This window comes from Schistocerca serialis, chromosome 5 (genome assembly GCF_023864345.2).
Source record: "Schistocerca serialis cubense isolate TAMUIC-IGC-003099 chromosome 5, iqSchSeri2.2, whole genome shotgun sequence".
Lineage (NCBI taxonomy): Eukaryota > Metazoa > Arthropoda > Insecta > Orthoptera > Acrididae > Schistocerca > Schistocerca serialis.
This window is the reverse complement of record NC_064642.1, coordinates 634,532,186-634,820,543: the sequence shown is the minus strand read 5'-3', so window position 1 is coordinate 634,820,543 and position 288,358 is coordinate 634,532,186. Positions and strand designations below refer to the sequence as shown.

Genomic DNA, 288,358 nt, shown 5'->3' with positions numbered 1-288,358 from the left:
TTGTGCTTCATGGAGAGATATGCTATTGATATTTTGGGAAAGCAGTTTTCAGGAGAAGTCAGACAACATATTAGTTACCTCCACATACATCTCGTGAACTGACCACGATGAGAAAATTCGAGAAACTAGAGCCAATACAGAGGTTCGCCGGCAATCATTCTTCCCACGCAGTATTCGCGAGTGGAACAGGGTTGGAGGGATCAGATAGTGGTACCGAAAGTACCCTCCGCCACACAACATTAGGTGGCTTCAAGAGTATGATGTAGATACAGATTTTATGACACATATTTCAGGAGGTATGATATCATGAAGATGCGTGAAAAACTAACTTTTGGTTAAAATGGAGCCTAAATTACCCAGACTACAGTTATTAGTTACATGTTCCATAGACCACTTGAACGATTATTTTATCGAAATGAGGTGAATCGAGTCAGTTTACAGTATATTGGCAGGGTATATGTACATGATTTCTGTTAACATCAATGAAATGAACACATTTTCGTCTTATTCCTACTGATCTACTCATTCGATTACACTTTAAAATATTTAAAAAAAGTTTTTTTACTGTGACCAGTTTTTAAGTAGAAATTCGTCAATGAAATAGGAGTTGTAAAAATTTAGGAAATTTGTGGTAAGTTCTTATGGGACCAAACTACTGAGGTCATCGGTCACTAAGCTTACACACTACTTAATCTAACTTAAACTAACTTACGCTAAGGACAGCACACACACCCATGCCCGAGGGAGGACTCGAACCTCTGACGCGGGGATCTTCGCGTACCGTGACAAGGCGCCTAAGACCGGACGGCTACCCCGCGCGGCGAACAGGAGTTGTCCAGAAGAAATGATATTAAAGTAGATTCATAGCTTGGGTTTCATAATGACAGCACTTAGTGGCTTCCAACGAAGTGTAAACATAATTTCAGGCCTTTCCTAAATTCTTTTTCGCATTCATACTTATAGTCAACTATTTAACACTTTAACTCATCTGTGAAATAATCAGACGTTTCAAGCTGTTCTATACACGGGCGTTCGATTCTTTAAAAAGTCGCGGGTTCTTTGGTAAATAGCCTAAAACGCGAATGAAGGAGAAGAAGTGAGTCCAGAAACGCAAATGACCGGCAGTTGGCGTCAGGCTGTGATGAGTAGGCTATTCCTGATTCCAGTGATTCAGTTCCGGCAGCCGGACTTCTGAAAGCAGCGCTGAATGAAGACGGCTCTGTTCTCTCTGACAGAACAAGTTTCAAGTCCGGAGGAACCTTATCAGCGGAAGATAAGACCCGCTAACAGACGCAGAGTTCAGTTTCCGAGATAAGAAAGTGCAAATCACAGTAAGTCTCCAGATGTTTGAGGCTCAGTTTGCAACGTGAAATACGGCGCACAGTCATAAACAAAGACGGAGAAAGATGATTGAGTGTTGTGGTTCTTTTATGATGTAAATAATGTTTCGAATAATTTACGGGAAAGAGGTGGAATTCTCAAATAGACACTCAGATAAATACACCTAATATCACACAGTAATTTATATACAAAACTGCGTAACTTTCTTCAGTTTTACTCAACACTCATTGCCCAGCTGGTGCCCAATTAGTTAAGGGAAAATTGTGTGATTTCTGCAGCGGGTAATCGTACGCATTAAATATTCCAAGCCCGTGGTATTTAAACTGTGGAATTCCTGAGTGTGGTGTCACTGCCAGACACCACACTTGCTAGGTGGTAGCCTTTAAATCGGCCGTGGTCCGTTAGTATACGTCGGACCCGCGTGTCGCCACTATCAGTGATTGCAGACCGAGCGCCGCCACACGGCAGGTCTAGTCTAGAGAGACTCCCTAGCACTCCCCAGTCGTACAGCCGACTTTGCTAGCTATGGTTCACTGAGTACATACGCTCTCATTTGCAGAGACGACAGTTTAGCATAGCCTTCAGCTACGTCATTTGCTACGACCTAGCAAGGCGCCATATTCAGTTACTATGTCTTCTGAACAGATAATATTGTGACTCATGTACCGTCAAGAGCGACGTTCATCATTAATGGATTAAAGTTAAGTATCAAACTAATTACGTCCGCTTTCTGAATTCTAATTCCTTGTCATGTTCCAGACCTCACATCAGTATAGTTCTTCCCTCCTCACGCCAGCCTGCATGAGCTGAAACGCGTGCATTTCGGCCTCCACTAGTAACACGGTGTTGGCTCTTCTGCCAACACAACACTGAGAGTGAGGTAAGGAGAACTGGCGAGTATCTTATTTTCAACAGACAGAAAATAAGAAGGTAAGATTACAAAAAAAAAAAAAAATGTTCAAATGTGTGTGAAATCTTATGGGACTTAACTGCTAAGGTCATCAGTCCCTAAGCTTACACACTACTTAAACTAAATTATCCTATGGACAAACACACACACCCATGCCCGAGGGAGGACTCGAACCTCCGACGGGATCAGCCGAAGCTTACAGTAATTACTGATTCTCTTTTACCTGAAAATATTATTAGAACTTGTATTAAATTGTATCCGCTTTGTTGCCCTTCGTGACAAGCCTGGATATCGATCAGACGAGCTATACAACAGGTGAGAATCAACAGGGAGACACTGCGACTAATTGTCTAATTGTTGTTGAAGATCTGCATCTCTTCCCATACAAAATTCAAACCCATCAGCCATTAAACCCAAGGGCCACGGAAGAGCGGTTGTGTTTTGTCTACGCTATTGTCCACAGAACTGACGAATAGGACTTCGATGTAAATATGGTTTGGCTTAGCGACGAAGCCCACTTTCAATTGGATGGTTCCTCAATAAGAAAAATTGGCGCATTCGGGGGACTGAGAATCAGCATTCGCGATCGAGAAGTCTCTTCACCCTCAACGGGTGAGTGTGTCGTGTGCAGTGTCCAGACCGGACGGTACGTGAAGGTTTTGGAAGATGATTTCATCCCCATTATCGGAAGTGACGTTGATTTCGGCAAGATGTGGTTCACGAAAGACGAAGCCCGACCCCATCGAAGTAGAAGAGTGTTTGATGTCCTGGAGGAACACTTTCGGGACCGCATTCTGGCTCTGGGGTACCCAGAGTCCACTTGAGTGGGCCTCGATTCGCCGCCATATACTCAGGATCTGAACACATGCGACTTGTTTTTGTGGGGCTATATTAAAGAGAAGGTGTACAGAAATAACCCCAAAAGCATTGCCGAGCTGTAAACAGCCATTCAGAAGGCCACCAACAGCGTCGATGTTCCGATACTTCAGCGGGTGATGCAGAATGCTTTTGGTCGATTATGACTGCAATGTAAGTTCTAATGGCAAAAATATATATTTTATGTTGTATGATAACAGTTTAAAAATTTTATTTGTACTGTGAAACCTTGCTTCTTGTCAATTTTAATGATTCAAGGCCAACGGGAAGTACCATATAGGTTTTGATGTGTGTGTTTGTTAGTATCGAAATATGTGACATAAAAAGGCCGTATCTTTTTGACTTGGAAACATAAATTTTTTGCACCTACAAGGGACTGTACGCCTCAGTATACGACATAAATTTCAACTTGATACGTAAATCTGTTCCTGAGAAAAAGGTTTCTTAACAGTAAGACCGACAGACGAACAAAAAAGTGACCCCTTGCGTTTTTACCGACCGGGATAGGGAACCGCAAATATTGAAAACAGTGAGCCGGAATCTGTAGATGTTTTAATGATTGATGGATTCTTTTTACTGCATACCTTAAAAGAAATTCCAATAACCTACGCGGATCTCTTGAAGAAAATTTTATACCTTTTGTGTAAACATCATGTTTTAGGGATCGATCTGGTATTTGACAGATGGTTCTGTGCGCGTATGAAGGACATGGAACATAGTGTGCCAAAGCATAACATCACTAGGCTTTGACATCTCAGAACCACAACAAGTTAGATATTCTGATTTCAGCAAACAATTAAAAAAATTAAAGAACATCTGGTTGAATTTTTAATTAATAATAATTCGTCACAACCAAACAGGGCGCACACCGTTGCGAACAACACCAACCGTATTAATCACGACATGTGCGATGAAGACTGGGATGAATATTGTACTGTTAATTAGACAATGAATGAAAATCTAACTTATCAACAGGGCTAGGAGACAGATTTTTTACCATTTTTGTCAAATTAATGACAGACGTCGAGTACGTGTTCGATATTCTGACACGAAAACTTTAACTGTAATGCTTCGCAGTCTGGAATTTGTAAACAGTTCCATAAAGATTTGGATGGATGTTGGTGTTGATATTTCGTGACCTTGTGAAACATTGTGATCGTATCTAGCAAAACCTTAACTACTTTTCATGCTATGATGGGCTACGATTACAATCCAGCAATCTATCTCAAGGGAACAAAAGGCCACTGACAATGCTGGAAAATTCTTCAGCTACCTAAAGGGTTTCACAGATTGAGGCAGATACACTTCTGGCATCGGGAATGTATTGAACGTCTTATAAAAACTCATGTGCCGAATACACAACTAAAAAAAATTAATGATGTGTATTCGGCAACATTAAACAGTTTTAGAAGAAGATATACAATGGAAAGGGAACCCTTTCCTACAACTCTAAATCTAAATTTATTTAATTACGGCGCCCGCAACCTACCACCATGTAAAACGGAACTGGAACAGAATTTATTGAGTATAAAATATATAGAGCTACACTTTACAAAAAAACTAACGTATCATCCGTGGTTCTCCGGTAGCCAACTACCAGAATCGAGAGACATTATTTTAGACGAAGAATCAGCATCCACATGAGGTTGAAATGACTTTTATTACAAGACTTTTATTAAGAAATGAATGGTTTTGACCAATTATATTTGTTTTCCAGATCAAGACAATGTTGTCCTTCACAGTGACCGGGAGAGTAATTTTGATGACGATGGTAATGATGACGAGTCCAACAGTGACTAAAAGCGTGTACATTTTTTCACTTTAAATAAACTGGTAATTTTCAAACTTTCCCAACTTCATTTTGACCATTTTATTTGAAAAATTCTTCCACTTCCCTACGACAGTTTCGAGTGAGCTCTTTTATTATCCACCTCACAATTTGAGGGTTACACCTTATTCATTGGCCTGCAACAAGGACTTTCATACTCCTCAATACGATTTTTAATGATTTTTCAGCACCGGAAAGGTCTCTAACTTGTAATATGGTGCACTAAATTTTCTAATATTGTTTTTCGAACAGTTTTCAGACGTAATGCTTTGTTACCGATCGGCAAAATTTTTCAACATTTTCGAAGCGATCTCAGAATGGAAAGTGCTCAGATTTTCTTCTGAAAAGTGAATTTTTTGCATTAATTAATCCAAATTTATTAGCGAAACAGGCTTTCATACAGTTTTCTACGATTACTTATTTTGGTCCCATTTTATATTTTTTCTACAGGTGTATGAAAAACACGTTTTCGGTATCGTAGACCTACCATTCACCTATATTCTAAAAATCAAATGTATTGTCATAACACAGTTCGGTAAATATTTGTTGACGTTTTTGAAAATTCGGTCAAATTAGAGGCGCTTCGCAAAATTTCTGAAATTACATTTTGGTTAAAGGTAATGGAATTTATGATTTTACGGTTTTGGCTGTATTGCTATAATTCAAAAATTTTTGTTTGTGGGCTCTCGTGCTATTAGTCTTGTAGCTGCCTGCAGTTACTCTGCTTACTCCTACTGTATGCATTGGCATAACAGATATCTATCTTGTTCTAACAAACAGAAAACTGTTATCATCATATGGTTGTGATGAGAAAGTTTGTGCGTCACCTTTAGGCTTTGCGAGTGGTCAACTCCTATCTGCTGTAAGGTTAACACTGAAAATCGAGATGGCTGTGTGTAATACATAGGTACAGTACTGCCGCTGATAAATGTAGAGAGGCGAGTCGCGAAACTGCGGAGTTCTACATCAGTAGTTGAAAATCACCCTCACCAGTTCAGATAACTATGACTGAGGCCAAAAGAATTGTCTGTTCAAAACAGAATGGTGTTTATAATCTAGGACCGCCCTCTCCTTCACCTTCTCCTGAAGTGGGCCCAGGCAGTCAATCAGCGTGACATTTCTGAAAGCAACACGGATCTATCCGAAGCGTATTGGTATCCCTTCGTGTGTCGCCGTAAGGGTGGGTTCCTTGCCTTTTCGTATAAACAATATTCTAAATTTCCTTTACTTCGCCTCTATGGTCAAATTTTTTCTCATCAGACTACCGTTTTTGGACTCTAATGAGCATCTTCAGATGTTATAAAAACATGTTCCAATATAAAACAGATCTGAAGATAACAATTTGTCCATTTTATTTGGACTGTTGAGCTCCGTGGCCGTGGATAATATTTCACTATAAAAAATAAGTGGCTGGTTCCTGTATTTTTATAGTGAAAGATCTGAAGATGGTCATTATAGACTGAAACCGATAGTCTGATGACAAAAAATTCGTGACCGTTGCCCTGAAATAAAGGAAATTTATTCTATATTCGGGTCACTGTTTAATTCGCGACCATGTCGTAGCTTGTGTAAAAAATATTAACTGTCGCCTGTACGGCGTTTCGTCATGGCAGAACTGACTGTTGTTACTTCTCCTTTGTCGGATTGAGACCTCTGCCTGAACGCCGTTGCTGAGTTTATCCAAGCCTAGAGGACTGCTTGGTTACGGCTTCGCACGAGCTAGCAACCATGTGCTTGCAACAGGCCTATTTGTGTAACTGGAAACCTCGACGTGACTAACAGGGCCACATCGTTGAAGGTAATAGCTTTCTTCGGCGGCTCTGGCCTGGCGAATAACCCAGGCAGTACGGGGATGGAATAGTAATCAATGGGACCCACGGAAATAAAGTTTGTGGTTATACAGTTTGTTCATGCGTATCAGTTCGCTTTCGCCTCAAGGTTACTGCGGCATTAACAATGGCAGCAACGGTCGTGAATATGGCAGTATTCTTCTCTTGTATTCCGTTTGTGTGTCTTTCATGTATATTGAGTTAACTAAAGGACAGTGCGCCTTACGTTGGTTTATTGTTCTACTCACGGATGATGATGAGGTTGATAGGCAGCGTGGCTGGCTCAGAGAGAACCGAGGGCGTCTGAGCCATCCACTCTCCCCTGGTGATGATCACTGGTCCACTGGGTGGCGCCGTGAGCCTTTCTCCTGCAACAGGCAACAGCAAGCACCAATCACCACAGGGGCGGGTTATGTGCAGCCTCTGCAGCATAATTTAACAGGTCATCCAGCTGCAACCAGTCACTCCTTTCTGGTGACGAACCGCTGGCAGTTTAAGAGCCCTCTCCTGCAGCGGGTAACAGCAAGCGCTGATCACCGTGGAACTGGGCACGTGTGCGACCTCTACTGAAAAATTTAGCAGACTGCCAGGCTGTGCCAGCCACTCCCTGCTGGTGATGAACTGCGGCATGTTGGAAGGGGGGCTTTCCTGCAACAGATAACAACAAAACGCCAATCACCACGGTACGGGGAATGTCTGCAGTCTCCAAAGCATTGTTTAACAGGCTACTCTGCTGCATCACGCACTCCCTCCTAGAGATGGTCCACCGTGTGATGGGTGGCAGTGCAGGGCTCTCTCATCCATCGAACAACAAAAAGCGCCCATCACAACAGCACCAGTGTGCGAGTTCTACAATATATATTTCTTGGCTTTGCTAGCCACTCTTGGTGGTGATCTGCTGCATGCTGTGCGGCAGCGCAAGGCCTTCTGCAACAGAGAAGAACAAGCTCCAATCGCCATAGCATCAATCTTGTGTATGGTCTGTATAGTATAATTTAACATGGCTTCCTGTCTTCCCGCTGCACCAACCACTCGTGATGCTGTGCAGTGCAATGGGCAGCTGTGTGGGTCTCTCCTAGATCAAGCAATAAACAGGATGGATCCACAGTGTCGTACTTGTGTGTGACCTCTTTAGTATAATTTAACAGTCTCCCCAGCTGCATCAACCATCTGATTTGCACTTGATAGCAGCACGAGGCTCTTTCCTGCAAAACACAGCGACAAACTCGGATCACTACAGCAGCAGACCTGTTTGCCCTCTGTAATGTAATAGGCTCACCAGATGCACATGCCAGTCCCTCCTGGTGATGATACGCAGTGCACTATGTGAGAGTGTGGGGTGCTCTTAGCAACAGGCAATAACGAGTGTTGATCACCATAGTGTCAGGCTTGTGTGCCCTTACCAACAGGCAATAACATGTGTTGATCACCATAGTGCCAGGCTCCTGTGCTCTTAGCAACAGGCAATAACAAGTGTTGATCACCATAGTGCCAGGCTTGTGTGCCCTTAGCAACAGGCAATAAGTGTTGATCACCATAGTGCCAGGCTTGTGTGCCCTTAGCAACAGGCAATAAGTGTTGATCACCATAGTGCAAGGCTTGTGTGCCCTTAGCAACAGGCAATAACAAGTGTTGATCACCATAGTGCCAGGCTTGTGTGCCCTTAGCAACAGGCAATAAGTGTTGATCACCATAGTTCCAGGCTTGTGTGCCCTTAGCAACAGGCAATAACAAGTGTTGATCACCATAGTGCCAGGCTTGTGTGCCCTTAGCAACAGGCAATAAGTGTTGATCACCATAGTTCCAGGCTTGTGTGCCCTTAGCAACAGGCAATAACAAGTGTTGATCACCATAGTGCAAGGCTTGTGTGCCCTTAGCAACAGGCAATAAGTGTTGATCACCATAGTTCCAGGCTTGTGTGCCCTTAGCAACAGGCAATAACAAGTGTTGATCACCATAGTGCAAGGCTTGTGTGCCCTTAGCAACAGGCAATAACAAGTGTTGATCACCATAGTGCCAGGCTTGTGTGCCCTTAGCAACAGGCAATAAGTGTTGATCACCATAGTTCCAGGCTTGTGTGCCCTTAGCAACAGGCAATAACAAGTGTTGATCACCATAGTGCAAGGCTTGTGTGCCCTTAGCAACAGGCAATAAGTGTTGATCACCATAGTTCCAGGCTTGTGTGCCCTTAGCAACAGGCAATAAGTGTTGATCACCATAGTGCAAGGCTTGTGTGCCCTTAGCAACAGGCAATAACAAGTGTTGATCACCATAGTGCCAGGCTTGTGTGCCCTTAGCAACAGCAATAAGTGTTGATCACCATAGTTCCAAGCTTGTGTGCCCTTAGCAACAGGAAATAACAAGTGTTGATCACCATAGTGCCAGGCTTGTGTGCCCTTAGCAACAGGCAATAAGTGTTGATCACCATAGTTCCAGGCTTGTGTGCCCTTAGCAACAGGCAATAACAAGTGTTGATCACCATAGTGCCAGGAGTGTGTGCTGCCTCCACAGTATAATTAACAAGGTCCCTGTGAATTTCTCGCACTCTTTCCTCATGACGATTAGTAGCGTAAACTCTCCCCTGCAGCAGTAACAACAATCTCTTCCCAATGCAGCAGCATGTTTGTGTGTGGCCTCTATAATTTAATAGGTTCCTTTGCTACATCCACAACTCTTTCCTGATGATGATCTGCAGTGCGTAGTCTGATAGCGTAGGCCTCTCAAGAGCCAACCAATACCGCACTGGGCTTTTGTGTATACTCTACAGTTATAATTTAGCAGACCAACCAGCTGTACCAGCCACTCCCTCCTGGTGGTTATCCGCATTGAGCTGGCTGACAGCGTGTAGCCATCTCGAACAATATTGGCCTTCTCAAGCTACAAGCAACAGCAAGTGCTGATCACCATAGCGCCAGCCTTATTATGGCCTCTGCAGTAGAATTTAAAATTCTCCCCGTGTCCCTCCTTGCAATGATCTGGAGCGCTGTGGGAGGCAGTAAGCAACTGACAGGATGGATCAGCACAGCGGCGTGCTTGTCTGGATACTCCACATTAAAATTTAGCAGTTTCTTTGGTAGTATGAGCCAGTCTCTCCTGCTGATGCGCAAACCACTGGATGGCAACGCAGTGTGCTCTCCTACAACAGCAGCAAGTGCCCGTCAAGGCACAAGGCAGCGCCATGCTTATATCTACATCTACTTTATACTCCGCAAGCCACCCAACGGTGTGTGGCGGAGGGCACTTTACGTGCCACGGTCATTACCTCCCTTTTCTGTTCCAGTCGCGTATGGTTCGCGGGAAGAACGACTGTCTGAAAGCCTCCGTACGCGCTCGAATCTCTCTAATTTTACATTCGTGATCTCCTTGGGAGGTATAAGTAGGGGGAAGCAATATATTCGATACCTCATCCAGAAACGCATCCTCTCGAAACCTGGCGAGCAAGCTACACCGCGATGCAGAGCGCCTCTCTTGCAGAGTCTGCCACTTGAGTTTGCTAAACATCTCCGTAACGCTATCATGGTTACCAAATAGCCCTGTGACGAAACGCGCCGCTCTTCTTTGGATCTTCTTTATCTCCTCCGTCAACCCGATCTGGTACGGATCCCACACTGATGAGCAATACTCAAGTATAGGTCGAACGAGTGTTTTGTAAGCCACCTCCTTTGTTGATGGACTACATTTTCTAAGGACTCTCCCAATGAATCTCAACCTGGCACCCGCCTTACCAACAATTAATTTTATATGATCATTCCACTTCAAATCGTTCCGTACGCATACTCCCAGATATTTTACAGAAGTAACTGCTACCAGTGTTTGTTCCGCTATCATATAATCATACAATTAAGGATCCTTGTAAATATGTGACCTGTACAGTATATAACAGGTTCCACCCTCCCCCCCCCCCCCACCACCACCACCATCACCACCAGCCACACCAGCCTTTCCTTCCTTGTGATGATCCACAGCGTTTCGGGGCGGTATCACGGTGCCCCCTCCTGCAACAGGCAATAGCAAGTACTGATCACTGCAGTACGAAGCTCGTGTGTGGCATATGCAGTATAATTTAACAGACTATTCGTCAGCGCCTGTCGCTGCTTCCTGGCTACGATCCGCAGTGAGCTAAGGGGCAGCAGGTGGCCCTCTCCTGAGGCAGGCAACAGACAGCATGCATCACCATAGCACTGTGCTTGAGTGCGGCCTCTATAGTGTACTGTAACCCGCTGGCTACAAATAACTACATTGGAAAACAAAACACTTTAATTGATGTTGTGCAGCAAGTATTATTGTTAGTGTAGGCGCAGTACAGAGTGCAGCTGATGCGCCAGTAGCAACAGCAGTTTCTGTTTATACAGGGTGTGTGAGAAAAGTAGGAGGATCACTCCAAAAGAAATGCACACTATTTTTTTTAAATACAGTTTTCATTCTGCATGTGTGAAAGTTTTACAGTGCGTAGATACATCCTTCCGGCTTGTTTCCAAACTTTGTTCAACCTGTTCCCGTGAGTGGCGCCGTCACAGTATGTCTTCGAGATGGCTGCTACACTTGACGTTCGTCAGAAGCAACGTGCCGTCATAGAATTCCTGTGCTGTGAAAACGGGGCAGTGGGAAACAGCCACAAGAGGTTGAAAAAGGTGTATGGAGATGCTGCTGTCGATCGCAGTACAGTTAGTCGGTGGGCAAGCAGGTTACGTGATGAAAGCGGGCACAGAAATATTGTCCTCGCAGCGGCAGGCCTCGTACTGCACACACTCCAGACAATGTGCAGAGAGTTAACGAATTGGTGACTGCTGACAGACGCATCACAGTGAACGAATTGTCACGCTACGTTGGGATAGGGGAAGGAAGTGTTTGCACAATGACTACCTTGTGCACGCTGCCAAATAGTGGCTCCAACAGGTTGGTCCAGAATTTCACTGTGCGGATGTACAGGTGCTGGTTCCAAGATGGCGTGAGGCAGTTGAGAGGGATGGAAATTTTGTGGAGAAATGAAAATATTGTTCCCAAAGGATGTATCTACACACTGTAAAGCTTTCAAACATGTAGAATAAAAGATGGAATTTAAAATAAATATTGTGCATTTCTTTTGGAGTGACCCTCGTAATAAGACTGATTTTTTGATCTACCTAAGGTTTTATTTTGTTCAAACAACAAAATTGTCCCCTTCATAGCATTTCTCTTCTGCAGATATACACTAGCGGAGTCATTGTTCACAGTCTTGGTAGCAGCGCTGAAGGACTTCAAGTGGTAGGGCCTTTAATATGTTGGTGCTTCGAATATTCTTCAATTTCGATGAAAGAGAAAGTCACAAGCACCCAGATCAGGTGAACAGTGGGTTGGGAATGGCGGGGAGGGGGGGGGGGGGGGACGGCTGTGGAACAACAGGAAGTGGCCGTCTGACTTAGGGAGTCATGAGGCAGCGTCCATTTCCCTACAGTCCATGGTGTTACTCAAGTCAGGCTTTTTCTCAGCCTTTCAAGGTTATCTTTGTAAAATACTTGGTTAACAGCTAGTCCTGAGGAACCAATTCGTTATGCACGTACCTCTGCTGTCAAAAAATCAAATCAGCATTGTCTTGATCTTTGATTTGATCATTCGAACTTTTCTCTGTCGAGGAGATGTCTCAGTGTGCCACTCCTCACTTTGCCACTTTGTCTCCGGATCGTACTCTAAAATCCAGGATTCATCACATGTGATAACACGACTGAATCATTCGAGGTCATTGGCAGTCCTCTCAGGAAGATCAACGTATCCACTTCTCCGAGTGTCCTTCCCCTCAATTGTGAGCTTTTCCACCATCATTTTGGCACAAATCTATAGCACGTGCCACACTTCGGTTAAAATTTGACGTATGAGGAAAGTGTTTAACTAGTCCTTATTGTTAAAAGCCGGACTGGTCTCACAAGAGCACGCACACCTTCGTCGTTTTAGTCGGTTTTTGAAGTTGAAGATCTCTCTGAGCGAAGTTCATATTTAACTTGCTCTCGGTCTTCCAAGAATGATTTCTGTCAGTGAAAAACTTGCGCTCTTAAAAATAAATGTTCCCCATAGGCCTGTGTCGACTTTTCAAAGGTCGCAGTCAACGGATTCCCAAAATTTAAGACGAAACTTGATGGCATGGGGCTGCTTTAAATTACATTATTTCATTTTCTTATCACACAACAAAAACATAACTTCACTGATGACACTCTCAAAAATCGCGTGATGACTGTGCGGAGCTGAAACTCAGACTCAGCACCTGGAAGGGATGAACACACCGGTCTACACAAGTAGAACAAAACAGCGTTGCCAGACCGCTCCCAGTGTTGTCAGTCACATTACTTTACTCACACACCTCGTACGCAGAATTTAGTTTCTGTACCAACGTGCTTTTGCAAAGAAGTAAATCGTTTCTGTGTATTTTACTGTGTTGGCCAGTGTACACTTATTTTTCTAACCTTTCGCGTAATTTTTATTGTTTTTACGCTGTGTGAGCGGACTTCGGAGTAGCGTAACAGCAGTGCACCCTACGACTGCTTGGGTTAGTGCTATAGTACTTGAGTATAGACGGAAAACTACGCGGACACTGTCTACTCTGCTCCTGTTGTGCACAGATACAGAACCAATTGGCCACTGTCCATTAACTCCTGGAAGTTGTACTGGGTACGGTCGACAGGTTTAAAGCAGATGTTCTGAACTGTGGTGGTGTTGTGGCAGTTGTGACGAATATTTTGGCACCTTTGGTGTCTATCGCTTCTGTTGGGAACTCAAATGTCGCAGTGCCTTCCCATTCGCTCGTCCTCCTCAGTCGACACCTAGCTGACAGTAAACGGCGAACATTGGTGGGATTGTGAATCAGTAGGCAGAAGGCGAAATTGGGTACTCGTTTGAAGTAATTTTCACTGCTGGATGAAGATCTGAGACAGCGTGGTACGCCTCGTCTGTTGGGACTGGGGCTGATCTTTCTGATAGGCCCGGACAAGCGCAGAAGGTGAGACTGCTTGTCTTTTGCAGCTACGACGTTAGGCAGGTGGAGATCCTTAGGGAAATGGCAGCTCGGGAAGGAAGGCCAGTGTCCACTTCGTTTGCTTGCCAGCAGGGTTGGGAGATGGGGGAGGGGTGATACTTCAAAGGAGGCCCTACTGGGAGCAATTTGGCGCACTGGGTGCACTGACTACAAATCGTAGTTCATGTAGGCACGAAAGACGCCTACCGTGTGAATTTTGAACGCATACTCGGTTCTTACAGATAACTGCTACTTTGGTGAAGACAGCCAGCCACGCTCACACGGTGAAATCAAGGTTACCATTTTGCATATCAGGGCTGATAGTGGTGCTCTGCTTTGCATCCGGGTGGAGGCAAAAACCAAATGCGCAGTCGATTCTGTGACGATCTGGGATGTTGGTTTCTCGACCTCCACCATCGCGTGGACAATTAATTATAAGAGTACCGTAATAGGCCAGGCGTGCACTACGCGCAGGAAGTGGCTACGAGGGCATCAGAGTTCAGGTTGCATACATTTGTGGATGTTGTCGGATATCTCTATCCTGCTTCCATAGTTCTGACAGGATACGATCTGATTTCAGACAAGGGAGAATACTATCCTCATTAATTAAAGAGGGTCGCATTCGTATTGAACGGTTGGAGAGAGATCTTGACAATATAGTATTACTTAACGGCAGGAGGATCTGCGGAAAGATCCCGGAACTACCCTCACTTATAATCGGTAACAATGGCTGCAAAGTACTAGACAAATGATAATACAAATGAAATTCTAAATTTCGAAGGGAGTGTACCGCATATAGTACAGTTAGGTTTAGGGTTGATGAGGGAAGTGTGTTTATACCTGTAAAAATACGATAGTACATAGTGTGGTTTGTACAGATTCCGAATGCGGAGCCGACCGGAGTGGCCGTGAGGTTCTAGGCGCTACAGTCTGGAACCGAGCGACCGCTACGGTCGCAGGTTCGAATCCTGCCTCGGGCATGGATGTGTGTGATGTCCTTATGTTAGATAGGTTTAAGTAGTTATAAGTTCTAGGCGACTGATGACCTCAGAAGTTGAGTCGCATAGTGCTCAGAGTCATTTTGAACCCGAATGCGGAAATATATGGGTGAAGATAAACGTTAAAGATGGATCAGACAAGGTCACCGAATGCTTTTATGAACTTCTGCTCGAGGAGCAGTAGAGCTGGACGTTTCAGGGGAATCTACCCTAAATCCGAAAGTAGGGTCTTGAGTGAAGTACAATTCTTATAACTGAAACCACATTTATGAAAAACAGTACCGTACAATCAGAAGAGAACTGAACGTCTGGACAGAGAGTGATACTACCTACACAGACATCGAATATTCTAGAATATACCGATATTACAAACTCAAGAAGTTTCCAGAAACAAATAATTGCTGGAAGACAAATTTAACTGGCAATCTGTAGCACGCCAGTCGCCGACGTTAACGGCTACTCCAGAAGGCAACCCGCACAGCTGATAGTGTCGCACACTCTCCTGAAAAAACAACTATTTGCTGTTTCAGAAGTTCTCATTATAGCCGACTACATTAACCTGGATCGAGATCTTGTCAATGGTCTTACGCATGTCAGCACCGGCAGCCCTAGTGTTCTGGTCGTTTTATCACATCCTCTTCATTATCATGAACATCGAAGGCAGACCCTCCAGTCAAAGCTTCATGATCTTCCAGAGGGTCTCCAGTTAACGACAAAGGATACACTGTTCCCATTTGTACTGGATGATACTCAGAGGACTCAAGAGGACGTCGTTATCAGGAGAAAGAAAACTGGCGTTCTACGGATCGGAACGTGGAATGTCAGATCCCTTAATCGGGCAGGTAGGTTAGAAAATTTAAAAAGGGAAATGGATAGGTTAAAGTTAGATATAGTGGGAATTAGTGAAGTTCGGTGGCAGGAACAAGACTTCTGGTCAGGTGAATACAGGGTTATAAATACAAAATCAAATAGGGGTAATGCAGGAGTCGGTTTAATAATGACTAAAAAATAGGAGTGCGGGTAAGCTACTACAAACAGCATAGTCAACGCATTATTGTGGCCAAGATAGACACGAAGCCCACGCCTACTACAGTAGTACAAGTTTATATGCCAACTAGCTCGGCAGATGACGAGGAAATTGAAAAAAATGTATGATGAAATAAAAGAAATTATTCAGATAGTGAAGGGAGACGAAAATTTAATAATCATGGGTGACTGGAATTCGGTAGTAGGAAAAGGGAGAGAAGGAAACGTAGTAGGCGAGTATGGATTGGGGCTAAGAAATGAAAGAGGAAGCCGCATGATAAAATTCTGCACAGAGCACAACTTAATCATAGCTAACACTTGGTTCAAGAATCATAAAAGAAAGATGTATACATGGAAGAAGCCTGGAGATACTGACAGGTTTCAGATAGATTACATAATGGTAAGACAGAGATATAGGAACCAGGTTTTAAATTGTAAGGCATTTCCAGGGGCAGATGTGGACTCTGATCACAATCTATTGGTTATGAACTGTAGATTAAAACTGAAGAAACCGCAAAAAGGTGGGAATTTAAGGAGATGGGACCTGGATAAACTGAAAGAACCAGAGGTTGTACAGAGTTTCAGGGAGAGCATAAGGGAACAATTGACAGGAATGGGGGAAAGAAATACAGTAGAAGAAGAATGGGTAACTCTGAGGGATGAAGTAGTGAAGGCAGCAGGGGATCAAGTAGGTAAAAAGACGAGGGCTAATAGAAATCCTTGGGTAACAGAAGAAATATTGAACTTAATTGATGAAAGGAGGAGATATAAAAATGCAGTAAGTGAAGCAGGCAAAAAGGAATACAAACGTCTCAAAAATGAGATCGACAGGAAGTGCAAAATGGCTAAGTAGGGATGGCTAGAGGACAAATGTAAGGATGTAGAGGCTTATCTCACTAGGTGTAAGATAGATACCGCCTACAGGAAAATTAAAGAGACCTATGGAGAAAAGAGAACCACTTGTATGAATATCAAGAGCTCAGATGGAAACCCAGTTCTAAGCAAAGAAGGGAAAGCAGAAAGGTGGAGCGAGTGTATAGAGAACCTATACAAGGGCAATCTACTTGAGGACAATATTATGGAAATGGAAGAGGATGTAGCTGAAGATGAAATGGGAGATACGATACTGCGTGAAGAGTTTGACAGAGCACTGAAAGACCTGAGTCGAAACAAGGCCCCGGGAGTAGACAACATTCCATTAGAACTACTGAGAGCCTTGAGACAGCCAGGCCTAACAAAACTCTGCCATTTGGTGAGCAAGATGTATAGGCGAAATACCCTCAGACTTCAAGAAGAACATAATAATTCCAATCCCAAAGAAAGCAGGTGCTGACAGATGTGAAAATTACCGAACAATCAGTTTAATAAGTAACGGATGCAAAATACTAACGCGTGTTCTCTACAGACGAATGGAAAAACTTGTAGAAGCTGACCTCGGGGAAGATCAGTTTGGATTCCGTAGAAATATTGGAACACGTGAGGCAATACTGACCTTACGACTTATCTTAGAAGCTAGATTAAGGAAAGGCAAACCTACGTCTCTAGCATTTGTAGACTTCGAGAAAGCTTTTGACAATATTGACTGGAATCCTCTCTTTCAAATTCTGAAGGTGGTAGGGGTAAAATACAGGGAGCGAAAGGCTATTTACAATTTGTACAGAAACCAGATGGCAGTTATGAGAGTCAACGGGCACGAAAGGGAAGCAGTGGTTGGTGGTTGGGAAGGGAGTGAGACAGGGTTGTAGCCTACCCCCGATGTTATTCAATCTGTATATTGAACAAGCAGTGAAGGAAACAAAAGAAAAATTCGGAGTAGGTATTAAAATCCATGGAGACGAAATAAAAACTTTGAGGTTCGCCGATGACATTGTAATTCTGTCAGAGACAGCAAAGGACTTGGAAGAGCAGTTGAACGCAATGGACAGTGTCATGGAAGGAGGGTATAAGATGAACATCAACAAAAGCAAAACGAGGATAATGGAATGTAGTCTAATTAAGTCGGGTGATGCTGAGGGAATTATATTAGGAAATGACACACTTAAGGTAGTAAAGGAGTTTTGCTATTTGGGGAGCAAAATAACTGATGATGGGCGAAGTAGAGAGGATATCAAATGTAGACTAGCGATGGGAAAGAAAGCGTTTCTGAAGAAGAGAAATTTGTTAACATCGAGTATTGAATTAAGTGTCAGGAAGTCGTTTCTGAAAGTATTTGTATGGAGCGTAGCCATGTATGGAAGTGAAACATGGATGATAACTAGTTTGGACAAGAAGAGAATAGAAGCTTTCGAAATGTGGCGCTACAGAAGAATGCTGAAGATTAGATGGGTAGATCATGTAACTAATGAGGAGGTATTGAATAGGATTGGGGAGAAGAGAAGTTTGTGGCACAACTTAACTAGAAGAAGGGATCGGTTGGTAGGACGTGTTCTGAGGCATCAAGGGATCACGAATTTAGTATTGGAGGGCAGCGTGGAGGGTAAAAATCATAGAAGGAGACCAAGAGAAGAATACACTAAACAGATTCAGAAGGATGTAGGTTGCAGTAGGTCCTGGGAGATGAAGAAGCTTGCACAGGATAGAGTAGCATGGAGAGCTGCATCAAACCAGTCTCAGGACTGAAGACCACAACAACAACGATACTCAGGATGACCACTTGAAACATCTCATAACCAGGACTGAGGAAGCACACAGCTGGCTCGCATTCGGATCGTCGAGTTCCATGAGAAGTGGCACTCCAAGAGGCCTATGGTAAAACACCGTATCAGCACTGGGTATCGGCCACTAACAGTCAGCGCTCTTATGAAGTGATGAATGATGAATGGGAGCAGATACGGCAAGATGATATCTTTGTTCCTTCAGAGTGACCTTGGCATTCTCCTGCGTTCCTCATGAAGGCAGACGCAAGGCATTTCTGCGTCGAATACCGACTACTGAACAAATTCCTACAGAATTATGACCTCCTAGACTACATGAAAGGAGCAAAGTATTTGTTAACAGTGCATGCTGTAGGCTCCTGACAAATCGAGCCTAAAGAAGCCAATCGGAAAAAGACTGTCTTAATAACGCCTGACGGCCTTTGTGAGTTTCAAGTTATGCCGTTTAGACTTTGAACGTTTGATGGACAACCTGCTTCGACAACTGAAGTGAACGACGTTACTTTGCTATATGGATGACATTATCGTTTGACAACTGCAGCTTAAGTCCGAGTGGGCCGAATCCATTACTCAGGGCGCTTCTAAAAGCCCTATTACCTGCTGACGTATGTAGTCGACATTAATGGTAGTTATTCCTTGCTTACTTCGTCCGACAGTTCTCGCTGCTATAAACTGTTTTATGTCTTCTCTTACTACCTGGCGAAGGAGAGAGGCTAGGTTGTGGTGGTCTTCCATAACTCCAACAGTGGACCACATTCGGATGCTGGTCATACTTCTTTCGTCCGATACTTTTTCTGCTGCATTTCCTCGAGGTACTGGCGCCACTGGCTAATTCTTTCGTTACTGTGACATCCTTTTCCAGATGAGACTGGTACATCCCTTCTGTGACTGGTCTCATCAAGTGCGAGATTTCGTCAACTTTGTCATATTTGGATTCAGGATGTGGCAAACACCAAAACATTCTGTATGTAAAACTGTATCGCTTCTCCATGACGTTGGGCGTTGTTCTTCACTTGTTACATACGGTACTGCTGGTTGTCAGCAAACCTCTCTCCCACAACTAAAACCCGCAAACTCAACCTGACGACACACCATACATGGTCACAACTCCTCCCCCTCCAACATATTCCCCTGTAATTCGCATCTTTATCCTCTCAAACCTGGATCCAAAAATCCTCAAACTCAAATCACTCACTCTCGATAATCAAAAACATCTAAAGGGACTCCACATCCAACAAATGATACGACGAGAAGCCTCCCTCACTGAAGCTGGGGTTCATGCAGATTTCACTCTAACCTCCTCTCAAAAATTCCTCCTTCATCTTTATGTATCAGCGATTTTTATTTTCGTTTTTAAACTTTAAGCGAAGAAAACCCCTCTGCACATTTACAATCTCCTCTACACCGTATTTTAAAATCTTTTAATTTTTTGCATCCATATACACGATTTGTCATTTCTTCATTAACTTTTGTAAATTCTCTAGACTAGAGAACGGGATGTTGTACCGCAGTCAGACTAACCTCCGCTCATATCGAAGGACGGGGTTGAAATAACAACAAAGGAAAAAATCTTATGTCAGTTTGCTCATTTCATTATTGAGATCCGTTTCGTAATTTCATTTGAATGGAAGAGGAGAAATTTTTCTGTTCCTTACCGTGAAAGAATGATATATTTACCCCGAGAATACAAGCATGAGGCAGTTCATAAAGTCATGGAACAGGTATTTATATTTTATATACTCACTATAGGTGAATGCTGACATGATTCCTCGAAAAAAGGTGCTGTTGGTTCCTTCCCCGATCATACTTAGAGCTAATGCGTCGTCTCTAATGACCTCCAGATCTTAATATCCCCTCATCTTATTCCTCAGGTGTGGAGTAATAACTGCGATGCTGCGATGCTGTGGCCGCACCTGTTCTGTGGCGGTATTTGAAAACTGATATGTCTTGTTATTTTTAGTCAAGTGGGACAATTCGCCAGCTGAGAGCTTTTATTACAGTAGAGAGGCCATTTCCGTTGTGTTATCGATATTGCCGATAGTAAAGACGTCATAACCTTGTGAGTTCTCTGTCTTGACAAAGCGACTTTAACTGCCATTATTGACGCAACGCAGCATGCTAGAGGGACTGTGGTACGATCTTCGTCGGCGATGGGTGAGCTCTCTAGTGTAACGTCTTCGGCCCATTGCCTGCTAACGAAGGCTCGAGCGTTCCGATTGGGTTAGCGACGTAGTGCTTCGAGAGGTTGCGCATGAGCCATGGCAAGGAGGTTGGTAAACTGCAGTACTGCTACTGGTGGGCGACATTTTACTGGCAGCTCCATGTAACGGCCGTGGGTCTGGCTTCGGCAGTTTGGTCCGCCTGGAGTTTCGAGGCGGACGTGTTGACCGTTACCGGGGCGGCCACGTTTTGTTGGAAGTGTGTTGGAAATGGCTGTTTGCTTCCTGCTTAGTCTGCGGCGAGTCGTGGGTTAGAGTCCCTTCTTGAAATCCAGAAACAATGTGAGCATCTGGTTTACAGCCATCGAGTGCCTGGTAGGGAAATTTTGGGAAATTTCTGCATTCTGTCGTAAGATTCCGCTCTCCTGGTTAACTAGAGTTAGTGCTGAATATTGTGCGGTCTTGACCTATTTGAGCGCATCGCGTATGCTCTGTTCCTGTAATAAGAAAGGGTGTTATGGGGACCAGATATGGAACAAATATGGGTCTAGCGTTCTGGTTGCACGCTTCACAAATCGAGGCGGCGCTGTAACATCAGTGCTAACGGCCTTCCTTTGTTCCCGCAGTACTTCCGTTAGTACGAAGAGTATGAGAACTACGACGCTGCAATCGTTTCATACTAGATTATTCGTTCACTCTTACTGAACGGCATAGAGTGTAAGGCTAGTCTTCATTTATTGTTAGTATGGAAAATGAATAGACGATCTTGCTGCTGTAAAGTTCCACTGACAAAGCGAAAACAACCGATTGGCGGGATCAGACGACTTTTAACAAAGCTGTATTTTGCAAGACTGTGGATGGTGTAGGACGAAAATTAGTTTATGCAAAATACAAAACTGCGAATGTGTTTCATTAGAGGAGGAGTGATACCTGGAATGAGTTTCACACTATAGTCCACGCTTCAAAAGGAAGATCCTAAAAATTTCGTCCATTGCTAACAAATTGTTTGTATTCTTGTTTATTCCATCTCCACCACGAGACAACATACAGGGTGACAATTACTGAATCATCAGGTTACCTTCCATTCAGAAGGCTGTTGCACGCAGTGACTGTTATATTGACTTGTAAATAATAAATTTAAGCTATCAGTCGTCCTTTTTGAATTTTATTGGCAGATCTAGATCTCAGCTATAAACTAGCCATTCTCAATGCACTGTCATTTTTTATCAATGCATGTAATGCCTGTCGGTCGGGCTTCATCCACAGTTCATTGAATACTCAATTTCAAAAGGACGACTGACAGCTGAAATCTATTATTTACAAATTACTGAACTATATGAAAAAAATAAAAACGTAAATTAGTTACAAACTAAGGCGTCCACACAACATGTAAACGTCACTAAAGATATTCGGATGTCGGTTATGATGGGTTCGTTATGCCTCCCACCATTGCCGATGATGTGGTGCAGACGAATAGCGAAGTTCTCCATGGCCCGCTGAAGTGACGGAACATCGATGCTTTCGAGGACCTCCTCGTTTTAAGCTCAGAAATGGTTTTTGGGTTATTGCTATACACCTTGTCTTTAATATAGCCTCACAAAAAGGAGTCGCATGTGTTCAGATCCGGAGAATATGGCAGCCAATCGAGGCCCATGACAGTGGCCTCAGGCTGCTCCCTAGTCAGAATGCAGTTCCCGAACCATTCTTTCAGTACATCAAGCAGAATCAATCAAAATATTCCACATACATTTCTTGTCTTGAACTACAGCTCTTGTGATATCAAGTGCCTCAACAAGGTGCCCACCAGTCCTGTTAATCACGGATTTCCGTGAGTCTTATGTATGTTGGGAGGAAACTGCCCTAAATACCTCGCTAGCGGCATTTTATGTGACGGCCCCTAGGTTCCGAGAAAATCGCTGCTGAAATTTTATATGTACCTCCTACACCCTTAATGTTCATTATGTTTCGAGTAAGAGAGCCCTTGCGGTAAGGGTTCAGATCTTGCCTGTGTACATTTTTTTTCCATTTCATCCTATAGAACATCATTTAATAGTATCTGACATACAAAATTATTCAAAAATAGTCATTTTCGCAGTAGTAACTTAATTAATAAGTCGATAATTACAGCAAAATGTCTTCAAAAGTATATTATGCTTGTTGTAGAATACATTACATACATGTCTTACTTGTGATTGCCGGTGCTAGGACAGAATTCCAGATGGTGTTTATCGCAGAAGCAACTGGAACACAAAATTCGTAAAATATCACGCTCATGTAAAGAAAGCAACTACCTTGGGGGCTCACGGATCTTTCAAAAAAATGGCTCTGAGCACTATGTGACTTAACATCTGAGGTCATCAGTCCCCTATAATTTAAAACTACTTAAACCTAACTAACCTATGGGCAGCACACACATCCATGCCCGAGGCAGGATTCGAACCTGCGGCCGTAGCGGTCGCGCGGTTCCAGACTGAAGCGCCTAGAACCGCACGGCCACACTGGCAGGCATGGATCTTTCAGTTGCGATACCGGAAAACACAGTTCGTTTGGATTCGAAAAGACTGCTTTCCTTCGATCAACTCCGATGCGAACCACAAGTATTTGATCAACCCTTTAAAAGCAGATGCGCTAATATGATGCAGAATTAAAGGATCTTCACTCGAAGACAAAGAGAAAAAAAACGACACACCACGAAGGAATTATCCAAAAGGAACGAAAATCGGTAAATGTGATGCATATACTCGTATATAGACACACAAATGATTACAATTTCAGAAAAACTGGATGATTTAGTCACGAGGAAGAACTTCACGAATTGAGTAAGTTGATAACGCGTTGGTCCACCTCTGGTCCTAATGCAAGCACTGGCATTGATTGATAGAGTTGTTGGATGTTCTCGTGAGAGGTATCGTGCCAAATTTTGTCCCATTAGCCCATTAGATCATGAAAATACTGAGATTTGGAGGTCCCCGCACATAATACTCCAACGTTCTCAATTGGAAAGAGATCCGGCGACCTTGCTGGTCAAGGTGAGGTTTGGGTAGCAGGAAAACAAGCAGTGGAAACTCAGTGTGCGGGCGGGAATTATCTTGCTGAAATGTAAGCCCAGGATGGTTTGCCATGAATGTCAATAAAACGAGGCGTAGAATATCGTCGACATACTTCTGTGCTGTAAGGGTGTCGTGAATGATAAACAAAGGGGTCCCGCTACGAAAAGCAATGACACCCAAGACCGTCGCTTCTGGTTGTCGGGCCTTATGCCGGACACAGTCATGTTGGTACACCGTCGCTGTCTCTAAACATTTTTTTGGCCTGGAATCTCATTGACAGAAATAGAATTGTCTTCAGTGACGAGTCCCGCTTCGAAGTGAGCCCCGATGACCAACGAAAACATGTTTGGAGCCGCTTTTCTCTTGACTTGGTCAATTTGAGTAGGTCTTTCTCTTGAATAAATCATCCATATGAAATTGTGTTCGTATGTCCTTAGATGTACTTCATACGTACTTTTTTCCGTCCCATTCTTATAATTCCTTCGCGGTGGTCCTTCTTTGTCTTAGAGTGTTTTTTTAATGGAATCTTCCCTCGAAACGGTTTCTATATTAGTCTTTATGAAGTCTGGAGCATTTTGAATTTTCTTCTTGAAAAATTTAACGTGCCCTTAAAAGTAAATATCACAGGTTTGGTGAATCTGTACTTGCAGCGTTGTAGTCGTCAGGCTTAGCCGCTGCGCTACGCTCGCTTAGCTAGAACATTGCGAACATTGCGGGTAGAGAAGGTACGCATAAAACTTCAACACCGATTTTCTCGGAAACTAGGGCCGTTGCATGAAAAGCCGCTGGCTTGGTACTCGGAAGAGGTCCACCTACAACATACCCAAGAGTCATCAAAATTCGTGATTAACAGATCTGTCGGCCCCCTTGGAAGAGCATTATTTTGTGTCTACAATCAATCTTGCAAACCCCTTCTCCTAATTACGTCGAATGCTGGGACGTACGCTTTGTTACTTGGATCGCGTGTGCGTCATCTCATCGATCAAGTGAAATATCTTTAAGGGCGGACGATTAGGTAATACTCTGGAAAGATAATGCCACTTAAAACGTGTCAGGATTTCCAAGAGGTTGCGGAACAATTGTAATTTATCGTATTGTACTTATCAAGTTCTAGCAAAATCGCTGAGTCTCAAAACTTCACTGGTTGGGACTCGTTGAAAACTTTGTTCTGACAAACAGCTGTATTACAGAAGTATCTCACTGTGTGTAGCATACTTTTACGGGCAGCAGAGGCTGTCTGTGGTGTAGAGTCGTTGGGGATACTTGCTAATTCATAACAGTCGCCCACCACACACGGAAATTGGTGGGAGTACCTCACGTGACAGACAGTACAGAAAACAGGAAAAATACAGTCCTCTCAGGAACGAGTTTGTTAGACGAAATGTAAGGAGGGTTAGGGAAGGATGGCACACAGTAGGTCAGGATTCCGAGAACGTGGCCAGAAACCAAACTACAGTTCGGAGCTAAGAAGTTTCGTTTAATAGGTAGGCTAGAGTAATGCTGGGGCTATTGAAGCCAGCTCTTAAAAGCAGTCACCTGTTTCCTCCAATGGTTGAATTTCGTTCGGATGAAATAGTTTTGCTTAGCGAAATTAGTCGGAAATTATTTTTAAATTTTGGCTATTCCAGAATGCAAGTTCTTAATTACGAACATTTATTTCTTTATTTAATCAGTAATTAATAATTGTTTTTGTTAATTAACTTCTTACCGGAATTCAAGCAAAAAGGAGAAAAATTGTAAAATGGGAGCGAAAGAAAGGTGAGTTTTAGATTCCACGACATTCCATTTTCTTTTTCATTCCGTCCTTAAGTATGTACTACTATCTTCGCGAATCAGACTTAAAATTCACCTACTAGCCACAAGTTTAAGCGATATGTTCAAAATTTCGTTATTTAACTGAGAAAATAGAATTCAACATTTTAATAAAATAAGAAAAAACCACATGTGCACACATAACCAGACAGTTGTTATTTCTAATAATCTGTTACAAAATAAAAATATAATTATTAAATATAAAAAACTTTTGAAATATATAAAAAGTGCTGTTTATAAGCTAATTATGTTATTTCATATCCATAAACTTTTCTTTAGTAAATTTAATTTTGTTAAAATATTTGTTCTTTGTGGAAACTATTTCCGTGGAAAACGTAAACTTTGTAATCGAAAACTGTTGCCCTCTTTGTACCTGTTCCCAGGATTACGAGGAATCAGATGCTCAGGATCATGAAGAGGATAGAAACGTCGGTAAGGAAGAAACTATAGAAAGAAATAACGATGAAGAACAAGAGGTACTAGAAAGAGAAGATTAAAAAGACTTATAAAGCTTTCAATTTTTATTACTAACCTATATCTTCCGTAATAAAGACAGTAAGAGAGCCAGTTTCGTTATAAAAATTACCGTTGAAATTATAAATGTTCACGGAAAACATTTCTTGTCCACTTCATTAATTTTTGGCACATTCTTTTCGCCATATTGAATTCGCCACTTTGAATCTTTCAGTTTTGCCATAACAGTAACAAACCCCAATACAGCCACTTTTGGCATAGTGGAGCCTATTTAGCAATTCTGGGCAGGTTTTCATGATTCTGGTCTGCCGTATATCTGTGGGAATCGTCGCATCTGTTTCAAAGAAACCATCCCGATATTTGCTTTCAGTGGATTAGGCAAACCATGGAGAAACTAAATCTAAATGGCCAGATTGATATTTGAAGTGCCGTCCTCTTAAATGCAAGTCCAGTGTCACCACATCTACCTCTACATACCTACAGACTCCGAAAACCACCGTTTACTTTATGCCACAAAAACGGCAAAACGTTTAAGAGAAGTAACATGAAGATTAGTTTCAGAAAAGCTAATATGAAGTTCAGTTTAGTTTAAGAGAGGTTAAAAACACGAGAGAAGCAATTCTCACCTTGCACTAAGAAATTAAAAGAAGGATAAAGAAAAGTCATTATACCTGTATAGCCGACATAGAGAAGGACATGGACAACGTAAAAGTAAATAAGATGTTCGAAAGATTGACGACAATTTTATTCTTATTTATTCTTGTAAGAAGCATCCTACAAGAATAAATTAAATATTCGGACTGGTTAGAAACAGTCTGGAATGTTTTTCAGGTTGTTCAAGGGTGAGCTGTGCTGAGAAATAAATGTTAATAAAAAAATTCGATACGTTGCCCCGTTGTCGAATCAATCAGGATTAAAGATAGTCAATTAAGCTGATGCACTCGCAAATCAAGTGACCCGCCAGAGACGGCGTCTTCGTTTGGTTTCTTAAAACCAAACAAGAGAACGATACAAAAATAGGACATGGAACAGTAGTAAGGAATGAAACCGAACCAAAGGCTGAGCAGTCTCGTGCGCTATCAACTACGCTATAAGGACAACTGCCACTAATAGTACCTGGCGGGGCACTTAATTTGTATGCGCACGGTCTGACTGGATAACTTTAATGCTAATTGACTTGGAAACGGCACAACATATCGAGCTTTTTTGCCTAACAATTATTTCTCAGCACAGTCTACCCTGTAACACTCTTAACAGCTTCTCAGACTGTTTCTGACCACCCTGTATACACGATTACGTAACATAAACATTTACATATGTACGTAAATAACAAGACAAAAGAAGTGACAAAATCTATATTCAGATAACATTTCTCCAAAACTGAGCTCCACCCAGGGCATTGTCACTGGCAACAGTTGACAAGAATAAGAAAAGTGTAGAGATACAGACTAGCAGTTTGTGTTGAGAATGGTCCAGTAAGTAACGGCAATAAATGATACGTTGTTAAAAAACTGATTCCTCATATCAGTTGCCAGAAACAGAAAAAAATAATTCTCGCAATTCCGATTGCGGAAAATGGTGGTAGTATCTGTTTTATGTGACCCTGATAAAGTCTGACCGTAGTGGTACTGCGGATGAGAGTGTTTGTCTTGAAACAGGAACCGCTCGTCACACGATTATGTACGCTTTAATGAATGTATATCTAAACGATAAGTTCCAAGAAGTTGCACGTGAATTAATCTTTTATGAACGTGGATTCAGAATGTTTGCCCGCCCACTTGTTAAAGAAAATGGCAGCGTAATACAGTGATTGGAAATTTACTAGTGTCTTAATGGCTGATGGCAGAAAATTTAGCTGTTCGTCTGTAATCATGTACGTACACGGCTGATCACTGACGCCTATCTTTAATTAAGAGGACAAGGCACCCGAGGACATCATAACTGCATCAAGGAATAATGTGAACGAACTGCCTAGTCATTTCAAGATCTCTCCATGTTATCACGCATCTGATCGATGCACACACAGTGTCAACAGCGGAGGCCAGTATTGAAGAAACACGTAGCCCTCTTTTATGCTCGCTTGGTACAATACGCTTCGCTTCAGCTAACAATGAGATTTCCAGTCAATGGAAATATGATGGTCGAAGACCACCCTTTAAATGCTTAACATACCAGTCTGAAACAGCATTCCTTTCCTTTATTTTGTTGACCTTTCAGTGCTCAAATACTATAGTTGCTGGTACATAAGAAAAACGTAAAAATGAAACGCATGTTTACCTGAAGAACTTTCGATAAAATGGAAAGTTTGGTGGCTCAGAATATATCTGTAACCTCAAAACTACACTGCTCTTCAAAACTTAAGGACCAGCTAGATAAAGAAACCTAGCATATTAACTACTCTGCACACAGTCGTGCACAGAAAGTTGGTCCTCAAATGGTGTGAGGTCAGCGTGAGTAGAGCGTCAAACGGGGTTTACCCTGCAACATGAGGCAGTTGAAGGAACGGGAGAGGCCGGCCAGGGTGGCAGAGCGGTTCTAGGCGCTACAGTCTAGAACTGCGCGATCGCTATGGTCACAGGTTCGATTCCTGCCTCGGGCATGGATGTGTGTGATGTCCTTAGGTTAGTTAGGTTTAAGTAGTTTTAAGTTCTAGGGGACTGACGACCTCATAAGTTAAGTCCCATACTGCTCAGAGCTATTTGAACTTTTTTTTAAGGAACGGGAGAAGGCTGTGTGGGTGTCAATCAGTGAGCAGTTACGGTGCACTGTGATGGTATTCTTTATTACACCATGGGCCGGAGACAGCATCTGGATGTGGGGAAGAGTCATCCAGAAACTGGAAGAAGGACGAAATGTGACGAGTGTAGCCCAAGAGTTTGGTATTGGTCACAGAATTGTTTCACTTGCGTAGAAAGCGTTCCGAACTGCAGACACTGCTGCCCTAAGGAGAAGAGGTGGTCGACCACAGTCAACTCAGCAGCCGATGACCGCCACATTGTGTACCAGGCAAGAGAAGGGACCCACTCAAACAGCGAGTGCAATTGCAACTACGATTAACGACGTTACAAGGCATGCAATCTCACGCTCTACAGTGGCACGGCGACTGCATGGAGGTTGTCTCTTTGCCCAACAACCAGTACGTTGTGTTCCGTTGACACTGGAACACTGGCGGTACTGTTTGTGCTGGTGCCAAGAGCGTGGGCTGGACCAGTGAGATCAGAGGTTGCGTTGTCTCCTCGGATGAGAGCAGATTCAGTGTTAGCAGCGATTTTAGACGTATGCTTATACGGCGAGAGGTGCGAACACGTAATGCACGCAGGAACACTGATGAACAAACTCGTTTTTGTGGGCCACGTATTTTGGTGTGGAGGGGTGATAATGTTGCATAGGTGTACTGACCTCCTAGTCTTTGAATACGGTACATTGATAGCCCAGCGTTATTGTGACTCTCAACCCCTTCCCAATGGGCGTCTTTTCAGCGGTTCTTTCGGTCTTGATTTCATTTTTATGGATCACAGTGTGCGGCCCTATCAAACAGCGCAGCTAGAGGACTTCCCGGAAAGGGAGGATATTCGCTGAATGGACCGGCCTGCCCCTTCCCCAGACATAAATCCCATCGAGCACGTGCGAGATATGCTGAGGAGACATATTGCATCCAGCAGTCTTCAGCCGCGCTGAAGGAGGAATAGAATGCCCTATCACAAGAACCCTTTACCAACCTCGTGGGCAGCACGGGAACATGTCGCAGAGAGTGTACTGCCGTCCGTGGAGATCACATACCCACTATTAAAAAACATGTACCGTCTTTTTTAACGTCCAAGGGACCATCATAAGTCGCGGGTGACTTCAGTGTTCGAGGGTGAGTCAAATGCAAACCTTAAATATTTTTTTAAATATTGTTTATTGTGCGGAAATGGTAGAAAGCTGTATCACTTTTCAATCTTCCCCACTCTCAATGCAAGTCCTACAGCACTTACAAAGTGCATAAATTCCTTTAGAAAAAAATTCTTTTGGTAGTCCGCGCAACCACTCATACACCGCGTGGCGTACCTCTTAATCAGAAAGGAACTTCTTTCCTCCCATTGCGTCTTTGAGTGGTCCAAACATATGGAAATCACTTGGGGCAAGGTCTGGTGAGTATGGTGCATGAGGAAGACATTCAAAATCCAGGTCTGTGATTTCGTCCCCAGTAACGATGCTTGCAAGGAAGCTATCACCTTCTCGTTCAAAGCGCCGAAGAAGTTCTTCACAAGCATCAACACGTCGTTCTCTCATTTCAGGAGCCAGCTGCCGTGGCACCCATCTTGCAGACACTTTGTGAAACTGGAGCACTCATGCAGGCCGGCCGGTGTGGCCGTGCGGTTCTAGGCGCTTCAGTCTGGAACCGCGTGACCGCTACGGTCGCAGGTTCGAATCCTGCCTCGGGCATTGATGTGTGATGTCCTTAGGTTAGTTAGGTTTAGGTAGTTCTAAGTTCTAGGGGACTGATGACCACAGATGTTAAGTCCCATAGTGCTCAGAGCCATTTGAACCATTTCGAGCACTCATGCGCAACGTGGTGTGCTGACGCATGACTAATCTGTAAACATGCTGCAATGTCATTCAGTATCACTCGACGGTTTTCCTTCGCTATGGGTTCAACTGCTGCAATGTTCTGTGGAGTCACAACTCATTGTGCCTGACCAGGATGAGGAGCATCTTCCACTGAAGTCACCACCATTTGCGAACTTCCTACTCCGTTCGTAGACTTGCTGCTGTGACAAACATGCACCACCGCACTGAACCTTCATTCGTCGATATATTTCAATAGGTTTCGCACTTCACTATGCACAAACCGAATAACAGAACGCTGTTCTTCCCTTGTGCAAGTCGCAAGTGGTGTGCCCATCTTTATACTGATACTGCGACAGTATGTGTGCATTTGCACGATGCTGCCACCTGCAGGCCATTCTGCACGCTGTTTGTAGCAAGCTTACCAACTTACAGGATAACGGCGCGAAATTTCGATTTTTTATTACAGATTTAAGGTTTTCATTTGACTCATCCTAGTAATTATTGTCTTTGAATAAAAGTGTCATTTCTATTCTTCCCATTGCGAGTTTCTTTCATTTACCTTCTCTACTGTACCGTATTGTATCAGTTCTATGTGTGGTCGAAGTTGCATAGAGCTATATTCCTTGGCAGTGACACATTATGCGAAAGTATATTTCAAATACACTACTGGCCATTAAAATTGCTACACCAAGAAGAAATGCAGATGATAAACGGGTATTCATTGGACAAATATATTATCCTAGAACTGACATTTGATTACATTTTCACGCAATTTGGGTGCATAGATCCTGAGAAATCAGTACCCAGAACAACCACCTCTGACCGTAGTAACGGCCTCGATACACCATTGAGTCAGACAGAGCTTGGATGCCGTGTACAGGTACAGCTACCCATGCAGCTTCAACACGATATCACAGTTCATTAGGAGTAGCGACTGGCGTATTGTGACGAGCCGGTTGCTCGGCCACCATTGACCAGACGTTTACAATTGGTGAGAGATCTGGAGAATGTGCTGGCCAGGGCAGCAATCGAACATTTTCTGTATCCAGAAAGTCCCGCACAGGACGTTCAACATGCGGTCGTGCATTATCGTGCTGAAATGTAGGGTTTCGCAGGGATCGAATGAAGGGTAGAGCCACGGGACGTAACACATCTTAAATGTAACGTCCACTGTTCAAAGTGCCGTCGTGCGAACAAGGGTGACCGTGACGTGTAACCAATAGCACCCCATACCATCACGCCGGGTAATACGCCAGTATGGCGATGACGAATACACGCTTCCAATGTGCCTTCATCGCGATGTCGCCAAACACGGATGCGACCATCATGATACTGTAAACAGCACCTGGATTCATCCGAAAAAATGACGTTTAGCCATTCACACAACGAGGTTCGTCGTTGAGTACACCATCGCAGGCGCTCATGTCTGAGATGCAGCGTCAAGGGTAACCGCAGCCATGGTCTCCGAGCTGATAGTCCATGCTGCTGCAAATGTCGTCGAACTGTTCGTGCAGATGGTTGTTGTCTTGCAAACGTCCCCATCTGATGACTCAGGTATCGAGACGTGGCTGCACGATCCGTTACAGCCATGCGGATAAGATGTTTGTCATCTCGACTGCTACTGATACGAGGCCGTTGGGATCCAGCACGGCGTTCCGTATTACTCTCCTGAACCCACCGATTCCAAGTTCTGCTAACAGTAATTGGATCACGACCCACCCGAACATCAATGTCGCGATACGATAGACCGCAATCGCGATAGGCTACAATCCGACCTTTATCAAAGTCGGAAACGTGATGGCAGGCATTTCTCCTCCTTACAAGAGGCATCACAACAACGTTTCACCAGGCAACGCCGGTTAACTGCTGTTTGTGCATGAGAAATCGGTTGGAAACGTTTCTCATGTCAGCACGTTGTAGGTGTCGCCACCGGCGCCAACCTTGTGTGAATGCTCTGAAAAGCTAATCATTTGCATATCAACGCATCTTCTTCCTGTCGGTCTGTAGCACGTCATCTTCGTGGTGTAGCAATTTTAATGGCTAGTAGTGTACATAGATTAACAGGTCATAGCTACAGCAAGACAGTGCATAAGTATATAAATATCTGATGTCCTGTTGAACTTGAGTCCCATAAGAGCTTGCGATCTCGATCGACCGCCGTGTCATCCTACTGCTGTATGGCGTCATTTGGCCATCTCAGCCGGTATCATCTCTCCATACCTAACAGCCGATACTTCTCATTCAAGAAGCTTCCCAATGCGGCCTGAAGAAGCCGAGCGCACCCCATTTCTTTTCTCCCACCAAGGAAAAATTTCTGGCAGTAGTGATATCTGGAGCTATGACCTCCACATGGCAGTTAGACTCTGTGACGGTACGTCACATAAATGGACATTTGGAGAAAGGGAAAGGAAGTTTTTGTTATGAGACGTGTGACGTAAATATTATTTCAAGACTAAGTACGTACGTCTGCGCGATGTATAACAAATAGTGAAGATTGTAAATTATTATTATAAAAACACAAATATCGATGTAATTAACAAAACGCAGTTTTTTGTATAATCTCTGTGTAACATAAGCCATGAAATCAGAGACAATGCTTTGATTGAACCAGCTCCTGTTTTTGTTCCGTCTACCGGTAGGCCGCAATTGTAGCGCTGGATAATATTTAATGTAAGTTTGGTTGTAATTTAGAAAAATATACTTGTAATTGTTATTACAAAGTGTGTATTATTGACTTAGTTGTCACCTCTCATGAGCGCAACCATTAATTATGATTAACAAGATTTTTACAGAACTTCGTAGTGCAGAGAGCTCATCTTCCCTAGCAAGATTTAATCGGTCAATACGCTGACAATTCATGTTATTAAATGTAAATGAGAGAGACTCTTCGGTTTTGATCTTTCGTTAATTTCAATGTTAAAAAGACAGAGAAAATAGATTTCGTTTATTAATATTTAGAATACTGAATGAGTTCAGTATGTTTCGAGTTTGGCCGCCTAACGGCTGATGAGATTCTCTCCAGTTTTGCCTTGCAAATAATGATCATGAAAGATTGAAAATATTTTCACTGAATAAGCTCCGCAATATCTCAGTTAATCTTTATGTAGTTTGGTACATAAGTAACCAATAGCCCCGGAGACCCATATTAATAATTACAGCTTTATTCTCTCCAGTTTTGCCTTGTAAATAATGAACAAGAAAGATTGAAAATATTTTCACTGAATAAGCTCCGCAATATCTCAGTTAATCTTTATGTAGTTTGGTACATAAATAACCAGTAGCCCCTGAGACCCATATTAATAATCACAGCTTGCGTAAGAATACGCATATTTTCTTTTCTAAATAGCAGCGCTCACGCAAACTATTTATTAGAAGGCGGTGAGTCCCGCGTTGTGTTTAAAAAATATTATATCGTACGTAGTTCGGAGCAGCCGATGTCCGTACGAGAGCTATCGCGGTATAAGTTAATTAAAAGTCTCATGCTAGTGCACAATATTTAAAGCCACCCCAACCGAAATCATAAAATATAATTATAAAAATAAAAATATATAATTACTCCGTGATTAAGCGCACTCAAACACATATACATCTATACTGTGATAACTCGGAGACTGTTCAGTTATGGAGGTGGCCATTCTACCGAACATTGGGTGACCAAAAATTCTGTAGTTTCATGATTTTCTGAAGTCATTTGTGTCCAGCTGAATGTGATCTCATTTACATACCCTTCCTGTTTGTTGATGTTATTCACGAAGATTTACAACTGTTTAAAATGTATAAGGGGCATTCAAAAAGAGAAGAGATGGAGGTTGTCCAACAAAAACCGCTGAAGATAATCTCAATGGCACTGCCTACGCCAGTAGGGCGATTTGGGCGCACACACATATGACGACAGAGCGATCACGTGTACACTTCGACCGTCCGATGCACTCGGGAGTGCGGGAAACAGAGAAAAGGATACTTCGTCGAAGACTGGCACAATGGTGCGGAAAACACTGCGCTTCTCTTACATTTTCGACGCTGAATTCGATCTATGGGTAATGGCTGCCACGGGAACTCAGCAGTCTTCAATAGTGAGGGCATCTACATGCTGCGGCAACGTGATGAAATCAGGCATTCCAGATCGTCTGCCATCGGCCAGTGAGATCCATGCTGTCTTGAATCGCTTGTTTTACGCTTTCCAACGGAGAAGCAGTGTCCTTCGTGCACTTATGCCATTCGCTGATGAATTTTCGTTTCCCTCTCTCCTTTCGCTGTCAATAAACGCACTATCGGTACGCTTGGGATATCATGCTCTACCAGATATATTCCAACATGCCGCACATAAAAACAGGAATTTTACGAGGTTCATTCATCGAGTTCTCTTGGTGATAGAAAAGTGGGGACAACTATTTTGGATAGCCCTTGGGCTAGGAACTATTTTAATACTCAACAGCAGCACCGCCTTACTGCAGGTATCCTGCATTACAGGCTCAAAATTCGAATATTAGACACTTCCTCCAGCTTAAGCAAATGTCAGTCTAAGGCGTTGCAGTCATGGACTGTGCGGCTGGTCCCGGCGGAGGTTCGAGTCCTTCCTCGGGCATGGGTGTGTGTGTGTGTGTTTGTCCTTGGGATAATTTAGGTTAAGTAGTGTGTAAGCTTAGGGATTGATGATTTTAGCAGTTAAGTCCCATACGATTTCACACACATTTGAACATTTTTAAGCAAATGCCGCAGATCGCTTGATTCTGTTTGCGTTAAATGTGATCTACGTTGCGCTTTAAGGTCCCTGTGAAGGCACGTTCGTTCATGGGTGGTTCTGACAATCCTCCTCCCCCCCCCCCCACCCAAAAAAATGGTTTTTGGATACCAAAACTGAACCGTGGATTCCAATACGGCTATGCACAGCAAATGGCTAAAATTTTCACGATACGTTACTAGGGTAACGATCTCTAACAATCTCGAAAACTTTCTCTATACCTTTATCGGTTTCCGAGATTCAGAGGTTCAGAGTTACCCTAATTGTAAACGTACAATACACACTTAAAATCCGGTGTGAAGCGAAAACACAGTTTATAAAGTGACGTAGCACGGTAACAATTTGCTGTGAAGTATCGCCATTACCATCATGACGGTTCTGGTAATCCCCTGTTGTAGTTGTACTCAAGCACCTGCCAAATTGTTTACACATAAAATCCGGTCTGAGATGTGGAATTATATAATTCCGCGTTATTTCCATTTCACATAAGTAGACTATCAAAATTTCACTGACCCACGAAGTTCTTATCATGTGCGTAAGATGCACTGCTGTAACGGGTAAAAGAAGGGAACCAACGGAAAAATGCTCCTATCTGAGCACAAAGAAAAAGCGAAGATGTTTCTGTTTGTCATAAGCTGCGTCGTTCTACCTTCCTTAGCCCCTTTAAAATTTTACACAAAAATTTTAGCACGCGAACATATTCGGGCTTTTTTCTGCTGAGAGAGAAAGTGGAAATGGAAAAGAGACATAAAAGTAATACACTACTGGCCATTAAAATTGCTACACCACGAAGATGACGTGCTACAGATGCGAAATTTAACCGACAGAAAGATGATGCTGTGATATGCAAATGATTAGCTTTTCAGAGCATTCACACAAGGTTGGCGCCGGTGGCGACACCTACAACGTGCTGACATGAGGAAAGTTTCCAACCGATTTCTCATACACAAACAGCAGTTGACCGGCGTTGCCTGGTGAAACGTTGTTGTGATGCCTCGTGTAAGGAGGAGAAATGCGTACCATTACGTTTCCGACTTTGATAAATGTCGGAATGTAGCCTATCGCGATTGCGGTTTATCGTATCGCGACATTGCTCCCAGCGTTGGTCGAGATCCAATGACTGTTAGTAGAATATGGAATCGGTGGGTTCAGTAGGGTAATACGGATCGCCGTGCTGGATCCCAACGGCCTCGTATCACTGGCAGTCGAACTGATAGGCATCTTATTCGCATGGCTGTAACGGATCGTGCAGCCACGTCTCGATCCCTGAGTCAACAGATGGGGACGTGTGCAAGACAACAACCATCTGCAAGCACAGTTCGACACGTATGCAGGAGCATGGACTATCAGCTCGGAGACCATGGCTGCGGCTACGCTTGACGCTGCATCACAAACAGGAACGCCTGCGATGGTATACTCAACGACGAACCTAGGTGCACGAATGGCAAAACGTCATTTTTTCGGATGAATTCAGGTCCTCTTTACAGCATCATGATGGTCGCATCCGTGTTTGGCGACATCGCAATGAACGCACATTGGAAGCGTGTATTCTTCTTCGCCGTAATGACATATCATCCGGCGTGATGGTATGGGGTGCCATTGGTTACACGTCTCGGTCACCTCTTGTTCGCACTGACGGCACTTTTAACAGTGGACGTTACATTTCAGATGTGTTACGACCCATGGCTCTACCCTTCATTCGATCCGTGCGAAACGCTATATTTGAGCAGGATAATGCACGACCGCATGTTGCAGGTCCTGTACGGGCCTTTCTGGGTACAGAAAATGTTCGTCTGCTGTCCTGGCCAGCACATTCTCCAGATCTCTCACCAATTGAAAACGTCTGGTCAATGGTGGCCGAGCAACTGGCTCGTCACAATACGCCAGTCACTATTCTTGATGAACTGTGGTATCGGGTTAAAGCTGCATGGGCAGCTGTACCTGTACACGCCATCCAAGCTCTGTTTGACTCAATGCCCAGGAGTATCAAGGCCGTTATTACAGCCAGAGGCGGTTGTCCTGGTTACTGATTTCTCAGGATCCATGCACCCAAGTTGCGTTAAAATGTGATCACATGTCAGTTCTAGTATAATATATTTGTTCAATGAATACCCGTTTATCATCTGCATTTCTTCTTAGTGTGCCAATTTTAACGGCCAATAGTGTATACACTGGAAGATAGAAGATATTCGTTATGGTACAGAAAGAACGAAGGGGACAACGGCAGCGCTAGAGAAATGGAGGAACGCAGAGGCAGTGAAACATAGTTGACAGTAACAGAACGGTGCTAGGAAAATACTGAAGGTGACTGTGTCAGTGGGAGAAGAATAATGAGAAGGAGAAAGTGGAAGTGATGATGAGAGACAGAGTCTATAACAATGACAACGAGGAAGAGAGAGACATTGACAGTGAGAAGAGAGAACAGCAGTGAGAATGAATGAGACAGTGGCAGCAAGAGAGTGCAAACACGGAGAGAGTGACAATGAGAGGAGGCATTAGTAGTAGAACAGAATGAAGGAGACAGCGGCTGTGAGAAAGAAGACATTGAGAGACACAAAGAGTTAATGACAATGGATGAATGAGTGAGTGAGTGAGAATATTGTTAGATAGTATCGATGAGAATGAAGTGCAGCCTGGCGCATCTCCATACGACTGAGAAGTGGAGGACTGTGACACCGATGCATCGGAGAAAGTTAAAGATCGGTAGGAAGACTCGAAAACTGAGCAGAAAGGCACAGATGTGAGATCACGTGAAGAAGAAGAAGAAGAAGGAGGAGAAGAAGAAGTGGTAAAGTGGAATTTCTATGTTCGTCACCGGAAGCAGCGGAAAAAGGCAGCAGAAACACTTACTTGAAAAAAAAAAAAATCTTACAGTCAACAGAGGAAAACCGCAAAGCACAATCTAATGAAGTGGCGTTCACGTGTACTTGGAACAGCCGGAAATGTTGATAAAATTTTGGATACGTGGAAGTGTCTCAGTCACGATGAGATGGCACATACGATTGTTAGATATTCAGACCAGTACATTGGCAGCATACGTCCACATTATTCATAGCCTCAGTTTGCACACCATACTAATTGGACCGAAATACGTGCCTTCATAGGCCTTTCAAACATGGCAGGACATTACAGAGGTGGAAGAATCAATCTGTGGGCGTAAATGGATATGGCATAGAAATGTCCCTCTTTAGGCGCCGGTCCTTATTGCAAGCTGTGGGATTTGATGATAAGGAAAGTAGCCTAGAAAGCAGAGCAGAAGACGGTTTAGCAGCTATTCGTGATCTCTTTGAAAATTTGTGAACAATTGCAGTGTTTGCTGCTGGTGTGAGCTAACACCACAGTTGACGAAAAGCTGGAGGCCTTCAGGGGTAGATGCCCATTCCCTCAGTATATCACATGAAAACCATCAAAATGTGGGGCCCAAATATTTGAAGTCGTAGATTCTAAAATGTTTTATACCATAAATCTAGAAATTTAATCTGGTAAACAACCAATGTAGTAACAAATGCATAGGCACAGTACAAAGGTTGGTTACTTCCTTAAATAACACCGGAAGTAGTGTGACGGCTGAAACTGGTTTAGCGGTATCACTCTTCTTCAAAGCTTATCAGAAAAACATTGCTTGTTTTATGTGGGGATGCTAAAGAAGAGCAAACAGCACATCGCTAAAGAGATGAAAAAAGAGTGAAAACTTTTCCAGCATTTTTACATTCCGTAAAGAAGAAATGCTAGTTTAATACATCCCTCAGAATAAAAGTACAAAGAAAAATATACTGCTCATCTCAAGTTTGCACAAGTATGATTCAAATAGTAAAGATATTGGTGGCAAGAAAAAGCCGGAAATGGTAATTTAGTACAATGAACGTAAGATTGGAGTAGATATAGTTGACAAAATGTGCTCCGCTTACATTATCGTGAGGGGTACTAGCAAGTGGCCAATGGCTGTTTTCTCGTCTAAATTTGCTGCAATCAGTTCTCAAGTTATCTGTGAGGGAAACGGAAACGAACCTCAAACGTCGGCTCCTTCTTCGAAGAATCGGAAGAGATATTATTGGTAATCACTTGGTAAGGCGATAACTTATGCCTCGTTTACCTCGATCAATTTGTACGAGACTTAGGGAAATTTCATCTGAAAATCGACACCCGTCATTACCCAAGCCAGTCGTGTGACCTCTGATAGTGCAAATACGAAGCGTTGACAGCGCTGCTGAGTCACGAAAACAAGAAGACTTACGAAATATACCTGCAAAAAATTTTGGCAGTATTTATGCCTGCAACACTGTGCTTGTGTTTATACTGATGAGTATGACACAGGAAATGGTTCAAATGGCTCTGAGCACTATGGGACTTAACGTCTGAGGTCATTAGTCCCCTAGAACCTAGAACTACTTAAACCTAACTAACCTAAGGACATCACACACATCCATGCCCAAGGCAGGATTTTGAACCTATGACCATAGCGGTCGCGCGGTTCCAGACTGAAGCGCCTAGTACCGCTCGGCCACTGCGGCCGGCAGTGTGATACAGGAAATGAACATAATGAAGAGGACGGTGACCAATTTTGTTCTTAAGACTTTATATTATTCTTCAATATTCTTGTACTTAAACTTTATTATGCTCGTTATTACAGTACGCTTCCTAAACCGTAAATACACCTACTTATATTTTCTTCCTTTTACAAGATTTTACTAGCTGTTTTGTACGTTTGTATCTATTAAGAGGGAAAAGGGGTGTGCACCTGTACTTACTTACTACATCCCCCTAAACTAATAACGCAGAAAGTGGATGTACAGTGTGCAACACCTAAAACTTGCACCGCAAATATTGTGGAATTGGAAAGTGCTATTGATGTGCGGTTTTCACAGAATGGACTGGTAGTCAGGGGCTCATGTTGTTAGCCAATCAACAGATTGTAATAACACTTAGAAAGTGTTTTTTTGTACATCGATCCACTTTCTTAACTGGAACAATGCCTAATGACATTAACAGATTAAAAGTAGGGTAAATTAGAATGTCATTGGTGTTTGTTGCGGGATTCTGTTATGACTCATTTATGAGATATCGAATTTTGAAAAGTTTCCACACAGACACTTGTTTGTGCCCTTCAGCTTGGGTGGTTTCTAGTTGCGATGTTGTTATTTTTGCTTACAATGTGCTTGTGTGTTCCTTGAGTCCATTGCGACTTGCTTGTCAGTTAGTGTTTGACAGTATAAGCAGTAGGTCATAAGTGGACGATGGGATTTATCAATGCAAAAAAAGCCGACATGCTCATGTCGTATGGAGGATGTAGAATGAATACAGTTCGTTCTTGTTCGGTATATGCGGCAAGATATCCAAGTAGATGTCAACCATCTCAAAAACTATTTATAATTTATTTCTATATTTATTATTTATAATTTATCTATCTCTTCAACGAGTTACGTGAAAGTGGTAGTGTAACAACTGGGCAATGTAACAGAAGGAAAAGAGTGACGACAGAAGAGGGTAAAATTAATGTTCTTGCTGCTGTTGAACTTGATCCGCACGTCAGCTCCTTAGGAGTTGCACGAAGAAGTGGCGTGAGTCAGGCAAGTGTCCTACGCATTTCTCCATCGACATAGGTTAAATCCCTATCACAAAATGGTTCAAATGGCTCTGAGCGCTATCGGACTTAACATCTGAGGTCATCAGTCCCCTAGACTTAAAACTACTTAAAGCTAACTAACCTAACGACATCATACACATCCATGTCCGAGGCAGGATTCGAACCTGCGACCGTAGCAGCAGCAGCGGTTCCGGGCTGAAGCGCCTAGAACCACTCGGCCACAGCGGCCGGCTCCCTATCACATCTCTCTCTATAAAGAACTGCATGGAAACGATTATGAGAATCATGTTAACTTCTGTGCAAGGACATTAAGAAAAGATACTCCAGATGCATCGTGTATCTTGTTTAAAGATGAAACCACATTTACCAATCATCGACAGGTAAACTGCCGAAAGATGCACTATCAGTCTGTTGACAATTCCCGTTGGCTTCGCCAGGTGGAACGTCAGCGTCATTGGACTGTAAAAGTGTGGTGTGGGATAGTGAACCAACAGATTTCACAGACGGAATACTGTACGCGCTCAAGTATCGGAACCTCCTAACAGACCATCTTCCACGGATACTAGAAGACAGAGTGGGGGGAACCTGTGGTACCAACATGATGGCTGTCCAGTGCAAAGTGCACGAATTACTGTAGCATATATTCACGAACTGTTTCCAAATAATTGGGCTGGACGCAAAGGACCTGTACCTTGGCCGTCTCATTCCCCGGATTTGACGCCCGTAGAAATTTTTTCTGTGGGGAAAGCTGAAAATCGTTGTCTATATAGACACCCCAACTACTGTCCATGATATGCAACGACTTATTTCTGTAGCCTGCTCGGACATCTCCGCTGAAACGCTAGCATGTGTGCAGCCGTCGCTCCATATGACACTGGAAGTGTGTATTGCCGCCGCGGGTGGTCAATTTGAACATAACCCGTCATGGTCAATCGTCCCTTTACTTGTCAGAATACACGTAACTATTGTATGCACTCGTGTGGTTCTTTAGTGTGTTCTACCTCAGGCATTGTGCAAGTGTAGGAGTGGGAAATTTTCAAAATACGATATCTCGTAGACGATTCGCACTAGAATCCTGCTACACACACCACTGACATTCTAATGTACCCTACTTTTAGTCTGTTAGTGTAAATAGGCATTGTTACGTTTAAAATAAGAGTATGTTTTCAAAAAATACCTTATTACAATCTGTGGCCTTGCTAACAATACGAGCTCCTCGCTACGAATCATTCTGTGAGAACCGCTCATCACTGATACTTTCCATTTCCAGCAATATTTGCGTTGCAAGTTTTATGTGATTCACCCTGCATTTTATAATTTATGTCATTTGTCTGACAGATACAAAGACATTAGTGGCTTAAGTTTTTTGATTATAGTGTTCGAGTGTTAAGAAAAACTATAGCGATCACACAGACTACATCTACAGTAGAAGCGTATTGGATTTATATTCTAACAATGCTGGAGAAATGTTACTCCAGTATTTCGATAGATTTTCCTTATCTACTGTCTGTAATTCCTTAATGTTTTTTATTATCGACGCCATTTTCATAAATTAACTAAGTTTAATATTTGTTTGGAGAAAAATGGCTGATACTTTTGCTATAGCATTCCGACGTGTTTCCTCTCTCCCTGCTTCGATGGTTCAAATGGCTCTGAGCACTGTGGGACTTAACTTCTATGGTCATCAGTCGCCTAGAACTTAGAACTATTTAAACCTAACTAACCTAAGGACATCACACACATCCATGCTCGAGGCAGGATTGGAAACTACGATCGTAACGGTCACGCGGTTCCAGACTGTTGCGCCTAGAACCGCTCGGCCACTCCGGCCGGCTCCCTGCTTCCTGTCGTTCATCCCACCGTAGGGGATTCGCTGTTTTTCATGATTTGGCGGATATATTTTAACTATGCAGAGGCCCTTGCCGTTGCCACAGTCGTCAGTTGATCTAAAACGGCGGTGAGGAGGTCGTGTGTGTGTATTCTGTCTGTGAACCGTGTTATAATTTCGTTCTATGAGCTAAAAAACCTTTAACTGATTGTATTTTCTGAGGCGGAGAACGGGCACCAGCCTAGCATTTGCACAAACAAGCTTGAAAACCATCCAAAAATCAGCCAAACTGACGAGTGTAACAGACCAACGGTCGTTTAATACGCTGCACGGATTCGATACTGGCCTGGCTGATCCACATTTGTTGCAAGCTAGCGCACTGCGCGTTAATCAAAAGAAGCCCCGGCCTGTTTCCTCTCATTGCCCTGAACTGGACCAAGACCACGACAGCGCGGCCACAGTTATTTTGGTTTCGTTTTCTTTTCAAACCTGAGATAATCTTTTGACTACAAAGACTGCTGCGAGTCGTTAATCTCTGAGACAGAAGCACAGCTTATTGTGGTCTTACCTCCTTTCTCTCGCGACAAGAACAGCTGCTGCTTGAGTGACGTCTCCTGCACCTCCTGTTTCACGTTGACCTCGCCAAAGACGTACGTCACGTTTCCCACGTGAACGGCCTTCGATTCAGTCACGGAGAGACTCTCGAATTTCTGGTTCGCCTCACGATGTAACAGCGAGGACAACGCTCGTATCACTTCGTCTGTCGATTGCTCTCCATCGCCAGCGGCGTGCCCACCTTCCTCTCTGTCTTCTGCCAGCGGCTTCTCGCTACGCTCTTCACTTTTGCTGTCGCTCTCGGATTTGGAACGTTCCTCGACAGCGCAGCTCTGGACTGCTGCGTGGCGCTGCTCAAAGCTGTCCTCGTATTCGACGTTACAATTGGCGTCAGACGCGCCGAAGCCGAGAGCGAGCTCTCTGGCCAAGCTGGCCAGGTCGCCGGAATTGTAGGACGAGAAGCAACTGTCAAACGAGTCCCTTCTGGCGACCGGCTCCAGGTCGCAGTCGCAGATCCCGGAAGCGCTGTCATAGCCTTCGGAGCCCCTGCGCTCGCCGGACGCTCGCCGGTCAGTGTCCCTCCGCAGGTCCGCCAGTAGACCCTGCTGGTTGGCGTGATGCGGCGCGAGACACTGGTCGTTCACGGTGACGTCACCAGTCACGGGCGGCTGGTCCACCTGGCACGGCACTTCTTCTGTCGCCATGGGAACCGTGCTAGCCACGATACGCCACAACACTGAGTCATCAGCTCGCGGTTGCGTGAAACGTTGCTCGCAGCTCAGGTGATAAGCTACCACTCCGCGTCCTTCGGTACTCCCACTTCTTCCTCTGCCCCTACTACGAATCTCTACGAGCACTCTCGGCTATGCATGAAGCACACGAGGAGGGCGTTGACATTTGTGTTACCTCATTCTGACGTTTCCATCAATAATGACACTTTCCCTCTAATGGTTTGTATTAAAAGTTATTGCACTGGGTCAAGTCGCTTTCATCGCAAGCAAGCGAGTCATTAAAAATCGCGCACAGGACAAGCCAACGCTGCAGTTGTAGCGGTAGGCAGCGGTGGCTGGGGTAACAGATGACCACTGTGGGAAATTAGATTGAGGATATCAAGCGCTGGTCGTACCTTACGCATTAGCATTAGCCCCCAAAACAAGTAACGATATGCATATAATCATATTTAAAGAAAACGCTCGTAACTGAGAAGCCCTAAAGTCTTAGTAATCATAAAAAAGACGTTACAGTGACAATGGAATCAAAAAGATATCAGAAGTGACTGTGGCGGCAAGGCGGAAACTCCAAGCGTTGCCGGTACATCTGCCACCCTGGGTGGTCTTCTGGGAAAACAGGAGGTGGATGTGTTTATAATCCAGGAACCCCATCTGTATAAAGGGAACCCTTCAGGCCTCAGAAAAACTGGAGGCAAGTTGATTTATGCAAGAAATCTAAGGAGCTGCAGAACATACATTTATGTGAAAAGTGGAATTTAATTCAAGTCGATGTGTGAACATTCTCCCAGGGACTATGTGACCATCAAAATGAGCCAGCGTGAGAAAGGAAGCACGGCCTAAATTGCATAGGCCTCAGTTTACCCCCTTTACGAGAGCAGCTCTCCAACTTCCCAGGAAATGAGGAGAATGGTAGATAGCTCCTCACAGCAGAATGAAACTGCTGGTTATTTGTGATACTAGCGCTCACAACCTGGTGTGGGGAAGCAGCGATAAGAACAGAAGAGTATCTTTTTGAATTTTGACTTGAAAGCAACCAGGAGGTCCTGAATAGGGCCAGGGAACCTACGTTCATTAACATAAGAATGGAAGAAGTTAAAAAATGTTCAAATGTGTATGAAATGTTATGGGACTTAACTGCTAAGGTCATCAGTCCCTAAGCTTACACATTTCTTAACCTAAATTATCCTGAGGACAAATATACACACCCATGCCCGAGGGAGGACTCGAACTTCCGCCGGGACCAGCCGCACCGTCCATGACTGCAGCGCCTGAGACCGCTCGGCTAATCCGCACGGCTATGAAAGAAGTAATTGACATAAATTTTGGGTCCATCCTCGTGGGTAGCTGTGCTAAATAATTGAAAGTGGCATTGGAGCGATCCTCATCTGACCAAATCTACATAAAGTTTGAGATTGAAATGAGTGTTAAACCGGCAATGACCTGAACTTCGATGTGGAATCCAGAAGATTTCGAAGCTGTGACTTCTGCTATTATGACTTCTTGTTTATAAAACCCCCCAATCACCAAGCCGTACACAAACAGGAATGAACCTTGATGGAACAATAATCTCGGATGCAAAGGAAGCATGTAAGAAGACTACTCAGCCTTACAAGAAAGAAAGGACAGTTATCAAAGTATCGGAAGGCACTGTGTAACGCCATAATTAATACTGTAAATATTTTGTACTGATTAATTCTGTTTGATGTCAAGTATGTATTTTTTTACTGTGTAATGTCTTTGACCTATTTTAATGAAGCGGAAAGTTGTGTTAAATTTTTTTCTCTTAATTATTTAAATTGTTGTATTAACTGAAGGAAAATGTTATATAATTATGTGGCTTTTGTGTTGCCATGTTAATGTATTTAAATATTAAGATTTTTTAAAAGATGTTTGTTTACAACTATGTACAAGCTGGTTCATACCTAGGGACTTGCATTGTATAAAATGAAAAGCAACAGTACTTCCCATTTGTAACGGAAGTGAGTTGGCGCGCACCAAAATACGGTTGGCGTGGGCTAAAAGATGGATGTGGCGCTCAGTCTGGGCGCCAAGCGAGAGAACAGTCAGTCGGCAGCTATCTACTGGGAAGTCTGGTCTGAGCAGAAAGTGAGTGAACAGCACAAGTGCTGAGTGAAGTATTCAGTACCTGGATTAATATGGAAAGTCCTCGGATGTGTGTACGAATCTGAAATGGTGCTCTATTATTGGAAAAAGGCTCTGAGGTTGGTAATTTCGTCGCTAAGAAGAAGAAAATACAGCAAATTACATCCAGAGGAAAGACCAGGTAGCCACTATGTACTCGCGTCCAATATTGCGCCATCACTTCAGCAAATCTAATAGGTCAGATTTATGTCAAAGTATGGACCAGTACATTTAAGTGTTGTTTAATTTGCAATAATAAGGCAAATTATTTTAAACTGTGTGTCCGATCCTTGAATTGGTTCCTACCATCATACATCTTAGGATCCATTCCATGTAATTACTAACATCTGAGTATCCTGTATGTGAAAAACGATTAAAAATAAGTCATTGTTGGTGTTGCTTAACTCTGAATGCAACAAGATGTATAGAAATACTGTGGGTTTCATTGAAATCAAGGGAAGTATTGCATTTATGAAAACCTCCATAATGTTTAATTTGTTTTAATTCAAAGTATTTGTGCTTCAAAGATTAACTGTATTTAATTCTGTCGGTGAAAATTACTAGTTGTGCTAATGACAAAAGGAATCACGTTATTTTGAGGCTGGTTAGAGTACAATGTGTTGTGGACTGACAATGCAGCCAGTCCACAGTGACGGGTAGCCGAAAGAAAGGCACGCGTACACACACGCCGACTGGCGTGAAGTCTGGAACAGGATAACTATTGAATGCTAATAAGAAAAGTATGCAGCTCCTCGAATACTTAACTTTATTCTTTGTTGGTTTACAACGTTCTTCTTGAGACATTTATATGATAACTATCAAACTATGTAAGGCTAATGGCGCCTTGCTAGGTCGTAGCTATGGACTTAGCAGAAGGCTATTCTACTGTCTCTCGGCAAATGAGAGGAAAGGCTTCGTCCGTATAGTCGCTAGCAATGTCGTCCGTACAACTGGGGCGAGTGCTAGTCCGTATCTCGAGACCTGCCTTGTGGTGGCGCTCGGTCTGCCATCACACAGTGGCGACACGCGGGTCCGACATGTACTAAAAGGACCGCGGCCGATTTAAGCTACCACCTAGCAAGTGTGGTGTCTGGCTGTGACACCACACAATGGATTTAAAGTCATGCTTGAGAACCTGGCATTAACTGTTTTAAAAGTCCTGCAAGGTGAGTGAAATTAGTGAAAGAGTAATATCTAAATTTGCGTCTTACAAAATGTCTCAGAAAAGTGCGTTTAGTTTGCTTTAAGGTATTGGACAGTTTAAGGGTCCCCATTTTTGAGTTGCCTAAGATGAATAAACCTGCTTGAATAATGAATATATTGATTGCAATTGAAGTTAATTTTGAATTTTGTGTACTATGTGTGATAAAAATTGGAAAGCCAATTTGTGAGTCCCCACCAACAATTTTGTTTATTGAAGATAAAGTTATTGTAATTGCCCTTATCCATAAAAATGGAAACATTATTACTTCTTAATGAGTGTAAAAATCCTATTGCAAGTATTGAAACAGGACTATGTCCATGTAAAGTTTTGGTTTAGTAGAGCCTTTCACAACATTTGCTGATGAGATATGAGATATGACAAAGTATTACTGTCGAGAAGAGATAAAGTGTCAATTGTTCCTGTGAGAGTTTGCACGTACAATTTATAGCTGCTGGTATTCACTGTATCACTTATCTGATTATGATACAGTTGAATGCACTTCTTTGGGTAAGAAATAATAGTAGCTTTCCTTTATCATAACTCTATACGGTTTATATGAAAGCAATGTTCCACATTACTATGGCTAATTAGGCTGGCGATCGTATCTTATTTCATTTCAGTGAACTTGGTTACTTAAAACATTTTCCAAATTTTAATCTTTAGCTTTCTGGTTTCTTCTGTAGCACTGAATTCAGATTAGATAAGCCAGACCCATTAGGTAACTCACGGTCAATTTTATTTAAATCCTCCCAGAGGGTAACATTTACTGCATCGTAATACCACATTTGGTAATACACACTGCATAATGATATAACCAAAGATGCAGTATAGTATTATATTTGGCTACCGTGACAGGACTAAAATCTTAGCGTCACTAGGTAAACTGCATAATGATATAACAAACGTTGTAGCAGTGTTATACCTTGCCAAATACGATCATGCCATTGTGCGAAATGGAAGGTATTCTTGGAGGAAGTGGAAGGTACAGCTACTTTCACCAGACTTCACAATAGCCCCACCAGAATGACGACTTATGCGAGAGGTGTCCTAAGTAAGGAGGATGGTGAAAATACAAGAACAGCAAATAAGATTATGCTGGAAGTGCTGCTCGACATTCACTTTTCTCAGCGCCGTCTGTCAGACAACATAGAGCAAAATTCATACCCTGAGAGGCAATAGTTTATACGTAATCCAACGGAGATCTGGGAATCTATCATAGAATGTGTTGTGGCTCAGATTGAATATTTCCAGCTCTTCTGCGACAAGCAAGACAAAGTTCATTTAAACTTATGTGTTGCTCTAGCAGCAGGAATTATTTCTAATGCTTGAAGGACAGCGAGGGTTGTTTCTATTCCGAATCAAGGGGGACTGGTCATACCAAGGCCGAAAATATGAAATCGATCAGTCTGTCCTCCTTTCTTTCAAAGACATTACAAAAACTCCTTAACGTGCATGTTAGAAAAAGGAAGCTAGCTAAGGCTTCCCGACATATCAACCAGGCAAATCATCTGAAACAGCAAATTACCAACTTGTTGGTAAAGTGGAAAAAGTACTACACTTCCAGGTAATTCTTCTCTACACCTTCCTGGAAGCAGAGAGTACTTCTAACACTACAGCCTTCAAAACTCTGGTAGGAGCTGCAGAAGAACATGGCATTAAGACAACGATATGTAGGTCGTTTAATACTATGTGAGCAGAAGAAGACTAGAAGCCGCCAGGTATTGATCAACACCAGCAGAGGGAGCCAGCAAGAAGCGGTTTTGTCCCCGCTACTGTGGAGCCTAGTGGCAAATAAACTCATTGAAGAGCTAAGTACTAAAGGCTACTTTTGCCCAAGATACGCAGTAACAGTCATCGTCATACTTGACAAATTTGCTAGTACTGTTAGAATGATGGTACAATGTGCATTGAACATTGTGCCAAACTGTTGCAAGAAACAGAATCTAAGGGATAGCCCCAAGAAAACTGTTTTAATACCATTTACAAGAAAGCAGACGTAGCACATGTGCTCGAATATTAAGCTTCTCGATGAAACTCTACCTTTAGAGAAGTAGCGAAGTATTTTGCGGAACCTTGGTTGCGATATTATCATGGATCTCTCACTAAAGGAATACACGAAGGAAGGCGAAATGTACCATTATAGGCACGAGAAAAGCCTGTGGAAATGACTCGTATCTAAACTCCAAAAGTATCTGGTGGATATACATCTATTAATGAGACCTATGATAATTACGGGGCTACAGTGTGGTGGAGCAAAGTAGAACAGAAGATGGCGGCTAAGGAGACTGTCAAGACGCAGAGTGTGGCCTGCTTAGCCGTAAAAGGCGGGATGATCAGCACATCAACTGCTGCGATGGAGACAATGCTGGAAATGCCTCATTACAGCTGTGGGTTAAAATGGAGTCAGTGTCCGGGGTCTACAGGCTGAAAACCGGAAAAAAAGCTGGGTACCTTGAGGATATCCTGAATCCCACACCAATATAGCGAACGTGGTAAATTAGGAATGGTCAGAGAGATGCCAGCTGACTACACAATAACTTCCCACTACTTCAATAAATCTTTCAATAGAGAGAAGTGGAAAAACGAGCAACAACAACGTGCTGGAGACATAATCTGATTTCCAGAATGAGATTTTCACTCCGCAGCCAAGTGTACGCTGATATGAAACTTCCTGGCAGATTAAAACTGTGTGGCGGACGAGCCTCGAACTCGGGACCTTTGCCATTCGCGGGCAAGTGCTCTACCATCTGAGCAACCCAAGCACGACTCACGCCCCGCCCTCACAGCTTTACTTCTGCCAGTACCTCGTCTCCTACCTTCCAAACTTTACAGAAGCTCTCCTGCGAACCTTGCAGAACTACAGATGGTAGAGCAATTGCTCGCGAAAGGCAAAGGTCCGGCACACAGTTTTAATCTGCCAGGAAGTTTCATATCAGTGCACACTCCACTGCAGAGTGAAAATCTCATTCTGGGAACATCCCCCAGGCTGTGGCTAAGCCATGTCTCCGCAATATCCTTTCTTTCAGGAGTGCCAGTTCTGCAAGGTTGGCAGGAGAGCTTCAGTAAAGTTTGGAAGGTAGGAGACGAGGTACTAGGAGAAGTAAAGCTGTGAGGACGGGGCGTGAGTCGTGTTTGGGTAGCTCAGATGGTAGAGCAATTGCCCGCGAAAGGCAAAGGTCCCGAGTTCGAGTATCGGTCCGGCACACAGTTTTAATCTGCCATGAAGTTTCATAATCTGATTTACTGACGAGTCAAGAAACAGACCAAAATGCTGAGACCAGGATATAGGGGGCAGAGCCTAGCAATCTCTCTAGGGAAGCTGACCACGGTATACCAATCGGAAATATCCGCTATCAGAGCGAGCGTGGAGGCGAATTTGCGTAGGCTTTACAAAGATCGTAGCACCTGTATTTATTCCGACAGCCAAGCAGCTCTGATAACATTTTCAGTCCTTGCAATGAGATCAAAGATCGTTGCATAATGCTAGAAATCCCTCTTGGAGGCTAGGGGAAAGGATCAGGGTAAACCTGCTGTGTGTTCCTGGTCACTCAGGAAACAGTGACAATGAACAGGCTAATAGGCTCGCGAAGACAGGTGCGATGACTCCATTTATTGGACGGAACCTGCCCTTACCGTCAGCAAGATCACGGTAAAATAAATAACTACACTAGCTGGCTCGGAAAGCAACAGACAGAATACTGGATGGGATCCAAAAACAAAAACATGCGAAGAAAAAAGATGATAAAGCCACGTTTTAAGAGAAGTTAGGCTACGGGAACGTCAAGAAACGTCTATACACGATGGGTATAGAAAAAGAAGCCATTAGCGCAGGCTGTGTGGCGAGGGTGATGAAACTGCTCCATATCTAATGTTCCAAAGCGAAGCGCTGGAGATGAAAAGACGCAGAATATTTGGTTCATCGAGTCCTGAATAATTTTGTCTACTAAAGAGCCAGTAATTGACCTCCTGGTACTCGTTAAAAGTACTGGTTGGCTTTAGTAGTGTCACAGGGAGTGAAACGGCACAATTAATACCTTCGCTGCAGGTAATAGTGAGCTAGACTACTGTTGTTTTTATCTTCTTGTTGAACTAAAATAAAATCAAATATTGATAACAGTGATACAGTAATTAAAAATGGGAGCTATGATAAAAAAGGTGGTTCAAATCCAAATATAGCCACTCCGATTCTGGTTTAAGTTGGGATCCTTGTAATTTTCTTGAGGAATACCGGGATATAATTTTTTACCAAGAATATCATTGATTAATATCACCATTCCTGTCAGAATAGATCTATTGCCCTAACCTAAATAACTGAGAAGAAATGTAGAATTTTGGACAACAAACAAAGAAGCAAAGTGATTATCTTACTGCCTTTTCCATCTGCATGCAGTTCTCAGTGTTCTGCAACTGATGTGACATTCCATTTTTCTTGCTTATAAATCCTTGTTTACGTGTCTTTTCGCTGAATATTTGACTATTTTAGCGCGCTGTCTAATGTACATATTTTTCATGATTGTTGAAGCACAATACATGAAATAGTAAGAATATCACATTAATTAAATTAGTCTTGCAGATGGGAAAGAGTTAGAACTGATGAACATCGATGGATTAAAAGAAAGATCAAGAAATACTAAATACAAGGTGTAATGGCTATAAGTACAAATATTTTTATGTGTGGTACATTGTGGTTTTTTTTCTCTGCCTCTTACAGCCTTCCATAAACACGTCACAAAACTTATTATCTGATGTTTCCTGCACAATAGTTACTGCGCCATTAACTGGACTACGCCTATCAGAGCAGACGAACCCACAGTTGAACACCTGACATGCTGCTCAGGAGAAAATAAGATTTAAGGCTTATTCTTGCCACATATATTTGGAGCTATTATACGACTTGCAACAGCTATAATTATTAGTCTGCGAATAGTATAAATACTGACGTAATGAGTACACCGTCCTCAGTCAGCAACATAAATACACTCCTGGAAATGGAAAAAAGAACACATTGACACCGGTGTGTCAGACCCACCATACTTGCTCCGGACACTGCGAGAGGGCTGTACAAGCAATGATCACACGCACGGCACAGCGGACACACCAGGAACCGCGGTGTTGGCCGTCGAATGGCGCTAGCTGCGCAGCATTTGTGCACCGCCGCCGTCAGTGTCAGCTAGTTTGCCGTGGCATACGGAGCTCCATCGCAGTCTTTAACACTGGTAGCATGCCGTGACAGCGTGGACGTGAACCGTATGTGCAGTTGACGGACTTTGAGCGAGGGCGTATAGTGGGCATGCGGGAGGCCGGGTGGACGTACCGCCGAATTGCTCAACACGTGGGGCGTGAGGTCTCCACAGTACATCGATGTTGTCGCCAGTGGTCCGCGGAAGGTGCACGTGCCCGTCGACCTGGAACCGGACCCCTTTCTTCTCTGTTTCCATTGTAAACTGAATTTTCCTATGCTGTTGGTTAAGGTGCTTGTGGAAGTTCTGTAACTCCTCTTCTCCGTGGGGAAGAATGGGGAAACAGAGAAGAATGGGGTGCTGCCTTTTCTCGACGTGGAAGTTTATCGAAAACCTGATGGTAAACTTAGCCACAAAGTGTACAGGAAACCAACCAATACGGACAGGTACCTTCACGCCTCCTCCCACCATCACCCCACGCAGAAGAAGTCCGCCCTGCACACGCTAACGAAGAGAGCGTACAGGATAAGCGACGAAGAACATCTGAAGACAGAACTTGAACGCCTCAGGTCCATCTTCGGAACCAATGGCTATGGGAAGCTGATGATAGACAGCACCATGTCGACAAGGGAGAAGACTAATAGGGAAGAGGATAAGGAGGCACAGAGCGTTGCTGTGTTGCCATATGTACAAGGGGTTACCGAACGTATTGGCAAAATTCTACGAAAAGCCGACATCAAACCAATTTTCCAAAGGAGAAACAAAATATCAGACATGCTCGGTTCTACCAAGGATGCAGTTGACAAACTACACACAGCTGGCGTGTATGAAATTGGTTGTGCGTGTGGATTAGTCTACATAGGTGAGACGGGACGTCCGATTAGCACAAGGCTCTCGGAACATGAAAGATATATCCGCCTGTAACAACACACTAAGTCAGCAGTGGCGGAACACCGAGACGAGTGCGGGAAACCAATATTTTTTCAAGAAGCCCGCGTCCTGGCGAAACAGCCTCTCACTTTCAAAAGAAAGATTAGAGAGGCGATAGAAATAGCCAAAAGACCCGCCAACATGAATAGAGAGGACGGGTACAAGCTTCCGAGGTCTTGGCTGCCTGCAATAGCAGGGCTACGGAGCAGCGGCAGAGCCGTGGCGGCCCATGCAGACACGCGGAGAGCCGCAGTAGTGGTCGCGAGCACACAAAGCAATGGCACGCCGCAGCCGGCTTCTGGACAGCATGGAAACAGTGTGACGTCACAGCCATCACCTGTTCGCTATTCGTCCGTCTCCTTCAATGGGGTGGATTAATATAAAGACCAATAGAAAACAGCTATTTCAGCCAATGACAGATAATAAAGGAAACACCAATAAAGCACACCTTTCACCCCTCCTCCTCCTCCTTTTACAGCCAATCAAGTAACGACACGGTTTTCTCGTGCAGCTATTTAAGGAATCAAGTGTGTTCATTTAGCAGTTAACGTAAGGCCCTTATGAAGGCTAGCTGCAACGCTGGCCGAAACGTTGGCGCATTTTAAATTATGACGATGCGGTCTGATACCCTGAAGAATTTTATTGAAGAAGACAACGGCCGCGGAAGCCTACGCTTACGTCTTGTCATTTATTTTCTTATATTTACATACAAAAGTTTCTTGATATTTTATACTGCATACTGTAATAACGTATAGGATGAATGTGTACAATTTTTGTACATTGCATATAACTGTTATAAAGAAGGTGAAACCCATTATTTCTGCAATGTTAAAACGATAACAATTGAAACTTCCCCTTTGAACAATTTATACAAGACTGTGCTTAAACTGACACACAATATTTTGTTAGCGCAACGCAATCTGACTTTCAAAATTCCCTACAAAAGAATGGCCCTGACTAACATTAAACTATACCTTTCACAAATCACTTACCTCACAAAAATCTTCGCTGCTCAAGCTACTGCAATACAGCGAGCGCCACTACTGCCAGCTAAATAAAAGATTCAAACTATGGAAGGCACTAACTACTGATAGGGATAGTTAGCAAATGAAAGATATTAATAGAAAACAAACAATGTATTTACCTTGATATCATCATATATAAATATAGCAGTTCATGACAAATTTCAAAACTCCGCCATATCTCTCCCCACATCCACCACTGCTGGCGGCTCACCTCCAACTGCGCAACGCTACGCGCTGTTCACAGCCAGCTGCCTAACACTACAATGGCAGACAACAATGCAAACTAGCCACAGACTGCACACAGCACAGCCAGTGATTTTCATACAGAGGTGGCGTTACCAATAAAAAAACCTAAACAGCCTACTTACACAATTCTCAATAGAACAACAAGTCGATTAGCTGTCTTTGAAACATCACTACTTCGACTCAATGAGCAAACAAGTTTCCAAAATTGATTCTAGAACTATGTTCAAGAACAATACCTCCATTCTACAGCCGGTTTTGAAAGCAATCTTACAAAGACGATTCATGACCTACAAATATTGTATCGTGTGGGACACTTCATGATGCATTATAGAAGGAATTGTCTAGACCTTCAGGAATAAATAGCGACGCTGATAACCTCACTGCTGAGCGCCTGTAAGCTCCAAAAACATACAGGAATAAAGAAGTCAGAAATTTATTCAAGTTTTTTTTTTTATTTTCATAGAATAGGATTCGTATATTTCTGATTAATCGTTTTTCTTGGATTTGAGGATTCGTAGTTTTTTATAATGCTCTTAGATTGTTTAGGGCACTAACAGCAATAGAGATGCACCAATCAGTTGTGAATGAATGTTCCATCTTCTGGACTCGGTGGTTTTCTGCTGATGAGCGTAGAAGAGATTCTAGTTCATGAGAACATACACAAAAGGCTGTGGCCAGTGATTAGGTGTACGAAGATTACCGATTTGTGAACTGCAGTTCTGTTGTGCTCCAGACTCTGACTGTAATAATTTACTTCTAAAAGCTTAGTCCACCAACTGGACTATCTTTCGTACTACTGTTGACAGAGCAGTCTGTGATGTGAAACACTCCTGTTCTCGAATGGGGCTCTACCAGTAAAATATCACAATTTTCCTGGCAAGAGTGCAGCTCTTTACAGAGGTGCGTAACTTCCCCTTCTCGAAGAATGAGAGTGCCGCCCTTGGATCACAATTCTGACACTCAGCGGACTGGGTCTCAATTCTGCCAGTCAGCGTACCGGAGGACTGTCGCTTTCATCAGCGCCGTGATCCCCGTCGTCAAACGGCCGATCGGTCCAGCGCGGCCACGTCTTGAGGAGCGAGAAGAGCGCGCCGCCCGGACTGTTGGTGGGCGCGAGCTGGCAGTGGCCCACGACGCGGTAGTCCCGCGTCAACACCCCTCTGCGTTCCGCCTCGGCCAGCAGATAGGGCAGTGCGTCCAGCGCTGGCGGCGCCGGCAGGCGTCTGCAGAAGGTGCCCAGCAGCGCCACGGCCAGGCAGCGGCGGCCACTGCCATCGTCTGGAGCGTCCAGTTCCAGGTCTGGCTCCAGATCTCCACCGAGCCCCAGGCTGAGGTCTGCCGCCAGCTCCCAACCGCGTCCCTCGTACACGGTGCCAGACGGTGCCACCACGAAATGGAACGGCAGGTCCGCCAGACCACGACACTGCACCTCAAAATCCTGTAGGCTGCGCACCTGACGACGTTCACCCTCCACGCTCGAAGGCTCCTTCGTCCCCGTGTGGCCTGTGACAACACAAACAACATCGGTTAATTCTTTTTGAATGATAGGTTTGGGTGTGATGTCTTACAGACAGTGAGTCAAATAGTGAGACTGTTCACTCGCCCCTCACAACGGACAGCGCCACGTACACTATTGTTCATGAAAATCACAACACCAAGAAGGAGACATATGATCTTTTTATCTTTTTTGGGGGGTGGGGGGGTGGGGGGGGGGTCATCAGTTCAGAGAAATCTGTTTGTCACCCGGGTGACTATGTTAAGCAATAAATATGTAGACATTAAGAATAAAGATGTAGAACGTATAGAAAGTTCGTTTCATTTAAAAAGCTTTAGCAGTTTTCACCTAAAAAATTCGGAGGAATTTCTCTTCAGCACGCCCTCATAGATCAATAGTGTGGCGAATAGGATGACCAGAAATATGAAACGGTTTACTTTTGGTGCTGCAGCGCTTAAGAAGGTGTTGTCTTGAGTGGCTACAGGAGGGTACAAGACGAATTGGGTAGACTTCCTATTTGGTGTGATAAATGGCAGCTTGGTCTAAATGTGGGAGAACGTAAATTAATAATGATGAGTAGGGAAAATAATCCTGTAGTTGAAATCTGGTTTCGCAGGATAGAGCGGATCAGGTTGTGGTTGTGGAGGGGGCCGTAATCAGTAACTGTTAGTTGCACAAAACACACAAACTTAATTTTCTTAAGAACCACTTAATTACACACTGCCTTAAAAGGATGAAATTAAAACAATACAGCTGAAGGCCTGGTTAAGAAAACTTGCAATACCTCCTGGGCTGAAGGCCCAAAACCACACCAAAAACAAGAACAGCTGAAGGCCTGAACACAAGTTATAAAAATTACTTTAAAGAATACATGCGGCTGAAGGCCTTACTTAAAAAAAAAAAAAAAGAAGAAACTTTCACGTAAATACTTGGTTGAAGGCCACACACAAGACATTGAACAACTTAGGGCTTAGGGCATGGATAGCAAGAATTTCAGATAAAGCAAATTTTTAAAACAATTAGTTTCAAACAAATCAATTTTAAAAATTTAAATTTAAGGCGACTGAAGACCTTATCTTAAAACAATTTCACGTGAAAGCTCGGCTTATGGCCACACACTAGGCACTGAACAAGGCAGAGCTTAAGGCCTGGATAACAAGAATGTCAGGTAGAACAAACTTTCAAAATTTATTTTTTAAACAAATCAATCTTCAAATTTTAGTTTAAGTTGGCTGAAGGCCTTATTTTAAAATTAAAACAAACTAAGTTAATAGACGGCTGACGAACTCGCATAGTACATCAGACTAAAATGATAATCACAATGTAAAACCAACAGAACAGTGGTGCTCAGAAGTGTTCCAAAGATTGGCCTGAAGATGTAGCTCTAATTTAAGGTGTGTGACAGGTAGCCAAGAGTAAGGTTAAATAATAGGATCGCAACCCGACCCAGGAACGGCTGAAGGACCAACCAACAACCTAATCAGTTCCCTTCCGCCCAACCAAAGGTACGATAATGGAAAATATCAGCCGAGGACGAAGATACTAGCCGCACTACATGTTCAAAATTGGCATCTAAAAACAGCCAAGGCACAATAACCACTCTTAAGAAAAAAATATGAACAAACAACTAAAAGGCTGTCGAACTACACGCCGTGCTGTACAGCATCAACAGGGTGAGGAAAACACACTGCCAGAAAACTACGCTAACGACCAAGGCAGGTAACTGGGGCGTTGATGGCCACAAGGCAGAAAATACCACTGGTGCACTTTGCGGATAAGTAACAACCAATTTAATAGTTAAAGACAGCTGCAAAATTTCGCCGACTCCAACACACCATACATTCCTGCTAGCCGGAATGGCCCAGGAAGCAACAACTGGCAATGAACGAAGAGATGTCACAGCAGTTGAGGTTTCATAACAGGTTAACTGATCACTCAACTTCAGTGTCCAGGTTGAGTGAGCAACGAACTTTGTAGCTCTCGCAGCTAGTACCTCACAATCCGGACGTGCATGCATGCTTCCAGCGGTCCCGGCCTGACCTCACTGCTCTGTCCCAACCTACCGATTCCACACACAGCACTCAGCACACACAGCAGTCAGACCAAAGATGGTACAGCACTACCAGTCTCGATAAGCGCTGCTGCTGCCACTCGTTATGGTAGTAACTCAGGAAGAAATAAGATGCCACTCGATTACAACAAAATGCCAAAGAACAAACGGCATGAACGCGAGCCGGCCACGGCGCAGTAGTGCTCGAATACAGTATTATTGTTGTGCTGTTTGACACAATCACATCTATTAAATATCTGGCAGTAACGTTACAGAGTGTCAGGAAATACACCGAGCATGGTCGGCTGTAGGGAAGGTGATTGGTCGACGTCGGTTTACTGGGAGAATTTAAGGAGAGTATATGAGTAGCTCATGTGCTAACGCGATCGTGCATAGTAGACTAGCGCAACCTATTTTTGAACACCACTCGAGTGTTAAAGACAAACGTTGAAGCAATTCAGAGGCGTGCTGCTATATGTGTTAGCAGTAGCTTCGATCAACACGCGACCATTACGGAAATCAAATTTAACGCCAATGGAAATCCCTGGGGGGATGTAGACATTCTTATCACGAAACACTGTTGTGAAAGTTCAGACATCCGGCATTTACGTCGCACTGGAGAACAATCTTGCTGTCACCAACATACACCTCGCGTCAGAACCGCGAAGACAAGATAGGAGTATTCACTGCCCGTACGGAAGCATATAGACAGTCGTTTTGCCCTCGCTCTATAAGCGAGTGAAACAGAAAAGGCAATGCTGTTGTACACCGTTTGATTGCTTGCGGAGTATGTATGTAGATGTATGTGATGATAAATAAATGTAAATGTCATGTGACTAGGGCCTCCCGTCGGGTAGACCGTTCGCCGGGTGCAAGTCTTTCGGTTTGACGCCACTACGGCGAACTGCGCGTCGATGGGGATGAAATGATGATCTTAGGACAACACAACACCCAGTCCCTGAGCGGAGAAAATCTCCGACCCAGTCGAAAATCGAACCCGGGTCCATAGGACTGACATCTGTAGCGCTGACCACTCAGCTACCAGGGCAGACTATGTGAAGATGAAACTACTGAAATTAAGTCCAGAACATTGACGTAAATTCTGGTGATCGGAAGTCACGTTTCCTTCCCTGGACGCGAAATAGTTGTGGTAAGAATTTCTTTCACAATCACAGTTGGAATTGTTTGCCACCTGTTAGAGCGCATCTGTACGTAAAAGCATGCGACAGGCAAAAGTCGGCTATGGAGCCTGCCAAATTAGCAGACCTCAGAAATAATAAGCTCGACCGTCGTGCTTCAGTCTTAGTTGAACCGCCTGTCGAATGCTGTTCATAGGGCTCTGGCTAATATGCTTTCTGTATCGTTATTCTAGAATAAGAAATTTGGAAAGAAGCAAAATGCAATCTGCTTTTAGGTAGACATATCACTGATATTATCAGTCATCGAAAGAGGACTACGTCCGGTCATATTATGAACCTAGCAAATGTGCTATACTTACAGATGACAACCACCCGGACAGGATACTCCAGCTTCGGGATTGCCTCTGCCGGGGGACTTGCCAGCCACTGATCTCTCGACACCACATACAAGTCTTGCAGACCTGAAACAAGTACAGTCACATTGTCACTGCATCCAATCACTGTATAGACACGTACAAAACGTATCCCACAATCTGATGATATTCCAGAATTAGCACGGAGATGACCATCACCTGCATGCGGTTTCTTAGAGTAGGTTTTCAGTTACAAATGGTTTTATTGTTATAGTTAACATTACATTGGCTGTTTTGGTTAGTATCAGTCGAGACTGTTATGGCAAGGTAAGTTCGGCTCTTAGAATATTCGTCGATTCGAAATCTCTTTCCATTTTCTTTCCCTCAAATTTGGAATTTGAAGTGCGACTAAACAGATATTTGAAATACGCTGTACAAATAAAACTGAGAGGAATGACAAATAATGAGCTCTACATAAATTCTTAAGCTAGAATATCTCAGTGCGTTATCCAGTTTATAAAGAAAAGAGAACAGTGAATCGTCTACTTATTATTTGATACAATTCGATGTGTATCTTTTTACTAAGATTCGTCAGAGGAATAGGAGTAATAGTTTTTTTAAAGTCAGTACCGCCATTAGAAAAATGGTTCAAATGGCTCTGAGCACTATGCGACTTAACTTCTGAGGTCATCAGTCGCCTAGAATTTAGAACTAATTAAACCTAACTAACCTAAGGACATCACACACATCCATGCCCGAGGCAGGATTCGAACCTGCGACCGTAGTGAGCGCTCAGTTCCAGACTGTAGCGCCCAGAACCGCACGGCCACTCCGGCCGGCGCCGCCATTAGACTGTTGTTTATTTACAGTGTTACATTTACACTTACACAATCATGATTTCGGCTTCAAAGTGCCATTATAAAGTGTTTTAAGTGTTATACAGCGCCTAAGATGGCATACTGTTGTATTAAAATACACTATTAGACACATTGACAATGCGTCTGATAGTGTATTTTAATACGACAGTATGCCATCTTAGGCACTGTATAATACTTAAAACACTTGATAATGGCAATTTGAAGCCGAAATCATGATTGTGTAAGTGTAAATGTAACTCTGTAAATAAACAACATTCTAATGGCGGTACTGACTTTAAAGGAATATATTACGACGGTGGCCCCGCATTATGAAAAAAAAATTAGGAGTAATAGTGACATGTTTAATTTCAATATCTGTTTACAGTGAAATTACAGTGTTGTAAAATATTTTCAGCTCTCCAAAGATGTTCAAGGAGGATGCTAAACAGCATCTTGTGAAAACTGTCTCTAAACTAACGGAGCCGGCCGGTGTGGCCGTGCGGTTCTAAGAGCGTCAGTTTGGAACCGCGTGACCGCTACGGTCGCAGGTTCGAATCCTGCCTCGGGCATGGATGTGTGTGATGTCCTTAGGTTAGTTAGGTTTAAGTAGTTCTAAGTTCTAGGGGACTGATGACCTCAGTAGTTAAGTCCCATAGTGCTCAGAGCCATTTGAACCATTTTGAAACTACCGGAAAGCGTGAGTAACGTATGTAATAAGACGGAACGTCTTTAATAGTTCGACTACAGCAATAGCATTGCACCAGTTCATTTCAGTACTTAGTCACAGTCCCAGGGCATTGTGCAGCATTTGTGAAATGAGAACACGGAATGGACTCTCAGGCACTCTCGTTCAACTGCGTAATGATTTTGTAAATTTGTGGTAAGGTCTTATGGGACCAATATGCTGAAGTCATCGGTCCATAAGCTTACACACTACTTAATCTAACTTAAGCTAACTTACGGTAAGGACGATACACACATCCATGCCCGAGGGAGGACTCGAACCTGCGACCTCCGACGGGGAGAGCCACGCGCCACGCGGACCGCAGACCGCGCGGCACGTGTGTGTATGTGTGTGTGTGTGTCTGTGTGCGTGTCAGCTAGGAATAGTGGTATGGAAAAACACCGATTAGCTCTTGCAAATATTATACATATATACTCTTCTATACTAATAACAAATATGTAAAACCGTCGTATCTGTCGGTTCTTTGAATAGATTTAATAATATAATAACTGAAAGAGAAACCGTCACGTAAAACGAATACATAGATGAAATTTGGATATCATTACGAATACTTGGGGTTTTGTCTTTTATCATGTACATTTTTATCTCCACATTAATTATCCATAGTAACAGTCAATGTGACTGAATTAAAGCAAACAAAAAAATACACCGGAAACCTGCTTAAACAACCGAGGAACTTAAAAACACAGCCAATATCATACAATGATACTACACAAATATTATGTGGAAATATTAACGCAACTCTTAAGATAGTAATTAATGTACAATATAGTGAAAAAGCAATGAGGTAATACGTTTGCGTGTCATTCAAAAGTTAATTTTAGTGAGGTCTAAAGCAATGTGACTCAAACAGAAACTTAAGAGTCAACCTTGTAAAATTCTTAGTTTCGTTCAGAGCAGCGACTACGGCGGACTTCAAAGACAACAACAGAATACAAGAGCCTTGAGCAAATAACGAAATACTCTCATTATGTAACACAACGTCACGAAGAACACGTGAACAGTCAGGGACAGGCTTACAGAAGGCATTAACTCAAGGATACAACACTTGGAGGCAAAATATGTAAGGATGTTGAGGAGTGTGCCAGAAGAAGCCCAGAAATAATGGAGTCGGCAAACTGCTGTGCATCCGCTACTAGCCATACAGAAACAAGTGACCAGTTTACCTGGCCGAAATATGCGGCAAAGTGGGTATAACATTGAGCTGTCATTCACGGACATCCAGTTTCAAATCCCTCTTTGGCTCTTTAAGTTCTGATGTCGCGTGTTCTTCACGACCTTGTCCGATCACAGTTAGTAACTAATTGCATCACTGGGCGCGAGGCGCGACCCTAATTTTTACTTACAAACTGTCTGCCCAGAAATGATCACAAATGTTTTCCAGACGGACGGACGCAAGATACAGAGCGAAGGGAATGCTCTAGAACGTCCGGACTTTTGACAAATGCAACATGGTGCTCTGTTTGAGTTGACAGCTATTTCAAGTGAAGGTGACTGTGGCGATGTACTGAGAACCAAGGTTTTTTGTTATCCAGTAGTAAAGAACGCTTAAATTACTAGAACTGTATTCCAACAAGAGAATTTTTGCACCATTGTTCAAAAACTACGAATGACTGCTAAGAGGAAAATTTGGAAGCGTTCGTACATCTGGCCCCGATGAACCTACGTTACCAAAAGGTTGGAGTGCTTGAAGCGTCATTGACATCAGCTATACAGTGAGACCAACGTAGGAGAGTAGTTTGGGCGGGAGTGGTTATACAATGACATCTAGTACACAGAGAAATTTGATCAGTCTATAACGTAGTCTAGGCGCGCAGTCAGGAACCGCGCGACTGCTACGGTCGCAGGTTCGAATCCTGCCTCGGGCATGGACGTGTGTGATGTCCTTAGGTTAGTTAGGTTTAAGTAGTTCTAAGTTCTAGGGGACTGATGACCACAGATGTTAAGTCCCATAGTGCTCAGAGCCATTTGAACCAATCTATAACGTAGTGATCAGTACTCCTTGAACTGATAGGATTAAAGAGGATTTCATATAAAAAAATTGTATGCTTAGGCTACAAGAACGATGTGAAAAGAGAAAAGCTAACTTCCCAAATAAACTGCCTTTAGAGATGTGAATTAAGTGATCTGTCGACAAGTTTACTGAGGGCTACATTTCCTGATTATTACTGTGACGGAGCTTGAAAACGGAAGTAAGGATAGGCCACTGTCGTATTGATATTGAACCTCAGAGTATACAACCACTATAGAGAACTAAAAAAATACCGATTTCTTCATAATAGGTTAAAACAGAACACAGGGCCAAAGATAGAAAGATTCTGAATGAATGGACTGTGAAGAGTACCATTAGTGAAGCACTCAATGACCTTTGCAGCAGAATCTAGTCGAAAGAACTCTCACAGAACCCAAAGAAATTATGGTTATGCGAAAAGGCAGTCAGTACCATAAAACTTGGCAGACTCTCATGGATGACACAGGAATTGTAACTGAGATAAGCAAAGCAAAGCAGAAGCACTGGACGACGTTTTCTAACAATCCTTTACTAAGGAAAATGTAGATGTACTTCTTGGATCACTACAAGGGTGAATGATATAGACATGTCAGTGGCGTTGAGAAGCAGTTAAAATTGCTAAAATTAAGGAAGATACCAAGGTACCATACGATCCGTGAGAGTTTCTATACAGAACGTTCCTCCTAGTTCGCTCTCATTTTAACCATAACATACCGCAGGTTCTTCTAATAAAAACTTTGCCAACTGATTGGAGAGAAGCATGGGTCACACCTGTCTACAAGCAAACAAAACTGTTCGCAATACTACCGTCCAACCACACTTTCGTTCACGTATTTAGAATTCCAAAACATGTTTCTGAACAGAATGAACCAGCATCGATTCCGAAAACATCGCTGGGGAGAAACGCAACTTATTCTTTTCTCACATTACATCCTAAAAGTCGTAGATCAGTGAAATCAGGTAGATGCAGTATTTATAATCTTCCGAAAAGTATACGACGCGTTACATCATCTTCTGTTAACAGAAGTGCTATTATATGGGACATCAATCAAAATTTGTAACTAAGACAATTACTTGGTAGGCAAGACGCAGCACAAGACGCAGCATGTTGTACTGATTGGAGAGTCGTCGAAAGAGCTGAAAGTAACTTAAGAGAACTCAAGAGAAGTATGGTGGGATGTTTGTTGTCCACGATGTGTATTAATGATCTGGGAGACAACATTTATTGCAGCCTCGGATGATACACTTATCTGTAATGAATTTTTGCCTAATAACATTTGCACACCACTTCAGTGAGATCTTGATAAGATTTTAAGTGGTACAAAGATTGACAGCTTCCCTTGGAAGTACAGAAAAATAAATTTATGAACTTCATAAAACGAAAAAAAAGCTAGTGCCTTGTTACTAAAATATCAAATTAAAGTATATGATTCAAGAGACCTTTTCAAATCTCAAACATCTATCTTGTGTATATGCAGATAGAAGGTGGCGAATGAAGATTTGTGCCAAGGCCGGGATTCAAACCCAGGTCTCGTGCTCACTTGGCAGATGCGCTAACCACTGCGCCACAGTGGCACAGTGGTTTTGCATAACTGCACGGACCATCCTAGCACACATCCCTCCGCGATTCAAATTCCTTGTATAAATTTTCATGCGTCTCTTCAGTCTGCACATATACACTACAATATCAGGTATTCACAATTAGAATCGATCGGTTCACACAAATTTCTGAGTCTCACCGTTCTTAGGCATGTGAAATGGAATGACTACATAGGCTCAGTAGCAGGTAAGGTGGCAGACATTGGCTCATTGGTAGGAGACTGGGGAAGTGCAGTCAGTCTGCAAATGTGAATACTTTCAAATCACTCAAGCGTCCCAAATTAAAACATTACTCGAGCGTGTGGGAACCATAGCTAACAGGTGTAGCAAATGATACTGAATGTACCCAAAGAAGGGCGTCATAAATGGTCACAGGATTGTTTAACCCACTGGAGAGCTTCACGGAAATATTGTAAAATCTAGGTTGGTAGGCTCTTATAGATAGAAACCATCTATCCAACGAAAGCCTACTTACAAATAAGGACCAGTATTAAGTGCATCAACTAGAGATTTTACTCCACCCCGTAAGTGAAGCTTCCATAAGGCACCAGGAAGACAAAACTAGGCTAACTGCAACACCCAGAAAGGCATTTAAGCAGTGATCTTTACCAACTTTCACATGAGCCTGAATGAGGAAGAAACCCTAACATGTGGATGCAGAACTTTCCATACTACCGTCGTCTCCTGGAAATCGAAACTCCTGGAAAGATAATTACTGTTATTGCTATTAGAATATGATTGTTTCTTTCCCTAAGGCACACGAATTATTAAATGAACTAGCTTCTGATAGTTCCCATGTAGGCTCCACATAAATTACATTAGCATACTATGTTACCGAACTGTCCTTCAAAATATAGCCAGGTTGTATACAGTACTGCTGTCAGAATGATGTCTTGAGATAACCACACTAGCTCTAGAGGAACCGCTACAAAGAAGGTGGCAGGAGTTCTTCTCAGCCTTCAAAACTAAAAGGTCGATATATTCTGCACAGTGTTTGTATATGTGTGTCGCTGTCGCTAGGTGAGGTTCAAACACATCAATCAAGTAAAGGAGTCACACGTCTCGTATATCATTTTATCAAAATTCGTATCCAGTTTGTACTGGTGCTGATAATATGGGTGATATTGGTGGTGGCAAGGAAAGTGTTTCTGAGGAAGAGAAATTTGTTAACATCGAGTATAGATTTAAGTGTCAGGAGGTCGTTTCTGAAACTATTTGTATGGAGTGTAGCCATGTATGGAAGTGAAACGTGGACGATAAATAGTTTAGACAAGAAGAGAATAGAAGCTTTCGAAATGTGGTGCTACAGAAGAATGCTGAAGATAGGTGGGTAGATCACGTAACTAGTGAGGAGGTATTGAATAGAATTGGGGAGAAGAGAAATTTGTGGCACAACTTGACCAGAAGAAGAGATCGCTTGGAGGACATATTCTGAGGCATCAAGGGATCACCAATTTAGTACTGGAGGGCAGCGTGGAGGGTAAAAATCGTAGAGGGAGACCAAGAGATGAATACAACAAACAGATTCAGAAGGATGTAGGCTACAGTAGGTACTGGGAGATGAAGAAGCTTGCACAGGATAGAGTAGTATGGAGAGATGCATCAAACCAGTCTCTGGACTGAAGGCCACAACAACAACAAAGTGATGGCACAGATGGAGCCGCTAACAGGTGTCTTAATTTCCCTCTGTCGTCATAGTCAGTAGCATGGATCAAATGGCTCTGAGCACTATGGGACTTAACATCTGTAGTCATCAGTCCCCTAGAATTTAGAACTACTTAAACCTAACTAACCTAAGAACATCACACACATCTATGCCCGAGGCAGGATTCGAACCTGCGACCGTAGCATCAGTAGCATGTTGTGTAGTTGTCGTGCTGTATTGAGGTGATGGGGTCTTGGATGAGTCGTCGCGGAAGGACAGGACAGGAGCCACTGGCAGGTACTTTCTAGAGGTCCCCAAGGAGAATACATAGCTTCTAAAAACCAAGGAGCGAGAGTGAGCTAGACACTGGATGTAAGGTAGGCGGATGCGGAACGCTACTTTCCGTCTCGGCGCCGGTGTGACGAAAGCAATCGAGATTGCACTGGCCGCTGCCGTGCGTTGTGGGGCCTCAGAGTCGGTCTAAATAAGGCCAGTGTAATGAACTGTACCGCGCATCTGGCTAGTGCAGTATAAATTATTGTTACAAATCGGTTTCTCTGCTCAAAGAACACTTGTTTGGAATGTTATTTTTCCACTGGCAACGCTTTTCCTACGGAAGTTCTGCCAGGCTGGTCGGGAGATATTCATGCCTGCTTTATTGTGCGGATCTCTACTTCTGTTTATTGCTGAAACATTTTTCTCCATCCATTTTCGTGGTGCGGGGCGGAGCGGGAGGGGGGGGGGGGGGGGAGTGGATTTGCCTACCGGTACCTCACTTGGTATGAGATAGGAAGGAAGCCTATTGCATGTTCTAAAAATATATCTGTAATTTGGAGTTAAGGGTTCCACATTCTAGAAAGTTCGGACACAGGAAAACAGCTTTCTCAGAATTGAATGCGCTAGAAGACAGCCCATTGGTTGACTTATAAAACATTTGCTAGGTGGAGCGATGGATTGTTTAAAAGAAAGTTAACTTTGGACAATGTTTAGCAGAGCCTTCTTATTGTTGGAGTATTCTTTTGCGTGGATTTCGTGCAGAGCACTCTGGATGAAGATGCCAAAGTGGATGCACGGGACTTGAAGACGTAGAGAAGCAGAAGTTCTCACTCTGGAGGCATGACAGAAGTCTCGCTTGTACGAGGGTCACTCCAAAAGAAATGCACATTATTTTTTTTTAAATCCATCTTTTATTCTACATGTTTGAAAGTTTTACAGTGTGTAGATACATCCTTTAGGAACAATATTTTCATTTCTCCACATAATTTCCATCCCTCTCAACTGCCTACGGCATCTTGGACCAGCGCCTGCATACCCGCACGGTAAAATTGTGGACCAACCTGTTGGAGCCACTGTTTGGCAGCGTGCACAAGGGAGTCATCATCTTCAAACCTTGTTCCACGAAGAGAGTCTTTCTGTGGTGTCACCGCCAGACACCACACTTGCTAGGTGGTAGCCTTTAAATCGGCCGCGGTTCGGTAGTATACGTCGGACCCGCGTGTCGCCACTATCAGTGATTGCAGACCGAGCGCCGCCACACGGCACGTCTAGAGAGAGACTTCCTCTCCTTGCTACCGTTCTGCGTTTTGTTGCTACGCAATGGCCCTTGTCAAAGTCACGGATCGGGGATCCGTTGGTTCGCCAATTTTTTGCTCACAAGGAGAGACTTTTTGTACGACGTGGTGTTTTGCTGTTGCGTTCTGATAATGATCAGTCCAGGGTCGTGGTCCCACGTTAGTTACAGTCCTCTGTCTTACGGCTTCTCCACCACGGACATTGGGGTGTAGTGAGAACAAAACAACTTGCTCGTCAACACTGTACTTGGTTCGGAACTGATGCTGCGATTATGAATATGTGCTCTTCTTGCATGGCGTGTGCCGAACAACAATCCGAACCACCGCGGAAATTCTTTGCATGGCCGAAAGCCACTACCCCTTGGCAACGCTTACACATCGATTTTGCTGGTCCATTCTGGAATGCTCGATGGTTGGTTCTGGTAGATTCATTCAGTAATTTTCCTTTTGTTGTCCGGATGTCTTCCACGACGTCATCTGCCACCATCCAAGCGTTATCCGCTATCTATTGTATTGAAGGTCTTCCACAGACTATTGTTTCCGACAATGGCCCACAATTCATGTCCGCAGAATTTCAGTCATTCTGCAAGGCCAATGGTATTCAACATCTGACGTCGGCGCCGTTTTCGCTGCAGTCAAACGGTGCCGCTGAACGTTTGGTCACGACTTTCAAGTCACAGATGTTGATGTTGAAAGAGTCTCATTTTCGGGAGGACGCGTTATTGCTCTTTTTGTCCACGTATCGCTCTCAGCCCCGAGATGGTCGCTCGCCGGCTGAGTTGCTTCACGGTCGCCCTCATCGCACCTTGATGTCTTTGCTACATCCGCCGCATCAGGTTCCTGTGCAGCGGCAGACACCTGCTTTTGCCCCAGGCGACGTTGTATACTATCGCAACTATCGAGGTTCACGGCGTTGGCTCGCAGGGCGCATTCTTCGCTGCCTCGGCGGCGCTATGTATCTGGCTTTGGGGGCCTCTGGTGAGGTGCGTCGGCATCTCAATCAGCTGCGCCTCTGTCGTCGCACGGGATCTGCCGCTCCCCGTCTGCTTTCAGCGACGGTGCCATCCGGTCAGCGCCCTGGGGACCCATCTACTGGCTCGCCTCATCCCCAGGTGTTACCGACGCTGCCTTCCATTTTGCCCCATGGCGACGCGCCGCCGCCTGTTCTCCCGCCGGCGACGCCCGCAGTGGATGCGTCCCTGCAACCGCCGGGCGCCTCCCTGGGTCACGCGCCGCCGATCGCTTCCCGTGACCAGTTGTCCTCCGACATGGAACTCTTGCCCGCTCCGGACCACATGGCGTCTTCGTCCGTCGGGTGCCCCGACCCGATGGGGGTCGATCCTTCGGCCCCTCCTGTCTCTCTACGGGCGCATACACCGCATGTTGCCGTGCACCCTGGAGTAGGTTTTCAGGCGTTTCCTAGCTCCCCTCGGGCCGAATGGCAGGGTGCGGGTGGCACAGCCTCGCCTGTTGTTAGGCTCCCCACCTCGTCGCATAGTCAACATGGGGTCCTCCCCACGGCGGGCGGAAGCCTTATAACACAACCGTACGCCGATTTGCGGGGGAGGAATGTGGTGTCACCGCCAGACACCACACTTGCTAGGTGGTAGCCTTTAAATCTGCCGCGGTCCGGTAGTATACGTCGGACCCGCGTGTCGCCACTATCAGTGATTGCAGACCGAGCGCCGCCACACGGCAGGTCTAGAGAGAGACTTCCTAGCACTCGCCCCAGTTGTACAGCCGACTTTGCTAGCGATGGTTCACTGACAAATTACGTTCTCATTTGCCGAGACGATAGTTAGCATAGCCTTCAGCTACGTCATTTGCTACGACCTAGCAAGGCGCCATTATCATTTGCTATTTATCTTGTGATGCAAGTACCGTCAGACCGATGTTCACCAATTATGGATTAAAGTTAAGTATTCCAGAAGCTACGTACTTTTTTTACTAGACTCAACTCCTTTAACTGTTCCAGACCTCACGCCAGCCCGCGTGAGCTTAAACGCGTGCCTTTCGGCTATCTCATAGTGGCTTGGCTGTCTTGCCAAGTCACAACACTTTCAGTTTCCCAAAGAGATTATAGTCACATGGAGCCAGATAAGGACTGTAAGGCGGGTGTTTCAGTGTTGTTCATCCGAGATTTGTGATCGCTTCCATGGTTTTTTGACTGACGTATGGCCGTGCATTGTCGTGCAACAGCAAAACATCCCGCTTTTGCCGATGTGGTCGAACACGACTCAGTGGAGCTTGAAGTTTCTTCAGTGTCGTCACATATGCATAAGAATTTATGGTGGTTCCCCTTGGCATGATGTCCACAAGCAAGAGCCCTTCGGAATCGAAAAACACTGTAGCCATAACTTTTCCAGCAGAAGGTGTGGTTTTCAATTTTTTTTTTCTTTCTTGGATGAATTTGCTTGATGCCACTCCATTGATTGCCTCTTCGTCTCCGTTGAAAAATGATGGAGCCATGTTTCATCACCTGTCACAATTCTTCCAAGAAATTCATCTTCACCATTCTCGTACTATTCCAAAAGTTCGCTGCATACCGTTTTTCTTGTTTCTTTGTGAGCCACTGTCAACATCCTGGGAACCCACCTGGCACAAACCTTTTTTAAGGCCAACACTATCAGTATTCTGCAAACACTTCCTTCCCCTACCCCAACGTAGCGTGACAATTCGTTCATTGTGATGCGTCTGTCAGCAATCACCAATTCGTTAACTCTCTGCACATTGTCTGGAGTGTGTGCAGTACGAGGCCTGCGCTGCGAGGACAACTCTCAATATTGCCGTGCCCGCTTTCATCACGTAACCAGCTTGCCCACCGACTAACTGTACTGCGATCGACAGCAGCATCTCCATACACCTTTTTCAACCTCTTGTGGATGTTTCCCATTGTCTCGTTTTCACAGCACAGGAATTCTATGACAGCACGTTGCTTCTGACGAATGTCAAGTGTAGCAGCCATCTTGAAGACATGCTGTGACGGTGCCACTCACGGAAACAGGTTGAACTAAGTTTCAAAACAAGCGGGAAGGATGTATCTACACACAGTAAAACTTTCACAAATGCAGAATGAAAAATATATTTTTACAAAAATAGTGTGCATTTCTTTTGGAGTGGCCCTCATACTTCTGAGGATCAGCCGTCAGGGTGGCTGATGACCAGCTGCTAGGAAGAGACTCCGGTGTAAGTAGCACTCGGCGCTCCAACTCATCAACTATGGTGAGATATCTTGCAGCGCAAGGCAACAGACGTTTTTAAGTCCGCAGTTTCTAGTGTTGATTAAGTTTCAAGACTTAAAACCTGACAAAGGATTCGAAGGCCCTTCCATGACCGAGTAGACTTTCTCATTAGAATGCAATTTTCACACGTCTTTGTTGCACTATAGGGCTAATTACTGTACACCCATCCACTGCTAAGTATTTTCGAGAATGACGTAGTGAGATGCTCACACCCGTCCCACTTGTTACTTGCAGACTTTGCCAAACCAGTCTGAATCCGATTTAAGTATGATACAATTTTCATAACTGGTAGTTTCCCCCACTTTGTCACTTATTGCTCACTTTAAGGTGTAATTATTACTTTCTTGATTATGTATATGTTTAAGAGTAGTAATTGCAATACACTGAGGTTAAATTGCCGGCCGAAGTGGCCGTGCGGTTAAAGACGCTGCAGTCTGGAACCGCGAGACCGCTAGTTCAAATGGTTCTGAGCACTATGGGACTTAACTTCTGAGGTCATTAGTCCCATAGAACTTAGAACTAATTAAACCTAACTAACCTAAGGACATCACACACATCCATGCCCGAGGAAGGATTCGAACCTGCGACCGTAGCGGTCGCTTGGTTCCAGACTGTAGCGCCTAGAACCGCACGGCCACTCCGGCCGGCAGGAGTGGAGTGACATATAAGGTTATTCATACGTAAATTAGGGGTTTTAGATGACAATTGCACAAAACCTACAAGGCGCATAGAAAATAAACACACAATAGTGGATAGAGCATCTCTTCATGTTTTCAACTTACATTCAGGTGCTCAATATGGACACCGTTTGTGGCAGTGGCAAATGTGAATACGGGTGTGCAATGCATAGACACGAATTGTCCAGGAAGGTGAGACAGCAACCCCCCCCCCCCCTTTACACAACTGTTCACTGGGTTTCCTGTTTAAGGCGCGATCTGACTAAACACATAAATACTGCAGAGCAGAACAGACGATTAACAATGAAATCTGAAGACAGCACACCCTACAGTGCAATTTACTGTCATAAGAACAAGCTGAGTAACTGATGTCACACAGGTATGTATTTATTCCAATTTTTTATTAGTTAATCTCTTCCCTCCACCAGGCTCTCTGTCCATCTCCTTCCCTCCCCTCTCTCTCCCAACCCTCTTCTTCCCTTTCTTTTTCCTTTTCCTCAGCATAACAGCCCATCTCGTCTTCTTTCCTTTCTCTGTTTATCAGCTCCCCCCTCTATCCATCTACTCCTTCGTCCTCTGTCAATCTCCTCCTCCACTCTCAAATTAGATGTCCTTCTCACCGCTCTGTTTCCACCTCACCCCCTCTACCTTCCCCTCCCTCTCCTGCCCAACCACTCCTCCTTCCCTCTCTCTCTCTCTCTCTCTCTCTCTATACCCTCCTCTTTCCTTTCACTGTATATCGCCTCCGTTCCCCACTATCCATACATCTCCTCCCATTTCTATGTCCATTTCCTCCTCCCCAAATTTCTGACATCCCCTTCTCCTCCGCCCCTGTCTGTTCATCTATTCCTTCCTCTCTCTCTACCGATCTCTTCCTCTCCCCTCTCTCTCCATCCCCTCGTCTTTCCTGTCAATTTTGCCCCTCCCTCTCACTGCACATCTCCTCTCCCCCCCCCCCCCCCCATCTCTGTCCATGTCCTCCTTCCTTCCGTCTATCCACCTCTTCCAGTGCCTTGTCTCTGCACGGCTTGCTTGTTCTTAACCTCACAGTATTTCTTTTCAGGTAGTAAGTAATATCTGTAACAAGTTTGACTGAAATCGATGCAGGGGTTTAGAACGAGCCTGCGTACATCTCATTGGTAATAAATACTTTAAGGTGAACTTCCATTGTAACTTCTCGGAATTTCATGCAGCTGGCGGGACCGACCTGCTGTTTCCGACGGCGAGGGCCCGGCCCAGCGCGGCCAGGCCTTGAGCAGCTGGTAGAGCGCGCGGCCCGGGCTGTCCGTGGTGACCACCTGGCACTGAGCCATCGCGCGCCAGTCCGCGCTCAGGTGGCCCTCGCGCTCCCCCAGAGCCATCAGCTGGTGGAAGGCCTCCACGGCCTCCGGGGTCGGGGGCTGCGTCTTGAAGTTTCCGATGAAGGCGACCCCCAGACTGGTGTCGTCGTAGCCGCGCGCTACGGCCGGCCTGACCTGCCAGCCGCGACCCTCGAAGACGTAGCCACTGGCGCCCACAAGGAAGTTGTAGCGGATGTCCTGCAGCAAGTCGCTGTGTAGCGCGTGCACCTGCAGCTGCTGCACGTGGCTGACTTCCTGCTCCAGCGACGCGCCGCAGCTGGTCTCCGTGTGACCTGGTCAAAAAGCACACCGTGATCGTGGCGTCATAGAACAGTTACCATAACAATTTGTCTATTTTATGTGGACTGTTGAGCTCCGTTACCGTGGATAATGATATTTTACTATAAAAATACAGCGACCAGTCGCTGTAAAAATGGTTCAAATGGCTCTGAGCGCTATGGGACTAAACATCTGAGGTCATCAGTCCCCTAGAACTTAGAACTACTTAAACCTAACTAACCTAAGGACATCACACACATCCATACCCGAGGCAGGATTCAAGCCTGCGACCGTAGTGATCGCGCGGTTCCAGACTGAAGCGCCTAGAACCGCTCGGCCATACCGGCCGGCCCAGTCGCTGTATTTTTGTAGTAAAATGTCATGGAACATTTACTTTAGACATACGAATCCAGCAGCTTTTTCAGTGTGAAACGATGCATCCTACCATTAACTTGTTTTACACTTTTTGTTGGCTCTTCGTCGGAAGGGGGTGTCGGTTAGACCTTCCGTAGGACAGTACCTCGCGATCCCGCTGCTAATAAGGCGATTATACCGTTTGTTGGTTGCATATTTGTAGGAGCTTCAAAAATGACGACTTGTTTTCCGCTGTCTGTGTAATTACTAGTTTATTCTTCTAATTTCGTGTTTGAGCACTTACTAGGCACAGCCTTTCATTTTAGTAACAGTGTAGCGTAAAGTATACTTGGGAAGGCAGGGGAACCAGATCTGTCATTGACTGTATAATAACAGATCAGGAATTCAGGAAGGCTGTGAGGGACACACGTGTATTCAGGGGATTCTTTGAGGCCACTGATCACTATTTAATCTGCAGTGAAATTGGTATTGTGAGGCCTAAAGTGCAGGAGGTCAGATCCATATGTAGGAGGATAAGAGTGGAGAAACTTCAAGATAAGGAAATCAGGCACAAGTACATAACACTGATCTCAGAAAGGTACCAGTTAGTTGAATGTAGTCGATTACAGTCATTGGAAAAGGAATGGACAAGGTGCAGGGACACAGTACTAGAAGTGGCTAAAGAATGTCTTGGAACAGTAGTGTGTAAAGGTAGGATGAAGCAAACAGCTTTGTGGAATGACAGTCAAGGAATCCTGTAAAAGGAAAAAGAAGGCGCATCAAAAATGGCTACATACTAGAACTCAGGTAGACAGAGAAAGTTATGTTGAAGAAGAAACAAAGCCAAACAGATAATTGCAGCATCCAAGAAGAAATCTTGGGAAGACTTTGAAAACAGGTTGGAGACTTTGGATCAAGCTGCTGGAAAACAATTCTGGAGTGTAATTAGCAGTCTTCGAAAGGGAGGTAAGAAGGAAATGATAAGTATTTTGGATAGGTCAGGAAAACTGCTGGTGAATCCTGTTGATGCCTTGGCCAGATGGAGGGAATATTTTGAAGAGTTGCTCAATGTAGGAGAAAATACGATCAGTAATGTTTCAGATTTCGATGTACAATGGGACAGGAATGATGATGGAAATAGGATCACATTTGAGGAAGTGGAGAAAATGGTTAATAGATTGCAGTGCAATAAAGCGGCTGGGGTGGATGAAATTAAGTCGGAACTCATCAAATACAGTGGACTGTCAGGTCTTAAATGGCTACACAGGATAATTGAAATGGCGTGGGAGTCGGGACAGGTTCCAGCAGATTGGACGAAAGCAGTAATCACACCAATCTTTAAACATGGAAACAGAAAAGATTGTAACAACTACAGAGGTATCTCTTTAATCAGTGTTGTGGGTAAAATCTTCTCAGGTATTGTTGAAGGGAAAGTGCGAGTATTAGTTGAGGACAAATTGGATGAAAATCAGTGTGGGTTTAGGCCTCTTAGAGGTTGTCAGAACCAGATCTTTAGCTTACGGCAAGTAATGGAGAAGTGTTACTAGTGGAACAGGGAATTGTATCTATGCTTTATACATCTAGAACAGGCATATGACCTGGTTCCTAGGAAGAAGTTATTGTCTGTTCTACGCGATTATGGAATAGGAGGCAAACGTTTGCAAGCAATTAAAGGTCTTTACATAGATAGTCAGACAACAGTTAGAGTTGACAGTAAATTGAGTTCATGGTTCAGAGTAGTTTCAGGGGTAAGACAAGGCTGCAACCTGTCTCCACTGTTGTTCATATTATTTATGGATCATATGTTGAAAACAATAGACTGGCTGGGGGAGATTAAGATATGTGAACACCAAATAAGCAGTCTCGCATATGCAGATGACTTAGTTGTGATAGTAGATTCGATTGAAAGTTTGCAAAGTAATATTTCAGAGCTAGATCAGAAATGTAAGGACTATGGTATGAAGATAAGCATCTCCAAAACGAAAGTAATGTCAGTGGGAAAGAGATATAAACGGATTGAGTGCCAAATGGGAGGAACAAAGTTAGAACAGGTGGATGGTTTCATACTTAGGATGCATATTCTCACAAGATGGCAACATAGTGAAAGAACTGGAAGCAAGGTGTAGCAAAGCTAATGTAGTGACCGCTCAGCTACGATTTACTCTCTTCTGCAAGAAGGAAGTCAGTACCAAGACTAGGCTATCTGTGCACCGTTCAATCTTTCGACCAACTTTGTTGTATGGGAGCGAAAGCTGGGTGGATTCAGGTTACCTCATCAATAAGGTTGAGGTTACGGATATGAAAGTAGCTAGGATGATGGCAGGTACTAATAGATGGGAACCATGGCAGGAGGGTGTCCACAATGAGGAAATCAAAGAAAAACTGGGAATGAACTCTATAGATGTAGCAGTCAGGGCGAACAGTCTTAGATGGTGGGGTCATGTTACACGCATGGGAGAAGCAAGGTTACCCAAGAGACTCGTGGGTTCAGCAGTAGAGGGTAGGAGGAGTCGGGGTAGAGCAAGGAGAAGGCACTTGGATTCGGTTAAGAATGATTTTGAAGTAATAGGCTTAACATCAGAAGATGCACCAATGTTAGCACTGAATAGGGGATCATGGAGGAATTTTATAAGGGGGCTATGATCCAGACTGAACGCTGAAAGGCGTAATCAGTCTTAAATGATGATGATGACGATGATGATGATGATGATGATGTTGATGATGACGATGTAGCGTAAAGTACCGCCGTTGTTATGGACGTTTACATCGTCCCTAGTATCCTAGGTGTTTTGATTGTGGTTTGCATATCTCAGTGTCGGTTAGACCGTCAGTGAGACAGTGCCTCGCATTCCTGCGAGTGCACCGTTTCTTACATATTTTTACGAGCTTCAAACATAACCGATATATTTTCAATTATCTGTGTAGTTACAAGTTTATATATATATATATATATATATATATATATATATATATATATATATATATATATATTGTAATATCTTGTGTGTTTGAGTAATCTTTAGTTTAAAGTCGTTAATTTCGTGCAAGTTTATTTATCAAACACAGTTCTGCCTTTGTTAACTGTCTAGTGTATATCTTAAGCCATTTTTAGTATTGATGGGGACTGTGATTGCTGAGTATGCATGCGAGCTGAGTTGGTGACCGTTCGCTCACAGCTCCAGGCTGTGTTGGCTTCATCAGACAGCTTGAACCTGCTGCCAGTGGGCATCATTGTGGGGGCTGGATGTGCAAATCCGAAGGATGTGGAGTACGTGCCACGTGTCCCCTGGTTACTGCTTGTACTAACGTTCACCCCTCACCAGTGTTCGAGTGGGAAGTCGTTCTACAGTCTGACAGGCATCGAAAGACTTTCTGGGAGGCCGTTCGGAAGGCCGTTTCGATTCTTCAGACGGTAAGGCTTCAGGTGATAGCTGCGGCTGATGATTTCCCAGAGACAGATGCAGATGCTCACCCTGTTCCAGAGGAAGCCTCTCGAGCCGCAAGGTCTGGGCTTTCACAGGGGGTGAGTTTGTTAGTAGTTGGGAGCTCCAACATTACCTGCGTAATGGTTGCCCTTAGGGATATGACTGAAAGGAGTGGACGGAGTCCAGTGTGCACTCCTTGTGCATACCATGTGAAGTCGTTGCAGGTGTGGAAAGTGAGCCTCCGAATGCCATGAAGAGCACAGAGTGCAGCCAACTGTGGGAGGTGGCTCATGGTATGAACGATGTCTGTCACTTAGGATCAGAAGGGATTCTCTCTGGTTTCAGCCGGGTAGCTTAAGTGGTAAGGATTGCCAGTCTTGCATGCGAGATGAAGGCAGAGCTCACTATCTGCAGCATCATCGACAGTGCCGGCTATGGTCCTTGGGTATAGAGCCAAGAGGAGCGTCTGAATCAGAGGCTCAGGCGGTTCTCCGATCGTGTAGGCTGCAGATTCCTCGACCTGCGCCATCGGGTGGTGGGTTTCCGGGTTCCGATTAATACATCAGGAGCTCACTACACAAAGGAAGCGACTACACGGGAAGTGCGGGCTGTGTGGAAGGGACTGGGTCGTCTTTTAGGTTAGAGGGTCTCGGGAAACTACAGAAAGGATATCAGTCCACAGCGTCGCAGGGAAAACGCAGGAAGGTAGAGATAGAAAAAATTAATATTGTAGTTCTAAATTGTCGTAGCTGTGTTGGGAAAGAACCGGAGCTCCAACCACTAATAGAAAGCACTGTAGCTCATATCGCTATAGGTACAGAAATACAGCTGGAAATAATTTTAGCTGAAGTTTTTTTCAAAGGACGTAAACGTGTTGAGAAAGGACAGATTAAATACAGTCGGTGTTGGAGTGTTAATTGCTGTCAGAAGAAGTTTATCTTATACTGAAATTGAAATAGGTAGTTCCTGTGGGGTTAATACGGGCAGAGGTTATGCTTGGCAATCGGAATAAATTAGTAGTTGGTTCGTGTGACCGACACCCTGACTCAGATGACGCAGTTGCTGAACAGTTCAAAGAAAACTTGAGCCTCATTTCAAATAGATACCCTACTCATACAATTTTGGTTGGTGGTGACTTAAATCTGACCTCGATATGTTGGTAAAAATACGTGTTAAAATCCGGCGGTAGGAATAAAACGTTGACCGAAATTGTACTGAGTACTTTCTCCAAAAATTATTTCGAACAGTCAGTTCAAAAGCCCACTCGAAGTGTTAATGGTTGCTAAAATATACTTGACCTATTAGCAACAAATAATTCTGAACAAATAGCGAGCATCATGACGGATTCGGTGATTAGTAACCACAAGGCGAGACTGAATACCGTCACATCCAAACCCATCAAAAATAAACGCAAAGTACATCTATTTAAAAAGCCGATAAAAATTCGCGAGACTCCTGTCTCCACTCACTCCGATCTGACTATGTAAGAGTAGACCAGTTGTGGTTTCAGTTCAAAGAAACTGCATCGACCGCAATTGAGAGATACATACCACACGTATTAATAAGCGATAGTACTGACCCCTCCTGGTAAACTGAACATGTCAGAACACTCTTGCAGAAGCAACTAAAAGAACACTCCAAATTTAAAAGAACGCATAATCCAAAAGATTGGCGAAATTTTATAGGAACTCTAAATTTAGCGCGAACTTCACAACGAAACTCTATCTCGAAGTCGGGCAGAAAATCCAAAAATTCTGGTCATATGTAAAGTACACAAGCTGCAAGAAGCAACCAGTACCTTCACTGCTCGATAACAATGGTTATGTAACTGATGGCAGTGCCACTAAAGCATAGTTAATAAACAAGGTTTTCCGAAATTCGTTCAACAAAGAGGACGAAGTAAATATTTGAGAATTCGAATCTAGGAGAACTGCCAACACGAGTAACTTGGAAATAGTATCCTTGGTGTAGTGAAGAAGCTTAAATCACTTAATAAAGGTAAGGCTTCCGGTCCAGATTGCATACCACTCAGGTTCCTTTCGGAGTATGGTGATGCAATAGCTCATTATCTAATAATGATACACAATCGCTCGCTCATAGAAAGATCTGTACCTAAAGACTGGAAAATTGCACAAATCCCCAAGAAAGGAAACAGAAGTAACCTCTGAATTACACACCCACCAAGGAATTGAGCCTTTACGGCTCGCTTTTTAAATTTTTTGTTTTGTTTTTGAAATCATCCTCTTTCTCAGTACTCGCCGCACTGTAAATATCAAGATCGGATTGGAGTCTCCGGTCGCCGCATATCTTTGGCGAGTTGGCTTCACCTGCACCGCGACGCGACAGAGCGAAGAAGAAAGGGGTTGCTGTGAGTTACTCTGGACTGGGGGTGAGGAGCGAAGTCTGTGACGGAGGGCAAGGGCGTTTGGTCGGTGGGGCCCCGTGCAAGCAGTCGTTTGGCAGGGGACGCCGTGGGCTCGAAGATCGTAGTGTAGAGGGCCGGTGTTGTCCCGATGGCGGTCATCGTGTGGTTATTCAAGGGCTGAGAAGTGATTTATTGGTTCTGCCCTTCGATTCCGACGAAGAATTATGGCAAGTTTGGTGTATGAGGTGAACATGAGAATTCGAAAAAAGGTGCACGTTGCTGGCGCGTGTATCAGACTTGTGAGTGGTGTAAGCTCCGCTTCGGTATTGCAGTCTCCAGCAAGAGCGCTGCTTGGGAGGAGAGCGCTGATATCGGCATTGTCATCTATTTAGCTGCTTCAAAGTAAATGTTTTGGGTCGAAGGTGGATCCAAGTGAGGGGCCGAATGATTCCTTGTCTTATTAAGAAACCTAAGTCGGCCCCCAGCGTGTTAAACTCTGTTATCTACAGTTATAACGAGTAATTTGACACTCTGGTAGCGTCCACGACTGAACTTTGGAGGTACCGTTAAGTGTTTATAGTAATGGAAAGACGAGTGTGGAGCTATTCAGTCGGACGCTTATGAATCGAGTTAATCGCATTTCACTTCTTTTGGTATTTTACGGTTCTACTTCTCCTGGCGAAATCACCGATAGTATTTTCATACTTTAGCTTCGGGTGTAATTCTGTGGTTTGGTGTGGCCCTCCCAAGAGTTTAAAGCCCCACATATTTTCTTACTGCCTTTGCTGAAGTTTCCTTGCAACAATTGTTGATTTGCCTCTTGTCTACCCACCATACTGCTGTTTGGTGCGGTGCGGTAAGTCGAAGTGTTCAGTAGTACCGCATCTACCCCCTCGGCCGTTTTAAGATTTGCGAGCCGCGTCCGTATCGACATATAATCCCAGAATGCAAGTTGGTTGCGCCGTATTAACGTTTTGTACATCGTGGAAAATCTTTTCCTTGCCGCTTGTGATCCTGAAGGACAGCACGATTCACAACAGCGCACGACCACGCCGAAATCAAAAGATATGTATTGTATTTTATTTTTTTAACGGTTGTAACCAATGAGCTAAGTTGATTTGTGTATTTTTTATTTATTCTGAAAGGAAAAGATTTGCATACCAGATTAAAGATAACGTCTATGCTTAATTATTTGTCATAATTCGTTGGGTGTAGTATGCATCACATGTAGGGAGGTTTATGGTGTAAAATGTTTAAAAAGAAGGAAAATATTTTGTGATACTGTGCGCATCGTAGAGGCTACGGGGTTTTATTGCATTTAAGTTGTTGTCTTAATTAAAATTTTGTGATCAATATTTTATTGCCTTTAGAGATCACAGGTGATTGCCATGTAGCGTTAGAATCTTTTATTTAACCTTGCATTATGCAATTTGTATTTTTTTCCTTTGCTTCAAAAGGGATTTTGAGTTTTAAGCGTTGTAAATTGATTTTGAGAGCTGTTATTTGACCTACTATTATTCAAGAGACCGTTGGTTAAATAATGCTTCAGGAACTTTCATTGAGAAACTGTATTGAGGCTCTTGCTGTTCATGATAACAAATGTTTACTTATTATTTTAAAATCAAGTTAATGACGTTGTAGAATGAATAAAGGTAAAAAAAACCTTTTATTAGAGAAACGGTGGCTGCCCGTACTCCCCAACTCGAAGTATCCAAGGTATTGGCCTTCTGGCGTTGTCTGATGTTTTCCCCGGTATCTATCCCAGCTAACGCCTGAATACAGTAAGCAGGTTCAAATGGATGCAGGTTGCAACAGTTATTCAGAGATGAAGAGACTTGCACAGGACAGACTAGCGTGAAGAGCTGCACCATGCCAATCTTCGGTCTGAAGACCACGGCAAAAACAACAGTAACAACAACAACAACAACAGTAACTAATAATGATTGCTTGCTCTGTTCATGCGTAATATTAATCATTAGTGGCCAATCCAATCAAACGATGTCACCTTTATTCCATAAGCTTCTGTATTGTTTACAAATCTTAAGTTTACGAATTACACATGTTTGAATGTATATCTGATGTAGTAGCTAATTTATTGGTTCAAGTCGTCTGGTGCCAGACAGCAGAATATATGAAAAAAGCGTAAGCGAAATAATGCAGAAGATATATTAGTTTGCCATTATCAGGAGTACCGGTACGTCATATGTGTGAGTTCTTTTTGTATTTATCTTAAAACATTACATCCTGTTCTATCCCACATAAGTGTAACATGCTGTATAATAAGGTAATGTTAACGCAGACTCGAAAATTATTTTCTTTTGCATTCTAGTAACACTTCGTGGTGTCACCTTCAGGTCTCTAACACAATGCATAAATTTTACCTGCATGACAACTTGAAGTGCATTCTAGTAACACTTCGTGGTGTCACCTTCAAGTCTCTAACACAGTGCATAAATTTTACCTACATGACAACTTGAAGTGAGATGTAAATCAAAATGAACACACTTTATAACAAAAAAATGTTTGAAGATATGTAAAAGTACAGTTCCATTTCTGTTTCTTGTTATGCCAAACTAAAATTTTTATCTCAAAAATTATAACTCATGACATGCGATATATTCCATTTTTATGCACTATGTTACAGACGTGAAAATGACAACGAAGTCTGTCGAAACAGGTTGTTTGTAAATGAAGAAATATTTACGCGATCTTGGCTTTAAAAAGGTTTTACTTCGTGGTCACCATATTGAAATTGGGAAAGATACGAAGTATTAGAATCTTTATCCGGCTTGCTTAGACGGCTGGAGTTCTCGGCATCTAGTTTAGAGATTACTGGTAGGACACTAATGATTGAAGGAATAAGTTGAAAGAATTCATAAAACACTGCCGGTATTGTAACAGGTCGGAACAGCTCAAATGAAAAAATAGCAGAAGTGTTCATGGAGACTAAATGAAAATCACTGGAAGAAATCGTCTTCAATTAATTTAGAGAGCCGGTATTCTACGTAGTCTGTTCCATAAATCTATCAAACTCATTGCGTATTTCATATAAGGATTTTGTGATCAACACGGGAGGGGCTATAAAAAGTCAGTTTATTCCACTCTCCATTTGCCGTTTTGTGATCATGATTAATCATTCAGTTTAATAGCAATGTAACTGGGAGATTCTCCTTGAATTATGACTGTGCTGATATTGAAATGTGAGATGTGGGCACAATATTATAGATGTTCTACACATATTGTTTGTAATTGCAATGCATAACGGGTGAATGGAACAGAGCCCAGGAGAATTTAATCTTTTAAAGTACAACTCTAAAAATAGTTGTACTAAAGGCTTGTTAGAAAATCTTTAGTATCTGGTATTTGAAATAATCTTCTATGCGTATAAATAATAAGATAATTAAGCACTTAGTAAGCAGTATATTTTCAGTTATAGGAGTGTGATATCATATGTAACAAATATGAAATAAACATAGACAAAAGAGAAGGCTCTCCTCTAAAGTTCCGAAAGATCTATATAATGACAGTTAACAACGCCACATATCAAAGATTGCAGACATACTGGCGTATAAATTCGCTTACTAATATTTTGCAGTACAAGAAGTACCAAACATAACGAAAAGGAAATGTAAGTTACAATACAGGTAAAACGCGACTCAGTTTACAAATAAGTCAAGAAACACGCTCTGGAAATGTTATGTTCGTACTAGATTCATATTATGACAGCGGTGAGTGACGTAAGTTATATGGCTTTCCTGCGAATCTCCGAAAGAGTTTCCACCCCCACGAGGGAAAACAAGTGATTCTTGAGATAGACGGATCCACTATGGAGGAGGATACTCACAGATAATCACTCTGGAGATGAGCTCGGGCAGAGGCGTGTGTTCTTCCTTTGTCGGGTGCGCTCCCCACTCCTCGCGTTGCACCAGACACAGCTCGCTGTCTGTAACAGATAGCGTTTCTGAGGATGAGCCCAAAGACGAAACGTTGCATTCGTGGCGATCATTTTTCTCTTATGGCACACAATAAAGAGTTATTTTATTAATACTGAAGTAATAAAAAATGTTCTTGCCACAGAATTATGTGAAAGATTGTAAGTGGCTTCTTTTGCACTCTTATCATGCTACATCAAATGGTTCAAATGGCTCTGAGCACTATGGGACTTAACTTCTGAGGTCATCAGTCCCCTAGAACTTAGAACTACTTAAACCTAACTAACCTAAGGACATCACACACATCCATGCCCGAGGCAGGATTCGAACCTGCGACCGTAGCGGTCGCGCGGTTCCAGGCTGTAGCGCCTAGAACCGCTCGGCCACCTCGGCCGGCCATGCTACATCGTAACGTATGATGAAGGTATTAGTATCCAAGCATGAGTGTTACATCCAGCAGTGGGGTGCAAGCTATTTGGAAATTTTGTATGTGCTGGATCGGAAACGAAACTGAAACGTTGTCTCTTGCCTTGGGAAGTATTGGTCCCGACCACATCACCCTTCTACTTTCCCAAGTTCACAAGTTTCCCTCCACACACTAGCACTCCTGGAAGAAGGATATTGCAAAAGCTTTGTTAGACACGGAGTAGAGGTTGTTTCTCGAAAGGCAAGGTTCCGAGTTCGAGTCTCGGCCAGGATCATAATATAAAATGTCAGAAACTTTGGAAACAGCACACACTCTTCTGCAAAACGGTCATTCTGAAAACAATCCATAAGCTGTGGCGAAGCCGTTCCTCCCCAGTGCGCCTTTTCCAGTGAGTGCTAGTCTGGCACGACATGCTTTAGAGCGTTTGAATAATTTGGAATGTATCAGTGGGGCACTGGTAGATGGAAAGATGTGAAATCAGGTTCTGCTTCATACGGAGATACTGAAGTCGGTAAGAGAAATGCCCACAGCAGGCAAGCTTAGCTGTCCATGTCTCAATATGTTGCAAACGTTTGTCAGGAGCTTTCAGGCTTCTCACTAAAATATAATTTAATACTTGAACCACATTTCATTTGTAACTAAGAATATTTCTTTCTCATTTCTGTGTCATAAAGACGATGCAAAAGCATTGTATAGCAGGGATATCGATATAGGGATACCATGTGGTAAATTTATATAATGGAAAGAATAAACAGAGAATCCTGTTAACGTCGTGAGAAGCAGTACACTATAATACATTCCCGTGCACTATTAGCAACGTGTGTAACCAACTACGTTACATGTACCTTTTGCTTTATTTGATTTTACCTTATTTGTCCTCTGACAAATATCCACCGTTTAGGCAGCTACAAGAGACTGACGTAAGCTGACCAACGAATATTACTTCTATTTATTTAATGAGGGACTAGTATCGAGCAAACATGCCCATCATTAACAGCATCTTATATGTTGTTTCGGGTCATCTGTCATGTTTACTGGAAAATGTTTGATTTGTATGAAGAATAGCAAAGGACCCTGAACCGAATCCCGTGGTGACACCGGCATTATGTAACCCCAGTCAGATTTAAACCTCTTCCCTATTTGTTGAAACTGGACTACCGCTCCCTACTTTCCAGATACAAAGTGAACCATTGTTTCGCTTGTTGCTTAGTCACAAAATGTTACAACTTGTGCAAGATTATTGCAGGGTATACGCAATTATATGCTATAGTTAAATCAAGAAAATATCTGTGGTCCTCAACCTACCGTTTAGCCTTGTCAGTGCCTCTTACACAAAAGAATAAATTACATTTTCTGTGGATTCTTCTTTCGCAATGCCAGATGTCAAGTGTGACAACTAATTATGTGTACTGACATGGGTCGCTGCTCTCCTGCACATTAATTTGTCAAAAACATTTGAAAACACTCACTATATTGATATAAGATATGAAAAACGATCAGACATTTTACATATTACGTTGAGCTTTTTAGAACGACATAGGAAGACAGTTTTGGTTTGCCATTCTCTTTCCTCAAACATTTGCTTCAAAATGTTCCAATTAATGAAAGAAATTTCCTTTTTTGCTGCTGAAACTGTAGGTGCATTGAAACATGTAAGAGGAGGATATTTTCAAGGTTCTCGTGGTCTTGATTTTATAAGGTATGATGTTATTTTTGAATCTTATAAAGCGTAAGAAGTGGAGTTCCAAGACAAGTAATGTTAGCTATAACTTGACAATGCAGACAGTGTAAAATCCGAGATCAAATATGATTTCTTTGGATTAAGGCTCTTACCAGCATTCTTCCAGTGAAGAAGTTGATTTAATCGCTAAGGAAGCCATCCTCAGAACTGTATCGTTTGGTCACCCAGAACGCATTCCAAAAAACAGCGAGATGTCTGGACACCATAAAGCTAGTTTGTGATACATCTAATGCGTGCCTTTAGCTTGTAATCACCGTAGACCTTGTTTTCCCTTGTTTTCAATGACGTCTGTTTTCCCACATTCTGTTCTTTTAGAGCAACCCTAGTGTTAAAAATAAGTTTCTAAAACTTTTGCGATCTGACGAAGTACCATTGTTACAACACACCTCTTGAAATTATATTAGCAGCCTCCGGAAAACTGTATTAAATGCAAAGAGTATATATAACGTAGTATATGGAGAATGATACTATTTGTGATATTAACACAAGTATCGGCATTTTACATAGCCAACCTACAGGAAAGAAACTAGACAACTTTGAAACGCTTCAAATATGCAAACACCAATGAAAACCATATGGATTCATTCCAAATAACAAAAATTACGACATTTACAGCAATATCATCTCAGTTTCTGTAGTATCCTACATTAGTAAAAAAGATCTCTCTCTCTCTTTTTTTCTCTCTCTCTCTCTCTCTCACACACACACGCACGCACGCATACACGCACACACACACACACACACACACACACACACACACACACACACACACACACACAATGTCGATATGAAATAATGACTAAAAATGTTGTATGTTAGGCAGTATTGGCAAGATTATTATTGTACACAGCCTGACAAAAAATGAAGCACCGGGAAGACACAGCCAAGTCTCAATGTAACTTCGTTCATGTACACAGCATCGGCAGATATGTAAATGATTAGAGTTGTAATTCCCTGCAAGAGTTACAACGGCCATTAGAGAGTATTAGTGTTGTTCATGTTTAGTGCAGTTATTGGGTTTGGTTAGTTATACAAGGTGGTCAGAAACAGTCAGTAAAACGTGTAAGGGACTCGCACGTCATTTTCTGTGCAGGTGGCTGGACACAGTCGATACTGAAGAGTATGTTTAACAGTCTGTTCTTCCCGACAGTCACATTGGGTTTTGTTTTCTTTAGTGTATCCCCTTTTTTCCAGGTTAACCCACGATCTGCCCACTCCTGACCTCTGCCTATTCAAGGACTTCCAGACTGGCCAGTTCATGAGCTGATCCTTTCACACCAGAAACATCTATATGAACACAACAAAGGATTCAATACCATCTGGGTCTGCATTACTTTCGCGACTTACCAACATTTTTTAAATCACTTTCATGTTACAGGAGTAGAAGACCTGGTGGACCACATCAAGTTTGGAAGGTAGAAGGCGAGGTACTGGCAGAAGTGAAGCTGTGAGGACGGGGCGTGAGTCAGCTCAGATGGTAGAGCACTTGCCCGCGAATGGCAAAGGTCCCGAGTTCGAGTCTCGACCCGGCACACAGTTTTAATCTGCCAGGAAGTTTCATATCAGTGCACTCTCCGCTGCAGAGTGAAAATCTCATTCTGGAAACATTCCCCAGGCTGTGGCTAAGCCATGTCTCCGCAATATCCTTTCTTTCAGGAGTGCTAGTTCTGCAAGGTTCGCAGGAGAGCTTCTGTGAAGTTTGGAAGGTAGGAGACGAGGTACTGCCAGATGTAAAGCTGTGAGGACGGGGCGTGAGTCGTGCTTGGATAGCTCAGATGGTAGAGCACTTGCCCGCTAAAGGCAAAGGTCCCGAGTTCGAGCATCGGTCCGGCACACAGCTTTAATCTGCCACGAAGATTCATGTCAGCGTACACCCCGCTGCAGAGTGAAAAAATCTCATTCTGGCACATCAAACCAGTCAGTAGACTGGTGATCCCCAGAAAATGTTTAACGGTTGCCCATCCCTTACCTTGGTCCGGCTTGGTGACGCTGATGCTCCTCTCGACGCTGGAGCGCTGCAGCACGTGGTTGACGCTGAGCGGGCCCAGCACGTAGTTGACACCGCCCAGGTGAACGTTTCTGGAGTTGGACACGCTCACCACCTCGTGACTTTCGCTGGACCGCTCCGTCAGTGTTTCTCCGTGGTCTCCGCTGAATTCCGCAACATGGCTGCCTCCCTGTCGCATCGCGACCGCCACACACTGTCCGCTCACCGTCGGGCTAGTCGCCACCTGAAGACTGCTGGCGACGGCTTCTGCGCGTAGCACGGCTCTCTGTCCACCAGAGCAATCCCCGCTGCCTTCAGGCTTGTTGACAGTCTTCGGTAGGTGGAATTCGTAATGAGGTGTCAGTGGACTGAACGCTCCATTATTTCCTACATGTGAATCCATGGAGGCATTCGGTTTCTCTGCAGAGCACTCCCTTTCCACGTGTGAACTGTCATTCGTTCTTTCAGAAGCCGTACCTACACGGTCAGATTGTTTCCTGAAATTAAAAGGACAAATTAATCACTTCGTTGTACGTGCAGGTACTGAACACATGGGAACAGCGTCCCTTAAAGATTAAAATTGCACGGCTGCCAGAAGTCGCATGTACATTTTTCACTATTTAGACATGTTGTAAGTAGGCAGTTTTGCAGTGAGTCTGCATCTTTGGTGGGCCACCAATACCATAATCTCTACCAGGACTAAAGTGGGTCTGCTCTGTGATGACCTACCTACCAATATTCTTCCGTTGTGGCTCATTACCTGTCTGCATGTCAAGAGTCAGCACTGGCTTTCCGTTGGAAGGACAACACTACTTCTTCAAGACTGCATGGAAATGCACTACTTCCGTGTGAATTTTCTTTTACTGATCAGACTTTGTGCAATGTAATTACTACTGTGATGAATAATCAGGACTGTCTTTATGAGAACAATTTTTGATTTGGACGAACATTGTATCAATAACTGCGTGCATTTGATATATTTGTTATAGTTAATTTAAAAAATTTGCAAATAATTATTGGGCGCTGCCCAAAACAATTTGTAAAGTTTTTTGTGGGGAGCATGGGGGCTATGTAAGTAGGCTGTTTAGGTTTTTATGTTGGTAACGCCACGTAGAACTCTGTATGAAAATCACTGACTGTGCTGTGTGCAGTCTGTGGCTGGCTGGCATTGTTGGAATATTCACTGCCGCGCGGGATTAGCCGAGCGGTCTAGGCCGCTGCAGTCACGGACTGTGCGGCTGGTCCCGGCGGAGGTTCGAGTCCTCCCTCGGGCTTGGGTGTGTGTGCGTTTGTCCTTAGGATAATTTAGGTTAAGTAGTGTGTAAGCTTAGGGACTGATGACGTTATCAGTTAAGTCCCATAAGATTTCACACACATTTGAACATTTTTTTTTGAATATTTGCTATTGTAGTGTTGGGCAGTTGGCTGTGAACAGCGCGCAGCGTTGCGCAGTTGGAGGTGAGCCGCCGGCAGTGGTGGATGTGGGGAGAGAGATGGCGGAGTTTTGAGAGCGGACGATCTGGACGTGTGTCCGTCAGAAAAAGGAAATTTGTAAGACTGGATGTCATGAACTGATATATGTATTATGTCTTTTGAACACTATTAAGGTAAATACGTTGTTTGTTCTCTAACAAAATCTTTCATTTGCTAACTATGCCTATCAGTAGTTAGTGCCTTCAGTAGTTAGAATCTTTTATTTAGCTGGCAGTATTGGCGCTCGCTGTATTGCAGTAGTTCGAGTAACGAAGATTTTTGTGAGGTAAGTGATTCATGAAAGGTATAGGTTATTGTTAGTCAGGGCCATTCTTTTGTAGGGATTACTGAAAGTCACATTGCGTTGCGCTAAAAAAATATTATGTGTCAGTTTAGTGTTGATCAGAATAAGTAAAGAGAGAAATGTCTGAGTACGTTCAGTTTTGCTCAGCTGTTTGGAAAACAAATCACGCAGCGGTTTTCCAGCACTCTCATTTATAAATTTTTCTAAGGGGACGTTTCAATGTGTCACTAGTTACGGAATACATTCACATCTGCTATTATGCATTGACGTCAGCTGCTTCGGACACATGAAAATGTGCGCCGTACCGGGACTCGAACCCGAATTTCCCACTTATCGCGAGCTGTCGCCTTGATCACTTCGGCTATCTGAGCACGCCTCCATGACCGATCCACTAGACCAACATGAGCAACTTCAGAAATTACACATCCGGGGGCCATACGTTACAGCCCACGACAACGTAATTTCTGGAGATGCTCGCGTTGGTCTAGTGCAGTGGTTCCCAATCTTCCTTACACCGTTACACCTGACTGCAATAAGACATTACCTGGTACCCTCACGATCCTGCCATCTGTTGCCCGCCCCCATCTCCCCCACATTATCACCAACATTAGCACCCAACTAAACTGTTGAATGAAACACTTGTCTTGGATCACTTCTACTTTCAGAATGATTAAAGATGAATGACAATTAGTTTGTGTGTGAGTGTGAGTGTGTGTGTTTGTGTGTGTGTGTGTGTGTGTGTGTGTGTGTGTGTGTGTGTGTGTGTGTGCGTGTCAGAATGAATAACACAGGAATTCGTGGTACATCGCAAGTTTTACCCACAGCTTCTCCTCAGATAAGAAAGCTATCCACAGTGAGAGTAGACATTTGTTACAAAACATACTTCCCCTGCGTCATTCCTCTCCATTGCGGCACTTGCTTGACCTGCACACTCAAATCCCATTTAAAAACAAAAAAGTTAAAATGTATGCACTATATGTTCGTAAATCACTTGATTGCTGCCCTCCTTACTTCTAAATTGGCAAAAATTGGATGGCTTCAGGCTGTTAATGCTTTGTGTCTGATCACAGCCACTGATTATAATAGTAATAATAATACTGCGTACAGCCCTGTAGAAGCCCTTATGTAGGTACTACTGTCTCTTGCTGTCAATTAATTCATTTATCTTTTTCGAATCGAGTAATGAAGCAATTTCTGGATTACTGCAGGTACTGTCTACAACTTTTACAAGACTTTTCTTGAGACATTAGCAGTTGTTACGTTTATGTCTCACTTTTATCATCAGCGATGTTCAGGACAGTGCACAACACATGTATGAGTGTAGTGGGTGGACTATGTGAGGAACCTGTAACCTCCACCACATTAATGCTACTAATTGAGGAAAAGTAATTATTGATAACTTATATAATCTATATTATAATCTTACCAAATTGAGACAATAGTAATGATCTTTTGAAAACAATTTCGAGTCATAACCAACAGAATCGAATCATTTACACACATCAAAAAAGTTTTGCACCACCTCTGTTCCGAGAGTTCCGGAACCAGCACAAAAATTTGGAATAGAGATCAATATAAACATCATTTTCGCCCTTTCTGTTGCTCATGAAAACCACACATTGCATGTTCTGCCACCATACAGCGAGACCTTGAGGTGGTGATCCAGATTGCTGTACACACCAGTACCTCTAATGCCCAGTAGCACGTCCTCTTGCACTGACGCATGCCTGTATTCATTGTGGCATACTATTCACAAGTCCATCACGGCACTATTGATCCAGATTGTCCCACTCCTCAACGGCTATTCAGTATAGATCCCATAGAGTGGGTTGGTGGGTCACGTCGTCCATAAAGAGCCCTTTTCAATCTATCCCAGGCATGTTCGATAGGGTTCATGTCTGGAGAACATGCTGACTACTCTAGTCGAGCGATGTCGTTATCCTGAAGGAAGTTATTCACAAGATGTGCACGATGGAGGCGCGAATCGTCGTCCATGAAGACGAATCCCTCGCCAATATGCTGCCGATATGGTTGCACTATCGGTCGAACGGTGGCATTCAAGTATCGTACAGCCGTCACGGCGCATTTCATGATCACCAGCGGCATACGTCGTCCCCACATAATGCCACCCCAAAACAGCCGGGAACCTCCACCATGCTGCAGTCGCTGTGTAGGGAAGCAGCCTACTCACGCCATAGTAAATTCACAGCAGTCTTTCCATTGTGTGCTAGCCAGTCCGCTGTAACTAGCTCTGACGTCATAAATATTGCACAATACTTTAAAAATTAAGTAAATAACCTGAAACGGTTCTAGCATGTCAGGAGTAATACTAAATTAATATATGTTGAATATCAGTTCAATAACTTTAACCATTTTCGAAATTTGTACGTTTTTCTGTAAAAATCATTGGCACAACAGAAAAGAGCTAGAGACTTAAAAATTTATATTTAGATTCCTTTTCCATAATAATTTAATAGAAACAGTACTTTGGATCTCATAAATTAAGATTTTAGTTGAAATTCATAATTTTCTGGTTTTTGTCTTAAAAATTAAGGAAGCAAGATAGATTAAGTAGGCTAATAAATAAGGCTAGGATGTTTATACTTAAGTAGAATGGAGATCCGCTATAACCACAAAGATGTGAGAAATTTCATTTGAATAACTATAAAACTATAGCGATAACGTATCTCCAAAGGGCAAGTTCAGAGCTCGTCTACTGTGTGCAGTGTAATTAAATTAATTCTCTCGCCCAAACTTTTATTATGATTACTTACCTGTGTGCTGAATGCGCATTTAAATTGAGAGCTTCATCTGCCATCAGCAAAAGAAGCTATGACCTATTCAATAACTTAATGTGGTGCATTACTAGTCCAGCGGCTAGTCGGGAGAGCCGATTTGATCAGGCGTTCCCTTAGCCGTCCGCACCACGGCTTTATATATAAGAACGCTGCGCGAGAGAGGAAGGTCCCAGTTCTCTCCAGACGCTGAATAGCACGCCATCTGTGTCGGGAGTCGCGTCGCGTCGGTATCATTGCTATAAACAGCCTCGGATGCCGTATTAAGTTACTTGGGATACGCGTAACCATGAAATCATTTTCGAGTGAAGTGTTAATTCTGGGTTGACTTTAATTATCTATCTTCAGTTTGCGTATGTCGTATTTTCACGTGCCGTCGCGGGACAGACATTCTACCATTATTTAGCGTGGTGTTTGATGAACCTAATCATCAAATTATGGCGAGGATTCATTTAAATATTAAATTTGGACAGTTATAGTGGCATCAGCGCATTAGACTCTGAACTGCTCTGTTAGTTAGATTGTGTGGATTCTTTTTTTTTTCATCTGTGACTTTCAGAATATAGAGAAAGTTTTTTTTTCACGATCGTTTTTGATTATAAATCCCAGACAATCTCCTAATTCCTCAGAGCTATAAGCTGTAGCTATAAGTGTATTTCTCAGATGAAGTGGGCACTAGGAATTCTAATTACAGGCTTCACGTTTTGCTAATCACTTTCTGGTTGCCAATATTGTAGTTAGAGAGCCAGTGTTGAGAACGGCAAACAACAGCATAAATAATACGAACATTTAAATAACAGTTAATTCCACCCACCGCCCCACATATGGTTAATCGGCCGGGAAGTGTTTCAACATTCAAACATTTATGCAACAGAAAATTTTCTAACCACCGCCCCACATATGGTGCATCGGCCGGGAAGTGTTTCAACATTCAAACATTATTAATAACAATAATTCCAACCACCGCCCCACATATGATGCATCGGCCAGGAAATGCTTCTTTTCTACATCACAAAACATTATATAAAACAATAATTCCACCCGCCGCCCCACATATGGTGCATCGGCCGGGAGATAAACTGAGTAAAAGTGAAAGTGATTTTTAAATATTCGGATTCGCGAGTGAAATGCGACACGCAACCGAGTAATAGAACAGTGAAAGTGTTACGTGTGCATGTGGACGACGCAATTGGATTAACAACGCATCTGGATTGACGGAGCTGGCACTGAGTCTAGCGGCGCTGCCGGCATCGCGAGAAGCCAGTTTCGCCTCATCGCAGTCGTCCGCCGGAACAGCCGGAGCCGCGCCTGCAGTTGCGGGCCACGCAAACAAACAACAGCCATCGGAGTGCGTCTGCAGTTCAGCGTGCTGTGTCGCATCAGTAATCCTGGTACGCCGCGCCGGCAACGCCATACGTCGTGCAGAAGGAACTAAGTTAAGTGAAAAGCTGTTAAAAATTTTACTAACCTTCACTAAAGGACTGTCGGAAATGGAACTGCCAGAAGAAACTGAGGTTAAACTTAAATCAGAACCTATGTCTGTTGAGGGAACTGTAAATCCAGACAACGATTCGAGTGTAAATATGCATGAAAATAGTAATATTAAAGTGAAATTTGAAGTATTGTCTCCTGACAGTAGTGTAAAAATGGGCAATGACTCAATAATAGAGACCCCTGTAGTAAAGCAGAAATCAGAAATTGTTAATTTATTGGATGATAGTTTCTCTGATGAATTAAAAATGAAACAATCATCAGAAATGGTAGAGTTTAAGAAGGAGAAGTTAGATATGACTGATCAATCAGAAGCTTCATTTAGTTTTGATGATTCTGGTATTGGAGCTAGTTTTTCGTCACCTGAGTGTGGTAAGAAACCAACTAGTGAGCAACCCAAAGATACTGGGGCTATGGATTTAAATGTTATATTACAAGCAATAGCTGCTAGTAATGCTAAAATGACAGCTGAATTAAAATAGGATGTAATTGAGGTAAATAACAGGATTGTGGCCAGCCAGACCAATTTTAATAAACGGTTTGAGGTAATGGACAATAAATTAGAATCCAATAAAGCTGAATTAGAAACTTTCTTCAAGGCTGGTTGCAATAAGTTGAAAGAGGATCTGGACAGTTTGAATTATAAAATTGATTACAATCATGAGGATATTAAGAAAAAGGTTGCTCAACAGCTTTCTGAAATGTATAAAACAGTAAAATCCGAAGTTGCTGAAGTTCGCAGAGACTACCAAATGGAAGATGCGAAGCTGGAAATGCTGAACATGACAGAAAAGATCGAGGCGGAATCTGAACTGTGCTCAGATAGGTTTAAAGATGTTCATATAAAAGTAAACATATGTCAAGCAGAAGTAGACGCAATCAAAACTGATACTACTCATATTGTGCAAAGAGTAGATAATGTTGAAATGAGAGTAGAAAATATTAGTACTAACATTGCTAACATTGAGAGTAAAGTAGCTTCAGTAACTTCTGGTAATAGTAGTATGCAACAAATTGTAGCTGCAAACGAAGCTTTTATCGGGTGTCGGCAGTTCTTGCGGTTCAATCCAGATAAAAATATCCACCCGCTAGATTTCTGGAACGATTTTGAAGATGTGATTCCACCAACTTGGTCTGAACGAGAGAAAATCTCATTTATTAGAAGCCATTTAGCAGGTGACGCCATGCGTTGGTCAGCTGATGTTATGTTGAAGTGTAAAACATTAGCGGAGTTTAAAACAGCTTTAATTAATGAGTATTGGTCTAGCAATAAGCAAAATGAAGTGCTGAGAGAATTTTGGAGTGGAAAACGCTTCAATGCAGGCAAGGAATCTATTAAAGAGTTTGCTAGGTCATGGATTTCACGTTTGTCACATTTGGCCGAAAAGCTGAAACCTGAAATGATTATACTAGTTCTTGAAGCCAAACTGCCATGGTACTGGCAAACTAGAATTATATCTGCCCCTAGAGAAAATCTGGATCGTTTCATTGAATATTTGGAACGTGTAGAGCGTGTGGCTGCCAATGAGGAGCAAGCACGTAATAACAGAAATACTAATAACAATAGTAGTAATTCTAAGAACGAGCAGAATGGCAATGTAAACATCAGAACAGTAGGTGTTCGCCATCCTAAGAGAGGTAGGAATTGGAGAAATAATTATCAGAACCAACAATGGCATTCAAATGACAGTAATTTTGTTCTGGACAAAATTAAGCAGGCAAGCAACAGTGCGGAAAGCAATACTGTGCCAGTTAACTATAATGGAAATAAAGGAAATAGTAGTAGGCCGAGGCAGGAAAACTCGTTCCCGTCTATGAGGACACTGGCGCTCACCAGGCGGTTACTTTTCCTAAGCCAGTAGTTGCGGGAATTGGTAAGACAGATCAGAATACTCAGACTGAACATGTGGATGAAGGGTCGGTAGCATCTAAGAATACAGCAGAAATATTAGATCACTTACAGTATTTGATAGATACCGTGTTAGAGACGCTTTCTAAGTGGGAAGAGAAAGAGAAGGCGCAGCAGTGTAACGATAGGGAGGAGCTACAAAATACTGAATTGTCAGGTGAAGAAGCAGAAGAAATTCATGCTTATATTTACAATGAGGATGATGTGCTCTTATCTAAAGTGCCTGTACAGGATGTTGATACTGTACTAATAGATTTAGGGCAGGAGGTAAGTGAGAATGTAGAGGGTAGCCTGTTGGGGGTCGATGAACCCAGTAGCTGTGACCAGTTGTCACTTGAGAAGGAACCCGACGATAATAATGAAAGTGGTTTAGCTGTAACTAGTGTTATGCCCAGTCTGGAGGCGCAGAATCGCTCAGACTACAGTAATTTGGGTCATGTTCAGCAAACTAAATGTAATGAAGTCGTGCGGTGTTTCGATTTGAAATTAATAGACCGACTGGAAAAGGCAGCTGAAAATGTAATTCAGGAAACCCCTACACACTTTGACCTAAATGTAATGAAGACAGATGTCGATCACTTTAGTTGGAGACAAATCAAAAAGGAACTATTGGATGAGTTTGAGGAACCACCTGTACAAACTAGAATAAGCCACCCTATAATAATAGTGAATATGTTGGGTATCAATGTACGTTGTCTCTTAGACAGCGGAAGTGAGGTGAGTGCGATATCTCAGTCCTTCTTTGATGCATTACCTGGTAAAGACAAGCTTACAGTAATGAGGGTATCAGGACTAAGAATAATTGGTGCTACTGGTAAGGTGTCAAAAACGGTAAAGCAAGAAGCTTTGCTGCCCTTTAACATTAATGGTAATTTAATTGATCATCCATGTTTAATTGTAAACAATCTCAGTATTGAGGTTTTAATTGGCATAGATTTCTTGTCGAAATATCAGAGTGTTGTTGATTTTGAAAGAAGCCAGTTAAAAATGGTCTTGCCGATAACTGGAGTAATTACAATACCTTTTAGTGATAAACATGTAGTAACTAATGATGAAACTTGGGAGCTGCCTATACGAGTTCTGAAAAATAGGAGGTATTGGGACGAAGGTGTTAATCTTAGTAAATACCAAGGACTTTTTAGGATCATAGGAAAACCTCATGCCAATGCATATAGGCTAGAGTACCCTAAAAGTAAAAAGCTATTAGGTCTCAGGAACGTGATCGACCTAAAGAGTGAGTAGGTAGTGAATGAATGCTGTAGGGAAGAGGTTGTTCTGTAACCTCTACACAGTGTGGCAGCTGTGCAGCCCCAGCTGTGTGAGATCTTCTTTCCATTTCAGGTCTCACTCATTCTTCATCTTTCCTATCCACATAAAATTTCGACCTCTTCTTTACAACACATTAAAATCTTCCGTTATGGTTATCAAGCCAATAATAAACTAAAGAACGCTGTAGGAGGAGGTTGTTCTGTAACCTCTACACAGTGTGGCAGCTGTGCAGTCCCAGCTGTGTGAGATCTTCTTTCCATTTCAGGTCTCACTCATTCTTCATCTTTCCTATCCACATAAAATTTCGACCTCTCCTTTCCAACACATTAAATTTTCCGTTATGGGTAGCAAGCCAATAACAAACTAATGAATTCTTTAGGGAGGAGGTTGTTCTGTAACCTCTACACAGTGTGGCAGCTGTGCAGTCCCAGTTGTGTGAGATCTTCTTTCCTCTTCAGGTCTCACTCATTCTTCATCTTTCCTATCTACCATAGTTTCGACTCCTTCTTTGCAATACAAAAATTTTCCGTCATGGTTATCAAGCCATGAGTTCTGTAACCATTCTATCCACCGATTAGTGAAAAAAAATATATGTACCTACTGTGACAAACCTAACTGTGACATAAACAACAGAGAAGTATGACGTAATTAAGATACAAATGTATTTGAGTAACAAGTATGTATAGAACCCTGGTAATATTGTGAGTACAAAGTGTTGTTTTATTGGAAATGGTCCCACAATAATATTTTAAAATGATGTACAAATTCGAGTTCAATCAGGATCTGAAGTGGCAATGAGACCTAGTGTACGCATTAGAGCTAACTAATAAATAGTAAGAGGGAGTGCTTAGTGTTATGAAAAATATGCAGACAAGTTGTAAGAATAAACTCACCTTGTGTAACAAGGAATGGCTGTGTAATAGAATTGAACAGTGTTTGTGGTTGAGACGTGAAGGACATGTCCCTGAAGTATTTATAAAGTTGGAACTGGCCATTATTTTGGTGTAGTGTGTGACAGGACACACCTACATGTATTGAGGTTATGAGTTGGAGGCGTGAATGCGACCATAGGTACCCTTATGTTAGATGAGACAGAGCAGCTCATGGTGTCCTATAGGTTTAAGGAATTTAGCATTACGCTCGTCCATAATTACTTAATGCACTTTAGTGGTAGGTCGAGAGAGACTACCTGTGGTTTCAGCGTCCAATCGAGTGGAAATGGATTGCCACGTGAGCAAACTAATCAGCTGCAATACACTATAGATATGAAATAAATGTGCTATCCTATGCTCTAAATGTTAATAGAGTGAGTGTTAAATAAGTACATACACTAGCAACATAATTGAGTAACCTAATGGCAGACGTGAAACATTATTTATAGCTCAGCATAAATAAACTTCGATGAAGTAAGTACATAATTGCAGATGTGGAACTGACACAGCAGCAGAGGACCAATAAGTGGATTTAGTAGTCAACTAAACGTAGTGTGTTTTGAGCACTCAGAATTGTACTATTACCACAAGTTACTCACATGTACAAAGAAGCTGAGAATACAACTACTAATCAAATATACTCATACTATCTCTAAGTATAAGGTAATCAAAGATGAGTCAGCTAAGTGAATAAAATACAAATGTATCAGGAATGTACCGAGCATTGGTTCAGTGTTCCGGCCCAGAAATAATAAATTGAAATTAAATAGGATTCATGATTGTATGCCTTTAGCATAAATTTTCTCTAGTAAGTGACTAACGGCGTTTTGAGCCATTTGTTTACCGATTTTATGACAGTCAAGTAACCGTGAGAGTAAAATTGAAAAAGTTCTGTTAACTTTGTTCCAGCAAAATATTGAAAGATAAAATGTATATATCCCCATTTCATTGTGACCCACCCTTAGATATTAAGTGAACAGAGTCTGAGGCACTCTTTTTGTTTGTTCTACAGGACAAACCAGATAATGGCAACCTGGTAGCTGCGTGAAAACGTGGAGTGACTTGGACACAACTCACAGTGACCCCTCCCCTTTCCCCATGTAATTTAGAGTGAACGTGAAGGACGCACACAATAGCAACTTCCCCTCCTCTACCCTGTGAATGGAAGTGTAGAACGCCAGCCAAAGCGGCTACAACCATGTGTGTAAAAATTATTTGTGAAATTTTCTTTCAGGTTTAGAAAAGACTGCTAAGACATAATCATCTGTTTATGTATCTTGAATAACTGTTATTTTCTTTGAATTTGTGTATGAAAAATGTATTTAATGGATTTAAGTTTCTCATAATTTTACATATTTTTATATGTTTGTTTGTCTAAGGCAATATGTATGCCAAAGTGTTTCATTGATTTTCCTTAGATTTTGAGGGATAATGTTGCTTAAGAGGCAGTGAACATGCCAACAATTTAAATAATCAAAGTAGCTAATCAGTTTCTTTTAATATTTCTATATGTTTACATTTCAATTTCAAATTTTCATAGGAAGTTAAGCTGTACTCTTGCTTCCCTTTTTGTAATTAAATTTTTTTTCGTTCATTAACATTCAGAAACAAAAATTTAAGTAGAGGGTGATGTAGGGAAGCAGCCTGCTCACGCCGTAGTAAATTCACAGCAGTCTTTCCATTGTGTGCCAGCCAGTCCGCTGTAACTAGCTCTGACGTCATAAATGTTGCGCAATACTTTAAAAATCAAGTAAAGAACCTAAAATGTTTCTAGCATGTCAGGAGTAATGCTAAATTAATATGCGTTGAATATCAGTTCGATAACTTTAACCATTTTCGAAATTTGGACGTTTTTCTGTAAGAATCATTGGCGCAACAGAAAAGAGCTAGAGATTCAAAAATTTATATTTAGATTCCTTTTTCATAATTATTTAATAGAAACAGTCTTCTGGATCTCACAATTAAGATTTTAGTTGAAATTCTTAATTTTCTGGTTTTTGTCTTAAAACTTAAGGAAACAAGATAGATTAAGTAGGCTAATAAATAAGGCTAGGATGTTTAAGTTTAAGTAGAATGGAGATCCGCTATAACCACAAAGATGTGAGAAATTTCAATTGAATAACTATAAAACTATAGCGATAGCGTATCTCCAAAGGGCAAATTCAGAGCTCGTCTACTGTGTGTAGTGTAATTAAATTAATTCTCTCGCCCAAAATATTTTACTTAGCCAAGTCAGACTTTTATTATGATTACTTACCTGTGTGCTGAATGCACATTTAAATTGAGAGCTTCATCGGCCATCAGCAAAAGAAGCTATCATTTATTCAATAACTTAATGTGGTGCATTACTAGTCCAGCGGCTAGTCGGGAGAGCCGATTTGATCAGGCGTTCCCTTAGCCGTCCGCACCGCGGCTTTATATATAATAACGCTGCGCGAGGAAGCAAGGCCCCAGTTCTCTCCAGATGCTGAATAGCACACCATCTGTGTCGGGAGTTACGCCGCGTCGGTATCATTGCTATAAACAGCCTCGGATGCCGTATTAAGTTACTTGGGATACGCGTAACCATGAAATCATTTTCGAGTGAAGTGTTAATTCTGGGTTGACTTCAATTATCTATCTTCAGTTTGCGTATGTCGTATTTTCCTGTCCCGTCGCGGGACAAACATTCTACCATTATTTAGCGTGGCGTTTGATGAACCTAATCATTAAATTATGGCGAGCATTCATTTAAACATTTAATTTGGACAGTTATAGTTGCATCAGCACATTAGACTCTGAACTGCTCTGTTACTCAGATTGTGTGGATTTTTCTTTTTCTTTCATCTGTGACTTTCAGAATACAGAGAATTTTTAGAAAATCGTTTTTGATTATGAATCCCAGACAATCTCTTAATTTTTCAGAGCTATAAGCTGCAACTATAAGTGTGTGTCTGAGATGAAGTGGGCACTAGGAATTCTAATTACAGGCTTCACGTTTTGCTAATCACTTTCTGGTTGCCAATATTGTAGTTAGAGAGCCAGTGTTAGGAACGGCAAACAACAGCATAAATAATAGGAACACTTATATAACAATTAATTCTAACCGCCGACCCACATATGGTTAATCGGCCGTGAAGTGTTTCAACATTCAAACATTATTAATAACAATAATTCCAACCGCCGCCCCACATATGGTGCTTCGGCCGGGAAATGCTTCTTTTCTACATCACAAAACATTATATAAAACAATAATTCCACCCGCCGCCCCACAGCTGGAAAGTGTGTCTCAGGCGTTCAGCCTGACTGGGTTTCCTCCAAACACGTCTTCGACGATTGTCTGATGGAAGGCATATACGATAGTTATCGATGAAGAGAACGTGATGCGAGCCTGAACATTCTATTTAGAATGTTGTTGGGCCCATCTGTACAGCGCTGCATGGTGTCGTGTTTGCAAAGATGGACCTCGCCATGGACGGCGGAAGCGAAGTTGCGTATCATGAAGCCCATTGCTCACAGTTTGAGTCGTAACACGACGTCCTATGGCAGCACGAAAAGCATTAGTCAACATGGTGATGTAGCTGTCAGGCTTCCTCCGATCCATAACCCGTAGGTAGCGGTCATCCACTGCAGTAGTAGCCCTTGGGCAGCCTGAGTGAGACAGTTCCTGTCGCTCTGTATCTCCTCCACGTCCGAACAAAATCACTTTGGTTCACTCTGAGACGCCTGCACACTTCCCTTGTTGAGAGCCCTTCCTGTCACAAAGTAACAATGCGGACGGGATCGAAACGCCGTGTTGACCGTCTAGGCATGGTTGCAAGAGCCTTGTACCTCCTTCCTGGTGGAATGACTGGAACTGATTGGCTGTCCGACCCCCTCCATCTGATAAGCGCTGCTCATGCATGGTTGTTTACATCTTTGGGTGGGTTTAGTGACATCTCTGAACAGTCAAAGGACTGTGTCTGTGATACAATATCCGGCCGGCCGAAGTGGCCGCGCGGTTCTGGCACTGCAGTCTGGAACCGCGAGACCGCTACGGTCGCTGGTTCGAATCCTGCCCCGGGCATGGATGTGTGTGATGTCCTTAGGTTAGTTAGGTTTAACTAGTTCTAAGTTCTAGGGGACTAATGACCTCAGCAGTTGAGTCCCATAGTGCTCAGAGCCATTTGAACCATTTTGATACAATATCCACAGGAGTTCGGGAACCAGGATGATGCAAAACTTTTTTTGATGTGTGTATTTTCATGCCGTCGTGGTTGAAGTATATCTTGCGTGGCTATTCAAAACTGCCAACGAGGCAACGGTGTTGCACCATTGGCCACAGGGGTGAACAGCGGCTGCTGAGATGTGTATGGACGAAAAGTCATGTAACTGTTGAGCAACTGACCACCCAGATGAGCCAAGGAACTACCTAAAGTGTCTCCTCAACGACCATTTAGCAAACGTTGCTGCATTTGGGCCTTCACAGCAGGGGCTTCATTCTTGAAACGATGCTGACTGCTGTTCACCGGCGACAATGGCTGGAATTTGCACACCAATACTGCAGCTGGACATCCACCAGGTGACAATAGCTGGCCTTTTTAGAATCGCGCTGTGTGCTCCATCGCGCAGATGGCTGTTGGCGTGTACGGCATGAAACGTCTGGAAGCGAACATACTGAGCCGTGCACAGCTTGTGTTCATGCTGTTTATTCCTTGTCATCTTGTCTTTACCATACTGCTGCCTCTTTCTTATTCGATTTACTGGCGTCACTAAATTGCTGTCTTGCCTGCCCGTGAGTGGCAGCAACAACACTTATCGATAAGAGCACTGTCGTATTATCTTTGGAGCGACCGCTAGTATTTCTGGGTCATCATGTGTTGGGAGTTGAGTCAGGATGGAGCAGCAGTAAGGCCATGACTCACCCGACCTTGGTTGGTCGTTCAGTCTGTCGTGTTGTGGGACGACCGCTTCTGGATTCTCCATGTGTGTTGACTTGTGATTCGTCCTTGTTGTTCCACAGTCACTGGTTTTATATTGTTCGAGTTGTTTGTGGAAGTGTTTCATGGAACCATGTGTAGCTTGTTTGGTTTTGACTGAGCAGCTATTTTAATGCTGTCTGTGTGCTGTAGGCAGTCGGTCAGTTGGGACAGAGCAGTGAGGAAGTCTCCGTGGCGTGAGGTCAGGCCGGGACCGCTGGCATGCACGGTTTGGAATTGTGAGGCGTTAACTGCGGGAGCTACGAAGCTCGTTGTCCACCGAACCTGGACACTGAAGTTGAGTGGTCAGTTAACCTGTTATGAAACCTCAACTACTGTGACATCTCTTTGTTCATTGCCGTTTGTTTCTTCCTGGGCCATTCCAGCTAGCAGCAATGTATGGTGTGTTGGAGTTGGAGAAATTTTGCTGCCGTCATCCTGTATGGTCTTTAACTATTAAATTGGCTGTTACTTATCAGTGGAGTGCACCAGCGATATTTTCTGCCTTGTGGCCATTAACGCCCCAGTTACCCGCCCTGCTCGTTAGTGTAGATTTCTGGCAGTGTGTTTTTCCTCGCCATGTTGATGCTGTCAAACACGGCGTGTAGTTCGACAGCCTTTTACTTGTTTGTTCATATTTTTTTCTTACAGTGGTTATTGTGCCCTGGCTGTTTTTAGACGCCAATTTTGAAGATGTAGTGCTGCTGGTATCTTTGTCCTCAGCTGATACTTTCTGCTGTCATACTGTTGGTCTGGCGGAAGGGAACTGATTAGGTTGCTGGTGTGTCCTTCAGCCGTCCCTTGGTCGGGTTGCCATCCGATTATTTAACTTTACTCTTGGCTGCCTGTCTCACTACACCTTACGTGAGAGCTACCTCCTCAGGCCGTCCTTGGAACACTTCTGAGCACCACTGTTCTGTTGGTTTTAGATTGTGATTTTCATTTTAGCCTGATGTCCAGTGTGTGGCCTTCAGCCGAGATTTTACGTGAAATATTTTTAATATAAGGCCTTCAGCCGATTAAAATTAAAATTATGAGGACTGAGTTGTTTAAAACTAAATTTTGAAATTTTGTTCCTTCAGAAATTCTTGTTATTAAGTCCTTAGGCCCTGAGTTGTTCAATGTCCAATGTGTGGCCTTCAGCCCCACTTTTACGTAATTTTTTTTTTAAGATACGGTCTTCAGCCATCTTAAATTAAAATTTGATGATTCATTTGTTTAAAACAAATGTTTTTAAAAATTTGCTCTATCTGAAATTCTTGTTAAGTAGGCGCTAAGCTCTGAGTTGTTCAATGTCTTGTGTGTGGCCTTCAGCCGAGTATTTACGAGAAATATTTTTTTAAGTAAGGCCTTCAGCTGCGTGTATTCTTTAAAGCAATTTTTTTTATAACTTGTGTTCAGGCCTTCAGCCGTTCTTGTTTTTGATGTGGTTTTGGGCCTTCAGCTCAGGAAGAAGTATCTCAAGTTTTCCTAACTAGGCCTTCAGCCGTATTGTTTTATTTTGATCATTTTAAGGCAATGTGTAATTAAGTTCTTTTTAGGACAATAAAAGTTTGTGTGTTTTGTGCAACTGACAGTAACTGATTACGGCCCCCTCCACAACCATAACCTGATCCGCTTTATCCTGCGAAACCAGATTTCACATACCCTGCAACCAGGAGGGAGCGTTATGGTCTGGGAAATGTGCCATTCCCTGAGTGACCTCGTCATTCTGGAAGGCACAGTGGATCTACAAAGGTATGCTTATATCGTTGGGGACCATATCCATCCCTACGTGAAGTTTGTTTTTCCTCGACACGATGGCATCTTCCTGCTGACAGGTGATCACGTTAATGTATCTGGACAGTGTATTTCCTTCATCGTTTCTTCGATGCACAGATTGAACAGCAGGGAGTAAAGACTGCGTCACTGGCTTACTTCCCTTTTAATCTGAGCAATTCATTCTTGGTTTTCCAAACTTAGTGTTCCCCATAGGTTCTTGTACACTTTGTATAACTTTCCTCAAAGTTTATTCCTATTTTTCTCAGAATTTCAAACACCTTGCATCGCTTTACATTATCGAACCCTTTTTCTGGTCGACAAATACTACAAACGAGTCTTGATTTTCCTTCATTCATCTTTCCATTACCAAGAGCAACGACAGGACTGCCTGTCTGGTGCCTATAGTTTTCCTGAAGCCGAGCTGATCACCATCTAACTGAACAACTGTTTTCTCTTCCATTCTTCTCAATATTATTCTTGCCAGCATCTTCGATGAATGACCTGTTAAAATGCTTGTGTGATAGTTATTGCACTTACCTGCCGTTTCTATCTTCATAATTCAATGGATGAAATTTCCCCGAAAGTCTGTTGGTATGTCGCCAGTGTCACAGAATCTACACAGAGACTTGAATAGTTGTTTGGTTGCCACAGGAACGCAATGATTTTAGAAGTTCCGAATCAGTGTTACTTATTCATTTTGTCTCATTTGATATCAAGTCTTCTAACGATTTTTAAAATTCTTACTCTAATACTGGATCACCTATCTCTTCCTTATCAAACATATCAGACAATTCAGACAATTCCTCCACCTCACGGAGGCCTTATTGTACTCTCTGCACCTATCCGCTCTCTCTCCTCTGCTTTTAGCAGTGGAATATTACACTTTTAATGTTACCACCGTTGCTTTGAATTTTACCGAATGTGGTTCTAACTTTTCTATATGCTGAGTCAATCCATCAGACATTCATTACTTTTTCGATTCTTCATGTTTTTCCTGCAACGATATGGCCTTTGCATCGTTGCACTTCCTGTTTATTTCATTTCTAAATGATTTATGTTGCTATATTCCTGTCCTTCCCTAAGCAGTTTTGTATTTCCTTTCTTCTTTGATCGTTTGAAACTCTGCTACCCATGGTTTCTTCGCAGTTACTTACGTAGTACCAATGTTTGTTTTCCAATATCTGTAGTTTTGCTCTAGACACGTCACTCCTCTTCATCTGAACTGCCTACTGTTGTATTCCTTGCCGGCCGGTGTGGCCGAGCGGTTCTAGGCGCTTCAGTCTGGAACCGCGTGACTGCACGGTCGCAGGTTCGAATCCTGCCTCGGGCATGGATGTGCGTGCTGTCCTTAGGTTAGTTAGGTTTAAGTAGTTCTAAGTTCTAGGGGACTCATGACCTCAGATGTTAAGTCCCACAGTGCTCAGAGCCATTTGTTGTATTCCTTATCGCGATATCCACAAATTTAGCGATATTCAAACACGTCTCATTCTTCCTCAGGACTTCAGTATCCCACTTCATTCCACACTGATTCTTACGTACCATTCTTTTAAACTACAGTCTACTGCTCATCATTTCTAAATTGTGAACCTGTTTTATATCTGCTCCTGGGCACGCCTTACAATCCAGCATGTGATTTCGGACTCGATGCAGTAGATGGCGAGGCGTATGTTCCAAACACATATAGCCGTCGTCTGGAAACTGCTCAAAAGTTTGCCTCCGATGTCATCCAGACGGAATCTTACTGTGTCTCTAGATCTTTGCCAAGTATATCTCTTCCTCTTACGATTTTTGAACAGACTATTCGGTATCGCTAGCCGAAATTTGTTTCAGAACTCAATTAGTCTTTCTCCCCTCACATTTCTACTACCAAGCCCAAATTCTCCCGAAACCCTTTCTTCTGTTCCTTCCCGTGCAACGGTATGCCAACCCCCATGAGTATTATGTTTTTATCTCCCTCTAAATACTGAATTATCTATTCAATATCCTCATATAACTACATTGACTCTGCATCTTCTGTTTGCGGCGCCGGCATGTATACCAGAACTAATGCTGTCGATTCTTATGAGAATAATCCTATCACTGGACAGTTCCCAGTAACTCATTCCCATTCATAATGAATCCTACTTCGGTTATACCCGTTTCTGCTGCTATTGGTATTACCCTATATTCGTCTGACCAGAAATCCCAATCATCTTGCTGTTTCGCTTCACTGAACCCACTATATCTATATTAAGCCTTAGCATTTACCGACCGAGGTGGAGCAGTGGTTAGCACACTGGACTCGCATTCGGGAGGGCGACGGTTCAATCACGCGTGCGGCTGTCCTGATTTAGGTTTTCCGTGATTTTCCAGGCAAATGCAGGGATCGTCTCTTTGAAAGGGCTTGGCCGACTTGCTTCCTCATCCTTCCCTTATCCAATGAGACCGATGACCCCACTGTTTGGTCTCTTCCCCAAGCAACTCAACCCCCCTCCCCCCCTTCTCTCCCTTAGCATTTGACTTTTCGGGTTTTCTAGCTTTCCTACTACGTTCAAACTTCTGTCATTGTACTATCCGTCTCGTAGGATGTTACCCTTTCATTTGTCTTTCCATCTTTTTCTCGTGTTCACCTCCCCTATGGTAGTCCCTCACGGAGATCCGAATGCGGAATTAATCCGTAATCTTTAGCTTGTGGAGAGATCATCGTGACACTTTTTCAATGACAGGTCACATGCCGCGTGAATACATCTTATGAGTCTTTAATGCAGTGGTTTCAATTGTCTCCTGCATCCTCATGCCGCTGATCGTTGCTGATTCGTCCGCGTTTAAAGAACAGCTTGCAACTCGAGGGACAAGAGAATGTCCTGGACCTGTGTCAGCTCATCCGCCCTATATAGACGCCCTTTGGCAGGACGAGGGTGACTTTTTATGCCAGAAGTCTTTGTCCGCCATTGCTGATGATTTTTATCTAAAATTTAGGCAGTGGCTAGGTTCGATCTCGGTATGTGAACGTTTTTCTTACTAGACAAAGACGCTACTCTTATACCACGGGTACGTGTCCCATGTTCACTTTAAAATCATTTACTGATTCCTCAGCCACCGTGTACCCAGGATGTCCCTATACTCCTCTTGAATTTGTTCAAGTGTGGAAATAAATACAGGAGTTGTCTTATTGGTATACCATCTTCGAAGCTGACGAAAGGAATTGGTGTCAGTACTGTACAGCCATGTTTCAGTATTCCATTGTTTCTGCTGTTAAGCCAAGGGTAAAGTAAGGCGGACACGGTTACACTGTTGAGGAACTGTTACTGGCGTGTGTCTAGATGCACGAACGTCCACAGGCAGGGTAGTGACAGGGATAATGTGCGCTTAGAAGAGGCTTTGATGAGGCCCTGGGGAAAATGTGCTTTTGTTTCAGGCACTGTCAAAGAGAGACAGCCCGGAGGAAGTAAGAAAATTGGAACATAAATTTGCGCCACCGCCACCTCCAGTGAAATACATACGGCAAAGACCAGCTCTAAACCTTCAGCACCGCAGTCAAAAATGCATAACCACATTAGAAAGATTAGAAAATGAAAGGATGTTGACCGATAGTTGTGCGTGGGTTCCAGCTTGCCGTGCTTTGCTGATACTATTCCAAATATGCTGCCTCGCTCAAAAGTGTTACATTCTGACGAATATGCGATATATCGCAATTCACACAGGAGGTTCAAAAAAATGGCTCTGAGCACTATGGAACTTAACATCTATGGTCATCAGTCCCCTAGAACTTAGAACTACTTAAACCTAACTAACCTAAGGACATCACACGAAACCCAGTCACACACAGGAGGCATGCGGTTCTATGGTCTATGTATAATCCCCATTGTGCGCAAAGTTGGAAAGGAACCCGCCTCATGATATGGGGTAGTATGTCATCGCGATGCCCATTCGGACCAGATTTTCATGAAGGCGTGTGAAAGGAAATTCGTTTTGGACATGTTGCGTTTAATAACTGATCTCGAAGTACGAGATATCATAAACCGTCTCTGGCTACAGTAGGCAGAGCTCTAGCACAGTCTAGCACACATTGCTGTTCAGTTGCATGAGTCTGTCGACCAAAAATGTGGAAGCCTTCTAATAATATCCATCTTAAGAAACGGACGTAGCAACTGGAAAGACACTCGTTATAATTAATTTAGCATATAACGCCTACGCTGGGAGCGTAATCTTAGAACGACGTTTCGGGAGTCAAGATCCCATCATCTGGGTGCCTGTGTTAACCCTATGACTTTGTGTGCTTTTTAAGTGAATGTTAACTCAGCCAGATGTTGGGAGTTTGACTCTACAAACGCGCCAATGAGGAATACATTCCAAACATTAGTGGCTGTATGCTAAATTAATTATAACAATTTGGAGACTGTCAATAGAATTCTTCTGTGTTTTAGGCCGCATTGTCATCTGTAAAATTCCGACTTCCTCAGGGTGTATTGCTAACTGCTGAATGAGTACTAGTTAGGATACTTATGTACTATGGAGGAGTGCGGCCACTGGATGTGAGGGTGAGGAGGAAGGGTACTAGGAGTTCATTTTATTCGTCTTTGCATTGCGTGTTGTCATTGGAGGAAATGAGCGTTTTTCATTGGAGTTTCCTTTACTTCTTGCCATTGGTGGAAATCGGCGAATAGGAGATTAAGCGGCGACTACAGCGTAGCGTTGTTTACTAACTGCCTAGTGTCGACTAGGCCGCGTCAGCGCTCTGTGTACCCTCCACCGCTGTGGCCTAACGAGCACCTGTTGCTTTTCGAGAGCTGTCCTTCCGCAAAGCTGTCACTGCTGGCAGCCAAGACGCTGGAAGTCCGTACCCGTTTTCTCTATTCATGTTGTCGGGTCGCTTGGCTATTTCTATAGCCTCTCTAATCTTCCTCCTCAAACTTAACGGCTGCTTCGCCAGTACGAGGGCCTCTCGAAATTCGATCTTCATCCTGAACTGTCCCTGGTGTTCTAGCACCACTGATTTGTTGTACTGTTTGAGGCGGATATATCTCTCGTGTTCAGTTAACCTTGTGCTTATTGGACGCCCAGTCTCACCAACATACACCAGTCCACATTCGCACCCGATTTCATAAACTCCGGCGGCATGAAACATGTGTGTGGTGTCACCGCCAGACACCACACTTGCTAGGTGGTAGATTAAATCGGCCGCGGTCCATTTAGTACATGTCGGACCCGCGTGTCGCCACTGTGTAATCGCAGACCTAGCGCCACCACAAGGCAGGTCTCGTGATACGAACAAGCACTCGCCCCAGTTGGACGGACGACCTACCTAGCGACTAGATGTACGAAGCCTTTCACTCTCATTAGCCGAGAGACAGAATAGCCTTCAGCTAAGTTAATGGCTACGAACTAGCAAGGCGCCATTAGCCTTACAGTGATTGTAATTAAAGTCTCCTGTGTATAGTCAAGAGCGATGTACCACAATGATTGATTAAAGATAAGTATTAATCCAGCTACGTACTTTTCTTCATAGCATTAATTACGTAGCCTGTTCCAGTATTTGACGCCCGTCGGCGTGTGTACGCGTGCCTTTCTTTCGGCTACCCGTCACTGTGGACTGGCTGCCTTGTCAGTCCACTTCAATGTGAATTGTAACTTTCGTCTAGCCCAGAATGTCTTTTATTTTGTAGTAGCTGCGAAGAATCGGCTTAATGCCTGCCCGACGGATAATTTTGCCCAGACGTTCTGTAAGCCCTTGTACATATCGTAGCACGACGGTGTTTTGTGCTTCTTTCTGCATTTCCCTGTTGCCCTCCTCCTTCGGCGCCATGGTTCTGTGTATCATCCTCATGTCGTAGCCATTAGCTCCAAAAATGTACCTGAGGTTCTGTAGTTCAGTTCGCAGGTTGTGTTCATCGATGATCCTGTACGCTCTCTTAGTTAACGTTTGCAGGGCCGAATTCTTTTCCAGAGGATGGTGGTGGGAGGATGCATGCAGATACCTGTCCGTGTTGGTGGGCTTCCTAAAAACTCTGTGTCCAAGCTTCCACTCTGGCTTACGGTAAACTTCCACGTCGAGAAAAGGCAATACCCCGTTTATAATTTGGAGACTGCTGGATTGAATGTGGATCAGCAACATCTTCAGTTCGATTGTAAAGGCCACTTCAAAGACCGAATCTCCCTACGTCAGACAACTCATTATGGAGAACAATCGCGTCCCATGTGCCCAACGTCAGTACCAGACTAATCAAGATTTACGAAAAATTGTTGACTAAGGTTTTCAAAGGGTATCCCTGGGATTCCCCGAAAGATGACAAGAAGGACATGGAGACGCGTAGATCTCGTGTCAGACACGATTATGCACATACAGAACCTCTAGATAACATAGTTTGTATATGTAAGTAGACCAATATGCAACGGAGTGATGAGGTCTTATAATTAAATGTTTCCCTGAGACATTTAAGTCTCTTTTTATTATCTCCGATAATGATCGAAACAGACGAAATGAATTAAAATTTGTGGCGCGGTCGGGACTCGAACCCGGGTCTTCTAGCTTGCTTTTTTTTCATTTTGTTCGATATAGTTCGTTGCGTTTGGTCTGGGCGGACATCACAAGACATCCGTTCAAGCTGATCACTGATTCCTTGACTTAGTTTTTTTATTATTAATACAGAGAGCACGCAGCCCTCTGACCGAACATGCTGAGCTACCGTGCCGGCATTAGGCAGAAATGCTAACCATTACACCACAGCAGTAGAATGGTCAGCACTGCTGCACCAACTACCTAAGCTGAGTGCTCTCCCCAAAACAAACTTCATTTTTCCCTTAGATATTGAAGTTTGTATTGGGGAGGGCACTCAGCCTAGGTAGTTTGTGCAGCAAAGCTGATCATCGTACTGCGGTGGCGTACTGGTTCGTGTTTCTGCCTCACAAGCAAGAAGACACAGGTTCGAGTCCCAGCGGCAGCGCAAACTTTCATTAATTTCGTCTGTTTCGATCATTATTGGAGTAATGAGGATTTCTCAGATACTCTGTATATTAGGAGCGCTACAGAAATGTCCAAACAGCAAAACGTCAGTGTAAAAATTCCCATCTAACGAGCTTTTTTCCTTCATGTACAAGACAATAAACTTGACCTTTTAGGAGACAGGAGTGGGCAGCTAGATTGTCGACACTTACGTGGCAGAGTCCCACGGGGGCGGCGGGGGCGTTTCGGCCCAGCGCGGCCACGTCTTCATGAGCTCGTAGAAGGCCCTGCCCGGGCTCTCGTTGGGTGTGCACTGGCAGTTGCCCATGACGCGGCAGTCTGGGGTGAGGTGCCCCTCTCGCACGCCCAGCTCCACCAGCTGGTGGAAGGCGGCGACGGCCTCCGGCGTGGGCACGTGCTGCATGAAGCAGCCGATGAAGGCGACGCCCAGGCTGCGCGAGTTGTAGCCGTACGTGTGCGCGCCCACCAGTCCCCAGCCACGGCCCTCGTATATGTAGCCGTCCATGCCCACCAGGTAGTTGTAGCCGATGTCCCACCACTCGTTACCCTCCACGTGCATCAGCTGGATGCGTCGGCATAGCATCATGTTCGTCATCATCTTCGTGGATGCCTCCGTGGCCGTGTGATCTGAAAGTGAACAACAAACGCAGTCACTCAGTGAGATACAGTGCAAAGTCTGATTAGCACAGTGTGTCTGCCGAGAACTTCTCTATCTTTGATTGTACACTACTGGCCATTAAAATTGCTACACCAAGAGCAAATGCAGATGATAAACGAGTATTCATTGGAAAAATATATTATACTAGAACTCCCATGTGCTTACATTTTCACGCAATTTTGGTGCATAGATCCTGAGAAATCAGTACCCAGAACAACCACCTCTGGCTGTAATAACGGCCTTGATACGCCTGGGCATCGAGTCAAACAGAGCTTGGATGGCGTGTACAGGTGCAGCTGCCGCTGCCGTTGCAGCTTCAACACGATACCACACTTCATCAAGAGTAGTGACTGGCATATTGCGACGAGCCAGTTGCTCGGCCACCACTGACCAGAAGCTTTCAATTGGTGATACATCTGGAGAATGTGCTGGCCAGGGCAGCAGTCGAACATTTTCTGTATCCAGAAAGGTCCGTACAGGACGTGCAACATGCGGTCGTGCATTATCCTGCTGAAATGCAGGGTTTCGCAGGGATCGAATGAAGGGTAGAGCCACGGGTCGTAAAGCATCTGAAATGTAACGTCCACTGTTCAAATTGCCGTCAATGCGAACAAGAGCTGACCGAGACGTGTAACCAGTGGTACCCCATACCATCACGCCGGCGATGACGAATACACGCTTCCAATGTGCGATCACCGTGATGTCGCCGAACACGGATGCGACCATCATGATGCTGTAAACAGAACCTGGATTCATCCGAAAAATGACGTTTTGCCATTCGTGCACCCAGGTTCGTCGTTGAGTACACCATCGCAGACGCTCCTGTCTGTGATGCAGCGCCAGTGGTAACCGCAGCCATGGTCTCCGAGCTGATAGTCCATGCTGCTGCAAACGTCGTCGAACTGTTCGTGCAGATGATTATTGTCTTTCAAACGTCCCCATCTGTTGACTCAGGGATCGAGATGTGGCTGCAGGATCCGTTACAGCCATGCGGATAAGATGCCTGTCATCTCGACTGCTAGTGAGACGAGGCTGTTGGGATCCAGCACGGCGTTCCGTATTACCCTCCTCAACCCACTGATTCCATATTCTGCTAACAGTCATTGGATCTCACCAACGTGAGCAGCAATGTCGCGATACTATAAACTGCAATGGCGATAGGCTACAATCCGACCTTTATCAACGTCGCAAACGTGATGGTACGCATTTCTCCTCCTGACACGACGCATCACAACAATGTTTCACCAGGCAACGCCGGTCAACTGCTGTTTGTGTATGAGAAATCGGTTGGAAACTTTTCTCATGTCACCACGTTGTAGGCGTCGCCACCGGCGCCAACCTTGTGTGAATGCTCTGAAAAACTAATCATTTGCACATCACGGCATCTTCTTCCTGTCGGTTAAATTTCGCGTCTGTAGCACGTCATCTTCGTGGTGTAGTAAATCTTCGTGGTATAGTAAATTCACTCACAGTTTTCTAAGGCAGACATTTTCAATATATTGTATCTCATTCACGAAGTAATGACAGCATCACCAGGAGTAAAAGCGCTAATATTAAAGCAATTTGGATTCAATAGGAGGATCGCAACGGGTAGATGTGTGACGTTTGTGTTTTGTCATCACATGTCACTGAATGTTTCGCTCACAGACATAAACACATGGGTCAAAAAATTAAGCCCAGGAGGTACCACATTAATACCGTGTAACAGCGCCTCTTGTCTCGATTTGGTGAGGAATACCGTCCAGAAGTATCTTCAGGCACTCAGTACGCAACGGAATCCATTCATTGAAGATTAAATCCCGTAGAGCTACCAAATTCCAAGGGGTTCTCTAAATACTGCCGATATTGGGTCTTCGAAAAGAGTACGACTTAATTCCTTCCTTATCATTACCCGCTCCTCTTTCGAACTCGTGCTCAGCCTTTAAAAATGTTGTCGCCTCCAGGACGTTAGACAAAACCTCTGCCGCGCGGGGTAGCCGCGCGGTCTGAGGCGTCTTGCCAAGGTCGGGGCGGCTGCCCCCGTCGGAGGTTCGAGTCCTCCCTCGGGCATGGGTGTGTGTGTTGTCCTTAGCGTAAGGTAATTTAAGTTAGGTTAAGTAGTGTGTAGGCTTAGGGACCGATGACCTCAGCAGTTTGGTCCCTTAAGAATTCACACACATTTGAACATTTTTTGAACAAAACCTCTTAGTCTTAGAATGCTAGAGTTTAACGGCACTGTTATCTTATTAATTTGTCAAGGCCCACTATTATCTCGTCCTCTTTGGAAGCCCTTCCAGTCCCACAATAAAAAGTATGTAGTTCCATCAAAAAAGCCAGTTCCGTAATTCGGCAGCTATAAACGTTAAAAGTTGCTTGCGTTCGTCAGAAAATTCACCACATTCTCCGCTGCAGCTTACACAAAGGCGCATCTCGATACATTTATTGGTTATGGATATAATTAGGGTAAACTGTTTTAGCAGGATCGCCCATCATATAAGGTGAGCCGGCTAACTTTTTCACTATAAATTACTTCTTACTGTTTTCATCTAGAAGAACAGTACGAAGAACACATGGAACAAACGGAAGTGCGTTCTCGCAACTTCATTAATAAGCGAGAAACGAGCATCAGCTTCATTGTTTTAAACATCACTCTGCTATTTTTTGCCGGAAGAATAGTAGAAGTCGATGAGACAAATGACATAACTTTCTCGTAGTTGTAACAAATAATCATTGAGTAAAAGTACACTGGATACTGGGATCTTAGTTTCTTGCGTTAAGACGCAATGTCACGCTTTCGCGTCAGATTTTACTAAGGTTTAAGCATTTTTTGTGCCAAAGAAAATGCTCTTTCGCTGGAAAGTCACTCAGCCGTCTTTGATGTGACGCAGTTTGTCTTGTCTCCACGAAAGAGATATCTGTCGAGAGAAACGTAAGCATCACATAGCTGTTGTATCCGCAGGGCAAGTTTCGTAGGGGAGTGACGTAAACTTCCGGATGCCGAGCTTTTCAGCGGATGCAACCTCACAACAAAAATCTCTATCTACGTGAGAATGAAGAGGGTGTGCTGAAAAGTAATGCTCCCGGATGATTTATGTGAAAACCATTAAAACTTTTTAAATACAACAAAATTTATTAACGTTCTACATCCTTACTCTTCATGTCTGCAGATTTATTTCGGGTGACGAACATATTTGTCCCAATGAGAGACAAGTTTGCTGTGGCCGTCACTGTAGAATGTTTGTCCTTATTGACGGTGCTACAATCTTACGACTGGTTGCACCGCTTCATCACTAACAAAGTGGATTCCTCGAAGGTGTTCTTAAAGTTTTGGAAACAGATGAAAATAGTATGGGGCCAAGTTGGGACTGTGTGGAGGACCACCGTCTCATCGAGATCTGCTATTCTGTCGCCAAAAAATTGTTCCATTTCGAAAGACAAAGTTGTTAATGAAGTTGCGAGACTTATCGCTATTTGTTTCATGAGCCCCTGGTCACTGTTCTTGTACGTGAAAACAGATTATATATGCCTTCAACGAAGTAATTCTTTTTTTTCCTTTATTGAGTTTCGATTCCCCCTGAAGGGGGCGGGCTGGCAGCAGCTTAGTACGCCGCTCTTCAGCCTACAGAATTTCTTTTAAAAATATTAAGATAATACATAATAAAAGCACGCGACAAAATAGGTGACTGAAATGGTAAAATGGTGGAAAATTGTGGAACTTAAAATATAAAACAAAGGGTTGGTGATGCTAATAAAATACACAGGAAGGAGACAGGAAAACTAAACGACAGACAAGTAAAAAGCACGGCGACAGTCTGGTTTCTGTTCGCAAAGATATAAAAATCACGCCCAGCGACAGCATGATTTCTGTTCGCAACACTTCGGAAAGACGTATAGCACTGAACACTTACTTGAACACTGCACTAAAAAGTTGGCGCAAATACGACACACCAAAGCCGAGGGCAGACGGGGGGAACCTGGACAGATGATGGGAAAGAAAAGGGGGGAAGGAGGGGAAAAACGAAGTGGGGGGAGGGGGATACAAGTAATTTGATGTGAAACAGTTAAGCACTTCACTCTGTACATGGCACTGGACACTTTCATAAGAAAATTTCTAACTGTGGCAGATATGTGTGAGTGTGTGAGTGTGTGTGTGTGTGTGTGTGTGTGTGTGTGTGTGGAATAGGGAAAGAACTTGGCTAGCGACTGTTCATTGATGGTCCCTAGTCCCGAGAAACTCGATATCGAAATTCAAGGTTACGTCCACAGTCACACAACAACAGTTGCCGGACGCCGTCGCCAGAGATCGCCCGATGACGTCAGATGTATGCTTGGTGGCAGTACGTCCGATCCACTTCGTCAGTTTTTCGCGGGGTCATGGAGGTTAGGTTGGGTTAGGTTAGGTTTTGGGTTAGGTTAGGTTAGAATCTATTCTATTTATGAAGAGGTTAGGTTTTAAGCCAGGGTGGGATGGATACTGCGACGTCTCTGTTATCGGAGTGCTGAATTGCGGTTTTTGCTATTAGAAAGACGCCGAAGGCATGTGAACGAGCTATACTCTCTCCAAAAGTACGTGACGACCACTGTCCATTCCGTCCTCAGTTATTGGAATAACCAGACAAGTCTCACGAATATATGAGATGAAGGGAGAAACGCTGCGTTACTACTGAAGATGTTCGTGGTGACATTTGAACGCAAGATTACAAACGCCCACTCTAGAGACAGGTTTTGGAATCACATGAAAAAATGCGCACTGCAAACCGCCATAAGCATTTTTCGGCATTTTCAACTATTTTTGTTGTTGTGAGACACGAGGTTGTGTTTTGTGCTGCGTTTATAAATATTCTACATGTTTATATACTATACAATACATTATATTTATTTCGAGGATATTATTAACTCTTCAGTTAGATTTTTATGGTGATTCAAATTCTGTTTATTTTTGAAAACAGTTAAGTAAAGTGTGGACAATTAAGTCTTCGATGGCTTACATTAAGAAGACTGGCAGGTTGTAACGCCGGTAATGCATATCCTCCTATTTCCATCTATTGTACTATAAATTTTTTTCCTTATTTTGTTACCTGAAGATATGACGTTTCTGTGTCTTTGTATATTGTGATTGTTTTACTATTTGTATATACATGCATTTATGTCGATGTATAATTGGTTTGTTTTGTAAATAATATTTGTATTTTTACGCTGGGTCTTGCCTAGGGAAAACTATGCTATCGAACGAATACATCGATAGGTCGTGTGGAGAACCAAAGTGTTTAGGATCTTTGGTAGTGTTAACTCAGCCGCGTGGAGCGCGGGCAGAGCAGAGTCTGGCTGGAGGAGGGCAGTGGAGCAGGTGTGTTGTGTGACGCTCCCGCGAGTTGCCGCGCTTTCGGGGTTTGGCAGCATGTAATTGCGCTCGACTTGATATGTTAGTTTCTGACATGGTGTCGCGGACGGGAAGCGTTAGCTGGCACGCATCAAGAGCCCGTTTCGGCTGGAGACTGTGTCGAGAAGAAGGTGCGCCAACATACAGCTTCTGCAACAGTGACAGCCGACAATGAGTGACTGTCGCCACCTCCTCGATCGACGACATCAAACCTTCAATCAACCAAGGAAGACTGGTAGCACGTAAAGTTTTAGAACTGTATGCAGACCTCAGCTTTTCAAACTGTTAAATTTTCTCACTAAATTACAGCAACGTAGCATGAACCTTTGTTGCTCATTGTCCCAATTGCATTACCAAGCAGGGTCCCTTCCTCTTCGGGAATGAACCCGAGTGTCGTTGAAATTCAAACGCTAGCATTAAAGTAATATCATTCGATTTCACTGCTTTAATTTCAAAGTTCAGTTAAGGTATTCATAGCTGGCTACAATATTTAGATTACACAAGCATAAAGTAAGAGTGCGAGTTTTGTTACCGTATTTTAGCTTACCTGTGACTGCAGCTCAGCTTGGTACGTACTAAATTTTACTATTGTTAATTGTTCAGAATCATTTAATTCAATCTTATTTCTAAATTGAGTAGATTCAAGTAGCTTTTGAAATGATTGTTGAGGTAGCCCAAGACTAACCGTATTTTACTGAATTTCGATGTGCTTCAGAAACAAAGCTCACTATTAATTTCAGTCACTAAATTAACTTTCAATTTTCCGGTTTTATTAATTCTTTTGCTAAATTAAGTCAGAATGTAGCGAAATTTATTACTTCTGACAAACTTTCTGTTTTCACGCTACACGTGTCAACCTTCAGTTGCCACGCTTCTAGTGCTAATTATGTGTGTAATAACCTTTCTTTTTCAGTTACTATACTAATTGTCCATAGGACTGGCGACCGTATTTTCCCTCAAATCTCAAATATCTAATTACCGCTAGTTAATTGTTAACGTAACGGCCGCACATTTACTTTCTTTATTAACTTTACTCCTTTTCAAAATTAATTTCCACCAGTTTCATTTGCATTTTTCTTTTCATTTAGATGTAACCCTTTCCTCCCTCTTTACCGACAGATTAACTTCGGTGACGATTGCTTTTCCCAAATTTCCATTAGGTACACGCGGTTTAATTTTTCACTGCCGTTAAGGTCGATAAGTGAGGAGGAGGTTACAAGGTGTCCAATCGAAATATCGTGAAGTTTTATGACGACCAGTTGCTATCTTGAAATCTCTTCGAACAAAAAAATATTAAATTTCACAGTTAAGCCTCCTTTCGTCAGCCGTGCACCACCTTTTACCTTGAAACAACCAAGCGGGTGGTGCCATGATTAGCACATTGGACTCGCATTCTGGAGGATGACGGTTCAAATCCGCGTCCGCCCCATCCTGATTTAGGTTTTCCGTGATTTTCCTAAATCACTTCAGGCAAGTGCCGATGACCTCGTTGTTTGGTCCCTACCCCCCCCCCCCCACCCCAAATAAACCAACCAACCAACCAACCTTGAAACGGAAAAAGGTTCTGTACCATAGAATACGAGGTATTAGCAAAATAAGTGATTTTCCTTAAAGTATTAACAATCCTATCTGTCACGAAAATGGAAATTTGTTTTAGTTACCAATAACTTCAATTTCAACATTTTTTAAAAATTTGTAACTGGTTTTTAATAATACATCTTCTTAATTAAATTTCCTTTCTGGTTATTGGTGTGTAATACAATAATAATGTAGTAGATAGACGACTTAATACAGTTCTGACAAGATTTGCTCGATTACAACGCTTTTAAAACTCAATAGAATATTTCTTCCTAGACTCAGGACCACACTGTACCTAGGAATATGTTTTCACATTTGGCAGAACCTTACTACCTTTCCGGAGTACATTGAAGTGACAAAAGTCATGGGATATCTCCTGATATTATGTCGGACCTTCGTTTGCTGGGCGTAGTGCAGCAAGGCGACGTGGCATGGACTCAACAATTCGATGGAAGTCACCTGCTGAAATATTGAACCAAGCTGTCTCTCTAGCCGCCTGTAATTGCGAAACTACTGTCGGTTCAAAAATGGCTCTGAGCACTATTGGACAACATCTGAGGTCATCAGTCCCCTAGAACTTAGAACTACTTAAACCTAACTAACCTAAGGACATCACACACATCCATGCCCTAGGCAGGATTCGGAGCTGCGACCGTAGCGGTCGAGCGGTTCCAGACTGAAGCGCCTAGAACCGCTCGGCCACAGTGGCCGGCAAAGCTACTGTCGGTGCAGGATTTTGTACACGAAATGACCTCTCTATTATTTATCACAAATGTTCGATTGAATTCATATCGGGTGATCTGGGTGGCCAAATCATTAGTCCAGAATGTTCTTCAAACCAATCGCGAATAATTGTGGCCATGTGACAAGGCACATAGTCGTCCATAAAAATTTCATAGTTGTTTCGGAACATGTAGCCCATGAATGACTGCAAATGGTCTCCAAGTAGCCGAACATAATCATATTCAGTGAATGACTCAGTCCTTTCCATGTAAACACTGCCCATACTACTATGGAGCCGCTATCAGCTCGCACAGTGCCTTGTTGAGAGCTTGGATCCATGGCTTCGTGGCGTTTGCACCATACTCTAACCCTACTATCAGCTCTTACCAACTGAAATCGGGATTCATCTGACCAGCCACGGTTTTCCAATCGTCTAGGGTCCAACGGCAATGTCATGCTGTTAGCAAAGGCACCCGCGAGAGTCGTCTGCTGCCATAGTCCATTAACGCCAAATTTCGCCGCGTTTTCCTAAAGGGTACGTTGCCCACCTGGTTAGCTGTGCGGTCTAATGCACTGCTTTCCGGGCGAGAAGGCGTGCTGGTCCCCGGTACGAATCCGCCCGGCGGATTAGCGTCGAGGCCCGGTGTGCAGGTCAGTCTGTGGATGCTTATGAGGCGGTTTTCCATCTGCCTCGGCGAATGCGGGCTGGTTCTGCTTATTCCGCCTCTGTTGCTCTATGTCGGCGATTGCTGCGCGAACACTTTCTCCACGTACGCGTACACCATAATTACCCTACCATGCAAACATTGGGATTGCACTCGACTGGTGTGAGACGTTCCCGGGGGAGTCCACTGGGGGCCGAACCGTACAATAACCCTGGGTTCGGTGTGGGGCGGCGGAGGGGTGAAATGGACTGCGGTAGTCGTCGTGGGGTTGTGGACCACTGCGGCTGCGGCGGGGACGAAACCTCTCCGTCGTTTTTAGGTCCCCAGATCCATACAATACAAAGAGTACTTTCGTCGTACGTCCCACATTGATTTCTGTGGTTATTTCTCATAATGTTTCTTGTATATTACCAATGACAGCTCTATACAACAGCCGTCGGCTACTGCATAATCCGTGCTAAGAGATAAAGCCTGCAATTTGGCACTCTCGGCACACTTTTGACACTGTGGATCTCAAATTATTGAATTCTCTAATGATTTTCGAAGTGGAATGTGCCATGCGTCTAACTCCAACTATCATTCCGCGTTCAAAGTCTGTTAATTACCATCGTGCGGCCATAGTAGCTCCGGAAACCTTTTCACATGAATCACGTGAGTGCAAATGACAGCTCCGCCATTGCACTCCCCTTTTATACCTTCATGCGCGACACTCCCGCCATCTGTATGTACGCATGTCGCTATCCCATGACGTTAGTTACTTCGCTGTAAGTTTTACAATTTCAGAAAAAGACTGCAGCACGCAAAAAATGAATGCTATCACTTTTTATTCCAGTTTAAAGAGACAAAATAACAAACTTCTGTTACGGGGATGGCTGGCTAGAGGCGAAAGTTTCTAAAGTGTTACAAGGTACAACACTTCGCCCTACAAGACGAGAACAAAAAATTAAATGGTGAAATATTTATTACATGTAAAAGAATGAATTTAATAAAGGTTTCTTTGCGTAAAACAAAATTGATTTTCTAGATTTTTTAAAAGTAAGTTAGAAAAACAAAATTGAAGAGGAGGACATTTATTATAGAAACTGATTTTCCAAAAGCAGCGCTGCCCTTTCGATAAAAGATGGGCCTGCACTGGGAAAAATGTCTGTTTTTGGAGGGGAGAAAGATATGTGGTGGTGGTGGTTAGTGTTTAACGTCCCGTCGACAACGAGGTCATTAGAGACGGAGCGCAAGCTCGGGTTAGGGAAGGATTGGGAAGGATTGGGAAGGATTGGGAAGGAAATCGGCCGTGCCAAAGATATGTGGAAGGATAGGATGGTGTGGGTGTAGGTATGGGTAATATCGATGCAGAAGGTGTTGGAGTGGAAGTTGGCAAGAGAGGGAAAAGTAGCAGTTTGGGATGCGAGAAGGGGAAAAGAAATAGGGAAAGATGGGGAAGAACGGAAAAAGGGTTACTGAAAGTTGGTGACGGGAGACGAAAATGGACAGTCCTTGCGAGGTGCGATGTGTGGGGTGAAACTATAGTTGATTGTATGAGTAAATATCGTGGCAGATTTCACTTTGTGAGAGACGGACATTGGTGAAATTTCGTTGCGATGTGGAATGTGTGTATGTGTAAGGTTAATGGAACGTATCGATATAAGCGTGATCATGTGCCAGAGTTGGTATTGAGAGAGGAGACAGTAGGATTATAGGAGTACAGTCAGATTTTTATATGCTCAACGGGAATGAGGAGAATGAGAATCTGATGAGATGGCAAAGGATCCATGTGGGGAAAGATAAACGAATACGCGAAACGAGGCGAGTGCATGACGTTCAAATATGAGGAGGGACTGATAGAAATTAGTTGGAGCAGATATCCACGCAGCATTTGCACAGGAGTGGATAAGTTCGATCTAGGTTTCGTATGTGTCGAGAATAGTGGATTTTGACTAGTTAGAAGTTCTCGTCTATTGTGAGCTTTCTGTTTGACACTTAGCGGACAGGACTCTCGTGTTAGTCACCGGTCGAGTGTTAGTCCCACACATAAATGGTGATATAGAAGTCACAATGGCGAAAAGTGCGGCTAGTTCATCGTATAATTATTGCTCGAGTTGTGGAAGGGTTTATGTTGAGGACCCATCTATTAGACCACTAGAACTGACTACCGGTAAAAATAACAACAAACAAAAAGGGAAAATTATACCGAGGGAGTAAGGAACGTTTTGGAACAGTGACTGGTAATAAACAGCCTAACACGTGAAGAGAAGAGACAAAGTGAGTCCAGACAAGCAAATGACCGGTATCTTTTCAGTGTTTCAGTTCCGGCTGCCAGACTTGTGAGCGGGCCGCTGAGTCAAGTCAGCGCTGTTTTTTTTTTTTTTTTTTCTTTTTTCTCTCTTACAGAACAAAGAAGCTTAAGTGCAGAGGAACCTTATCGGCAGAAGATAAGGCTCGCTTACGCCGCGACACCAGCTCTTGCGGTGACCATTCAGCGTCAACTTGAACCTTTGATACTGAGATTCGATACTGCAGTGCCTGTGTTGTTCAGAAGTACGGAGCAATGTTCCTTCGAACGTACATGAGTGTAAGAGGGCAGGTTGTTGACACACGATTGACAACATATTGAAATCTGGGTCTCGGCGCGGGTGGTGCCCAGAGAGGCTAATGGTAAAGCGACCGCTGGCGACAATTTGGAGATCTGGGATCGAGTACCAGTGCGCCACTAATTTTCATTGTTGTCATTCCATTATACAGCTAATTTAGTCTCTATATTAGTAACTGTGAATTCATTTCATGTATTCGATACCACGGGTCGGCTTTGAGCCCTGAAATAGTGCTATGGTAGGTGACGTCATAGTTAACGAGTTTACACTCCTAATCAAAGTTACACTACTGGCCATTAAAATTACTACACCAAGAAGAAATACAGATGATAAACGGGTATTAATTGGACAAATATATTATACTAGAACTGACATGTGATTACATTTTGACGCAATTTGGGTGCAAAGATCCTGAGAAATTAGTACCCAGAACAACCACCTCTGGCCGTAATAACGGCCTTGATACGCCTGGGCATTGAGTCAAACAGAGCTTGGATGGCGTGTACAGGTACAGCTGTCCATGCAGCTTCAACACGATACCACAGTTCAACAACGGTAGTGACTGGCGTATTGTGACGAACCAGTTGCTCGGCCACCATTGACCAGACGTTTTCAATTGGTGAGAGATCTGGAGAATGTGCTGACCAGGACAGCATTCGAACATTTTCTGTATCCAGAAAGGCCCGTACAGGACCTGCAACATGCGGTCGTGCATTATCCTGCTGAAATGTAGGGTTTCGCAGGGATCGAATGAAGGGTAGAGCCACTGGTCGTAACACATCTGAAATGTAACGTCCGCTGTTCAAAGTGCCCTCAGTGCGAACAAGAGGTGACCGAGACTTGTAACCAATGGCACCCCATACCATCACGCTGGGTGATACGCCAGTATGGCGATGACGAATACACCCTTCCAATGTGCGCTCACCGCGATGTCGCCAAACACGGATGAGACCATCATGATGCTGTAAACAGAACCTGAATTCAACCGAAAAAATGACGTTTTGCCATTCGTACACCCAGGTTCGTCGTTGAGTACACCATCGAAGGCGCTCCTGTCTGTGATGCAGGGTCAAGGGTAAGCATTGTTGTCTTGCAAACGTCCCCATCTGTTGACTCAGGGATCTAGACGTGGCTGCATGATCCGTTACAGCCATGCGGATAAGATGCCTGTCATCTCACTGCTAGTGATACGAGGCCGTTGGGATCCAGCACGGCATTGCGCATTACCCTACTGAACCCACCGATTCCACATTCTGCTAACAGTCATTGGATGTCGACCAACGCGAGCGGCAATGTCGCGATACGATAAACCGCAAACGCGATAGGCTACAATCCGACCTTTATCAAAGTCGGAAACGTGATGGTACGCATTTCTCCTCCTTACAGGAGGCATCACAACAACGTTTCACCAGGCAACGCCGGTCAACTGCTGTTTGTTTATGAGAAATAGGTTGGAAACTTTCGTCATGTCAGCACGTTGTAGGTGTCGCCACCGGCGCTACCCTTGTGTGACTGCTCTGAAAAGCTAATCATTTGCATATCACAGCATCTTCTTCCTGTAGGTTATATTTCGCGTCTGTAACACGTCATCTTCGTGGTGTAGCAATTTTAATGGCCAGTCGTGAATATTTAATCTTTGGTTGTCCTAGTAAGGAGCGAAAACAGTGTTTGGAAGAATTTATAAATAAATTTTCCTTTAGTTTGTTTGTTACAGTGATGTTGGATAAATAAGGGCCTACGATACCGGCCGTCAGCTTTGACCAACGTGGATAACTAATGAGATTCTTCGTAAATTAAGTTTGATGATACCAGGGCTGTTCAACAGATAATTCAACACATTTTTTTCTGTAGTCAGGTTGGTTTTATTCAGGATTTCAATACACGATATTATTTCACACTCTCTTGACTGAAAAACCTTATTTTTCAACACAGTGTCAGTTCAAAGCGACGACCTTACATCACCTAACTAGGATTATCTGTATGCCCCCATGGTGCCATTATTCTGGTAGAAGCCGACGTCTATCCTCCACGATCAACGTACTGCTTCTCGCCGAGTGCATCCTTCATTGGGCCAAACAGATATAGGTAGGAAGGTGCGACACCCGGGCTGTAAGATGGATGAGAAACACGTTGTGGCCGAGCGGTTCTAGGCGCTTCAGTCCGGCACCGTGCGACTGCTACAGTCGCAGGTTCGAATCCTGCCTCGGGCATGGATGTGTGTGATGTCCTTAGGTTAGTTAGATTTAAGTAGTTCTAAGTCTAGGCGACTGATGTCCCATAGTCAAGTCCCATAGTGCTCAGAGCCATTTGAACCATTTTGATGAGAAAGAACAGTCCAATGACCTTTTGAGAAAGAACAGTCCACTGAATATTTACGAGCTCCTCTCGGATGCGCAGACTCGTGTGAGGCCTTACTTTGTCATAGACAAACACGCTGAAGTCGTTTCTTCAATTTCCTGAGGGTAGCACAATACACTTCAGAGTTGATCAAACAGTACAACCGCTTCAGAGACCCAGAAGACAGTCGCCTTGACTTTACCGGCTGACGGAGTGCCTTTGGACTTTTTCTTTGGAGAAGAGGTGGTGTAGCGCCACTCGATGGACTGTCGTTTTGTTTCCGGTTCGGAGTTATGAATCCATATTTCATCGCAGGTGACGATGTTCGACAAAAAACTGTCGCGATCAGCTCGTATATGCAAGCAGTTCCGCTGGTCCTTTGTTGCTCATTATATGGTCTTCTGTTAGGCGGTGAGGAACCCGGCGACCACACACCTTAGAGTACTCCAACTGGTGGACGACTGTATCGGCACTACCAACAGAGACGTCCAGGTGAGCAGCGAGCTGTTCGACTGTGATCTGTCGAGCTCTTCGAATGAGAGTGTCCGCACGTTCCAACATTCCAGGAGTTACAGTTGTGTGCGGTCGGCCGGCATGTGGGAGATCAGACAGGTTTGCTCGACCATCTTTCTATGATGAGAGACGCCACACCGAATGACTCACCGTGCTTTTGTTCACTGCCAGGTCTCCGCAGACATTACGGAAGCGCCTGTGAATATCTGTGATGCTCTGACTTTCCGCCGAAAGATACTCAATGTTTGATACTCTGTTTGAACGCACCTCCGTTACAGACGCCATTTTGAGGCTACCTGTCGAAACTTCATGAAACTCTAGGAGCTGAAGTTGGAATATTCCACAATGTCCCATAACAAATCCAGCATTTTTTCAACCGAAATTGGCCGAGAGACAAAATGTGTTGCACTACTTATTGACTGCCCCTCGTATTTTGCTTTGCAAGTAGAAAGTTAAGCAGTGCTCTTAGTTACTTGCCTCACGACACCCTCGGAGATCGTGACAATTCGCTATATAGAGCAACATACGTGCGACTACATATTTCACTCTGCTCACTTCACTCATAGTAATTTAATCTGTGCTTCTAGGTTCCTGCCCAGCAACCACCTCTGAAATAGTGTCACATTCGGAAAAAAACGCCAAATACTTGCGTAATCGGTAAACCAAAATTAAAAATCGGGCGATTCTCAGTGGCTACACTCTCACCTGAGCAGCTACGACCAATTATAACGAATTTCAACAGCTGCGCGGAGCGAAAACTCCGCCGACGCGGTAAGCCACACTTCAGATGTGGACGTCTATGCAGAAGGTGGAGGTATGAGGATTGCTCCATCTGTAAAACAGGAAGGCCCGGCTATCTGTGGCACGTCTCACGACTGTGCTGGTACACACAAAACTGTTTCGAGGCACACCGTTCACGGCACCCTTTTGAAACGTGGGACTCGACACTCCACTGTAGAGGACTAGTACGTGTTCCGCTGTTGACCCAATGACATCGTCAATTAGATTAAGTCTTGACGGCTCGCTCCGAGTCGATTTCCGGGTAGAGTATAATCTTTGATCGGCTGCCGAACGAGGAAGCTCGGTGGTGCTCGGCCGAAGAGAGGTGAGGTGAAGTGGGTCGCAGATAGAAAGTTGGTCGGCGGTCGATGGAGTGGAGACAAGCACACACTAGACAGATCGGGAAGGCGCGTGATTGGCCGTGCAGTGCGGCGACTGCAGCCGTGTTTGGCTGAGAGGCTAGCAGTAGACTAGTATGGCCGCGGTATTTTATCTTTCTGCCGTGGCTACGTCGCACGTTGCCTTAAGCCAAGTGTCTTAGCTTCTTTTCTATTTGAAAACCTGTGTATTATACGTTGGTGTGCTCTTACTCCATACTTTGTGGTCGCATCTGTCTGAGTGGTGACTTGACAGTTGTTTGAGAAAGAAAGTGACCTCTGTGTTACGGTGAGGGGTTTGCAGATTGATATATTTATAAATGTATGATTTGTAAATTATTGCCAATTAAGTGTCGTATGTGTGCAGCTTGAGTTAATTCTCAAAGGACTTCCGTTTTACATAAGGAACAGCTACTTGTCATATTGATTGTAAATTCCATGCTCTTGCTCGCCTACTGTTGCATTTTAGTGTGTTTTAGTGTTGCCTACGGAGCTGCGATAAGACTGGGTGTGTGCTGCGTCACCGTTGATGTTCTGGACGTGTTATTTAGCCTATGTAATAGTAGAAGAGGAGGAACTGTAAGCTATAAGCACGTACATTGATCAGCAAGAACATAATAACCTCCGACCTACTATCGATATAAACACGCCCAGACGATAGTAGCGTCAGCTTGCGAGGAATGAATACTACTCAGACACATGCACAGATCATGTAGTATCACTGACCATGCTGTACGTGTGTAGAATGGGGAAGGCCCACGAGCTATCTGGGTCTGACGGACGGCAGATCGTGATGGCCCGGAAACTCGGCGCATGCATTATGGAAATTGCTCGAATTGTCGGGTGCTCGAGTAATGCTATGGTGAGTGTCTTCCACAGATGGCGAAACCAAGATGAAACCACGGCCAGACGTCGTGGGGTTGGGCGACCGCCCCTCATTACAGATGTCGAATTTCTTAGACTTCGCAATCTAGTAAAACAGGACAGGCGGCGAACTATGGCGGAAGTAACATCAGACTTTAATGCTGGGTGGAGTACAAGTGTGTCCGAACACAGAGGACACCGAACACTCCAAACAATGGGCCTCCGCAGCCGACGAACCATGCATATGCCAATTTTAACTTCACGATACTGGCAATGTTGACGCACCGGCAGAGCGTTTAATGGTCTGATGAATTCCTACCTTTTTCATCATGCCTATGGCAGAGCGCGATTCCGTCGTCTTCTAGGGGGACAACTCCTTGGAACCTGTATTGCGGGACGGAGACAGGTTGGCAACGGCTCCATTATGCTCTGGGGAACGTTCACGTGGGCATCCACGGGTTCAGTGGAGCTCGTGGAAGGCCCCATGACAGCCAAGGAGTATCGCACAATGGCTGCGGATCACCTACAGCCCTTCATGACGATCGTGTTTCCAGGTGGCAATGGAGTTTTTCAACAGGAGGCTGTGATGGAGTGTTTCGAGGAACACAATGATGAGCTCCAATTGATGTGCTGGCCCCACCAACTCGCCAGATCTAAACTCGATCGAACTCATGTGGGAGGCAATTGAACGTGTGGTCAGAGCTCATCGGCCCTCTTCCCGGAATTTACAGGGATGTGTGCGGATGTAGGGCCAATTCCGTCTAGTAAGCTACCAAGGCCAGATTGTTTCCCTGCCACGACGCGTCGCCACTGTTATCCGTGCTAAAAGTGGACACAGCCGCTATTAGGTAGGTGGTCGTAATGTTCTGGCTGGTCAGTGCATGCTACTCCTACGGGTTTTTAAACTTTTCTGAGCCCCCTCAGGGCTCTGAGCTGTTTGTACTTTTAAAGTTTTATGAAGCTGATTTTAATTCTTAGTAAGAAATTTACTTACTTGGAATTGTCATTCGTGCTTTGCTGTGCCCTTCAGGTGAAAAATTTTCAACAGGTGTTGTTGTTTTGTGTTGGTTAGTTGACACACGTTTCTAAAGTCCCTAAATTGAAGCCACACTTGTACTTAGGCCGGTTGGCTTTTGGATCCTTGTTGGCTTGGCCGTAAGCATTATGCACAAAATGTTTGAGCGTCACTACAGACAGACAATAGCTGCGAAATCTGTATTTTCGCTCCTTGCTGCGTACTGGAACAATTATCCGTAGTCAGAACTTGCACATTGGCCTTTGTGTACGCCAGATAGGCACGTGATATTTATCCTTAAAGCAATACGTCTGTCTGTGCTTCAGGTGCGCCTGGCATATCTCTTATTCAAAGGACTTGGTAAGTTTACTCGGCCGAGTGTTTGGCCTGGGTGGATCTTGTAGCCGACTGAGCAACCACGACTGCCACGTGGAGTGATTCGTCGGGTACACCGGCGCCTTTATATTTCGACAGACAACCCGCACATTTGAAATGTCAGCCGGTGTGTGTAACGGTGGCAAGGGGTCCTCATTCTGTAATCGAAGCCTAATGCTTATACATACAATGACTTATACATACAAATTAAGTTTCATTAAATCTGAAAGCTTGACTAACTGTCTGATTTGTCTGTTTACGTCAATTGTATTATTTTTCTCTTCAAATCAGTCTTGACCCATGAAAACATTAGAAGATGAACCGTTGTGGCTAAAATTGTTGTGGTGACCTTCTACTCTGGATATCCGGTAATCTTATGTAGCAAATGTATTTGTTGCATCTTACAGATACGATTTCAGAGCTGTGATTTTCTGTCGTTGGGGTTGCCAATTTTTATCTTAATTTCAATGTGTGTAACGAATTCATGTTACTGTCTTCAGCTTAAAGGAGAGCGTGTATCTGCTCAGAATGTTTATGTTTTTAAAAATTTCCTTATTACCAAATTTGGAATTGTTATTAGTGCCTTTTTAAATTATTTCATTTATTTAATCTGTTATATTTATTTCCTCAGTTTGTTTGTTAGGTCTCCATATAATTTTGTACATATATATGATCCAGTAACTGGAGGGTTCTCACATATCTGCCTCCCAAACGATATAACTTTTAAAAAGGCCATTATTAATGTCCAAAGAAGAGACCAGTACTGTTTCCTGTCGTCACTCATGGCTTGTAACAGAAATCATAAAAAAACTGCATGGTACATATATGACTGTTGTGTGAATGTTGGTGGAGGTTACAAGCATGTAAATTAAAGAGAAAACTGAAGTAAAAAAGAATAAAAATTTAAATTTTATGCCCACTTCACATTTTGTATTCCCCTAAAGCTGCATTTCTGTGTTATGTACGTGTTATAAGTTGAGAAATTCCAGGACTGTGTGCCTTAGGTGGTATTATTCATAGGGTGGTCCACTGTACTCACTGATGACGACGAGGTTGAGAGGCGGCGTGACCGGTACGGCAGGCTGCAAGGGCGGCTGCGCCAGCCACTCCTTCCTGCTGATGATCCGCAGTGCACTGGGCGGCAGCGAAGGGCCCTTCCCTGCAACAGCAAGTGACCGTCACCACAAAAAAAAAAAAAGGTTCAAATGGCTCTGAGCACTTTGGGACTTAACTTCTGAGTTCATCAGTCCCTAGAACTTAGAACTACTTAAACCTAACCAACCCAAGAACATCACACACATCCATGCCCGAGGCACGATTCCAACCTGCAACCGTAGCGGTCGCGCGGTTCCAGACGGTAGCGCCTAGAACCGCTCGGCCACTCTGGCGGGCACCGTCACCACAGAGCCAGGCATTGCGTGAGGTATACTTTAAAGGCTGATAGGACTCATTCTCGTTCTGGTGTCTGATGTAATATACAGGGTGGTCCACTGATAGTGACCGGGCAAAATATCTCACGAAATAAGCATCAATCGAAAAAACTACAAAGAACGAAACTCGTCTAGCTTGAAGGGGGAAACCAGATGGCGCTATGGTTGGCCCGCTACATGGCGCTGCCTTAGGTCAAACGGATATCAACTGCGTTTTTTTAAATAGGAACCCCAATTTTTTATTACATATTCGTGTAGCAAATAAAGAAATATGAATGTTTTAGTTGGACCACTTTTATCGCTTTGTGACAGATGGCGCTGTAATAGTCATAAATGTATAAGTACGTGGTATCACGTAACCTTCCGCCAGTGCGAACGGTATTTGCTTCGTGATACATTACCCGTGCTAAAATGGACCGATTACCAATTGCGGAAAAGGTCGATATCGTGTTGATGTATGGCTATTGTGATCAAAATGCTCAACGGGCGTGCGCCATGTATGCTGCTCGGTATCCTGGACGACATCATCCAAGTGTCAGGACCGTTCGCCGGTTACTTACGTTATTTAAGGAAACAGGAAGTGTTCAGCCACATGGGAAACGTCAACCACGACCTACAACAAATGATGATGCCCAAGTAGGTGTTTTAGCTGCTGTCGCGGCTAATCCGCACATCAGTAGCAAACAAATTGCACGAGAATGGGGATTCTCAAAAACGTCGGTGTTGAGAATGCTACATCAATATCGATTGCACCCGTACCATATTTCTATGCACCAGGAATTGCATGGCGACGACTTTGTACGCCGTGTGCAGTTCTGCCACCGGGCACAGGAGAAATTACGGGACGATGACATATCTTTTTGCACGCGTTCTATTTAGCGACGAAGTGTCATTCACCAACAGCGGTAACGTAAACCGGCATAATATGCACTATTGGGCAACGGAAAATCCACGATGGCTGCGACAAGTGGAACATCAGTGACCTTGGCGGGTTAATGTATGGTGCGGTATTATGGGAGGAAGGATAATTGGTCACCATTTTATCGATGGCAGTCTAAATGGTGCAATGTATGCTGATTTCCTACGTAATGTTCTACCGATGTTACTACAAGATGTTTCACTGCATGACTGAACGGCGATGTGCTTCCAACATGATGGATGTTCGGCACATAGCTCGCATGCGGTGAAGTGGTATTGCCGGCCGGTGTGGCCGTGCGGTTCTAATTGCTACAGTCTGAACAGAGCGACCGCTACGGCCGCAGGTTCGAATCCTGCCTCGGGCATGGATGTGTGTGATGTCCTTAGGTTATTTAGGTTTACTTAATTCTAAGTTCTAGGCGACTGATGACCTCAGAAGTTAAGTCGCATAGTGCTCAGAGCCATTTTTGAAGCGTTATTGAATAGCATATTTCATGACAGGTGGATTGGTCGTCGAAGCACCATACCATGGCCCGCACTTTCACCGGATCTGACGTTACCGGATTTCTTTCTGTGGGGAAAGTTGAAGGATATTTGGTATAGTGATCCACCGACAACGCCTGATAACATGCGTCAGCGCATTGTCAATGCATGTGCGAGCATTACGGAAGGCGAACTACTCGCTGTTGAGAGGAATGTCGTTACACGTATTGCCAAATGCATTGGGGTTGACGGACATCATTTTGAGCATTAATTGCATTAATGTGGTATTTACAGGTAATCACGCTGTAACAGCATGCGTTCTCAGATACGATAAGTTCACAAAGGTACATGTATCACATTGGAAGAACCGCAGTAAAATGTTCACACGTACCTACGTTCTGTATTTTAATTTAAAAAACCTACCTGTTACCAACTGTTCGTCTAAAATTGTGAGCTATATGTTTGTGACTATTACAGCGCCATCTATCACAAAGCGAATAAAGTGGTCCAACTAAAACATTCATATTTCTTTACGTACTACACGAATACGTAGTAAAAAATGGGGGTTCCTGTTTAAAAAGACGCAGCTGATATCCGTTTGACCTATGGCAGCGCCATCTAGCGGGCCAACCATAGCGCCATCTGGTTTCCCCCTTCAAGCTAGACAAGTTTCGTTCTTTGTAGCTTTTTCGTTTGACGTTTATCTCGTGAGATATTTGGCCCGGTCACGATCAATGGACCACCCTGTGTACCGTGAGATCTCGAGGGTTGTCTGGTTGCCCGTATTTTGTTTCCCGTTTAGCGCCACTCAGAGAACACTTGCAGGGTAACTAAAGGCTATTAAGAACAGCTGTCAAAATGAAAACTCGAAATAACGTCCTCTGGAAACTTTGTGGTACATCATGCCGATCGACTGCATCAGCTCTCAGTACTTCAGCTCTGAGATGTTTACGCTATTGCAGAATATTGGTCAACATGCTGGAAGATTAGTAGTCACACAACTCTTGTTGATACACGGCTTCACCAGGCCATGCGTCTTGTAACTGCTACCATCAGATCCACACCTACTTTCTGGACACCCACACTTAGCCACATACCACCTCCATCTCCACTGCGGGAAAGTGCACTTTAACGGTAGTGCACTAAACTTTAGAAACTAACCTCCCTGTCCAAGGAGACATTCCAAACATCAGAAAAAGTAGGCTTCACTCTCGTTACCCATCTCTGGAAACCAAAAGAATGTTCACTGAAACGGCTTAAAATACTGATGACTGCTGGAACAACACATAACAGGTCAACGTAACGAAGGAACGTCGTAAAATGCTTTGCTTAACGACCAAGCCACCTGACTTTGAACTACTATACAAGGTGTGGTCGGCTCGTAACCGAATAAGAACCAACACTGGAATGTGTGCCGACTCTTTGGACAAGTGGAAGAAAATAACTTCTCCAAGTTGTGGCTGCGTCGCTGCAAAGCAGACTGTTCGCCATGTAATTCAAGAATGTCCTCTCAGAGCTTTCCCTGTCGATACAACAGAGTTTTTAGTGATGTCGGAGGCATCAGTAGCCTACATTCGTAGCCTGTATATTAGTTCGTAGTTTGAGATGACTGTAATATTATATTTTGTGATGCACCCACAAGCTAAATAGCAGGCTCCCGACAAACAATTATAAAGTAAAACAAATGAACTCTCTTGGTGTTGTGCCTTCAGAAACTGGTCGTTGGTTTCACGGGCCATCACCAGCTAGCGTCTGTCGATCGCAGCCAATTACAGACCGAGTTCTTAAATAGTAACAGAAGACAAGTTTCCAAATGAAATGGTTGTTGGGGAAACAACATAATGCCTCTTACTTACAGGAGGGCACAAAAACTGTGAAGCTTTTCCACAGTGAGAACAAATTACGTCCTAAAACAGAACACTTATAGGATCGCTACGTCTGTCTGTCTGGGAACGGTAAACTTATCAAGTTGAAACTTATGTCAAGTACTAAGGTGTACGATTCCGAGGTGGTGTAACAAATTTAAGCATCTAAGTCAATACGTTAAAAGATACACGCACAAGATCGTATCTTTTTACGATTTTCTCTATTCTCAATAACTAGTAAAAAGAAGTTCAAATCAAATGGCTCCGAGCACTATGGGACTCAACTGCTGAGGTCATTAGTTCCCTAGAACTTAGAACTACTTAAACCTAACTAACCTAAAGACATCACAAACATCCATGCCCGAGGCAGGATTCGAACCTGCGACCGTAGCGGTCTTACGGTTCCAGACTGCAGCGCCTTTAACCGCACGGCCACTTCGGCCGGCAGTAAAAAGAAGTGGCTCTTAATAAGCTAATAGTGATGGTCACAGCCAGAACAAGATAAAATATGATCATTGGGTCGTTTCTGTTTGCTCGAGGATAACCATGAGAGAAAAAAGGTATTTCTTTCACCCTGGGTCTAGATTGCTATGAGTTTTTTGGATGATTCCACGATGTATGTACTCTCAATTTTTAATTCATTTTCCAGCAGTTGTAAAATTTTTGGTTAGCGGGTAGACAAATATACACAAGTACTTGAGAATAGCAGTAACAGTTAACCGATGCAGGCGTCATGAAGTCAATCAGTCAAGAAAAAAAATTTAAAGGATTTTTACTGTAGGGGGTAAGCATTCATCTATGTATGTTATCAACAAGCTACAAACTCATTTGGCTGCTTTCTTTGCTACTCCCCTGTGACATAAAAAAGGGAAAAAAATCTTCAGGCTTGTGATACTGTCTACCGAGAGCAACAGAAACCACACAAGTTTTCCACGTGTCTGTCTCTTCGAGACGAGGCGCTGAACCAGCGAAACATTGATGTCCACCGTGTGTAGATCTTACACAGGTTGTATTAAAGGCATAAAATATGTTATGGAAAGTTTCAGACTTAAGTAGTTTCTGCAGGCACCGGTTCATAGAGAAGGTTGATCTTATAAACGTATTTTTTATAAACCGAAGTTGTATTAAGAAACTAAGAACAGCTAATCTCACAGCTGTCCGATGTCTCATATGTGTATGAATGAAGTTACTGATAGAATATAAGAGAGGCGAAAATAAACTGTGTTCATTTCAAACATATGAGACACTGTGCTATAAGATAATTAATTTTAAAATTTAGAGCAGTGTTATGTTTCTTCCTTTCTTAGGTGCGGGAAATACGTCAGACGAATGCGCCCACTTAGTTCATCTGTGATCTTCATTCTGGTCTCAGAAACACTGTACCCAAGTCTTCTTTCATTAAGTTGTGTGACATATGTTCATTACAGTTGATAACACTTTTCGTTGGCTTACAAAGATGGTGAAATAAATACTGTCTGAAAAATTGAATAAATTCCGCATAAAAGTGAAGAAATTGATAAGAAATATAGAATTATTCCTTCAACTAATATTCCTAGTCACAGTCCCTGAAAAGTCACTACAAACTTTTCGGTAGTGTTCATTAAAAGATATTGTAACAGTCATAAAAGGTACTACCAAAGCAATCAACGAATTAACAAATTACTTCTGACAGTCGAGCTTTCTTATTTGGATAAATATAGAAATTGAAAATTTTATAAAGGCCCAAAAAGGATGGTCACATTTTAAATAACTATAACTCCATCAGTTTTACAAATTAATTTTATTCAATTACGTAACTAAATGCTCCCAGGCACCCAATTACAAGAACTAACCACAAAAAATCATGTACGGAAAATGACTTCCGGAAGATGGTGTCCTTCCTCGGTGATGCATTCCACAAGTCTTTCCTCGAAATTTTCCATCACTTTCACTACTGTTTCTTCTTGAATTGCCATAATTTCCGCACTGATTGCCTCCATCAGATCAATTAAGTTTCGGGGCTTCTTTACGTAGACTTTTGACTTTAGGTATCCCCAAAGAAAAAAATCACAGGCTGAGAGGTCAGGTGATCTTGCGGGCCAGTGGACATCTCCAAAACGCGAGATGATGTGGTGGGGGAACATCCGCCTTAAAACACACATGGAGTCATTGGCTGTGTGGGCCGTGGCCCCGTCCTGTTGAAACCAAATTCGATCTCGATTTACATGTAACTCTCGCAGTTTCGGCAACAAAAAGCTACGTAGCATGTTAACGTAACGTTTCGAGTTCACTGTGACTGTAGCGTTGTTCTCCTCAAAAAAATAAGGACCAACAATCCCCAATCTTGAAATTCCACACCAGACTGTTACCTTAGCACTATGAAGAGGCTTTTGGTGCAATTCTCTGGGATTATCTGCTGCCCAATACCTGCAGTTTTGTTTATTGACATAGCCGTCTAAATGGAAATGGGTTTCATCTGACATAAGAAGCACAACATCATTATTAGAGTACAAAATGTCAAGCATTGATTCACAAAATCGTCTTCGCTGCTCAAAATCACGATCATACAGCTTTTGCGTGATCATAATTTTGTATGGGTGAAACTGTAACTCACGGCTTAAAATACGCTGCAACGAACTACGGCTGGGCCTAAAGTTTGAGCACGACGCCTAGTGGAACGACGCGGGCTTTGCAGCACTGACGCTCTAACATCATCAATGTTCTGTGGAGTAACTACCGTACGTGTACGCCCTGTAGATTTACCACTTTTGACAGACCCTGTTGTCCGGAATGCAGTCACCCAACGTGATATGGATCTGCGATCTGGAATGGGTCCATCACGCGCTACACCAAAACGTTGTCGAAACAATCGTTGCACAGTAATAAACGATTCATCATTTCTGAAAAACTGTTCCACAGCAAAAACACGATGCTCGACCGTCCACTGCGCCATCTCATGGCAAACTGGGTGTAATGGCCGACTTGCAGACGGCCGGCAGTGGTCCCCCCTCCTCACCTTTCAATGGTACTACGCAGTTCAAATCCGACCATCCTTTTTGGGCCACCCAGTATATCTAATGACTTACATATCTTAATACATTTTTCGCCGTGTGCGAGTCAAAGTAAATACTTGATAAGTAATCTCAGGTAAGAGCGTATCTGGGCATATTATTATCGCTGTTGCTGTTCGTTTATTCGATAGCTTCTTGCAGATCAATACGCAATCTTTAAGCTATTGTCTGTCTTTGAGGAAATACGTATTTGTTAATCTTTCCGAACACGGCCATTTTGTGTCCTAAACCCTGTACTACATTGTCAAGATATTAATGAAGTGTAAATATATCTTCTGGTGAAAACAAAGAAAATTTCTACTTACTAATTACTAGATGAAAGTATATCCTGAATTAATCATTTCTGCATTTTCAGTACAGTGTATTGGAAGTGATGTAGTGTCGTTGTCGGCTCATGGTGAAGTATAATAGGGCCTGCAACTTCGGAACGGATGAATTTTTCTGCTACATTTTTTAAAATGAAACTAAATGAAGTAAATGAGTAAATAAATGAACTTGACGATGACCATCAGCCGAATAACGTGTCGTACACACTGCATGCTGCATAACACTACACCAACCACAGAACCAAATGAAAACCGTAAGGTAATCAGTATTTACATTTTCCGTAAGGTAATCAGTATTTAGATTTTACTTCACTTAAGAAAGACTCTGATTGGTAATTTGTTTGCAAGTTATGTCACAGGATCAGAGTTATTCCCTGAAAATAGGTAACAGCAGTGCTAATAACTCTTGAGCTTAAATAAAAGGATGAACTAAATATCAGTATAATATACTAATTACAGCATTAATGTTCAAAGAACGCAGCAGCCAATGAATAATAAAAAACAACAATCGTTTACTAATAAACTTTAGTTTTTCCAGAAAAATATCTGGTAGTTTTGTAATGTTAACATTATCGAAATTGTTGAAATTTATAAGTTACAAAACATCTGGAGAGAAAAGTTAATCAAAGTATACTACAGTAACAACAGCATTATGTTCAACGCTTATGAAGAGAATAGTTATAAAAATGACTGGTCTAAATGAATATTGGACAGTGGCTACAAAAAGAAAAGGAACATCTTCTGGTTCAACAACAATAATCGTATTTTTAAGAACTTACTTTTTTAATTCAACTAAAATATCTTTAGTGTTCGAATGAAACAACAAGTTTACTGTTAACACTCACTGTCTATTTATATGCACAACGCACCTTGAAAGTTTAAACCTTCATCATCAGGTGGATTTACATGTGTCAGTATGACATACGTGTGTGTTGTGTTACGATGTTGGGGTAAAAGTAAAATACAGTACCTCCAATGGTCATACGCTCCTGTCTCTGTTGTAACATACCACATGCAAACTGCCATGTCATATCAGAATGAGATTTTCACTCTGCAGCGGAGTGTGAGCTGATATGAAACTTCCTGGCAGATTAAAACTGTGTGCCCGACCGAGACTCGAACTCGGGACCTTTGCCTTTCGCGGGCAAGTGCTCTACCAACTGAGCTACCGAAGCACGACTCACGCCCAGTACTCACAGCTGTACTTCTGCCAGTACCTCGTCTCCTACCTTCCAAACTTTACAGGAGCTCTCCTGCGAACCTTGCAGAACTAGCACTCCTGAAAGAAAGGATATTGCGGAGACATGGCTTAGCCACAGCCTGGGGAATGTTTCCAGAATGAGATTTTCACTCTGCAGCGGAGTGTGCGCTGATATGAAACTTCCTGGCAGATTAAAACTGTGTGCCCGACCGAGACTCGAACTCGGGACCTTTGCCTTTCGCGGGCAAGTGCTCTACCAACTGAGCTACCGAAGCACGACTCACGGCCGGTACTCACAGCTTTACTTCTGACAGTACCTCGTCTCCTACCTTCCCGCGAAAGGCAAAGGTCCCGAGTTCATGTCTCGGTCGGGCACACAGTTTTAATCTGCCAGGAAGTTGCCATGTCATATTTTGTGAAAAAAAAAACCACTCTGGTGTCTGGAAACTGCTAGGTGCAAAGAACATTATCTCGAAGTACAAAGAATATACATCGTAACAACATCATTATTTGAGATCTTTGTTTGAGTAGCTGACTACAGCGTTGGAATATACAAGAGTTGGAACTTTAGTAGTGGCAACTATTTATTTACAGCTCGTACAAAATAGATACGTGTTTAAAAGTTTTACTTACCTTCAAAGTCGTCACCAGGATTGTGTATAACCCGTTGCCAGTGATGTGGAGGTCGTAGGATACTCTTAGCAGTGCCAGTTATGTTGACAGTTCGAGCGGCGCCGTTTATTGCCCGACGAATTTGTAGCAGTTCTGAATCAAATGCCGTGGTTTCCTTCAGTTTACAAATCGAGTTGAACTTACGAGGGCTTAAGACACGGGAGTGCAGTAGGTAGTATAGCACTTCGCAGCCCCATGAGTCAAACAAATCAGTAACAGCCTGCGCTGTACATGCTTGAGCATTATCCTGCAAAATGATGGTCAGATCCTGAAGAAAGTGTCATCACTTCTGTCTCTATGCTGTTCATTTTTGGAACACAGCCTACGACCTAGAGAGTGGGGCTGGTAAGTGCTGTTCCACCTACTGCACTCTCCTGACTTGAGCACTCGTGAGTTCAACTCGATTTCTAAACTAAAGGAAACCACGGCATTCGATTCAGAACTGCTACAAAATCGTCGGACAATAGACCGCGCAGCTCGAACTGTCAACACAACTGGCTCTGCTAAGAGTATCCTACGACTTCCACATCGCTGGCAACGGGTTATACACAATGCTGGTGACTACTCTGTAGGTCATTAAAACTTTGAAACACATCTCTGTTTTGTACCAGCTGTAAATAAATAGTTGCCACTATTAAAGTTCCATCCCACTTATATTTCATGTGGTATATAAATTCGATTCTGTTAAGTTTGTGTAGCTTAAATTTCATACTCGTTTATACACTGCAGTGCCAAAGATACTGGTGTAGGCATGCGTATTCAAAACAGAGATGTGTAAACTGGCAGAATACGGCGCTGCGGTCGACAACGCCTTTAGAAGACAATGAGTATCTGGTACAGTCGTTATATCGTTTACTGCTGCTACAGTGGCAGGTTATCAAGATTTAAGTGATTTTGGACGTGGTGTGATAGTCGGCGCACGAACCATTGGACACCGCATCTGAGAGGTAGAGATGAAGTGGGGATTTTCCAGAACGATCATTTCGCGATTGCACCGTGAATATCAGGAATCGTATGATAAATTATTATGTCCGACATTTCTGTGGACGGTAAAAGATCCTGCAAGAACGGGACCAACAACGACTGAAGGCGAGCCTTAATTTTTGTTATTTTATCTTCGTGGTTCAAATGGTTCAAATGGCCTTGAGCACTATGGGACTTAACATCTGAGGTCATCAGTCCCCTAGACTTACTACTTAAACCTAACTAACGTACGGACCTCACACACATCCATGCCCGAGGCAGGATTCGAACCTGCGACCGTAGCGGTCGCGCGGTTCCAAACTGAAGCGCCTAGAACCGCTCGTCCACACCGGCCGGCTCTTCGTGGTCTTTACACGATATGTACGTTGGTCGCAGCAGAATCGTTCTGCAGCCAGCTTCAAATATCGGTTCTGTAAATTTTCTGAATTCTGCTCCACGAAAAGAATGTCGTCTTCCCTCCAGGGATACCCACTTTAGTTCACTAAGCACCTCCGTAGTATTCACGCGTTGATCGAACCTACCAGTAACAAGTCTAGCAGGTTACGTCTGAATTGCTTCGATATCTCCCCTTCAATCCGACCTGCTGGGGTCTCAAACACTTGGCCAGTACTCCAGAATGGGTCACACTACAGTTCTAAGCGTGGTCTCCTTTACGAATAAATTACTATTTCCTAAAATTCTCCCAATAAACTGAAGTCGACCATTCACCTTCCATACTTTAGTCCTTACGTACTCATTCCATTTCACATTTCTCCTGTATATTTAATCGACGTGCCTGTGTCAAGCAGTACACGACTAATGCGAAATTTGAACATTATGTGTTTTTCCTTCTCATCTGAATTCGTTTACATTCTTCTACGCTTAGGCCAGCTCCTGTTCATCACAGCAAATAGCAATTTTGTCTGTCACCTTCTATCCTCCTATAGTCACTTAACGTTGACACCTTTCCGTACAAAACATCATCAGCAAACAGTCTCAGATTGAAGCTCAGCCGGCCGATGTGGTCGAGTGGTTCTAGGCGCTTCAGTCTGGAACCGCGCGACCACTACGGTTCGAATCCTGTCTCGGGCATGGATGTGTGTGCTGCCCTTAGGTTACTTTTGAACCATTGCAGCTCACCCTGTCAATCAGATCATTTATGTATGTAATTAATAATAGTGTTCGTATTACACTTGCCTGGGACAATGCTGGCGATACCTTTGTCTCTGATGAACGCTCGTCGTCGAGGACAACGTACTGGATTCTATCACTTAAGAAGTCTTCGAGCCTCTCACATATCTCGGAACCTCTTCCGTATACTCGTACTTTCGTTAACAGTCTTCAGCGGGGCACCGTGTCGAACACTTTCCGAAAATCTAGGAATATGGAAGCTGCCTTTTGCTCTATATCTATATTTTGCAGGATATCATATGAGAAAAGGGCAAGATGAGTTTCGCACGAGTAATGCTTTCTAAACCCGTGCTGATCTGTTAACAGAAGCTGTTCTATCTCGTGGGAATTTATTGCGTTCCTCCTTTTTGTACCTCATTACTACAGTTATATCTACAGTTCTGTTGTCATTTAGTTCAGTGCACCTGTTGTGCGGTACCTGATAAGGCGTGTCGTTTTCATTCAAGTGGGCGACGATTGGTTGATTGAGAACCATTAGACAATGGGATTACAGCAGAGAGGCAAGATCTGTTGGGTAATTAATTTTGTCGATACCAAAGACGTCATAACGTTCGAAGAATCTGTCTGTATTAAGCAACTTTAATTAATTTTAGTGAACGTGATAACTTATCTGTATATCTGCCATTATTGACACAGTGTAATGTGCCGAAGGCACTTTGGTACAAACTTCAGTCGTGAAGTGGGTTCACCAACACGACCCTGAATATTATGTTTCAGTCAGTTCTGTACCAGTGTAGTGAACGAGTGACAGGACAGATAATTTCAATCTGTTATTTTCGACACCACTTAGGTGAGGCTGCCTGGCCTCACGCGCTGGAGCAGCTCAGCTAAACGTGTATCCACGTCTCTGACATTTTTAACGTGCTCAAAGGAGGTGCGCGGGAGGCGTCGAGGGTGTTGCCGAACTGGGGGTTCTTACAGCGACCTGTCGCCGTTTTATTCACGCACATGTCTATGTGATGACGCCTTAGGACGGCGCGGAACTGGAGGACTCAAAAGCATTAACACTCTTTCCTTTTTCGTTCTCATTCAAATGTCGTCGAATGGTTTTGCATGGTCTCTAGTGGTTCCACGCTATATGCATGGAAAAAATTCGGTCGCGCTGCATTCCAAAGAGGTGTTAGCACGTTCAGTGTGGTTGCTGGCCCACAATGTCCTTAGAGACGGACTGAATGCCGGCCGGAGTGGCCGAGCGGTTCTAGGCGCTACGGTTTGGAACTGCGCGACCGCTACGGTCGCAGGTTCGAATCCTGTCTTGGGCATGGATGTGTGTGATGTCCTTAGGTTAGGTTTAAATAGTTCTAAGTTCTAGGGTACTGATGACCTCAGCGGTTAAGTCCCATAGTGCTCAGAGCCATTTTGAAGAAGGACTGAATTGTCCGTGGGGTGTCATCAGTGTCGAAGATAATCGACAATGTCGTCCTGTTCTTATCGCACTGCGATTTGCCGTTTTCGGCCGCGAAATGTGTGGGAATCAACGCCACAGGTGAAGGGGTGGTTTTACTGACATCCGCTGAGACGCTCATTATGCCTTGTCGGAGCCGTGCTGCGGCTCGCGTTGGTGCTGTTGTAGGTTTCCGCCCTCTGTTGGAAGCCAGACTGTATCGTTTAGTTGACATGGTTGCGGTTGTTTGTATTCTTCTTGTGTTGATTGGCGCCACTTGGTTTCACAAGCTTTGCCTGTCCGCTAGTGGCAGCAGCGGCGTTATCGATATGTAGTAACTGTGGCGCTGTTGGTGGACGTCGCTGTTCGGTTGGGGACTCCAGACGAGCCAACAGGGCAGTGCTACAATATGCGGGGACCGCTGGCGGCACACATGCACTGCCGGATGTAAGTGCTGTGGTCGCGAGGGTACATGACCTAGTCGTCAACCGGATCCATAAAGCTTTGAGTGGATTTTAATCCTAGCAGTGAAACCTCCACCACTGTGAGATCTCGCGATTCCCCAGTGACTTGGGTTCATGTTGCTGCTCGCAATGTCGCCGAGACGAAGAGCAGCGAGTGGAGTGCTGGGGGAAGGTGGATCTAATTAGCTTTCCTCGACTTCTTGTTACTAACTGCTGCATTACTATTTGTTAAGCTCAACCAGAGGTATTTTTCCTGCTTGGTGGCCGCTAACGCCCCAGTGATCTGCTCTGGAGGTTAGTATATGTAACGGTAGTGCACGATTCCTCGCCTTGCCGCTGCTGTCCGGTAAGGCGTGTAGTTTTGACAGTTTCCTTGATTTGTAGGTCGGTTGGTGTTACTTCTACTCTGGTAGTAGTGGTTCCTTTTTCCTTTCGGACGCTCTAAACACAGCATTCTGAGGACGTAGTGCTGACCGCCGGTTCCGGCTTTGGTGTGGTATTCCATCGTTGCATTGGTTATCGGACGTTAGGTAGCTTCAGCAGATTATCATTAGTCGTTCGTTAGACTGCCACTAGTCTGATTTACCATCTTGGCTGCCTTTCTCATCGGTCGCGAAGGTGTTTTTGGCCTGATCTGCTCAGAGGTCGATTCTTGGAGCACCGTCTGTGACCAGCTCCTGTGTTTTATTGTTGAGTTATTATTTTATTATGGTATTACCAAGTTACCATCATTTGTCTCACCTGTTTGTCCTTTTGAACTAACCTTGTTATTATTTTGCTGTTTTATTGTATGTTTCTAATTTTTTTAATATAACTGCCATTGGGTTAGATAGAGCAGCAATCAGTCGTAGAATTAAGTTGCAACTTAATTCTACGACTGATTACTGCTCTATCTAACCCAATATAACCACAGTCGTTGCGTGCACCCACCACATGGAGGGCAACCTGATAATTGTCATTATTGGCGTTACAGCAAGTTTAAATGGTTGTGCTACCACGTTTACTATCATTTTGTCTCACCTGTTTGGTGATCAGTTGCCTATCTTGTAAATTAACTTTTGCTATTGCCTTGCTGTTTGACACTATGTTTGTTAAATTTTTTTAATAATAGCCATTCTTGGCATTAAAGGCCTTGTAGTTTAGCAGTCAACCTTTAAGACCTTAGTGATTTGTTTTCAATATTTTAATAACTGTAGTTTGTAAGTTGCAACAAGTTAAAAAATTCTGAATTTATTGCCATTAAGGCCTTCAGCCGTGAAACAATTCTTAATTTATTGCCGCTAAGGCCTTCAGCCGTGATTGTCGTTAATTGCCTGAAAATTTTAATTTGGCAATTGTATTTTTGCAGCGAGCTTTAAGACCTTGGTCACTTGTCTTTTATATTTTTAATAACTGTAATTATAAGTTGCAGCAAGTTTAATCAATTCTTAATATATTGCCATTAAGGCCTTCAGCCGTGAAACAAATCTTAAATTATTGCCATTATTTTAATTTATTGTTGATTTTAAATAAATTGTGTGTGATTAAAAGAAAAGTGAACCAATAGTAACAGATTACGGCCCCGTCAACAATCGTAACCGAATCCTGCCTTCGTTGACCACCAGGTCTCATGTTCCTAGGGGTTTTTGGTGTGGAGGCTGGGCGGCGGTGTGTGGTGAAGTGTATTCCTCAGTCGCCCAGAAGAAGCGTGATTTCAGTGCTGGATGTCGTGGTTCTGACCCGCATGCCAGAGGCGTCAATAGAAGGAGTGCGATGTGTGTAAGACGGGGCTGTGACGACCTTCCCATCGATGGCACATTCACGATGGCCTCTGGAAGAATTGTAGTGAAACTTGGTGCCTATGAGACATTAATCCAGCTTATGTCTCACATGAACTTCAGAGCTGTGGCCTTGTTCCCACACGTGTTGACACCTTGCTGTTTGAAGAGTCGCCGAACCGGAGGTTGACATCGCACAGCGTCACGCTTTGCATCATTACAGACGAATGTTGTAGGCGCCTTTGCGCCAATTTTAAGCGTGCTTTGGAGTGGGAGTCAACTACGTAGCTTCTAAAAAGCGATACATCGTGTTTTCTTCTCTTATTCTGAAGTGTGTTTCTCCATGATGTCTCTCAACGTAGGTATAGAAAGTTTCAGACAAGAAAGGATTTCCTACAGAGTTTTGTTATTGTGGATGGAGGATCACAAACAGACATAGAATAGCGTCAAGTGTGCCGCATGAAAGCGTGACAGTGTCGTTCTACTTCGTGTTAATTAATCATTTAGATCATAGTACTAGTAGCGATATCAAACCTTTCGACATACGACGCGGTAATCTCCTCGTATGACGCAGTGCTACCTGATAAAAACTGTAGCAGTTTCCAGCCGAGCAGGAACAGAATATTCTTTTGCAATGATTGGTAATTAGCTGGTAAATCAGATGAATCTGTGCAGCTCACGAGGCATAAGATAGCCTCTTACTACAGGAGCACTGGATAACTACGGGAGTCATTTCTGCCTCAAATACCGCAAGCAAACAATTCCTGTGATATGCACTTAATCGATTCTTTAAACGAGGTGTAGTAACTCAAGCGTTTCAGTTCATTAATAACGCGTTTTGTCCACGAAAGAAATTGCATACGAAACATACTGCCCACAGTGGAAACTGCCCAATATTTGGGAAATCCGTGTAATGTCTAGAGAATACGAAGAGAAGCTACATGAATGGTCCCAGGCTTATTTACCTTGCATGAAGGCGCAGCAGAAACCTCTGACGTCCCGGATAGCAATCCAATGTCTTACACTTCAGAACTTCTCTTGGCCCCCGTACCTCGTCTGATACTGGGTATAAAAGTATCTCTAATGTTTCTACAAACAGATTATCATCTGACTTGCATTTCATAGGGATTTGCAGACTACACACCTATATCAATAAACTACCGATTCTAAAAAGGAGCTGACTCCCACGTGTTAAATAGCTTCAAACTTCTGACCACCTCACGAACGAGTTAGTGTCTTCAGCATTTGGCATTAAGCATCTAAGCGACAAAAAGTTTAGAAAAGTTTGGAAATTATGCTTTTAAGTTTGCTGTACGTCGCTAAGTAATTATACAGCGCTGGATGAAAAAAATGGTTCAAATGGCTCTGAGCACTTTGGGACTTAACTTCTGAGGTCATCAGTCCCGTAGAACTTAGAACTACTTAAACCTAACTAACCTAAGGACATTACACACATCCATACCCGAGGCAGAATTCGAACCTGCGACCGTAGCGGTCGCGCGATTCCAGACTGTAGCGCCTAGAACCGCTCGGCCACTCCGTCCGGCCGCTGGATGAATATAGTGTATATAATTTCTGGTCCTTTTAAAGCAAACGCTAATTTTTCACGCGTCTCTGTGGCTACATCATATCACCTGACCCACGTGTCGTACCATGATACATTTTTGCAGGTTCATTCAGTGGTATATGGGGATGCCACCTGCAAAATGTGTTGCCGGTAACTCCAGTAGTAAAGAAAGTGTCCTATGCTGTTTTACTGCAAGATCATCGAGGAGTATAATAAGCTAAACGCTTTTTCCTTTCACCACTTTGTGTTAGTGTCAGCGAGAAAGAGCTTCTTAATGGTTTGAAATTATGTGTAAAGTTCGTTGCAAGTCGCTGCGTGCTCTCATTCTCAAATACTGGATGAATATAGTAGAGGTATTTGCCTCAAGACAAACACAAAGACACTAACTGTAAAAGGTAGTTTATCATGCATAATAATTTTTGTTGCGCAGTATCTCCTAAGCAATGTGTCATACAGTGATACAATTTTGCAGATACATTCACTGGTATATCTGGGTACTATCTGCTAAGTGCGTTGCGAGTACAATAAGGAGTAAGTACAATATGTAGTAAAGAGACAATGAATTAAAAATTCATGTCTGATGCGGCAGTTTTGCCGCATGAATTAAATTGCAATAAGAGATAAACTTTTTTTCCTTCATAACTTTGCTGTGGATATCATGCATGGATATCAAGAGCTCAGATGGAAACCCAGTTCTAAGCAAAGAAGGGAAAGGAGTATATAGAGGGTCTATACAAGGGCGATGATCTTGAGGACAATATTATAGAAATGGAAGAGAATGCAGATGAGGATCAAACAAGAGATATGATACTGCGTGAAGAGTATTACAGAACAATGAAAGATCTGAGTCGAAACAAGGCCCCGGGAGTACACAACATTCCTTGAGAGAGCCAGGCCTAACAAAACTCTACCACCTAGTGAGCAAGATGTATAAGACAGGCGAAATACCCTCACACTTCAAGAAGAATATAATAATTCCAATCCCAAAGAAAGCAGGTGTTGACAGATTTGAAAATTACCGAACTATCAGTTCAATAATCCACGGCTACAAAATAGTAACACGAATTCTTTACAGACGAATGGAAAAACTGGTAGAATCCGACCTCGGGAAAGATCAATTTGGATTCCGTAGATATGTTGGAACACGTGAGGCAATACTGACCCTACGACGTATCTCAGAAAATAGATTAAGAAAAGGCAAAACTACGTTTCTAGCATCTGTAGACTTAGAGAAAGCTATTGACAATGTTGACTGGAATACTCTCTTTCAAATTCTGAAGGTGGCAGGGGTAAAATACAGGGAGCGAAAGGTTATTTACAATTTGTACAGAAACGAGATGGCAGTTATATGAGTCGAGGGGCATGAAACGGAAGCAGTGGTTGCGAAGGGAGTGAGACAGGGTTGTAGCCTATCCCCGATGTTATTCAGTCTGTATACTCAGCAAGCACTAAAGCAAACAAAAAACAAAAAAAAATTCGGAGTAGGAATTAAAATGCATGGGGAAGAAATAAAAACATTGAGGTTCGCCGATGACTTAGTAATTCTGTCAGAGACGGCAAAGGACTTGGAAGAGCAGCTGAACGGAATGGACAGTGTCTTGACAGGAGGATATATGATGAACATCAACAAAATCAAAACGAGGATAATTAAATCGGGTGATGCTGCGGGAATTAGATTGGGAAGTGAGACGTTTAAAGTAGTAAATGAGTTTTGCTATTTGGGGAGAAAAATAACTGCTGATGGTCGAAGTTGATAGGATATAAAATGTAGACTGGCAATGGCAAGGAAAGCGTTTCCGAAGAAGAGAAATTTGTTAACATCGAGTATTGATTTAAATATCAGGAAGTCGTTTGTGAAAGTAATTGTATGGAGTGTAGCCTTGTATGGAAGTGAAACATGAACGATAAATAGTTCAGACAAGAAGAGAATAGAAGCTTTCGAAATGTGTTGGCACAGAGAATACTGAAGATTAGATGGGAGGATCACATAACTAATGAGGAGGTATTGAACAGAATTGGGGAGAAGAGAAGTTTGTGGCATAACTTGACTAGAAGAAGGGATCGGTTGGTAGGACATGTTCTGAGGCATCAAGGGATCACCAATTTAGTATTGGAGGGCAGCGTGGAGGATAAAAATCGTAGAAGGAGACCAAGAGATGAATACACTAAACAGATTCAGAAGGATTTAGGTTGCAGTAGGTACTGGGAGATGAAGAAGCTTGCACAGGATAGAGTAGCATGAGAGCTGCATCAAACCAGTCTCTGGACTGAAGACCACAACAACAACAACATCATGCGAAAAAGTTTCGTAAAGGTATGAAATTATGTGTAAAGTTCGTTGCAGAGCACTGCGTTCTCTCATTCTCAAACACTGGATGACTATAGTCTTGGTATTTGCAAGAGGCGATTTACGCCGCGTGAAGACATACACACAGTTGCTAACTGTAATACGAAGTGTCTATAAATTAGTTATACAAATGTAACCTAAAATCGTGAAATGTTCGATACAGTACTGGATGCAGTTTATCATCAAATTGTATTCACAAATGTTCAGTGTAACAACCTTTTGTAACGCGACAAATGTCCCAACTGTAACCAGTTCACCATCAAATCCTACGAAGTAAGTCATGATGTATGGTGGCCAAGGCTTGTGTTATCCGTTTTCGCAGCGCGTTAGGGTTTCCCAGAAGCGGAGGAACAAATACTTTGCCTTTAATGTAGCCTCGTACACGGAAGCAAACTGGGGTTAAATCGGGTGATCGTGGCGACCAAGGTATTGTTCTAGCAGCTCCAATCCAAGACGGCACATTTCGTCGGAGATGCGATACGACTTCACGATGATAATGTGATGGCGCACCATCTTGCTGGAACATACATTCTGTGCCCATATCGTGCTGTAACTGAAAAAATGTTCAAATGTGTGTGAAATCTTATGGGAATTAACTGCTAAGGTCATCAGTCCCTAAGCTTACACACTACTTAACGTAAATTATCCTAAGGACAAACACACACACCCACGCCCGAGGGAGGACTCGAACCTCCTCCGGGATCAGCCCGTGCTGTAACTGAGGTATTACATAATGTCCAACAATGTTCAGGTAAGGTATGGAAGCTACAGTTGAGTCGGCAAGGGAACGTAAATCTTGTCGTAACTTATAGGGCAAGAAACATTAATCTTAGGCGAGTTCCGTACAAGTTTGACTACGTGGCGTGGTTTGTGTTCACCCCATATCCAAACATAATGCCCTTTAACTTTACCGCAGGTATGGAAGATGGCTTCGTCACTGAACACAATTTTATTAACAAAATCACCTTCAGTCTGCATTTTGTTAAACATTTGTGCACAAAACTCAGCTCATTTTTCCCTGTCACTTTCTATCAAAGCTTGCAACAGTTCCATTTTCTAGTGGTTGAATGACAGGCGTTACCGTAATACCCTCCAATCATGTGACATTAGGCTCATTCAATTCTAAGCTGACACGTCACGTTGATTCACCAGACTACGAATTTAAGGCTCCAAACACGTTCAATTGTGTTGCGCCAGAGACTGCTAGACAACCCTAACCGGCATCCACAGCCAGATTCGGTGAAACGATTGTACCAGTTAGTAACAGTTTGTCCTGTTAATAAAAGTTTGTCTTCGAGATGGTGGCTTGTGATCTTTAATCTTGTTTTGTCCCTGAACTATTGTAGCGCATTTGAATTCATGAAAACAGAAACGCCGGCCGGAGTGGCCGAGCGGTTATAGACGCTACAGTCTGGAACCTAGCGACCGCTACGGTTGCAGGTTCGAATCCCGCCTCGCGCATGGATGTGTGTGATGTTCTCAGGTTGGTTAGGTTTAAGTAGTTGTAAGTTCTAGGGGACTGATGACCTCAGAAGTTAAGTCCCATAGTGCTCAGAGCCAAAACATAAACAACACTGCACGCTCTGTTCGTTATACATCTCCATGATGGCTGTTGAATAACTCATCCGCACATGCCACCTAGCGGGAACGTTGCGAACTAACAGTCTTACGCGGGAATTAAACCTGAAGACATATTGTATTCAGTGCTATATCAAACATTTATGTAAGTTATTTACCCTTTTCACAATCAAAGGTTTCTTTTGTGTAACTAATTTATAAGTACTCTGCAGTTGTCTTATGTTGAAGATTTAACGTAAGATCGTACCTCTGAACTATTCTCTGAGCACTATGGGGCTTAATTTCTGAGGTCATCAGTTCCCTAGAACTTAGAACTACTTAAACGTAAGGACAGCACACACATCCATGCCCGAGGCAGGATTCGAACCTGCGACCGCAGCGGTCGCGCGGTTCCAGACTGTAGCGGCTAGAACCGCTCGGCCACCCCAGCCGGCTGTCTGAAAGTAAGAAACAAAACTGATTAGAGAAATACTTGACATATCTCATTTGCTGAGTTAGATTTCGACCACAATACAAGTCATGTTAAATGTCTTTACTTACTTTTAGACAAATCATTTTGCAAAAAATCTGACCGGAATTTTTTCAGTTTCTTATTGCTGTGTCTGATTTACTTGAGCATCGACGCAATGAGGTCCTTGCACGAAGGTAGGTGAAAAATTTACGAAAATGTTTGAACTTCTGAAGCAAGTGGTTCTAGATAATGAATTATATCGAACACAATTTTATGAATGACACCACCATCAAACAATCAGAGACGAGCCACTTGTCAGAAGGCCCTTCACAGTAAAAGGTGGCAGTCACATGTAGAGGTTCTTGTATGCTACAGCCGCCGCCGAACAGATCACACAGTGCTTCTAGAAACTGCCTCCATTCCCTTCTGTTTCGCGCTCGATTCCTCCAGGTATCTTCAGTCTATAAGGCTGCCAAGTCCTTCTCCAGGTCGCCCATCCAGCGCTGCCTTGTTCGCCTCATGTGGCGTATGGTGTTTTGTTTCCCCTCAAATGCTTTCTTCGCCTGCCTTTCTTCTGCCGTATGGACTACGTGGCCTGCCCACTGGATTATTTTGCTCTTCAGCTGTTGTGGTATTGTTAGTTGTTGCATCAAGAAATAGATTTCCTCATTCTCCTCCTTTTCCATTCTCCTTTATCTCAGGTTGGTCCCCATATCTTCCCCTTTACTCTTCTTTAAAATGTTAATAGTTTTCCTTTTTCGCGTTTTGTCACTCTCCAGGTTCCTGAAACGACATAATTGCTGGGAATATCTCGGTATTATAGATTCCCATCTTAGTATTTGCTGATATTGATTTTGAGGTGAAGGAATTCATAAAATCTTAGCAAATCGAAATACCGTGATACCGGACCAAACAGTCGTTAATAGGGGTCCCCCTACCTTCCGTTGCTGTCTTATCTGTATTCTAATTCAACTTCTTTTAAGCAATTATTCTCTGATACACCTCTTCCGCCAAATACCATGGACTTTTGAAGAGATTTATGACTCTTAGAATTAATTAAATGAGCAACGGAATTAATGTAAAGACTTCGACACGACTATACAAGGATGACGTTTCCTAGCATTTTCGTCAAGTATTTTCTAATGGAATTGTTCTTCTGTTACTGATGTTATAAGAATGCAGAGAGACGACGGACCATGACTGGGGCTGAGAGGGAAATTGATACATATTCTATAAAATGGACATTTATTACAGAGAAAGCCCTTCACTCTCACAGCACATATCGTGTATCTAGAAAAACAATTGACATTGTTCCTTATCAAGTATTTGAAATTAATCCGACAGTCTATAGCATTAAGATCAGTACTTGAATCTCATGGGAGGAGAAAAAGGGGAGAGGGGGGATGTGGATACCCTCTAAAATAATAACTCTGAGTCTCGCAAAACACAATCATTTGCGAGACAGATAACCGCCGGAGAAATTACACAAAGTACTGATATCAGCATGTACTACTATGACAAGGGCAGGTTCCACACGACAGAAATCAAAGTCCAGTATAGGTGACAAAGGTCAATGATTATAATAAATCCTTATCTATCGGAACATTCCCAGCCTTACAAGTATTAGTTCTACTCACGAAGTTGGCTTGTAACAGTTAGAAGGATCCACAGTGAATGGACAGTAGATTCAGGGCCAAGTCGAAAAATGCAGTAAAATCAGTAGAGTCCGATATCCACAAATTCGTTCTACTCAGCGAACTGAGAACTAGTCTCCTAGTGGGAAACTTATACTCATTTGGTGTCCAGTATCACACAGAAATACAAGTTCAACCTGAATAGTAACATGACAATCTGAATCACGATTAGTATCGTTAAAACTGAAGAAAGAGGTTACTGGTAATTCGCTAAAAGTTATTAATTAACTGAAGGAATTGAGAACTTCACGCAGTAGTAAAGGCTGGACTTCGCAAAGGCGAGGAAAATTTACTCAACATTCACTCAGCACAACTCAAGTGTGCATCAGTTAATTAATAAACATGACAACAAGTTCTGAACCTAACCAACGGACGCGCTGAATGCAAGTGTTCAACATCAGACCAGTAAACTCTATAGATATCTACATTCTAAACAAACCTTCAACTAAATCTAAACAACCTTAAGTGTATTCCAAGGAGCACAAATACTGACGACAGTGTCCTAAGGAAGAGTGACCAGTAAACTTGCTAACTGCCAGCCGTTAACACTGGTATTAGCTTTACTTTTACCTGTTCGGGAGTGCTACCACTCGCAAAACGATAAGAAGAGCAAGGGGACTGTAGTGTACACGACTGCGGGTTATAGAACGTGTTCTGGCAGGACTCAAGGAAAACTGCCACTACTTTACACAGAAAAGAAAGAAACTACTCTGATTTCTACTGCTACATATCACCTCTACATATCCACACCCTGCGGAGATTATTCGTGGCATGTATTAAGATAAGAAAAGAGCTTTCTGGTATGAGACATAAATAAAACAAATTTTTCACTGCGAATTCCTTCCCCAGGCACAGGATAAATATGTAATAAAAGATAGTTTTCTGCTAAGCTGCTGGGCTGATTACAAAGAAAGCAAACTATGACAAATGACATGTATATGTAAGAGCCCCTAAACTGAGGATGTGTTAGATGACGATCAGTTTGGCCTTAGGAAAGGTAAAGGTACCAGAGAGGCAGTTCTGACGTTGCAGTCGATAGTGGAAACAAGGTTGATGAAAAATCAAGATACGTTGGTGGGATTTATCGACCTCGAAAGAGCTTTGGGCAACGTAAAATGTTGCAAGATGTTCGACATTCTAACAAAAAATAGGAATGAGCTATAATGAAGGACGAGTAATATATAATATGTACAAGAACCAAAGGAACAAACCGGGGTACCTGCACAAGGCGGCAATTTCAGGGGGCGCCATATTCATATTCTTGAAGAAAAAAGCCTTGTTTCAGAAAGCGCCTAGCATCCAGGGCACGTTTGTCTATCGATTATTCGTATGATTTTAAAACGCATCCCTGTTGGTTTTTTAACTTTTTTGACCACATTCTAAGCTTATTTCTGAACAAATAACAAGTTGCTTTTTGAATGCCTTCATAGTACCTGTCAGGGGAATCCCCGTCACATACGAAAAAAAAAAAAAACTTTCCTGTAGACAAAAGGGAACGGGGCTATACGAGCTGAGGCGAATAAACCTGAGCGGATGAACACCAATCACTGTTTGTTTATATGGTAGATAGGGTGTGCAAATGATAAGTATTATTATAATTATTAGCGAAATTCATGGATTCAGACTACCAGAGTGGCAATAAACGACAAACAGGAATAGTAGGTTAGAAAGATTACATATTACCTTCTCGTTGTAGTCAAGAAAATGAAATTTTGACACAAAATTTTTGCCATATCGCTACATTACTAATGGGCAGTTGTACAGTCTCTGGTTAGCAGCCGTTTAAGTTCTATTCTCGGAATACCGCGCAAAACGCGTTCTACGAAACCGTTATAACGCCTACCCGTAGAATAAACGCGTGATACCTAACCCGTGATTCTGGCAGAGTTAGTGAAGCTAACCAGAGAATAAGTTTTGACAGCCGCAGGAATAGTTACAGAATTAGTGATGACAAGATTGTTTGTTAGAACGAGGAAGGAGAAAAAATGGCTCTGAGCACTATGGGACTTAGTTTCTGAGGTCATCAGTCCCCTAGAACTAGCAACCGTAGCGGTCGCGCGGTTCCAGACTGTAGCGCCTAGAACCGCTCGGCCACTCCGGCCGGCGAGGATGGAGAAGAAACTGAGATATTACACAAATTATATGAAAGAATATGACGTTTCCAAATTTGTATAAAAATTCCGTACTACTACTTGTCGATCTTACGTTTGAGAAACTGGAGCACATGAATGAAATTTGAAGCTATTTCATAACATACAACTTTCTGCTTGTAGTTGGCCTAATAGGCATTTGATATTGGTGCTTCGTGAATTATATTCTCTCGTGTTATTTATGTAAATGAGGAAGATAAAAATGACCATTTGTGCCAATACATTCTCGCTTATTTGGCGTGTATTACAATTGCTGCAGCATTAGAAAGTCCTGTTTCGTGTTATCTAGCAGCCAGTGTAAAACAGACGTAATCAAATGGAGAAACCACGCCACTCTTTGGTACTATTCGTTTCAACAGCTTTTTCGGTGTTAGACAATGATATTTTGATTTTTCATGTTGCGAAACGTTTGACGAAAGTTGATGTAATAAATAGATTAGAGAGAAAAGATGCCAAAATCTAAGGATTGAAGAAACGTGTACTGTCTTGCTTGTCTCTTGTCTTTATTGGTTTTATATTACCTATATTTAATTTTATGCCAGACAAAAGAGAAAATTATTAGCTAATAGGTAATAAAGAGTGCAAATTTCTGAAGAGTTCTTATTCTTCCAGTCACAAATTGTCCCATCGAGTATTAATTGTGAGTCGTAGTATGTCGGACTGGCCGACAGGGAGCAGGAGAGGCACCACAGGATATTTTAATTTCCAGTGTCCTGAATACAGGTTGGTGGATGCCATTACAAAACATACACGTTTGAATTCCTCAGAGCGAGATACAGTGACGTGCCATAGAACAATGCTATGTGAAGAGGCGTGCAACTGCAGTTTGGCACACTTAAGAACAAATAACATGTCTTATATTTCCTCGGACATATACGTTTTATACATCAAACTCTTAACAAAGATTGAAAGGTGTCTACACTGAGTCACAGCGCCAGAGATTCCGCCGCCTCCACTCGTTGTTCTGTTGGGGGAGAGAGTAGACGATCTGAGTGTTGACTGAAATGTTGTACTGTTCGGTTGGTGTAATGTATAGATGGAAGAAAATGCAATTGTCAGAATATATTTGAGAGAGGAGATGGGCTTTTGATTTATGATGCTGGTGTAATGGAATATTTTCGTCAATATATAATGAGGTAAAAAGGTATCACAGTTTTCTTTAATAACAATCGCTCTTGCTCACAGGTACAGTCAACAAAGCATCTGGCTAGTGTTCATTTATTAGACTTGTAATTCTGATTTCTATGTGCAATTATTGTTTTTCTGGTTTTTCAATTAGTTCATTGTAAATGATGTTTAAAATACTTTTTCGTATTGAGAAAGAACCGAGCCAGATACATTTACGTTGAATCACACTACCACACACAGAACAGTTACACTTGTGCTTTGTTGTTTCGTAGCTTTTATAGTTGCAGGAGACTTAATTAATCAATTCTGTTAATGGAAATTCCTTGTCATTCTTTATTTTTATTTTATGCAGTCAGATTGCGTGCTAATAATAGTCAGAGTCAACCGGTTACGAGACACCAGCGAAAAGTTTACTCATAATGCGACAGCTCTCGTCCTGAGGCCCCTCAAGATCATGAAGACCTATAAGAGAGCAAACCATAATGAAGCAGCACTTGTCAGGACCACCCCAGAAGAAATACTGCTCCCATCACCCGCATTCTGCAGCTGCAGTTGGCATTTCTCGCGATAAATTCGAACATCTCAGTCGATACAAAAGTTTTGATCTTATGAACATCCGCAACTGAGGAATTTATTTAAAGAATAAAAAGTCCGCTTCAGTTGCCAGTAATTTAACTCCACGACCGGTTTCGAATCTTAAAGATTCATCTTCAGGTGTTACCAAATAATTATGGGAACATAAATTTGTGACAGTTGGGCCAGTCAGTCTCGGGGCCTCACACCGACGTCAAGCAAACGCATGGGAGAGCAGTCCCAGCAACCACAGCGCCCGCTTGGACAGCACGACACGGAAGTGACTGGAGCAGAAGGTCCAGAAGCCGGCTAACCGCGGCGGCGGAAGCGGTCAGCCGTTGTGTGACGTGGTGTCCAGTGCGCGCTGTGGCTGCTGGTCCTACGTTCTCATGCGTCTGTTTGACTTCGGTGTGATCCTCCATGACTGACTGGCCCTACTGCCATGCATTTATATTCCCATAACTCTGTGGTGGCATCTGAAGGTGAAGCTTCGTAACCGGTCGTCGAATAAATGAAGAAAATTACTGGCAACTGAAGCCGATTTTTTATTTTATAAATCTCAGTCGAACCGCATGAGGGTACAATATCTTCTGAAAATTCATCTGACAGTTGAAATACAACACAAATATAATCGTACCCAGGCATGCACCTCTTCGTCCGAAGCAAATCGAGGGCTACGAATGTCTTTCTTCAGGGTTGCAAAAATACGAAATTCGCACGGACAACTATCGGGACTGTATAGAGAATGTACATCTGCAGCGTAGCAGAAACAACAGGCACGCTAGTTCAAGGTAAATCATGATGACCTTTTTTCTTTGACTACAGGGGCCCGCTGCTCGTTGGCGTTTTTGATCTTGGCGCCACAATTATCCCACATCTGTACGTGGACACTTTACAAAAGAACTGAAGCAAGCCATCAGCTCCAAATGCCCAGAATTCTTGATGGACGGCATGATTCCATTGCAGGATAATGCCCATCCACAATCTGCCAAGGTTGTTCCGACTACGCTCCAGAAGGGTACGTCGATTTGCTTCGAACGAAGAGGTGCAGCCGGCCGTTGTGGCCAAGCGATTCTAGGCACCTCAGTCCGGAACCGCGCGACTGCTACGGTCGCATGTTCGAATCCTGCCTCGCGAATGGATGTGTGTGATGTCCTTGGGTTAGTTAGGTTTAAGTAGTTGTAAGATCTAGGGGACTGATGACCTCAGATGTTAAGTCCCGTAGTGCTCAGAGTCATTTGAACCACTTTTTTGAAGAGGTGCACGGCTGGATACAATCATTGTTCTGTAGATAACATTTCTCCATGAAGCCACTGCCCACTTTTTCTCTTAGTTATGACGATTACTTTTGAAAGAATTTACAGTTTACGTACTTTTTTCCCTGTGTCTCGTCATCATTTGACTGCCCTTTGTACGTATATCAGAAATAGTATTGCCAACTATGAAGTCAGTTACAGATAGCAGGGAAGACAATAAATAGCTGTCGAAATCTCTAGGAATACAATACCTGCAGTCTATGAGCTATATGATTTTTCTTGGCCTAGCCAATCCTTTCCCGCTTTCAATCGCAATGGGAGATTTTAATTGACCGTGTCAGCTGACGATATTTTGCTAAAGACGATAATAGTGAGCCAGTGATGAGTTGGGTGGAACACTTTAACCTTCATCTCGTTCTCGATGCTGGGGATAGGACAAGCTTCCACTCTGCTCTCTGGCGAAATAATTCAAATCTTGATCTCTGCATAGTCACCTCTGAAGCAACTCGGATCCCAGTATCTCATTCCAGGAACGTGCTCCCAAACTTTCCCTGCAGAGAACACCGACTGTCCATGGCAATCATTTGGATTCACCTGCCAGGAATCAAAACGATCTGGGATCCACTGTGGAACTTCAGAAAGGCAGACCAGCTGGCCTACCCCATACGAGGTGGCGCAGTGGTTAGCACACTGGACTCGCATTCGGCAGAACGAAGTATCAAACACGCGTCCAGCCAGCCTGATTTAAGTTTTCCGTGGTTTCCCCAAATCGCCTCAGACGAATGCCGGGATGGTTCCTTTGAAAGGGCACCGCCGACTTCATTCCCCATCCTGCTATAATCCGATGGGACCAATGGCTTCACTGATGGTCTCCCCCCCAACCAACCAACCTATTCTATGCAGGTCGACTCACACTTCCGCTGAATTAAACGTTGCGTGTGTGTGTGTGAGAGAGAGAGTGTTCGAGTGTGTGTTGTGTGTGTGCATATGTGCAAAAAATAAAACTAAAATAAATAAAAATAACCCTCTTCTGGGCATAGTAACCGTAGCAGTAACACGCATCATACTTCGTGGGTTCCAAAATGAGTACATCCCGTCCTGTGATGCCAAAACTAAGAGCTTCATCACATAAATGAAAGAAATTAAATATGTACAACTGTCATGGAAGAACTGAAGATAACAGATGCCACATTCACTGAAAATTCTATTTCATCTTAACCATTTACTAAAGAAGAAATAAGTAAGGCTATAAATCCACAGCAAGTGAGAAAGCCAGCTGGAGTAGTTCGTGTGTTTGCTGAATTTGTAACCATCTAGGAAACCCTACTCGAGACTGCATTAAACATTTCCAAATCATCATTCTAAGAATAAGCCGTTACAGAAGACAAAGTTCATGAAATTCCACTTAAATTTGGAAGCAACGCCACATGAGTTCTCCATCACTTATTTCGAGAAATATAAGTTGTTCCACATTTCACAGGCATTAAATCCCTGTAATACTAACAGGGCATATACGGCTCCAAAACGAGCGCAGCTCGGAATTATTCATAGATTTTAGTGTTAATCTTTCACATACTCCCAGTCGTTCTGTATCCACACATCTCTATAATTTTCTATGGAGGATCCCCTGCAATCCTATTTGAAAGTTTTCACTTAATACCAGTAACAGTATAACTAAAATCTGAAATCCACAATAGCATTACTAAAATCCAAAACTACAGTCTAATTCATTCATTAATAAATTTCAAAACAAATGAATATAGGACATATGGATCATCACATAAGGATCATCAAGATACAAAACAAACATTTACGTAACTTGCAAACATCGTCGAAATGGCAGTTGCATCTTCTGTCAGCAGCGTGGTACATTTACACTCATCTCACCGCCGTTACTTGTTCAGCCCTAACTGCTTACTGTCCGCACAGATAACAGATAATTACCATACCTAAGGGCCATCTGAAATGGAGATACTACAAGATACAATTCTTGCTGCTCAGCAAGCTACGGAAAAATCCACATGAGGTCCGATGATAAAGTGAGCACCCCACGGTTTGATGAAAATATTTTGACAACAAAAATGCGCTATATTCCAGTCCCCACATCAGCATACAGCATATATTCGCACCATAGCATACGCACTAACCCGACAGGAAAACAACCACCAATAAAGTCTCTTTATGTGAGTTCTCTATTGCTGAGAGGGCCACAATGCAAACACCAACTATTATATCCATGAGTTTGCGGTAAAACACAGTGACAACAGGCAATGAATAATGTCAGTTCAGAGTTCTTTCCCACGCAAAATTACTCAGTAGACTTAGCCCGTAACAATCCGTTGACTCCTTCCATTCAGAATTACTCAGGTGGCCTGCCCCACAGCAATCCCTTGAATCGGCTCACCCGTACAACACGTCACAATCTACCACGCTATGTGAAAAGAAACCTGCCATCATGTCCATGCTATATGGGCTTCGTTCCTCTGTGAAGGCAGTGACTCAATGTCTCCACAGACTTAAGCACAATAATCACTACAAGCTTCAACGTCAATCACAGAGCATCCACTGCCGTAGCCCACACGTTCCGTTACGTACTGCCCCACGAACTACCCACAATTGCTTGTTGTCGCTCCGCCCGCCAGCACCACCTCACCACCCCCTCACCCCTTTACCCCATGAAACAACTGCCCTGGCTGCCGCCGCCGTTCTCCCAGCGATGCACGACGCGCAACCTACCGACCGCCACAACCCTATCGATAGGCAAAGACGTGACAAACGGCACACCATTCAGTAGTATTCGGAGGAAACTAGAAAATGTAATGGATATTGATTAGTAGTAAGGGTACTCAGAACCATTTGTCGTGGAACATCAAAACTACAGGTATTATCTCACTGAGCGCAAAACGAACAGCACATGCTTTCCCCCTTCCCCCTTACCCCTCCTTCACCTGTCCTTCCCATCGATAGCTCAGAACCTGGGTGCGTTGTTGGAAGAATATCCGAGGAACATTTTGAATTTAAATTATTTGAGGGCTTTAAAAACAAATCGCTGTCACCAGGTAATTGTGTCTCTGAAGCCATTTAATGCAACCTTATTTGCAACGATGCACCTTTCAGACAGCCCACGAGTTACTTTCATTGGTTGTTGGACAATGTGGCACGTAGTTTGGTCTTGAAACAACACTGTTTCAGTGTAAAGATGTGCGCCTTTTTTCATCTTCGGGGCGAACTGTGTTTCCAGGATGTGGGGATATCGAGAGGATGTTGCGGTGATTTCATTGTGCGTATATCCTTCAAATAGATGAAGCATGATGACACAGTAAGACGTAGCTGTAAAGGCTATCCCGTGACCACTAACAGAAACCCAGTTAGTTCAGATATCTGTGAAGGTGGAATAGTCCTCCGGAGTCCAGTTTGCCTATGAAACTGGCTTCTTCAATAAGCGTGGATATCTCTCGTTCATTGTGAAATGTTTTGTAGAAATAAAAACAACTGTAATCTACACTCCTGGAAATTGAAATAAGAACACCGTGCATTCATTGTCCCAGGAAGGGGAAACTTTATTGACACATTCCTGGGGTCAGATACATCACATGATCACACTGACAGAACCACAGGCACATAGACACAGGCAACAGAGCATGCACAATGTCGGCACTAGTACAGTGTATATCCACCTTTCGCAGCAATGCAGGCTGCTATTCTCCCATGGAGACGATCGTAGAGATGCTGGATGTAGTCCTGTGGAACGGCTTGCCATGCTATTTCCACCTGGCGCCTCAGTTGGACCAGCGTTCGTGCTGGACGTGCAGACCGCGTGAGACGACGCTTCATCCAGTCCCAAACATGCTCAATGGGGGACAGATCCGGAGATCTTGCTGGCCAGGGTAGTTGACGTACACCTTCTAGAGCACGTTGGGTGGCATGGGATACATGCGGACGTGCATTGTCCTGTTGGAACAGCAAGTTCCCTTGCCGGTCTAGGAATGGTAGAACGATGGGTTCGATGACGGTTTGGATGTACCGTGCACTATTCAGTGTCCCCTCGACGATCACCAGTGGTGTACGGCCAGTGTAGGAGATCGCTCCCCACACCATGATGCCGGGTGTTGGCCCTGTGTGCCTCGGTCGTATGCAGTCCTGATTGTGGCGCTCACCTGCACGGCGCCAAACACGCATACGACCATCATTGGCACCAAGGCAGAAGCGACTCTCATCGCTGAAGACGACACGTCTCCATTCGTCCCTCCATTCACGCCTGTCGCGACACCACTGGAGGCGGGCTGCACGATGTTGGGGCGTGAGCGGAAGACGGCCTAACGGTGTGCGGGACCGTAGCCCAGCTTCATGGAGACGGTTGCGAATGGTCCTCGCCGATACGCCAGGAGCAACAGTGTCCCTAATTTGCTGGGAAGTGGCGGTGCGGTCCCCTACGGCACTGCGTAGGATCCTACGGTCTTGGCGTGCATCCGTGCGTCGCTGCGGTCCGGTCCCAGGTCGACGGGCATGTGCACCTTCCGCCGACCACTGGCGACAACATCGATGTACTGTGGAGACCTCACGCCCCACGTGTTGAGCAATTCGGCGGTACGTCCACCCGGCCTCCCGCATGCCCACTATACGCCCTCGCTCAAAGTCCGTCAACTGCACATACGGTTCACGTCCACGCTGTCGCGGCATGCTACCAGTGTTAAAGACTGCGATGGAGCTCCGTATGCCACGGCAAACTGGCTGACACTGACGGCGGCGGTGCACAAATGCTGCGCAGCTAGCGCCATTCGACGGCCAACACCGCGGTTCCTGGTGTGTCCGCTGTGCCGTGCGTGTGATCATTGCTTGTACAGCCCTCTCGCAGTGTCGGGAGCAAGTATGGTGGGTCTGACACACCGGTATCAATGTGTTCTTTTTTCCATTTCCAGGAGTGTATTTTGATTACATTCCCAAACCAGGTGTATCTAATCCTTTTAACTGATGGCTTACTGATTGCAAATGTTACATTAAAGTGCAGATTTTTGTAGTTAATGTAATTAATGTAAGCTAAGTTCTAAAGCTGAATAATGCAATAAATCTGCTCTTATCTAACTTTCAACGCAGATTCAAGTATATTAAAAATTCATGGTTGATGTCTAATACGGGGTTGACAAGAAAAACTTTACACTTCAACATCAAAGAGGAAAGGTTTGTCTGTCGTACACTGAAGGATGCCTGTTAGTATCCTGTCGAATCCCCTTTTACTTTGCGTAGTGCAGCAATTCGACATAGCACGGATTCAACAAGTTGTTGAAAGTTTCCAGCAGGAATATGCTGCCTCCGTATGCGTCCATAACTGCGAAAGTGTTGCCGGTGCAGGATTTTGTGTACGAACTGACCTCCCAATTATGTCCCGTAAATTTTCGATAGAATTCATGTCGGCCGATCTAGGTGGCCAAATCATTCCCTCGAAATGTCTAGAATGTTCTTCAACTAACAGCGAAGAACTGCAGCCCGGTAGCACGGCACATTGCTATCCATGAAAATTCTATGGTTGTTTCGAAGCATTGTTTCCGGCCCTCTAGGGTCCAACCGACATCGTCACAAGTCCAGAAGAAGCGCTGGAGTCGATGTCGTGCAATTAGCAAAGGCATTCGGTTCGGACGTCTCCTGCCGTAGCTCATTAACGCCAATTTTCGCCGCCCTGTCCTAATGTATACGTTAGTCGTACGCCCCGCATTGATTTCTTCAGTTATTTCATACAGTGTTGTGTGTCTGTTAGCACTGACAACTGTACGCAAAAGTCGTCATCTGTGTATGTGCTTATCATTAACCTATGAGTTTTGTCACCTCAGTGTAGTGTAGCTGTATTTCAAGGACTTTGTTTTGAATCCTGTTCCTGGCATTTGGATATGAATCGTATCTCCTCCGAAGTGCAATGTGAAGGTGCATGAGATATTTCAAAAGTGCAACTTGCTCTCTCTTCTTTCCTGTCGGCTTTTCTTGCCCAACTCTTCCTTTTTCGACCCCGACGGTATTAAGTTTCGAGGCCAGGTGGTGATCTCCACTTTCATTGTCTAGTCCTACCTTCAGCAGCATGGTGGTGGAAATGGTGGTAAGTTCATATGGGACCAAACTGCTGAGGTCATCGGTCCCTAGGCTTACATAATTACTTAATCTTAAACTAACTTACGCTAAGGACAACACACACACACCCATGCCCGAGGGAGGACTCAGACATCCGACGGGGGAGCCGCATGAACCGTAGCAAGGCGCCTGAGACAGCGGTATGGTCCGTCGGTGGAGGATAAGCCAATGGAATCCGTAATGCCGGAGGACAGCAGCGTCGTTGTCAATGCACATCATGGCCTGTGTAGATATCGGCTGATACGGCTGTGTGACACACATGTGAGAGAGTAGCCATAGTGCCACAAGCGGTCCCGAAATTGCGCGACAAAGGTAAAGCGAAACCACCTCATGATTATGCCCAGGAAAATCTGTACCACATCTGGAAAACTTAAAGCCGAGGCCAGCAGCCTTCAGTGGGCAGGAGGTGATGAGAATCTACGAAGCAGTCAGGAGAAGGACAGCGACTTCGAAATACACAGGGCAAAGACTCGCGATGCTATCAGAGCGGTGGGAAGACTCAAAATTGACATGCTTGGTATAACTGAGGTAAGTTGCTCTAATTTGAGACAATATATCATTAATTGATTCAAGAATATTATGCAGGGAACTGTAATTTCAATGGAGTTCGGTTCATAGTACATCCAGTTATCAACGCCACTGTGAAGTAATTTATGCCTGTACTGTCATTTTCTTACAGTTCAATCAAAAACCCATTCTGATTAATGTTATCTAGCTGTGGCGACTACTTGTGATGCATCGGATGATGATATCGAAACTTTTTACACTCATAAAACACTCTACTGTTACCATAGTGACGGGCGATTTCAGTGCCAAAGTAGGCCACGGTCGGCGTTCAGGGAATGGCAATGACGGAGGTGGTCGGCTGATCCATATGTCATAATAGCAAACACTCGTTTTCAATTGCCTCCATGTCGTTTTTATACATGAACCTCAAACTTGAACAAAATGTCAGGAATCAAACTACATCCTCATCAAAAAGCAATTCAGAATTTTCATGAGAGGTGTAAAGACATACCTAGCGCCGATATTAACTATGATCACAACCTATTGCTAGCGACAATGAGTATCAAAATGAACAAATTTTACGCAGTGCAACGAACCTACCAAATGGCGATCCACAAACTCCCATATTCAGCACTAAGGAATGAGGTTAAAATGGCACAAAACTAGTCGTAGATTAGATCCTGTAAAACACAAATACAACTAATCTCTAAATCTACAGTGAAGTGAGTAAAGAAAAACGAAACGACTCAGAGACTAAGAAACACGAGCCTTGCATGACAACTGAAATTCTACAACTCTTCGATCGCAGAAGATCCTACAAAACTAAATACCCGGTAATGTACATAGAATTGCAGAAAGTACTGCAGAAAGAAATACGTATTGGAAAAAAAAAATTCAAAAGCATACAGCAGCGAAAGAGAATTGAACGGCAAGAGTAATGGAAAGAGTAACTCGTTCAACTTGTAAAAGAAAATAAGATAACTTACGGCAGCAAAGGAAATCAGTTCCTCTAAAACAAGGAAGGCAATATTCTTCCTAGTCCTGAAGCGAAACTTGGTCAGTGGAACGAATACACTGAAAATTATTTCAGAGACACCAGAAGTATTGACCGTGATGTCTGTCTGGAAGAGCGATGCCCCAGGGATCAGTGTTGGGGCCACTCCTGTTCCTTATTTATATAAATGATGTGCCCTCTAGTATAATGGGTAACTCTAAAATCTTTCTGTTTGCTGATGACACTGTCTTGGTAGTAAAGGATGTTGTGTGCAATATTGTCTCGGTTCCAAATAGTGCAGTAGACGACCTAAGTTTATGGCTTGTAGAAAATAAAGTAACGCTAAATCACAGTAAGACACAGATTTTACAGTTTCTAACAAACAATTCAACTACACCTGACGTTTTAATTTCACAGAACGGGCATATGATTAGTGAAACTGAACAGCTAAAATTTCTAGGTGTTCAGATAGATATTTAGGTGTCGTGGAAAGCCCAGGTTCATGATCTTGTTCAAACACTTAATGCTGCCATTTTTACTATTCGGACTGTATAAGTGAGTGATCGACACGAAAATTAGTCTACTTCGCTTATGTCGTATGGTAGTATATTTTTGGGTAACTCTCCCCATTCTAAAACGACATTTTTGGCTCAGAAACAGGCGGTTCGGGCAATAAGTGGTGCAAGTTCACGAGCCTCTTGTCGACCGCTGTTCACGAGTCTGGGTATTCTGTCATTGGCCTCTCAATACGTATATTCCTTACTGTCATTTCTTATTAACAATATTAGCTTATTCCGAAGAATAAGCAGCTTTCACTCGGTTAATATTCGGCAAAAATCAAACCTTCATTTGGATCGGACTTCCTTAACTCATGTGCAGAGAGTTGTGCAGTATACTGCTGCATCCATTTTCAATAAGCTACCACTTGAATTCAAAAATCTTAGCATTAATCCACGGCTTTCAAATCGAAACTGAAGAGTTTCATGTGTCACTCCTTCTATTCTGTCGAGAAGTTCCTCGAAAAAAAAAAAAAAAAAAGCTGATTATATGTTGTATTACAGATTGCGTTTACTTGAACTTATGGACTGACTTTTACGGGTTCATATATATTTATTTTTATCTGTTATTACTTTTATGTTGTAATTTCATGTACTGACACTTTCCATGACCATGGAGATTTGCTCCTCAATTTGGTCGTACGGAACTTGATGTGTAAATAAATAAATAAAAAAAATATAACAGTTCCAATAAGTGGGAAGGCTCCAGGTCCTGACGATAAGTGCCTTAAGTTCTAAAGCTGTTCAAGTATGAATGATCTCTTTCCTTATTGGTTGGTTTGTTCAACAGTTTCTGTCAAAGCGAAATCAACGCATGACTGGCTCAAATAAATTGTAATACCTGTTCCCAAAAAGTCAAGTGAAAAGCGCTGTAATGACTACAGAATGATCCATTTAATGAGCCAGGCCCTGAAGTTATTTCTTGGAATATTGAATTTGAGAATAATTGTAAGAAGAAAACTGAAGACTCTCAGTGTGGATTCAGAAGTGGTTTCGCGACTTGGGAGGAGTTACTGTTCAGATATTGATTCGACGACGTCGTAACTTGTACGTCTATGTTCATGCTTGTTTCATCGATTATGAAAAAGCTTTTGACACTGTTCAGGAGAAGAATTTGATGATATCGTAGATGAGCTGTGCTGGATAGTTGTGTTCCTCAATTTAGTGGAAATCTGTACTGGGACAATTTTACTACGGTCCTTCTCGGTCGACAACTGAGATATGTTGATGTCATTGTCGTACTTGCGAACAGGCTGTGAGATCTGCAGGAACAACTAAACGCTGTTAATTACGAGAGAAATGACATGGGGTTACGTTTAAATGTCAAGAAGACACAACGGCTGGCTGTCAGGACAAAACGAGACGAAGTTCAGGGCAGTCTTGCATTCCGTAATGACAATAGCGAAAAAGGTGAACGGAAACTGGGACCTCTCTAAAGAAACTCGCTCCAGAATTGATCAGAAAATGAAGAAAGCTCTAGCTAGCCTTGGCACAAGTATTACATTTCGCACCCGATTACTTCGATGCTACGTGTTCGGTATGTTACTCTGTGAATGAATCATGGACACTCCCCGTAGTACTATGTAAGAACTTCGAGGCATTTGAAAGGTCGGCGTATTGAAGTCTGTTAAGAATACCGTGGACAGATAAAGCCAGAAATTTGGCGGTACTGCGGCGCATGAAGAAAGATTTGGAAACTCTCAACACTATCAAGAGAAGATAACTCGAATACTCTGGCGCATTATAATGCGCAACAATAAATACAATCTGTTGCAACTAATACTTCAAGCAAAAATTGATGGCAAACATGGTCCAGGACGTAAGAGATTATCCTGACTAAAGAACTTCAGCCCGTGGTTTGGACTGAGCCCAGAATCGATGTTGAGAAATTCCCATGGAAAAGCAACATATAATGCTGCTGACCGCCAAAATTAGTGGAGGACGAAGGACTGAAAGAAGAAGAAGAAACAATTTTCCATATAATTCTATTGTACATCAACTGCTGCACCGCAGGTAAGTGGCTGCAATACAAGTAATGGACTCTAAGAATATAGATCACTAGTAGTAAAGCACCTGGACTTCAGATGCTTTCACATGCTGGAAAATGGTCAACGCTCACTCTGATTGTTTTAAATTGTGCTGAGTAGATACGTCGTAATAACGAATTTCACTTTCTGGCATCCCATGGGACAACGTCTCATCAAAAGCATTTCAGTGCCTCATGAGTAGATCAGTGTGTAGCGGTTAAGCCGAGCGGTTTTCGGGACACCCAAACTGTACAGGTCTCAGGAGAGGGCTCGGAGTGTGTCCACTGAAATGGAGAAGAGGACTCTTTAAGCGAAGATCATTTGGGATTATATACAGAGTGCAAAAATCAGGCCACAGCAGTAATAAGGGCCCTAGCCCGGCTGTACATCGATTACGACTGAGTTTGAATGATAGGTACAGCTTTATTCCTATGCTAGAGCTAGTCAGTCGTAACGGCTGCTGAGTGGTAGCGTGCTAATCTCTCGGCAGACTTTGACCAGATATTCTCAATACTTGAGAGATTTGGAGAACGTGCTGGCGAGGACAACAGCCAAACACCCTCTGTATTGAGGTGGATCGGAACAGCACAATACGTGGTCTTGCGTTAACTTTTTGATACATAACGTCAAGGAGATGTCAAAAATAGGGCCGGCCGAAGTGGCCGTGCGGTTAAAGGCGCTGCAGTCTAGAACCGCAAGACCGCTACGGTCGCAGGTTCGAATCCTGCCCCGGGCATGGATGTTTGTGATGTCCTTAGGTTAGTTAGGTGATGTGTTGGGAAATGTGCCAACACCTTGTAGATAGAGGAGGCCGAAATGCACGCTATCTAACGCAGACGGGCGTGAATTCTGGAACAGGATAAGTAGTGAATGCTAATAAGAAAAGTATGCAGCTCCTCGAATACTTAACTTTTAATTCCTCATTGGGTTACAACGTTCTTGATGAGACATTTCATACGATAACTATCAAACTATGTAAGGCTAATGGCCATTGACTTAGCTGAAGGCTATTCTAACTATCTGCTCGGCTAATGAGCGATGCTTCGTCCGTGTAGTCGCTAGCAAAGTCGTCCGTACAACTGGGACGAGTGCTATTCCGTATCTCGAGACCTGCCTTGTGGTGGCGCTCGGTCTGCGATCACACACTGGCGACACGCGGGTCCTACATGTACTAATGGACCGCGGCCGATTTAAGCTACCACCTAGCAAGTGTGGTGTCTGGCGGTGACACCACATTAGGTTTAACTAGTTCTAAGTTCTAGGGGACTAATGACCTCAGCAGTTGAGTCCCATAGTGCTCAGAGCCATTTTTTCAAAAATAGGGCACTGCCACCGGCCTTTCCGCAGGATAAATATGACAGCTAATGACCAAATTACTGGCTATGCGAACCAGACATGTCCGTGTTGTGTTCCCAAAAACATCTCATACCATCACTCTAGCTGTTAGGCATGCATGAGTTTTGTGACGGAAATCTGGTAACGTTCGTTCTCCTAGAGGCTCGTACTACACGCAGGCTCTCAACAGGTCACGTGAATAGTGTCCGAGGGGACCGACATATTATTGAAACTTCCTGGCAGCTTAAAACCTCTTATCGGACTGGAACTCGAATTTGGGAACTTTAGCTTTCGCAGGCAACTGTTCAACCGACTGAGCTATCCAAGAACGACTCACGGCTGGCTCTGACAACTCTGCTTCCCTCAGTACTTTATCTCCTACTTCTCTAGCGAAAAACAAAAGTCCCGCACTGGTGCTGCACGCAATACCGGGAATGATGCGAGCCGGCCGGGGTGGCCGAGCGGTTCTAGGCGCTTCAGTCTGGAACCGCGCGACCGCTACGGTCGCAGGTTCGAATCCTGCCTCGGACATGGATGTGTGTGATGTCCTTAGGTTAGTTAGGTTTAAGTAGTTCTAAGTTCTATGGGAATGATGACCTCAGATGTTAAGTCCCATAGTGCTCAGAGCCATTTCAACCATTTTTTGTGGGCGCACTTCTCTCTGCTGCCATGTCAAGGGAAACGCAACACTGATCGCCATACTGAGAGCTGGTGACGCCACAGACTGTCGCCGCCTGTTCGTATGAATCCTTGAATTGGTGCAAATAAGCTGCACTTAAGTGATTTGATTTTTACGATCCTACACAACGGAGGAACAGTAAGTCTCCAGAATGACTTCCTCGCTCTGCAGCTGAGCATGCGCTGATCTGAAACTTCGGAACAGATTAAAGCTATGTGCCGAACGGGGACTCGAAACTGGGAACTTCTCCGTTCGTGGGAGAGGCAGGAGATGAGGTAGTGGCTGGAAAAAGATTGCGACGGTGGGCTCTGAGTCGTGGTTGAGCAGCTTGGTCGTTTGAGGACTTGTCTGCGAAAGGCGAAGGTTCTGGGTTCAAGCCCCGCTTCGGCTAGCAGTTTTAATCTGCCTGAAAGTTTCAATAATATGTCTTTCCTCTCGGGTTCCGTGCCTCCATCGAGAGCCTGCATTGAGTATGGACCTGTAGGAAAACGAACGTTACTAGATTTCTGTCTGGTAGACATTCCTGCTTCTTTCATGAGCCATAACACGGTTTTCTCGCAAACAACCAATATTCAAGCGCGTTTTCTGAATGTGATAGTCGGTATGTAATGTTACCTTCTATACAGACTGTAGATGCCGTTAATCTTATCTATTTTGTGCGGTTCCAACGAAATGTTAATCATTTGTATATCAAGTCATGTAGCACAATTTATGTGAACTTGAGGTTTGTTGTATGCCGCCCTCGGGTTGTAATTTTAGTGCACAGCAGGTCAGATTACTTTAATGGGCAGCAGTTCAGATTACGGTACACTGTAAGGATTATTGAGCAGTTTGTTGAATCTTGCCAAATCTGTCACGCGAGCGAAAACAGGAGCCACTTGAAAGGTGTAGGCGGCGTCAATGCCCACAAAGGATGCCAGCAGTAGCTGTAAAGTATACCTAGAAAGGAAAATGGCCTTATTGTAGCCTAATCTAAGGACATGAATGCTTGTTTGTGAATGTAAATTTTGCTAATATTAAGCACTGAAAATTAAGAGACTCTTGAAAGCTGTAGGGGGATGATACTAGCCACAAAAGCTCACAGGGAAGTGCATACGCGAATAACCAATTGGGAACAAGGAAATGTCGCATAGGGCTCAAGTAATGGCGCTCCTATTTGTGGGGCTGACGCAATCGCTTCAGCTTCGCTAATACAAGTAACAAGCTGAGCCGGCGCATCTGGCGAGGACGAGGTCAACTGCCAGCAGCTCAGCAACCAGCGAACTTGTCTACACCTTAGAACACAATTCGCAGGTCTTGTCCGCTCATTAGTTCGAAACGAAACATTTCCACGATTGCTCTTGGGGGTGTGAAAATAATGCACCCAAACTTTCCTTAGACTGAGCACACAAGTTCGTATCTCTGTTGTGTGACTGACCTCGATAAAATAGTCTGTTGAAACTAGAGTCACAGTTTTCTAATAAATACAGTAGTAACAAGGAACGAACCACAGCCTCATCTCTGCTTGCACTGCTTGTTGACTCAATCCGAAACTCGATTGGCCGGCCGGAGTCGCCAAGCGGTTCTAGGCGCTACAGTCTGGCACCGCGCGACCGCCACAGTCGCAGGTTCGAATCCTGCCTCAGGCATGGATGTGTGTGATGTCCTTAGGTTAGTTAGGTTTAAGTGGTTCTAAGTGATAGGGGACTGATGACCTCAGCAGTTAAGTCCCATAGTGCTCAGAGTCATTTGAACCGAAACTCGATTACAGCAAGCTGTTTCTCAGGGACCAACATAGTTACGTTACACATCGCATGTTACACGCTACAATTCGGAACCCTGTTCCGGCAGAGGGTTGCAAATATGTTGTCACGGAGAATAAAGCTATAGAAACTTAATAATGTTTGCTTTATTTAAAGAACTTCAAGAATTTTCACATAAAAAGTTCGGAGGCATCACTTTTCAGCACGCTCTCTTATTACTGTATCTCAAGCGATACCTTAGTGATATGTACCGTATTTTATCGCTACTTATTCAAATATTAGGGATGTGATTAATTTGTTCGGTTTATATTAATTATATTAATTGACAACGCAAACTCTATTCTGAGATTCGTCTAAAGACAACAGGGAGTAATTCCTCCATACTGTGCTTACGTGTTGTTACTTTACTGTCTTCACAAAACGTTATTCTTATCAGATACAGGTCGTAGGCTTATATATCTGCTTACAGGAAAATTTCTCATAATTCTATTCCATTTGGAACTTCATCACTTGTCACTATATTAAACATCCTCGTTGCTGAGTATTTTCTCATGTCTGATTTCAATTAACCCTCTTTCAATTTCTTGTGGTGCACACTACTACATTAATTGCCATTCTCTACTTTGTTTGACGATACCACAAAATATACTATTGTATTTCTTTCACTTCATTCTATACTCAGTTCCAGTCAATATGTTTTTTGGAAGGTAGATTTCTTTGACACGTAAAAGGTAAGCACATAGCATTAGCATAAGCATAGTAGATATTTTTATACTGTTACAAATACTACCTTTTTGGTTCAACGATCTGATATGGCACCTTATATTATTAAATTGAGTGCACACAGGAAGTTGGGAAATAAAGCTAGAAAATATACACTAAAGATACTTTTGTTCGCATTAAGCGTCAATGACATCAGGTTGACCCTGTACATCAAGCCTCTGAAATAGAAAAAAATTACATTTAGAAAACTCTGACGAATATCAACAAAGATAATAATGAAAAAATGCCACTAAATAATAGTATTCGGCATGGAATAGCAGGATACAAATTTTATTCAACTTTGAAGCCTTCTATGACATTGCCTGATATCGAAACTTCACATCTGATCGATTCACTGTTTTACTGTATTACTTTTAAGCCATTTTTAAGCTTTCGAACTTCAATCGATAAAAACGGAACACTAATAAGATCACTTTGTTGTCCGTCTCTCTGACTGTTTCGTCACCTTCTTCTCAGAAAGTGATAGAGGTACCAAGTTGACATTTATTTCAAAAACTAAGGTCTACGGTTCTTTAACGGTGTTAAAAAATTTAAGCTTATAGGTCAATGCAAACAGAAGATACGGCTAATTATGTCACATCTTTTGATACTTGCAAACTCACTCATCAAAACCGATAGGATACTTCAGTTGAACAAGAATCATGAAATTTGGCAGAAGCAAGTTGTCACAGGAAGATATCAAAGGAATTCCGAGGTGAGCTGCTAAATTTCTTGACGGTAGGTTCGAACAACACGCAAGAGTTGAGGAGATGCTTCGGGAACTCAAATAGAAATCCGTAGAAGGAAGGCGACGTTCTTTTCTTGGAACACAATTCGGAAATTTAGATAACTCTGGCATGGTGCGAATCTCAAACACTCAAGGAGTACTCAAGAATAGGTCGCACTAGCTTCCTATATGCGCTTTCCTTTACGGATGAACAACACTTTCCTAGAATTCTCCCAATAACCGAAGTCGACCATTCGCCTTCCCTACCAGTTCTAATATGCTTTTTCCATTTCATATCACCTTGCAGCGTTATGCCCAGATATTTAAACGACGTTACTGTGCCAAGCGGGACACTAATAATGCTACATCCAGAGATTACGGTTTTTTTCCTACTCATTTGCATTAACTTACATTTTTGTACATTTAGAGACAGCTTCCATTCGTCACGAGAATTACAAATCTTGTATAAGTCAAAGTATCGTCATGTAATCAGTCATCTACAGCACATCATCAGCAAATAACCGAAGATTGCTAACCACCCTGTCTGCTAGAACATTTTTTTATCTATTCTTTTACGACATGTTCTGTTACATTATTTGTAACATTTCATTTATGTAGTGTGTGTGTGTGTGTGTGTGTGTGTGTGTGTGTGTGTGTGCATGCGTGGAGTGTAGTGTAATGTTTGTGATGAGAAGGGAGAGGGTGAAACCCGCTCACTGCACATAGCCCTCTCCTTTCGAATAACACCAAGTAGGCAAAAAAAAAAGCACATCTTCAGGCCACAACTGGCCCATCAAGACCATCCGACCGCCGTGTTATCCTCAGCTGAGGAGGCAGATAGGAGGGGCATGTGGTCTCCCGAACGTTATGATGGTTTTCCTTCAACGAAACCACTACTATTAGATCGAGTAGATCCTCAATTCTCATCACGAGGCTGAGTGCACCCCGAATTCTGGCAACAGCGCATGGCGACCCGGATGGTCACACACCCAAGTGCTGGCCACGCAGGACAGCGCTTAACTTCGGTGATCTGACGGGAACCGATGTATCCACTGAGGCAAGGCCGTTGCCAGCACCGAAGTAGCACCAAGGAGGTCGCCAAGCTACACGTCCCCATCCGACGGATAATTCGCCTTCAACAATGTCTCGTGCTCTCACTTCATGACCCACTGTGGTGATGTCTCGTATTTAAACCGGGATATTGTCCAATTTCTGGTGGTCAGGAACTGTCCTCCACCATCTCTCCCCCTTTGCCCACAAATAGAGAGAAAAATTTTTCCACCACCAGAATTGGGACCTGCTTACCTCGGGGTCGAACGCCATGGCATCTGCGTGCGTTAGAGACGTCGATCATGGAGCAGGGGTCAGAACACTTGCATACTTAGAAAACACACACATCAAAAAAAGTTTTGCATCACCCCTGAAGACAGGCGTTGATTGTGGATATTGTATCACAGACACAATCCCTTTGACTATTCGGAGATGTCACTAAACCCGCGCAAAATGTAAACAACCATGCATGACCAGCACCTATTATACGGAGAGGGTCACACAGCCGATCAGTTGTAATCATTCCACCAGGAAGGAGGCACAAGGCTCGCGTTGTCTGTAGTTCAACCATGCCTAGACGGTCAATACCGCAATTCGATTGCGTCCGCAGTGTTACTTTGTGACAGGAAAGGCTCTCAACAAGGGAAGTGCCCAGGCATCTCGGAGTGAACCAAAGCCATGTTGTTCGGGCATGGAGGAGATACAGAGAGACAGGAACTGTCGATGACATGCCTCGCTCAGGCTGCCCAAGGTCTCTTACTGTAGTGGATGACCGCTACCTACGGATTATGACTCGCAGGAACCGTGACAGCAACGCCACCATGTTGAATAATGCTTTTCGTGCAGCAACAGGACGTCGTGTTACGACTCAATCTGTGTGCAACCTCACTACCGACGTCCTTGGCGTGGTCCAACTTTGCAACCACGACACCACGCAGTGCGGTAAAGATGGGCCCAACAACATGCCGAATGGACTGCTCAGGATTGGCATCACGTTCTCTTCACCGATGGGTGTCACATATGCCTTCAACCAGACAATCGTCGCATACGTGTTTGGAGGCAACTTGGTCAAGCTGAACGCCTTAGACACCCTGTCCAACGAGCGCAGCAAGGTGGAGGTTCCCTGATGTTTTGGGGTGGCATTGTGTAGGGCCGACGTATGCCGCTGGTGGTCATGGAAGGCGCCGTACCGACTGTACGTCGTGAATGCCATCCTCCGACCGCTTGCGCAACCATATCGGCAGCATATAGGAGAGGCATTCGTCTTCATGGACGACAATTCGCGCTCCCATCATGCGCAACCTGTGAATGACTTCCTTCAGGATAACGACATCGCTCGACTAGAGCGGCCAGCATGTTCTCCAGACATGAACCATATGGAACATGCCTTGGATAGTTTGAAAAGGGCTGTTTATGGACGACATGACCCAACCAACCACTCTGAGGGATCTAACCGAGTCGCCGTTGAGGAGTGGGACAATCTGGACCTACAGTGCCTTGATGAACTTGTGGATAGTATGCCACTACGAATGCAGGCATGCATCAATGCAAGAGGACGAGATACTGGGTATTAGAGGTACCAGTGTGTACAGTATTTTGGACCGCCACCTCTGAAGGTCTCTCTGTATGGTGGTACAATGTAATGTGTGGTTTTCATGAGCAATAAAATGGCGGAAATGATGTTTATGTTGATCCCTATTCCAATTTTCTGGACAGGTTCCGGAACTCTCGGAACCGAAGTGATGCAAAACTTTTTTTTGTGTGTGTTAATAGTGGCCCCATCAAGCTTGCCTGTAGCACTTAGTCTTGTCTCTGGTGAACACTTGCCGTCGAGGGCAAAATAAATTGTTCTATTACTTCGAGAAATGGTTTTCGGAAGTCGGCCGCTGTGGCCGAGCGGTTCTGGGCGCTTCTGTCCGGAATCTTGCTGCTGCTACGTTCGCAGGTTCCAATCCTGCCTCGGGCACGGATTGTGTGATGTATTTAGGTTAGTTAGGTTTAAGTATTTCTAAGTCTAGGAGACTGATGACCACAGATGTTAAGTCCCATAGTGCTTAGAGCCATTTGAACCATTTTGAGCTGTTTGGAAATCTAGAAATAAGGAATCTGCCTGCTACCCTTCGTCCATTGTTCAGGTGAGAAAACGGCAAGCCGAGTTTCAGAACAGTGATGCTTTTTAAAACCTTGCTAGTTCGTGGACATATGGTTATTGGTCTGTAGGAATTTTATTGTATTCGAACTCAGAATACGTTCTAGAAATCTGGAGGAAACAGGTTAAGCGTGTTGGTGTGTAATTTTGCAGGTCCGTTCTTTTAACCTTCTTACATACAGGAGTCATCTGTCCTTTTTTGCAGTCAACTGGAACTCTGTCTGGATGAGAGATTCGCCATAAAGTTAAGTAAAGGGACAATGTCGTAGAGTACTCTTTGTAGAACCGAAATGGGATTTCATCACGACCTGGCGACTCATTTTTGTCGTTCGAATCAACAGTCATAGTTTTCAGAATGAAATTTTCATTCTGCAGCCGAGCGTGTGCTGATACGAAATTTTCTGGCAGATTAAAAGTGTGTGCTGCACCGAGACTCGAACGCAGAGTGCAGAGTGAAAATTTCGTTCTGGAAACATCCCCCGGGCTGTGTTTAAGCCATGTCTCCGCAATATCCTTTCATCTCCGAGTGCTAGTTCTGCAAAGTTCACAGGACAGCTTTGTGTAGTCTGCAAGGCAGGAGATAAGGTACTGGTGGAATTGAAGCTGCGAGGTCGGATTGCGATTCGTGCTTGTGTAGCTCAGCCGGTAGAGTACTTGCCCGCGATAGGCAACGGTCTCAAGTTCGAGTCTCGGTCCGGCACACAGTTTTAATCTGCCAGGAAGTTTCAGTCCTTGTCTTCGTTGGTTGGGCAGCATGTCGCAGACCGGGGGCTGCTGTGGCGCGCAAGCCGGTAGCCTCTCGCGCCCAGAAGGGAATACCGGGTGACGCCTTGTCCCAGATTGGAACTTCCCGCATGTCGGGTTGTCGGCTGCGCTGTGTCGCCGATAAGGCGAATCGGCGCGTTGAACGGCGTCACTGCGGCGTACCGGCTGTGTTTGCTTTAACCAACAACATTATACACTCTCGCATATAGCAAAAAACCAAACGGGCACCGACGCGCACGCAGAAAAGTGGCTAGGAACACAATTAGTAGCTGACGTCACTCTGGATATTAGCGTGGCCCACGAGACGGGTCGTGGCGCGTACGTCACACCACGTGGCACTAAAGGCGTTACGAGTACCAAGAGCCGTCTCCGGCAAGGGACGAGTAACTGTTTGAGGCGAATTTAACAATTCTTGACTGCTCGTTTCAATACATGCACGTTGTCGATACTACACGACAAAGTTAAGACTTTTAGTAGGTACGTTTTCAGTTACGTTTTGGTTTCCCGCGGACCTTGCACGGAGCCAAGCGTTCGCGAAGTGTCGCGGACAAACCGACTAGTGTGACGTCACAAGTTCGTTGCAGGGCCTGTCCTTCTCGTGGGCCTCGGGATATTACCGAGGACCACGAGATATACGAGCCCTGCAACGAACTTGTGACTCGGTTTGTTCTCCACACTTCGCGGGAAATCAGTATGTAATTAAAAGGTGACCTCTAAAAACATTAACTTTGTCGTGTGCGATCGAGAGCTTGCATGCTTTCTAACAAGCAGTCAAGAATTACTAAACTCGTCTGAAGTAGTTCCTCGCTCCCCATCGGAGACGGCTGATGGTACACTACAAGTGTCACGAGCTGTGACGTACACGGCACGACCCGTCTTTCTCTTGGGCCTCGGGATATTAAACAATGTGTTTCCATGAATTTTGTTTCTCATTTTCCATTCGATATCAGTGTGAGACAAGAACAGAGACGGCACAGTCGAAGACCACATCCTTGCAAAAGATGAGGCGAGTTGCTAGCCGAAGCCAAGATCGAGACTACCCTCGAAGCACGGAGCCACAAATCTCAGCTAGGGCCATAGGGAGCAGGTTGGGGAATACTAAGGTGCTGGATTAACAAAACTTTATATACTTCAACAGTAGTTTTTTATCAAAATACTATCGAACGCTTTACTGTTAGTGAACAGTTTAACAGCGAGAGTACTGACGACTAGTAAAAACCGTAGTTAAACCCACGGCTCACCACATCAATAAACACAATTCTTGAAATTCGTTGGTGCAAGGCGGTAATCCTCCAGAAAAAAAAGAAAAAGAAAAATGTTGCCGCAGGTTGGCGGACCCAAAATAAAATGTCCTTAACGTTTGCAGTGTCTTTGTGATACTATTTCAGGGAAATGTATAGGACTACGTAGACAAAGCAATGTACAAACATTGCAAACCCGTACTATATGCCCAGCAAGGCAAATACGACAAGAATACCAATGTCCCTCAGTACACGGGTATCACATGAAAAGGTGTGCGAGCACAGGACATGGTCACTACGACTTATGTCCGCCTGCTTAGTTGGATGGTAACGTGCTCGTCTCCCATGCACTGGGCCCAGGTTCGATTCCCTGGCGGGTGGGAGATTTTTCTCTCTCATCCCATATTCTCTTGTAACGGTCTCTTCTACTTCTGCTCCTACTACTGCATTCCAGCCCCCCCAAGACTATTAGTTTTTCTTCTGTTTTTACACAATGACTTACCCGTACTTTCTCTATCTCATCATCTTCAGATTGCGACATCGGCATGTATACCTGAACTATCGTTGTCAGTGCTTGTTTACTGTCGATTTTGATAAGAACAAACCTGCTCTACCTTTCCAGTCATAACGTATCCTACTCCCTTTATACCATTTTCTGCTGCTGTTGATATTACCCTGTGCTCATCTGACCAGAAATCCTTGTCTTCCTTCCATTTCACTTCACTAACCCCTATTATATGTGGATTGAGCCTTTGCCTTTCCATTTTCAGATTTTCTAGCTTCCCTACCACGTTCAGGCTTCTGACATTCTAAGCTCAGACCTGTAGGATGTTATCCATTCGTTGGTTATTCAGTTTTTTCTAATGGTCACCTCAGCCATGCCAGTCTCCCACCGAAGATGCGAATGGGTGACTATTCCGGAATATTTTGCCAGTGGAGAGATCATTATGACACTTTTTCAATTAAAGGCCACATGTCCTGTGGATACACGTTATGTATCTTTAATGCAGTGGTTTACATTGCCTTCTGCATCCTCGTACCGTTGATCATTGCTGATTCTTCCACCTTTAGCGGCAGTTTCCTACCCCAAGGACGAGAGCGTGCCCTGCGCTCTCTTTGACATGGCCGTTGGCAGAATGAGGGTGACTTCTTACGCCGGAGGTCTTCTGCCGCCAATGCTGTTTATTAAGCAAAGTTTAAGCGGTAGCGGCTTTTGAACCCGGGATCGAGGACGTTTTATTTACTAATCAAATGTGCTATCCCTAGATCATGGGTCCAAATCATATATACATACAGAAATAATTTTCTTCATAGAGGACCTATATCGTGGATGGTACATTGCTTAAATCGTGGCATACGTATGGAGCAAGTTGGAATATCTGTGATAAACCTTAGTATACGTCCCAATTTAGACATTTTATTAGCTATTACAGCATTATTAATAAAAGTAAATACTTTAGAAAAAAACAACTCGTGTACTGGCACTTTTAAAGCGTCTTACTGGCATCTTTGTCACTTTAACAAACAAATTATCGTCTTGCACTAATCGATCTACACTTTTAACAGTTCTTGTAGAAATACAAATATTGCCACCAGATACGAGAGAGCAACGCCTAATATTGATGCCAGAAATTACATAGTCTTCTATTACGGCATTCGGAACATTGTCGATGATGATAGCTCTTTCTGGTGAGATCACATTATCAGTAGGAACAGAAGACAGCTGTTTTGCTGGAGCAGCCGGTGTTTGTTGAGACGATTCAGTCGTGGGAGTTTCAATAGCTCTTAATTTGGGGAATAAATTTCTCATAATGTACGTTTGGAGCACAGCATTGTAAAATGGTGGATCATGGACTGTGAAAATACTGAAAGATGAGATTCCAACCGTTGGAGATGTATTGTTGCAGAAGGATGTTGGAAATTGTGGAAATGATAAGATAAGGAATGCGGAAGTTCTCAGCAAACTAGAGTATGCAGGAACATACGAAAAACGCTGGCAAAAAGCCGGGACAGGATGATTCGGAGTGTGCAAAGACGTGACGGTGTAATTTCTATGGCTGTAGAAGGTAAAACCGTAGATGAAGACCGGGATATATCCAACAAATAGCTGAGAACGTTGAGTACAAGTGCAACTCAGAAATAAAGACTTTTCACAGGAGTGGACTTCGTGGTGGGCTGTATTGAATCATTTAGAACACTGATGACCCAAGGAAAACAAATACTGAAAGTTAATAACGATCTAGGACAGACAAACTAGAATAACATGAAGTCGTACACCTTGCAATATGGAGACAGCTGTTTCACGTAATCTGCTACTACTTTAGTTCATGCTGTGAAGTTACTTGAAAAATCTCGTGCACGAAACACTTGTCGATACTGTAGCAGAGCTCCTGGCGAGAAATGTTGCTGCCTGTCGTTCTTTCGCAGAACACCAGGTCTGTGGGAATGGGATCAACGTGACTTGGTGCGTGCGGCGACATCGCCCTGTACGAAAAATGTACCGTACCTGCCACTTAACACGTCATGAATAGAGCACCTTCTGTAAGTTCTGCAAACATTTTTTTTGGGTCATTAGTCCTCTGACTGGCTTGATACGCCCCGCCACAAATTCCTCTCCTGTGCCAACGTCTTGATCTCAGAATAGCACTTGCAACCAAGGTCCTTAATTATTTGCTGGATGTATTCCAGTCTCTGTCTTCCTCTACACATTTTGCCCTCTACAACTCCCTCTGGTACCATGGAAGTCATTCCCTTATGTCTTAATAGATGTCCAATCATCCTGTCACTTCTGCTTGTCAGTGTTTTCCACATATTCCTTTCCTCACCGATTCCGCTCAGAACCTCCTCATCCCTCACCTTATAAATCCACGTAATTATCAACAGTCGTCTATAGCACCACACTCACATGATTCGATGATCTTCTGTTTCGGTTTCCCCACAGTCCATGTTTCACTACCATACAATGTTGTGCTCCAATAGTACATTCTCAGAAATTTCTTCCTCAAATTAAGGCCTATGTTTGATATTAGTAGACTTCTCTTGGCCAGGAATGCACTTTTTGCTAGTGATAGTCTGCTTCGGATGTCCTCCTAGCTCCGTCCATCATTGGTTACTTTGCTGCCTAGGTAGCAGAATTCCTTAACTTCATCTACTTCGTGACCATCAGTCCTGATGTTAACTTTTTCGCTGTTCTCCTTTCGGCTACTTCTCATTACTTTCGTCTTCTTTCGAGTTACTCGCACTCCATATTCTGTACTAATTAGATTGCTCATTTCATTCAGCATATCATGTAATTCTTCTTCACTGACGCTCAGGATAGCAGCGTCAACGGTGAATCGAATCATTGGTATCCTTTCCTCTTTAGTTTTAATTCCACTCCTGAAACTTTCTTTTATTTCCATCATTGATTCTTCGATGTACAGACTGAACATTAGGGGGGAAGGACTACACTCCTGTCTTACACCCTTTTTAACACGTGTACTTCGTTCTTGATCGCTTGCTCCTATTATTCCCTCTTGGATCTTGTACATATTGTATATTACCCGTCTCTTCATATAGCTGACCCCTATTTTCCATAGAATTTCGAACACCTTTCATCATTTTACATTGTCGAACACTTTTTCCAGGTCGACAAATCCTATGAAAGTGTATGTTTTTCTTTAGCCTTGCTTCCGTTAACAACCGCAGCGTCAGAATTGCCTCTCTGGTGCCTTTAACTTTCAAAGGTCAAAGGTCAAAGTGATCCTTATCTAACACATCCTCAATTTTCTTTTCCACCCTTCTGTAGATTATTCTTGTCAGCAACTTGGATGCTAGCTGTTAAACATCTATTGTGCGATACTTGTCAGATCTTGCAGCCTTCGGAATTGTGTGGATGATATTTTTCCGAACGTCAGAGGGTATGTCGCCAGACTCATACATTCTGCATGCCAACGTGAACAGTCGTTTTGTTGCCATTTCCCCAGTGATTTTAAAAATTCTGATGGAATGTTATCTATCGCTTCTGCCTTATTTGATCTTAAGTCCTCCAAAGCTTTCGTAAATCCTGATTCTAATACTGGATATCCTATCTCTTCTAAATCGGCTCCTGTTTCTTCTTCTCTCACACCAGACAAATATTCACTCTTATATAGAGTCCTTCAATGTACTTTTTCCACCTATCCGCTCTCTCCTCTGCATTTAACAGTGGAATTCCCATTGCACTCTTAATGTTCCCACCCTTGCTTTTAATGTCACCGAAGGCTGTTTTGTCTTTCCTGCATGCAGAGTGAGTCCTTCCAATAATCAAATCTTATTCGATTTCTTCACGTATTTCATGCGGCCAATTCGCCTTAGTTTCCCTGCACTTCGTATTTACTTCATTCCTTAGCGACTTGTGTCTCCGTATTCCTGAATTTCCCTGAACGTTTTTGTATATCCGTATTCCATCGATCAACTGAAGTATTTCTTCTGTTACCCGTGGTTTCTTCGCAGTTACCTCTTTGTACCATACCTACGTTTTTCGTTCCAACTTTCGTGATTGCCTTTCTTAGATATGTCCATTCCTCTTAAATTGTACTGTCTAATGAGCTATTCCTTACTGCTGTGTGTACAGCCTTAGATAACTTCAAGCGTCATTCTTTAGTACTTCTGTCTCCCACTACTTTGCGTATTGATTCCTCCTGACTAATCTCTTGAACTTCACCCTACTCTTCATCACTACTACATTGTGATCTGAGTTTATAACACAAATATCAAATTTCTTTGTTCTCGTGATTGTCAACAGACGAGTAGCAAATATGAAATGTTGTCTTTTTCGCTTGTAACTCTCAACTCCGTCGTTTTGGGAACAGACTTCCATGTCTCAGTTTTATTTATTTTCCCTTCACCGTCATCCATCAGAGTTCGTACATCATCGTGGAAACACTGCATGTCAGACGGAAAGCGAAAACTAAAGTCTCGTTAAAAAGTTTGGATTTTGTACTACAGTAACTTTTATGTTCAGCATTAAATTCTGAAGAACGAAAGAATACGGACTATTACCTGTAAATTTGAATGATTTATGACAGGTTGAATGTTTGTGATTGAGAATAAGTATATTGGGCTAATGTATTTTAAAGTTTCACCTTTTATCATTGTTTAGTTGGACATACTCGTATTTAAGAAACAAATTTGTATATTATTACCCTTAAAATGTTGTTTGCCATACGGCACAGAGATTTTTTTTTCAGTCTACGTGTTATGTTGCTAACCCCTCAGACCTATAGCCCACTGCAGTGTATTTAAATTTTAAACCAACGAAATTGTCCCCAAACTGAGAGAAATTAGTGAATTCTCTGCTGTTTTCTTTTGGCAAAGTATTGATACTTTTATTCTATTTTGCGGCCAACTGTGAATTGGCCACATTTGTAGAAATTTATAGGTCTAATATAGAAAAGGGCCGCTTGTCTTCTCTTACTTTATTGTAATCACAAAATGTCCTTCTTTTGTGTAAATCTACTCTGAGCTCGTTAAATACTCTAAAATTTAGGAAATACTGTTTTCTGGAGCATTTCTTGCACAGAGAGATTTAGAGAAAGGACCTCTTTTCAAGTCAGTGCTATTGCCCCATAACAACAAGGCGTCCATTTTCAGAAGACTGACATCGGTTGCTTTTAACGCTCTTACTGACTCCTGTTGGATTCAAACAACTTTCAAATCGATACGCGCATGTACAAAATGAAGTAATTTATCATAACACAAAAAAGAAAATGGTCATTTTGGACATTACAGAACGTTTTTGCTTTCACTGACAGTTTTGCATCTCGGACAAGAGGTTCCTTTTTGCTTTCCGTCTCACATTTATCCCATTCCGTTGTTGGCTGCTTTCGGGGTTGTTATTATTATTGTTATTAGTAGTAGCAGTATTATTGTTGCTGTTGTTGTTGTTGTTGCTGCTGTTACTGTTGTTGTTGTTGCTGTTGCTTTCTGTCACGTTACGTTTTGATTGCCCTTGTTCTATTTTTGCGTACTTTCAAAAAATTCTGTTAATTTATGACCTAACTTATGAGCTCGTGCCGTTGGTACAGACGTACAGTTCAATAATAATAAAATATAACGTCCCCATGCAGAATGCAAAGTTAGGTTCCGCTTTGTATCACAATTATCACTTAGGACAAATGCTGGGATTCTTCAAGAACAAGGCCGATTCCTTTCCCCATGCTTGCCATAAATTGAAAGCATATTGCCTTTAAAGACCTATAACACTGTGCTGACAGTTGCAAAAGCTCGTTACACAATATACTGCGATTACCCTACTGCTGCCTCTGAAATATAGAGTGAAGTCTTGGAGTGATCCATCAAGCGTGGTAACTCGGCTTACCACAGTGTTGACTTCGCAAAGTCTAAATCTACTGACTGTATCAAAGTTGTAACATAATTGAAATAACGAGTTATTGAAACAAAAAGGTTATTAATACAAAACGTTTTTAGAAAGTACTGAAAGGTGTAAAATAATGTATTCTTGCCCCATATTGATTCCTAACCCCATACAGAGAGACACGAAAATTTGTACTTGTGAATTTTTAATAGATTTGAAAATACTTATGGAATATATTACGAAAAATGTGGAGCGCATGCAGTAGATGAGATTAAGGTGGTGAACTACTTTTGCATCAGTTATGCATTGCACGTGCCCCACGTTTTTCGTTTTAAATTCCACAAGTATTTTCATAGCTATTAATAATTCACAAGCACAGGACTATCCGTATAGCGTTAGGAATCTGTACGAAGGTAGGAGAAATTATTTAATTTTCTTAGTTCGTTTTAAAAACGTGTTATTTTAATAAAGTTTCTTTTTTGAATTGTTATTTTTCTGCTTTTTAGTCTTGCGTGTGACACATTTTTCAATCGATTTCACACAGTTTGACAACATTACAGCAGTGCATGTCGTAAATTTCAGTTTCTCTTCACCTGAGTCAACCAATACATTGCTTCATCCAACGATAGTCTCGTGAAAAGACCTCGAAGATAAAAATGAGCAACCATTCTTACCACGAAACATTCGCGAGTGGAGCAGGAAAAGGAGGGAATAACAGTGATACGCAAAGTACCCTCCACCAGACGCAAGACACCAAAGCTGGTTAATATTGCAGTATAATCGAGTTCTGAGCTATTTTTAAAGTTTCAGGTTTCTAACTCATCAAGAATTGATAGTGGTAAACAAAGTACTCTCCGCCACACACCAGACAAGAAAACGAGTTAAAATTGCATTGTTATCCACTTCTGAGCTATGTTGAAAATTATTTGAAACAGAGCTAAATAACGGGATGTCTCACCGACAGCAGCTTAGACGACAGTTGGAATTTTCTGCAGTTTGTTTCAACAATAACCTTGAGAAAATAAACAGGATATTAGCGTAAGTTCCGCAGTTGAATATGGCTTAGTTTTCAAGCAAAAACGGATTTTTTCATGTTTATTCTAAGATGTCAGTTCAGTCACTATAGTTGTTGAGGTATCTTAAGGATTAAATACTGAGGATTACAAATTAAATGTAGCGGGTAGAGCACTGAAAACCAGCAAAGCAGTTTAAAAAAGTAGGGGAAGCCAATAGTCACGTGAATTGTATCACATACAGGCACTTCACGCTCTGCACTTGAGAAACCTAATTTTTCTTCCCACTAGGCGGTGGAACTCTGATGCACCAGCCCTCTCGGTCTCTCTGCTGCAGAAAGAACAGTCGAGGAAACAATTTTACACTGTACACTTCATAATGTCCGCCTAAACGTAGACAGGAAAAGCACGTGAACTCAGGGTTCGACGAAGTGTACTTCTGGAAGATTCCCTTACGTCAGACCTGCTGAGAGACGGATCAACCGCACGTCGTACACAAGGAAGAAACTGTCTCTGGTGGCGCAACGTGGAATCCCGAAAATACGCGTCCACGGGAAAGATGGCGAGCGGAACCGGGGAAAATGTACCAGCGCGGTAACCGCGAAAAAAATCCCATCGTTTTTCCTTCATCAATATTTCTCAGCCAAATGCATACACTGCATTAGCTTCTAGATTTTGTACAAGACGTCATTATACTCTTCCTTCTTCAACATGCTTAGTTTCTAGCTTTTTTTGTGTTCAGTGGAAGTTATGTGGGCATTCTTTTTGTTCGATGTATCACACTTGATATCTGTACACTGGATACATTTCAAACAAAAGTATTGAATAGCCGATACGTCAACCGCAGAGGTTCTGAATACAAGCAGTGTGATCTTTGGTTGTCAGTATCATTGTCGTAGCCAGTGGAGCATTCATTGAGAAGTAAGTGAGAGAGTCGGCTGTTGGTCATCCTGCTGAGCATCTGGAAGTTGGTTGGTTGGTTGGTTGATTGATCTGGGAGAAGGGGACCAAACAGTGATGTCATCGGTCCCATCGATTAGGGAAGGTTGGGGAAGGAAGTCGGCTGGGCCTTTTCAAGATATCCATCGTAGCATTTTCCTGAAGTGATTTAGGGAAGTCAAAGAAAATCTAAATCGGGATGACTGGTTGCGGGTTTGAACCGTCGTCCTCCTGAATGCAATCCATTGTGCGAACCACTGCGCCACATCGCTCAGTCGGTCTGGAAGTGACTACCAAAACACAGAGATGCAAATTCAGAGGATGACGCCTTTTGGAAATATGTTTTTGTAACAATTGATTTGAGAAGTGTGAAGATATTCATGTAATGTCGCTGCATTGCTTGCTCACGTGTAATTTATGAAGAGCGTTGACAGAGGCGAGTTTTTAGCATGATTTTTCTTTTTTAGTTCAGTTCAATTAGTTTGACTGTCTAGACGAGAATAAGCATAATTATATGCTCATGTTGTTTGCACTTAGAGGTTTGTATTCACCGCTCCTTTACCATTTCAGTAACTATTTATAAGGCATAATTGTATATTTTTATGAGAAATGAATTTTGTAAAGCTTGTTGTAATTGCCAAGGAATCAGGAGTTCCACGAAACCTTGTTAATGTTTGTTAACATTCATCACTTTCCAGCAGTAACGAGTTTCCGTTGGCTCAAGGTAAGTCACAAGAGTTTGTTACGGGAGTTCAACGCCACAGTCAGGACACAGCAAAATCATTCACAGCCAGGCTTTTCATTTCAAAGTTCATTTCAGATCTCACATCTTTGTCAGTCATTCTTATTCTTACAGTGCAGTGTTATGTGGTTATGTGTCCTGAAGTGTGCCATTTACAGTTCGGAATTTTGTTTAGTCAGTTTTGGCACTTAAATTTGGGGGCAATTTTTACAGGACGTTTTGGATAGATATTCGTTCAAACTTTTTGGAATTGCAGGACAAGTTCTGTGACGTCACGATTATAGCACTACTTACTGCAATGTACAATATAGATTTCCGCGAGACAGCTTCTTTGGAATAATTTTTTTCGTTTTCTGATTAGTTTTCGTTAAAGTTAATTGCAGTACAGTTACACAGTTTCATATAGATTTGAACACTCTTTTTATCAAATAGCGTTTACGTAAACCCAACACTCGCGCTGTTCAAGTTCACCTTACAAAACAGACATAAACGAAAGTTTAAGAATAGATAAGCAATAGTATACGTAAACAACAGCAAATTCAACATAAAAAACAGTTACAAATATCCCAACAGTCTCACTATAAATTCCTTTTAATTTGTTCCGGATTACATACGTGCATTTTTAAACGTCTCTAATTTCTGTCGAGAAACAAGGACATACTCGTACGTCGCCGAGTCTGTGAACATGCATACATCAAAAAAAGTTATGCATCACCGCGGTTCCCAGAACTCCTGAAGATAGACTTTGAGTGTGGATATTGTATGAAATCCATAGTCCCTTGGACCGTTCACAGTGGTCACTAAACTCGCCCAAAGAGCAGCGCATATTAGACGGAGGGGGTCCGACAGCCGATCAGTTCCAGTCATTGCACCAAGAAGGAGGTACACGGCTCGTGTTGTCTGTAGTTCAACCATGCCTAGACGGTCAATACCGCTGTTCAATCGCGTCCACATTATTACTTTGTGCCAGGAATGGCTCCCAACAATGGAAATGTCCAGGCATCTCGGAGTGAAACAAAGCGATGTTGTTTGGACATGGAGGAGATACAGAGAGACAGGGACTGCCCATGACATGTCTCGCTCAGACCACCCAAGGGCTACTACTGCAATGGATAACCGCTACCTAGGGATTATGGTTCGGAGGACCCCTGACAGCAACGCCACCATGTTGATTAATGCTTTTCGTGCAGACACAGGACTCAAACTGTACGCGATAGGCTACATGAAGCGCAACTTCACTTCCGACGCCCATGGCGAGGTCCATCTTTGCTACCACGACACCATGCAGGGCGATACAGATGGGACCAACAACATGCCGAATGAACCGCTCAGGGTTGGCATCACGTTCCTTTCACCGATGGGTGTCACATATGCCTCCAACCAGACAATCGTCGCAGACGTGTTTGGAGGCAACCTGGTCAATCTGAACGCCTTAGAGACACTGTCCAACGTGTGCAGCAAGGTGGAGGTTCCCTGTTGTTTTGGGATGGCATTGTGTGGGGCCGACGTAGACCGCTAGTGGTCATGGAAGGCGCCGTAGCGGCTGCACGTCGCGAATGCCATCCTCCGACCGCAGCATATTGGCCAGGCATTCGTCTTCATGGACGACAATTCGCGCTCCCATCGTGCACATCTTGTGAATAACTTCCTTCAGGATAACGACATCGCTGGACTAGAGTGGCCAGCATGTTCTCCAGACATGAACTCTATGGAACATAACTTGGATAGATTGAAAAGGGCTGTTTATGGACGACGTGAACCAACCAACCACTCTGAGAGATCTACCCCGAATCGCCGTTGAGGAGTGGGAAAATTTGGACCAACAGTGCCTTGATGGACTTGTGGGTAGTATGCCACGACGAATACAGGCACGCATCAGTGCAAGAGGACGTTCTTCTGGGTATTAGAGGTACCGGTGTGTACAGCAGTTTGGGCCACCACCTCTGAAGGTCTCGCTGTATGGTGGTACAACATGCAATGTGTGGTTTTCACGAGCAATAAAAAGGGCGTAAATGATTGTTTATATTGATCTCTGTTCCAATTTTCTGTACAGGTTCCGGAACTCTTGGAACCGAGGTGCTGTAAAACTTTTTTTGATGTGTGTAGTTGTGGTCACTAACACACTGTGCTTATGTAATTCGGAGTTGGATGATATTTTACCGACCAGAATTTGGAAGACAAGCCTGGAATAAGTGGTGGCGCACAGTTCCTGATCTCGGGACTGTATGTAAATGTCGTGGGCTAAGCGCGATATTTCTCTATGAGGTGCGCAGCGTGAGCTCGGTAGTTGGCAGTCCGCTCTGTCAGACCAGGCTCTCCTTGTTCCTCAGCCGTAATAGCACAGACACAGCATTTTTGTGAGCACTTATTGTCACACTTTCATTGCATCCTCAATCAAATATCGAGGTGAAGTTGCTGGTATTACGTTGAAGCTGAATATGTACAGGATGTTTGACAGGGCATCACTAGTGACGGTATTGACACTATTCTTAGGCATTTAAATGTCCATCTCAGTGCAGCTCAAGCGCTTGTCTGAAGTCCTGCCTGGGCAGCAACACTGCTCGCTATTACATCCATTGCAACCAACTTTGTGAGAAGCTGGTTGGGTACACTCCAAACGGTGCGATCTGGGCTGTTATTTGCGGGCGTCGGCCAGACTGGATTCAAGGATTCATTTCGCCATGTCTGTGGTCATTGTATGTGTTGGGCGCCCCCGGCCCAGTAGCCGCTACGCCATTATAGTGCCCCTCAGGTTAGTAATCTATTGGTACATTATGATACTGCCGTTACGAATGCAGTAGGTCGCCGCACGTGTAAGTTGCTCTTCAGCATCACGCTTTGGCTCATATTACTGTGAATCATGAAAGTCGAGTGTCTTTAATGCACAGTTACATGTTGTGATGGAGGCAACTTTTTCAGTATCGCTTTCAGTCATTGAGTTGCAGAGTAATGTCCAATGGGTCACCTTCTGTGATCACTTCTCTCTTCTGTAATATCCCGAACGTGTTTAACTGTTCCGACTTAATGTGGAAAATTTAAGGTGTTGATGTCGATCTTGTCTTCAGGTCACCGCTGGACAAGCTTACACTCAATTCGCTGCAATGGAGCACTCTTAAGACCAATCCAGAATGGAACAGTGGCGCTTGCATCACGCGACTGAAGGTTTCAATCCTTCAGTAACCGCATGGAGTGAGAGATATAAGCCATTCTCACAGCCACTCCCTGAGTCTGTGAGAAACTTCCTTATATGTAGTTCATTAGCCGGCCGCTGTGGCCGAGCGGTTCTAGGAGCTTCAGTCCGGAACCGTGCTGCTGCTACGGTCGTAGGTTCGAATCCTGCCTCGGACATGGATGTGTGTGATGTCCTTAAGTTAGTTAGGTTTAACTAGTTCTAAGTCTAGGGGACTGATGACCTCTGGTATTAAGTCCCATAGTGCTTGGAGCCATTTGAATTTTTTGTCGTGCATTAGTATTATCGGCAGTGGAGCTCCAGGTTTGTCATTATCTTCACAGTCAACTGTGTGCCTCTATCATGATTGGCGGTCACTAAGATCAACATTGTATGTGCTCTATTTAGCTGTTACCCTCATCACATGTGCTTTTCCATTCCTCTGCCATCGATCTGTGACACATCCGTGTCACTGCCGCCAACTCATGATCTGCCGCCTTCACAATAGCCTAACCATCACCACCATCATTGACAGGCTGATACCCTAAAAGCATCGCTGTCTATTCTCGCCGTCTTCTCTGTCAACCTTGATCAGAAGTTCATCGACCTACTAAGAACACACCAATAGTTTCAAACTCCCTTGCAGATTGAAATTATGTGTTGGACCAGGATTCAGACCAGGGACCTTTGCCTGTCACAGGCAAGTGGTCAGCGACTGAGTCATCCAAATACAAGTCACCATCCATCCACCCTCACAGCTCTACTTCCGTCAGTACCTGTTCTTCTACATCCTGGGAATATCAACGGCTATCTACACTCAGTTGTGTTCAAATCGAATCAATACATACCAACATTTTCTTCTTGTCGGCTACCACTGCCGTAAATTTGTTGAAAGACATTGTAATGGTTCCACTTCGGCTTGTAAGGGTTCAACCCTCTGTTCAATTTTGTATCGCGTCTGCAGATATCTTGTGGCACTGAGTGAGTGAAGCGGTGCTGCAGAATACACACATTCAATTCCCATGCTGGCTGAAGGAGCGTGTGGACGATACAGCGCCGCCATTGGAATAATATAGCTTTCCGCGGCATCACATAGAATCACAGGAAGTAGAATTGCACTTTACAGAGAACCCGACGGTGCTGATACTACTTCTGTGAGGGACACAAACTTCGAGAGTTTCTCAGCAAAGACAGGTAGAAAGAGTCGTAGGACGACTCACTAAGATAGTCCCAGGACGAATTGTCTTAATCGTCACAAAACTTGGATGGAAAAACACGGCCAGTCATATTGTACGCCTCTAACGCTATCCTCTATGGACTCACTCGCTAAACTGAGAAATTTCTGGAGGTTAAGTACAAGCGTGGGGTTCTTGCAGGCTGTTGTTTAAAACGTATTTACTTTACTTAGTTTCTCACGACTGTTCCGTCTGGACCTTACAGGCCATTCTCAAGTGCTTTAGATGCCAACATGTCATTAAAAATCCGACTACTCGCCGCTAAGTAGTAGGATACAATACGACATGCCGACATCTTTAGCACTTGAGAATGATCTGTAACGCCTAAATTGGCCAATTGTGCGAAACTGAATAAAGTAGATACGTGCTTGAACTACAGCCAAGGTGGAACTATTACAATGTCCAGCTTCATACCATTTTTATCCATATTTACTATCCCATTTCCACCATCACCTTAAAGGGCTTTCTCTCAATATCTTCACAACCATAAAGGTCATAATTTCCTTTCACAACTTACTAGGCACCAGCATATTCTTGTCACTAACAACATCAATTTAAATGCACCGTCAAACAGTAACACCAGTTTTTTTAGTAATATAATGAAAAGCCTATCAAGTCAGAAGAGGCCAAATACATTTTGTTTCCTTGACATATCTCTTACGTTAACATGTTTCTTGGAGCGCTAGTTTCTTTTCTACGATCATTCTTGCACTATATCGAGCGATGAGACGTGCGTATTGTTACTTGGTGTAGGCGTACGATATCTCTCTGATTAACTGAAATACGTGCAAGGTCTTACGATTAGCTAATACTCTGAGAAAGATAATACGGAAAGATCCAAGGCAAGCCACTTCAAACGTATCAGCGTTCTTGTGAGATGGCAACGATTACGGTTTATCATGTTGCACTTATCGTATTCTAGCAAAATCGCTGCTTCTTAAGAATTCACTGGTTGCTACTTGTTGAAAAGTTTACACTGACTGGCTGTGTTCAAGAACTATCCTCGCAATGCGCAGCTTTCATTTGCGGGCGGCAGAGTGCTTGGGAAGTGAGAGTTGTTCATGTCCAATGAACAGTAGCCCACAATCAAGTGAAATCCTTCGTGAGCTCATTCCAGATATGGTCAGTATCATAGAAGCCAAGTCACATAGTGACTCACAAAAGTACACTTCTTCTTCTTCTTCGTCTTCTCAGCGATCACAGGCCCTGTAGACCACGCGCTGCATCAGCGATCTGCTTCCACCGCCTTCTATCTCTCGCAGACTCTCTCCGCTCTGCAGAAATTCCTAATGATGCCATGTCCTTCTCTATGTCATCTTTCAACCTTGTACTAGGTCGGCCCAATGGTCTTGTTGCCTAGCGAGCTCCTTCAAATGCTTTCTTGGTGATTCTGTTGTTTTCCATTCTGGCCACATGTCCAGCCCATTGCAGTCTTCTACATTTTAATTTCTAGATAATAGTGGGTTGCTTCATTAACTGATAAATTTCATTGTTCTTTCGAATTCTCCACACGCCATTCTCCAGCACAGGTCCCCAGATTTTTCTCATTACTTTTCTTTCGAAAACATTCAGATTTTCTTTTTCATTCTCTGTAAGCGTCCAGCTTTCTGAACTGTACACTACTATGGGGCAGATGATAGTGTTGTATATCTTCATCTTTGTGGTGACTGACAAGGATTTACTTTTTAGTGAGTACAGACATCTTGACCCTGAAGCTATTCTTCCGTTTATATCCATTGTTATGATATTTTTACTGTTGAAGCGTGATCCAACGTACTTAAACTGAAGAACTTTTCTGAATTTATAATGTTGGTCAATTTCATACTAAGGATTTGGGTTTATGATTCGACCTATTTCCATATATTGTTTTCTCTTGGTTAATCAAAAGCTCCATTTTGCTGGCACTGTGCCTGAGAGATCTGTACATTCTTTCAGTTCTTCTTCAGTTTCACTTAGCAACACTATATCATCTGCATAAGTCAGGAGTTTTAGTTCCCTGTGTTCGCATCGGAGGTCATTGCATAGATTAAATTACTCTCCCGAACCACTTTCTCTAATGCAAAGTTGAAGAGGACACATGAAAGGGCGTCTCCTTCTAAGCCTGTTTTAATTAGAAAGGTGGGCGATATGGATCTTCTGAACTTCACTGCTGCCTGGGAGCTATCCCTGCACAGTTGTATCATCCTAATGATCTTACTGGGTATACTAAATTCTCGTAATGTGTTGTAGAGGCTACTTCTGTGGATGCTATCATAGGCTGTCTGGACGTCAATGAAGAGACTGTGGTTGTTTTGTTAAATTCCCAGTATTTCTCAAAGATCTGTCGTACAGTAAACAAATTATCAGCTATGGAACGGTTTGTTCAAAACCCAGCCTGGTAATCTTGAATATTGTTTTCTGCGTAAGGTTTAAGTTTTTCGGGAATGATCATTGACAGGATTTTGTATGTTATGTGTCTACTGCCCAACAAAAAACTCAAGCATCCAGGACCGATGACCACGCAGTTTGGTCCCCTTCCCCCTCCTCTTAAACCAATCAATCAGGAAAACGTAATCGGATACCAGTGTAACTTCGTACACGTACACATCATCAGCGGGAATCTAAATGATTAGTTAGAATTCTGTGTAGCGGGTAGAAAAAGCGTCAGATGAATTATCTCTGTGAAGGACACGGAGATACCGCGTATTGTTGTGAGACAGCGTTTTCAGCAACTGACAGAGTTGTGGGTTTTCATTTCGCAGGCTGGTCAGATCGTCCAACATCCAAATTTGAGAGGCATGTTGGACTGCATGAGAACGTGAGCGCAGGCACATTCATCGTCAAGGGTCGGTCGACCACCAGAGGGAGCATCGCCGTATTGTGCACCAAGCTCACCGTTATCGCTTACAAATGCACCTGTCATCTGAGACCAAGTAATGGACTCCTTGAAACATTCTGTTTCATCTCTGTGCCGAGTGATCCTGACCTGCCATGATTTTGAAATCTCGCCACCTGCCGCGTACGGCACTCTCTTGTGACTGTTGTTTCGACCTGAGGCGTGCAGCGTCCAGAGACAGGGCCTTCTGGCTTGTGACAGCGAGCAGTGCGGAATTAGCCAGCAGTTTGGGGCCGCCTGTAGCTATTATGTTATTGTTTTCCCTTGTGTTATTGCTGAGGTCTGCAGTCATATACGTCATAAATGCGGAGGCGGGGCCCTCGAGAAATACGGACCCACAACGAATTTGTGACGTCACACTAGTCGGGTTGTCCACCACACTTCGCGAAAGCTTGGCTCCTAGCAGGGCGCACGGGAAATAATAACGCAGTTGAAAAGGTACCCGCTAAGAGTCTTAACTTGTCGTGTGCTATCGAGAGCTTGCTTGCATTTAAAAGTGTAGCCAAGAATTATTAAACTCGTCTGAAATAGTTACTTGCTCTCTGTCGGAGATGGTTGCTGGCACTCGTAAGTCCTGCAGTGTGACAAGCCGTGACGTACGCTCCACGTCCTATCTCTCTCGTGTACCTCGTGTAGAGATTATGGTGACAGGCGAGTGCAGTTGCGTTTTGTTTATTATTCTCCTTGTTTTTTGCATGTTTGAGTGCTTACTAGGCACAGTCTTTCGTTTTAATAGCAGTGCAGTGTAAAGTATCCGAGACTGTATCGGAAATTGTATCGACCCCCTTACAATACAGGCTTTGTTTGTTTTGCTTACATCGGTTCACTGTTGGCTGGACTGTCATCCAGAGAGTCCACTTTCCGTTGCTGCTGCAGATAAGATAACTACAACGTTTATTTGCGAATTATATTTACGACCTTCAAGCAGGAGCGACTTATTTTCAGTTATCTGGACATATACTAGTTTAATTTCTTGCATGTCTGTGTGCTTACCAGGCACAGTCTAGCGTTGGTGTGGATGGGGACTGTGGTTGCTGTGTTCAGATGCAAGCTAAGTTGGAGACTCTTTGCGCACACCTTCAGGCAGTGTCGGCTTCGGTTACACAGCTTAAGACTGTTTTCGAAGGGCGTTACTATGGGAGGCCGGAAGTGGAACTCCAGGGGCCCAGCATATCCCACACATCCCCCAATCGATCCACTACTCTTGCTGCCCTAGATACTACCTGGCCTGAAGTTGACCCATGGTCGAGTGGGAGGTTGTTCCAAGGAGAGGCAGGAAGCGAAAGGGTTTTTAGGGTGTGGATCGGAGGGTCACCCAGTTCATCGGACCAACATTCTTCAGGCACTATCTGTGACTGACGAAGTCCTTGAGCGACATGTAGTAGCTTGCCTGCTTCCAGAGGAAGTCTGGATCTTCACAGAGGGTGCGTTCTCCAATAGCTAGAAGCTTCAACATTAGACACGCAAAGGGCCTCCTTAGGGATGTGGCTACCAAGGAGGGGAAGGAATCCAGTGTGCACTCTATGCGCTTACCGCGCAGAGTCTTTCCAGACGTTGAAAGAGTGTTTCTGGATGTCGTGAAGAGCACAGTGTGCACCCAATTGCAGGCGATGGACCATGTCGGAAAATAACGATATGTGTCACTTTGGACTGGAAGAGATTCCCTCTGGTTTCAGGCGGCTAGCTGAAGTAGTAAAGACTGCCAGAAGCTCAAAGGGTTTTGTGACTGTGTAGGCTGCAGATTCCTCGACTTGCGCAATGGTTGGTCGGTTTCTGGGATACACTTAATAGGTCCACTACACACAGGAAGCGGGTATACGGGTAGTAGAGCTGTGCCGAGAGGACTAGGTGGTTCTTTAGGTTAGAGGGTCTCGAGAAAGTGCAGAAAGAGCGTCTGTTTCAAAGGGTGGAGGACGAACACAGGAAGAATGTAGACATGTGAACAATCAATATTGTAGTTGTGTACTGTCAGAGTTGTGTTGGAAAAGAACCAGAGTTCCAGACGCTAATAGAAAGTACTGAAGATCAAATCGTTATAGCTATAGAAAGCTGGTTAAAGCCGGAAGTAATGTCAGCCGAAATTTTTACAGTGGACCTAACCATTGTTCAGAAAGGACTCACTAAATACAGTTGGTGGTGGAGTCTTTATGGCTGTTGGAAGCAGTTTCCCTTGTAGTGAAATCGAAGCAGATAGTTCCTGTGAGTTAGTAAGCATAGAGGTTATACTTGACAACCGAAATAAATTGATAATTGGTTCCTTTTACTGGCCGCCGTCCCAGATGATACAGGCGCTGAACAGTTCACAGAAAACTTGAGTCTCATTTCGAATAGGTCCCACTCCAATATACACTCCTGGAAATTGAAATAAGAACACCGCGAATTCATTGTCCCAGGAAGGAGAAACTTTATTGACACATTCCTGGGGTCAGATACATCACATGATCACACTGACAGAACCACAGGCACATAGACATGGGCAACAGAGCATGCACAATGTCGGCACTAGTACAGTGTATATCCACCTTTCGCAGCAATGCAGGCTGCTATTCTCCCATGGAGACGATCGTAGAGATGCTGGATGTAGTCCTGTGGAACGGCTTGCCATGCTATTTCCACCTGGCGCCTCAGTTGGACCAGCGTTCGTGCTGGACGTGCAGACCGCGTGAGACGACGCTTCATCCAGTCCCAAACATGCTCGATGGGGGACAGATCCGGAGATCTTGCTGGCCAGGGTAGTTGACTTACACCTTCTAGAGCACGTTGGGTGGCACGGAATACATGCGGATGTGCATTGTCCTGTTGGAACAGCAAGTTCCCTTGCCGGTCTAGGAATGGTAGAACGATGGGTTCGATGACGGTTTGGATGTACCGTGCACTATTCAGTGTCCCCTCGACAATCACCAGTGGTGTACGGCCAGTGTAGGAGATCGCTCCCCACACCATGATGCCGGGTGTTGGCCCTGTGTGCCTCGGTCATATGCAGTCCTGATTGTGGCGCTCACCTGCACGGCGCCAAACACGCATACGACCATCATTGGCACCAAGGCAGAAGCGACTCTCATCGCTGAAGACGACACGTCTCCATTCGTCCCTCCATTCACGCCTGTCGCGACACCACTGGAGGCGGGCTGCACGATGTTGGGGCGTGAGCGGAAGACGGCCTAACGGCTTCATGGAAACGGTTGCGAATGGTCCTCGCCGATACCCCAGGAGCAACAGTGTCCCTAATTTGCTGGGAAGTGGCGATGCGGTCCCCTACGGCACTGCGTAGGATCCTACGGTCTTGGCGTGCATCCGTGCGTCGCTGCGGTCCGGTCCCAGGTCGACGGGCACGTGCACCTTCCGCCGACCACTGGCGACAACATCGATGTACTGTGGAGACCTGACGCCCCACGTGTTGAGCAATTCGGCGGTACGTCCACCCGGCCTCCCGCATGCCCACTATACGCCCTCGCTCAAAGTCCGTCAACTGCACATACGGTTCACGTCCACGCTGTCGCGGCATGCTACCAGTGTTAAAGACTGCGATGGAGCTCCGTATGCCACGGCAAACTGGCTGACACTGACGGCGGCGGTGCACAAATGCTGCGCAGCTAGCGCCATTCGACGGCCAACACCACGGTTCCTGGTGTGTCCGCTGTGCCGTGCGTGTGATCATTGCTTGTACAGCCCTCTCGCAGTGTCCGGAGCAAGTATGGTGGGTCTGACACACCGGTGTCAATGTGTTCTTTTTTCCATTTCCAGGAGTGTAGTTATAGTTGGCAGTTTCTTCAATCTAGGTTGTGTATATTGGCGAAAATGCATGTTTAAAGGTGGAGGTACGCTTAAAGGTCGTCCGAAATCGTTGTGAATGCGTTCTCAGAAAATTAACTTTAGCAATTAGTTCAGGAGCCCACTCGAAGTGTGAATGGTTGAGAACACATATTTGACCTCCTAGCAACAAATTACACTGCACAAATGGGGACATGTGGATGGATGCAGGAAATAGTGACCACAAAGTTGTTGTAAGGAGACTGAATACTGTAGCTCCCAAAGCCACTAAAAATAAACTCCAAGTACATATACGAGGGTAAGTCAATTCCTATCCGCAATTTAGTTGTATTTTTGCTTATTTTGGTAGTACTGTCGTTTTACGTTGATAACGCATGCTTTGCTTATTTTTTGTTATATCTTCGTAATTTTCAAGCTGCTAGGTTAGTTTCGTTATCGCTGCCTTGTTGTTAATCATGGCTGCTCCTCTATTTGCACCAAAGAAGAGCAACGTTCAGTGATCCGTTTTTTGTGGTCGGGAGGCGTATCAGGGGCCGAAATTCATCGAAGACTTTCCGTACAGTACGCGAACAGTGTTTTGCCACAATGGAGTCTACGAATGGATTGAAAAATTCCGAAATGGTCGCACAAGTGTTACGCACGATGAAGGAGTCGGACGTCCGTTTACCACCACAAATGAAGAAACCATTGAGCGGTCACGTGTAATGATAATCTTAGACAGACGGTTAACTATTGACGAAGTGACACATCGTCTGCAAATTAGTCACGGTTCTGCCTACGAAATCATCCACAACAGACTTGGGTTTCATAAAGTTTGTGCAAGATGGGTCCCAAAACAACCCACACAGTTGCATAAACAAACGCGCTTGGACATCTGCAAAAAAACATTTGGATCGCTATGGTAACGAAGGGGACAACTTCTTAGAGAGGGTCATTACTGGTGACGAAGCATGGATCCATCATTACGAGCCGGATAGTAAACGGCAGAGTATGCAATGGAAACATCAAAATTTTCCGTGCAAGAATACGTTCAAGACCCAACCGTCTGCAGGAAAACTGATCCTTACGGTTTTTTGGGACGCACAAGGTCCAGTACTGAACATTATGGGGAAAGGGGCACAACAATAAAAAGTGTACGTTATAGTGAGACGTTTACTGCCAGGCTAAAGCCTGCAATTCGAAGCAAACGCCGAGGATTGCTGTCAAAAGGTGTTGTGTTGTTGCACGACAATGCCCGTCCGCATACTGCTGCCCACACTGCTGAAACGCTCCAGAAACTAAAATTTGAAGTACTGGATCATCCTACATATAGTCCCCATCTTGCCCCTTCTGACTATCACTTGTTTGGTCCACTCAAACAGGCATTAAGGTGCTGTAGATTTGCCTCCGACGATGCAGTGAAAGAAGCGGTGCATTCCTGGCTCGCAGCTCAACCGAGAACCTTCTTTTATGAGAGCATCAGGAAGCTTGTACAACGATGGACCAAGTGCGTTGAAACGCAAGGAGATTATGTCGAAAAATGATGTTCTTGTAAGTTTCCTATTTGATTACAATAAAGTTTTATAACTATTTTGCGGATAATAATTGATTTAGCCACGTATTAAATAAATAAACAAAAAAACAGATAAAAATTGACTTGAGGCCTTCCTAAGTGACAGTCTCCATTCCTTCCACTCGAAATGTAGAAGAAAATCCAAAGAGATTCTGGTCGTATGTGAAGCACACCAGCGGAAAGACCCAATCAGTATCTTCACTGCGCGACAGCAATGTTGATGTTACAGATGACAGTGCCACTAAAGCAGATTACTAAATACGGTTTTCCGAAATTCCTTCACCAAAAAAGACGAGATAAATATCCCAGAATTCGAACCAAGAACAACTGACAATATGAGCAACGTGGTGGTAGATATCTTCGGTGTAGTAAAGCAGCTTAAATCACTTAATAAAAACGAGGACTCCGGTTGTGATGGTATACCAGTGATGTTCCTCTCAGAGTACGCTAATATAATAGCTCCACATTTAGTGATCATACACAACCGATCACTTGTTGAAAGATCTCTACCTAAAGACTGGAAAGTTGCATAAGTCACACGAATACCCAAGAGAGAAAATAGGAGTAATACACTAAACTAAAGATCCATATCGCTAACGTCGATTTGCGGTAGTGTACTGGAACATATGCTGTATTATAATGTTATACCTCGAAGAAATCGAGTTACTGCCAAACAGTCAACACGGATTCAGAAAATATCGCTCCTGTGAAACACAACAAGCTCTTTATTCTCACGAAGTAATGGGTACCATTGACAGGGAACGTCAAATTGATTCCATACGTTTACATTTCCAGGAGGCTTTTTATACAGTACCTCACAAGCTACTTCTAATCAAATTTCGTCGCTACGGACTATCGCTTCAGTTGTGCGACTGGATACCTGATTTCTGTTAGAAAGGTCACAATTCGTACTAACTGATGGAAAGTCATCGCGTATACCAGAAGAAATGTCTTGAGTTCCCCAAGGAAGTGTTATAGGCCATCTGCTGTTCTTGATCTACGTAAACGATTTAGGAGACAACCTGAGTAGCAGTCTTAGACTGTCTGCAGGAGGTGCTGCCATTTACTGTCTTATAAGGTCATCAGAAGTCAAAACAAATCGCAGAACGATTTAGACAAGATATCTGTGTAGTGCGAAAAATGGCAACTGCCTCTAAATAATGAAAAGTGCGAAATCGTCCATATGGGCACTAAATGAAATCCGCTAAATTTCGGTCAACGATAAATCACAGAAATGTTGTTGTTATGGTCTTCAGCCCAAAGACTGATTTGATGCAGCTCTCCATGCTACTCTGTCCTGAGCAAGCTTCTTCATCTCCGAGTAACTACTGCAACCTACATCCTTCTGAATCTGTTTAGTGTATTCATGCCTTGGTCTTCTCTACGATTTTTACCCTCCGCAATACTAAATTGATGATCACTTGATGCCTCAGAACGTGTCCTACCAACGGATCCCTAGTTCTAGTCAACTTGTACCACAAATTCCTCTTCTCCCCAGTTCTGTTCAGTACCTCCTCAACAGTTACGTGATCTACCCATCTAATCTTCATCATTCCTCTGTAGCGCCACATTTCGAAAGCTTCTATTCTCTTATCGTCTAAACTATTTATCGACCATGTTTCACTTTCATTCATGGCTATACACCATACAAATGCTTTCATAAAAGAATTCCTGACACTTAAATCTATAATCGATGTTAACAAATTTCTCTTCTTCAGAAACGCTTTCTTTGCCATTGCCAGTCTACATTTTATATCCTCTCTACTTCGACCATCATCAGTAATTTTGTTCCCCATATAGCAAAACTCATCTACTACTTTAAGTGTCTCATTTCCTAATCTAATTCCCTCAGCATCACCTGATTTAATTCGAGTGCATTCCATTATCCTGTAAAGGCCGTAAGTTCACCCAAACAGTGATTACAATTACGAATAACTCAAGATGGCACCATCACATAGATAACATTGTGGTTAGAGTAAATCAAAGACTACGATTTATTGGCAGAACATGCAACAGGTCTACTAAACAGATTGACTACACTACGCTTGTATGTCCTCTTCTGGAGTATAGCTGGGCGGTGTGGGATCAGCAACAGAGTGGAAATCGAAAAAGTTCGAACAAGGGCAGGTCATTTTTTACTATCGCAAAATAGGGGAGAGAGCGCCAGGGATATGATACATGAATTGGGGTGGCTGTAATTAATAATTTTTGTTGCAGCAGGATCTTCTCATGAAATTTCAATCCCCCACTTTCTCTTCAGAAGGTGAAAATATTTTGTTGGCGACCACCTACATAGGGAGGAATGATCATCCTTATAAAATAAGACAAATCAGAGCTCGCAGAGAAAGATTTAAGTGTTCGTTTTCCCCGCGCTCTGGTCGAGAGTGGAACGGTAGAGAAATAGCTTGAAGGTGGTTTGATGTTCTCTGTCAGGCACTAAGTTGTTAAATACACAGTAATCATGAAGATGCAGATGTAGATGCCTGTAACGGAGGTGCTGAGAGAACTTTCGTCAATCGCTCGATCGTTTGTTTAGTAACTGACAAACTAATGTATCATCGGCTGGATTGTTATAATCTACCACCAGCAGTAAGTTGTTTCTTGTCGTAGGTACCTGCATGCTGACGCCTAGGGAAAATAGTTTGGCTCGCTTTGCTGTCCCCAACGGGATAGTGAGATCTGGAGGATTGGGCCTCGATACTTATTTTTCGATGGTTTGTACTGTCAGCCGTACATCGAGGACTTTTCGGTTTGGGCAGTCTTGGCTGTAGCAGTAATTGCATCATTCGCGTACCAAGTTTAGTGACATGCCACGACATCTGTACGAGGTACATACAATGCAGGATGCTTCTGGAAGCGGAACTGTTCTTGAATTATTCCCTCCAAGTGTCACATGGTTTGGTATCTCACATTTCGTTGGCGAGAGTTTTATCGGAGAGAGAATCAATTTCACTAGCTGTGTTGTATCAAATATTGTTTTAATCTTGTTGATTGGCTGTTTATTCGATGAAGGTGCGCGCACTTGGTTACGTTGTCGCCTTGCAATGGTCTGTATTTGCCTTCAGAGTTTCGTCGTGTTGGCATTAACTGTGCCTGGGACACGCAGTTGAGTATTTAGGCCATCGCCCTGTGTTGAGCAGTGTAACTTGTATTTTGGTTCTGTGTGTTGAGTGATTCAAAGGAACGACGTCCTTGCTGCATGTATTACCTTTGATGCTCCGGTTAGTTTTATTTACTGTACGCAAGGGCGCGTACTTGATTGAATTGTTCTCTTGCGTTTCGTCTAAGGGACAAAGGATGCATTTCGGTTGTCGGGTTGTCCGCTGTCCTCAGTGGCTATCCTGTGCTCGCACAGAAAAGTCATACAGCGAGAAGGGTTCTTAGTCTTTCAGTAGTAAACTAGGCTAGAGCGTTGATAATTACGAAGGGCACCGCAGAATGCGTGTGTTTTTTAGTTTTGGTCAGGCTAGTGCCGGTTTATTTATAAAAGAGTTAGATTAAGCTACGTACTCACAGTATGTTTTCCTGATCTGATAGTAGACTAGATGTTAGTATTATATTATGCTGTCATGCTGTTCTGCAAATCATGGCTAGATTCTTTACGACAATTTGAGCGTTTTTGTGTCATATTACTAATCTTTCCGTTATTTTTCATCGTAGCATTGATCCTCTCTGCCGGTATTTTGCAAGGTAATTTGAAAATTCGAACGGTGCGAATACCAAGGTCTGCATATGAAACTTGTACGTCTCCAACGTCCCCATCGCAGCGCTTGAAACTGAGAGTACCGCTACACGACTCAGTAATTTGTCCACAACTTTCAGTAGATTTCATCATAATGTGCACATTACTGTTAATTATCTGTTAATGAATTCGAGTAACCTCATCCAGTGAGAGTTTCACAACTTCTTCAACCTACTTAGGTCATGTTTTGAATCAAATACAGATTTCAGTGTATCTTTCCGGTTGGTTGAGATATCTTCAGAGTCCATACAATTTACACACAGTTACATGTTACTGTGGCGTTACAAGAGCGCGAATTAAACACGACAATGCTCAGTCGTTAGCAACGGAGACGTAAACACCATAATTATGTCCACTGATGACAGCCGCCGAAGGCCGAATCGCGCTGTGAAGGCACACGAGGTCACTTATGGAAGTCGTTGACCGCTGGCTCGGAAGAAGCCTCTGCGTAGTTTGTCAAGCAACTAAAATCGTGTAGAGCGATTTTCTCCGCTGCTGACGGATACTTTGCTAAGGCAGCCTCATGTTTAAGTGGTATTATTGGGGAGAGGGGTTAACTGCGAACGCGCTGCATTTAAATGGCAGTGCAGTCACGCAAGGAACATTGTATGTTGCTTTGTTTCACGTGTCATTTCGCAACGACATAGATCACAAAGAAAACGAGTTTTCAATATTATTTGGCCTAATTATTTTGATAATGCTGGAGGCATAATAAAGTTGTTATCTGGTATAGACTGTCGGCATACGGACCTTTTCCTTCTTTCTTTCACTTACGCCTAGTCCCGCAGCGATCGCAGGGTGGGCGTGGTTACAACGGATTTGGCAGTGTTACTGTTAGGGATGGCCAGATGCCCTTCCTGCCACCACCCTGTACCCTCCCCCCCCCCCCCAGGACGGAATCAGTGTACCCCAACTGTCTGCGTGTAGTGTAAATCGTGAAATAGTGCGGACGTGTTTCAAATGCCTGCGACGCGTGTAACTGAGGCGAAACGTGGGGACCACCCCGTTATTCACCTAGTGGGATGTGGAAAACTGCCTAAAAACCAGTGGGATGTGGAAAACTGCCTAAAAACCACATCCAGGCTGGCCAGCGCACCGGCCCTTCGTCGTTAATACGCCAGGCATATTTATTCCGGGCCAGCACACCTACCCGAGTCCAGGAAGCAGCGCGTTAGTGCGCTTTTTTTTTTTGCTTTTTTTTCGGGACCTTTGCCTTTCGCGGGGAAGTGCTCTACCATCTTTTTTCTTTTTACTTATTGATTTATATATATATTGTTTTATTTTATTTTTTCCCAATGTCAGACTTACAACCTTTACTGACATACATTTTGTTGTACTACTGCATAAATAGTGTCTACAATGTCCAAATGTTGACAAATAGTGGCTAATTAGAAAATTAATTAATTAAGGAAATGAATAAAACTGAAAATGTCCAAATGAAAGACATGAAGACATTGCGGATAGTACAAATACAAAAGAAACATGCTCCTGTAGCAATGAAATGAAATTCGTGTGGGGGGGCGGCACCTGCTCACGACCAGACGTTCGATAGAGCAAGAGAGCCATCTATCGACTCGTTCTCCAGACGATGGTGTAAGACTGGGTCATCTTCTCGAAATTAACCAAGGGTCCGTAAGTGTGACCGATGTCTATCTCGGCTTCTTCGTCTATCTCATCTCTCACCCGTCACACCCCATCTGGCCGGCGGGTCGGTAAATGTAAGTCGCAAGTAATTAGCGAAGTCTTGCCTATATTTCTTATGCTGTTGCAGCTTCGTGTGTCCATCCAGGAGAAAATGCCAAAAATCCATTTTGTCCTTTTCCGATTCGTTATAGACGTAGCCCACCACCATTCCTACCCTGGCGGGTATCGACACACGGCCCAATGCGGGCAATACAGCAGATGTTCGTCAGACAGTTTGACACCTAATCATGACTTATTTTGTTTCATAACAGAAAAAAAGCGTTTCACGCACAAATGTTGATATAAATATTGTATCACGTTTGCAATCTCATTATGGAGACGTGGAAACTCTTCCGAGGAAAACAACGTATAACTCCTAAACAGTTTTAACGTAAACGAATTTGTTTATTAAACGGGAATTACAATACAAATCGATCAGTTCCTCTATACACATCCAGAGAGGTTCTTTTAACTGTCACAGCAAACGGTGTCGAAAACAGTTCAAAAAACAAATTTAAAACAGATAATTTCCTCAAATGAGGATGATTAACCTTGCAACGTCCTATTGTAGGCGGTGTGCAGTCCAGTCTGCTTAAAATTCGAAGTCTGCAATTCATTTCTGAAGTTCTAATTTTTGTTGCAGTTTTCTTTTTTTTCCTTCATTAATTCAACTATAAAGTATTTTAAATCGAAAACAGCATGCCTCTTGACTTAACAAACGTTCCCTGTAATAATATATAAAGTCTCCATGGTGTTCGATCACTTCCAAAGTAGAGTGTTTGCAACTAAAGGGTGCCACATAGGAGAGATCTATCACTTCGTGGATCGCACGTGTGTGGGAAAATCGCAGCGATCGCTTGTTGACCTCTGGTCGCATGGAAATTCCAGGCGATCTGATGGATTGCACGCGATTCGAGTTCGCAATGTAGCTGCCTGGCTGGTTAGTAGCATAGTGTGGCAATACGGCTGCGTCTCGTTTCTGTATATGCATCAAGCCTGGTTGCGCAATTTTGTTTCCTCTCGGTTTTCCCATGTTGAATAACGATACTGCGGTAGAATTTATAGTGATCCAGGAAATAGTCTGAGAAGTGAAGTGGAACACAGTGTCGCCATTTATGTTAAGAAGTAATACAAAATACAGTCTCCGATTTTTCAGAGATTAGTTTTTAGAAGTTTGTGCTACAGAAATGGAACTGATGGGAAATTCGCAGTAATAGTGGCAATAGAATGGACTGCGTCTTATGATTTTGAGTTACTTATGAAATAATTAAACTCGTTATTAAAGTTTTTAACTTCTAATCAGAATGATACAAGTAGCCTACCTACTGTAAAGTTAAGAGGACATTTTAATTTAAATGTTCATGGTAAATCTAATATACAGTTATACTAAAGTCTCTTGTCATTTTATATAAATAAATTCTCTTCCTTATAATTTATAACTGGAATTACTGTAATCAGTAGTACTGCTATTGACATCTCTATAGACAAGCCGAGTTAATAATTAACAATTATTGTGTTGCCCTAAATACAGGCAATAAAACAATAAGACTAATCAACAAAAAAGGAATTGGGGACTACTGAACGTGAACGAATTGTATTGGCACACTGGAAAGATGTACACAACCCATTTGGTATCAGTGGAAAATGTAATATGTTCTGTAAAGTAACCCACATTTCTCAAGAAAAGCGTTTCAAAACAAGTTTGATAACTTACAATTCACGTCTGCTTCAATTTAAGTTTTGCGAATATTCGTGAGGATACGTGAATCAACAACAACTGGTGCTAAATACTGCATTTCAATACTCATAGCAAAAATTCTCGACACAGTGGCGTTCATAACACTGAATGCAATTGCTTGGCAAATCGCTCATGTGTGGGATCTCGAAGCGAGCGACCGCTTGCAGGAGATATCGTACCTTAGTAGTGTAATAACGCTTGCTAAAAACGTAAACTCCGCCCGTATAGGCCATGAAGACTCAACAGTATCGACCGGCCGCCGTGTCATCCTCAGTCCACAGACGTCACTGGGTGCGGATATGGAGCGGCAAGTGGTCAACACACCGCTCTTCCGGCCATATATCAGTTTGCTGGACCAGAACCGCTACTTCTCAACCAAGTAGCTCTTCAGTTTGCTTCACAAGGGCTGAGTGCACCCCGCTTGCCAACAGCGCTGGGCAGACTGGATGGTCACCTATTCAGGTGCTAGCCCAGCCCGACAGCGCTTAACGTCGGTGATCTGACGAGAACCGGTGTTACCACAGCAGCAAAGCTGTTGGCAATAACGCGTGCTACTTCAGCGAATTGACTCTGCAGTAATATATAAAGTCTCCATACTCTTCGATCAGTTCCAACGAAAACAGTTGCAACTGACAGTGAAATAACGTGTGCGACTTCGGAGGATTTACTCTTCGTACCAGCAATTCCATAATGTGCTCCATGGTTGCAAATTTAGCACGAAGTGCTTCTTGGTGCACAGAACAAAGAATTCTGTACAAACGGTCTGTCGATAGTGCCGTTTTCTGCTCTCTCGTCATCGATCAAACCTTAAATTCTTTCTGCATGGTATTGCAATGTCGTTCCACAGCAAAATTACGATATCAGTCGATATGTAACCGCATAATAAATCGTGAGAATTCTCATCCTTCTGAATAATAATTAATCGAAACCCTCAGCTGCCGACAGGTGTTGTTGATATACCTCTATGGGGACAGCTGAAAATGTGTGCCCGACCGGGACTCGAACCCGTGACCTCCTGCTTACATGGCAGACGCTCTATCCATTTTTTTTTCGGTATTGTTCGTTGCGTTTGGTCTGGGCGGACGTCACAAGACATCCGTTCAAGGTGATCGTTGATTCCTTTACTCAGTTTTTTTTATTATTATTACAGAGGGCGAGCAGCCCACTGAACGAACACGCTGAGCTACCGTGCCGGCATCCACCTGAACCACGAGGACACAGATGAATAGCGCGACTGCAGGGACTTATCCCTTGATCCCTTGCACGCCTCCCGTGAGACCCACATTCTCAATTGTCCACAATCCACATACGTAATGTTCCTAATAGATATTTGCCCATTCACTCATTACTGGTGCCCACTAAGGTGACGATTCCCGTAAGAGTTCAGGCAAACTGAGCGCACTCGCACAGACGAAGGTCAATGGCCGGCTAGCCATTTAATTATATATGAAGATAGTAACTGTTCTCGAAAGAACAGATATCATGGTATCTGTTCTTTCGAGAACAGTTACTATCTTCTTATAACTCATACTTCTCCCCTGTCATGCCCATTCATTTTAAATGCCTGTGGAGATAGATCACTTGATTCTTTCATTTTGTGCAAACAGCCACCGCATTGTCATGTTGTATCGGACGAAAATACATTCGTCGGTACAGTGGTGGGTTCTTTACTTTGCTCTGGGAGGTCACGGAGAGGATACTGTAACACAAACAATACTAATTCATTACAAAATGTTCAAATGTGTGTGAATTCCTAAGGGACCAAACTGCTGAGGTCATCGGTCCCTAGGCTTACACACTACTTAAACTAACTTATGCTATGAACAACACACACACCCATGCTCGAGGGAGGACTGGAACCTCCGGCGAGAGGGGCCGCGCAATCAGTGACATGACGCCTCTAACCGCGCGGCTACACCGCGCAGCAGGTCATTACTTTATAATACAGATAAGAAGTATTACTTGACTTTGTACAAACCATCTACCGAGTGAGGTGCCGCAGTGATTAGAACACTGGACTCGCATTCAGGAGGACGACGGTTCAAACCCACGTCCTCCCAACACTGATTTGGGTTTTCCATGATTTCCGTAAATCGCTTCAGGTAAATGCTGGGATGGTTCCTGTGAAAGGGCACGGCTGACTTCCTTCCCCGCCCTTCGCTAATCCGATGGGGCCGATTACCTTGCTGTTTGGTCCCCTCCTCCCAATCAACGAACCAACAACCCATTTCCACAGGAATGGGTATTTACAGCTGTCTCTGATCATTGATGTAGCACCTGACACAGACAAAATAGAAGTCTCTCAATCAGAATAAATTTAATGATAACTTTCATGTTGGGTTCTGCCTAATACACTAATCATATAGCTGGCATACTAGAAGAGGATGCTGTCATCGTAGTTGACCACCACGGACTGAGATGAGTGGTACTGTGGGCGGACGCAGGTAGCGGAGTGGTTGTCGCGGCTTTGCGGAAAGTTTCTGGGCGTGGCTACGCCGGCGTCGCTTGCAGCGACTACCTGGCACTTAGTTATTTGGGCGAAACCACGCTGTGAACTTAATTCATACCACAAACAAATAGCGAAGGGTAAACAACAATGGCACCATGATTCTGCTGTGCTGATGAATGTCGTGGCGATCGAAAAATACCCCACCGCACTGCTAAACGACATATTGCGCTTGTAATGGTTCTTTATTTACGTGACCATTACGACACTTCAACCCCAGTTTTCGATACCAGTAATATCGTACTACTTTTCTGCGAAGTAACAGACATATTTTTGTGACAATATTCACATTTGGTTTCTTGATGATGTGACAATTAAGAAGAAGTATATGTGAATTTACAGGGAGTTTAATAAAAATGTGGATCGTGAACACCAAGTCAAAAATTATTTCTACCATACCATTGTTCTGATCTGGGATTGTTTGATCATTAAGAATTTCCTGAAAAACGCATTTGTGAGGTCTAAATACAGATCTGGACCTTCTAGCAGTCAAAGTGGAATCACCCTAGAATCAACAAGATGAGCCAGAACAACTTCGACGAAATCTACGTGGGAATCAAGATAAGTGCCAAAATTAATGACTTTTTTACAGTGACTTCATTATTTCCATTCTGACGATACCATCCACAGTCAATAACATTGTTGTTGCCCGATAAAGCTAACACATGCTGCGTGAGCAACATTATTAATCTGATTTATAACCTACTTTGCAAGTGGTGGAATTGTTAGTACCGAGTACTCCCGAGATGAACCGAACAGTACCGCAACAGGCCGAGCCTCGGACTGCACGCGGGCAGCACATAACGCTTGCGTATGGTTTTGCAAGCCGTGTCCGACCCTGGTGTAAGGTGTCGGAAACGTTCCTAGCATCCGGGCGTCCTTGAATTGTATGGAGACTGAAGAAGATTAGAGACGGGGGGGGGGGGGGGGGGGTGGAGGGGGTGGAGGGGAAGCAGGTCACAACACAAAAAGAACAACTAATAGCATATTTATGCATTCAGAAGTTATAGGTTCACATTAATCATCAGAGGGGAGCCTTCGCAAAAATTAAGCAATACTGTGATTCTTCAGGCTTTCCCGGCGGATATGTTGTAAATAGTCTTCACGGGTTTCCCGCAAAGCAAAGTGCGAAGAAACTACACAACTCGAGGCACGTTTACATAAAATATACACAACTTACTTAAAATATGAATAAGGCTGTCAGCTTCTGGCTGTAGTGTGAGATTCTGGGCGAATGAAGTGGCGTGCATCCGTGAACATCGCTCCAGAGATCTGTTCAACTTGAAATCTTAATAAATGTAAACTGGCAAGTGCCTACAGCAAACAGCGTCTGTGACGCAGATGGAGTTGCATCTGTGGGTCAGCATCGAAGCTGAATCTGAATGTGTGGGGGCGGTGGTGGTCTGACCTTCTATGACCATAGGGGCCCGATCTAGTGAGCTTCTGGTCCCCCCCCCCCCCCCAAAAAAAAATGGGACTGTTGCCAGATTACATGGATGGCAAGGGATCGAAGGCTACGTGTTGTGCTACAGGGAACTCACCACGTCGTCTCCGACAGATGGTCCACGCTCCCTTCTGTCCCAGCCGCCAGAAAAGCGGTCCTCACTGAGTTCCTCGTTCCTAGGTCTCCACGTGGAGCAAGAAAGAATCGATTACAGCAAGAAGACTTTTTAGCGTGTTCCGCCATTCTGAGTAAAACAATACCTTGTCGTAAAGTTACTGCAGCCAACATCCGTTTCCAGATTTCAGTTCCTCAGTAGGCCTACTTCAGGAATAATTAGGATGTCTCTCTTCTCTTGCACCTGAAAATTAAAGAAGCTTTAAATATAATTATATTAAAATAAATCCGCATTAGTGCGAGTAGAACTAACACACTTAGGGTTCTGTACGAAGTTACGGTGGTCCATTGATCGTGACCCAGCCAAATATCTCACGAAATAAGCGTCAAACGAAAAAACTACAAAGTTCGAAACTTGTCTAGCTTGAAGGGGGAAACCAGATGGCGCTATGGTGGCCCGCTAGATGGCGCTGCCCTAGGTCAAACGGATATCAACTGCGTTATTTAAAAATAGGAACCATTTTTTATTATATATTCGTGTAGTACGTAATTTTGATCACAATAGCCATACATCAACACGATATCGACTTTTTCGCTTTGTGATAGATGGCGCTGTAAAAGTATGGCTCACAATTTTAGACGAAAACAGTTGTTAACAGGTAGGTTTTTTAAATTAAAATACAGAACGTAGGTACGTTTGATCAATATATTTCGGTTGTTCCAATGCGATACATGTACCTTTGTGAACTTATCATTTCTGAGAACGCATGCTGTTACAGCGTGATTACCTGTAAAAACCACATTCATGCATTAAATGCTCAAAATGATGTCCGTCAACCTCAGTGCATTTGGCAATACGTGTAACGACATTCCTCTCAATAGGGAGTAGTTCGCCTTCCGTAATGTTCGCACATGCGCTGACGCACGTTGTCAGGCGTTGTAGGTGAATCACGACAGCAAATATCCTTCAACTTTCCCCACAGAAAGAAATCCGCGGACGTCAGATCCGATGAACGTGCGGGCCATGGTATGGTGCTTCGACGCCCAATCCACCTGTCATGAAATACGCTATTCAATACCGCTTCAACCGCACGCGAGTTATGTGCCGAACATCCATCATGTTGGAAGTACATCGCCATTCTGTCATGCAGTGAAACATCTTGTAATAACATCGGTAGAACATTACGTAGGAAATCAGCATACATTGCACCATTTAGATTGCCATCGATAAAATGGGGGCCAATTATCCTTCCTCCAATAATGCCGCACCATACATTAACCCGCCAAGGTCGCTGGTGTTCTACTTGTCGCAGCCATCGTGGATTTTCCGTTGCCCAATAGTGCATAGTATGCCGGTTTAGGTTACCGCTATTGGAGAATGACGCTTCGTCACTAAATAGAACGCGTGCAAAAAATCTGTCATCGTCCCGTAATTTCTCTTGTGCCCAGTGGCAGAACTGTACACGACGTTCAAAGTCGTCGCCATGCGATTCCTGGTGCATAGAAATATGGTACGAGTGCAATCGATGTTGAAGTAGCATTCTCAACACCGACGTTTTTGAGATTCCCGATTCTCGCGCAATTTGTCTGCTACTGATGTGCGCATTAGCCGCGACAGCAGCTAAAACACTTACTTTGGCCTCATCATTTGTTTCAGGTCGTGGTTGACGTTTCACATGTGGCTGAACACTTCCTGTTTCCTTAACTAACGTAAATATCCGGCGAACGGTCCGGACACTTGGATGATGTCGTCCAGGATACCGAGCAGCATAAATAGCACACGCCCGTTGGGCATTTTGATCACAATAGCCATACATCAACACGATATCGCCCTTTTCCGCAATTGGTAAACGGTCTCTTTTAACAAGGGTAATGTATCACGAAGCAAATACCGTCCGCACTGGCGGAATGTTACTTGATACCACGTACTTATACGTTTCTGACTATTACAGTATCATTTATCACAAAGCGAAATAAGATGTCCAACTAAAACATTCATATTTCTTTACGTACGTTGCTACCTGCCGAATTTCATGATTCTAGGTCAACGGGAAGTACCGCATAGGTTTTGATAAGTGATTCTGCTGCTGGCCGGGGTGGCCGAGCGGCTCTAGGCGCTTCAGTCTGGAACCGCGCACCGCTACGGTCGCAGGTTCGAATCCTGCCTCGGGCATGGATGTGTGTGATGTCCTTAGGTTAATTAGGTTTAAGTAGTTGTAAGTTCTAGGGGACTGATGACCTCAGAAGTTAAGTCCCATAGTGCTCTGAGCCATGTGAACCATTTGATTCTGCGAGTATCAAAATATGTAACGTAACTGGCTGTGTATCTTGACTGCGTTGACTTGGAAGCTCAAAGTTTTTATACCGACAACGAACCTGATACGACTAACCGTTCCTGAAAAAAAAAGAGTTCATAAAATTCGGACAAACACGGACAGACAGGCAGACGGACAACAAAGTTACCCCATAAGGGTTCTGTTTTTACTGATTGAGTTACGGAACCCAAAAATGAGTACAATAGTGGGTTTATCCTTATCAAAGGCCCTGAAGCCGTAATGTTACTTCTCAATTCTTGATTATTACTATCTCCTTTCTTTTTCTCCGTGCTAGTGCCTTACAACATGTATGACAGATCCGGAGAATGACTCTGACAATGTAAGATGAAATAAGATGTTCAGAATGTTGACAATAAGAACGGAGCAGAGATACTGACCAGCTGTCTACAATATCTTCAAAAACCCAAAAGATAGTAATGAAAGTAGAGAAAGATGTAGTATGTAACGACAGTAAGCGGTGGAGCGTTGAACTACACTCCTGGAAATTGAAATAAGAACACCGTGAATTCATTGTCCCAGGAAGGGGAAACTTTATTGACACATTCCTGGGGTCAGGTACATCACATGATCACACTGACAGAACCACAGGCACATAGACACAGGCAACAGAGCATGCACAATGTCGGCACTAGTACAGTGTATATCCACCTTTCGCAGCAATGCAGGCTGCTATTCTCCCATGGAGACGATCGTAGAGATGCTGGATGTAGTCCTGTGGAACGGCTAGCCATGCCATTTCCACCTGGCGCCTCAGTTGGACCAACGTTCGTGCTGGACGTGCAGACCGCGTGAGACGACGCTTCATCCAGTCCCAAACATGCTCAATGGGGGACAGATCCGGAGATCTTGCTGGCCAGGGTAGTTGACTTACACCTTCCAGAGCACGTTGGGTGGCACGGGATACATGCGGACGTGCATTGTCCTGTTGGAACAGCAAGTTCCCTTGCCGGTCTAGGAATGGTAGAACGATGGGTTCGATGACGGTTTGGATGTACCGTGCACTATTCAGTGTCCCCTCGACGATCACCAGTGGTGTACGGCCAGTGTAGGAGATCGCTCCCCACACCATGATGCCGGGTGTTGGCCCTGTGTGCCTCGGTCGTATGCAGTCCTGATTGTGGCGCTCACCTGCACGGCGCCAAACACGCATACGACCATCATTGGCACCAAGGCAGAAGCGACTCTCATCGCTGAAGACGACACGTCTCCATTCGTCCCTCCATTCACGCCTGTCGCGACACCACTGGAGGCGGGCTGCACGATGTTGGGGCGTGAGCGGAAGACGGCCTAACGGTGTGCGGGACCTAGCCCAGCTTCATGGAGACGGTTGCGAATGGTCCTCGCCGATACCCCAGGAGCAACAGTGTCCCTAATTTGCTGGGAAGTGGCGGTGCGGTCCCCTACGGCACTGCGTTGGATCCTACGGTCTTGGCGTGCATCCGTGCGTCGCTGCGGTCCGGTCCCAGGTCGACGGGCACGTGCACCTTCCGCCGACCACTGGCGACAACATCGATGTACTGTGGAGACCTCACGCCCCACGTGTTGAGCAATTCGGCGGTACGTCCACCCGGCCTCCCGCATGCCCACTATACGCCCTCGCTCAAAGTCCGTCAACTGCACATACGGTTCACGTCCACGCTGTCGCGGCATGCTACCAGTGTTAAAGACTGCGATGGAGCTCCGTATGCCACGGCAAACTGGCTGACACTGACGGCGGCGGTGCACAAATGCTGCTCAGCTAGCGCCATTCGACGGCCAACACCGCGGTTCCTGGTGTGTCCACTGTGCCGTGCGTGTGATCATTGCTTGTACAGCCCTCTCGCAGTGTCCGGAGCAAGTATGGTGGGTCTGACACACCGGCGTCAATGTGTTCTTTTTTCCATTTCCAGGAGTGTATGTTCAGGAGCTGAATCTTCTTAGCAGTTTAAAACTCCGTGCCGGACCGGGACTCGAATTCTGGCCCTTTCCATTTCGCGGGCAAGTACTTTACCGAGCATGCAGTGCTGTGAGGGTGCGTACCGAGTAGTGGCTGGGTAGGTCAGTTCAAAGAGCATTTACTCGTGATAGTAGACATCCCGAGTTAGAGTATCGAACCGTCCCACAGTTTTAATCCTCCAGGAAGTTTCATATCAGCGCTCACTCCGCTGAAGAGTGAAAATTTCATTCTACGTTCAGAATTTTAGTGGAAGTGGAGGCTAGATGTAGTGCAGAAAGGAAGATTTGAGGTCGTGTGATAAGGGACGGCCGGCCGAAGTGGCCGTGCGGTTAAAGGCGCTGCAGTCTGGAACCGCAAGACCGCTACGGTCGCAGGTTCGAATCCTGCCTTGGTCATGGATGTTTGTGATGTCCTTAGGTTAGTTAGGTTTAACTAGTTGTAAGTTCTAGGGGACTAATGACCTCAGCAGTTGAGTCCCATAGTGCTCAGAGCCATTTGAACCATTTGATAAGGGACGTATCCCTCATATCTGGTGCCGTAAATAGAGAAAATTATTTATCTCGATTCTGATTGTAGAAAATATGAGTAATATCCGCTCTATGGGACTCACATAAGCCAGACTGCAGTGGCGCTACGCCTCAGAATGAGTGTCGCGAAATTGGAACCGTTCGTCGGACGTCTATATACTGCTTTGATCAGTGGTTATCGAAAGTGGACGAATGGTCTTAAAACATCTTGTAAGTTCGAATTCCCATGAAAGTGGATTTAGAATGTTTACTGGCTTTTTAATGCAAATGGGCGCAGATACAGTGACTGGCAATATCCGAGTGTCTAACAGTACAGCAGTCTATACTGACTGAAGAAAGTCTGGTCGATCATGAACATGATGTATCTATCAACGAGGTATGTCGTTATTTTTCGAGCACAACGAGCACGAGAACGTTTTCACTTCATCATGGAACAATGGAAACGGATTATCTGGTGTTAATAAGACTCCTTTACATCATGCACCTGGTTGAGACACGCACAGTAACATACATTACGTCAACGTCCTCGAGTAACGTATATGAAAATACATATTCGCTTTGTGTAATACGATTCGCTTCAGCTGTCAACGAGATTTTCTATCTATGGGAATGTGGTGGGTGAAGACCGCCACTTTACAACCTTACAAGACCAGTATGAAACAACATTCCTCCTCTTCATATTTGTGAGCGTTAAAGGTTCTTATATTTTGCTTCCTGGTAAATACTACAGACGAGGACAGGAAACTCATATTTGCCTGAAGAACTTTCATTAGAATGAAAATCTGGAATCTTAGAACGTATCTCTTCGATAATAGACTCACTGTTCATTGTTACAGTGAAACTTCACGTGATTGAGTTCACTCCATCAATGAAAACTTCCTGGAAATATATGAACTGAACCCACGTCCTCCGCATCGCAGACTTAGAGACTATTCGTGACAAAAAATTCTGTAACGTCATAATTTTCTGAAGACGTTTGATGTCCAGTTAAAAATGACCTCTGTTACATATCCTGTTGTTATTATGAAAGGATTAAAAGTGTTTCAAGCGTATTTCTAAGCAAACTGCGCATTTCAAAAGGAGGGACCCTATTTCTAGCCATTGACAGCATTTTATTCGCTTAAAAAATGGTACGTACTGGATATCTTTCCTAACAATAGTGAGAGACTTTTATTTTGGTGTTCCACAACATGCTTCTATTGTTAGTTTCCACAAACTGTAGTAGTCGGCAGGTCAAACAGAGGTCTCTGCTCAGGTTTTCCATGCAATGTCCAGTATAAATAGAGAACTTCGTTTTCATTCATCATTACCGTAAAACGTGTTGTTTGTGGTGTATTTTTATGTGAATTGCTGACGGGGAGCGAACTAAATGGAAAATTATTTGCTAATAGTAATACCACAAGGGGCTTAAGGTATTTTTGATCGACAATCCCTTTCTGGGGGGGGGGGGGGGGGGGGGTCTGGTCTCCAGATGTCAGTCTTCTGATTTGACGCCACTTCGGCGATCTGCGCATCGATCATTGAGGTCAAAACACACCCAGTCCCGAGTGGAAAAAGTCCCCGACCCAGCAGGGACTCGAACTCGGGGCCCCTGAATCAAGAGTCAACAACCAACTAAAAGACCACGGGTTACATGACAACATAACAAGAAGATTAGGCTATACCGACTGCACTGTCTTCATATCAGTCATGTTCACTGGCTGCTGGAATAGCGATTATTCTTCACCAACAAATACCTTTCAAATTAATATTATGCCATGATGGTACAATGCCGCTCTTACAATTTGACGTTTGATATTTCACCGTAAGCACCAAGTCAGATAATTTTGGACGGACTCAATCTATTCTTTGCAAAACATTAAAATAAAATAAAATAAATCTTCGGAATGGTACAAAAAAGATACCTTTGGACTCGTAGAGGGGTGAGCCTCGGTTTGTTTTTGAACGTATTACAGTTTTCCTGCGTCTTTTGCCACTGTCACAAGAATTAAACTGGGAAACAGAGCTGCAAACTTTAAGTCAGTACGCATGCGACAGCATGCGCTGCCCAAAATGTCCCAAAACGCCACGCATAAATTGGGATTTTCTCGGGCCTTAGACCTTGGACCTCGGATTCTATTCGCGATAGAAATGTAGCGTCAAGAGTATTGGATAGCTCTTCGTTAGGGACCATTCGTATATCCAATAGAATGGTCGTCTTACTGTAACTATCGTACAGTAGAGGGTCAAAGTCTGGACATTACATACTTCTTCCGTCGTAAGCAAATGGAGCAAATCGTTTGGTGCTTTTTGCATTAGATGTAGTGTACTGTGCGCCTTAAGGGGTTTATTGCGGCGCCGTTTAGTACATGGGCGGTTCCTGAGAAAACCCGGAAAGCTGGTTTTTGGGAACCAAAACCCAGGCGCGGATTTCAAGACGGCTGTGAACGGCAAATGGGTAAATTATTACGATATATTGTTAAGATCCCGTTCTCGAACAAACCTGAAAATTTTCGTGGTGTCTTTATCCATTTCCGAGACACAGAGATTCAAAGTTACCCTCCTTGTACACATAAAGAACGCACGTAAAATCCGTTGTGTGGCGAAATCGTTGTCTATAAAGTGATGTGGCAGGAGAAATACGATGTAAAGAAAGGTTATGAGAACACCGTGTTGTTGTAGTGCTGAAACAGTTGCAATATTTTTGGGCACATAAAATCCGGTCTGAGGCGTGAAATTACATAGTTTTGTGTTCAGTGTCACGTAAGGTAAATATCAAAATCTTATTGACCCGTAAAGTTTTTTTCATATGAGTGAATTGCCCTGCTGTAGCGGGGAAAAGAAGGGAACCAGAGGAAAAATTCTCGCATTGCAGCACAAAAAGACTCTGGCTGAAAAGTCTACCTCCCTCAGCACCTTTAAAAATTTTCCCGAAAACATCGGCATGAGAACATATTCGCGCTTCTTCGTGTAGAGAGGGAAGGAGACAGTGGGCTATGGGAAAGAGAGGGAAAAGTAATAAATTCTGGAAGACAGTAGACAGTGGTTATGGTATTAAAAAAGCGTAGAAGACAATGGTAGTGTGAGAAAAAAGATAAGTACACAGAGGCAGTAGAACATAGTTGAGAGCGACAAAACAGTGCTAGAAATAAAACTGAAGGAGACCGCACAAGTGGGCGAGGAACAAGGAGAAGGAGAATGTGGAAATGGGTCAACGCCAGTCATAATGAGAGATAGAGTCTATTTGACAATGCCAGTGCCTGTTAGGATAGGGCAATTTAGGAAGACAGAGATAGTGACAGTGAGAAGAGAGAGCAGCAGTGGGAAGGAATGAATGAATCAGATAGCAACAGTAAGAGAAAATAAGTGGGAGGTAGTGAAACTGAGAGCAGACAGTGTTAGGTAGGATAGAACGAAGAAGACTGTGGCTGTGAGACAGGGGACAGGGACAGACACAAAATGACGATGAGTTAGACCGAATGAGTGAGTGAGAAAGAGCAAGTGGGAGTTGATGAGTGTTAGCGACTAACAGCGATGGACTGGAGGGTGTGAGCAAGTTACCGTTAGGGTAGCTTGTGGGAACGAGAGGTGAGTTGCATGCTAAAAAGAGTGCGTGTATGTTCGCAAGCCAAAATTTTTGAAAACAGTTTCAAAGGTGGCGAAGGAGTTATAATGAGGCAGCTGGTACACCACTTTTCAGCCATTCTTTTTAATTAGCAGGAGCATATTCGTTTTTCTGTGCTCCTATAGGAACATTTTTCCGCTGGTTTTTATAATTGTAACTGTTTCGGCAGGGAAAGGTTTACATGTCTTGCTCTGTATACGCCTTTAATGTTTCTTTCGTACTTAGACAGTTCTCAGAGGTAAACTGATTCCAATATTTATTTGGAAGACAATGGCTGATATGCTGACTCAAACGAACTCTCCTCTCTCTCTCTCTCTTTCTCTTACATGGCATTTATTCGGCCGTATGCGGTCCGCTGTTATTGATGATATCGCTATTTTACTGTATTTTAACTTTGTGGCAGGCTGCCCTTACCTTCGGCACAGTCGTCAGGTAACCTGAGGGGGGAAGACGTCTGTTCTATATGTGTTTACGCAGGCTTTCCCGGCGTAATAAATCTTGAAAGTCTCTTCGGGTTTGCTGCCGGATGCTAAAATCATGTTGACTCGACATTTCGGCGATCCAACGGTTCGCCATCTTCAGGAAAATGCTGCTTCTGCTGATGAGTCCCGCTGAGCATTTTCCTGAAGATGGCGAACATTTGAATCGCCGAAATATCGAGTCAACGTGATTTTAGCATCCGACAGCAAACCCGAAGAGACTTTCAAGTCTGTTCTATAGGTTACTGTATTATAGTTGTTTATGTGTCGTTCTCTGTGAGATGTAGACTGGGAGCAACCTGGCACTTGCATAAGCAGGCGTGGAAAAAAAAAGGTCATGCAGCCTTACCTCCCCTCCCCTGCGACACGAACACCTGCTGCTTGAGAGAAGTCTCCTGCACCACCTGCTTCACGTTGACCTCGCCCAAGATGTACGTCACGTTGCCCACGTGCACGGCCTCCGAGTCGGTCACGGTGAGACTCTCGAACTTCTGGGTAGTCTCTCTGTGCAGCAGGGAGGACAACGATTGTATCACTTCGTCTGCCGGCTGCTCCTCACCGTCAGTGACGTGTCCGTCATATCTGTCTCCAGCCAGCGGCCACTCGAGATTTTCTTCGCCATCTTCGCTACTGCTGTCACTCTCGGACTCGGAATATTCCGCGACACTGCAGCTCTCGACTGCCTCGTACCGCTGTTCCAGGCTCTCCTCGCATTCGACAGTACACGTCACGCCAGCCGTGTCGAATCCGAACGCGAGCTTCCTAGAAACGTCGGCCAGGTCACCGGAGTTGTAGGACGAGAAGCAGCTGTCCAGGGAGTCCTTCCTGGGGACCGGCTCCAGATCGAACTCGCAGATCCCGGAAGAACTGTCGTAGCCCTCAGAGGGCCTGCGTTCGCCGGCCGCCGATTCCGCGAGATTCCGCAGGTCGGCCAGCAGCCCCTGCTGGTCGGGGTGGCGCAGCACGAGGCACTGGTCGCCCAGGGTGACGTCACCCGTCACGGCCTTGCAGGGTGCGGGCAGCTCGTCCACCAGTCGCGGCACCTCGTCGGTCGCCATGGCAACCGCGCTGGTCTGTGTGCGACGCAGCACTGAGTCACCGTCTCGCGGCTACGCGGCGCGCTGCTCGCAGCTCTGGCGATAAGCGACGAGGCCGCCCCTCCGCGTCCTTCACTGCTCCCACTTCTTCCTCCGCCTCTTCCCCAAAGCTCTGTGTGCCCTGTCACTCATACACGACGCGCATGAGAGCAGCGGTGGCATTTCTAACCCAACGTCACTTGTCTCTCTTTTTCAATCATTTGAAACATGTACTTTTGAAATGTGATTGCAATTACGTAACAGACGAGGGGGCCTTCTGGGATGTGCATCGAGTTATGAGCTCCCACTTCGCCTACTTATAGTGTGCGTAGGCACCTATCACACCCTAAAATTGTAGGTGACAATGCGGCCTCGTTTTAGAAATATTTCCTGTTACAGTTTGGGTAGCTCTTTATATACAGGAAAGTTTCACTATTTTGGCAAGTGAGCGAGTAGCCGATTGGCGCCGGCACGGTAGCTCAGCGTGTTCGGTCAGAGCGTTAGCTGCCCTCTTTAATAAAAAAAAACTGAGTTAATCGATCAACGACGAACTTAAACGGATGTCTTACGACGTCCGCCCCGAGCAGATGAAACGAACAATAGCGAACAAAATGAGATTATTAAAAAAAAAACAGAATGGCGAGCGAGCGAGACCCCCGTCCTGGCGACCCTGGCTCGAGACCCGTCTGTGCTACTTTTGTTTTCTTTTTGTTTTTTCAACTGCTTCTTTTAATTTATAATCAATCATGAAAATTCTGGAAGAAATTGATTAAAAATAATTACAAGCCTCTATAAATCAAAATTAAAAATTGAATGTCACATTTTGTTCCAATCTTTTGCGTTTATTTTTATTTTAACAGGAAATTAACCGCAATTAAAACGTTGGCATACATAAATTTGCCTATTTACCTTAAAATTGAGAGAAGTTGTTAAAATATTTCTTCGAAAATAGTCATAAACCCGTCATACAAATGTTGCGACAGGGTCCTAGAAAATTTTATACCTGTCACATCATTGACGCGTCGTCGCGCCTAAATCCTGTTTATGGTCGGTGACCGTTGGCGTTCCCCTATTTGTACCTGCCGTTCCACGAATAAAGGGGCTCTACTGTGTGTACATGAGTTGCGACAGTTATAACTGCCGAATAAACGTTCCTCGTCAGTTGAAAGCTTGGCTATGAAGTGTGCAGACGTGTATCCTTTAAAATGGAGAAAAGTGCAAGTTGTTCACGAGTTGTCAGTTAGCGCAATTTCGACAATATTGAACATTTGGTGGAAGACCAAGGAGGTATTTTGTGGGCTCCACCTAACAATGAAGAGCAGCAGGAGTTAACAAATTTTGACAAAATTTGACATTCAATGTGTAATTTTGATTTATAGAGGCTTGTAATTTTTTAAATCTATTACTTGCGTAATTTTGATGATTAATTATAAGTTAAAAGAGGCATTTGATAAAAAAGTTAACAAATAGTAGTGTATACGGGTCTCGAACCAGGGTCGCGTGGACGGGAGTCTCGCTCCCTTGTCACTCGGCTACTCGCTCACTTGCCACAATAGTGAAACTTTTCTGTATATAAAGTATTGCCCAAACTTTAACAGGCAATATTTCAAAAACGAGGCCTCATTGGCACCTACAGTTTTAGTGTGTGATCGGTGCCTACCCACACTATAAGCAGGCGAAATGGGAGTTCATAACTCGATGCCCCTTCCATGAGGTCCCCTCGTGAGAGTAGTCTGAAATACAACTGTTAGAATGGGAATGGCACGTAAAAGTGAATTTGATCTAATCGGTAATGCGATCTGCGCTGTACTGAACTTTTCTGAGGGAATAAAAATTTAATTTAGCTGCGAGAATGAAAACTGTCAATAACTTTATACCAAACCAAAACTGTATGAATTTACGTAACACAAAAACTGAATCTGAATCAAAACTATTGATTTGAAATGGGCCCTGTTAATAAAGAAAAACTTGATCAATTTGAAAATAATGGTCCCTGCGTTCAATCAATCCTGTCCCTGAAATAATAAAATTTCTTATCATTACTTGCGCGATGGTAACGCTCTTCTCACTGCTCTGTTAGTACTTTAAATTGTATAGTTAGCAAATAGCTGTTCTGCAAGGCTGTTGCTTGGCATACATCTTAATTAAATCGAATATGACTGAGACAATTATCTCTTGAGAAATATACACTACTGGCCATTAAAATTGCTACACCAATAAGAAATGCAGATGATAAACGGGTATTCATTCGACAAATATATTATACTAGAACTGACATGTGCTTACATTTTCACGCAGCTTGTGTGCATAGATCCTGAGAAATCAGTACCCAGAACAACCACCTCTGGCCGTAATAACGGCCTTGATACGCCTGGGCATTGAGTCAAACAGAACTTGGATGGTGTGGACAGGTACAGCTGTCCATGCAGCTTCAACACGATACCACAGTTCATCAAGAGTAGTGACTGACGTATTGTGACGAACCAGTTGCTCGACCACCATTGACCAGACATTTTCAGTTGGTGAGAGATCTGGAGAATGTGCTGGCCAGGGCAGCAGCCGAACATTTCCGGAATCCAGAAAGGCCCGTACAGGACCTCCAACATGCAGTCGTGCATTATCCTGCTGAAATGTAGGGTTTCGCAGGTATTGAATGAAGTGCAGAGTCACAGGTCGTAACACATCTGAAATGTGCACTGTTCAAAGTGCCGGCATTGCGAACAAGAGGTGACCGAGACGTGTAACCAATGGCACCCCATGCCATCATGCCGTGTGATATGCCAGTATGACGATGACGAATGCACGCTTGCAATGTGCGTTCACTGCGATGTCGCCAAACACTGATGCGACCATCATGATGCTGTAGACAGAACCTGGATTCAACCTAAAAAATTACGTTTTGCCATTCCTGCAACTAGGTTCGTCGTTGAGTACACCGTCGCAGGCGATCCTCTCTGTGACGCAGCCTCAAGGCTAACCGCAGCCATGGTCTCCGAGCTGATAGTCCATGCTGCTGCAAACGTCGTCGAACTGTTCGTACAGATGGTTGTTGTCTTGCAAACGTCCCCATCTGTTGACTCAGGGATCGAGACGTGGCTGCACAATCCGTTACAGTCATGCGGATAAGATGCCTGTCATCTCGACTGCTAGTGATACGAGGCCGTTGGGATCCAGCACGGCGTTCCGTATTACCCACCTGAACCCACCGATTCCATATTCTGCTAACAGTCATTGGATCTCGACCAACGCGAGCAGCAATGTGCGCTACGATAAACCGCAATGGCGATAGGCTACAATCCGACCTTTATCAAAGTCGGAAACGTGATGGTACGCATTTCTCCTCCTTACACGAGGCATCACAACGACGTTTCTCCAGGCCACGCCGGTCAACTACTGTTTGTGTATGAGAAATCGGTTGGAAACTTTCCTCATGACAGCACGTTGTAGGTGTCGCCACCGGCGCCAACCTTGTGTGAATGCTCTGAAAAGCTAATCATTTGCATATGATAGCATCTTCTTCCTATCGGTTAAATTTCGCGTCTGTAACACGTCATCTTCGTGGTGTAGCAATTTTAATCGCCAGTAGTGTAGTTAGTCAAAAATGACATGGACCTGAAAACTAGTATTGACTTGGGATTAGCAACAATATGGCAGTAACTTTAAAACCTGTTTTTTCATTCTTACAAAATTAATAATGCTCACAATTAACACTCCCAATAAAGTGATTATACATTAACAATTAGGTTTACAAAATCATTGGATGTGAGTGCTATACATAGTCTCTGTCATTACTTATGAATACGCGCGTTGCATTAGTAACAAAATAACTTTCTTTACCTTAATTATTTTCTACTTGTGTTAAGATTCCCTTCACAGTTTGCAAAAATCGTGTTGTTGTTGTTGTGGTCCTCAGTCCAGAGACTGGTTTGATGGAGCTCTCCATGCTACTCTATCCTGCGCAAGCTTCTTCATCTCCGGGTACCTACTGCAACCTACATCCTTCTGAATCTGTTTAGTGTATTCATCTCTTGGTCTCTCTCTACAATTTTTAACCACCACGCTGCCCTCCAATACTAAATTGGTAATCCCATGATGCCTCATAATATGCCCTACCATCTGATCCCTTCTTCTGGTCAAGTTCTTCCACAAATTTCTCTTCTCTCCAATTCTATTCAGTACCTCCTCATTAGTTATATGACCTACCCATCTAATCTTCAGAATTTTTCTGTAGCACCACATCTCGTAAGCTTCTGTTCTCTTCTTGTCTAAACTATTTATCGTCCACGTATCACTTCCATACATGGCTACACTCCATACAAATACTTTCAGAAACGACTTCCTGACACTTAAATCTATACTCGATGTTAACAAATTTCTCTTCTTCAGAAACGCTTTCCTTGCCATTGCCAGTCTACATTCTATATCCTCTCTACTTCGACCATCATCAGTTATTTTGCTCCCCAAGTAGCAAAACTCATTTACTACTTTAAGCGTCTCATACCCTAATCTAATTCCCGCAGCATCACCCGATTTAATTCGACTACATTATCCTCGTTTTGCTTTTGTTGATGTTCATCTTATACCCTCCTTTCAAGACACTGTCCATTCCGTTCAGCTGCTCTTCCAGGTCCTTTGCAAAAATCATATTATCTTGCAAATAAAAAACGCCCTACTGTCCGTAGAGAGTGAGTATATATCCAGCACGCATCAGATGCAACACGTCTTTACATTTGAGAGTCCTCCATACGTCTCTCGATCTAAAGTTACCCTAACACATGACTCATAACACACTGAATCAGCGATCGCTGTTGAGCAGCGACGCTACTACACAATCGATACTACATTTGACCATCTCTGGTTCAATACAATATTTTCTTACAAAACTTGAATTAATTTACCCTGTGTATATACCTTTCACATTTTATTAACTGTTATTACACTGGGCCTAGTCACGTTAGTTGTAAGCATCTCCCCTCCTCCTCAGCCCGAACAGGCCTCGGAAGGCGCAACGGTACCGACCGACCGCCATCTCGTCCTCAGCCGATAGGCGTAACTGGATGTGGATATGGAGAGACATGTGGTCAGCACTCCGTGCTTCCGGTCATTGTCAGTTTTTAAAAAAGAAATTGACCAAACAGCAGAGCAAATTGAGAAGTTATTTAATTTTTGATACCAGTTTCGGTAGCTCATCTTCAAGTTCCATGTGCACCTCACAAAAATTATCGATTTTGGCGCCATTTGTTTCTGGATATCAAGAATTCTCAAATGCTTCCTTCGAAGTCTTGACCGGAACCGCTACTTCTCAGTCAGGTAGCTCCTCAAGTGTCCTCACAAAGGCTGAGTGCTCCCCACTTGCCAACAGCGCTCGGCAGACCCGGATGTTCACCCATCCAAGCACGACAACGCTTAACTTCGGTGACCTGACGAGAACGTTGCAAACATTTGAGTCCTTTAAGATTGTGGTCATAGTGGCACTGTCAAAGGTCGACAAACGCCGTCGTCAGTGGTCACCCGAAAACATCAGCCAACAGCTTAGTCACAATTAGTCCGATCTCCTTCGGCATTCTTTGACCGAATCAAGGAGGTAAGTATTAATTCTTGTTCGTATACACGTTAGATACAGCAACAAATCGGACAAACACAATTATCTCATTTCTGCTTTTCTATCACGTTACCACGTAGAACCATCTTCCTATGTTGACAGCACACTGGCACATTTCACCTTCAATAACGTCTGTGCTGATGGTTTTGTATAACAGCTTGGTGTCAGTTCTACACCACATATATCACACCAAAGCGAACAGTATGGTCTTTTGAGAGGGTGACTAATATTTTACTGGACGAGCTTAGTAAACAAAGAGTTGTCTAAATCTACATCTACATGGATACTCTGTAAATCACATTCAAGTGTCTGGCAGAGGGTTCATCGAACCACCTTTAAAAATCTCTATTATTCCAATCTCGTATAGCGCGCAGAAAGAATGAACACCTATATCTTTCCGTACGAGCTCTGATTTCCCGTATTTTATCGTGGAGATCGTTCCTCCATACGTAGGTCTGTGTCAACAAAATATTTTCGCATTCGGAGGAGAAAGTTGGTGATTGGAATTTTGTGAAAAGATTACGTCGCAACGAAAAATGCCTTTCTTTTAATGATTTGCAGCCCAAATCCTGTATCATTTCAGTGACACTCTCTCCCATATTTCGTGATAATACAAAACGTGCTGCCTTTCTTTGAACTTTTGTGATGTACTCCGTCAGTCCTATCTGGTAAGGATCCCACACCGCGCAGCACTATTCTAAAAGAGGACGGACAAGCGTAGTGTAGGCAGTCTCCTTAGTAGAGCTGTTATATATTCTAAGTGTCCTGCTAATAAAACGCAGTGTTTAGTCTTTCCCACAACATTTTCTATGAGTTCCTTCCAATTTAAGTTGTTCGTAATTGTAATACCTAGGTATTTCGTTGAATTTACGGCTTTTAGAGTAGACTGATTTATCGTGTAGCCGAAGTTTAACGAGCTCTTTTTAGCATTCATGTTGATGACCTAACACTCTTCGTTATTTAGGGTCAACTTCCACTTTTCGCACCATTCAGATATCTTTTCTAAATCGTTTTACATTTTGTTTTGATCCTCTGATGACTTTATTAGTCTATAAACGACAGCGTCATCTGCAAACAAACGAAGACGGCTGCTCATATTGTCTCCAAAATCGTTTATATAGATAAGGAACAGCAATACTACCTTGGGGAACGCCAGAAATCACTTCTGTTTACTCGATGACTTTCCGTCAATTACTACGAACTGCGATCTCTCTGATAGGAAATCACAAATCCAGTCACATAACTGAGACGATATTCCATAAGCACGCAATTTCACTTCGAGCCGCCTCTTTGGTACAGTTTCAAAAGCCTTCCGGAAGTCCAGAAATACGGAATCGATCTGAAATCCCTTGTCAATAGCACTCAACACTTCATGTAAATAAAGAGCTAGTTGTGTTTCACAGGAACGATGTTTTCTAAACCCATGTTGACTGTGTGTCAATAGACCGTTTTCTTCGAGGTGTGACATTATTGGCTGGGAGATTCAGTTGATTAATCTGGAACGCTTCTCGTTCTCCGTATGAGAAGCTTCATGCCCGCATCCGACGGATAGATGACCATTTTTCATGAGACACTGTGGAGAGGTGTGGAATTGTACCAACATGACACAAAGTCGTCCAAAATCGGCTATCTCCGAACTGACTACCATCGCACAGTTGCGCGTTGCTGTACTAGTCAGTGGTTTCGGTTGATGCAAACTATTTATCAGGTATGCTCAGCAGCATTTTCATATAGTTCATTAATATTACCGTTGTCTGCAGCAAAATATTAGCGTCGGATTATTGTAAAGAAACGCAGAACATATTTCCACGTGCTGTACGGCGCAGCAGCTATTATGCTTGTAATTGCCGGGAAAAAGGCAAAGATGCTGATAATAGTCGATTATAACCAAGCAGTACATTTAAGGAGGGTATTGCAGAGCTTGAAAGCCTTTAGTTGTAGATATTCGCATGTAGGGCGCCAGTGCGACCCATTCTTGAGTACCGCTCGAGCATTGGGGCTCCGTATCAAGTCAGATTAAAGAAGACGTCGTAACAGTTCAGAGGCGGACTGCTAGACTTGTTGCTGATAGTTTCGAACAACACGAAATGGTTCGGGAACTCAAATGGGAATTCCTGGAGGAAAGGCGAATTTCTTTTCCAGGACCGCTGTTGGAAAAAGTTAGAGAACCGACATTTGAAGCTGACTGCAGAATGATTCTGCTGCCGCCAACATACATCTCACCTAAGGACCACGAAGATAAGATACGAGAAATTATTGCTGATAAGGGGGGATATAACAGTCGTTTCTCCCTCGCTCTTTTTGCGAGCGTAACATGAAAGGAAATAGAAACAGGAAATTTGTGGTAAGATCTTACGGGACCAAACTGCTGAGGTCATCGGTCCCTAAGCTTACACACTACTTAATCTAACTTATACTAAGGACAACACACACACACATCCATGCCCGAGGGAGGACTCGAACCCCCGACAGGGAGAGCCGCGCGGACCGTGACAAGGTGCCCTAGACCGCGCGGCTACCCCGCTAGGCTGAAAGGAAATGACTAGTAGTAGTAGTACAGGGTACCCTCCGCCACGCACTGCACTGTGGCTTGCCGAGTATGTTTGTAGATCTATATGTACGTAGTTTTAACATTACGAGGCCTAATGAAGTGAAGCCAACATTTGAAATCAAGTTCTTTTCAAATAAATCTGAGAGCAGATTCCGAAAGGATTCTCAGACAAGCACAAAGTTTCTACAGATCAGCGTAGGCGACACTAAAGAGTAGCAATGGCGAATGAGCAACTTCATTGGGAATAGTCTGAAGGAAAGTGACTGGTTTCGCGTCAAACCTTTTTCGGAAATTTTCGAGAACCGATCCGCAGGAAGACTGGGCAGTAATGTGCTGCTTCCGTCGTACAAGTCACATATGAGTCATTTCAATAAGATAAGAGTGACTAAGATTCAGACTTGTTGTATCCTGTTTTCTTCCATTTCCGTACGTGAGTCAGCTTATGGCCTGTTTTCGGTATAACATGGATTCTCTGTTTCCTTTCACGTCGATGCTTTCCATCACTGCTTGCTCCCAGGTGATTGTTCCGAGGTTCACGACGTATTTGGAACTTCTACGAAATGCACTCGTGCGGTATTAGCCCAGTACTCAAGACAATTCACACGACACTTTGCGCGATGAGCTTCATTAACGCGGGTGTGGGTAATGATGGTGATAGGGTGGGGGCGATGGGAGAAGGGCGCGGGGAGGGTCAGAAACAGCGAGATATGAGGAGAAAAGATAAAGCAGAGCAAGTCATGGGATGAGAAGTCGGCTACATGTGGCGTTGTGCTCGTCACACTACGAGAAATAGTCCAGCAGCAAGCTCTGAATATGGATACAGCTGAAATCCGCCAAGTGTGGCATCTATTGTTATTCTGACCTACCGAACATGGGTTACAATTCCGTAGACCAAGGTTTACGAGCATTAAGGGATGAAGGCACATCTCATATGTTAAATGAATAACATCGAAACACAGCGAGGACAAAGTATGTCTGCACTGCATTACGTAAAAAGTCGAAGAAATGGTAAAAAGTGAACTAAGTATTCACTTCCTTTTTTTGTTTTACACTGAAGAGTCAAAGAAACTGGTACACCTGGCTAAAATCGTGCAGGGCCCCAGCGAGCAAGCAGAAGTGCCGCGACACGACGTGCCTTGGACTCGGCTGATGTCTGAGGTAGTGCTGGAGGGATTTGATACAACGAATTCTGCAGGGCTGTCCATAAATCCCTAAGAGAACGAGGGGTTTGAGATCTCTTCTGAACAGCACGTTGCAAGGCATCCCAGATATGCTTAATAATGCTCACGCCTGGAGAGTCTGGTGGACAGCGGAAGCGTTTAAACTCAGAAGAGTGTTTCTATAGCCACTCTGTAGTGGACGTGTGGAGTGTCGCATTGTCCTGCAGGAATTGCGCAAGTCCGTCGGAACGCTCAATGGACATGAATGGATGCAGGTGATCAGACAGGATACTTACGTACCTGTCACCTATCAGAGTCGTATCTGGACGTATCAGGGTTCCCATATCACTCCAACTGCATACGCCCCACACCATTACAGAGCCTCCACCAACTTGAACAGTCCCCTGCTGATATGCATGGTCCATTGATTCATGAGGTTGTCTCCATATCCGTACATGTCCGTCCGCTCTATGCAATTTGAAACGAGACTCGTACGACCAGACAACACGTTTCCATTCATCAACAGTTCAATGTCGGTGTTGACGGGCCCAGGGAGGCGTAAAGGTTTGTGTCATGCAGTCATCAAGGATACACGAGTGGGCTTTCGGCTCCGAAAGGGCATGTCGATGATGTTTCGCTGAATGGTTCGTATGCTGACACTTGTTGATGGTCCAGCATTGAAATCTGCAGAAATATGCGGAAGGGTTGCACTTCTGTCACGTTAAACGATTCTCTCCAGTCGTCGTTGCTCCCGTTCTTGCAGGATTTTTTTTCCGACCGCAGCGATGTCGGAGATCTGATGTTTTACACTATTCCCGATATTCACGGTACACTCGCGGAATGGTCGTACGGGAAAATCCAATTTCATCGCAACTTTGGAGATACTGTGTCCTACCTCTCGTGCGCCGACTATAACACCACATTCAAACTCACTTAAATCTTGATAACGTGCCATTGTAGCAGCAGTAACTTATCTAACAAGTGCGCCAAACACTTGTTGACTGATATAGGCGTTGCCAACCGCAGAGCCGTTTTTTTTGCCTGTTTATACATCTCTGCATTTGAATACGCATGCCTATACCAGTTTCTCTGGCGCTTTTGTGTATGTATTTGAAAATAGGAGGTGGTATTAAAGCTTTATCATTACGCATGTTAGGCGGATGGTTAGAATTATATGTGAAAATTGTTACAAAACTAAAAAGGAATAACATGACGTATTTTCATTACATGGACAAATGACTTTAATGAGAAAGAAAATAATATTTATATGTTATACTGATAGGCCAAAAGCATTAGGATCACTGCTCACCGAGAAACTTGATGGTGTTGTGGGCGTGTGGCAGGCTAAATGTAGCAAAAGGGCAGTAAATGAAAATGAGACAGATTGAAAACAGTAAGTAAATTGTTTATCAATCAAAAGTAATCTCCATAAGTGTTAATACATGTATCCACTCCTTCATGAAAAATGTTTGTGGTTGCCTAGGAAACGATGATGATATCTAGGCATGCACCTCTTCATCCGAAACAGACGGAGGACACCAAAATTTTGGTAATCGCATTAGGAGAAATCAGGACTATATAGGGGATGTCTAAGAACTTATCAACGAAATTTCTGCAGCGCAGTCGAAACAACCTTGGCAACATATGAGAGAGCGTTTTCCTGCAACGGAATGATGACGTCCGTCAACGTTCCTGGGCATTTGGACTTGACGGCGTGCTTCAATTTTTGCAAAGTGTTTACGTGGACATCAAGTCCAAAGGCCCAGGAATGTTGACGGACGGTATCATTCTGTTGCAGTAAAACGCCCACCCAAATGTTGCGAAAATTATTTCGACTATGTCGCAGGAGTTTCGCAGGGAAGTCCTTGCACATTCTCTATACAGTCCCGATCGCTCTCCATGCGAGTCTCATATTTGTGATTCCCTGAAGAAAGATACTCGTGGTCGTCGATTCGCTTCGGAGGAGAGTGAAAGTCTTGATACAATCGGAGTCCGTAGACAACCGCAAATATTTTCCCATGAAGGCACTGGCCGTCTCGTCTCACAATAAGATAAATATAGTGCCAGTTATGGCTATTACTTTTGAAATAATAAACAGTTCATTTACTTTCTTCCGTCTGTCTCGTTTTAATTTAAGTGTCCCTTACACATACGCGTAGCAAGGAATGATTTTAGCGACGATACGGATGGCTAATAGGTAAATCCACGACATATGCGACTTTCACAAAGCGAAGAATACTGTGGCCTGGGGCGTAGGAAGGAGCGTCTCTGAAACTGCGAAGGTGTTCAGTTGTTCGCGTGCTAAACTTGTGAGCGACTATGTGGATGTTGAAAGACCTACGGAAAATGGTTGTTGAAGGACTGTGAAACGACGAGATGTTGGGCGTCCACACTTCATCACAGAATGTGTACTTTGGAGCCTTCCCCACATTGTAAAGCAGGATGGACGGCGATTTGTGGCAGATGTGACGACAGGGTAGAGCGTTTGTGCAGGAACAAGTGTTTCGGAGCATACTGTTAGCCACACATTGTTAAACACGATGATCTGCACCAGAAGGCGCCTATGAGTTCCGTCGATTTGACGACATCGTCAGTTACGACTGCAGTGGACACGGGCGGTCTGACCGTGGATCCACGGAAACGGATCACCTCGTGTGATGAATCAGGTTTTTTGTTACACTAGGTTGACAGTCGTCTCCAGAACACTTTATCATCCAGGCAAACTGCTTCCCGCAATATGCACCACGCAATGGACCCAGGCCGATGGACACAGTATTATGCTTTGGGACAGATTCATTGGGCTTTTATGCGAACTGTGGTAATAATCGGAGGCACCGTGACGGCTTAGGACCACCAGCATCTCTTCCTGCTTGATGTCTTCCCTGACAGCGATAGTGTCTTCCTGCAGGGTAATTGTCCAAGACGAGAATCGTAACTGGTTCGAGGAGCATGATAGTGAACTCTCAAGGCGATAGGACGCAAGTAGCATGCTATCGGGCACCACTTTTTGACCTTGCGAGCCACCATTTCGTGCGCAGTTATCTGGTGACACTTACCTTCGGAAAACTAGCCAGAACTTGCTGAATCCTTGCCACTTAAAATCGCTGAATCCTCGCTACTCAAAATCGCTGCTATAATAAGTTACAAATGTGGGCATAATATTTTCAGTAATCAGTGCATTTAGTTTTGTGACTATCATACAAGCAATTTTTTTTTTCATGCAGCCAGTGGATCATCTCACATTCTGAACATATCCAAGAAATCTAGACATTATTTCGCTTGGTGGTGAACGGTGCACAACGACGAACTGTCGTCATCTGTGGCAGATATTTAGAACTACACAGACTCGATTCTTCCGGTACACGATGTTTGTACCTCTTTTCCTCCACCGTTTACCAGTGTCAAAAAAATTAAATGGTTCAAACGGCTCTGAGCACTATGGGACTCAACTTATGAGGTCATTAGTCCCCTAGAACTTAGAACTAGTTAAACCTAACTAACCTAAAGACAACACACACATCCATGCCCGAGGCAGGATTCGAACCAGCGACCGTAGCGGTCTCGCGCTTTTCAGACTGCAGCGCCTAGAACCACACGGCCACTACGGCCGGCTTACCCGTGTCGCTCCGTATATTACACTGCGTTTTTCTTAGAGGTGAAGCTGTGCATGTTTCAAATGTCCTGACGCTAGTTGCCAAGCGGAGTGGCCGCGTGGTTAGAGGTGCCATGTCACCGACTCGTCGGAGGTTCGAGTCCTCCCTCGGACACAGGTGTGTGTTGTTCTTAGCATAGGTTAGTTTAAGTAGTGAGTAAGTCTACGGACCGATGACCTCTGCAGTTTGGTCCCTTAAGAGCTCACACACATTTGAACGTCTAATTTCTCATTTCCCTCATGTTCATTCCACATTATGTAACAGTTGACTGTGTTGCAATCGAGAAGATGATAAACAGATTGTAACGTCCCCACAGAAAATACCCTCTACCACGCACTAATTAATCATTGTCAATCAAACCATCCACATTCATTCACTTTGGAAAAGTATCTGATCTGATTTTCTCGTAACATATGCGGCGACAGCTAGACGACGCCAAAGAGTTTTCTAGCGCGTTTATTCTTTGAAATAACAGAGTTGCATATATGCATTCTCCATGGTTGTTAGAGTGGCAACTAGGACAGCTTCTGGAGTAGGGATTGAGGGATTGACGTATTTCTGAGAATTACATATTCTGATTTTCTTCTCGCTAAATCGATCGAATTAACTTTTGTGCCACTAGCGTTTTGTTTGAATAGAAAGAGAGTGTAAACGGAAAATAATTAAGACGTGGAATCACCGGAGATCTGGACATGTAACGGAGATGGATTTAATACACAATTTCCTTCATAAATAAGGTTTTTGACTCTTTGTTCCGGAGTGAATGAACGAATGAGTTTTTTCTGAACCATTTGATGATCACGTTGGCCCTGTAATTAGTGGGGAAGCTTCAGCTGTGTCGAAGAGAGCCTGCAATCGCTGAGTCTGTGTTAAATCGTCCAAAAAGGCTTCGTACACATCTGGAATTCGCAATCTTTCGTAAAAGGAACAAATTGTCCACACGATTGATTCTCCCGACTGAATACAGTGTTTAACAGTAATAATAAATGTAAAGATCTCTTACAGCAAGCCAGCCGCTGATTACCAAGACGAAGGACTCCACCAAAGATCCTATTTGGCTGATTTCACGTAATGAAATATTATATTAAAAACTGTACATAGATAAAGGAGAGAAAGAGAGAGAGCGAATGAAAATAGAGATAATACTAATAATCCTCCATTAGTCTAACCTTTCGCCTGTCTTATCACGGATCAGCCAAGACACGGGAGGCCCTTACATTACTGTATAGATTTATGTGTGAAGGTCTTAAAGGCAACAGATACACGTCTATACAGACAAGACATTACACAAAGTTAGCGGCTAGCTGCATTCATCATCTATTCATAGAGAAAGAGACGACAACTTATTATTATCTTGTTAAAAGTTCTGTGTCGCCATTACTTACTTTATTGATCTACCTCATACGATTTTCTTTACGGTAAAAATTTGTCTTCGTGGTTCATGTTGGCATTTTAGTATTTCAACACACTGGTCACACCAATAATATGTGTGCACTACTCCTCCCCCCCCCCCCCCCTCGCCAGCATCTCGTGGTCGTGCGGTAGCGTTCTCGCTTCCCACGTCCGGGTTCCCGGGTTCGATTCCCGGCGGGGTCAGGGATTTTCTCTGCCTCGTGATGGCTGGGTGTTGTGTGACGTCCTTAGGTTAGTTAGGTTTAAGTAGTTCTAAGTTCTAGGGGACTGATGACCATAGATGTTAAGTCCCATAGTGCTCAGAGCCATTTTTCTCCCCCCCCCCCCTCCCCCGTGACACCGTATATACACACACACACACACACACACACACGCACATAAACATGGTGGTGACCGGGCCAAATATCAAGCGAAAAAACTACAAAGAACGAAACTCGTCTAGCTTGAAGGGGGAAATCAGATGGCGCTATGATTGGTCCGCTAGATGGCACTGCAATAGGTGAAACGGATATCAACTGCGTTTTTTTAAATAGGAACCCCCATTTTTTATTACATATTCGTGTAGTACGTAAAGAAATGTGAATGTTTTACTTAGAACATTTTTTTCGCTTTGTGACAGATGGTGCTGTAATAATCACAAACGTATAAGTACGTGGTATCACATAACATTCCGCCAGTGCGGACATTATTTGCTTCCTGATACATTACCCGTGTTAAAATGGACCGTTTACCAATTGTGGAAAAGGTCGATGTCGTGTTGATGTATGGCTATTGTGATCAAAATGCCCGAGAGCCGTGTGCTATGTATGCTGCTCAGTATCCTGGACGACATCATCCAAGTGTCCGGACCGCTCGCAGGATAGTTACGTTGTTTAAGGGAACAGCAAGTGTTCAGCCACATGGTAAACGTCAACCACGACCTGAAACAAATGATGAGGCCCAAGTAGGCGTTTTAGCTGCTGTCGCGGGTAATCCGCGCATCAGTAGCAAACAAATTGCGCGAGATTCGGGAATCTCAAAAACATCGGTGTTGAGAATGCTGCATCAACATCGACTGCACCCATACCATATTTCTATGCACCAAGAATTGCATGGCGACGACTTTGAACGTCGTGTACAGTTCTGCCACTGGACACAAGAGAAATTACGGGACGATGACAAATTTTTTGCACGCTTTCTATTTAGCGACGAAGCGGTAACGTAAACCGGCATAATATGGACTACTGGGCAACGGAAAATCCACGCTGGCTGCGACAAGTGGAACATCAGCAACCTTAGCGGGTTAATGTATTGTGCGGCATTATGGGAGGAAGGATAATTGGCTCCCATTTTATCGATGGAATCTAAATGGTGCAATATATGCTGATTTTCTACGCAATGTTCTACCGATGTTACTACAAGATGTTTCACTGCATGACAGAATGGCGATGTACTTCCAACGTGATGGATGTCCGGCACATAGCTCGCGTGCGGTTGAAGCGGTATTGAATAGCATATTTCATGACGGGTGGATTGGTCGTCGAAGCACCATGCCATGGCCCGCACGTTCACTGGATCTGACGTCCCCGGATTTCTTTCTGTGGGGAAAGTTGAAGGATATTTGGTATCGTGATCCACTGACAACGCCTGACAACATGCGTCAGCACATTGTCAATGCATGTGCGAACATTAGGGAAGGCGAACTACTCGCTGTTGAGAGGAATGTCGTTACACCTATTGACAAATGCATTGAGGTTGACGGACATCATTTTGAGCATTTATTGCATTAATGTGGTATTTACAGGTAATCACGTTGTAACAGCATGCGTTCTCAGAAATGATCACATTGGAGCAACCGAAATAAAATGTTCAAACGTACCTAAGTTCTGTATTTTAATTTAAAATACTTACTTGTTACCAACTGTTAGTCTAAAATTGTGAGCCATATGTTTGTGACTATTATAGCGCCATCTATCACAAAGCGAAAATAAAGGTCCAACTAAATCGTTTATCTTTCTTTACGTCCTAAAGGAATATGTAATAAAAATGGAGGTTCCTGTTTAAAAAAACGGAGTTGGTATTCGTTTGACCTATGGTAGCGCCATCTAGCGGGCCAACCATAGCGCCATCCTGTTTTCCTCTTCAAGCTAGACAAGTTTCGTTCTTTGTAGTTTTTTCGTTTGACGCTTAAAAAAATTTTCAAATGTGTGTGATATTTTATGGGACTGCTAAGGTCATCAGTCCCTAAGCTTACACACTACTTAACGTAAATTATCCTAAGGGCAAACACACACACACACATGCCCGAGGGTGGATTCGAACCTCCGCCGGGACGTTTGACGCTTATTTCGTGAGATATTTGGCCCGGTCACTATCAATGGACCACCCTGTATATATACATATTGAGAAGTTTTTCCTTTTATTTTAGGAATAAGATACATTTGTCGCTGACTTGTGAATCAGAATCCCCTCTCCTCAATAACTTATCGGCTTTCAGTGCTGGCAAGTAATCATTTTAACGTGCTTCGCAGTTACTCTATTAATTTTCATACGCCAGAGATGTCGTCAACTATGAGGAAGCTCCAGTAATAGATGTGCAAAGTAGTGACGGGTGTGACTGACAAACTCGGCGTCCTGCCAATTGCAGCGAGTTAACAGCGTTAACCGTTGGGCTATGGGGGGGCCCACGTTTTCCTGCAGCAGTGACCGCTGCGAGTTTAGTGGGCAAGGAGCGGCTCTCACCGCCTGCAATCTGGTTATAGGGCGTGCAAAATTCCGTGGCCGCTAGATGCACAGTCGGCTGGGGAAGCGTGGGAAGAGCGTCAGCGGTCAGGGGGGGGGGGGCACTCAGACAGTTGTATGGGATGAGTAAATGCCGAGCGCTGGAAGGGAAGCGCCTTTCTAAACTGAAGCCGACGCTCACGTTTTTTGTAAATATTAAACGGGGCCCCTCCATGCCCACACGTGGGTAGAGACCATTCAAAGAGATCTGTCGCTTCTTCTCTGGCTAGTATTTAAAAAGAATTCCGCCGAGAATGCAGCGATTTATTGTCGCCTGGTTTGTTAATCATTTATAGCTTTCAGAGAAAAATAACGAGTGGGCAATTTTGAGTAAAACCTACACGTTTGTCTTGTTGCCACGTTAAAATTTGCTCCTTTTGCCAAAACTCAGCCGAGTTTACACCTCACTAACATGTTGTGCAGACGCAATTGCGAGAGATTTCTGAAATGGTGGTTTATCAAGTTTATTAAGTGAGGAACTGGGGAAAAGTAAGGTCAGCAACATACGATAAAGCACACCCTCGGTACGAAATAAAAGTGTAATGACTTCACTTACGTTGTACTAAAACCCATAGCATTTCTCATTTCACCAGCTACCGATTGCTCTTGAAAATTACATTCAGCATCAGAAAAGTCTGTAGTTAGTTGAATAACACTGTAGATAACGAAGGTTTGTATAATAACCATACGGGAAAATACTCTCCACTTTGTGTTCTACCATTTGCTAATACCTCATTTCGAGATCTCAAACCGGTTCTGAAATATGAGGAATGTTGTGTATATTTCACTCTGGCTTTGTCCTCCACTACCTGCTGCAATGCCCTGTTTTTACTAATTTACGTTCCATCTTGGGTTTGCCATCTGATTTATCAGCTGTTTTAGCAAATGACGCGCGGGCTGTCTCCTGAGTTTTACTTTTTATCCCCCGAAGCAATACGGTGAAGACCATTTAAATTTTAGTTTTGAATCTCCATTTTTTTTAGTGCTTTTTCCATGAGCCTTGTTTAGATGTCTCCTTTCCGTTGGGACTGACATATAATCGTTTGCCCTTGTCTCGCTGTTTGCGTTCTATAGTTTTGACTTGGGCGCGTATGACCTCAGTATTTTTTTTTTTTTGCCCTAAAACAAAACAAAACAAACAAACAAATCACTTTGGCTTTATTGCTGACGCGGCGCGATCGCAAATGATTGCGCTACGTCAGATTAATTTTCTCTAGATTGGTGACAAATAGAGACCTCCAACCAAGTCTAAAGAGACATTGAATATATTGATCCCATTTCATACGCATCAACGTATTATGTAATATGCACGAGACGAAAAATCTTAACGACTCCTATATTTCATTTGCAAACTTCTTCGAATTCCACGCGTTGTCTTACTTCCACGTAAGTATTACAATGATGGGAAAATCGTAATGAACCTGACATATAAAGCTACAAGTAAAGCAAAAATGAAATTTTTGTACCGAATAGATTTTGTAAAATCGTTTGAGAAAGATTTCATGGCGTGAGCGTCGATTCTGTAATCGCCGACCGGCCGAAAGGTGACAATCGCTTTTCGGCCTCCCCTTCTGAACAAATACCCCAGGCAAATTAGTAAGAAACTCAGTAAATGGGGGGGGAAATGTGTAAAGTTTTGAAACTTCGGGAAAATACTCATATGGGGTGTATTAATAAGAAACAGAAAAGTTCGTAGTGATGGGCGCGTCCCCCTTTTACCCCTCTCAAAGTCAATTTGTTCCATATTTTAAATTTATACTCAAAAAAGCTCATTTTTCGAACAGAGCTCTTATTAGTAAATATATTCCTCTCAAAATAGTACACGAAAAATATCTTGTGCATTTCTTTATTTATGCGAATGGTATTTGAGGTATAAGAATTGGAATAGAATTCTGTTAACGTAATAGTTTGCTGTTTTTGTTACCTAGCAAAGTATTTAAATGAAAAGCGTAATTACGTATATGGAAATATTTCGTAGCCTATATATTCTACTTGATTATACAGGGTGATTCAAAAAGAATACCACAACTTTAAAAATGTGTATTTAATGAAAGAAACATAATATAACCTTCTGTTATACATCATTACAAAGAGTGTTTAAATAGGTTTTTTTCACTCAAAAACAAGTTCAGAGATGTTCAATATGGCCCCCTCCAGACACACGAGCAATATCAACCCGATACTCCAACTCGTTCCACACTCTCTGTAGCATATCAGGCGTAACAGTTTGGATAGCTGCTGTTATTTCTCGTTTCAAATCATCAATGGTGGCTGGGAGAGGTGGCCGAAACACCATATCCTTAACATACCCCCATAAGAAAAAATCGCAGGGGGTAAGATCAGGGCTTCTTGGAGGCCAGTGATGACGTGCTCTGTCACGGGCTGCCTGGCGGCCGATCCATCGCCTCAGGTAGTTGACGTTCAGGTAGTTACGGACAGATAAGTGCCAATGTGGTGGCGCTCCATCCTCCTGAAATATGAATTGTTGTGCTTTTTGTTCGAGCTGAGGGAACAGCCAATTCTCTAACATCTCCAGATACTGTAGTCCAGTTACAGTAGCACCTTCGAAGAAAAAGGGACCAAAAACTTTATTGGCTGAAATGGCGAACAAATGTACAACTAAATGAAACTTTATAGCTCCCTTAATTCGCCGACAGATAGTGCTTAGCTCTGCCTTTTGTCGTTGCAGAGTTTTAAATTCCTAAAGTTGTGGTATTCTTTTTGAATCACCCTGTATTTCTTTTGCGATCAGTATTGTTGAAATTAGGAGTACGTGCCAACAATGAAAACGTGAAGTTACCCTTCCCACTCACTCAGCGCTCCGTTACCTCTATCGTCGCTGCCGTTTCTTTCTACCCAACGTCCAGTTCAGTTGAGTTAATGTTGTGAACTGTCAAAGTAGTGCTAGAGAGTTATGTTTTTGTGACAGTATATATCAGTTTGTGGTGTTATGAAGTGCTTCCTCTTAGTCTCATTTCTTTTATCTGGACTGTGATTCGGAAGGAGAGATATCAATAGTGACGAAGGGGTTGGAAACTCTCACATGCGTCAGCAAGGAACGAAAGTATGGGACTCATAATCTTCTACAGAACACTGGACTAATGGAAGTGCTTAAGGTATGTCGACGTGAATGTACTAAGGACGTAATATTAGGAAACTAATTAATCAGAATGTTGCACAAACAGATGATAAAAGTTTGAGATCCTCTTCCTCTTATCCATTGAATTTCGAAAGAGGCTGTTTCATATGTGCTGAAAAGTGTGACATAAAGGCGGAAACAAAACAAAACAAACAAACAAAAAAAAACTCTCCCCAGACGCGGTGGACTGTTTGAAGTTCACTCTTTAACTGTGAAACTTACGCTGCTTGAGACAGCACAGAAGCGCGATGATGATTTCGGTAGAAAGGTTGCTGAACACATCAATAGTGTTTTGTGTTTAGTAGCTGCAGAAGTCCGTTATCACGAAGATTGCTATGCTAAACTAGTGTGGAACCCCTCCTCTGTTCGAAAAAGAGGCCGCCCTCAAGATACCAACTTTGATGCCGCTTTTCAAGAATTATTCAAATTTATAGATAGTTCAGAGGAATGTCAATTTTCACTGCTCGTTTTGTTGCAGGAAGTTAATGAATACCTCTCAGAAGGAGAGCCAGTGACTACAAAAACTCTGAAAGACAAACTGACTGAACACCTCTGTGATGGGGTCTTGTTTGCCACAATGCCAAAAAAATCCCCCAGTTGTATATTTTCATGGCAGTGGTCATAAACTTTTGAATCAGTGGTACAGTGAACGAGCTATTAATGAAAAAAGATCAGGGAAAGAGAATAGCAAAAGCAGCAGCAGCTATCGTCCGTGAAGATATAAGAATGACTCCATACAGTTTTGCCAGATATCAATGACCTGACAGAGAATGCTGAGGTTTGGTTCCTGATGCTTTACACGATTTTTGGAGGGTGTGGTTTCGCCAAAAGAGAAAGGCAGTGAACAGGCCCTTTAAAAGAATGTACAGCAATATCCCATGCGACTGTGTCAGCTACCAATCCTCGGTCATTTATCTCCCCACTGCAACTTGGTCTTGCAGTGTACTTGTTTCGTAAAGTGCGATGAAAAGAATTGTTGAAATTGTCTCGAATATGGGTTTCTGCTATTCATATAGTACTATGGCTTTATTACAGGCTTCTGCCGTTCAAGTTCTGGAAACCAAATATATGAAATGATTCGTTCTCGCAGTTCGTTTTCGATAATGCTGACTTCAATAGCGCAACTCACCCCGGACTACAAGTCCATTAAAAAAAAAAAAAAAAAAAAAAAAAAGGACAAATGTACATCCCATACTATGGGCGGAATCAGGTGTGTGACTCTTGAGAAAGCTTTAGAACATCAGAGAGCAACGGAACTCTCTGACATGGCGAGCTCTTGCTGAAACAGCAAGTGGCCAAAAAGTTTGTATAATGGCAAGGTTTTATGGACAAAATCATAACTGGAGAACCTTATACGTAATCAAATGTATTAGCACTTTCATTCATCAATAACCCGCCCACAGATTACAGTACTATTTTACCCGCTTTAACTTATCCCATCGCGGAGAGTAAGAAGACCATACGGCAAACATGTATCGTGACGTTTGATCAACCACCCTACATGAAAACTAAAGATATTGATAGTTTCAGTGGAGGCTAATGGATGGAGTAAGGTATACACTAATGTAGTTGTTAGATTAGGAGGCTTTCACTTGATAATGACTTTTCTAGGAGCAATAGGATTCTTAATGATAACTGTGGACTCTCTCTACTTTTGGAGACTGTATATGCTGCAGCTTCTGTCCCCCATATACTTTCTGGTCGTGCATACATGAGGGCAATTCAGGTACACTCTGCAGTCATGTGTGCTCTTTCCATCATAATACTGGAGGAAATGGCAGTCACGGAGGAGGAGAAGCAACTTATTGAAGATTGTATTTCTGATTTGATTGGAAACGGTGCATCTTTCGGCGATTTGGAAAAAGATCAAGTGATTGAAAAGCTGAAAAATGAATTTGTCAACACTGCGGATGATATTAAGCAAAGAGGCAAAACTTCCCAGTTATGGGTACAATTTCATCCAGGCAGAGCGTATGGGGAATTGGGAGCTCCATATAGAACGCGTGAGAGCTATGCTCTCAATATTCCGTGCAACTGGACTCTTTCCTTATGCTAAGACGCGTCATTTGTACCTCCAGGATATGGAAAAACTGAAAGAAACCACGAAACCCGCGGAGTTCGATAGATTCATGAAGGGCAGCTTCTTCACGGTTCGACACTCTGAAAAGTATGGTGTGGAGTATGGACCGACATGACGATAGAACGATCGCTTATGAAGAACCTGAAGAGTGTTGGAGGTGTTTCAGATGGAAGAGGTTTCACCCACTGTGTGTTGAACAGATGGATTTGCGGTATACCAGTAGCCCATCACATATGTGAAGCTATGGAACAGTTCTGCAGTTTACATTCGGTTTCGAGTGATCAACATGAAATGAGGAGTGGGAGGACAAAATTGACGAGAAAATTCGTAGAACATTTGAAGGACTTTTTTCAATATTGGTACAAGTCCATTTTTGTTCATATTGAGATACAGAGCCCTAAAGTTAAATGAGCGCTGAAAAATCTGCAGTTGAGATACCAGAAATATTCAAGCATATGGCTTCTTTCCAGAGATGAACCTTTCCTTCTGTTTGTTTGGCTCATTAATTTCTGAAGCGTTATAGACAGAAAAGTGGAGGTAATGGACTTGTACCACTATTGAAATAAGCCCTTCATTTCATCTATGGTTGCAACAGCACACTCCATTTGTTTATAAAAAGCAACTGTATCCATTAGGATCTGGATCAGTAGCTTCTCAGAAAGTAAACTGCTACAAAGCTGTGACTGTTGGTGAAGAAGCTCTTCGAACAATAGCTACTGTCTCGCCAAAATTTGGTTCTCTGAAGCTTCAGCGATCCAGCATGGTTAGGACAATGTGCATGTTAACTGTTAGGATTGAAAAAAAGTAACTGAAGTAGATACAATGCAGTTATTTCAGAGATTACTGTGCACGTTTCATCCACCTGACGATTTAAAGGCCGGCCGGTGTGACCGAGCGCTTCTAGGCGCTTCAGTCTGGAACCGCGAGACCGCTACGGTCGCAGGTTCGAATCCTGCCTCGGGCATGGATGTGTGTGATGTCCTTAGGTTAGTTAGGTTTAAGTAGTTCTAAGTTCTATAGGACTGATGACCTCAGAAGTTAAGTCCCATAGTGCTCAGAGCCATTTGAACCATTTGAGCGATTTCAAGGATTGCTTCACGTACAAATTATCGAGTGTACCAATGTCTCTGTCTGACAGCAGTGGATAGATGAGGAAACCAAAAAGTCGTCGCTGTACAGTCTTTCAATCAAGTACCTGAAAGCAATATTGACAATAATGAATCAAAGTTCTTTGTTATAGATTGAGGGTTTCTTATCCACCATGTCGTATGTCCCGAGAATGGAACTTTTGGCGACATTTACAAAACCTTAATAGCTTACATTCAGAGACATTATAAAGATGATGTTGCTGTTGTATGTAACAGGTATTCAGAAATTTCTCTGGACACTAAAGCTAATGAACGCCAAAGGCGAACCATGAAGCGGACCTCACAAGAAATTTTCTTTAATGGCGAGAAACCTCTGCAGTAAGGAAATGTTTATCACACAGTTTGTGCAAAAACTAGACAGTCTTGGTATTGAAACTAGGATTGCGAATGACAATGCATAAGCAATAAATGCCTCAAAATTTTACCAGTAAGTGATAATAGTGGGTCAAGATGCAGATCTTCTTGTGTTACTTATCGCTCTTGCTCCAGACGACACAGACATAATCCTGATGAAGGAAGATAAAGGTAGTATTGGAGCATGGTCTTACAGTTCTAAAGATGTACATAATTCCTCAGTCATTCACGAATGGAAGAATTCAATTGGGTCGGAGATTTTCTCCGCTCAGGGACCGGGTCTTGTGTTGTCCTAATCATCATCATTACATCCCTATTGACGAGCAAGTAGCCGAAGTGGCGTCAAATCCAAAGACTTACACCCGGCAAACGGTCTACCCATACGGAGGCCCTGGTCACACGACATTTACATTTACCTGTATTCGTACGCACTTTATGTAATTCCTGTATGGAGGAGGACATTTTAATCGACAGTCGCTGCCTGAGAGGGGCTCGTTCGAGTCCTGTTCCGGCACAGATTTTCATCCCATTATACAGCTGATGGTTACTCATATTTGCAACTGGGAATACGTTTCATTTATTTCGTAACGGCTGTAGTTGCTGCAGTGCCTGTTCCTTCGGACGTGCATGCATATCCGAAGGATATTTAACCAAAAAAAATGGTTCAAATGGATCTGAGCACTATGGGACTTAACTTCTGAGGTCATCAGTCCCCTAGAACTTAGAACTACTTAAACCTAACTAACCTAAGGACGTCACACACATCCATGCCCGAGGCAGGATTCGAACCTGCGACCGTAGCGTCCGCGCGGTTCCAGACTGCAGCGCCTAGAACCGCTCGGCCACCCCGGTCGGCGATATATAACAACACAGGCACTTGAATGTCGCATTTACAGTAAGATTCGTACCTATGACATGTGTTTTTATTAAATAAAGTCAATTTTTTACCAGGCTCTACACTGTATTATCTAAATAATACTTAGCGTTCTAGTATGAATTATGTAAGAGATAAACTGTCACTGACATTTAAAATTTGTATTTTAGTAATCTCTTTACTCTTCTGGACCATTACTGGTACAATTTTACTCCCTCGTAGAAAATGTCATTTAGTATTCTTTGTTTGCTTGCTCTTGGCAAACGTAACTTTATTCAGGCTCTTTTTCCGTGATCGTGATTACTGTTACTTGATTTTCTTCTTGATGTGCATAATAAATTGGTAGATGTTCTCACATGGTGTGTAAATAAGTCTTTACAATTCTTTCGACTGCTAATTTTATTCATCAGGTTACCTTCCATTCAGAAAGCTGTTGCACTCAGCTACTGTCAAATTGACTTGTAAATTATAGATTGCAGCGATCAGTAGTCCTATTTAAATTTTATTGTGCAGATATAGATTTCGGTTAGAGGCTAGCCATTCTCAATGCTAAGAATACAAGACGCACATAGTTAAATGATGTCGTAAAAAGTTACAAGTAATGGCTTAACTCATATGGTTTGTGTATTACATACAACTATAATTTTCGCTCAATGCATGTAATGCCTGTTGGTCGGGCTTCTGCCACAGTTCATTGATTACTTCTGTCTACGGAAGGCCATGTAACCAACCGACGTGTTCTCCATACAGCCTGCCTTCCGCAAACAGTAGAATTCAATGAACTGTGGATGAATCCCGACCAACAGGCATTACATGCATTGAGCGAAAATAATAGTGGTATGTAATACACAAACCATATGAGTTAAGCCATTACTTGTAACCTTTTAGCCCGCTGCTGTGGCCGAGCGGTTCTAGGCGCTTCAGTCCGGAACCGCGCTGCCGCTGCGGTCACAGGTTCGAATCCTGCCTCGGGCATGGATGTATGTGATGTCCTTAGCTTAATTAGGTTTAACTAGTTCTAAGTCTAGGGGACTGATGACCTCAGATGTTGAGTCCCATAGTGCTTAGAGCCATTTTACCCATTATTAGCAACTTTTTACATCACCCTACTATGTACTTCTTGTATTCTTAGCACTGAGAATGGCTAGTTTCTAGCCGAAATCTAGATCTGCACAACAACATTTAAAAAAGAGACTGATCGCTGCAATCTATAATTTACAAGCTATTTTTGTTTATTATTACGACGGCCATTTTCGGTAGTTTGAATATTGTACCTGTTACTTATTTACAAAATATGATAATGTACATTAGTTTTCAAACTACCACGTAATAAATTCATCATAACATAATTAATTTTCCCGAAGTGAATATAAAAAATATTGCGAAATTAAGCAGTGGCAGGTCTGGCTAGCACTTGTGTGTGTCACCGCTCGGATATGTCGAGCGATGATGACAAGTGGGGTGCACTCAGCCCCTGTGAGGCCAACTGAAGAGCTACTCGATTGAGAAATAGTGGCTCCAGTCACAAAAACTGACAATGGCCGGGAAAGTCGTGTGTTGATCACATGCCCCTTCATACCCGCATTCAGTGACGCCAATCGCGAGGTCGGTCGGTACCATTGGGCCAACCGTGGCCTGTTCGGACGGAGTTTAGCTTTTATGAAACTGGATCCCTAATGTGGGGTTAGACCTGTGCTGTTGCTTTTATAACTGGTTGCTGTCGGCGCGTAACGAAACAACACCATTCTTTAAAAAATTCATTTTACCTCTTTAACTAGGAGAAAATGTAGTACAATTTTTATTACTATACGGCTAATATGAGTACCCGATCCCAGTTACGGGTTAACAAAATTTTGATAGTCATCATTTCACATAATTATTACGATCGAAATTGAAAATTTAAAATGTTGACATAATTTATTCATTACGAGGTATATCACACGTTAATGATTTAATACTAGAAATCAAGTATGAAAATAAGAAACTGTGTGTATATATCTTGACGCAGTGTAACCCATGGCGCGCAAATTACCCCCATTACATTCATCCAGTGTTAGAGAATGAGAGCATTTAACTGCTTCCAACAAACTTCATATATAATCTGAACACAAAGTAACAAAAGGAAAAATGTTTTCTGCTAACTACGTTTTCGCTGTTCATTCATTAAAATTTCAGAATCAGGCATGACGTATTAATTGGTTACTTCTTTACTACTAACCCCTTTCGCAACACGTTTGCATATGGTATCCACATACAGGGTGGACCATTTTAATCCATGATGGGAGATAGCTCAGGATGGAGACGGGATACAGTAAAATGTTTTAAATAAAAGTTGTAGGAGGCAAAGAGGGTCACTCTCTGCTAGTGACGTCCATGACCTTGAACGTGATTTTCAATTTGATTTGGAGGTTAAAGTGGTTTTTTTTTAATTTGAACAGTAATATTTAAGATTTGACATGAGCGGAGAACTTTACGTATAAAATGATATATTATTCAGGGTCATGGCTCGGTTCAATGAAGGTCGAATAAAAAAACATGTTTTTAGTTCTAGTAGAGATTAACTGGGAATAGGGGAGGTACAAAGCAAAATACAATGTTAGATACGAATTTGGAAGGCCATAAGGGGTCACGTATCGTTACCTATAAGCATGAACTTAAAGGTAGTTCTCTAAGGTCTGTCGAAGGTTGAATTTGTTTCACGCAAATCCCTATTTGTGACATCGAATTTGGAAAATAAATACATCCCAATGTATAAATGTTATTTTGACATTTGCAAGACAGAAAAAACATAAATATATCGCATGTCATTGATTTAACAGTCGCTGAATGAGTCCCCTCATATCACATTCCTCGGGATACTTCTTCCGATTTATATCTAACATCGTATTTTGCTGTATCCCTCCTCTATTTCGCCTTAATGCCTTCACTGGATCGTGACATTATCTTGAATAGTTTATCATTTTATACGTAACAGAAAATCTTTTCGAATCTTAAATAAAATATTATGGCTCCCATTTTTTAAAAATCAGTCAAACTTCCAAATCACATTGAAAATCACGTTCAAGCTCATGCCCAATAGCTCTCTGCTACCTACAACTTTTACCTTAAACATTTTCCTGTATCCATATGGTCTGCATGGAGTCTGCGCGGTTTGAGGCGCCATGTCACGGACTGCGTGGCCCCTCCCGCCGGAGGTTCGGGTCCTCCCTCAGGCCTCAGGCATGTAACTGCTCCTATTGAAAATGTTAGTTGATGAACTTCGTGCTCCGACTAGCTAGGGTTGAATGTCTCTATACTGTCTGATAATGAACATTACAAAAGAAATCTGTCCTGCTGCACTATATTCAGGCCAAGTGCGTATTAATTGTACCGGCCAGCTCAAATAATCATATACTCACGGACGTGTACGAGCACAGCTACAGGTAGATGCATACAAAATGATATAATTGCACTAATCATGATTACAGTCTATATACAACAATAATTTCTCCACTATATATATATATATATATATGCAGCGCTCTGTTATTAATCTGTATTGTTGCACTGATAAAATGTTTCGTAAGCACATAATAATAGTTGGTTTGAAATAAATGTCAAACACGGTAAATTCACGGTATGCTGGTTTATTATAGTCTAAGCACATTCTATCATTGTCTTAAAGAAGTAACCTTTCCCTAAGCTGGGTGGAATTATTTACGTAAATTTCAGTCAAAGAGTTTGCAATAAGCTCCAGTTTTCACCAGTTGCTTTAGCGAAATCTAAGTATTTTCCCATAATTCGATACTAATATTCACTTCCTTTTTCGTTAAATTACAGGCTATTATTTAGGACAAGGTTCAGTCTTCCATTGATAATAATTGATTTAAGACTAATTTCGGCAGCCGTGGAGGCCGAGCGGTTCTAGACGCTTCAGTCCGGAACCGCGCGTGCTACGGTCGCAGGTTCGAATCTTGCCTCGGGCTTGGATGTGTGTGATGTCCTTAGGTTAGTTAGATTTATGTGGTTCTAAGTTCTAGGGGACTGATGACCTCAGATCTTAAGTCCCATAGTGCTCAGAGCCATTTGAACCATTTTTTGAACAAATTTCGGTTCTTTTCCTATCTTGACTTTACGTAATGATATTGTCAAAGTTGCTGATCAACCTATTTCAAGATTAATGATTTCTAGCTGATCGCAATTCTCGAAAATGTAAAAACAATCTCTTTTCCCCTACGTACAAGGACACACGTTACGTTACGACACGATCAAGCAAGCGCTAGTAGCACACTAACAATGTATAACTTTATTTTCTGTATTCCACGGTGTCCTCAAAGAGTACTCACAAGGAGTATTCTTTGAGGTCACTTGTTCTACTCCGTTATCTATAAGCACACTACTTTTGCGATCTACTTTTAATTTTAATTTGATACAAAATGGATTCTATTTTACTTTCTTTTGCAAAAATACTAACTTACTTTATACTGGATTTCTTTTCTATTTCTTTTTACATTGTTTCCCTTCAGTATACTTGCTTTTCTTCAAATGATGCTATCACAGTGGGACTTCATTTTCTTTTTTAATGAAATTTTGATCTTGGGTTGGGGGCTTGTATTGGGTTTTGGGTACTATTTTTGTATTTTCATCTTTGGGTCCAAAGAAGGAAGCGGCGTTACATCCGCCCCCCCCCCCCCCCCCCCGAACGATAATCAGCGCAATCCTCTTTTTATTGTGGGGTGCGTTGATGATTGGACTTTGTGAGTTACCAGAATTTTCTCGGGTTCTCTGTCAGATGTTTTGCAAACGTGTGACGGTGGTAGTTGTATACCTCGCGCTGAGATATTCTGACAGATGCACGAATCTCTACTAACCTTCGCTTGTCATCATTTGTGCCTTCTCTTTTTGTTAAACCACGGTGGATCTTCTCCATCCTTTATCCAGTTACTAGGCGCATAACACTCGACACCACGATTTACGACCCGCTTAATCAGCTTTACCCATAAATCTCTGCAGCCATCTTACTGGAACTAAGTGATGTCAGTTCGTTGTCTAAGTGAAATGCTAACAACTGCTTATCGGCTCTATCTATCAGAAACACTGTCCTAACATTCTGTCCTACATTTATTAACTTTCGTATAGTTGCCATAATGACATCATGATAGCTAGTCCCAGTCTCTACACTGACATTGTCGATAAGATCCAGTCTATTTGTAGCATCAAGGTCTAAGATATTTCCAAGGGGTATGGGATGCCGAGCTAGCTGCTCAAAACCATTTTCAGAAAACGTGTTCAAAAGTATTTCGCATGACTCTCTCTGTACCGCCGCAATGAATCCTTAGACATCCCAGTCTATATTCGGTATGTTCAAGACCCCTACAACCAGTGTCGCATGATTTGGGTATTAACGCGCTATTGACTGTAGAATTTCTGACAACCATCCAGTCTGATAAGTTGTTATTGTAAATAGATCCCAGTTCATCAAGAAAGTATTCCCAACCAGTGCTACTGTGCCCTGGAAAATTGTAAAAAAATATTTTCAATCAGTGCTACTGAAAATTGTAAATATTGTCAACCAGGGCTACTGTTGGGTGGACTGTAAGGTTTTTTAAAGTCATAGTTGTTAGTAATACTGTGTGAGTTTAACGACTTTCTACACTGAAAATCCAAAACCGTATTCAGTCATAGTTATAAGTATGTCTGCATTGAAATATTAGAACCAAATTGTATCTCAAGAATACCTGAAGAACTAAACTGTATCTGTCAGAATTGAATAAACGAAAAATTCGTTACCGTACGTCTTTCTTATTGTTACTTACAGGAAAACCCATCCCAGTTGTGTATATAAAAGATTTGCAAGACGCAAATTACATTCGTTTGAAACATGAGTGCCACTAAGGAGATGAAGTTCTAAGATGGAGAGGAACAAAATAAACGTAATGACGTGATTTCTGGGTAAAGTTACATACTAATAGGAAAATGTGAAAATTCATGTATTTTTCCTCCAAATGAAACGGAATTTAAGGTTTCCGTAAGCATACACAACAATATTTTCACACATCTTCTTCTTCTTGTCGATGAAGAGCAGGACACACGTAGAATTCCAGGTCTTGAATAACAGCAAACTAGAAGCTTCGTCGCATCCCTGTAATCTTCTCCTCGCCTTTGACGTACATGATGGTATCTCTGTGGTCCAATAATCCAAGCGACGTCGCCATATCTTTATACGCTACACCAGGATCATCCCAGTGAATGCCTTGCTTGAAACGTCGTAACCACATTGCACTCCTCTGTCTCTTAGCACCCTTCAAAACCTTGAAGACCTCGGTGACGCAGTTTTTGCAGAGGTCATGGACCTTGCCCTTGGTGGGGAGGCTTGCGTGTCTCAGCGATACAGATGGCCGTACCGTAGGTGCAACCACAAAGTAGGGCTATCTGTTGAGAGGCCAGACAAACGTGTGGTTCCTGAAGAGGGGCAGCAGCCTTTTCGGTAGTTGCAGAGGCAACAGTCTGGATGATTGACTGATCTGGCCTTGCAACACTAACCAAAACGGCCTTGCTGTGCTGGTACTGCGAACGGCTAAAAGCAAGGGGAAACTACAGCCGAAATTTTTCCCGAGGGCATGCAGCTTTACTGTATGGTTAAATGATGATGACGTCCTCTTGGGTAAAATATTCTGGAGGTAAAATAGTCCCCCATTCGGATCTCCGGGCGGGGACTACTCAAGAGGACGTCGTAATCAGGAGAAACAAAACTGGCGTTCTACGGATCGGAGCGTGGAATGTCAGATCCCTTAATCGGGCAGGTAGGTTAGAAAATTTAAAAAGGGAAATGAATAGGTTGAAGTTAGATATAGTGGGAATTAGTGAAGTTCGGTGGCAGGAGGAACAAGACTTTTGGTCAGGTGAATACAGGGTTATAAATACAAAATCAAATAGGAGTAGTACAGGAGTAGGTTTAATAATGAATAAAAAAATAGGAGTGCGGGTAAGTTACTGCCAACAGCATAGTGAACGCATTATTGTGGCCAAGATAGACACGAAGCCCATGCCTACTACAGTAGTACAAGTTTATATGGCAACTAGCTCTGCAGATGTTGAATAAATTGATGAAATGTATGATGAGATAAAAGAAATTATTCAGGTAGTGAAGGGAGACGAAAATTTAATAGTCATGGGTGACTGGAATTCGAGAGTAGGAAAAGGGAGAGAAGGAAACATAGTGGGTGAATATGGATTTGGGGAGAGAAATGAAAGAGGAAACCGCCTGGTAGAATTTTGCACAGAGCATAACTTAATCATAGCTAACACTTAGTTCAAGAATCATAAAAGAAGATTGTATACACGGAAGAATCCTGGAGATACTAGAAGGTATCAGATAGATTATACACTCCTGGAAATGGAAAAAAGAACACATTGACACCGGTGTGTCAGACCCACCATACTTGCTCCGGACACTGCGAGAGGGCTGTACAAGCAGTGATCACACGCACGGCACAGCGGACACACCAGGAACCGCGGTGTTGGCCGTCGAATGGCGCTAGCTGCGCAGCATTTGTGCACCGCCGCCGTCAGTGTCAGCCAGTTTGCCGTGGCATACGGAGCTCCATCGCAGTCTTTAACACTGGTAGCATGCCGCGACAGCGTGGACGTGAACCGTATGTGCAGTTGACGGACTTTGAGCGAGGGCGTATAGTGGGCATGCGGGAGGCCGGGTGGACGTACCGCCGAATTGCTCAACACGTGGGGCGTGAGGTCTCCACAGTACATCGATGTTGTCGCCAGTGGTCGGCGGAAGGTGCACGTGCCCGTCGACCTGGGACCGGACCGCAGCGACGCACGGATGCACGCCAAGACCGTAGGATCCTACGCAGTGCCGTAGGGGACCGCACCGCCACTTCCCAGCAAATTAGGGACACTGTTGCTCCTGGGTATCGGCGAGGACCATTCGCAACCGTCTCCATGAAGCTGGGCTACGGTCCCGCACACCGTTAGGCCGTCTTCCGCTCACGCCCCAACATCGTGCAGCCCGCCTCCAGTGGTGTCGCGACAGGCGTGAATGGAGGGACGAATGGAGACGTGTCGTCTTCAGCGATGAGAGTCGCTTCTGCCTTGGTGCCAATGATGGTCGTATGCGTGTTTGGCGCCGTGCAGGTGAGCGCCACAATCAGGACTGCATACGACCGAGGCACACAGGGCCAACACCCGGCATCATGGTGTGGGGAGCGATCTCCTACACTGGCCGTACACCACTGGTGATCGTCGAGGGGACACTGAATAGTGCACGGTACATCCAAACCGTCATCGAACCCATCGTTCTACCATTCCTAGACCGGCAAGGGAACTTGCTGTTCCAACAGGACAATGCACGTCCGCATGTATCCCGTGCCACCCAACGTGCTCTAGAAGGTGTAAGTCAACTACCCTGGCCAGCAAGATCTCCGGATCTGTCCCCCATTGAGCATGTTTGGGACTGGATGAAGCGTCGTCTCACGCGGTCTGCACGTCCAGCACGAACGCTGGTCCAACTGAGGCGCCAGGTGGAAATGGCATGGCAAGCCGTTCCACAGGACTACATCCAGCATCTCTACGATCGTCTCCATGGGAGAATAGCAGCCTGCATTGCTGCGAAAGGTGGATATACACTGTACTAGTGCCGACATTGTGCCTGCTCTGTTGCCTGTGTCTATGTGCCTGTGGTTCTGTCAGTGTGATCATGTGATGTATCTGACCCCAGGAATGTGTCAATAAAGTTTCCCCTTCCTGGGACAATGAATTCACGGTGTTCTTATTTCAATTTCCAGGAGTGTATAATGGTAAGACAGAGATATAGGAACCAGGTTTTAAATTGTAAGACATTTCCAGGGACAGATGTGGACTCTGACCACAATCTACAACTTTTTTTTTCTTTTTTTTTTTGCCATCTGTCTTTCCTGTGCTAACCTCTTCATCTCAGAGTAGCACTTGCAACTTACGTCCTCAATTATGTGCTTGACGTATTCCAATCTCTGTCTTCCTCTACAGTCTTTGCCCTCTACAGCTCCCTCTAGTACCATGGAAGTCATTCCCTCATGTCTTATCAGATGTCCTATCATCCTGTCCCTTCTCCTTATCAGTGTTTTCCACATATTCCTTTCCTCTCCGATTCTGTGTAGAACCTCCTCCTCATTCCTTACCTTATCAGTCCACCTAATTTTCAACATTCGTCTATAGCACCAGATCTCAAATGCTTCGATTCTCTTCTGTTCCGGTTTTACCACAGTCCATGTTTCACTACCATGCAATGCTGTACTCCAGACGTACATCCTCAGAAATTTCTTCCTCAAATTAAGGCCGGTATTTGATATTAGTAGACTTCTCTTGGCCAGAAATGCCTTTTTTGTCATAGCGAGTCTGCTTTTGATGTCCTCCTTGATGTCCTCCTTGCTCCGTCCGCCATTGGTTATTTTACTGCCTAGGTAGCAGTCCTTAACTTCATTGACTTCGTGACCATCAATCCTGATGTTAAGTTTCTCGCTGTATTCATTTCTACTACTTCTCATTACCTTCGTCTTTCTCCGATTTACTCTCAAACAATACTGTGTACTCATTAGACTGTTCATTCTGTTCAGCAGATCATTTAATTCTTCATCACTTTCACTCAGGACAGCAATGTCATCAGCGAATCGTATCATTGATATCCTTTCACCTTGTATTTTAATTCGACTCCTGAACCTTTCTTTTATTTCCATCATTGCTTCCTCGATGCACAGATTGAAGAGTAGGGGCGAAAGGCTACAGCCTTGTCTTACACCCTTCTTAATACGAGCACTTCGTTCTTGATCGTCCACTCTTATTATTCCCTCTTGGTTGTTGTACATATTGTATATGACCCGTCTCTCCCTATAGCTTACCCCTACTTTTTTCAGAATCTCGAACAGCTTGCACCATTTTATATTGTCGAACGCTTTTTCCAGGTCGACAAATCCTATGAAAGTGTCTTGATTTTTGTTTACTCTTGCTTCCATTATTAGCCGTAACGTCAGAATTGCCTCTCTCGTCCCTTTACTTTTCCTAAAGCCAAACTGATCGCCACCTAGCGCATTCTGAATTTTCTTTTCCATTCTTCTGTATATTATTTTTGTAAGCAGCTTCGATGCATGAGCTGTTAAGCCGATTGTGCGATAATTCTCGCACTTGTCAGCTCTTGCCGTCTTCGGAATTGTGTGGATGATGCTTTTCCGAAAGTCGGATGGTATATCGCCAGCCTCATATATTCTACACACCAACGTTAATAGTCGTTTTGTTGCCACTTCCCCCAATGATTTTAGAAATTCTGATGGAATTTTATCTATCCCTTCTGCCTTATTTGACCGTAAGTCCTCCAAAGCTCTTTTAAATTCCGATTCTAATACTGGATCCCCTACCTCTTCTAAATCGACTCCTGTTTCTTCTTCTATCACATCAGACAAATATTCATCCTCATAGAGGCTTTCAATGTATTCTTTCCACCTATCTGCTCTCTCCTCTGCATTTAACAGTGGAATTCCCGTTGCACTCTTAATATTACCACCGTTGCTTTTAATGTCACCAAAGGTTGTTTTGACTTTCCTGTATGCTGAGTCTGTCCTTCCGACAATCATATCTTTTTCGATGGCTTCACATTTTTCCTGCAGCCATTTCGTCTTAGCTTCCCTGAACTTCCTATTTATTTCATTCCTCAGCGACTTGTATTTCTGTATTCCTGATTTTCCCGGAACATGTTTGTACTTCCTCCTTTCATCAATCAACTGAAGTATTTCTTCTGTTACCCATGGTTTCTTCGCAGCTACCTTCTTACCTATGTTTTCCTTCCCAACTTCTGTGATGGCCCTTTTTAGAGATGTCCATTCCTCTTCAACTGTACTGCCTACTGCGCTATTCCTTATTGCTGTATCTATAGCGTTAGAGAACTTCAAACATATCTCGTCATTCCTTAGTACTTCCGTATCCCACTTCTTTGCGTATTGATTCTTCCTGACTAATGTCTTGAACTTCAGCCTACTCTTCATCACTACTATATTGTGATCTGAGTCTATATCTGCTCCTTGGTACGCCTTACAATCCAGTATCTGATTTCGGAATCTCTGTCTGACCATGATGTAATCTAATTGAAATCTTTCCGTATCTCCCGGCCTTTTCCAAGTATACCTCCTCCTCTTGTGATTCTTGAACAGGGTATTCGCTATTACTAGCTGAAACTTGTTACAGAACTCAATTAGTCTTTCTCCTCTTTCATTCCTTGTCCCAAGCCCATATTCTCCTGTAACGTTTTCTTCTACTCCTTCCCCTACAACTGCATTCCAGTCGCCCATGACTATTAGATTTTCGTCCCCCTTTACATACTGCATTACCCTTTCAATATCCTCATACACTTTCTCTATCTGTTCATCTTCAGCTTGCGACGTCGGCATGTATACCTGAACTATCGTTGTCGGTGTTGGTCTGCTGTCGATTCGGATTAGAACAACCCAGTCACTGAACTGTTCACAGTAACACACCCTCTGCCCTACCTTCCTATTCATAACGAATCCTACACCTGTTATACCATTTTCTGCTGCTGTTGATATTATCCGATACTCATCTGACCAGAAATCCTTGTCTTCCTTCCACTACACTTCACTGACCCCTACTATCTCTAGCTTGAGCCTTTGCATTTCCGTTTTCAGATTTTCTAGTTTCCATAACACGTTCAAGCTTCTGACATTCCACGCCCCGAGTCATAGAACATTATCCTTTCGTTGATTATTCAATCTTTTTCTCATGGTAACCTCCCCCTTGGCAGTCCCCTCCCGGAGATCCGAATGGGGGACTATTCCGGAATCTTTTGCCAATGGAGAGATCATCATGACACTTCTTCAATTACAGGCCACATGTCCTGTGGATACACGTTACGTGTCTTTAATGCAGTGGTTCCCATTGCCTTCTGCATCCTCATGTCGTTGATCATTGCTGATTCTTCCGCCTTCAGGGGCAATATCCCACCCCTAGGACAAGAGAGTGCCCTGAACCTCTATCCGCTCCTCCGCCCTCTTTGACAAGGCCGTTGGCAGAATGAGGCTGACTTCTTATGCCGGAAGTCTTCGGCCGCCCGTGCTGATTATTTATCAAAACTTAGGCAGTGGCGGGGATCGAACCCGGGACCGAAGACGTTTTGATTATGAATCAAAGACGCTACCCTCTAGACCACGGGTTATGAACTGTAAAGAAAAACTGAAGAAACTGCAAAAAGATGGAAATTTGAAGAGATGGGACCTGGATAAACTGACTAAACCAAAGGTTGTACAGAGTTTCAGGCAGAGCATAATGGAACAATTGACAGGAATGGGGGAAAGAAATACAGTAGAAGAAGAATGGATAGCTCTGAGAGATGAAGAAGTGAAGGCAGCAGAGGATCAAGTAGGTAAAAAGACGAAGGCTAGTAGAAATCCTTGCGTAACAGAAGAAATATTGAACTTAATTGATGAAAGGAGAAAATATAAAAACGCAGTAAATGAAGCAGGCAAAAGGAAATACAAACGTCTCAAAAATGAGATCAACAGGAAGTGCAAAATGGCTAAGCAGGGATGGCTACAGGACAAATGTAAGGATGTAGAGGCTTATCTCACTAGGGGTAAGATAGATACTGCCTACAAGAAAATTAAAGAGACCTATGGAGAAAAGAGAGCCACTTGTATGAACATCAAGAGCTCAAATGGAAACCCAGTTCTAAGCAAAGAAGGGAAAGCAGAAAGGTGGAAGGAATATATAATGGGTCTATACAAGGGCGATGTACTTGAGGACAATATTATGGAAATGGAAGAGGATGTAGATGAAGATGAAATGGGAGATATGATACTGCGTGAAGAGTTTGACACAGCACTGAAAGACCTGAGTCGAAACAAGGCCCGGGAGTAGACAACATTCCATTGGAACTACTGACGGGCTTGGGAGAGCCAGTCCTGACAAAACTCTACCATCTGGTGAACAAGATGTATGAGACGGGAGAAATACCCTCAGACTTCAAGAAGAATATAATAATTCCAATCCCAAAGAAAGCAGGTGTCGACAGATGTGAAAATTACCGAACTATCAGTTTAATAAGTCACAGCTGCAAAATACTAACGCGAATTCTTTACAGACGAATGGAAAAATTGGTAGAAGCCGACCTCGGCGAAGATCAATTTGGATTCCGCAGAAATGTTGGAACACGTGAGGCAATACTGACCCTACGACGTATCTTAGAAGCTAGATTAAGGAAAGGCAAACCTACGTTCCTAGCATTTGTGGACTTAGAGAAAGCTATTGACAATGTTGACTGGAATACTCTCTTTCAAATTCTGAAGGTGGCAGGGGTAAAATGTTATTCAATCTGTATATTGAGCAAGCGGTAAAGGAAACAAAAGAAAAATTTTAAGTAGATATTAAAATCCATGGGGAAGAAATGAAAACGTTGAGGTTCGCCGATGACATTGTAATTCTGTCAGAGACAGCAAAGGACTTGGAAGAGCAGTTGAACGGAATGGACAGTGTTTTGAAAGGAGGATATAAGATGAACATCAACAAAAGCAAAACGAGGATAATGGAATGTAGTCGAATTAAGTCGGGGATGCTGAGGGAATTAGATTAGGAAATGAGACACTTAAAGTAGTAAAGGAGTTTTGCTATTTGGGGAGCAAAATAACTGATGATGGTGGAAGTAGAGAGGATATAAAATGTAGACTGACAATGGCAAGGAAAGCGTTTCTGAAGAAAAGAAATTTGTTAACATCGAGTATAGATTTAAGTGTCAGGAAGTCGCTTCTGAAAGTATTTGTATGCAGTGTAGCCATGTATGGAAGTGAAACATGGACGATAAATAGTTTGGACAAGAAGAGAATAGAAGCTTTCGAAATGTGGTGGTACAGAAGAATGCTGAAGATTAGATGGGTAGATCACATAGCTAATGATGAGGTATTGAATAGAATTGGGGAGAAGAGGAGTTTGTGGCACAACTTGACTAGAAGAAGGGACCGGTTGGTAGGACATGTTCTGAGGCATCAAGGGATCACAAATTTAGCATTGGAGGGCAGCGTAGAGGGTAAAAATCGTAGAGGGAGACCAAGAGATGAATACACTAAGCAGATTCAGAAGGATGTGGGTTGTAGTAGGTACTGGGAGATGAGGAAGCTTGCGCAGGATAGAGTAGCATGGAGAGCTGCATCAAACCAGTCTCAGGACTGAAGACAACAACAACAATAACATATATGAACTATCTACGATCATCATCATAGAAACCCTGAGTTTCTGCAGTAATTTTCCCACCTTGTGATGCCATTGTGAAATTCTCTTGATATGGCGCAGCACATGTCTGTTTATACAACTGATTTCACAACACCAGTCAGCAGGCAATCACATGGTCACATAGAACTAGAGCATACACCGCAGTGCGTTCTGGGAAATTTCCCGCAGATTCAGATTCAGTTCGTACACATATAGGGCCGCGCGGGGTAGCCGCGTGGTCTTGGGCGCCTTGTCACGGCGCTCCCCGTCGGAGGTTCAAGTCCTCCCTTGGGCATGGGTGTGTGTGCTGTCCTTAGTGTAAGTTAGTTTAAGCTAGATTGTGTAGTGCGTAAGCTTAGGGACCGATGACCGCAGCAGTTTGGTCCCATTAGACCTTACCACATATCTCCAATTTCCATTACACCTATAGGTCCAGATTTAACTATATCGTTCTGAGTGATCTATTACGACGATTGGCATCAACTCCTTGAGTATCAGTGGGATTTGTAGACATCCTTCTTCTTCATAGTAAGAAACACGGAACCTCTCATACGAGGCTTGATCCTTTTAGAAAAGACATAGCTAAACATTTTATGAAAAATGAGCTATTTACGTGCATGCCTTCGTTAAGTGTAACTGCAGCGTTGTGCATAAAATGTGATTTCCATCTAACCGTGTGTGTCTTTTGAGTCTAGTTAGTTTCAGAAACAACGCAACTCTTGGCGTTCTGGTGTTTCTAATCTTAACGTAGCAACACTGTTGATTCTGTTGGCAGAGCTGCGTGTTCTGTTTATTCTAATAATAAGATTTGTCATTTTTGAAGAGCTGGTTGTCATTTAGATAGAACAGTTCTTCATCTTGGTTATCTTATGTGATTACATGGTGCAGGTTGATAGCAATTTTATTTTAAAGTTCTGCGTTAATGGAAAACTACACAAAACGAAAGAGGAGTGTGAGGAAAGAATGCAAGAGTGAGGTAATTAAAAGAGCGTGTGTTCAACTAAGTGTGTACATAAACCATGCAGGAAAACAATTCTAGAAAGAAAAACGGCAACTAGATGGCGCGCTTGTTGCAGTGCCATGTTCACCTGGCCGCATTCGTTAACGCGGGCACCTCAGTCCGTTTGCAACCTGCATCACGCAAGTAACGAGCAGCCCTTAGTGGCTCGCCATCACAGTTTTTTTTATCTTATATATTTTTGTGACTGATGCCCTTTTGGCATATTCATCATTTTATAAATGGCATATAATTACTGCCAGTCTTTCACGATGATTCCGTACTTATACTCTGTATCATACGTTTTTAGTCATAATTCTGTGACCATGTTATAGACCATACTTTGATTTAAATTCTGAGGAAGACACTCCTGTTGTTGTTGTTGTGGTCTTCAGTCCAGAGACTGGTTTGATGCAGCTCTCCATGCTACTCTATCCCGTGCAAGCTTCTTCATCTCCCAGTACCTACTGCAACTTACATCCTTCTGAATCTGTTCAGTGTATTCATCTCTCGGTCTCCCTCTGCGATTTTTACCCTCCACGCTGCCCTCCAATACGAAATTGGTGATCCCTTGATGCCTCAGAACATGTCCTATCAACCGATCCCTTCTTCTAGTCAAGTAGTGCCACAAACTTCTCTTCTCCCCAATCCTATTCAATACCTCCTCGTCCGCAGCTCGTGGTCGTGTGGTAGCGTTCTCGCTTCCCGCGCCCGGGTTCCCGGGTTCGATTCCCGGTGGGGTCAGGGATTTTCTCTGCCTCGTGAAGACTGGGTGTTGTGTGTTGTCCTTAGATTAGTTAGGTTTAAGTAGTTCTAAGTTCTAGGGGACTGATGACCATAGATGTTAAGTCCCATAGTGCTCAGAGCCATTTGAACCATTTTTGAATACCTCCTCATTAGTTACGTGATCTACCCATATAATCTTCAGCATTCTTCTGTAGCACCACATTTCGAAAGCTTCTATTCTCTTCTTGTCCAAACTAGTTATCGTCCACGTTTCATTTCCATAGATGGCTACGCTCCATACAAATACTTTCAGAAACGACTTCCTGACACTTAAATCTATACTCGATGTTAACAAATTTCTCTTCTTCAGAAACGCTTTATTTCCCATTGCCAGTCTACATTTTATATCTTCTCTACTTCGACCATCATCAGTTATTTTGCTCCCCAAATAGCAAAACTCCTTTACTACTTTAAGTGTCTCATTTCCTAATCTAATTCCCTCAGCATCACCCGACTTAATTCGACCACATTCCATTATCCTCGTTTTGCTTTTGTTGATGTTCATCTTACACCCTCCTTTCACGACACTGTCCATTCCATTCAACTGCTCTTCCAAGTCCTTTGCTGTCTCTGACAGAATTACAATGTCATCGGCTAACCTCAAAGTTTTTATTTCTTCTCCATGGATTTTAATACCTACTCCGAATTTTTCTTTTGTTTCCTTTACTGCTTGCTCAATATACAGATTGAATAACATCTGGGATAGGCTACAACCCTGTTTCACTCCCTTCCCAACCACTGCTTCCCTTTGATGTCCCACGACTCTTATAACTGCCATCTGGTTTCTGTAAAAATTGTAAATAGCTTTTCGCTCCCTGTATTTTACCCCTGCCACCTTCAGAATTTGAAAGAGAGTATTCCAGTCAACATTGTCAAAAGCTTTCTCTAAGTCCACAAATGCTAGGAACGTAGGTTTGCCTTTCCTTAATCTAGCTTCTAAGATACGTCCTAGGGTCAGTATTGCCTCACGTGTTCCAATATTTCTACGGAATCCAAACTGATCTTCGCCGAGGTCGGCTTCTACCAGTTTTTCCATTCGTCTGTAGAGAATCCGCGTTAGTATTTTGCATCCGTGACTTATTAAACTGATAGTTTGGTAATTTTCACATCTGTCAACACCTGCTTTCTTTGGGATTGGAATTATTATATTCTTCTTGAAGTCTGAGGATAATACGCCTGTCTCATACATCTTGCTCACCAGATGGTGGTGTTTTGTCAGGACTGGCTCTCCCGAGGCCGTCAGTAGTTCTAATTGAATGTTGTCTACTCCCGGGGCCTTGTTTCGACTCAGGTCTTTCAGCGCTCTTCAAACTCTTCACGGAGTATTGTATCTCCCATTTCGTCTTCATCTACATTCTCTTCCATTTCCAGAATATTATCCTCAAGTACGTCGCCCTTGTATAGACCCTCTATGTATTCCTTCCACCTTTCTGCCTTCCCTTCTTTGCTTAGAACTGGGTTTCCATTTGAGCTCTTGATATTCATACAAGTGGTTCTCTTTTCTCCAAAGGTCTCTTTAATTTTCCTGTAGGCAGTATCTATCTTACCCCTAGTCAGATAAGCCTCTACAGCCTTACATTTGTCCTGTAGCCATCCCTGCTTAGCCATTTTGCACTTCCTGTCGATCTCATTTTTGAGACGTTTGTATTTCTTTTTGCCTGCTTCATTTACTGCATTTTTATATTTTCTCCTTTCATTAATTAAATTCAATATTTCTTCTGTTACCCAAGGACTTCTACTAGCCCTCGTCTTTTTACCTACTAGGTTCTCTGCTGCCTTCACTACTTCATCTCTCAAAGCTACCCATTCTTCTTCTACTGTATTTCTTTCCTAGCAGTGTTGAAACCCGGTTGATTCGTTAAAAATTATTGACCGAGGGGTGTTTTCGTTCAGTTGTAACTATTCACGGTCTCTGAACGTGGAACTTTGTACAAATTTTGCGATTGTTGTATCTAGTCAGTTAACCCTCAACGTTTTTGAAATGTATAATTCAAAATCATCAAATTCCTTTTTACATCTATGATGAACCCCAGGGATACAAAGGACAAAATTTGATAGTTTCCTTTCTTCTGCACTATCTACATAATTGTATTCCAAATGACGTGAAGGAACTGCACTGCTTTTTTGATAGCTGTGGTGGTCAAAATAGAGATCACACCATGGCTCTTTCAGAAACAATGTTTTGATAAAATACAGCCCTTGTTTCCCCTGCGAGGACAATATTCTCTCCCCAATTACCGTGAGTCTGGTGTTGTGAAGAGACTTTTGTCAAAACATCATCGAATTTATCTTCCAAAAGAAACAGGTGAGGTAATGGTAAGCCAAGACTCCCTGGGAAGTTCATGGTTACTGTGGCAGGCGTTGAAGATGTAATTAACTTCGAGGACTTGTGGCTTCTTCTTTATAATAAGACAGTAATTGGAAAACGTACAGCTTGCAAGAGACAAGCGTACTGCGTTCCAGATATCAACATTAAGGCACTTCGAGTACTCAACTCGGCATCTACGGGCAGTAGTTGGATCATCATTCAGCACAGCAGTGGAACAAACATTCATCCTGTGGGGTAGAGGGAAACGAAATGTATGTTTACCACAAACGAGGGCATCCAACAGACAGCTGTCAATCACTGAAGCTAAACATGCTGACCTGAAGATCTTCCAGTATGTTTCTGAAGAGTATCAGCAAGTTTACCTTGAAGTTTAGGACATTTAATTTCAAGTAACTGTTTTCAGTCTTGCATTTTAATTGCCAAGTCAAAACATTATAAGATTATTTTTGTTGCATAATTTAAAAAAAATATTAGATGCCTCAAATAAATGTTAAAGGCAATATATTACTAATGTCATACATGTGTGCAAGTTTGATGCCTAAATGAGTTTTTATATGTTTCATAACTTTTGAAAGTAAAAGCATTACTAAGTTGATTACAATAGCTTGTTTCAGTGATACATTTTCTCAAGCATTTGAGTTAATTTTATAAAAAAACATAACTCCAATCATTTTGATCACTGTTTTGGCTGGTTTCACTATGAGATGGAGATTATACTGGTTGTTAAATTACTCATACAACTATTCTCTTTTGACAAAATGAAGCAAATTTTGTTGAGTGTTGAACTTTCTTTTAAAAAGTTTTTTATGCTTCCTGAAAAATATGCATTTATGGAGTTATGCTGTTTCTAAAACGACTGATTCACATGTCATATGCTAGACCGTATACATTTTCATTCCACTGCATGTGTAAATCATCATGTGGGTAGAATTTGGAGTTCTGGCATTAATTAACCGGCGATTCAAATTTAGTTGAAGTATTTGTATATTCGCTCTTCTATTGGTCTGAAATGCAAGTAGATGAATCTGCGCATCTCCAACCGAACAGAGGTTTTTAATAGGCCATTGACCGAAAATTAATGCTAGAAATGCAAACATTCTGAAAACCTGAACACATCACAGCAAGAACACTGTAATATACACAAAGCAAACACAAACGAAAAGTCAGAGCACTCACTAACAAAAACAACCATAAATAAGAGCGTGACAAAGTGCAACACACACATCAGCACAAATTTCACCCAAAATTAATAAATCTCACAGATCCAGAATTAATGTAGAGAGAAACACAGCTATCAGAGAAAGGGCTCAAGCACAACACCAGTACAAAAATTGATAAGCGCCACTTAGAGACCTTGATTGTGAAACAGAGCCGGTCGCTGTGGCCGAGCGGTTCTAGGCGCTTCAGTCCGGAACTGTGCTGCTGCTACAGTAACAGGTTCGAATCCTGCCTTGGGCATGGATGTGTGTGATGTCCTTATGTTAGTTGGGTTTAAGTAGTTCTAAGTCTAGGGGACTGCTGACCTCAGATGTTGTCCCATAGTGCTTAGAGCCAAACAGAAAACATCCTGGGAGGGGAAGAGAGAAAAGAAAATAACACTATAAATATTGGACCAACACGAGAAGCAGTGAAGAAATAAATAACATAATCACTATGTCAAAGAAAGAGCAAAACAGTAAACTTCAAACGGAAAGAAACACCACTAAGAAATCAAAAGAAAAACTGCAAGCTAACAACATCATAGTCACAAGAGTTGATAAAGGGAACAACACAGTACTGATCAATGAAGAACAATACATAGAAAAAATTAAAGATTTCGTCTCTTCTAACAATATCACAAAACTAAAATCTGATCCAACAGCACGCTTCCATGCATACATAAAAAACAACCTCAAAGAGATCAGACATATACTCGCAGGTAAACAAAAACAACACATCACACAGAAGAACTCAAAATCACCAACTCGCAGAAGCCAACCCAAGTTTCACAAACCCCATATTCCACTGAGGCCTGTTATTAATTTCATGAATGCACCATCATACCATGTGTCAAAACATATGAACAAAATCGTAATGCAAATTTATGAAATAGAAAACAGTAGAACAGTGAAAACCACAAATGAAATCATAAAAAAAACAAAAGACTTACACATCCCACAAACAGCATCACTCACCTCTTTTGACGTAGAAAACACGTACACCTCAGCACCCACTGCAGACACAATAAAACTAATAGAAGAAAACTTACTGACACACAACTAACTGCCTGCAGACAATATTAATGAAATTACAAAAAACCTCAAAGCAACCACATCCCAAAATTACTTCCAATTTGAAAAGGAATTTTACTTACAAGAAGCCGGGCTCCCAATGGGATCCTCAATTTCAGGAACACTGGCAAACATATTCATGAACCACATAGAAAACACAATCTTTGATACAGTCATCACAAAGAAAGGATACAATATTGTTTACTGGTACAGATACGTGGGCTACGTAATCTGGATGGTAGATGAACCAACAGAGAAAATTGATAAACTTCGGACAGATACAAACAACATACATAAAAATATTCAATTTACCATGGAAAAAGAAACACAAAAGCAAATACATTTCTTGAATATAACAATAAAGATAGAGAGAACAATAAACACACATTTGACATCTTAAAAAAAAAAAAACTCTGAGCACTATGGGACTTAACTTCTGAAGTCATCAGTCCCCTAGAACGTAGAACTATTTAAACCTAACTAACCTAAGGACATCACACACATCCATGCCCGAGGCAGGATTCGAACCTGCGACCGTAGTGGTCGCGCGGTTCCAGACTGTAGCGCCTAGAACCGCTCGGCCACTCCGACCGGCGACATCTTCAGAAAGCCAACAGCCAGAGACAATCATACATGCTTCATCCAACAACCCACAAAATCAAAAATTAGCAGCCCTACGACACACGTTACACAGGCTAAATAACGTCCCACTCACTACAGAAAATTATGAAAAAGAGGTCCGAACAATACAACTCATAGTCACTAACAATGATTACAGCACCCATGTAGTACAAAAACTCAATCAAAAAATTAAAACACAACAAAGGGAAAATCAAATCAAGCAGAGAGCACAGAACCCCACAGACACTACAGTACACACAGAAACACAAAACAATAACACCCGTGATATGAATAACAGAAAAAAGTTATACACTCTTACATACAAACACAAAGCAACACACAAGATAGCAAATATACTAAGGAAACAGGGATTACAAATATCTTACAGAACAAGAAACACACTCCAATCACATTTACAGACAACAGAAAAACCAGATAAATACCAAGGAGCGGGTATATACCAGCTAGAGTACCAAGACTGTAAAACAGTATATCTGGGGATGACAAGCAGGAACTTTAAAACTAGATATAAAGAACATATAAGAAGTTGGCAATATGAGAATATTCTATCTTTGCCGAACACCTGATAAAACAGGGACATGAACCATCCAACATGGAATGTGACATGACAGTTATCAGAGTGAATAATCACAACAAAAGGCTCCTGACATTGCATGAAAACCTCCAGATACAAAGTGCCATTGCAGTGGAAAAGAAGGTACTCAATGACCAAATCCATATAAACAATAACTCCCTGATTATGCTAATCACCAAACAATAACAAAGTGAAATGCAACCAGGATAAATAATTAATGAATCTCCTTCCCCTCTCCCCCTCCCTCCCGCCCCCCCCCCACACACAAACACACAGACAACAAATGAAAAACATCAAACACAACAGAAACAAAAGACATACAAACACAAAACAACAGTTGGCAACACTACACACCGAAAACACGCATATGTTGATCACCAAATGGAAATGAAAGTGAAACATGTGATGTGATAAATGTGTATAAACAACGCCAAATTCGGCTAGCTGAAGTATGAAGACCAACAAATACATCTCCAGGAACACATATATGTGTTATCAGCTCTGGAAATCGTAAGTAACACAGAACGATACATTCATAACATGGAACTTGTGCTGCAGAAGTTGCTTCTAACCTAAAAAGCAAGAGAAAAATACAACAAAATGGAATATCTCATCATATTATATCTATCACACAATATTTTTATCATATGTATAAAAAGAATCATGTATTTCAGGCCACTGACGATGCTTCCCAAATAAATGAAGCGAAACGCGTACGGCAACAAACTGCCTTCATTTAGTTGCATAGACGGTACATATCTTCACGAATTTAGAGAAACTAAAGGAAAAGACGGAAAACAGGTAAAAATGACGATAGAAAAATGATTTTAACCATCGTTTAAAATGGCTTGAATTGACCATCTACGAGTGGTTCGCATTATAAGCGTTCACTACTTACAGATCCTAGTGGATGAAGTTGGAGGAAGCAGCCCTGGTTGTACAATCCACCGGCGACCGGTGGTGGCGGATGTTAGCGTTAGCTGCGGCCGAACAGTGGTGGTGACTCTTCGTGTCAGCGATCGAAACACTCTCTGGTTTCTATGCTACCCACCTTCCACGCTAGGCTGGTAACCGAAACCAGTACCTCAATGAACTCTGGCCATAATGGAGGTATCTTAAGAACACGGTCTTACATACGATTCCTCACATAGCCCTCTTTTACATGGGTAGGCATAAACCTGGCTGTGCAGAGGTGAAAAAACAAACATAACAGCTTCTCCCTTTTCCCGAAGCCATGTGTAGCTACGACATAGTGGAATCTCAAATGGACTAAATACTGCCAGCGTATTACGGTGTTTAACATTCCTGAAACGGATTCATTTGACCCATTTCAGTGTGTGATAGTGAGTGCAGAATGTCTTCGTGTGTCAAATGCAGCTGTCTTGTGTGGTCTAGGATGTGACAGTGGCAGAGTGTGTAGTCTGGAGACCCCAAGGGCATCCTTACCGAGGTTCACGAGGTAGAGATGCATTGGACAAGCGCCATGGTCTGTCAGTAAAAGGACCATGCCCTGGCTGGGCTGACATGTCTCAATCCCAGTCACTCCCAGATGTTGGAGAAGAAGTTACGCACAAGACGTGCCTCTCCCTGTCCCGTACATATATTTCCCAGGGTTTCAGTTGTTGCAGGGCTTTGACGACAGCCTCAGTAATGGCACATTTTGTTTACTTATCTTCCACCAGTGTACTGCAGTTCGTGTCTGTCAAGTATATTCCGACCATAGTGCATAGTGCTTCTGCTGGTGCGGTCCCGAAGGTCCTTGATGGTTACAATAGCACGCCCCTCGGTGTCCTCCAAACAGTTGCGACATCAGTCATGAGAGGGAGGCAATATGTCCATGTACTGGTCATAAAATATTCTATGCACTGGAAGAGATTACATTGATACGTTTGTAGTAGAATGTGTTACGGTTGTTTGTATTTTTCAGTGTCAGTTCTGAACACGTTGTGGGACTAGTTTTCTTGCTTTTTCTATTTGTCTGATATTTCCGTTAAAAGGTAATTTCTGGTCAACATTTATTCCTAGATACGTTATTTGTCTCCTTGGCTTAGTAACATTGTTTAGCTCCCTTTTTAAACTGTCTTTTAGTATGTGGGCAGGCAGGATTTCGCGGAGAATTTCACTGATGAAATCTTATCGGATTATCAGTCGAGCCACGACATCGTGTTGACAGAAAGTTTTAGTTTCCTGCCCGTCATCTTCCTCGTCTTCGCCTGAAGATGACCAATAGGAAACTCGTCGAAACGTACCGAAACACAACGCAACGACTAGGCTGATAACCCGACAAGATTTCATTGGTGACTTTGAGTAATACGTTGCCTCCCAGGAGGAATGGTCAGCAATCAGGAACAACTGTTCGAAGGAAAAAGTCTAATAAACATGAGCTTTAAAATGCATTATAGCTATGAGCACTTCTTCAGTTTCCATACTATGAAAGCTCTTTACTTTCCATATTGTTGGAGGAGGTAGCATTGAGCAAAAAAAAAAAAAAAAAATGCATACTTTAACAGCAATGAGCCCTTGTTCAGTAGAGGAGACGGGTTTCACAGTAGCGAAGATGAACAAGTACTCACAGCTCTTAAAACACGCACTTTAGAACACATGTTTACTGGACCTTTGTTCTTGTTTCGGTCCACACTACCACTTGCCAGAATATGGGTAGCAAAGAGCTTTCAATAGAAAAGAAATTGTTTCACAGTATCGAAAATGAAGATCTGATCATAGCTCTTAAGTTATCGTCTTGGAACCCATGTTTACTGCATTTTTTGATCTAAATGATCGTTCCTGCCATGCCCCTGACAATTAACCATTCCTCCTGGGACACCCTGTATATAGGATGACTCAGTGCCCCTAACAATAGGCTTTATGCAACCAACAATGCCTTCAAATACCATGGGTGATATTGTCATACACTCTCGCTCTCTATGTGCAAACTATTAGTCCTACAGAAAAAAATGATTGGAATATTTTTGTAGGAAATTCAATGGAGTTAAATTTTGTTATCGCTGGAGGCCACGGCTTTCGAGTTATCGAAGGAAAGCGCTTTTGAAGATCACTTTTGAACGACTTTCTTGAATAATTCGAAAACTACGGCCTCTAGCGAAAACTTACCCAAGTACAAAATTTAGTTACATTAAATCTCATACAAAAGGACCTGTTCATTTTTTGCTGTTGGACTAATAGTTTGCATGTAGTAAGTGAGAGAATATGAAAATCTTGCATATGGTATTTGAAGGCATTGCAGGTTGCATAAAACTCATAGCTAGATGCAGCTGTATCACCCTTCATACAATACCTTATTCATGGCTATTGATACCATATTTTGTCTACACCATTGGTCCATATGATTAGAGAGCCTGTTTTAAAACCAATTTTCAATGAAATGGTGTAACACTCGTGTTGCTATCGGTTAGGATCGCTTTTAGACCTCTCTCCTTACTCTGTGTTACACGACAGCAGTAGTACATCATTCCTCATAGATACTATCGAAATCCCACACTAATAAACAAACCATTTTCATGTCAAAACTAGATAGCTGGTACCAGTTTGACGCATTCCACAGCGCAATGTGTTTTTCTAAGAGCGACTAATGTTTTGTCTAGTCAGATATCTCAGTGAAGTATATTAGGAAGAAGGAAGAGACGATTATGCGCAGTTTGTCGCTTTTAGATGAAAGATTTATCATGAACATGGCCTTATCACGGTCCCTTACTGTGTGCATCAACATGAAATCACGCTTCCACGACGTGCTTGCCCAACAATGAAACTCTAATATTTCCTCTGTTTTTGACAGGGGACTTTACCGAGTAACTGTCATTGCAACAAAAGCGTATGCAACAGAGAAGTACGGAACACTGAATGGGCCAGTCATGAAACCATGTACCATAAGAAGAAATTTATTTTATAGTTCTGAATTCGAATTTGGAATTATGTTGTACATTGGATTCGCCGTAACCCATTCTTCGAATATTTTACCACATAAAATAAATAAGAGCAAACACGTACGAAAGTAGGAGTGAACATAGTAAACGAAGATAACAAAGAAAGAAGTAAGAGGAACTGAGCAATTTCTAAAAGATCTGTAGAAGTATGGACGATACTTCTGCAAAAATGGTCAAGATTGCTGTTGACAGCATACAAACAATAAGACAAGAGAGACACCAAGAGACTTACAGAAATGTAGAGTGGTTTCTATACCAAAGAAGGTGGCAGCTACCAAATGTAAGCAACAGTGACCTTTACGTCTCATTCTGCAAGCGTCAAAGATTCTGAGTTGAAAGTTTGGTGCAGGATTTGTTAAGATCACCTTGGATTCATAAGCAGTTGTGAACACGGGAGATCATTCTGACACTAAGATATCTTATCGATAACAACGGTCGAAAAATAAGCCAACTCAGTTGTCCTTTTAGATACGGAAAACTCATTTGATAATGCTATCTGGCAAGAACTGTACAGGCGACTGAAAAAATTAGATTTAAAATAGGTACAGAGACTTGTGAGTGGCAGCCGGCCGGTGTGGTCGAGCGGTTCTAGGCGCTTCAGTCTGAAACCGCGCGACCGCTACGGTCGCAGGTTCGAATCCTGCTTCGGGCATGGATGTGTGTGATGTCCTTAGGTTAGTTAGGTTTAAGTAGTTGTTAGTTCTAGGGGACTGATGACCTCAAATGTTAAGTCCCATAGTGCTCAGAGCCATTTGAACCATTTTTGAAGTTGTGAGTGGTAGTTAGTTTATGTAAGAACGACGGTGCTGTGATCAGTAATTAGTATAAAGATGAAGAAACGAGATTATAAGCTTGAGAAAAGGCTCTGCTTTTCTTTTTGATTCATTCAGTGCTTATCGTCCAGCGACAGACCAAGTTCGTGAAACGAGGTGAAGACCACCATTAGTGGACGAAGGCTATGTAGATGTGATATGTATGTACTGGCCACCTCACCTCGTTCCCTCCCACGGCTCTTGCTGTGCCAGTTGGCGAAAGTGAAAGGTCTATGCCCCACTTTGAAGGTGTGGAATATGTTAACAGGTCGCCAGGATTTTAAATTGCTTCGTCCGTGTAAATCGTCGGCAGCCTTTCTACTTGCCAGGGGTCCCTGATTTGTTGCATACTTTGAGAGATGGGAGGATATCGCGACTCTAATAAAAAAAAATTAACAAAGAGTACCAAAAATGGTGATGTAATGTGGAATAAGAATTAAACAAAACATCATATTTAGCCGAGTACAGCCTTCTCTGACAACTTTATATACTGATAAAGTAAAATGTAATCGTATGGCATTGATGACTGGAAGGGCCAGAGGGGTACGTTTTGCCGCCCAGTCCGAAGGGGATTTCTTCCGCTGCACACAGTGGCCCCTTTCCTTGCGGATATCTTAGAGTTGTCTCTTATAAGAATTTTCAAAATGTAGGTGAGTGTAATGGATGTGTCTCTATTGTGATGTTATTTTTGTGTTGTAGTAGGTCTACAACTTTGCTTCCGTCGTTTTTCTCGAAGTTCGGGGATTTATTGCGAAAAATTTACAAAAGCATTATGATCCATAGTATTATGCATCGCTGGTCACTACATTCTCCCATTTTTCGGATAGTATACGAATCTCGTGGTGGAAGAACTGGGCGTCTTTTGTGGGAGTCCCTGAATCGATTCAATTTTGCACTTGTCATATGATAGGAAGTGCTGGTCAGCCAGACTGTATGCCACTGATGGAAAAAGATGGCAGTTAGAGAGAGCAACGTATGAAGAATACGGCGGGAGGGATAGGACTTCTCATTCCAACGTTTCCATGTATATTTTGACGGGTTTTGCGACATGGGGTCGAGCAATGACCTGCTGCAAAATTAGCTTTACGTGTCTATCGCTGTACTGCGGCCGTTTGTGTTTCGGTGCTGTGCTCGAACGTATTAATTGCTTACGATAATGATGTCCTGTTACTGTCTTCGTCTGTTTCAGTAGCTACGAAAACGTTCTGTGTTCCATCGCCACGCCGGTCTCCGACATCAAAATCACCGTTCTTAAGGCGTTGAAAACATTCTCTGCACGTTCTTCCACTAATAGTTCCCCCCACCATTGGTCTTACCCAGCATTTTAAGAGCCACAGCCGCTGATTTCTTCATGTTAAAGCAGAAAATTAAAACTTCCCTTAAATGTGCATACTCTGGTTATAGTGTTGTTCAAAGATGTCGCGTCAGATGTCGTTCAGTAAGGCAAGAGACTGTCGAACTGAGCAGAATCTGCAACAAAAGAGAACTAATTTCTCTTGGCTGCTCAGGAGAAAGACTGAGGAAAACTGGGAACAAAGAGCCACTGGATTGCACACTTGTGTTGAAGATGCTGTTTGCAAGGGGCCTCGCCGCTGCTGATGTAACTAGGTCATAAGATGCTACGATTGTAAGTAGCCTGTTTGTATCTGGCAGCCCTATACACAGTTTAGATATCGCTGATAGCGCTCTGCGTGCTCGACAAGAGATTCTGTGGCTGGACGGACTAGCACTCAGCGAGCAAACAGACAAAGGTTTGGACTTGAGGTCTTAGTGGAGACTCAGTGTTGGTAGGACATGCATTGTAACATGAAGATGGATGTAGTTGGGAGTGTTGGGTAGTGGAAGTATTGACAACTGTATAACTTATGGAACTGGATGTCACATGAATAAGGTAAAATCTTCTAAATACATTGTTTGCTCTTCAACAAAATCTTTCTTTTACTAACCATATGCCTCCTAGTAGTTAGTTATAGTAGTTAGAATCTTTTTATTTAGCTGGCTGTAGTTGCTACTTGCTGTAATTGCTGTAGTTCGTGTTATGAAGATTTTCTGTGAGGTGCTGGCTGTAGTAGCTACTTGCTGTAATTGATGTAATTCGTGTTATGAAGATTTTCTGTGAGGTAAGTGACTTACGAAAAAGTGTGGGTTATTGTTAGGATTTCTTGCAATTCAGGGCCATTCTTTTATGTTAATTATTTGAAGCCATGTTGTCATGGGATATAAGTCAGATTGCGGTGGGTTTGTATATTGTAGTTAATAAATGAATACGTTAAGTTTGAGTTGTCTTAGTCAGGTAAAATTCCATAGGTAAGTGTTGAAATGATAAAAATAAGTAAAGAGACAGTAGTTTCAATAACACTCCGTAGTTGCAAGGTTGCGAACGTGCGGGAGAGAGAATTAATCAACCTTTGTCGTTACAGATCCTCTCTCAGATTAACTCATTCCGAAAATTAGTTCATGAAATTAATAATTATAGTCCTCGAAGTGCACGTGGCTCTCAGATAACTAGTTATTGCATCACCAATTACTTAATCCTTTGCCTTGAAATGCTTTATTATAATACGTGCAATATTCCTTGAATTAGCGTTGGCTGGAGCTTGCTACCATGTTCCTTCGTTTGACTGCAAATGTCATTAGTGTGGTTGTTGCTCAGTCACGTATTTCGTTAATGTTTAGTAACTTGTTACGGTGAAGTATGTGATAGGCTCAGGACATTTTTGAGGGTAATTTATTTTTGTAAAATGTCACATGGTGTCTTCTGATAACCACCTAATTTATTTTACCACATTCTGGTTATTTGGCCCAGAATCCTTGCGACTTTTATGAAATAGGAATGTTCTGTCATACCGCGCAGAAATTTATAGTTATTTGAGTCAATAGCGAGGTATTTTTATGTTCGTGTGGGAAAACGAAGCATTCGTAGCTTGCGTGAGTGTAGAACAAGAGTGTCAGGAGGCTCGTCTTATAGTATTACCTGTGTACTACATAACATGTAACTTCTGCTGTTCATACCACTTTTGAATGTACGCATAAAAAGTAGGTTTCATGAGTCTGTCTATAGAGTGATATTTCTTTGTTAGTGGATGGTTTTTCCTTGGAGCACACTATATACGTGGTGTACGATAGTTTGCAGGTTTAGTTCTTCTTAATTTAGGTCTAAACCTGGAGAGTGTGCATAATGCATTCGTATTTTTCTTTTCTTACATCTTATTAATATGTGTTGGATACATCTTACATCTCTGCATCCCTAGGCCGCCTATAGCTTTAGCTTCGATTCCTTTTATTAAAACTGACTGAAGACTGATCCTCTATCTCAGCTGGGGAATAGGTAAGAGAAGAGTTACGTTAACAGATGCTATGTTTTTGAAAGCAAGTAGTCAGGACCAAACTAGGCTATTGCACCATCACTTGTTACAAAGCATAGTACAGCATCGCTTTCTTTTCAGCTCACTGTTTCCCTATAAGACATCCAATTTGTCTGCGAAATTCACAAAGCTGCTACGAAGTTTTAGATGTCATTAGGTACAGAATAATGGGACAGATATTACGGGTAGTCTTTTCACAGACAGAAACGTTATCCAACGTGCGCTTTTGCTTAAATAATGGTAAATTAATTCCGTTGCACTTAAATAATACATGTTACAAAAACATGCTAGTGTGCGTGTTATATTAGACGTGCCTGTATATTCCACAAGAGAGCAATTTTCAGCTTAAAATAATACACCTTCATTCTGAAAACTTTCAACTTGTCGTTATGATCTACATAGAGCCATGGAATCTTCGCCAAATACTCTGCGATCTAGCTGTGGGATAGACCAGGTCCCAGTTGGCGCTATGTCCATCTTGATCCCCTGTCAGCTCCCGCAATCAGCACGACAGCGGAACTTACAATCTGTCAAGTACCTTAGGGCCACAATGTGGTGGGATTTGGTCCAGTCTCTGTTGCCGACAGGTTCCTTGGCTAACTGGCACAGCAGGTGCACGAAACGTGGAACATGCTGTCACAAGATGATATTTCACACCTCTTTGAGTGTCATGCGCAACTAGGCATTGCCTTAAAAGCCTTATGGCGGCGTGATTATGATGACATGCAGGGTAAAATAAATGAAATACCTGAACGGAATTTCATCTCGGACCACTGCTTCAGCAAGTTCTGTTTTCTGTTTAAATTAATGTATAATCCTCTCGCCCCGAGTAGTTTTACAATGCTGCTATAGAAAAGTCTAACATACTAATTCGTGCAAATTTAATCTGTATGTACTCCTTTGTTCAATCTATTTACGTCTTTACTTTTTCTGCGAGCACTGCAGTAGCAGCCAAACAGACACACTAATCTGAGAGACACAATCTACTTTCGCGAAAAATTAATTCAAACGTTAACAGTAGCGTTTCGCATTAAACAGCGTGCACCACACACACAATTATGGTGATAAAAGTCCGCTCTCGGTATATAAGGAAAACCTGTTTCAGACAGACGTGCGAACTTTCGGTCGGAGGTGTTGGCAGAGCTAACACGATAAACTAGTTTCAGGAAGTGGGCGGAGTTTAAACCCACAGCTGTTTTACTCCTTCGGCGAAAAGACCTTTACAAGCCACTAAGAATTAGCTGTTCCGGTAACAGTTGACTAGACCGCCTGAAATACGTTTCCCTGTAAGGAAAACGTTATAACCGTTCCCAGTTTGAGCGCTGTTTTCCTTGCACCATTTTACACAGTCGTTGGCGGTGCATTATTGCCAGTCTAAGTCGGGAAGTGTCACTCACCTGTAAGACTGAAAACAACAAAAGAGAACATAAATCTTGTTAGTTCTAAGAATGCGTAGGTGCTCTGTGCTTACAAACGTTTCGTTGCACTTAATGCCACCCAGTTGTCTCAGAAAAAAACTATTGAATCTACCAGGGCGTACTGAAAAGTAATGGCTCCAATTTTTATGGGAAAACTCTTAAGGCTTTTTATACTACTGGCCATTAAAAGTGTTACACCACGAAGACGACGTGCTACAGACGCGAAATTTAACCAACAGGTAGAAGATGCTGTGATATGCAAATGATTAGCTTTTCAAAGCATTCTCACAAGGTTGGCGCCGCTGGCGACACTACAACGTGCTGACATGAGGAAAGTTTCCAACCGATTTCTCAAACAGCAGTTGACCGGCTTTGCCTGGTGAAACGTTGTTGTGATGCCTCGTGTAAGGAGGAGAAATGCGTATCATCGCGTTGCCGACTTTAATAAAGGTCGGATTGTAGCCTATCGCTATTGCGGTTTATTGTATAACGACATTGCTGCTCGCGTTGGTCGAGGTCCAATGACTGTTGGCAGAATATGGAAGCGGTGGGTTCAGGAGGGTATTACGGAACGCCGTGCTGGATTCCAACGGCCTCGTATCACTAGCAGTCGAGATGACAGGCGTCTTATCCGCATGGCTGTAGCGGATCGTGCAGCCACGTCTCTATCCCTGAGTCAAGAGATGGGGACGTTTGCAAGACAACAACCTACTGCAAGAACAGTTGGAAAACGTTTGCAACAGCTTGGACTATCAGCTCGGAGACCATGGCTGCGGTTACCCTTGACGCTGCATCACAGGCAGGAGCGCCTACGATGGTGTAATCAACGACGAACCTGGGTGCAGAAATGGCAAAACGTCATTTTTTTCGGGTGAGTCCCGGTTCTGTTTGCAGCATCATGATGGTCGCATCCGTGTTAAGGGACATCGCGGTGAACGCACATTGGAAGCGTGTATTCGTCATCGCCATACTGGCATATCACCCGGCGTGATGGTATGGGGTGCCATTGGTTACACGTCTCGGTACCTCTTGTTCGCACTGACGGCACTTTGAACAGTGCACGTTACATTTCGGATGTGTTACGACCCGTGGCTCTACCCTTCATTCGATCCCTGTGAAACCCTACATTTCAGCAGGGTAATGCACGACCGCATGTTGCATGTCCTGTACGGGCCTCTCTGGATACAGAAACTGTTCGACTGCTGCCCTGGCCAGCATATTCTCCAGATCTCTCACCAATTGAAAACGTCTGGCCAATGGTGGCCGAGCAACTGGCTCGTCACAATACGCCAGTCACTACTCTTGATGAACTGTGGTATCGTGTTGAAGCTGAATGGGCAGCTGTATCTATATACGCCATCCGAGCTCTGTTTTTCTCAATGCCCACGCGTATCAAGGCCGTTATTACGGCCAGAGGTGGTTGTTCTGGGTACTGATTTCTCAGGATGTATGCACCCAAATTGCTTGGAAATGTAATCACATTTCAGTTCTAGTATAATATATTTGTGCAATGAATACTCGTTTATCATCTGCATTTCTTCTCTTGGTGTAGCAATTTTAATGGCCAGTAGTGTAAATAAAACAAACGTTATTTACAATACACTTCCCTACTCTTTATGTCTACATAATTGTAGCCCTCTGCCGCTAGAGGTCACATAAGTGTAGCGTGTAACACGTGTAACGCAGCTGTGTCCGTGCGTGAGAAATAGTATGTTAAAATCGAGTGTCACATTCGAAGATTTCGTCCACTAATGGAGCACCCTCTTCTTCAGCATGACAATGCCAAACCACACATGAGCTGTGGTGTCACCGCAAGACACCACACTTGCTAGGTTGTAGGCTCCAAATCGGCCGCGGTCCGTCAGTACACATCGGACCCGCGAGTCGCCACTGTCGACGCTAGCAGACCGAGCGCCACCACTCGGCTGGTCTTACGAGACAAGCTAGCGCACTGCCCAGTTCTACAGCCGACTTTAATAGGAATGGTTCACTTGTTATAGCTTCAGAGATCTCATTTTCAGAGACGCTAGTTAGCATAGCCTTCAGCTAAGTCAGCAGCTACGACATAGGCAGAGGCCACATACAGTTTATGCCTTGACAATTGATCTATATGTGTGTGAAGCAATCAGAATTGTAAAGAAGTACTCGCAGTTCAGTCTGTAATTGCACTTGTAAATGCTATTGTACAAAGTCAAGATCGACGTTCACCGTTGATGCTGAATTAAAGCTAAGTATTTAATTGTATTCCTGTCTACTAACTTTCTATTCACCTAAGATGTTCCAGATACATCCCGTCAAGTATAGTTCATTGATCCTCTCGTCAACCTACGTGATCAACGCGTGCAATTAATGGCCACACCTCGTGATCAGACTAAGAGTCAAATTGCGTGACTCGACCGGATCACTCTTTTTCCTTGATGTCCATAGTTCCGCCTCATAAATAACATGAGCACTATCTGGAACAATCCGACGCCTTTTGTTCACTGTCATCAATCATCCTCCATACACTTCCGTCTTGGAACCACACGATTTTCATCTGTTTGCCAACTTAACGAACACTTTCGAGAGATTCACTTCGATAGTGATGAAGCGGTGCAAGTAGATGTGAGCTTGAGTCAACACAGTCAAACATTCGACAGTGACGATGTCAACAAACTTATCCCTCCTTGGGAGAAATGCCTTCAGAAATAACGTGCAGACATGAGGCATAAAAATGTAGAATTTTAATAACGTTTGTTTTATTCAAAATGCTTCAAGCTTTTTCGCATAAAATATTTTAGCCCGCCCTCATATTCTATTTGCAACTGAGAAAAGTCTCTTTCAGCCAACTGTTAATTGGGTGTATAAGAACACCCTGCCTGCAAAACACGTAACAGTGTCTCTTGGCCCTTGAGACAAATTTCAAGCATTTAACTAAACTGCACTTAAAATTCGAATGCTTCAAAAGCAGCCTAATTATTTAGTTAGAGATCCATGTACATTAAAATGTGTATACCCTTCTGAACACATTATAATGTCTTGTGATATTTATCGTATCGAAGACAAGTATATTTCAATAGATCCCACAGTGTGGTATTTGTTAAATGGCGTTTACAGTGTGGATAGATTGCTCGAATTATTTCTTCGACGATTTCAACTTCGTAGTGAAGGTAGAAGCACAATTTTCTAATACTTGCTCTAAGAAATATGATTTGAGACAAAAAAATTGTTAAAATTTACTTTCTGTTTTCTTTTTCACAGTTGCCTTGCTCACAGTTATTTATCTACTGTGCTTGTTAGAATAAAAGTTCATTATTGTTTATTGTAGGCTAGCAAAAAATAAGCATATGAGTTTATTATTCATAACACCCTGATGCAGTCGACTCTTACTGCAGTGCTTTTTCTGCAGCACAGCTTATTTTTCTAACAAATGAATATCATTATGATACTTCAATGTAGTACGTCGATAAAATGAATGAACTGACTATTGTTGAACGAACCTAATACTTGTAGCAACCGAATGTGGCGATTGCAATTAGTGACCATTGCAACATGCGCTCTGCGCATTCATTCAGCCATTCCTTCATTCTCTCTTTTCTACCACAGATAACACGTAACAATTCCCAATTTTGCGAGGGACCACCAGGGCAGACGAATCATGGAAATTGAAGAGCAAAGGATAAAGCGATCAGAATAAGAAAGCAGCTTCTTATAATTCCTCACTATTGCAAATGAGAGCAGCTGACCCAGCAGCAAGCACGGATATGGCAATAAAAAGATGGATTAATTACGGAATGCCGGCCGGTGTGACGGAGCGGTTCTAGGCCGCTACGGTCGCAGGTTCGAATTCTGCCTAGGCATGGATGTGTGTGATGTCCTTAGATTAGTTAGGTTTAGTTAGTTCTAAGTTCTGGGGGACCCATGACTTTAGATATTAAGTCCCATAGTGCTCAGAGCCATTTGAACCATTAATTACGGAATGTTGACCGCAAAGCGTTAAGCAAAGTAACAAAATCTATACAATTTCAAGTACTTGTCTTCATGAAATCCTTCCACAGTACAGCAGATGTATGTGTAGCTAAATTAGCTATGCAAGTATTCAGTATTACTTCACTCAGTTCTTGCATGCCACATGAAGGCAGAACACTGAGATTTTGTAATTGTCCACCCTTCTGATGGCTTTGCCCCTGTGGAGACGTCGCGCGTCTATTATTCTTGAGGTGGAAGTTTTAATAATCTATCTAGTGAGGAGGCTAAGGCTATCATATCAGCAGTCAAATTTCAGACAGCGATGCCGGAAGTTCCTCTTTAAGTACCACGCGGATCAAGTACGAGACAAAGTTACAACTGCTAACAAAAGACACTACGAACTCACGGCCACAAAGTCTCATATATCGCAGTTCATTTTTGAAACATTTACTGTTCTGGTACATTCAGTACACTGTAGAAATTATGTTCATAATTTAAATTACTAATGGTCTACTCTCGTCTTCTCTGCATTGCACACAGAGTCGCGATTAAGATTATTCTATGCAGCGGGTTTCTCAGATCTTAATTGTGCAGCCCTCAAATCGAACTGTCCCTCACAGACCAAGCTATCCGACTGAAGCAGTCAACACGACTCACTTTGCTCGGCTCGCATTTTTTGCGGGAGCCGATGATGAAGTGTTTCTTCTGAATATCATTATTCTAATGTCAATGAACTCTCTTATAATGTAGGTTGTGAAGTAAGTGGATGACAGCTTGCAATTGAGAGATTTGTTGGCACAATTCGATCTGAGCTATACTTTATAAATCAATAATAAATGAAAATTAGATTTGGCGCTCTGACTCGTGTCGTGGCAGCCCATCAGTTTATCCGACTACTTCTCACGGAACTGGTACCCATTGTACCAACTGTCGCCTGCCTCTAACTCCACTTCTTACGTCACACCTCAGCTAATGCAATCCCATCCAAACTATGAAAGAAGTGATAGGATATTATGGCTTCTACAACCCGAAATACAAGGCATCGTCGCCTTTTTGAGATTTCTGGAATGTTACCGGAGACAGTAGACAATTTTGAAATAAGTTGTGCTTAGATCACTACGAAGAAAATTGAAACAACCAGAGCCCCTCAATATGTTTTACCACACTGATATTCGGCCTCTACGTGACCCCAAAATTTATTTGTGTCATTCTATTAATGAAAATAGTTAAAATTATCATACATAAATAAAAAGAAAATTCTCATTTTAAGTAGTTCATAAATCATAAATGTTTTGCTACCTAAGGCAGTATTTGGAGAAACTAGCTTTCTAAGCATTTTATCGCAACTTATGGAAATCATTATGTAATCATTTTATCTGTAACCAACTCTAGTTTTAAGGAGGTTAATAACTTTAAAGGCTGTAGTACTTCATCAATCAATTCATTTACACTGCAAAATCCTAACACTAAGATTTTATTTAAAATTTTCTACTGGAATTGTGCATGAGCAGTTGTATGATCACAACGAAAAATTTAATGCTGATACATGTATTTGTTACGAACAGCTTTTCCATCAGTGCAGTGTGGTTCCTCCACTCTATTACAGGTTTATGTTGTCACATAGACGTTCGCTTTAAAAAAGAAAGCTCTACTTAAACTTCTTACACGTTTCTTTGACGTACCCCTTTCCCTTTATCTTACACTTCTACTGGCATCGATGTGCCAGAAACAGCGACGTCTGGACGTGACTCCGTCATTTGTAGCGTGACCTCACACTCCGTGACGTCAGATTGCTCCATGGTGGAGCCAGAATAGTTAATGCTGATACATGTATTTGTTACGAACAGCTTTTCCATCAGTGCAGTGTGGTTCCTCCACTCTATTACAGGCTTATGTTGTCACATAGACGTTCGCTTTAAAAAAGAAAGCTCTACTTAAACTTCTTACACGTTTCTTTGACGTACCCCTTTCCCTTTATCTTACACTTCTACTGGCATCGATGTGCCAGAAACAGCGACGTCTGGACGTGACTCCGTCATTTGTAGCGTGACCTCACACTCCGTGACGTCAGATTGCTCCATGGTGGAGCCAGAATAGTTAATGTCCACCTTCTGTCGACTCCAGTATCAGCATACAGGACTCGTACACATTTCCAACGAAGGCACAAAAATGGCATCAATTAGTTACTTAATTTGGATAATCCAAGCCAAACATATCACTATGCATCGTAAAAACACTCATTGCTCGTCAGCGTCTCCATCAATATGCCATAAAATCATCATATGTCTGTGAGCCATTTAGTTCAGAGATACAATCTGAATTCGTAGTGTTTAACTGTTTACACTGCTCGTGTGACCAGAGCACGTAGCTTCATCCGAGTGTGTCACAATGTCAGTATACAGATTCCTGTTATGAGTCATCCGGGTTCACTGGTTGGTCTTCACATCATGTATGCTTTAAATTCCTCTTATGGTCTGCCACTCTATGACTTGCCTTACATTACGCAGCGTCACTTCGCTGCTCCAGCCATCTCACACGTGAAAGTACAATGTCAGTATTGGTTCCTGGTTACGTAAACTTTATCATAAATACTTATAAAATGTAACATTTTGGTTATCATTCTGTTTTGTAAAATTTCTTACACATAGGCAGTACAAATTCTGCTTTGACAATGCCAGGATGTCTTATTAATTATGTAGACGTACAAATATGATTCATAGCTGTTTTGTGAAAACACTTTGGTTTGCATGTCAAAAATTTGTGGCTATATGCTTTCATACGCCGATAAAAATGAAAAGTCAGTAGCCAGTATAATATGTTCTTGCTTTAACTCGACAGTCAGAGGTTCATTCCTGTTGCTGTAGTGTTGCCTGTGACTTATAATCTCGTCACGAATCTATGACGTATTTGTTACAAAAACTTGATTTCAAAAATCATGGAAGATTGCTTTTGAAACATTCATATTTATGCTTACCCATAGATACACGTCTTAAAATATTCCTCCGAGCTAAGTCATTGTCTCATTTGCAATAAATAACTTCCTATGATGTGTGACACATACCATGAGGCTAAGTAGATATTTTGTGGCCGAGTTAGTCATTTGTAATACGTAAACGAGACTCTTGTGAGTGCATGACACTCCAGTTTGTTTGTTGTATTGTAGCCTTAGAGTCTAAATTTTTTATGTACTCAATTTGTTGCATTCACATTGCTAACCTGAACCTTGCACTTAGCAGTTGTATATGTCTTCTACTTAATACTTTGTTAATCATTGGTGGAGACCACATTGCCTTAAATGTCTTAAAATGTCCACCTCCAGCAAGTAATTAGCCGACTTTCACGTTCCCTGAAATAATCTCCACAAACACAACTCCTTTGTCCCACGTACCTGTCGCCTTATAAATCTATCTAATACAACATAAATCTCACCGGCAAGCTCATCCCTTCCCAATAAATTTCAACAACATTCATATTGTTGGAAATATATGTCGCATAGGAAACTCCCACCATTACAGCATAACATTGTTCATACTTAACACAGGCTTCACAATGTTATGACCATGAGACAGTATACTGGTTGTACCATCTTGTGACATCACCTACGTAAATTACATTTAGTTCATACAATCATTCTTACGTCCTGACCACTTACCTCGTTTTGTTTAACCACTCTTCCGCTGCAGCGAAATTATACACTACTATGCAGTACAATTTGACTTCAGTATTATTTGTTTCTTAATAGCCTTTGCAAAGTATTGTTGTATATTAAACTCTTTATCGCTTTGTTTTATGTTTAAGGAGTAATTGTGCTCATTAACAGGTCTACTGCAATTATAGTCAGCGTGTATTTTACGAAAAAGTTGCTCCACTCTGTGGTTTACGCCGTAAAAGTTTCAGTAAACTGTGAGTGTGCCTTCTGCTAAGGCAAAAATTAAATGAGATCTCTAATTCATGACATGCTTTTACTTGTTGTTTTTCAGTTGTATCAACTCTAGACATGCAGACTGTTACAGAAATGTGTTTGTTCTATTTGTTCATTGATTTGTCACATATCTGGTACAACGCTGTCACATCTCGATACTCTCATGTTACGCTTACATAATGTTTACGCACGCATACGATTTCGTGTCAACATCTATTCCCATTTAGGTAACAAACATTTCTCAACACTCTTAACTTACCTTGATCGCATTTCTGAAACTCAGCTTTGATAGTGTAGGATAATAAAGATGGTAGGTGTAGCTCGGAGCGTTAGAAGTGGAAGAACTGACAATACGAAACGAAAATGAAATAGAATTATCAGTTAACTTGGGCACCTGGCATCGTCTGTTACCTGGATAGCAATGAGTAATTGCCTCCTGAGCTGTTTATTCTTCGTCTTGCAACTCAACATCATGGATACTTTTCCCACTACTGTTCTCATATTGCAAATCGACAATATTTTGCGTAGTTTGGGTAACCATTGTTCTCCTCTCAGCGACTTTAAACTCGTAAGCAGCCCACTAGAATTCTTTTTGTTGTGCCCACTGGAACGGAATAATGATCTCTAAATGACGCATGAACGTCAGTGCCTGCACGTTTCTTTCAGCGAAAACACTAGGCGGAGTGACTCAACGCGGTTTGGCATTTATATTGACTCTCCTTCCTCTCTCTTTTATGGATCACTTCGTGACTGCATTTAGAATTTAACATTCCCCGTAAGTTTAGTGACATTAATGATGACAGTTTCTTTCACTACTTCGGTAAATTACTTTCCTTTTTCTGCGATATCTTTCAAGTTAACTTGATCACATTTCCCTTATCTTTACAAACGGATTCTACATTGGAAATCTTGCTACTAAGTTTCTATATTTCTTTAGACATTGAATCAATCTGTGGGTCTCGCAACGAATAATCTTTGCTACCAAGTTCACTAACCTCATCATTTGTTTTGACATCTTCATTTGTGTCTAACGTTACAACTTCCTCGATGTCTAACGCTTCAATACCAGTTTCATTCAGATTCATTTCGTCTTTAGCCACTGATCCTACAGTAATAGTTTCATAGCGTAGCCAGACACTGACACAATGCTAGAGTACTGTCTTTGATTATTCGTAACATAGAATTCACGGACCTAACTTTACATATGAATTGTTTGACTAACCTTGAAACAAAATGGTACGATATCAGTTTGAATCACACGTTTCATCTTTACAAACAAATTTTACCTTAGCTGCGCTAGTGTTAATTTCACGTTGTTCATCGGTTACCGATTCATTTCATAGTAATCATTAATGTGGTCCTTTAAACTATCCCTTACTCTGTCCTACATTCAGCTACATTTTCTCTGAACTCTTGTGTTTCTGCCTGCTTCTGTTTTAGTGACATAATTAGTCACAGCTTCTATTTCGGGAAGATTTTCTACCTTTTCCTCCAATTCTCTGAATTTAACGTGAAACACCTTTGTGTTGTCTTTACATTTTGAGCCTACATTCGAAATTTTCCTGGTAAGTTTATTTCGCTCATTTGTAACAATTTCTAATTTCGTACACTGCAGTTGATGTCTGTACTTACATGCCTTAATAACGCGAGTTTGAATGATATCTATTTCAGCAATTTTCTGACTTATTTTATTAATTTCAGCTAAATATTCTCCTAGCTACTCCTTAAGATCCCTAATTTGTTCGTGAACTTACTTTCTATTTTATCCTGACCCTCATTCAGAATTTTAATCAATACCTTTGTTTCTGCAAATATTTCTTTGATCATTTTATCAGTTTTAATGTAAAGTTATGAAACTTTTCCATGCATTAACCTATATAATTTCATATTTACTTTCTCCTAGTCTTGCCTTGAAAATACGTAAGTCATTGGCATCACTGATTCCATCACTGACGTTGACCTTGAATCTGATTCTGATGCCCAACAGTATTCTCTTAACTGCTACACTCATTTGGCAAAGTGCCGGCTGATACAGAGCCATGGCTTCACCTGTGTAAGTCTTACGTCCATTCATTTGAAATGTCGACGTCAGATTCTGTGTCTCTGGCATCTTCATTCAAATCTAACACATCATTGTTGTCATGCATGACAAAACCTTCATTCGTAGTGTAGTCATTTAAAACGAAATCTACCTTTTCACATTCATTATATGTATGTTACCTACTTGTTATTTGGATATGGTCTGAAGTATAATCGAAACCATCATCAGTCTGCATCACTTGTAGCTGATCTGAAAAGTTTCGCTACCACAGTAAACTTCGCTGCTTCCAAGAAGATACCTTCTCTCCCCTTTCCTAACCATACTACAATTTTTTAAAAATTACTCTTTGTTTTTACAAATGTTCCTCAATACAGCAATTACAATACAATACACTTTAACCAATTTCGGGCTATTCAATTCCTTCTACTAGCCGTATGGATTTTGAACTAGACTATGCAGGCATAACATTTACTGTAATCTGCGTTTTAATCCGTGTGCTGCCACCGAGAAGTTCTGGCTCCCCTACCGGCTGCTCTGAAGCCTGCGTGACATACTGCTTACAGAACTGATGGAACATGCTGTTCACTGTCACAGCTAATATGCCTCGTTCGTTGCTCCTAGTCACTGAATCTTGTATCTGGGGTTGATTACTTCTCGTAGCTCTGCTGCTGTACCTTCTGCGTTGTGAAATTGTCATAAAGTCGGCATTCACATAATCCATGGACCGCGCATGTGAACATTGTTTTGACACAGTATATTATGTCTTAATACCAACTGAACGTTTAACCTGTTTTCATTCACTGCACGTGGTTTGTAGCGTAAGTCACTACATGTCAAACACAATTCAAGTGGAGTTCAGATACAGTATAATCACAACTCGAACACGGTTC

The 288,358-nt window shown here is 43.1% G+C and overlaps 1 protein-coding gene across 1 annotated transcript; it reads right to left on the bottom strand.

Annotated features, from left to right (window-relative positions):
* Positions 1–55,091: 55,091 nt before the first annotated feature.
* Positions 55,092–221,454, bottom strand: LOC126482113 (uncharacterized). The gene is made up of 8 exons (XM_050106088.1): positions 220,728–221,454; positions 130,576–130,695; positions 111,899–112,334; positions 87,876–88,390; positions 83,651–83,749; positions 73,251–73,676; positions 59,703–59,804; positions 55,092–56,162 (listed from the first exon to the last, which is right to left on the bottom strand). Exons 1-8 carry the CDS (start codon positions 221,434–221,436, stop codon positions 55,648–55,650), a joined length of 2,922 nt encoding a protein of 973 aa, XP_049962045.1. The 5' UTR covers positions 221,437–221,454; the 3' UTR covers positions 55,092–55,647.
* Between the last annotated feature and the right edge of the window lie 66,904 nt (positions 221,455–288,358).

What these genes read in the sequence shown, in the direction of transcription:
- LOC126482113 (XM_050106088.1), bottom strand. Translation starts at nt 221,436, where the DNA reads ATGGCGACCGACGAGGTGCCGCGACTGGTGGACGAGCTGCCCGCACCC. An exon ending in CGTGTCGCAGGGGAGGGGAG is followed by an intron (nt 130,696 to 220,727) that starts GTAAGGCTGCAT and finishes TTGCTGTTGCAG; the next exon opens with GGAAGGGCCCTTCGCTGCCG. An exon ending in TCTCAACCTCGTCGTCATCA is followed by an intron (nt 112,335 to 130,575) that starts GTGAGTACAGTG and finishes GTTCACTTTCAG; the next exon opens with ATCACACGGCCACGGAGGCA.